The sequence below is a fragment of the Pomacea canaliculata genome, linkage group LG11 (assembly GCF_003073045.1).
Source record: "Pomacea canaliculata isolate SZHN2017 linkage group LG11, ASM307304v1, whole genome shotgun sequence".
Taxonomy (NCBI): Eukaryota; Metazoa; Mollusca; class Gastropoda; order Architaenioglossa; family Ampullariidae; genus Pomacea; species Pomacea canaliculata.
Window position 1 is genome coordinate 9,127,798 of NC_037600.1, and position 279,869 is coordinate 9,407,666.

The 279,869-nt window shown below is 41.5% G+C and overlaps 13 protein-coding genes across 26 annotated transcripts; 9 read left to right on the forward strand and 4 right to left on the reverse strand.

The window, feature by feature from the left end:
- The first annotated feature begins 12,809 nt into the window (after nucleotides 1–12,809).
- Nucleotides 12,810–20,954, forward strand: LOC112576348 (intestine-specific homeobox-like). The gene is made up of 7 exons (XM_025258717.1): nucleotides 12,810–12,854; nucleotides 13,025–13,128; nucleotides 14,192–14,349; nucleotides 14,593–14,720; nucleotides 17,476–17,565; nucleotides 18,560–18,657; nucleotides 18,915–20,954. Exons 1-7 carry the CDS (start codon nucleotides 12,841–12,843, stop codon nucleotides 18,950–18,952), a joined length of 630 nt encoding a protein of 209 aa, XP_025114502.1. The 5' UTR covers nucleotides 12,810–12,840; the 3' UTR covers nucleotides 18,953–20,954.
- A 6,953-nt stretch (nucleotides 20,955–27,907) lies between these two features.
- LOC112576064 (glutamine synthetase-like) lies at nucleotides 27,908–36,425 on the forward strand. Of its 2 annotated transcripts, XM_025258292.1 has the most exons (7): nucleotides 27,908–28,057; nucleotides 31,834–32,031; nucleotides 32,593–32,754; nucleotides 33,469–33,615; nucleotides 33,877–34,004; nucleotides 34,196–34,395; nucleotides 34,741–36,425. In XM_025258292.1, exons 2-7 carry the CDS (start codon nucleotides 31,863–31,865, stop codon nucleotides 35,027–35,029), a joined length of 1,095 nt encoding a protein of 364 aa, XP_025114077.1. In that variant the 5' UTR covers nucleotides 27,908–28,057; nucleotides 31,834–31,862; the 3' UTR covers nucleotides 35,030–36,425. The 2 variants fall into 2 exon arrangements, with proteins under 2 accessions (XP_025114077.1, XP_025114076.1); XM_025258291.1 differs by lacking the exon at nucleotides 27,908–28,057 and having other exon boundaries at nucleotides 31,817–32,031.
- Nucleotides 36,426–38,539: 2,114 nt separating this feature from the next.
- LOC112576066 (peptidyl-prolyl cis-trans isomerase-like 3) lies at nucleotides 38,540–42,237 on the forward strand. Of its 2 annotated transcripts, none has more exons than XM_025258293.1 (6): nucleotides 38,540–38,616; nucleotides 39,191–39,265; nucleotides 39,729–39,822; nucleotides 40,311–40,378; nucleotides 41,041–41,159; nucleotides 41,832–42,237. In XM_025258293.1, exons 1-6 carry the CDS (start codon nucleotides 38,614–38,616, stop codon nucleotides 41,956–41,958), a joined length of 486 nt encoding a protein of 161 aa, XP_025114078.1. In that variant the 5' UTR covers nucleotides 38,540–38,613; the 3' UTR covers nucleotides 41,959–42,237. The 2 variants fall into 2 exon arrangements, with proteins under 2 accessions (XP_025114078.1, XP_025114079.1); XM_025258294.1 differs by lacking the exon at nucleotides 38,540–38,616 and adding an exon at nucleotides 38,806–38,824.
- Nucleotides 42,238–42,361: 124 nt separating this feature from the next.
- LOC112576063 (GDP-fucose protein O-fucosyltransferase 1-like) lies at nucleotides 42,362–52,056 on the reverse strand. 4 transcript variants are annotated; one of them, XM_025258289.1, is made up of 9 exons: nucleotides 51,918–52,055; nucleotides 51,307–51,566; nucleotides 50,811–50,932; nucleotides 50,292–50,407; nucleotides 49,854–49,943; nucleotides 49,088–49,268; nucleotides 46,930–47,122; nucleotides 45,662–45,889; nucleotides 42,362–45,312 (listed from the first exon to the last, which is right to left on the reverse strand). In XM_025258289.1, the coding sequence occupies exons 4-9, from the start codon at nucleotides 50,323–50,325 to the stop codon at nucleotides 45,124–45,126; spliced, it is 915 nt and encodes a 304-aa protein (XP_025114074.1). In that variant the 5' UTR covers nucleotides 50,326–50,407; nucleotides 50,811–50,932; nucleotides 51,307–51,566; nucleotides 51,918–52,055; the 3' UTR covers nucleotides 42,362–45,123. The 4 variants fall into 4 exon arrangements, with proteins under 4 accessions (XP_025114074.1, XP_025114072.1, XP_025114075.1 ...); XM_025258287.1 differs by having other exon boundaries at nucleotides 49,854–49,977; nucleotides 51,918–52,053; XM_025258290.1 differs by lacking the exon at nucleotides 50,811–50,932 and having other exon boundaries at nucleotides 51,918–52,056.
- Nucleotides 52,057–57,576: 5,520 nt separating this feature from the next.
- Nucleotides 57,577–68,258, forward strand: LOC112576067. Its single transcript, XM_025258296.1, has 4 exons — nucleotides 57,577–57,735; nucleotides 58,876–59,244; nucleotides 63,580–63,859; nucleotides 64,118–68,258. The coding sequence occupies exons 2-4, from the start codon at nucleotides 59,191–59,193 to the stop codon at nucleotides 65,098–65,100; spliced, it is 1,317 nt and encodes a 438-aa protein (XP_025114081.1). The 5' UTR covers nucleotides 57,577–57,735; nucleotides 58,876–59,190; the 3' UTR covers nucleotides 65,101–68,258.
- Nucleotides 68,259–69,761: 1,503 nt separating this feature from the next.
- LOC112576068 (Sjoegren syndrome nuclear autoantigen 1 homolog) lies at nucleotides 69,762–73,347 on the reverse strand. The gene is made up of 3 exons (XM_025258297.1): nucleotides 73,219–73,347; nucleotides 71,814–72,013; nucleotides 69,762–70,870 (listed from the first exon to the last, which is right to left on the reverse strand). Exons 1-3 carry the CDS (start codon nucleotides 73,268–73,270, stop codon nucleotides 70,754–70,756), a joined length of 369 nt encoding a protein of 122 aa, XP_025114082.1. The 5' UTR covers nucleotides 73,271–73,347; the 3' UTR covers nucleotides 69,762–70,753.
- Nucleotides 73,348–74,136: 789 nt separating this feature from the next.
- Nucleotides 74,137–94,121, reverse strand: LOC112576069 (axonemal dynein light chain domain-containing protein 1-like). 2 transcript variants are annotated; one of them, XM_025258299.1, is made up of 26 exons: nucleotides 94,015–94,121; nucleotides 93,596–93,730; nucleotides 92,846–93,024; nucleotides 92,409–92,509; nucleotides 91,965–92,073; nucleotides 91,508–91,593; nucleotides 90,888–90,944; nucleotides 90,366–90,474; nucleotides 89,882–89,956; nucleotides 89,057–89,151; nucleotides 88,490–88,582; nucleotides 87,813–87,879; nucleotides 87,426–87,584; nucleotides 86,766–87,034; nucleotides 86,333–86,414; nucleotides 85,701–85,883; nucleotides 85,037–85,088; nucleotides 84,083–84,299; nucleotides 81,665–81,758; nucleotides 80,686–80,876; nucleotides 78,564–78,660; nucleotides 78,211–78,393; nucleotides 77,810–77,989; nucleotides 77,241–77,327; nucleotides 76,813–76,910; nucleotides 74,137–76,677 (listed from the first exon to the last, which is right to left on the reverse strand). In XM_025258299.1, the coding sequence occupies exons 2-26, from the start codon at nucleotides 93,627–93,629 to the stop codon at nucleotides 76,383–76,385; spliced, it is 3,192 nt and encodes a 1,063-aa protein (XP_025114084.1). In that variant the 5' UTR covers nucleotides 93,630–93,730; nucleotides 94,015–94,121; the 3' UTR covers nucleotides 74,137–76,382. The 2 variants fall into 2 exon arrangements, with proteins under 2 accessions (XP_025114084.1, XP_025114083.1); XM_025258298.1 differs by lacking the exon at nucleotides 93,596–93,730 and having other exon boundaries at nucleotides 94,015–94,107.
- A 10-nt stretch (nucleotides 94,122–94,131) lies between these two features.
- Nucleotides 94,132–98,772, forward strand: LOC112576070 (surfeit locus protein 2-like). Of its 2 annotated transcripts, none has more exons than XM_025258301.1 (6): nucleotides 94,132–94,251; nucleotides 94,646–94,803; nucleotides 95,676–95,779; nucleotides 96,240–96,410; nucleotides 96,702–96,882; nucleotides 98,542–98,772. In XM_025258301.1, exons 1-6 carry the CDS (start codon nucleotides 94,147–94,149, stop codon nucleotides 98,546–98,548), a joined length of 726 nt encoding a protein of 241 aa, XP_025114086.1. In that variant the 5' UTR covers nucleotides 94,132–94,146; the 3' UTR covers nucleotides 98,549–98,772. The 2 variants fall into 2 exon arrangements, with proteins under 2 accessions (XP_025114086.1, XP_025114085.1); XM_025258300.1 differs by having other exon boundaries at nucleotides 96,702–96,874.
- An 11,777-nt stretch (nucleotides 98,773–110,549) lies between these two features.
- LOC112575815 (G protein alpha i subunit-like) lies at nucleotides 110,550–165,965 on the forward strand. 2 transcript variants are annotated; one of them, XM_025257849.1, is made up of 11 exons: nucleotides 110,550–110,927; nucleotides 136,491–136,776; nucleotides 136,950–137,111; nucleotides 137,740–138,286; nucleotides 153,018–153,060; nucleotides 156,054–156,192; nucleotides 157,542–157,699; nucleotides 159,034–159,162; nucleotides 160,079–160,208; nucleotides 162,926–163,079; nucleotides 163,823–165,965. In XM_025257849.1, the coding sequence occupies exons 4-11, from the start codon at nucleotides 138,163–138,165 to the stop codon at nucleotides 164,011–164,013; spliced, it is 1,068 nt and encodes a 355-aa protein (XP_025113634.1). In that variant the 5' UTR covers nucleotides 110,550–110,927; nucleotides 136,491–136,776; nucleotides 136,950–137,111; nucleotides 137,740–138,162; the 3' UTR covers nucleotides 164,014–165,965. The 2 variants fall into 2 exon arrangements, with proteins under 2 accessions (XP_025113634.1, XP_025113632.1); XM_025257847.1 differs by having other exon boundaries at nucleotides 136,491–137,111.
- A 447-nt stretch (nucleotides 165,966–166,412) lies between these two features.
- On the forward strand, nucleotides 166,413–172,191 carry LOC112575540 (protein PML-like). Of its 2 annotated transcripts, XM_025257479.1 has the most exons (6): nucleotides 166,413–166,942; nucleotides 169,130–170,350; nucleotides 170,692–170,841; nucleotides 171,002–171,157; nucleotides 171,362–171,541; nucleotides 171,955–172,191. In XM_025257479.1, the coding sequence occupies exons 2-6, from the start codon at nucleotides 169,190–169,192 to the stop codon at nucleotides 171,985–171,987; spliced, it is 1,680 nt and encodes a 559-aa protein (XP_025113264.1). In that variant the 5' UTR covers nucleotides 166,413–166,942; nucleotides 169,130–169,189; the 3' UTR covers nucleotides 171,988–172,191. The 2 variants fall into 2 exon arrangements, with proteins under 2 accessions (XP_025113264.1, XP_025113265.1); XM_025257480.1 differs by lacking the exon at nucleotides 166,413–166,942 and having other exon boundaries at nucleotides 169,118–170,350.
- A 1,069-nt stretch (nucleotides 172,192–173,260) lies between these two features.
- LOC112575592 (zinc finger CCCH-type with G patch domain-containing protein-like) lies at nucleotides 173,261–208,953 on the reverse strand. 2 transcript variants are annotated; one of them, XM_025257548.1, is made up of 13 exons: nucleotides 208,781–208,953; nucleotides 208,299–208,395; nucleotides 207,671–207,792; nucleotides 206,678–207,058; nucleotides 205,422–205,516; nucleotides 204,843–204,905; nucleotides 204,426–204,580; nucleotides 203,889–204,061; nucleotides 203,268–203,376; nucleotides 202,230–202,430; nucleotides 175,439–175,572; nucleotides 173,836–173,918; nucleotides 173,261–173,524 (listed from the first exon to the last, which is right to left on the reverse strand). In XM_025257548.1, the coding sequence occupies exons 1-13, from the start codon at nucleotides 208,826–208,828 to the stop codon at nucleotides 173,386–173,388; spliced, it is 1,800 nt and encodes a 599-aa protein (XP_025113333.1). In that variant the 5' UTR covers nucleotides 208,829–208,953; the 3' UTR covers nucleotides 173,261–173,385. The 2 variants fall into 2 exon arrangements, with proteins under 2 accessions (XP_025113333.1, XP_025113334.1); XM_025257549.1 differs by having other exon boundaries at nucleotides 208,883–208,947.
- LOC112575589 (actin cytoskeleton-regulatory complex protein PAN1-like) lies at nucleotides 184,900–201,805 on the forward strand. Of its 4 annotated transcripts, none has more exons than XM_025257539.1 (2): nucleotides 184,900–185,230; nucleotides 196,677–201,805. In XM_025257539.1, the coding sequence occupies exon 2, from the start codon at nucleotides 196,898–196,900 to the stop codon at nucleotides 199,841–199,843; it is 2,946 nt and encodes a 981-aa protein (XP_025113324.1). In that variant the 5' UTR covers nucleotides 184,900–185,230; nucleotides 196,677–196,897; the 3' UTR covers nucleotides 199,844–201,805. The 4 variants fall into 4 exon arrangements, with proteins under 4 accessions (XP_025113324.1, XP_025113327.1, XP_025113325.1 ...); XM_025257542.1 differs by lacking the exon at nucleotides 184,900–185,230 and adding an exon at nucleotides 185,295–185,433; XM_025257540.1 differs by lacking the exon at nucleotides 184,900–185,230 and adding an exon at nucleotides 191,497–192,098.
- Nucleotides 208,954–212,897: 3,944 nt separating the features above from the next.
- Nucleotides 212,898–217,535, forward strand: LOC112575588. Its single transcript, XM_025257538.1, has one exon. It carries the CDS (start codon nucleotides 213,044–213,046, stop codon nucleotides 216,473–216,475), a length of 3,432 nt encoding a protein of 1,143 aa, XP_025113323.1. The 5' UTR covers nucleotides 212,898–213,043; the 3' UTR covers nucleotides 216,476–217,535.
- Nucleotides 217,536–279,869: the final 62,334 nt, after the last annotated feature.

Genomic DNA, 279,869 nt, shown 5'->3' on the forward strand with positions numbered 1-279,869 from the left:
TGTGTTTGTCTGAAGCCCTGCCACCAAATGCATCTGAAATGTAGCTGATTGAACCTTGTGGTGCGATCCCAATCAGATATTTGGCAGAATGATATTTTTTATAGTTGGAATAAACTTGGATCTGATTGGTTTGGCCCGATGGTTTCTGTGCTTCAAGTTCAAAACAGTCAACAATAACAGCAACTTTATCTTTAAAGTTTTCTCTAAAGCACATAGGCATAGACAGTTTCAGAGCTTCTCTTGAAGGCCAGTGCAACAAAAAAGACAACCGTGCTACAAGTACATCAAGAGTTCTATGAAAACTCCTTTGCACAGTTGACACGGATACTTTCAGCTGATATCCTATATCCTGGAATTGGTAGTTCAGTCTGATCTTAATTAAACACAGCAAAAACTCTTGCTCTTTGGACAGTGACTGTGTTTGATTAGACATGTATGGCTCTACCGTTCTGAAAATAAGGTCCATTACTGCCAATTAAGGAAGTCCCGTGTAGAATGGAACTTTAGCTTCATCTTCAACATACACCTGTCTTTCATAAATAGAACAATGTTGTCTGTTTTTAACTGAATCAAGAAGTCTGGTCTCAGAGTCCTGCATGATTGCATCTATATTTAGTCCATCAAATCTGTTTGAGTGTTCTGATCATTTGAACATGAATCTTCTATGTCACCATGTAAACTTTCTTCGCAAGCACTTGAGCAACCAAAATCACTTTCACATATTTTTTCTTCCTGGCTTGGCTCACTGCTGATTGATTTTCGCTTCTTGCTTGCAGTATGTAGAGTAGGGACAGATGCATTACTTCTTTTGCGAGACACAAGCCTCAAATACCTGTTTTTCGAAGTCTCAGCTTCTGAGCAAGTACTTGATCGCTCATGTCCCAAGTGTAGAGTGGGAAGCCAGGAAGGGCTGTTCCAGAAATTCACATATGCTGGCTTTCCTAGACACAAAGAATAAAACAACCCATGAATTACATCTTTGTGATATTAACTACAAAAAAAATAATAATCAGCACTGAAACAAAATAAACCAAATACACGTCTAAAAAGAAAAATAATGAAGTAGAAATAACATTTTTTATCCTCTCTCTCTATAGCTATAGTTTATTAGTCGTGGTCATGCATAATGAAAGTCTTGTTTTGATGTTCACTCAAATCACGTGAACTGTCACCAACCTACAATGAAGAGAATATTTATCACAATGTGTACAACATGCAGAACAATGTTAAATACTTTAGCAATTTGGAAAGCGTCTGGTTTCTTACCGCCAACAAAGTGTTTCGAACAGATAACTATTTTGTTCCACTTCTCTTCTGTTGTAATATCCTCTCGGTAAAGCAGACGACGTCGTTCTTCTGTAAGTTTTCTTGTTTCGTCGCCTTGGTTCAAAATAATTTTGGGTATCTTATGAAAAGATACATCTAGAGGAACATTTCGTTTACTGCAGGGCTTGTTTCCGCATCCTTTTATACCGCAGACGACCATGATAACCGATCAGTTGCCAGCAAGCTTCCGTAACCACTGCTTAGTAGGGAAAGAAAAATGGCCGCTGAAGCAGCTCGCAAAAACTGATGACGTCACGTGAAAACCACCCATTGGTTCGTGGCTGTGAACGGCGGGTGACTCAGGTAGTGGCCTGGAAGGGGGGAATACCCTTTTGAACTGCGGTGACAGTTGGGGGCCGCGTCGGACCACGCGAGCGCCATTAGCTAGAGGGGAGGGTTTGCACGTTCGTGGGATTGTGTCCGATTTCTCTTTTGTTTTGTTTTCTTTTTTGTGTGTGCGTGTGTGTCAGGATGGGGTGCTCCCCTATTTGCTTTGTTTGACCACCTGTATAACAGGGATTTTGTTTTCTTTGTCTTTCCGTTCTTCCATTTTTATTTTTTTTTTTGAGGTGGCGGTCGCACTATACGACCGCCGATAAATTTTAGTTTTGTGTTGTAGCTTCGTGTGCGCGTTTTGTGTCCACTGAGGAGTGGTTGGCTTCGTTTCTCGCGACGGGCGCGCGGAGGTTTGTTTGTCTGTGTGATTGCGAGTGTGCACGTGAGAGAGCGAGTCCCGCAACGCCCGATCGCGTTACGCGACAATAGCTACAAACCAGACCCAGTCTCTTAAATAAACCCTAGCAGGGACTTCAGAGAAAAGAATGGCATTAAGTGACTCAAATCACCAAGTTAATTAAGAGTTTAATCAAAGCTGTTCTTTATGAAAGTAGAACAATTTTAGCGGTCATAGTTAATAGACACACACAGACTGTTTATTTTAACACCATGAAAAGAAAGTGACAGAATTATTTTATAAATAAATTCTATGCATATAAAAAACTGCATTATTTTGTACTTCATAAAATGTGTATTATTTGTTAATACAAATATTACACTGACCACAGATCCTTGTCAGGAGAGTTAACCTGTAAGCCAATGCTACACCTGCCTGTTTGTAAAATGGTAATGAGTAAAGAAAGATGGAGAGAAAGATCAAGAGATGAAAAAAAAATTAATTGTTTTTAAATTCAGTTATCTGTATGATTGTCTAATTTCAACGGTTCATCCGTCTCATTTTTATCTTTCTTTATTTCATGGAGAAAACATTTATTTAGCAGTCCTAACCACGACAGTATGTTCAGATAGAAGCCATTTCGTCTCACCTTTCCCACACCCCACAGCAAGTACTAGAGGGATGACTCAGGGCAGTCGGCGGTGTTTGTGTACCTCTACCCCGCACACCTGTCAAGTGACCCCTGGCTGTCGGCAAAGCGTGTACACAAACAAACAAAACTAGAATAGACAAAGGAGAGAAGAATTAACAGCGCAAATGACACGAACATAAAAACAACTGAATTTTCAAATTTTATTTTTATTGCTCTTTTGTCTTTCTCTCTATCTCTTATCTTTCTTTCCTCATTAAGGGGGATATCAATATTTGGCTTGTAGTCCGTGCTTACATGCACGGTGTATGCATTCCACCCAAGTTTTGAGTGCGACGTGCATGTAGGCTAGTGTCCATACTCTAGTATTATTATTTTATTTTCCAGCTGTTATGTATACTTTGTTTTAAAATCCAGTTGTCTTTGTGTTTGTGTCATTTCCGCTGTTCATCTTTTTCTCCCCCCCCCCTTTTTTTTTTTTGTTGTTGTTCATTTTATGGAGAATACATTCAATTGTCGGCCCTACCCTGAGAGCGAGTGCGGACGTTTCGCCGCCGGACGTTTAGCCAACAGACTTTTCGCCGCATTATGTCAGAGAGAGAGAGAGCTTACTTACTTCTCAAAGAATGAAAGTAACTACTAGATTACACAATAATTCTTTATTTCAAACATCATCAAAAACAAGCGTATATCATTTGTTACAGCATTACACTCGTAGGTTTTAACAGTGCCGTCCGCCAAAATTTTCTTGCTGCATTTCTTCAGTGTCTGTGGGTTTTTCTCCATTGTTCACGGGTCACACAGGGAGAATCATGACAACAAGTAACGGCCAAGTCTGTGGGTGATTAGCTTTTTCGACAGAGAGTTACTTCCACCCCTTGGCAACTTCCCACGATTATGCAATAAAAGGAGTTTGAAGTCACCTCTATCTCTCCCACCAAACCATCCAACCAGCCAGAGCGTCCATGACCGCCAATATAATAGAGGAGACAGGTGTCTATACCATGATGTAAGTTGGCTTCTTGTCACCAGTTCACTTTGTTGGACTCTGGAGGGACGGGAGATACCTGGATAGAAAAACCGTTTTGGCAGAAGGTGAATGGGTGCTGTACAACAGGCTGAAGTGATTGATGTCCACTTGCGTCGTGCAAAAAGTACGAACACTTAACCCAAACCCAGATGCAGTGCCGTATGTCGGTCACCAATGGAAATGAAAAAGAAAAAACTAAACGAGACGAATAAAAACTAAGTTTAAAAATTCCATTGCCTTTTTGTTTGTGTTATTTGGGTTGTTTGCCTTTGTCTCCTTTCCTGTCCTCTCTTCTCACAAGGGAGAACACACAAACAAAACCACGGGTGCTAAACTGGTCCTAACCCTTTTGATTGTAGATGTCTTCTCCGTGTCCAGTTCTCGGTTTTGTCGACTCAGGAAGACACAAGCACCGATGACCTCCACCCGGCATCATTGTCGGGTAAGATAAGCGAAGAAAGACCGTGGGGGCACTATGTTGCTGTCGTGAATTGTTGGCCATTTGTAAAAGTACGAACATTGTACTCAAACCGAGGAGTACTTTAGGTCAGTCATCAGGAGGAATGGACTGAAAATATTAAAAATTTCCCTCTTATGAGTAAAGAAAGATGGAGAGAAAGATCAAGAGATGAAAAAAAATTAATTGTTTTTAAATTCAGTTATCTGTATGATTGTCTAATTTCAGCTGTTCTTCCGTCTCATTTTTATATTTCTTTATTTCATGGAGAAAACATTTATTTGGCAGTCCTAACCACGACAGTATGTTTAGATAGAAGCCATTTCGTCTCACCTTTCTCACGACCCTACAGCAAGTACTAGTGGGCTGACTCAGATGTTTTGTTGCCACGGCAGTCGGCGGTGTTTGTTTACCTCTACCCTGCACACCTGTCAAGTGACCACTGCCTGTCGGCAAAGCGTGTACACAAACAAACAAAACTAGAATAGACAAAGGAGAGAAGAATTCACAGCGCAAATGACACGAACATAAAAACAACTGAATTTTCAAACTTTATTTTTATTGCTCTTTTGTCTTTCTCTCTATCTCTTATCTTTCTTTCCTCATTAGGGGGATATCAATATTTGGCTTGTAGTCCGTGCTTACATGCACGGTGTATGCATTCCACCCAAGTTTTGAGTGCGACGTGCATGTAGGCTAGTGTCCATGCTGTAGTTTTATTATTTTATTTTCCAGTTGTTATGTATACTTTGTTTTAAAATTCAGTTGTCTACCTTCCCTCGCACGAGCGAAACCATTTCAAAAACACGCCCACTTTGACTTCGGCCAATGACTTGTCGCAGCTCCACGCGGGAGGGGGAACAGAGGAGGGGAGGAAAACAGAGAATGGAGGGATGCGACACGATCACGTGCCTGGGCTGCAGAGAAAAAGCTCGATGCATACGTCACTAGTACCGCCCACAAGTCACGCCCTCTCTCAACTGTCGTCAGTTTAGCATCGCATCACACGTTTCCCTCCTGTTCGTCTGACTTCACTATAAATGCCCGCCGCTCTTGCAGGCTGGGATGTAAGGTCCTTCATGGTAAATGTTGAAGAGTGAGTCTGTTGACAAAGTGGAGTACCAAACACTGCAAACTGCTGTCGCTGTTGAGAGCTTCTAAACGTAAGTACCCCAATCTATTTATATTCGTCAGACTATCTAAAGGTATATAGATAAATTTGCATATTTGTGATAGACTGTTTATTGTAAAATTACAATGCTAAACATTTTAGGGACATTGTGACATATGCAATCATTAGCTATTAGTTTATATTTGCAACTCTTTGCAGGAAAAAATGATAAGAGAAGTTCACCTTGATTATAGGTCTCTGTAGAATTGAATGCAGTAAATAAGTACACAATTCCTTAAATGACATTAATTATTTCTAGCATTATTAAAAGGAGTGTAAAAATTACATTTCAGACATCGCACGTTGTCGCGTAACACGACCGGGCGTCGCGGGACTTGCTTTCTCACAGCCACACTCGCACACACACAGACAAACTTCCACGCGCCCGCCGCGAGCAACAAAGCCAATCACTCCTCAGTGAACATAAAACACATACACGAAAATACACTACAAGACTAAAGTTTATTGGCGGCCGCAGAATGCAACCACCAACCCAACAAAGAAAGAGAAAAATATACATATATATAAAACACAAACAAACAGAAGAAAAATAAAGCCACACGGTGGGGAGTCCCACCACTAGCGAACACAACTGAGCGTTTAGCCACACCCCTCTACCGATGGTGTCCGCGTGGTCCGACGCGACACAAACTTCCCCCACAGCGCACCCGCTAGTTCCCCTCCCGGCCACTGCCTGAGACACAATTGCTCATCACTACCACAGGTCGTCGTCTATTGTCAAGCACACAGTCCTCGCGGCTTGAATATCTTGGTTTCACTGACAGTCCGCTGATACCTCGGCGTAGGTCTGTTCGCACGCAGGTACCTGTGGTTGGCTGGCCGACGGTAGTCCTTTAGTCCTCCGTCCGTCTGTTTGCTGCTTCACCCCACTAGGTTTAGTGAGCGGGTGTTTGAGCCTGCAGACAGTGGGGTGCATGAACATCGTACTCTATGGCCATGCATATAACATCAAAAGGCTGGCCTCTCAAGCGTCCTTTGTATCAAAACCAACAACAGCGTCGTCTGCTATGACAGACGCAAAACTTTACCTACATACAGAGAATACCCTAGCAAAGTCTCAGGTGCTAGCGCATCATAACTCCCCCAACAAGGATCCCCCCAAAATATAGATACAGCACATAAGTCTATACAGAAATCTCTCACCCTCAGTCGCTCACGCACTCCTCACACTTGCGCACCGGCCGGCTAGCCGCTAGCCAGAAAAGATGGCGACAGGAAGCTCCAACTACTCACCCACTCGGCTCATGACGCGTTCATTCTGCCGCACGCAGAAAACGCAGGAGAAGGTGGAACTGCTCCAGGACACGTCCCCACCCCGGGGAGAAAAAAGGCACACAGCCCAGTCCTGAGCGCAACACAGAAGGCTCGAGATGCGGGAGGGACGCACCAACACAGGGAAGCACACAGCAAGCCCTGGGTACATCAACGTCTCCTCGCACCGACGCTCTTCTCTCAACTTCCGGTCCGAACCCAGGCTCTCAACACCAAAACTCAGGCCCGGCTCTGGGGAGAGGAAAACTTCCATCCTCCCCTCGCTAATAGGGTTTTCGCCCTCCTGTCCCGTCAGGCCCCGCAACAAAAGACCCCATCAGGTAAGCGCTTGACTTACGGTGTCTCCCGATGCGGATCCATTACCTGCCTCAGCAGAGCGAAAGGCGACCGCGCCTCCCCCTCGGGCAACCCCCTCTGGGCCCCCATACCTCAACTACCCACCCGCAGCAAGCAACACGCGACACACGTTATCAAAGCAGTGAATGTTTTTTAATTTCTCTTTAGCTCTTATTTACTTACAGCACATTACAGTACAGTCACTTAAATACAAGTGCACAATTAACTTATCTATAACAATAACATTCTCCCATTCTCTTACTTTTTGTCTCTCTCCTGCTCTCTCACGTTTTCTTGCATCTCTCTTGCTCTCCTCACACAGGCATGCAAACAAAACTCCACTTTCACTCCTTCTCCTCATTGTATTCAACAACACATCAGGTTCATCCTATCTGGCAGTTTTCTTAGGACAGTGATGCCCAACCTTTTTCGGCCTGCGGGCCACATCCATTTCGGACAGCCGTGCCGCGGGCCACTTCACCGCAAAAATACAAAAAGGAAAAAAAAAAATAGAGCAGATACTATTTTTTTTTATTAGAAACAAGTTGTACTTACCATTAATTATGTAGTAGTTAGTGGGATATTTGAAGTTGTTTTCCCGAAACCAACTTCTGAATGTCCGGCCTCATCGTAGAGACACCAAGTCGGAGCACTGAATCGAAATGTTCGTCCATCGAAAAAAAGATTGGGAAACGCCCCTACGTGGGGATAAATACTTCTTCTTCCCTTTTTTTTTTTATAGCTTTTTTAAGGTCTTTTATTACTAACATGCCGATTTCCTGCACTGTGGGCAGAAGTTTCGCGGGCCCGATGGCACCGCGTCGCGGGCCGGATATGGCCCGCGGGCCGTAGGTTGTGCATCCCTGTCTTAGGACATTATAGCAATAAGAGATTACGGAAAATACACTACGTGCTGGTATTTTCAATAATATAGATTAGAGGTGTGACCTGTATGAGAAGACAAATGCAGATTTTCTGAGATCAGATTTACTAGGATAGGTTTGTGTTATGAGGTACAGATGCTCCACAGGCTTATAGTCCAGTGTGCAGATCCTGGGCTAGGCTACTTTCCAGAGCAACTTCACCCCCTCTTGCCATTTTTCTATTGTGTAGTTTGTGGGTTCGTATAGTTTGTAACCACTAGGCTACAGAGGCGTAGCACACGGCCCGCCTCCTGTCTCTGACCGCCCCGCCCGCTGGCGAAGGGATAGTATATATACTATATCTAATTCTACAGTATTGGGTAAAACTGAGTTAACTTTATTAGTCCGGCCCTCTAAAACTATCCCAATTTCTCATGCGGCCCTTTGGGAAAATTAATTGCTCACCCCTGGTCTAGTGTTTGCTGCTGGCGAAGTATGAAGTCTTCGCTCCTCATCCACGTGGGTTGCTGACGTGGCCTTGTAGACGCTCGAGGGGCGTGGCATGGTGACGGGGGTGGGGTAACCACCGCACGTGTATGCTGAATAGTTGTTTGAAATGGGATGAACGTTTAAGCAGAAATGTTGATTAGCATGTTTTATTTAAAGCAATGCCTAGTATAAAAGATATTTAATTAAAATAGCTTCAAATCTGAGTGCTACATAGAACTCTGGGGACAAAAGTAATATTATTCCACATGGGAGTAAAAGATGATGATGTCTGCAGCCTTTGCATAGTTGATAGTCATTTCATGTCGTATTAAATATTGTTTTCAGAGCTACAATTAATGTGTGTCCTAGGGGTCACTTACATCTGTGTGCTTACCTGTTATTCGCTAACTATTTGAAGGGAAGCAACTCTACAGAGCATTTTTTTCGAGTTGTATTAATTGCGTCCCATTTAAAATTTAGATACCAGTTTTAATCAGTTTATACATACAATAATCATTCAGAACCTATGTGCATAATAGCTCTCTTTTTATTAACAGATGATCTAGTATTTCTTGGCATAGTTCTGTAAAAAATATTTATACAGTATTTTCTGCAAATGTAGAGTTTAAAAAAAACACCATGCAGATCATAAAACCGTGATGAAAATAAAATAAAATGGCTGACAATTTACCTTGATGATGGTAACTAAAACAAAATGAGATAAAATAAATTAACTCGATTGGTTGTGGGTACGCACCCGATGTGAGACAACACACCTTCATAGTGAATCAATAAAGGCGTGTAAACTAAAGCTAATGACTCTTTCATATTTGGAAAGAAAAGAAAAACTATATTTCTGTTTTTTTATATTTTTCTTTGATTTTCTAGATCCGCATTCCCGCGTGGAAACAGTATCTTGTGATCCACCTGACACAGAGTGCTCGGTGTGTCATAATAATTTCGTCCAGCCGAAGATTTTACTCTGTGGTCATCTCCTGTGCAGGGAGTGTATTGTCTCTATAATAAAGTTAGGGAACCAACGGTTAAATCCTAACCGACGTTAGAACTAGCGGCATATTCATGGGAGAGAAAGCATGTTGGGTTACCAAACCGACGGTCTATTTTAGGCACTCAGGGTATCCCCGTCACTGCGCATGCGTTAACAGGGCGAGTACGTAGAAACCAATATGGCGTCAAACCAAGCTACAAAAATACGGAAGGCAAATTGTTCTCACAACAAGGTGGTGATGCTGGAGAACACTCTAAAAATAGAAAAATAAGTATGTAGAACCTATGTTCAGATTTGTGTCGTCGCTGGGAGCCGCAACACGTACCAGCGATGAAGTACGGGGTGAAGCTAGACACAAGAGACTGATAGGGGTCAGATAGTAGGTCACATGTAAGTGCATGAAAACTCACATGCGATATCGCACTGCACTTAAGTAAACAAAGACCTACAAGATAACAAGTTTCAGAAAATGTCAGAACACCGTGACCTGACGGCTTGATACGATGTGACGCCATGAACACCATGTCATATCACGAACTTCTATTACTACACACCTCCGTGGTTAAATTAAAGATGTCCTCTTTTGTTAATTGTGCCCAGAGCTTGTCGCGATTAGTTTGTGGAATTATTGAATGGTATCACCAATCATGATCGTATTATCAATGCAACATCCATCAATTAACCCATGCACCCGTCAAAACAAAGTTTTCGTGACCCCTGTTTCCTTTTCTACTAATACAACAGTTCTCGACCCTGCTTCGTGCAATTAGAGTGTCCTAGTCCGTTTTGTCTTTTTGTCAGAGAGTACGATAGTACCACAAATTATAATTTTGCCGCCTTCTAGTATGTTTCCTAGGATTTGCATTTATGTACATATGCACACAATGTGTAAAAAAGCACATGAAGTAAAGCCCTTTTCTCTGGCATTTGTGTGTCACCAGCCTGTATGATTTGCTGTTCCTCATGTGAGGATAAGATGTGACCGATCTAGCCCCACTTGCGCCTCTTGATATTTCTTGTTTTATACCATTAACTATATATTTACATGGCACAATGTTCAAGATTCATTTCTTGTTCTCTGTTGAAAGTTGAACAAGCAAATAAAAGAAACCCTGCAAGTGTGTGTGTCTGATAGGTAGATGGATGCATGTCAATACAATTGTGTGTAGTTTTGTTTTTGATTGTTAATTTATTCACACCAAATGTGATGGATGGCTTAATGCTTGGCTTTCTGGGAAATAACACATGTACAATCACACTCTTCCCCAAAAATTTTTTAAAAAAATATTATGTTTATAAACAAATTCCTGTGCAGTCAGGTGCAGATTTTTCACTTTTACCAGAGATGAAACCGCTTTTTAAAGTTTTTAAAAGATCTGCCATGCGTATGTCAAACTGATGACCATCACTCTTTTTTTCTTAAACATAAGAAATTACAGCAGTACTTCTGCCTCACTTTCTATGTTGACCAGTATAAACTTAAGATAGCTATAATCAACCATTGCGAATTTACATTTAAAAGGCCCAAGGGAGACTACAAATTGCTTCATTTTTAAGCATTTTTTTTCAGAAAAATTAAACTGGCTTAGCTATCAACGAGTGCTTAATTTTCGTCACATTGCTAAACCTGAAGTCGTCAACATCGTGCTTGTAGAATGTCTGCCTTCTGTGCCACCAAGTCTCGGTGTTAGTGTGCGATGCAATCCGAAGCATCGCCAGTGGTCAGACGAGTATTCCTGAGTTCTCTCCCTTTGATTGTTGTATCAGGTGCAGCTATATTTAGTTCTCTGGCTCAGTTCTGCCTGTAATCATGCACGTACTTGGTTTCCAGCCTAGACAACAACACTATCTTTGCTTTGAATACTCAAAACCTTGCCTAACAATTGTACACACACACCCCACAAAATAAAAATAAATTTGTAAAAATTAGCACGTATCAAAATTCCTTGTCTATGCTTGTGTTTTGAACGAGTCTCGGGGTGGGGGAGTAGGGGTGGAAATTGGTGTTTTACTCGGAGCCAGCAATTTCTGCTATATCATGGCAAGGCTACCAGCCCTGTAAACAGATGCCACATGCATCACGTAATAATAATAATGATGATGTGTACTTGTATCACATTGCATCCTGTACAAGATAGGTCGCACTTACTCCGCTGACCAATAATGATAAATAAACATTAGATAACAGACAGTGAACGGTAAGATGCATATAGACACACTGAACAGCATAAAGGTGAAATACCAGATAGATGAAGCTATTAATGGATATAGATACTATAAACAGTGTACAGATGGAGTAGTTACACAATGGTTTACATGGCAGACAATAATTATTGCAAAAGGAAAGTATGGCGAATGGAGCTGATCTTCCGGAGTTCATAGTACTCGTTTGTAGCTGATGCTGAGTTAATGTTACTTTTTCAGGACTGCATCTGAATCTAGCCTTATAATACCAGTTGTCTATGTCAGAATAGAGTAAAGCCTGTGTCATCTGCCAGTAATCCCATCACGACCCGGCTCTTATTGTGCCTTTCTGCGGCATCAATCCACTGCCAGATAAAATCTTCCTCAATTATTTTGGGATGTGATTGAAAACATGACCAGCGCCTAATTGCATATGATTTGTTCTATTATCTAAGGCCTTCACAAAGTAAACCTATGTGTCATCCTGTCGACTGTGCTGCTAATCTCTTTGTCTACATGACGATGTTTGGGAATTTTCGTAACTGGTTGTTTGCTTCCATGAACTCTGCCTAAGCCCCTCACTACTACAATTTTCTTCTAATCCTTGCTTAGTGCAGCAAAACTTACTGCAGGCCTTTCAGTGTCATTCCATTACTAGGTGTGTCTATTATTACTTTACAAGCACGTAATAGGAAATCGCCGTAATGACACTTCATTACGTGCACAAGTACTTTCAACTGATAACCAGCAAAACCAGCTTTCTTGACTCCGTTGCCGCACATTTCTTACAGCTTCAACTTGTCAGAAATATTGAAAAGAGACCAAAAATTTCTTCAGTGTATATCACATCCATATTCCTCCGTTCCGATGCTTTGTAGAGGTAAATGGCAAAGCAAAGTGTTATGTCTAGATTATTATTATTAGCCGTAAGTACAGAAAATGTAAAGTGAGATGGAAATTTACAGAACTTGGGTTGAATACACTCTTCTCTCAACTCGGTATACCTACGACAAACAAGTACAAAGTAAAGTTCGATCTCATCACAGTAATATAACAAATTGCTTAGAGAACTGCTGTTTAAAGTACCTAAATTTATGACAAAACCTGTATGTCTGAGGCCAGAGAGATATGGACTAGTTGTATGGGAAAAATGTTCGAGAATATTGTAAAATACATCTGCCGCTTGATATGATAATGTCAATGCAATCTACGAATAAAATGCACCTAACATTTGTATATAGTGGAAGGAATGAGCGCGCGTGGATGACGAAATACTGTGAGTGACGAAAATTTGCGTGTATGAATGATGTAAAAACAGAGGTTCAGATAGAACAACTAGAAGAAGGAAAAGAGAGGGTGAATGGACAACAATCAGTAAGTATATTTCACTGCGACATAAGTAGAAAGAGAGAGCGAACCCCTACTATATTTACATATGCTAATATCTAATATGACGATAGATTAAAAAAAAACCTCAGTCTTTAGAGTTTGAATAATAATCGTTTTTAATGCCGTTTTTAACTACACTACTGGCATCATTTCAGGAGGCAAGAAATGTTTAACACCCTAGTTCGTCTCCTGGCTGCTCTTGTGGGGGTTCTTTTGCCCCATCAACTTGCCCCACCACTTCCCCAGTTGGCAGTGCCACGTGAGTACTTTAACAGGCCAGGTTCATTATTGTTAGGTTAAGCATTCTCTCTCTCTCACACACACACAGAGGTACCTAAATGCCCATCGCTTACGAGTTGCTGTCAACTCTGCTAATGAAGTCAAACTCTAAAAGACTCTAGACCTTTCTAGTTTGTGCCTTGAGGTCACTGTCATGAATCTTGCCTTTGCTCTGAGTGGAGTTGTCTAGAAGAGAAAATTAGGAACCGTAGACTTGCTCACTCAATAATGAGAGTTCCTGTCTCAAAAGTAGCAGCTCGCCGGTTCACATCCGCGGTTCCCACGGTTAAAACGCAGCGAAGACAGTTCTGGGTTTTACCACCTGTGGCACCTTTTACCACCTGTGGTATTCGCACCTGTTGGCCTCGCAGAAAGACAGAGAAGCAGGTCAAACGTCTTTCTATCAGAATCGTCAAGTTCCGCTTCTTTCTTTGTTTCTTTCTTTCTAGTTTCAGAGTGCTTTCCGTTTTACAGGTGTATGCAGCCAGTCAAACGTGCCGAACGTCAGCTCTTCTTCTTATTCATGTTCGCCCCCAGTGGAGCATAGGGCCGCAACCCCTCTATCGGACCCGGTTCTGGGCGTCCCTTTCCAGTTGGGAGCATGTCATGTCAGTTGTCTCTGTCTCTCTGTGGACTGATCTCCTCCATGTCTGTCTGGGTCTCCCAACCTTGCGCCTCCCCTGTGGGTTCCAGCCTAGAGCTTGTCGCGTTAAATTGTCGCCTGGTTTTCGTAAGGTGTGACCAGTCCAGCCCTACTTCCGCTTCTTGATGTCTTGGCTGCCAGGTTTTTGGTTGGCTCTCTCCTACAGGTCTGTATTGGAGATCTTCTCAGGCCATCTGATGTTGAGGATGTGGCGCAGACATCTGTTGACAAATGTCTGTATCTTGTTGGTGATGGCATTTGTCACCCACCATGTCTCAGATCCATACAGAAGGACTGACTTTACATTTGTATTATAGATGTATATGAGGTCGTGTTAATGATAATCCAATTGCCTACAATTTATATTTATAAGGTCTTGTTATGCTCCCACTTGTCGCAGATCCCGACAACCCGGAGCCCCGTCGAGCACAGCGGACAACACTCCGGGATGAGCAGCGGCGGCTGCTCGAGCAGCACTTTAGGATAAGCCACAACCCCGGGGTGGCTGTCCGCCAGGAGCTCGCTAGACAGACGGGGCTTGCACCCATAAGGGTTCGGGTAAGCACAGTAAACCGGTTAAAAGCCTAGTCAACTAGTTGTTAACTAAACAGCCCTGACTAGTGTTGTTGACCTCCTTCTGTGCATGATAATATTTGTAAGCAAACATGTCTGAAATGGAAGGGATTGTGGAAGAGGGAATGTATGTGTTAATCATATATCGACAACGACAACGACGACGACTATTGCGAGCGACTCAAAGAGACACCTATTAACACTGTGCGTTTTGGTTCTAACTTACAGGAGTGGTTTTCCAATCGCCGGGGGAAGTGGCGGCGAGACAGAAAAAAAAATCGCCTTTCCTTTGGTCTCAAGTTTTTGGGAGTGGCAGCGGCTTTGTCACTATTGATTGCTGCTGTCCTGATACAACGGTAGGCATATAGTTCTCGTCTTTATCAGTCATCCTGACAACTGTCTTGCTAATCTCTTTGTCTACATATTGATGTTGGGGAAATTTCCGAACTGATTGTTTGCTTTAAAGAACTCTGCCTAAGCCCCCAACTACTAGACTTTTCATGTAGACATTGCTTAATACAGCAAAACTTACTCCAAGCATCTCAGTGTGGTTCACTTTATTACAGGGGTCTCAAACTCATATTAGCATGTGGGCCGCAGTGGAAAGTAACAGCCAGTCAGCGGGCCGCACCACGAAAAGAAAATGTTTTTTCATTAAATTTTACGAACACTACTGTCACTGCAGTTAAATGCTAAAATAAAGCTTTTATAATTATTAATTACATTTAGTGTAGTTTATTACATGCACAGGCAGTTTAGTTTATTAAAATAAGTTGACGTTGTCTCTGTCACGAAACTGTAGTTCCCCCCAAAAAACCAACTATAATTACTAGGCCTACTGCAGATGGCTCGTCACTCATGTTTCTGTCCACTCAGCTGAGATCGTTTGGCAGAGACCAGACCATCGACGTTAGGCCTGAAGTCGCGTGTAGTGGCAAGCCGCAAGGTTGCTCTCAGATGCTCATCAGTCAGTCTTGATCCTAATGCTGTTTTGTTGATCTTTATTCTGGAGAAAAACTGTTCGCAAGCGTACGTACTCCCAAACATCGCTAGAATTCTAGCAGCTGTGCAGAATAAGTTTGGAAAATTCTCTCTAGGAAGAAACTGGTAGAAATCTGGAACTCCAACATCAACGTATTTTTTGCTTCAGAACAGTCAACAGTGTCACACTGCAGGTCCAGTAGTTCCATCTGCACTTCCTCTGGAACGTTTTTCACATCAACTGCGAACGGAGTGGCAAGAAGGACAAACTGTGGTTGGAGAGCAGTGAATTGCTGAAAGCGGTGTTCAAAATCTTCCAGTAGTCTGGAGAGGATGTCTACGTAGTCTTTCAGGCGCTATGGTTCAACCGTTATGCTCTGTAGAAAAGAGAAATGAGCCAGGTTTCCATCTGCCAGCTGAGTGGCCCACAAAGTCAGCTTGCATCTGAATGATTTGATGCGGTCAAACATCACGGTAATCAGCTTCTTTAAGCCCTGCAGTTGTGAATTGAGTGTATTGAGATGTTGCGTGATGTCAGTAAGAAAAGCAAGATCCGACAAAAACATTGGGTCACTGAGCTGAGGTATGTCTCTGTCTTTCATTGCCATGAACAATGCTATTTCCCGTCTCAGTTCAAAAAATCTCTGCAGCACTTTTCCACGACTCAACCATCTGACTTCCATAAGATACAGCAACTCTCCGTATTCCGTTTCTAAATCAGCTAGAAATGACACAAACTGTCTGTGGTTGAGACCCCGTGCACGTATGAAGTTCGCCGTCTTCACGACAACATCCATCACGTTCTTCATTTGTAGACTTTTGGCACAGAGTGCTTCTTGGTGCAGAATGCAGTGTATGGCTGCAAAAGGTCCTGCCAAGCTGAGCTGATTCCGTTTCTCTACCATTAATCCAACAACACCAACCTTCTCTGAACGCATTGCTGGTGCACCGTCCGTAGCCACTGAAACAAGTTTTTCCCACGGTAGCCCACACCTGTCAATACAAGCTTCCAGTTCTTGAAACACGTCACGTCCAGTCGTCGTTCCTTTCATGGGTAGTAAGTCCAATAGCTCTTCAACAATGTTCAAGTTTTCGTCGACCCAACGAATGAAAACGGCACAGTATGCGGTGTCTGCTACACCAGTACACTCGTCCAGTGCAACTCGGTGATCCTGCTTGCAACTGTGTTCGCAGACAAACTTATGCCTTCGAAGAGCTTCTTTTTCTCGAGACATAATTTCACACGCCTGTAGCATACACTCTTTTACAAACTGGCCTTCGGTGAATGGTCGCGATGCCTTTGCTATCATCTCGCTAACAACAAAGTACAACATACATATACATCGCGGAAGTGGCCGCGGGCCGCACAAAAATGTTTTTTGCGGGCCGCATGCGGCCCGCGGGCCGCGTGTTTGAGACCCCTGCTTTATTAGGTGTGTGACACGATCGTGTTTGTCATCGGTCGTGGATCCACGAATGACACTTTTTTTTTCTGGTGACTGTCCATCCCTCCAGACATTTAGTTGTGTGTTCGTCCACCATTAAAACGTCTCTTGGACGGAAGAAGGTTATAATACTGTGCTAAAACATGTGTACTATCTTTCACAATCACTCTCGCTTTCCGTACTACTCGTCTTTCATACAACTCACTCAGACACTCCTGCTTCTCCCCAATCACCTTCCCACTCACACTCACAACTCTATCTAACACATTCTTATTACTAGCTCTCAATCCTCCATACCAACATAAAAATCCAAATGTCAACACAGACTCAAGAAAACATCTGTAAAAAACACTTAAAACCTTTTTGTTGACATTCAGTGAACGTAGTTTTTGTAAACAGTACAATCTAGATTGACATTTCTTGTGAATAACCTCTGTATTTCTGGAAGAGGAGAATGCATGCTGGAAACAGACTGTCTGGGAACGTTTAACCAGAAAGTTAACAATCCATTTTGATTAGAAGCCTACAGAAATTCAAAATTGAACGATGATAACTGTTTTGCATTACAAACATTTTATGGAAAAGTTGTATTCTATGATGAGTTTTTTAAAATTTTGGAATGATTTTAATTTTGTTGCTTATTTGAATGAACATTGTCTTAAATGACACTTCTCTCTGTTGTCAGCCAACAGGGCACGACCAGCTTGCTTGTTGGAGGATGGTCAGCTTTGCCTCATTCATCTTTATCTACTATACTGTCTAGGTCATCGTGCTGGTCAGTGTTGCTTCAGAAAAATGATCAAGATTCTGTTGCTCTGATTTGTGATCACATAGATCCTAGCTTATCTACAATGATTTGATCTCCAGACAAGAATTATTTCCAATTATGTCATAATCTGCTTTCATCACACATTAATAATGACTTCGTAGATCTGAACTACGAGCTATAGATCTGTAACTCTTGCACATTTTATTCTGTGAAAAGATATTACACTACTGCATATCACACTTTTTAACTGATTTGATGCTATTGAATAATACATGCAGTAAACATCTATCTCCTGTGATATCATTTTCTGCTGAAGATTACTCCAGTGTTTAGGCAATTTTTGTCACTAAAACGAAATCATTTGATTTTGCGCTTCATGAAAGATGACAAACAGTTGAATGTTTTGAAACTATTATATCACTGGATTAGCACTCATATTCTTCCGACGGCTTGTAAACTCATTTTGGATTTTCAAATAGGCATTATGCAGGCAACCCAATGAGTGGCAACAACAACAAAAAAAAAAAGGAAAAAAGCTTCTACTTACTATGTCTGTTCTATGTATGAATGGACCTGTGGTATGGAAAAGAGCATTTGCAGCCTAAACTGCAGTTTTTCTAATGAATTGTGCACGCTGGGAGCAGTTGCTGGCTACATATCTTTCACCTCACATCGCATTCTATGTTATGTTACGTCCGTCTGTATGTATCTGTGTGTGTGTCTTTTTATCTGTAAACCGCCATGAGCCTGCCCAAAGGACTAGGATATGGTGCTATATAAGTTAGTGTAAGATGCACATGTTAAGCCACTGTTGTTGGGTTTTTTTTTTAAATCTTATCTAGATGAGTTTGAGGCAGGGGTATTATGTTAGGAGTGGGACAAAATTTGTATTGCTCTTTATGCGGCAGCTAGTAGTTACTTTTCTTTTTAGTCAGAATTCTGAATCATATGAAACTGAAACATTGTTATAATTTTCTTTTGTCTTTTCTCATTTATTCAGCCCTTTGTGGAACCAGGTATTTTCCTTATTAAGTTCTTTGCTCCACGGATTTATGGCTGTTCCCCTAGTTCCAGGAGTAGTTGCCCTTTTATTGCTAGGTGAGTACCTCAGCGATGAGGGTTTAGACTTCTGCCGTTGTGTTAGACATGCATGCGTAAACTGACTCATATTTTCAGCTTGCTTTGGAAATTACAGATGCCATGTTTTTCAGGTAATTAAACAATCAAACTTTTGACATTATCATTGAAGAAAACTGATGTCTTTTAGTTTACTCTGCCTCCTGTCTTTACTATTAAATTATAGGAATTCAATGAAGTGGTTTAAATGATTTTGTATATATATATATCTTTTTCAGGTTATTTTGTGCTGCTCATCTTCGCTTTGATCTCGTGACTCTTGTTTTTTACCTGCTGCGGCTCTGGTTTGATGCTGGTGAACTGTGGTTTGCTTTCGCTTCGCACGCAACAGCTACGCTTTTGTGTTTCTCAGAGTCAAAAACACCGTTCGTCACCTTCTCCACCTACGGATTGCTTCGCATTGTTCGCTTCTGGCACCTCCAGGTCACGTGACAGGCGCCGACAGCAGCGGTCCATTCGGTGACTGACCCCACCGGCGTTCCTGTCCATGGTGGTCAGTTAACTCTCACGTCAATGGCCAGGCTCAATGAGTTTGCCAAAGTCATTTTGTCGTCTTGCTGTGGCTGTTGCTGGACCTGCACTCGCCAGTCTTGGGGCAGCTGTGGCTAAACCTGCTTCAGGATCAGATCCCCAGTTTACATTTATAAAACCTGGACAGTATGTTGCAGTTTATGATGATGACACTTTCCACGTTGTAACTTTGTGACATAATTTATATATTTATAATTGATGAAATGTTCTCTTTTGAGAGGCGATTGGGGGTGGGGGCGGAGTATTTGTCTCTCGCCTAGGGCGCAGCATTTCCTTGCGCCGGTCCTGGCCACACCCAGACAGTTTGCGCGCATCTTGGGTTGAGAGGAAGTAAAAACTTGCGTACGCACATAATGGATGGTTGTAGCACTTGTGTAAAGAAACTGGAGAGTTGTGCCCATTTTAAATTCCGATTGCAGTTTAAAAATAGAGGACATGGGTACATACGTTTAAAAAAAAACTCCTTATAGGATACCGCGTTTAAACAATTTTTTAAGTTATAGACCCGACTACTTTAGGTTTGTTTGTTTGTTTTTGTTTTTTTTTCTGTTCTTCTTATAACCTTCATCTTATTGCTAGCCAACAAAACACTGACGGGCAATTTTGTAGCTTTCCGTGTTATAGTGATTGGAGTCTGGACAAAGGACGCTTTTACAGCTGGACTCTGTTTCTTGTCCCACTACCATCCCCGAGGACAGGTTACAGCTGGCCGCCGATAGGTTTTATTTGAGAACTTCAATCTTTCGAGTATGTCGTACGACATGCTATAACTAGAACCAAATTTCGACACTCCACCCTTTTACAACCAGCCCCCTCACTCCCCTTACCTCCCACCCATCCAGAAAAAGTTCCAAACGTCATTGGCAGATAACTGTTATGCCATCACTTCTCACCTAACCTAACTCACTAAACTATATTTCTCCGACGCCAAAATCCTCCAGCGCATATCTCCACTCAACTGTGTCGGGTGTCGTCTACTATGTCAAAGTGTTCGCGTTAGAAAGAGTCGCGGCTGGAGGCCGACACCGCAGCGAAAAGTGCATGGCAGCCCATGCAGGTCTTGCGTGGCATGCTTCATCTGGAGGTCACTGAAAACACGATGCAACCGGAAAGAGCCGGTCACAACCGATCATGCGTGGTCTGACCAGTTCGGGCGAGGCTTATATAGGTCAACGAGTGTATGACTTCACTCTATAGTGACACTAAAGATTGTATGTATATACCTATATATCCTTTTTCATATTTACCACTCCGGAGGTTAAGGGTATTTTGAAATATTAACCATTTCTTGTGATTCCTTTTTTTTTTTTTTTTTTTGTATTTTTCTGTCTTCTAAAGCTGTTTAATTTTTCGCCGTTGGTCTAACTTATCTCCCCTGTGTACTGAGGCGAGCGCTCTTGTGCGTGTGAGAAGAGATTGATCTGCAACTGTGCATTCCATACAATCGTTTTTTTCCCCCGTCCCACTCCTTCGTAAAAATGTAGAGCAGTCTACAGCGTGTGCAGCATAAAGTGCATGTCTTTTGAAATTGTAAAGAAAAGAATTGAAAAGGCGCGCTGAGTTCGACGCCACCACGAGCGAGAAAGTGTAGAAGAACGAATTTAGAATCCTAACCCCGATCGAGATTTAATCTCCCGGGGAATTTATTTTTACCCCTTTCTTATTTAAGCATTTTTGAATGCGAAACGACGAAGACCACTTCTTTCTTGGGGAAAAAATTGTGGTCCTTCTATGGAATATCTGAACCATGGATCCATGACAAAGGACGTCTAGTGAAAGGTGGGGGAAAAAATTGGCGAAGAAAGATTTGGGAATACCAATGAGTCACCAGTATACCAAGCTTACAAAGTCACTTAATTTATGTTACCTGAGCGCTTGATCACGTAGGAAGCAACAGAGGTAGATAGTGCATTTGCTAAATCACGTTTGATTGCCGAAAAGTGGCCGTTATAATGTTCGTGTACTTTTCTTTATCGCGCTTTTTCGGACTGTGGGCTGTGAAGCGATTCAACTCTAATTTTGGTTTAGAGAAATAATAAATTGTCCCCCTTAATTTAATAAAATTCAGGCGAAGTTGCTATAAATTCTGATTAAGATATTCATACGTCTTTCTCTCATATGTTAGTCCTGCTATCTTTGAAACAAACGTACGTGCGTTCTATTACAATTCCATAGGCAGTAACAGAAAAAGATGTCATACCTCGTCTGGGCGAGGTTAATCCCCAAAGTGTCAGTATCGTGCCGCATCCACCGTCGATGGACACTACCCTGCTCTACTATATGTAATCTCAACTAAGGAGATTTACAAATCGTGAATATGGTTTAGAATAGTAGTATAGTGTAAATTCGAGTTACATATTGTTTTTTCTTTTTTTCTTGTATGGGTTAATTGAGCTGGAGCCCTTCTAAATGAGGGAGAATCACCTCCCCAGATCATTCCTCGATCGCCCTCGGTCCAACACCCAGCAGCACGTGGGCTAGGTGCACCGTCGGCCTCGTGACGTCACCGTGGAGTTCCTCTGCTGTGACCCCGGGAACCTCCCCCCCACCACCACCACCACGCCCCCGACACGGCAGTGTGTACGGCCTTAGAGTGCCATCCGTCGCTGAGTTACGCGGAGCGACCAAAGAGTTTCCTACCCCCTCTGGGAAGGAACAACCGCTTCTAGTGGATTATAAGTGTAATTTGTGTTATTCATATTTGCCTGGAGATGCGAAGGGTGTCAATCCTAAATTAGTTGGGCGCCGAACTGTAAGTATCGTTATAGGCGACTGATATTTTGAAAAGGGACTGAGATGAAGCTTAGATGGTGAGTCAGTGTGCATGGTTAGGAGATGGCGAGTCAGTATGCACGGTTAAGAATTGATATATTAATAGTATTTCTTTATTATTTTTGGTCAGGTCAGAGTGCGACATGCCGTGCAGTAAAAAAAATTATTATTATGGACTTTGTCGATACAGAGATGAGTTTCATCATGTGGTGTACAGCTTGATAAATGTTTGATCTCGGTAATATAACACTATATCGACTTGCGTAGAGTTGGGGAGTGGAGGGGAAAGATTATTTCATTTAATTAGGCTGTATCAAGCGCGTGCAACACATGATACAACATTCTTGTTTATGCTTATGAAACAAAAAAAAAAATCACCTTTCAAATTGCGCTGTAGCTTGTAAGATAAGAGAAAAGATCGAAAGAGGTTGATCGAGAAAACTAGGGGGAAGGGGAGGAGAAATAGAGGAGAGAACCATGGAAAGCGAGAGGATGGAAAGAAGAGAAAAAAATAATAAAAGGAGAAATAGGAGGGGAAGTTAGAGGTGGAACAAAAAAAAAAAAACAAACCTTTTTCTTTCCATTAATCTTACAGGGAAGTGAATGGCAACCGCGGGTTTTTGCCACTCCTCTCAAGCCTGAACCAAAAGAAAAGCTGGGTGATGGTGCATGCGACCTAGTTCTGCCTTGTACATTTTGCTTAGTTGCCTTGAACTTATATATAATCGTGTACACGACACACAAATCTCATTTTCGGATGCATACCTTACCAGGTTAAGGTTTTATTCACCCCTCCATCCCATCCCGTGTTCCCCAAACCAAAGATCGACGTTAATGGCTACACCCAGCACGAAAGCATGTCAATGGAGGTAGTACACCGATGTTTCGAATTTTCTCAGTTTTGATAAATTTTGTATGAACGGTTATTTTCTTCTCTTTTTTTTTTCAAAAATGAAAGTGCCTGTAATTTTCAGCAAATAATTAAGCTGGCTATTTGGGCATTTAGAAATGTGCATTCAATGTTTGTTAGGTGTGTGCCTGCTTGCAACACAGTTCCCGAGTTCCGGATCACCAACTTGAAGAGATAGTTTGAATGGTCACTATGAAAATAAACTGAGCATCTGTTCTGAAGTGACGGCACTTGAGATGTGTCATGTGTGCGTGGATGTGCATGTGCTGACCTGTGTGACTCGTACATGTGGGTTAATCAAGGGCAGACCACTTTTACAGTTGAACTGTGTTACTAGGATTCTGGACCTTGACCGGTTTCCAAAGTGTAGACCAAATTGCTGACATCCTCATCGTCATCACCTCATCACCACTCTACAATCTCTGATTTAATTGTTTGCAAATAATGTACCACGCGCACGCCCACACACATACTTATCCAATTCATATTCCGCACACAGCCATCCTGTTTAGGCAACTTTTGAGGACAGGTGATGACGTGATAATGGTTTAAAAAAAGAAAACCCAAGAATTTCAATGGATGCGCGCCGCACGCACACACAAACGAGTGAGATAAAATAAAAAACACTAGTAACTGTGATCTAATACATTGTCTTCGAGTCGAGAAAGAGAGATACAGACAAAGAGATAAAATAATGCAGAAAGAAGTTATTTACTGAAAGAGTGTTCTAATCCATTGCCTGGGGAACGAGAGAGAAAGAGAGAGACTATTACATACTGATGGCGGCCCGGTGGCGCAACGGCTAGCGCTGTTAGCGCCTGTCACCAATACAGTGAAGGTTGGCTGCCCTGAGTTCATTTCTCGTCTCGGGCACACTGTTCTTTCTCTGCACGTGGCATCTGTTTACAGGGCTGGCCGCCCTCCGCCAAGGACGGTCCCAAGCCCGGCTGAAAAAGGAGGAGGGTTGGGCGTGGGGCCAGCACCCCCACCCCGTAAAAAAAAAAACAAATCCTTGCTACCGAAACATCGACAACAGTTAAGACTGTAGTTGATGGCCTATGCCCCAGGAGGGGCGAAAGGGCCTAAAAAAAAAAAAAAAATTACATACTGAGTGGTCTAACCTCGTGCTTTCAGATTAAAAGAGAGAGAGAGCGGGTGGGCCAATGGCAGAGAAAGAGTTTTCCCGAAGCCAGTTTCCGAAAAAAGAAACCAACCAACATTTATCATTTATAAGAACAAGTGGCAGGCTCGGACATAGAACAGAACTTTTAAGACTGAAGCTAGACACAAGAGACTGATAGAGTCAGATAGTAGGTCTCATGTAAGTGCATGAAAACTCACATGCGATATCACACTGCACTTAAAAAGACCTACAAGATAGCAAGTTTCAGAAAATGTCAGAACACCGTGACCTGACGGCTTGATACGATGTGACACCATGAACACCATGTCATATCACGAACTTCTATTACTATACACCTCCGTGCTTAAATTAAAGATGTCCTCTTTTGTTAATTGTGGAAGATTAATTACGTGAGCAGTCCGCACGGCGATCAGCCCAGGTTTCTTGTTAGTTTTGACACTAATTTGGAAATGACTGATAATTCAGTCTAGAAGCAGACTGCAGAAACACTACTCACGTGACTGTGGTTGTCACGTAGACGTAGTAGAGGCTCAAGCTGAGACAAAGCTCATAGGAGGACTGTCATTTTCAATTGTCATAGAACTGTCAGGTTTTTACGCAGCTTGGGGAAAAAAGGATTGTCTTTGCCCTATATCCCCTTTGATTTCCTTCATCATCGGAAATGGCGAGACCAAATAAACAAGGACCTATTAGAAAACAGAGTGGCAGGTAGACACAGACTGGGGGTTGGAGGAGGGTCAGACAGAGGGCACCTCCTTTAGCCAGACAGCCTCACCCTGGTCCCCAGGCATTCACATGCGTACGAACCATAAACCTGTCATATATATATATCCCTGCCACGAGCTGACTGCATGGCCATGTTTCGTCATCGGGGACGGGTTAAACCGAGGACGAGGAAGTCGTGAGGGAAGGGTTTACTCTACCCGTTCACATTTCTGACGCATGCACACTCAGCCATGCCAACACACCCGGGTTAGACGGTGCCGGCGTTCATGCCATTATCACGATGACTGTACACTTGAAAAAAAAAGTAATAAATTGGATTGTCTGGTAAATCTACTTTCGGAACTCTCGGCGTCCAATATGCTTTTACCATGTTTCGCTGTTACATGATTCTCTTTAGACGTGCAGTAAGTTTTGACTAGTTCTCCTCCTGATCAATCGATCCTCATCGTCGTCGTTTTACAACCCCCGGTTTAATTGTTTGCAAAAGCAAGATTAACACAGAATTGTTCAGCACCAATTTTGACTTGCCCATTTTTCTCATAAATAGAAATTAAATTTTTCAAAAAATATTTACCTTTCAATTTATTCTTTATGCGTTCCTTCGGCATTCTTCTTCCTTGCACGAAGACTTGCTCTTCTCCACTCAAAACAGCAAACAATCATAAATCATGGTTACTCGATCATCAGACAGAAGTGAGGATAACATCAACGGATTGCTCATCCACGCATCAGACAACAGATCATAATATTAAACAAATAAAACTAAAATAAAAGAAGGGAGGGACACTACAGGGTCACACTGAAACTTCATTATTTAGCAGTGGCTGCACCTGTACAGAGAAGCCTAACTGCTGCAAAAATAGGGATATAGTATTTCTGTTTTGGAGGCAGATAAATGTGTAACGGAAGAGTGAACAAGAATTAAGGAACCTTTTTATAGTGATTTATTACCAGCCATAGCGTCTAGCACCAAGAATCGAGTTTCAAATAACCGCAATACCAATGAACTACTGACACCTTTCTGAGTTGGAGTGTAAAAAGAAGTGGCGGAGTTTTTTATGTTCTTACGAAATCGAGCACCAGGGCCGATGCTCTCTGCTGAACTCATGACCTCTGCTGAACTCGTAAAGCAGCACATGTCCTTGACATCAAGTCACAGTTTCCAGACTAACATAGAGTAACATTAGTCGGAAAAGCATTACACAAGCTGTCCGTTTAGGGTCGACAGCTCGATCGTATACCGACTTTGCTAATGATAATACTAGCAGAGATTCTCTATCAACAGAAACCTAGCTCACTTTTCCTGGGGCCAGATGTACGCGAGGGCGGTGCCCATCTCCTCCCTCGTACCCTTACCTTTCAGGAGAGTGTAGACACTCGATCTCTGCCTTTCTCCAGCCCTCTATAGAGTTGGGTACTCATTCCCGCCAGGTTGGTCGACTGTGGGAAGTGAGATGAGCTACACAGGTTCAAAAATGTTTATTGCTGTATACATTTTTTTCAGATTATATAATTTTTTCATTCATCACAATTAAAATAGCCATAGGGAACGCGCGAATCTAGAAACACTGTCAAAGTTCATAAACTTTTCAAACACTGTTCGTGGATCAAGGATATTGCGGTCCACGTCAGTCTGGCATGGGTGGATCTGTAGTACAAAATGTACCCTTGTTGACAGAGGTGAGTGTAATTATGTATTAACCTTTATCCAGAATGAGATTTCATATGCCGGTGTAGTGGCTACCGAGACTAATATATGTATCAAACGGTCCATGATACATAGATTTGGAATTCAATTCACATTCTCACATTTATAATAACTGAAGAACGAACCCTTGGAAAAAAATCATATATATACTCCATTTTTGTTTGGCTTGCAATAACAGACACTGGGTGGAACGTGGCCTATTTCTAGGGCGATAATAACAGGATGTAGCCGGGGGGGAGGGAGTGGGAAAGAGAAATATGCATGTGAGTGGAGCTTATTGGCGGAATGTGAACAGCCCTGGGCCTTTTATGTAAAGCAAAGTGCAGTTACAAAACCCTAAATTGACACGTACTACACGCGGGGAACATGCTTGCGCATGTGAATAATCATAACCATCGACACTGACCATCTTTTCTTCGCTTCACTTCAGGGTTGTATTTTAAAAGCTTCCATAATAATGACCATAAAGTTCAGTGACTGATCCCTTATAAGGGAACATTTATGTACTGAAAGAAGATACCAATTATGTTCTCAGATTTCGAACGCCGACAGTCACTGCAGGAGCGAGAGCTATTGCATGGCCTCGCTAGCAGAGAATTTTAGAAGCGAATTCTCGCAAGCACTTTCCTTCGCGAAGTCGTAAACTCTGTATCACATTTCACGAAGTTGCCAAAGTGGGGCGCAGTTGGATTGGCTGTCTGGTTTCGAGGACACGCACCCTTGCTTCATGCTGGCAAAGGTATCTTCTTATTGATGCTAGGTTAGAGTTATATAGGGTTAGCCGGAGGTTACCGGAAATACCGAGCTGCAAAAATAAACATATCCGTGCATGCCGTGCTTTTGAGATGCACATATAGTACTTTCATAGTCTGGTCAGGCACCTTATGATCCTTGCAGGCTACCCCTGTCCGCCCTCACGGTCCGTCATGGACCATGCTGCATGTGTGCCACACTCATGGCGTATGATGATATGGTGTTGATATGTTGATATGCCTATCGTACTGTATGTTACGCAATTAGTATTATATAGTTCCTCGTATTACTCAGTACCCGTGAAGTAGCTCTCAGTGTCAACAGGTTGTTGACCCCTGGTCTAGACAACACCAGGGCTGACAACACTCGAAAAATTAATCGACCACGCACGTATTATATATGTATATATATCAGTTGAACATCGAATAATGTATACGCCCTTTACGACATATTTTATTATTTTAACCCTAGACTCTCCCCACTTACTCTTTCTTCCCAGAATGAAAGTCTAAAAATGGGTTATTCCTTCCTAACCAAAGTCCTTTGGTGTAAATAGTACGCTGTACGCACAACAAAATGTTTTTTTCCTTCGACTGCGGATACGCTTGACACGCGTTCATCCGGATCTTTGTCCTCATTGTGATTACAGCCAATCATATCCTTGGATCCTCTAAGAGCCCGCCAATCAAAACATTAGTTGCAAAGGATATAGCGCTCGGCACAGTGGATACAAGGATCGCCTAGTCGCTCGCTCGTCATATTAGTGCGTTATTTTCGTTGACTGTACGCACTGTCTGCTCTTTAAACAACTTGGCAGGTAAGACATTCTGTGCTTTATAAACATCTCTCTTGACTGAATTACAGAATGTTCACTCCGATCCTCTGTTTATTTTCTTGTAACAAGAAATATAGACGATGTTTAGATCGGTCTGTGAGTACAGAGTGTATAGGTCTTTGTGATTAATTAAAGTTTGTCGTTTAATTTTTAATCCGATGTGAATTCAGTCGCAGTACATTGTGAGGGATATATATTCATCTTAAAACGTTCAACCGGGACATTGACTGCTGTACTCTATGATTGGGCGTTATGAGCATTTTATTTAATATATGTGAACTTTTTTTAATATCTCATACTGTCGACTCTCTGGGAATTTTATTCAAGGAAATTAATAAGAAAGCATTCATGGAATCGGGCCCAGCATTATATGATAATTTAGTAAATTGTCACAATCGAACGTTTTTAATCGAAGCTTATTATTGTTCATTGACCGTCGAACCCATCATGAGCGCGGGCCATCATCAATTTAAAGTCCCATGAGTGCGCACTTTCGTTCGTACATGTGTACTCGCAGGACATACACCATTATTTTGCAGTTTTTTAAATCCCATGCATTTCCTGAGAAGATAAAAATTATCTTAAAAGCTAAACTTGCAACAATCACATGTAACATCCAGATTTTGCCCATAAAAGACTAGTTTATTTTGTCCTGCTCCTCCTCGCACAACTGCTACAGGCTATATCCCATGTCACATGAAGCACTGATTGCTGTATTTTCTCTCCGTTTATTGAAAAAACTACATGTTCTGGCCTGTTTAAATGTCATGCTGTTCCCACCAACTGGTCAGACCCAGTTTATGGCATATCCCCCACCCACATCCCCAAACTGAGAAACTCCCCCAACCCTGCTATTTTAAGTACATGTGAGCTGCGCAAATCAGCGACTGTACTTAATGGGGAGGGGGAGCAAAGAAGAGCACATTAAATTCACTTGCCCTCCAGATGCTAGCCTCATGCTTCATGTGTGTGTGCAGGATGGAGAAAAAATATGAATGGTGGGAAAGGAAGAGAAATTAGTGTATAAGATGATTATGTAGGCTAAAGATACGCCACTTGTATCTCTTTATTTATGGGTTGCATTCATATTTTGTTGTAGCAAATGATTACATCAGTATTTCGTAAAGCCATTTCTAATGCAGCCTGAGCATTCAAACTATGGGTGTGTCCCGACAAACAGTTGGAGAAAGGGTCAGAAATTGATTAGTTGTATGAATCAGCAACATTGTGGATAAAGCATTTAAAAGTATGACATTTTTATTTTCATAAACGTTAGTGAAATGTTTGTAAATGGAAGAGAAGTGGATTTAAAATTCAGACAGTTCATGTTTATCAGTACTTTACATGTATAAATAGTCAAGGGTGACTGGTTTCATGTGTTGATCACAAGTGCTAATGTGAAACTGGTTACTTTTTAGGTTAGTGACTTATTGTCCCACATTTAGTGACCTTGACCTCTATCACTGTCCTGCATCTGGGGACTTAACAGTGTCAGTTTAGCAGGCAGCAGCTGAATAGTTTTTAAACCTGCCAGATGACAGTGTGTGGGCTGGCTGGAAGCAGTTTTTTGTGCGTGTGCATGCATGCATTCATGCTTACTTCCATGCATGATATATGACATAGCAGAAAGTTATTTTTTTCAGTACTCTTTATTTGATTTTAACCATTCAGCATAGTGATTTTGTATTTTCAAGTAACAGATTCATTTTTGGAACCAGTTCATAGAGTTAACATTCTCAGTTCTTTCCAGCTTTCAAGTTACTGCGGAATTGTAGTCCTAGAAGTTCCAAAACATTGCACCCTTTCCCACATATTCGCCTTTTTTTTAAAAACTTTTGGGAACAGTCCAAAGAATCGAGGCTGTTCACAGTGTGTGTTAGTTCTACATCTGTTATTTGTTATCAGAGAGGATTCAGTAGAGTGCATTGATATTTTTGTCCTTTATTGCTGCTGCTGTTGTTGTGAGGCTTGGAGTAGTTAAACTGAATCCTTGATGACTGTTGCTGGCAAGCATGTCTTCTCCACATCACCATTCATTGCTCCACGGGGATGAGTGCCAGATGCTTACTTCTCTGCTTTAGTCAAAGAAGTTTGTACTAGAATGATTTATCTCTCCTGTCTAGTTCTTAATAGGTTAGTCCTTGTTCAGAACTACTTGCAGTGGTTCATCAAGCTATGAAGATTTGCTATGTGTTACGTTCTGGAGGATATGATGTTGGATTTTATGGGAGTTTATTATGCTCCATATTCAAGTTTTTGTTCTTGCTAGGCATCTAGCTGCAGTCATCAGCCCTAGTTCAGTTCTTGTATCACACAAAGATGTGTATTGCATAAGTTGCTGTGAAGGCAGTAAATAAAAAAGCAGTTTCGTGAATGTGAAATGGATTTTTCAGTTACCTGTTTGTAGAAATACTGGCCCTACACTTAGGTCACTTCTTTTCAGCTGACTTAAAAAAAAAAAATAATCTTTGTTAAAATGCTTGTAGAACAAAGATGTGTAGATGGGAGTCTGAGACTGAACAGTTATAGCCATCAAATTTTGTTGACACATCTTTTGTGCCTGTTGCACACAGTTTCTTTTCTGTTTTTTATCCTGCAAAGGATTATGATTCTCAAAGACAAAGAATTTTTACTTTTTTCTCTCATGTAGCATTGTTGGAATTATTGAGTAAGTAGCATTTTCCAGTTTGTGATAGTCTGCACAGCTGTTTTAACATACAGTTTTATTGGCTACACTAAGAAAAAAATGTGTTATCTAGGTTCTGGTAACAGTGCAGCCTCTTTCCTGTAATTTTGCAGCAACTGTTGAAGCTAGTTTGGTTCATGTGAAAGATTCTCAGACTTGGCAGGTGGCAGTCCTGTTTGGCACAGTAGCAGAGATTGTTACAAGCAGTTGACGTCAGTTTTAGTTGGGACAGGGTAAATTTCAAGAGGGAGAATGTGCATATGGAGGGACTTTTCTGGAACTGCTGTCTTAACGACTTGCAGATGTTGGATCCCGCTAGCATTTATACAAGTCTTTTTTTTTTAAAGAAAACTTTATTCATGTTTTGTAAAGGGAGGGGTAAAAGTTTAGGCAGGAGATCTATGTCTGAAAAATTTCATGGTTTTAACACCCCAGGAGGCAGAAAATATTGTTGTAGATGTCAGGTCTTTGCAGGTTCATTAGTTAAGGTTCTGACAGGAAGTGTCAATGTGCCTCACTTTGTTTCGTTTCTTTCTCTCAACAAAGGCCCACAAGAAAAAAAAAAAAAAGAGAAGAATTTGGAAAAATGTGGGTGTATGTTTGTAAAAGCACAAAAATACAAACATATAAGATGCAAGACAAAGGCCTACTCAAATATCTTTCCATTTCCAATTATCTCTCAGCTGTAGGATTATCTGCATAAAGTTGCATAAATACAGTAAGAATTGCACTAGTAACATGGTTACTATCTCTGAAGTCACGACGTTTTATCTTTTTGTGGATGAGGGAAGCATCAAAACTGGATTTTAGGGATGGGTGGAAAAGTGGTTAACCCTTTTTATGCCCAAATCAGTGTGTTTATGAGATGCTTGATTCTTTGAATGGGAAAAGAATAGCCAATTTTTTTCTTCTGACAATTTTAGAATCAAAGTTTCAGCTGTCACTCGCAGTTTAAGGTTTAATGAAGGTAGAGCAGCAGTCTATCATGGAAAATGGGATAATGAGCTTGCTGACAGTCAGACTTTTAACCTGTCCTTTTGTCACAGGGATCAGAACATGTTGTCTGTTTCAGGTTGGAGTCCATTTTGTCATCAGCTCGCCATGGCATTACCAGGCGCCCCCACCACTAACAAGCAGGTGTTGGATAAGTATCTCCAGCTTGAACAACCTGACGATGGCATCATGGCCGAGTATGTATGGATTGACGGCACAGGGGAGGGCATTCGCAGCAAGTGCAAAACTCTGAATGCAGAGCCCAAGTCACCCAAAGGTAAATAGAGCATATATTTATTGTTTTCAGTTGGTATGTCTGTGTATTTAAATTATGGTAAAATCTGTGAATGATCTCAAAGATGGGTTGCAAAAGAGCTCATGATAGTCAATTTGCCTTGTAAATTTGTGGACACGTAACTGAAAAAAATGAGCTTGTAGACACAGTGAAATGCCAAGTTCAGCTAGGTCTGTATGTTTACTGCTAATCAACGGCTGGACCATTATTTTGAACATTTCCAACTCAAGAATTATATAGTAGGGAAGGAGGAGCTGCTGCATTCAGAAGCAATGTAAGAATGTAAGTTCTCGATAGAATAACAATTTTATTTGATGTTAATCCAAGTGACATTATATTGATTGCACAGATTTTTATTCCATATTGTGTTACAAATCTATTCTAGCTTGAAAAAAACAAGAAAAGATTTTAAGGATTTTCCTAAAAAACATGCCATCTAAGAAGGTTTTTTTTTTGCATTGAATATCTTGAGGTTAATTTTATACACATGGTCAGATAAACACATGAACAGCAGTGTGGCTTCATGGTGCATTTTTTTTCCAGACTGTCCAGTTTGGAACTTTGATGGATCCAGTACATACCAGGCAGAGGGATCAAACTCAGACATGTACCTTTACCCAGTCGCACTTTTCCGAGACCCATTCCGTCGTGGAAAGAACAAGCTGGTTTTATGTGAAGTCTACAAGTATAACAAAAAGCCTGCAGGTATAAAGAAATAGCAGATATGTTTTATAGAATTGTCCTTTCTTTTTACATTTCTGAGTTTGCAAATAGTTCTGTAGAGATCTTTTAATAAAAGGATATCAGCCAACTGCAGTAACTTAATAGTCCTTATACATCGCAGACAGAACATTTGACTTAATCTTTTATTTTGTAACCCCATGTGTCACAATGTCATATCCAACATTATAATCCAAAAGTTTACATAAAGTCCATTTCAGTCAGTAAGCTGTGTAAGAGAAGAAAGATGGCCACTTGTGTATAAAGTGCAGTGAATACAACAGTTTGTTTACTGTGTCAGTGTATTTTTCCTTTTATATGGCACAAATGGATTCTAGCATTGTTAGCTTTGAGGTATATTGCAAATACTTTGTGATCCATCTTGTAACCATTACTTGCACATGTGTTTTTGTGGATAGGTGGGTGTGTGAATTTTTGAGGGAGATAAAGAGAAAAAGAAATAAAGCAGGCATGTGTGTATCCCATACACATGTGTTGGTGTTTTTGGTGTAGATTTTGAAGCTTTATCATCATTATTTAATTCGTTACAAAGAACATCAAGGAACTGATGATGCACAGATTGAAAAAGAAAGTCACTAGCAAATCAGGAATATGTGCATCAACATCATCATTAGGATTGTTGTGTTTGAGAATATGAGAGAGTTGTGTTAATGTTAAAAATGTTTGCCTTCATTTCAGAAACCAACAGAAGAAAAACATGTGCTGAAGCAATGGAAAAGGCAAAGGATACTCACCCATGGTTTGGAATTGAACAGGAATACACGCTTTTGGACTATGATGGACATCCCTTTGGATGGCCCAAGAATGGGTTTCCAGGGCCTCAAGGTGTGTGTTGAATGATTTTTGTGTTATCAGGTAGGGAAACCTGGATCTTGATCTTGAACAGATGGGGAAAATTAATGGGGTCATGAACAATCATTTGAACACTAAATGTATTAGAATATAAATCTACACTCGTATGTGAGTAATATTCACAGAGACCCAATGTGAAGTATTGAATTCACATGTTAACTTTATGCCAGGTGAAGGAAAGTGTAAGTTGTCATAGTTGTTTCAGCTTTTTTGGACACTTCTCTTTATGTGCAGGTCCTTACTATTGCGGTGTTGGTGCCAACAAGGTCTATGGACGTGATGTAGTTGAAGCACACTACAGAGCCTGCCTTTATTCAGGCATCAAAATTGCTGGTTGCAATGCAGAAGTCATGCCAGCTCAGGTATGCATCAGCTGAATGTTCCTTCAGGTTGCATGCATTGATCTGTCCTCATCCTGGACTTTTCTGACTACTAATATGTAGATATAGAAGCTGGTCTAAAGTGTATCATGCTTTCACTTATAGTGAACACCCTTAAACGTTTGACAGCAAATGTTCACTTGTAATAAATTAAAACAAATTTGCATTTTCAGTGGGAGTTCCAAGTTGGGCCCTGTGAAGGTATCGAAATGGGTGACCACTTGTGGGTGGCTCGTTACATCTTGCACCGAGTTGCTGAAGAGTTTGGTGTGGTTGTGACCCTTGATCCCAAACCCATGGAGGGTGACTGGAATGGTGCTGGTGCCCACTGCAATTACAGCACCCAGGCCATGAGAGGACCTGGGGGTGTTGCGTGAGTTACATTCAGCATATGTAAATGATGAAAGCATATAGCTTTATAAATGTTTGCTGCTGTGTGCATTTAATAAACTTTGTTAGGAGAATGGGTTGAATGTGCCTTATATGGTAAAATGATAGTAATCCACACATGAATAGTTGAAATTTTGAAGTTGGAAAGGATGTTATGTGATATTGCTCCAATCATTTCATGGAAAGTTTATGTTAATAGGAGTGCCAGAGAGTCTGCTAGTTGTTTACACACTTTTTTTTTTGGACCTGTTCATAAATGTAGCGTAATTGTGTCTCTAGCTGCATCTTTTCTTGTCAAGTTTATAAAGTGATTTTATTTTAATTTCAGTGAGATAGAGAAGGCTATAGAAAAGTTGTCCAAACACCATGTTCGTCACATTAAGGCGTATGACCCTCGAGAGGGGAAGGATAATGAGCGCCGTTTGACAGGCTTCCATGAAACATCCTCCATTCATGATTTTTCTGCTGGAGTTGCCAATCGTGGAGCCAGCATTCGCATCCCCCGCCAAGTATCCGAAGATGGTTGTGGATATTTGGAAGACCGACGTCCTGCATCAAATTGTGATCCATACTCTGTCACTGAGGTTCTTATTCGCACCACTGTTTTGAATGAATAACTGATCTGAGATACTTTAAGAGGCAGAATCTATGGAGTGGGAGTGCAGAACATGCCATAGGGTAAAGATGGTCAATATTTAGTTGCGTAGGCCCTGGTTAGGATTATGGTTTGCGGTAATAACAGTGACTTGGATAAAGAAAGTCTAAGTCTGATGCCCTGCATTTCAACTTCATGCCTACTAATGTGAGGAGTTCAAAAGGATCATACCTCAGACACCCAGTACGCAAGCTTGATGTTTAATCTTTTGTCGTCAGAAGGGTAACAGTATTTTCATACCGCTACATATTGTGCCATCTTTTATTTTCACCCGTTATGATTTTGCTTCTCAGGTTTGGGTTTTATGGGGGTTTTTTTTAGGTTGGGGGAGGAACTGCTGGACAGAATCTCATTTTAATTGTGAGTACATTTAAACAGTTTCAATTTGTTACAGTGTTGGGAATGTGAATATGGTGTGTTTGGACTTTACCTGAAAAAGAAAAAGGGTCAGTCAAAAGGGAATAGTTGCCATTAGGGCTTGTTTTCGTTTGTTTCTATATCGCAAGAAAAAAAAAGAGACATTTTGGTTAATAAAAATGGGTATGAAGCAGTAGACACTTCAAATGGAATCAGTCTGGGTTACAGATTTTTGTTGGGAAATGGGTTTTCAAAGTTTGTGTGTGCATATTTTACTCATGTGAACATGTCTTTATTTTACAAAATGTTTTCTTTACTTATCTTTAGGTGCATTGTGTATATATATGTATATTTTTTTCTGTGACAGTGTATAAGGTGTAATTTGAGCAAATTTTGAGATGAGGCAATAGAATGCAGGAAGTAAACTCAATGGTTTATAATTGTGATAATTTTGTGATTCAAGTTGTAGATCTTTTCGACTTGAAAGATTACACCAAGTACTTTAGCTAGCAAGCTGTGTATTTAGGATGGAGCTTTTAATGATTTTTCTAAGATGTAAGCATTTCCCTACTCCTCCTTTGGAACAATATTATTGGCAGCTTAACACAGCATTTAATGAGATGTTTGAGTAAGTGCATTTGTAATATATAAGCTATCATGCTGAAAGATTAAATGATGGTATATAAAAGATATATAAATATATTTAGATTATAGTAGAATTAAGCTGCCAGATTGTTTTTCACTGGTACTTTCAGCAGACTGTGTACTTGAAAAAGTATTGAATACATTGTCACTGCCAAGGCTTCAATGTGTTTTGTTCCTCCTCCGTGTATGATTGTCAGAGGAATGTCAGCCAAAGGAAATAACAAATCTTTATTTATGAAGGTAACAGAATAAGCAAATGTCCCTTTTTTTTACATCTAGCCTTCAATGTAAGAAGAAGATATATAAAAACTACGTTAATTCAAAACAAGGCAATAAAATCACAGAAATAATATGTACAAAATGGTGGTTGAATTGACTTGTTTTTTGGTTGCTTTTTTTCTCTAAAGCACTAAAGTGTTTATGTTTGTTTTGTCGGTGGAAGTAATAGATGAATAGTGGGTAGTATAAGTAATAAGTAACTTATTCGATTGTGTTCACTCTCGGGTCCATTAAGACAATCTGCACCGAATAAGGTATTCGTGTGTCCAATGAACATCTCCCCAAATTGTCATACAGTTTGTACTTACCTTCTCATACTTATAGCTAAGGAGTTCTCACTGAATAAAGAATTTTTAATCCTAGGGTTGAGTCACTGGCGACACAGAAACATTTTGTTCTCGATGTCGACGATAGAGCAAGGACGTGTATAGGGATATTAGTTCTTGGATAGAGGGATTATCCAGCTTTCCTCGATAACATTCCCTTCTCCAAGCAAATAATGTGTGACCTGTTTGTGAATGATCGAAATAATAGAGATGAACCCAAGATGTGGCCTTGCGGGATGTGGTGCAAAGTTTTGTGACTCACTAGATCGCGACACACATTTAGCGACACTTTTAAATAAATTGTGTTGTTATTAACTGCCCTAGTTGAAGCCATATATTGATGGTGAGGATTGAATACCTTTTAAACCGACCACTGATGTCCACCCACCAGCTATACATTTTGCAGAAAGCTGGTGAGGCACTAAAGCATTTGCGGCTGGGACTTTGTTACCATCCTGAAGAGGGGAATAAACATGAAGACGCGGACTTTATCTTCACCCATGCACTTAATTAGTTTACATTTTCCAGAGTCATCCAATTGCTGACACTTACGTTTCTTGTACTGTTGGTTTTGTTTTTTCCTCTTCCATGTGCAATGCATTGAACTCGCATCCGCACAGGGAACTGCACTTTACTAATCGGCTGTTATTATTAAATGTCCAAGATGAAGGGAATGTCGTGAAGCTTTTAATTCTACCACTTAAGCTGGTTGCCCCCTCGATACTATCACCCGAGGCAAGGTCAAAGATCTGGTGAAAGAAAGGTCCAAGGATTGATAGGAGGGTGGGTGAGCTTTTTTCTTTGGGTAGTTTTGGGATGCTGGAGATAATTCAGACAGCAGGTGGGAATTATATAATAGCTACAAACTAAGTTTTCATGTCGCTAATAAGAAGAAAATCTGTATATTAGATTTATTTCATCTACATGCATTTATATTTCTTTGATGTTATTATTCTGCACTGTATTTTACTGTACATCATATAAATATAGACCTAATTATGGGCGAATTAAATGCATTGATGGAACCCTTTTTTGAAGTCCTACAATAATCTCTGTATATGATATAAATATTTATTTATAATGTCTAAACATAAAGATGCGTACAAGTCTATATCTATATACAGTGGGAAAAAGCTTTGATTTGCAAACATGTCTAAATGGCTGTAAAAGCTGATCGTATTTACCGTTTCGAAGATTAGATCCACAGAAAAAAAAAATCATCATACATAAGGTTGTTCGAATAATAAATAATAATAATAAAGCAGAAATATATTCCGACTGGATGTGGTTGTAAACATGAGTGTAGACAGGTCCATCAGCCCACTATTCGTTGCTACATATGGTTGTTCAGAGTTGTAAGAAACTCGGTGAGCCTATTTACCTAAAAAAAAATATGTGTACGAGAAACGGCGAAGTAGCTTTCAGTTGATATCGCCGATCGAACTTCCGTCATGCACCTCAAAATGAACACTATACAGCAGGACCCAAATTTAGCTAATCGAAGCTACAGATTATCCATAGTTTATGTTTAAATAGTTTTTGATTGACGTTAACTCGTTAGTCTTTATCTTCAGACTTCAGTTCGTGTTTCCTTAAAACCATATTAAGTCGTTGAACCAAATTAATACAACTGTATGATACAACCAGAAAGGATCGATATATTCGATCTCTGAAACAACCTGGACGGCTACATGCATAAATGCTGATCTCTTGTCGTAGATGATAAGATTATATATACAATTATATCTGTGCGTTAACAAGAGACTGAAAAAAAAAAATCACGGAGAAATTGAAAAATTTGACTGAAAAAGACGTAAAATAGCTGGAGGAGAGGTGGTTGCATTGGGTGGTAAGGCGGTGGGAGAGGAGAGGGATTCGAGGGGAGGCCACTCTACGCGATTACTAGTTTCAAAAATCTTGTATCTTACAACCAAACAAAATGGTAAGTTGTTTTCACACGCAATTTGGAGGTTATCAAACAAAATAACACTATTAAATCTAGTTGTCTACGAAAACTAATTAGGTTATGGAAGATAGCAGACGAAGTCTGCGCTTCTGTGACGAACGTTGACATAATAAAACGTGCCGAAGCATGGATTGTAATATGATGGCGATCGTGTGTTTGTGAGAGAAAGTGCTTCCTCCTAATGGTGATTATGCATTTTTGGTAAATCGAAACGATGGGAGTACTCTTGCTACCCGCCTTTTTTAGTGTAGAGTACGAGCGACAATTTACCGTTGTCTAAAGGTCCAGAAAGTACGTCACGATCGATTAGCTAAATTCGCGGTGATTCTGAGTATTTTTCCACACAGCATACGCACACAATTGATTCCCAGATTTAAAAAAAAATGGATATATGGGTGTCTTTCTTACAAAATTCACATCATTAATAATCAAACAAGTGTTATTTATTTGCAATTGTAGTGCATCGTTAGAGCAAACACTTGCACACACGCATAAAAAATATCAAAGAGTATTTGGGTGAGCTGAATTTTTTGCTCTTTTATTTGTTTAGTCCGTGACACTACATACAGACCTTGGAGACATGAAACTGGAGCTCTATTGTGAGCAATGCCCTCGTGCTTGCGAGGTAAGAACACGGTGGAGATTAAGAGACTTTAAATGGTTTGATTATTCAAACTGTAGAGAGAATGACTTTGTAAAATATGGACAGTCATACCTATTACAACTGCAGATCTGTGCTTTAGCTGTACATTTTGTTACTGTAGGTGATAAATGATAAAATTTTAATTCTTAACCATATTTAGAGGACACTTACTCACAATAGACACAAACATTAAGAATTTAAAAGTTTATTTAGTTGGAATGGAAAATTACTTTTATTTATATATATACTTACATACCAAATATAAACTGATTGTTAAATGATTTTCCTCATTTTATTTTAGAAAGCATTTTTTCATATTTAGAGTGATATAATTTGATATTGGAAAGTAGTTATTTTATAATAAAAGTACACACAGGTTGACATATCCGGATAATCCGAATTCTAGATAAATTCAACTATACTTGTTTCGCATTTTTTTTTCCAGAACTTCCTTGCATTGTGTGCTAGTGGCTATTATGATGGATGCATTTTCCACAGAAACGTCCCAGGCTTCATGGTACAGACAGGTGATCCAACCGGTAAATTATAATTTCTTGAATTTTACAAACACCATAAATAGAAAATCACCAAAATGATAATTTAGCTTAACGCATATTGAGAATAAAATGTAAAAATTGTTATTGAGCTATTAACACACACCTAATCAAAGAAGTTTGCACCATATAAAATCTTGTTTTTTAATAAGGGGTCACTTGTCTGAAATATTCCCTCTGCCACCTCTGATAAAGGGAGATAATCTTTTAGGGGCACTCATAGGCTTCTGTACTAAAGACTGGTTCGGAATAGAAACCGAATTAGAAAAGGTAAGAATTTTCCCAAGTGGGGAAACCGGCAGTGAAGTGGGCAGTGCTTTAAATGGGTGTAAATTATTCAAAGGGTGAGATAAAAGTTTGAGAGTTTGCTTGAAACAGTAATGAGTAATCTAGTCATTTTAAAAAACACCAACTTGCTATCAGATAGATTTTTTTTATTTGCTACAATGGGTTATGGTGGTTTTTTTATGCAGGCAAAGGAAAAGGAGGAGACAGCATTTGGGGTGGATATTTTGAAGATGAATTCAGAGAGAGTTTGAAGGTAAGCTTTCCTTTTTGCATCTGGATATGCATGATGCTGCTATTGGTTCTAACAGAAGATTGCTTTCTGTAATAGTTGAGTAAGTAAATGTTTCTGGATCAACCCTTTACACTTTGCTGAAACATGAATAGCCTAAGAAAAATATGTAGTTGGTGGCCGAGGAAGAATCTGAATTGTAAAGAGTTAAATATTTTGGAAAGTTTTTTCAAAGTTTTAACATTAATAAAACAGTGTTTAGACTGTTGTTAAATGCCTAATGGTGTACACAAGTGCCATTGTATATATATATAAGTTATAGCTAGCTGGTAATGTTAAATGGTGCAGTTCCAGAGATCTTATGAGGTGGTATGATGCAGTTTCCTCTCTTTTAATTTAAAATTGTTTTTTAATTCCCCTGTAAACCTCAGCTTTGCAATATACTGATAATAATTCCATAATAACTCTTTCATTCCCACCCACTAAAAAACATAAAAATAAAATAATTTTTTTTGTAAATAGCTGTTAATAAATGTAATAACTAATAATTTAATATGCTAAAAATTATTTTTGTATAAATTAATTTTCATTTTACAGTGCATATTCATCTGTGTGTGAGTGGATATTTGAGAATGTGTGTGCATTACTAGTGTAGACTTATAAGTGCATGTGTTTTTTTTATACAGCATGCTACTAGAGGTATAGTTTCAATGGCAAACAATGGTTTAGATTCCAATGGTTCGCAGTTTTTCATCACCTACTCCAAGCAACCACATCTGGATATGAAGTACACAATTTTTGGCAGGTAAGAGTGAAAGAGATATTAATGGTAACCATTCTTTTTGCCCTTTAGAAGATGTTTGATTTTTTGCTGTTTATGTACAAACACCAGACTACTAAATCAAGGACATTTCCTGGATACCATGTGTGATATTAGTATCAGTAGAGATATCAACATGTATGATCACATGTTAGATTGGGGAAACAGATAGCCAAGTGCTTAGAGCACTGTGATTCAAACCTGTAGGGATGCCAGGCACAGCAAACTTCCTCCAGTTGACCCAGCTGTTGGGAATGGGTACCTAACTCCATGGAGGGTTGGGGAAAGTGAGGTAGTGAGAGAGCGGAGGGAGATGGATATCGCCCTCGCAAAAAGTTGGCTTTGAGAAAAGTGTGGTCTCCAATATCTCTCTCCCATGACCTGAAGGTTTTGGGATAATGCTTACTTTTTTTCCCTTTACATTAAAGATACCTTTTCAAACATGAAACATCTCAGGCATGATGTATAGAAAGAATTGTGTCCTCATCAATCACTGCGTAAAATGTGAACTGTGGAAGAAAACTTGTCAGAAGTTTGATTTCCAAGATCTGTTTAGGTACCTCTTGATCAATAAAAACCTGGTTTTTTTGCATTTCTGTGGCTTTAAAGCCTAGTACATTAAGATGCAATAGGTTTGAGGCTCTTGTTTATTTTCAGACTTATTGATGGCTTTGAAACCTTGGACAGTCTGGAAAAGGTTCCTGTAAATCCCCAAAATTATCGTCCGGAAACGGAAATAAGAATACGTAGTGTGACGATCCATGCCAACCCCCTGGCTGTATGATTTACAGAGAGAAAATGATCTTAATTTGTTGTGCTTTGGACTATGCAGAAGACTAAACAAAATTAACAAGAAAGACAGCAAGTGCAAGAAGGGTGCAGATCTAGGCCTAGAAAATGAGTATGAGAGGAGAGAACCATGCACCAGCGCTGAAAGTGGAAATCTGGACTGTACAGAACATTTGAAGTTCTGTAGGAAGATACTTTGATGTGACTAGTTCAGTGCCCAGTCCTTGGTGTTTGTGAGTGTTTATGTCCAATAAAAGATGGTGCCTGACTTTGACAATGTATATTAGTAATGCTTTTATAGTGCATATTAAAGAGCTAGTGGTGTATTTACAAGAGGTGAAGCAGTGATACACACTCACACCTTTCACTCACACCTTTTAATTTTCCAATTTGCCAAAAAGCAGCAAAAGCATTTATTATGCCATTTCAAAATATTTTCATTCCCTCATTGCATATAGTTTTGCAGCCCTATGCTTCACTGGGGGCGAATAGGAACAAGAAGATTGCATGTAGTTTGCATTTGTTTTGGAATATGACAAATGCTACTGACCAATCCTTTCATTAAACGTTACAAAAACCAGCATGTGTTAAACATGCCATGCATAAAATTGTAAAGACAAGGCTAAACAGCAGAGTACAACAGAAACATTTCAAAAGTAAGCCATGACTGTATTGCTTAAAAACACTGGGATCCAAAGTGATGCAATTTTCAACATGAACCAGAAGAAGATTGTCCTAAATGACTTTTGAACAATGATGCGCATCAAAATATAGTCCAGTAACAAACATTCAACAGCATTTTTGAAAGCAGTTTTTTTCATAAATGAAATTAAACTGGCCAAAAATAATTTGGTCGGAAAGCTGATATGCCATCATTTCAAAAATAAAAAGATAAAGGTTGAAATAAGTTGATGCTAATTGACAAGAGCATTAGGACTGTTTGCAGCATAAAGCTTCAGCTTTTTTCACAAGGCAGCTTTGCTTGCTCAGCTGAATTGAGATGAAAATAAAATTGCCCTGAGGCGACAATTCTATATTTAGATCAATATGAGTATTAACATGCACAGTCAGTGTACAAAAGAAATGTGTATTTCATATCATCAAATAGAGTGAAGAGGCCAATAAAACAAGCAAAAATAGAAACACCAGACCTTTTAAAAGATGTTAATATCAAATAAGCGAATGTATAAAAGGAATGAAGATATGCTTAAGTGATACATATATAGCCATCCCACATATTAAGGGACCTAACAGATGTTCATATAAAAGCATGGTTGAAGCCAGGAAGAGCAAAATTTCAAAGGCCAGGGGATAGTTGCACATATTTCTAAAACTTAAAAACTGTTTTAAAAAAGCAAGTGTAGAAATATTTTTCAAGAATTGCTCCTATGCCATTTAGATATTTGCACAAATGCATATGAAAAATGTACTGACAGGAACGAAAGTCTGGCTCCAGCAGTTCCATCTTCCATTGTGTTGTGCTCTGCATTTCTATAAGACTAGTCTAGAGAATTATCTAAATTGATATAAAGCCTAAAAGGGTTTAAAATTAGAAATATGTGCAACTGGGCCTGAACACTAAGCACATCTTTAAAATGAGACGGAACGTGGAGCCACAATGCCCAGTTAGTCTATTTGAAAGATGACTGTCCCCACTTACCCTAGTTAAAAATCACTAACAGTTTCTTTTTATCTCCTCACTATAACAAAGACAACGCTGTAAAGATTTTTGTGCAAATTTACAGATCATTTTTTACTGTCAGCAAAAATGTTTTGAGTCAGTTGGGGTGGGTGGTGGTGTTGCTGGAGTAGCAGATTACTGAAGTGTTGCTTCATTGATTCATCCCTTCTCCATGCATCACAGATTTTTACACTGGGGTTGATGACTTGCAAGAAAGGGACATAATACACAACAGTGTACATGTTGATATGTGCACCATGAGCAATGCAATTTAATTTTACATTAATTCTTCTAGTTAAAACATGCATATATGTCAGGAATGGTAAAGCAGAGACTAAACACTTCTTTTCAGCTACGTTTTGCCATAAACTGAAAAGTACTAGTGCTAGACTGCTGCACTTCTTACAACAGAAAAAAACAAAAAAGATCGAGGTGTAAGGCTTTCCTAGGAATCTCAGTTGTCTCTATAACACACTTTCTAAGTCACACACAAAATTTGGATGTCTCCATATTATTGATGGGTGTCACAAAGGGATGGTTGGGGGTGTGGTTGGTGAGTGGGATGAAGTGGCACTTTATTTTCCAATGGTTTTACATTGTGACAAAATATTTTAATACAAGAATACAGCAAAATGTTTAAAACTTCCCAAGAAAGTGCACTATTCAGATTTGTAAAAAAAGGGTTTAAAGGCATATTTTGCTTTAAGTGCATATAGTGACGAAGGCTTATCCATTATGGTTTAATAATGGAAAAGTGGAAGAAAAAAACCCTCACAATAAGTTTAATGATGTAAATACCATCTGCCCAATTTAAAAAAAAAAAAAAAAAGCAGCTTTTGCAGCATGTCATTATTTGATAATCCTCAGAGTTTTTGTAGGAAGAAACATTTGTTCTTAGCACCAGCTAGATACGAACACTTTAAGTCTGCAGCTGAAAATTTCTTGCCCAGCCGCCAAGCGTCTGTGCTTTTTTTGACAACTGTTGAATTAAGCTGAAAAGATTTAATGCATACTGTCTGCCGACCTATAAACTGGTATTCTGCCTTGAGCTGGAGGTATCCTGTGATTACATTATCAGTATGCTAGTGTCTTTATCTGACCTGTGTTCTGATGAAATGAGATTAAAAATGATTTCCAAATATTCCTTAAGCTCAACACTTAACATCTCGAAAAAAATGCCCAGAATCTCTCAAGGTTGACTCTTCAAAAAAAAAAATGTTACCTGACTTCTAGACAGAACAACCTCTAGAAATGATTCCTAAAAGTATGATCTGTGCAGAAATAAAATTTGAGCAAGCGCACAGGCAAGTGCAAGAGTGCACACAGTATGCTTGTCAGTTCCTGAATGAGTCTAGGTCACTAATCTTTTTTTAAGTAACCTGGATGTATTTGTATAGTCTTGCAAGATATGTGAAGTTTCCTCTAGAATGCAGCATCACTTTGAAAACATGCCAATATAGAAGCCTGACCCCTGGACAATCATAGTTCATCTTTGGCTGATTTAGGTGTGAATGCCCAGAAAGAAGAGGTCTTGCCTGAGGCATCTCTCTCTCGTTTGACAAAGGCAGTAAATGTTGAAATGCAGTTTCCAATGAAGTGGTCTGCCTGGCCTAGAATGGCTAAATCCAGCATGGGATCTGCTGGGTGGGGCTGGCGAACAAACTTGACCTGAAAAAACAAACAATTATTAGTTGTTTGTTGTGTAATGATAAAATTATTTGTGCATTATATCAGGCAGTTAGCATCTTAAGGCATGTCTATTATATGGTCTGATAAAAATGTATGGCATGACGTTAATGATGGATAGCAGCACTATTGAGAAAGTAAAAATATGCACTATTAAAAAAAAATGTAAGTGTTTGCTAAGTGCTTTGCAAAAATCTGTGAATTTCAGAACCAAGTTTAGGAGATTATATCAGCATGACAGGCCAGGAGACACAGTTTAGTTTATCATTTCATTTTTGGTCAACAGATCAGCAGTGGAAGCAAATATACCCTTGACAATGAAGCCGCTCACCTTTTTGATTTCTTTGCTGAACATATCAATCAAATCTCTGTTATCTGTGGCAACAAAAACTGAATGGGCACCAGTTCGTTTGACTTCCTTCTTGACCTGTTTCACCACTGTTTTATCATCTGGGTAACACATTTGATATGTGGTTGTACCAAACTCACTGCGGTAGCCAACACACTGAGCAGCTGCAAACATGGCTGGGGTTGTCTTTATGTGCTCGCAAGCATTTTTCTGTTGAAGACACAAGTTAGCTGTACCAGGCTAAGGGAAAAAACATCTCCTTTCTTTATTAACCTTTTACAACAGGGGTCTGCATGCAGAAGCTGCTTTTTTTTTTTAGGCAGTTTATTGTGTATTACAAACTAAGATCTTTTTGTAGGCAGTCTCATGTGTATTACGAAAAGCCTTTCTACCACCAACTGAGACAAAACAGATCTGGGATGAGCCACTGACATGCCTGATAGTTGAATTCACAGCCCTCCAACACATATATGCAGCCTTCCTCCTACCCCAAAAAGCACTCTGGCATTTCGCCACCCACTAGATGTTAAGCCCCTCTCACCTCTGTTGAACACAAAAAAAGAATGGAATTGTCAAGATGCTAGGTTAACTGATTAAATGTAAATGAATAATAATAATGATGATAAGGTATTGCACCCTTTCTGCCTACTAACAATTCATAGCGCACTCACAAAAGGAACTGACTATGGGGGTGGGAATAGGTGTTTTACATCAAGCCAGCAACTAAGACTATATCACAGCCAAATGCAAAGAACGGCATGCCCAAGACAAGAGCTGAATCCAGAACAGCCAAACCCACTGTATTTCTGACAGGTGCTAACTATTGCACCACAATGGGAGGAGAAAAAAAGTAAGCTTTAAGAGAAATTTTGAAGTTTCCAGCACATGTTGAGTGGCAATTCATTCCATGCAAGAAGACAAAAGACACAATAGGAATGGGGACCAAATGTATGGCCTGTTTCAATGAATGCAAAAGCATCAGGGGAGAGGTGGTGTGTAAATATAAAGTGGAATAGCTTTGGTTCCATGGAAAAAAAAAACCTTGTCTTTTTTACCCTGACATCCTTCTTCCATCTTGGTACAAAACATTAAATCTATATACATTGTGATGCACAATATGCACACCTGTTAATCTGAAAGCCAGCCTGCAATTTTGCACCACACGCATAAAGACTGGTACCAATCACAACCAATAAAAACCTTTCAAAATCTGCACCATCTCTGAATGAAGCTAGCAATTAAATACTCACAAAGTCAATTCCATTTCTAAGATGTAGTCCCAGGAAAGGACCTGGTATGTGCTTGACAATGAATTCTTGCACAGCAGCAGCCATTTTGTCTGACCATTTAAGATACTGCTGTAGCCTGACATGCTGCTTCTGAACTGGAAAAGGAGCTGGCGGTCCAGTGAATGCCAGGACAGGGAACTCGGCAGGTGTGTATCTGCAAGAAAATGCATCAATAAAATGCAAATAGGTTTTTAACCCCTCCCTAATCAAAATTATTGTCACTTTTAAAAAAAAAAGGAGTTGTGTAGAGTTTTGGATCCCTACCCTCAGCTTCCCCATCATATTGTATAGTTTATTGACCTTTCACCAAAAAAAGTACATCTATGTACACATATAATGTTAAAATCTAGATCTTCATCATTAAGATCAAGAAACTTCCTTAATTATGACTGATGTAAAACTGTTATGTCACTGACATTTGACTATAGCAAAATGGCATTCATATGTTCATTAGCATATGTCTTACGTGATGAGACCTTCAATCTAACTATATTTTTGGACCCACAACATCAAACCCTATCTATTCTGAGACCATCTTGGCCAATTTTGTTTTTAAATTTCAGTTCTCTTACATGTTTTTATGTGATGATAAGCACTGAAAAACAAAACATGACTTCAGGAATACACCTTAATCTTGCTTATCTCACATAATCCTTTCATATTTTTTAAAATTAGTGCACAAAAGAAATAAGAAAAAGATGTGCAAGAAAAAAAGCAGTGCACCACAAAAACTTCAACAAGCATCCTAAATTATTACTGCCAGCTGGCAAAAACTTTTGAAAATGACATCCTGACCCACTTTATGACATGATGGTCCATTTGTTGCGCTTGTATCTTGTCTGTTTTCTGATTGGAGATAGCTTTCATGATTTTTTTATATTTTTGAAGTATTCTGGCTGGGCCCTACTGCAGGTTTGTATCCACTAAGCTTTCTCTTTGCCCCAAGCCTCTTTCCCATTCAAAAAGAATGTGGCACAAATACTTAACAAAGAATGAGTAATGGATACCAGTTATTGTCATCACATCTGACTTAGAAATAGATTGGGTTTTTACAGCCTTTGTAACAAAACATGAGTCAGAAATGAGAAGCACATTTTCCATTGCTACAGGATTGATTACTAAAGCATTTATGATTAAATAAAACAGTATATGATCACAGAGACATAAACTTAACAGCAAGCTCATGACTCATAACACAAACAGTCACTGACACATTTTTGTACCCAAAAGTGGGTTTCTGGGGAAAGGAAGTAATTGTACTTCATAAGAAATGCAACAGGAAGTAGCCATTACTTACAGAGGAAAGGTTATCAACTACATCTTAAGGATTTCTTGAGGTGAAATTGTGCTAGGTTTGTGAGACTTGTAAAAGCACCCTGATCCCATTAAACAGTAAAAGGTGCTGGGAAGTGATTGAAAGTAGTTTTAAAGAGATGAGTCTTAGATGGCTGCTTGACAAGGGTACTATGTTCCAAGCAGAGGGACCAGCATAAGCAAATGACAGCTGACTAGTGAAGCAGGGAATTTGTAGGGAGGAGCAGAGAATGTGGGATTGGATAGTATCAGCAGAACAAAAAAGGGCAGAATGGAGTATATAGAACACAACTAGAAGGTAATCAGTAACATAGTACTGGGGACATCTATAGCAAAGACAGTCCACAGGGTTTTTTTTAAAAAAGAAAAAGTAAACGGGATAACTGACATTTAGATGGTGTTTAAATTCTTAAGGTTTAGTTGAACTAAGATCCTTGATAAACCATATATTTATTTGGCTGACTAATAAGAAACACCCATATGTAAAAAATTAACAACAGGATATGCAGCACATCATGTACTCGATTTATGTTGAAAACACAGCCATGTCTTTATGGCACACATCCCTAATGCAAAAGCTACATATTAATTGGGCAATATATTTATTTACGTCTTAATGTTTCTGCACAGCCAATGTTAAATGTAAGCATAGAAATTTTAAAAATGACACCAGGCAAACAGATTTAATTAAGCTTGTGTAAAACTAATGATTCATTAAGAAATATCTTTTAATCTAAAAGTTCTAAGTGCATGATGGAAGTTTGCATAATAAGCCAGGAGAGATGGCTGTACATGTTTCACTCACTTTTCAGTCCAAGCTCGAATTTGCTGAGGGCTTTCAGTTGCATAGTAAAGGGGACCAAAAAATTCTGACTTGTCAAAATCAATGTTGTAGGTGTCCCAGAATGGCCCAAATGGGTTCCCTTCCTTTGCATGACACCCTTCCCCTGTCTTCTCTGTTGACTGTCTAGATGAGTAGCAGAAAGCTGAAATCAGAAGCCAGCAGGAAAATTCAAGCTGCAAGGTCTGTGGACATAACTTTGTACTTAAAGATATATATATATAAAATAAACATAAAGAAGGTATATGATCTATAATTAGTGTATATGATCTAGAATTAGAGATAAGTTGAGGAAAAATCTGTTCTGCCACAAATTGTATGAAGAAGTGAGATAGGTATGATAACAGGTGTAGAGGTGACAAGTTGTAATCTGAATCCATTATAAGGAATAAAAAGCAATATATTTTCTTTCTCTTTTTTAAAATCTCTTGTATCAATCAAAACGTGTAAATTAATAACCAGCAGAGTAAGAATTAAACACCATCAATTATACTGCAGAACTGACACAGTGTAACTGCTGGGTACATAATATTTACTTGCACTATAAATGAGTTTTTGTTCTAATGTGTTTTTACCACAGTTTGTTTAGTTTGTGTGGCATACACTTAAGCGCAAACAAAGAGGGTCTGCCTCCACTATATGTTTCGTAGGCTTAGTTACCATGTGACGTTATCACATCCTGCTGGCCCATTGAATGAACGTGTGATTGGTGAAAGTGAAAATGCTTCACCTGTTCTGCTGCCAGGAGGCCATACTGTGGGAGACAACTTCTTCATAAATGTTTCCATTGTGATGACACGGTGATATGCCCTGAGTGGTTCTACTTGGAAATAAGTATCAAAAGGAACTTGAACCTGAAGTAAATGCCAGAGAGAGCTTATCAAGCTCCTGGTAATGATGATGACAGTTTTGATGATCATGGTGGTGGTGATGATGTTGAAAGAAAGAAATGAGCAAATGAAAATAATAAAAGATCAAATCACAGCATTGAGAAAGAATATTTTCTACTGCTTCAATGTAAAAGAATGTTAGGAAGGTGAGGGAAACACATTTATGTGACATCTTCCATATTTCAAAGTCATGCATTACTCCAAAAAAATAACAGTTTATATAAGTCACTGTCTTACAATGGAAAGAAGAGAAAAGAAATTTGAAAAAAGATACTCACTGAATTTATTTGATGTCGATGATACTCTACCCATGCTGGAAGGACCAGAGTTCGATTCAGAGCACGTGAGAATCCTAACGACCCCAAAAACTGGTCTGCTTGATTTCCAAACCTACCTGCATTAAATATTAAACCAAGAGCATGGAAAGTTTGCAAGTCTGCAAAAAAGCTCATGATCATGGGCAAAGCACATGAAAGTGTGAACCTCACTAGGATAAAAATGTACTTAAAGACCTGCAATCAACATAACAATATTTAAACATGCTTCTGCATAACAAGTAAAATGAGAACCAACAATGTCTAAACATGTGCTTACTAGCATAATCACTATCTATGTCACAGTGCAAGAAAAGAAAGAAGACAGAATGGACTGAATGCAACATAGATTATTAGTCCCTTATTTATAACTTTTAAATATTAGTCGCTGTTTTATAACTATTAAGTATTATCTGCTTATTCATAACTATTAAATTTTTTCCTTTGATTAAAAAAAAAGGTTTAAATTAAACACTTCCTCACCCATGCAGGGACAGTATACAATGTATCCATTTGGATCACTATCCAAGCAACTGACAACTGCCAGGTATGCCAGCAGTTGCAAATACAGAGCTAATTGCTGCATAATCTTCATGAAAGCAAGTCTGAAACAGGGGGTGTTCACAAAGTAAATATTCATGTTGTATGTGTATGCCACACTATTTTAAGCAGTTTTATAGAATATTTAAAATAAGTAAACTACAAGAAACAAACATTTACAGTAAAATAAGTAAAAACATGTTTGCGAGCGTGTGTGTGTGAGAGAGAGGGAGTGGATTTTTGTTTTCTGTTTTACGCAAACTTTCCGTAATGGGCAAATATACTGGCTTACCCTTAACACACTGCATTCTCCTGACTCTAGAGGGAGTAACAGGTACACGTTTTAACTTGCGGAAACTGAAACATCCTGTAGAAAAATATGCAACAGAAGAATAACGGGTGACGGTATAATGATATATATATTTGTACGAGTACTTACACTGGCGAGCTACAATTCCGAGTTCCAGCGCTTGTGGACAAAAGCCAATTGTTTTGCCACAGGTTTTACTGAAATGTGCCAACCCTTTACCCCTGTAAAATTACACGATGATTGTTAGGGCAGCTTTTAGATGTTCGGAGCAGCTTTAAATATTCTAAAAAAGCGACTTCGAGGGGAGTCGAGTTGTTGGTACTGGCGCTTGGAATTGCCTCCCTTGTGTAGTCTGCTAGCGAAAGCGGCTTCAACAGTTTCCTTTGAACCTGTCAGAATAAAATGTTTGTAAGCACCTGAACCCATGTAAACCACATCTCTCTCTCTCTCTTCCACATACAAGCAGAGATGATTTTATATACATATATATGATGTTTCATGAATGCTGTTAAAATTGCAAAACTTAGAGAACAAAAATAACAGAACAATAGATTATGCACCTCTCAAAAAGTACACGTTAACAAAATGAGCAACATGCGCTTCTCTCTCTGCGGACCTTGCATAACGGCCATTATACACACACACACATACACACATATACAGATCGAGTCTGTCACACTTTCTCCTCTCACGCGGTCCCCGTTCTACTAGCAGAAACATATGCGCTCGAAACCACTTACAATGGTCGAAACTGCATGGTCCTAGAAAAACGGAACAAACATCATCTGCAAAAGAAGCCCCCACCTCAAAAACAAACTCATGACGCAGCAGACAAGCGAGCTCCGTAAGTTCTGATGACACCTATCTCTCCTACTGCAGTTTGAAGCCAATATATGTATGTATGATTGAAGGGATGGGAAAGTGTGAGTGAGAGTGAGAGACTGGAGGGGAATGACAAACATTTTGTGTGTGTGTGAGAGAGAGAACATTGAATTTCTCAAGAGCCTTCCCTAATCAACTTTTATTGTATTCTTATTAGCCTGGTATTGAGAAACGTGAAGAGCCAGTCAACTTGCTATAGGATTCTGCGCTAAACAAAGACTACTATTATTAAAAGGCAAAGCATACTGGAATATGGAATCTAGGGAATAAAATGAAGCTAATTATATTCAGCATACGAATACTGTATAATTGATTACAGCTAGGTCATCTTATGGAGATGAAACACATACACACATATGCATGGAGCAAATAATCTCTTTAAAAACAAATCAGATTTTAAAGATAAAAGTTTATTGATGAGGTTTGAAATAAACCAGAAAAAGCTATACATGAATGGTGATATGTGTGTGTGAGAGAGAGAAAGTGAAAGTAAGTGGGGTGGCACTAGTGCCTGTATATGCTGTGTCGTGCTCGTCGTTTCACGCGTTTAAGGGAAGGGGGGAAAAACCTCCACCGTCCCCGACGAATGACTTTTTTCGCTCTCTGCTCCTGCCTGTGTGTGAGTGTTGGAGGGGGAGGGGAATGAGGGCAACAGGAGGAGGGAGGGTATTAGGTTCTCTTCCTGGTTTGATAATATAGCTGTCCAATCGTTTTGGCTGTTATGCATGCATCCGCTGATAACACATGGCGCCTGTGTTGAGTAATTGGACACCCCCTTCCCTTTCCACCCCTATCACTTCTCCCACCTACACCCCAATTCGTGTTGTCGCATTTCGTTTCCCCTTCTAGGTGCCCTGTGCAAAAATGCCATATTATAGTTTCCAACCACGAGGGCAAATGGCATGCAGGTATAGCTGTCACACACACACAGCGGAAGTTTGCGTTTGTCTTTTCCTCTGAGTGCATGGTCACTTCGCCCCCAATTTATTTCATTCGCACAATCCACCCCAATGACAGCATAAATGCTATTATTAATTATCACTAATAGTGTAAGGATCGGTATTTCAGGTTTAAATTTCTTCTTTGACAGACAGCTTTGTCCTGATATATCCGGCCTTTTCTCAATTACAGGCGCTAAACGATTATACAAGAAGGATATGTCGTTTAAGGCTTTCCCGCGTTTAAGACGTAGTCGATACCATGAACTTTAATTTTAAAATAATAATCTATGAAATAAAATTTTTGAAATGACATTTTGTACAATTTGAACAACGAATAGCCTGAACGTGAGCTATCCGTTTTCGGTTTCAAGATTTTCAAGGTTCCCAGATGCTGAACCAAATTAGTCATACATTTTCAATGATAAAATGGTCAAGAATCTGTTAACTGTCATCTTGTAGAATTAAGATATTTGAAAGTGAAAGTTAACGTTGATGCCCACAAAGCTTCCTGCTTTGTGGAAGCTAGAGGCGCATACTGTCCACAATAGTCACATGATCTTCGTTTGCTGTATTTAGAAAGTTCACGAAAAATAATGTTGGGCATTTGGAACTTAGTCTAATTGTGATTTGCGAGATATAGCTTTGACGGCATTTTTTTCATTCATAGTAAGCACACACACACAGCTAACATCAAAACCAGAAGAGGTCAAACCGACATGTAGGGTGGAGATCATAATTATGGATGCATAATTCTCGAAAAAAGTTGAGAAACATCCTCCGCTGTCAGAATGACAGTAATATTCGGTTCTCGTTATTCATAAATTAGATTCAGTTGTATTCACATATTTCTCCATATTTCCATGTGAGTAACTAAGCCTTATTGCCACTTGGCATCTATTCTTTTTTTCTTCGTGGTAGGCAGGTAGGGGGTAGAGAAGGATATGATTCCAATGTTTGTCCAACTAATTCACTTGCTTTTCGCTCATAATTATAAAAAGAAAAACGATCATAACTTTTCTGGGCATGAACTCATATTACTGACATTTCTGCATATGAAAAAGGAAGTCTGAAACACGATGCAACACGATCCATATGTTCCTCAAAGCTGCATATAGTTTTCGGGGTTTACTTCCGTACAATATGCATGACTTCCCCAATGGGGTAGTGTACCTGTGAACTGGGTACGTGTGTTAACTCGGTGTATCGTTGCACAAGAGTGACCTCACGAAGTTGACCTTTTTTTTTTTAACTGTGTGTGATATGAAAATGAAAAAAAGGAAGTCGGTATTGACCTATATTTTGGAAAATAGTGATTAAAAATGTTTGCACCCCAGTAGTTCTTTAAAGTACCATATATTTTGTTTTCTTTTCCTGAACCGTGCCGACGATATCTCTCTTTTTCCCTTACTTAGATTACAGAAGAGTAGGAAGATGTTCGGTTTTGAGGGTGGTCAAACTCCATGCTGACAGTGAAGAGCGTTCGCATTTGTATATTACGAAAAAAGAGGTGGGGTGGTGAGTGCAGTCATGCACACACGCACGAATACTGACGGTAGTATCACAACATAAGCTGTTTTCGGTGTTAAAAGACAAATCAACATTAAAGAGAAACAAAACATTGAAACATACTTCATCCGGCTAACGTAATCACAAGCTGTTATATTCAGAATAAAATAAATCTTCAAGGTTGGCAAGTCAGTCTGCCCCCTCTCCGCCATCGTCAATCCGTCCTGGAACTTATTTCTGTCTTGGGAGGCGTTGTTCGTCGCATCGTCTCTTGCCTTGGCTTTAATGTTATTAACGAAATCTAGAAAATATTCATCGTAATGCATTTTCTGTAAGGTCTTCATGCACATACTACCTGCAGCAGAAGCGTCCTCGCAAGATGTTGGCTGCACCTGTAATGATTTGACAATTCTTCGGTTACAAATTTTTAACACAGTCCGTGCAAGGACGTGTGTATAGGTGGACTGCTGTCTGTCTGCCAGGACCAACGCTCGGCCTCTTGCGAAGTGATCTGCTGTTAGTCTCGGCGAGCCTAAACAAAGAATGTGAATAAACCGGAAGCTAGGTCGTCTAATGCCTCGTTTTAGCAGTTAACTGGGAAAAAAATCGTCTGCCAGCAGTCCAGGGATATTATTTCGTGGTCTGTGCAAGTGAAAGCCCTCTAAAATGTAAAGAATTGTTAGGAAACCAGAAGCCCTGCTTGCATACTCGTCGCTGCCTTCTAGTGTTTCCTGCAAAATTTCAGTTCTTTATTAGAGAGTACATAGCTCTTGGTCTTACTGTTCTTCTACTTGGGCAGAGGGGATTTAAGGTTGGCGCAGATTCTCCTGCTTCTTTTTGTATGGTCTCAAATAAAACCCGGCATTTTGATGATAAGGTGTGTAGTTCTATCGATCATTTCCAAAGCAAGATCAAGCTGTCACAAACGGATGACGTGGAATGAGAGTGGATGAATGAGTCAGCACGGGGCAGGCATACCGAGCCACATGTGTTAAATGAGGAACAAGACTTTAAAAAAAATTTTTTGTTAGAAGATACAATGAAGGGAATAGGAAGAGAATATAACGAACAGTTACCGGCCAGAGCTTCAGTTCCCAGGGAGACACGGCACAAGATTCACTGAATATTTTTTAAACTGTGGAAATACCTATGATTGTGCATGACTCTGTGTGTGTGTGTGAGGGGAGGTTGGGAGGATACTTCTATGAAATCGATTATTGAAAATTGTGATTGGTATATCACGTATATGCTTTACCGTTTTTACCGGCTGATTACAGACTGGCAGGAGAATATAGATGACGAACGAGTACGTACATTACACTTTAGCATTTAGTGGCTCGGTAGTCACTTGATCCTGCTTTTTGTCAACTGATGACGGGAAGAAGTGTGATAACTTTGATGTTTATGTCGCACCTGCATGCCCTCAGGATGACTGGAGGATGGGAGACCACAGCAAAGAGCATGCATGGTGCTCCTCTCGTCCAGCTCATCGACCATCTCCTTGTGGTTTCTTAGCGGGCCTTTGTATATCAACTCTAGATTTCACCTTTGTGGTTCCTTTAAGAAGCGTCGTATAGCCACCGCCTATAATGTCCTTATTGTGATCTTGCTTCTCCCTCCGACTTCCCTTGTATGGTCTTGTTGCACACTTGTGCTGTTTGGTATTTAGTATGTGCCGTAACAACCGACACCTTAGAACTTCTTCCTAATTTGATATGGGCGGAAGTGCGGGTTTTTCATACGGGAACTGAAATGGTTTTTTACCTCATGTTCAATAAGTTGTTAAGATTTCTTAAAATTAAGATTTCATGAAATTTATATTTATAAATCGAACAAGAGCTTTCTTCTCTTGGTTACATTTTTTATCTTAAGGAATCTCCAGAATCTTTTTTTTCTCAGTATCGTGGAAGGGGATATAACGTCACTTTCAGGAGTTTAGTTTATTCCTTAATTGTTACTCCTAGAGGAGCATAGGGCTACAGCAACACCGTCAGCGGACCCGGTGTTGGGCAGCCCCCTCCAGTTGTGTCCATGTGGTTCCAACGTCTTTTGCCTCGCTCTCTAATGTTCTTTTCTAAATCTGCTTTGGTCTCCCAACTCTCCTCCAGTCAAGTGCCTGGTGTGTCCTATCCAGCCCCATTTGCGCTTTTTGATGTCTTGGCTAGTGGCATTCCGGTTAGTTTTTTTCCCACAGGCTGCTGTTGGAGATCTTTTCAGGCCATTTTATTACCAGAATATGACGTAGGCATCGGTTGGCAAAGGTCTGTTGCTTGTTGTTGATGGTTTTGCTCTCCAGGTTTCAGAACCATGCAGTAGGACTGTCTTCATATTGGTGTTGAAGATGGGGGTCTTACTGCTGAAGGATAATGCTCGGGAGTTCCAGATGGGGAGTAGGCTGTTGAAAGCATGCCTGGCCTTGTTGATGCTGCTTTTGATGTCATCATCTGCTCCACCGTCCTTGTTAACAATGCTCCCCAGATACATGAAGCCGTCTGTTTCCAGGATGTTCTCTCCTTGAAGTTGGATTGGGAGTTACTGCTTGTTGTTGATTCTCACCACTTTGGTCTTCTTTCTGTTGACATTTAAGCCAGTCTTCTCTTATTCCTCTGCTAGCTTACTCAGTTTGGTCACTTTTAGGAGTAGACTCCGTGATTTGCTGAACCCACGAACTTGTTTGAACTATACACGTCCGTGCTGAACCCCATCAGAGAATATGGATAGCGCATGATGAGTACTTCATACTCTCTGACCTCAGCACTTCAGGCACTTATTACGGCAGCTGATGATGCAGTCTACGTGCGCACACACACAAACGCAAGAGTCGCGCACTTGCATGTATTTAATTCAGCTTGTAATTCCACAATTGTGTTACACGATGCGTGAATAATGCATGGTTACCAGCTTCCGACATTTGCCACACATTTGATTTGTAGAAAATCCGGATCTGAACCATACTTTAGAGCAAGCGAGCGAGAGAGAGTACAATAAAAGTACCGGATTTGAACAATTAGTCATGGCCGGATTAATTACGACTCATATTTTCCTTGAAATACAAGATGAATGAGTCAAGAGCCCCACGGTGGTCTTGCATGGGTACACTAACGACAGAATGCGCCTGATGGCTGCAGTGTCATACTTTTTGTAAAATTAATAGTTCTTGTTTGTGACAAAGAAATTAATATAAGAGTTGCCTGTGGTCGGCTGGTTGATCTGTTCATCTTCTAACACAGTAAGTCCTTAAACATATCGCAGTAGTTATAGAGATTCAGGAATAATTATTTATTTGTTATCAAGCACCTCAATCTTGGTCGATGCGGATAATTTAGCAAATTCTTTCATAGATCTGCAAGGACACTTTCCTCCACCCGCCAGACAGCTCCTTTTCCCAACACCCAGACCTGACGAGAGGGGGTCTGGTGTATCAGGGCCCACAGCTGTGAAGAGGGCCCGGCCTTAGTGAATTTTTTTCCTTTTCTTTTTCTTTTCTAGAAAGGTTGACGTGACATTCCTAACTCTGGGGGTATTTTCTATGGAGCGGGGTACTACGTTTCATCCTTTAGTGTCAGTTTTCCTCATTTACTAAACACTCGATCACTTGTTTACAACTCCACGCTCAAGTAGTATTGTACACCTTAATATAGTGCACTTGTCCTATTGTTTGCGGTCTATGTGACGTTACTGAATGAAATGAATAATCAAATTGTATGCATGTTATTATATACTGGGAAAATAATTTACATTACAAGAGGCCGTCTACTCCGGGGTCCGTGCTGGCCCATCCCACCCCGGTTTCCTCAAGCCTATAACAGTCGACGCGCTAAATTAAAATAAAAAAAAAAAAATCTGCGACGCAGGTCAAACTCCTTTATAATCCCGCAACTACCCTTTACTGATAAATCTGATGTCAGGCAAAGTTTAACTGGGCTGAGTCGCATGTTCATTTAAATTATTTATAGTTTTATGACAATCTGTCTCAATTCTACATTTAAAAAAATGTCTGCCGTTACAGAGCGTATACAAAGTTACGGCCCCTTGTCAAGTGTACAAGGAAGTTTGCAAGTTGGATTCGACAGTTAGCTGGTCATTTGGTGTTTAAAACTCAATTCGTTGCTAATTGACTTTCGCGCAGCTATTTTGAACACTTGCCAGCTTAAAAATTTGTTACTTGTGTAATTTTTGGTGTTATAACCGTTTCAGAAAAATAACGTAAGCGGTAACATTGAGACATCGAAGTTCGTTATTCATGTGAAAACGGATTTTGCGCGAGTTTTTTTGTTTGTTTTGTTTTAAACGAAGACTTTATACTAAGCACTGATATGTGGTAACTATATACAGTAAGCCAACCAAATCCCATTCTGAAAATGTGCAGGTCTTGCTATAAATGCTGAGCACCATGCGTACAGATGTCCGCGGTAATTCATGACAAGTGTAATAAAAGACGAGGAGTTCGAAAGAAATATTGCGCGTGATATTCAAGTGATTACACTGACAAACCAGCTACACAGTGACACGGGGACCAACAAATGGCATGGAAACGACCTGTGGACTGAGAGAATGATCTTCACAAATTCCGTTAAACGCCCTTCAGCTAAACGATGATGAAGATATGACAGATAATTCTATTTACACGGCAGAAAACATAACAGAGGACATCAAGGTGACTGGTGCGAGAGGATCTTGACAGATGAGAGAAAGAATGAACAAGGAGGATGACGTAGTGTCACATCTGAAGATGGAAGTGAGTATTTAATTTTTTTTTTGTGGTAGCAAGTCATTGATGAATCGTTATCGTTGTAGTCTGGAAAATACTTCGCTCGCACACACACCGAGCTAGGGACAGGAATTAATGTGCTGGCAGATAGCGTTTGCTTATGGTGAACATAGAGCCCGGCAGGGAAGCGACGTGTATATGGTGCATACTAAACATTATTGAGAAGTGGTAAAATGCGTTACTTCAAACGATGACGTGCACAGTTAATGTTTGCATAGGGCGTGCTATCCGAGTAACCCAGTTAATTGTACCCAAAATGTTGCATAATACTAAGAATTTATTACATCACTGTGTGTGTGTGCGCGCGTGGGCGTGCATTTTTTTTCATTTAAAATAACATTAAACGGTTTTGAGGCAAATCAACAAATTAAAAATAGGTATTTGATAGTTAACACCATTCCTCAAGTAGTACTGTTGTTGCACTTCTCTTACTTTCTTTTTTAATTTTCTATGGTCATTTAGTTTAAGGTTGGAAGACAAAGCCATGTCAAAACATTGTTCTTTATTATGGATAGGCAGTGTCTTGGTCTCTCTTTTTTGGTGTGTCCACTTGTCATCTGTCTCAGTCATTTTCACTCTCCCTGATGCTCAGTTTGTATGTCTCTGACTTTCTCTCTCACACACATATATCTTACTTACTCACCCTTTCTGTTTCTCTAAGTCACTTTTAGTTTGATGCATCTTTATGCACCTTCTTTAATAGACAAGATATACAGAAGTAAACCTAATTTAGATGGAAGATGAAAGATGGGAAAGTAGGGACATACCCTATGTGAGACATGTGATCTGATGAAATTATCGGTAGAAAAATTTATGTGAGAAATTAGAGGGAAGATAAACATCCACATTCCACCCACCCCTAGCACACACTGAAAACACACAACAGTATCTCAGAATATACAAGAATGTTTTAGGTTCCCCTATTTACATTTATACCTGACACTCTTTGACTATGCATTATTCATAAAAACATTGTTGAATAATAAATACAAAACCTTCTTTTTACACTTAGGTAAAAGACACCTTTTAAATCATGGAAACACTATCTGACACACCTCTATTCCAAGATGATAAGAAGAAAACAGATTTGTTGCTTGGTTTTTGTCAGTTTGATCTTCAGTGGAAAGTATTATTCACCCTGTCCTATAAATGTAGCATTTGGTGATAGCAGGAAAAAGAAAACCTCAGGACTGAGGAAAAAAAAGAGCTTAGTGCTGAAGGGAGGGGGGTTTAGTGCTCTTAAACACATGGGGATTTTCCTTCTTTTTTTCTTGGCCTATTTGTAACAGGATCCCCATAACCATTTGGAACCTGACTCATTCTTTGGTTGTAGACATAAGCTAAATTTTACCTTTAGGAAGGGATACTGTGTAGTGACAAGGCATCTCTCTTTTTTATGCTATATTCCAGACATGAACCTTCAGCAGGTAGTCTGTTAACATAAAGGAAACTGGTTCAGAAGTTCACATTCATTTATTTGTTTACTTTAAAAGACAACACATCAAAGGGATATAGTGTTATTAGGATTTAGCATGAGTCATTTAGACAAGGAAGTCAAATGGGGTGGTGGTCATAAGGATAAACTGATTGCCTGAAAAATGTTCTTTATAATGGATGTAGGTTGACATCAAATGTAAGGAGACAGGACTGTTGTGCACAAAGATTAAATATGTGAAAAAAAACCATGCATACATCAAAGTAAAAAAAATGCGCATGTATACACACACAGAAACGTCTGATGGTGTTAAAGTACTTGACACCAATGAAGATCATAGGCTGTAAATTTTGATATTACTTCATATATTTGTAATTTCTCTTTAGGTGTGGCACCTAGTTTGGGTTTGATATAGATCTGTTGCTTACATGCAACCTATCAATCCACACACACATTCTATTGCGTAGAAAATTAACAGAAAAATGTAAACGTTGCATAGCACATAATAAAAGAATCAACTTGACCTCAGACAGTGGCATTTTTAAAATATGGGTTTTTGGAGGATTGTTATGGTTTTCATTGGATATCATTATTTTTTTTAAACAGTTTTTTGTATCAAAGGGGAAATTACAAAGAAGCACTGAGGAGGTTGTTTGAAGATAGGTGGGTGACATTCAGAGGAGGAAGAGGAGGAGAAGTTGAGAGTTAAATTCTTCTGAATCAGATTTTATAAATAAAGCTTTTGTAGCAGCCCAGTCCTTTCTTTTGGGCACTCCTCATATTAATGAATAAGGAACTTCAAGTCATTTTATTGTGGAAAATAGGCAAGCAGCCACAAGAACAGGTGTAGGCATATAAGTACACATGCACCACATCAATCTTATCACACTGATTTTAACGTGCTAGGTGTTTGTAGGTGAGTCCCCAAATTCTGAACTATTAATCTTAGGGTATTAGGACAAACCAGAATGTACAAGCAAAAAAGAGTCAGGTCCCAGCCATCAATAGTCACATTGACTATTGATGGCTGCTTAGACTACTTAGAAGTTTGTAACTGAGCTTTCATAAAACTGAAAGTCACACTTCTTTGTGAGTGCAGAGTCCTATATATCTGTCTAAGCTTGGATTATCTTCATCAGTCACAGCTAGGTAAAAAAAAAAGTGGGTATTATTGTTACTGCAAAAAGAAGTCTTGTTCAGTTTCAAACCCTTTGTGAGAGAAAGTTGAGTACATCACCATTCTTTAAAGGCTAATCCAAGTCCATCATAAAATTAAGCTCAAAGTGTCAAACAAGTTAACAAAACACGGCTGTTATCAGTTTTTTTGAAAAAGTGCATCATGAGCTGTTAATAAAATTTTTTTATATAAAAAAAGCATGTCATAATTTTCCTAAATTTGTACTTCTGATGTCATCAAAGTCCATGTGAATGTGAAAGGTTCAGGATATATCCATAAAGAGTTGCAAATAAGTGGGTTGACACTTTTTAACATGTCAGCATGTGAGAAATGAGGTTTTGGCTACTTTAAAAAAAAAAGTGTAAAATGCAGTGTACACAGACTTGTATCTCTTAAATGGGAAAATTTTTCTTCTCAGATTTTCTAAATTAACATCTTCTAGTGAACTAAGCCTACTCATTGAAAATATGATGGTGAGTCAATAATTATCCACAATATAGCTATAAATTTTATGTGACTAAAAATGGAAAACATGATTACATAATTTTTTTAACATTGTTCCCTTGCTTTTCAGTTAATGTTTTGCATCATTGTACAAGCTTCTTTAGGCCCTCAAAAAAAAGCCTTTTTGGCTAAGTGAGCCAGCTATTTACTTCCCTTCTTTAGTTCTTGGTCCAAGACAAACTACTCCTTCATGTCTTCATGGATCAAACAAATGATAGTCTGAAGGAGCAAGAGATTGGGATTATACGAAGGGTGAGCAATACGTCAGACATGAGTTTCTGGAGGGTTTCAACAGTATAAACAGCAGATGTGGACAGGCGTTGCCATGCAATAACATATTCTACAGTTGTCCCAGCATTTGCTTCAACTTGTCAATAAGCATTTCACTGTAACAAGCACTGTTTATTGTTGAACCTTTGAACCTCTCTCCTGATAAAATTCCTGTTTAATCCACTCAAGGAGACATTTAGGAGCCATTGATTCATTTTGGACCGAGAACTCAAGGAAACAGTTTATGCATAGCTCACTGCCCAAAAATGCTTTTATGTTTTCTTGAGGGCATCAAGATGCTCTTGCAACAATGGGAAAAAATACATTAAACAGCAAGGGTACTATTAAAAAATGATGTAATAAGATTTTAATTTGTTAAGTGAAATAAAGTTTATAGCTGTATTGTGGATAATGATGGACACCCTCATAATTGTGCACTATTGTTTGCTTTAAGATACACAGGTGTTATAGTAGGGTGGATTTTTAACAGGCTTAGCAACAAATTGTCCTGAAATATGAGCTTTTATGCAACTGAGATTTATTTATTAATTAGATCAGTGAAGTCCTTGTTTTTTAGCCGAGAGATAAAAGTGTTCAACAATACCATTCAAGAGACAGCGAAACCTAAAATACAAACGACTAAATAAAATACAGAAAGTATAATTATAGGATAGTCTGGTATACTAGAAATAGATGAAATGAAGTAACATATACCAACATGTGACATCCCACAATCAAAGAACTTGTTGCAATACCTCAGGAGAAGGGTAGCTGGGCTTAACAGAGACACAAATACTATTTTACCTTAATGATCAGTTAGATGGTTACATTTACAGTACAAGCCATGCTATGTTTCCGTAATATCAGTCCTTCGACATTTGTTGGGATTTTCATGCCTTTTTCTTTTTACTTTTAGATTCTTCAGGAACTACGAACATTAATCACTGACAATATTGATCCTATGCGTCACATGGACTTTTTACGATCCAAATACATCCTGTCTGAGGATGATTGTGAGGAGATTAATGGTCTTCCTGTACGCAAGAGGCGAGCATCCAAATTTCTTGACATTCTGTGCAAGAAGGGTCCACAAGCCTACGATATGTTTTGCAGATCGTTGGAATACGAACGCACCCAGATCTTCATCCTAAAGGAACTGAATCAGGAGTATGAGAAACGCATCAGGAACTATCGTGGTGGGTATGCATTACTTCTAGATTTGGGGAGGGTGGAAGGTCTGTTGGCTCTACATTTTGCTGAACAGTTGTGGACAGCTTACAATGGCTGCTTTTAAAGTGTGATTGCTTTTGAGTTTTCTGTCTTATCATTAAAGTCACTTTCTCTCAGTCAGGAAGTTGTCTAATAATTTATGTGTAACATGCTATCACCCTACTTTGGTATGTTGTTTCTTAGAATATTGCTCATATATTTTCCTGTTGTTTTTATTTAAACAGAAATGTTTAGGACAGAGTCATCATCAACATCTGGCATGGATATTCAGCCACCCAAATTGAGGCCACCTCCATGTCTTCTCTCAGACATGAAGGAAAACCTACATTCTGGAATGCATGATAGTGTTTTAACAGGTTTTAATATTAAAACAGAACATGAATCCACCAGCTTTTCATCAGTACAAGAGACTGGTGATGTTCAAGTTAACGACGAGAAAATGAAGGGCCAGTCTAAAGTGCGGGATCTTTTGTGTGGCATCAGTGAAAGCGAAAGATCTTTCCCCTCACACACTAGCTCTGGCATGTCAGCAACAGAACATGAAGATAGCAGCCAACCAAAGCCCGGAATATTTTCACGGGGGACATCTTATGAGGATACCGACCCCTCTGTTGTCCCATTGGTAACGGATGAGGATGCTATCCATTATCAAACTGTAGACTCAACATGTGGTTGTGGGAACAGAAAGCATCAGGAATCTCATGAGACAAACAGAAAATGTCTTACACAGACTCAAGAAAGATTGCCATACCAGCACAAAGGCTCTCCTGATGAAGATGATGAACCCGATGAAGATGAACATGCATTCTTTTCATCACTTCCACAGTCATATATAGAGGTCCCTAGACCTCAACCATTACAGTGCAGGACTAGCAATGATTTGTCTGCCCTCCCTGAAACATTGTCAGAACCTTCTGCCTTCTGGAAACAGGAGGGGGAGTCTGGGAATGAGAGCAGCAATCAGAGAGATTCAGGATTTTCTTCAAGATCATCTCAGGAGATTGTTAGCAGCGTTGAAGGAAACATTTCATGTGAAAAAGCAGGTTTGTCTGCAGAGCCCACACCATATCAGGCAGATGGCAGTCAGTTGTCAATGAATGGCAACTTGAACCACCCCCAGCTTAAATTAGGACTTGGTGGTCTCCCTGAGTTCCTCAGCATTAGCAAACATTCAGATATGGAGGAGGAAGATTATAGTCAGTGCTAGCACACCCTTTGGGGCTGCTGCAGGGTTTGTTTGCAAATGGCTTGTGCTAACCAAACATGTTACAAAATTCAGTGGACATGACATAATCAAATTATTCACTTTATTTAACCCAGCAGTTTTTAGAAGACCTGATAATTTTTGTTTTTGTTTTCCTTCCTTCATTCAAAATGATACAACAGTATCACATTTGTGTCAGTAATAACAAAAGGAAATGTTTTGAATAAAACTAATAGGTTTATAAGCGACTCTTAAGCCATGCTAAGTTGCCTTAATTGGATACAGATGATTTTGGACAGTGTGCCAAAATGGCAGTTGGGTGGGTGGGTAATCTGACGAGCCCACATGGATGTTACAGTTTATTTACTCATAAACCTGCTGCCATCTTTGTACAGAATGTAATTTTCAGGGAAATCTGCACTGGTGCTGTAACCCTTCTCTTTTCACGTCATCTTGCAGTATGAAGGAGGAGGTGCCATTGCCCCTTATATCAGGCTCTGGTCTTCAGAGCCAAAGGTTAACAGTTCAAGGCTCTGCTTGGCCTGTGACTAGAGGACTGCTTACCCTTATAGATACCTGGGTTTTAAGGAAGGTGAAAGTAGGTGTGAAGGTTTTGGCCTCCTCCTCTCACCTCTGACCTGTTGTGCCTTAGACACAACTAAACTTTTCAGCTTGACAGGTGAACGCTAACAGCTTAAGCATGTTTATTGTTGCTATTTTAGCTGCCCCAAATTGAGTAATAATAAATGAATTGCAGATATGTTCATTGTGTTCAAAAAGCCAAGTTATTCTGGATTTTATGAGTTTGGCTTCACTGCTTGTCTTTGTTATTGTTGTGGTAAGTTAGAATATAGATCATTGCCATCTTTGGGAAATTAACTTTCCTGATTTATGAGTAACATCAGTGAACAATGCCTGGGTTGATGTGGGTGACTGTAAATCCTTTTCCACATCCAGTTAAATTCACTAGCATTTTAATCAATGTTTAGAAATAAGATGCTCAATCAAATTAGGCCAGAATTGTACATAGGTAAAATGATATTTGTTAATAGGACTAATTCCATTTTATCAAAAGTTTATTATTAAATGCTGTTGTACCTGTTTTGAGATATTTAAGTTTTTGTTCCCTTTTCATACAGGATTGATTTTGTTATAACTGTTACTTATTGATTTAAAAAAATTGTTTTTTAATATGGCCTTCTCCAGTTAGTCTGAAATTTAGTCCATGCAAAAAGAGAAGAAGCACACAATTTAAAGGTTTTTAATGGTTTTGTACAAAGTCATTTGTAATCTGGTGCATTTTTACACATATGATCACACAACTTTGCAATGTGCCAAGCCTTTAGGAAGAGATGGAAAGGGTGGGAAGATCTAAGCAGAGACAATTTGGCAGCTCAGTCAGGGAGTTTGTTGATTGCAGTGCTTTTCTCAATTTATTGAAGACTGGATTGCTGTAAGCAAGATTTTGTTTTCTTGTTGAAGTTAGTTTTGCTGTTTATGTGCTTCAATCAGCATTGTACATTTAGTTGTTTTTTTTTTTAAAGAATGCAGCAAGGAGAGATATGATTAGTTTGTGGTCTGCTAACTTCATGAATAACTTGGTGTCAACCACCTTTTTTGGATTTAATTTCAAACATTTCGTTCCTGTCTAATTGTTTTGTAAGATACAGATGATGCGTGACTGATCTTTTTAGTAGGATAGTGTCATATTGTTTTTGTGGTCACTGAAACAGGTTAAATTGTCAAGGAAACATAACTTTTCCTGATTATGCTTTCCTTGTGGATTTTAGCTATGAAGATCTGCCTTTCAGTTTTGTAAAATGTGCTATCACACCTGATTTATTTCTCTAGCAAATACTTTATGCAGGTATCCATGCGTGTAGTTTAGGGTTGTGGAAAAACCCTGCTTTCTAAAAATCATAGAATACAAGGTTTCTGCAATAGTGGCTCAATAGAAAGCACTATTAGTCCCTGTTTTTTCAGTTTCTTTCCTTTCAAAGTTTTTACAGGGCTGGTTGCCATGCCGTGATATAGCCTTAGTTGCTAGCTTGGCGTAATACACCAATTTCCCACCCCCACTCCTTTTCAAGTTAGAAAAACAAATGAATCTCCCCGTCTCTTCTTTCTCAGAAATGAAATTAATCATGTACAAATGCTTGTTGTTTGAAATAAATGTTAGTTTTAAATGGTTTTCTGTTTAGTTTGAAACCTATTCATTATGTGTAAAATATTACTATAAGTGTGATGTCAGTCAACAGTTATATATCGAGATGAAATCCCAGATGTTTGCAGCAGTCATTTTTGAAGTTTTTTTGACAAGATGCTTCTAAAGATGCAGAAATTTGCTAAAGGAAATGCAATCAATTTTTAATGTACTTAAAAAAGTATTTAAAGGTACCATGTGTGGAACACCTAAGAAGTGTGTTAATACTTCTGTTTTATCATTAATTTGCTTAGATGCTGTTTTTTAAAAATTATTTACAGGATTTGATATAGAGATCAATTAGATCTGGGTTTTTTAAAATAAAGATACATGTGACATAGGGAAGTAATATCCCTTTAATTAGGCAGCATGCTGATGTTTCTTTCATCCTTGTTCATTTTATGAGATGTTTACCATAAACATGGGACTGCCCAGATAAACGAGACACCGAGAGAGAAATGCTCTTCTAAAATTAATTGTTCACATTTTTATTATGATTTTGGTGCAAGTTATGGAATATTTTACCTATGTTACAATGCTCCACCCAAATAGCAACAGTATTAGTGTGCATCTAACAGATTTTTACTGTTACTACTTTCACTGAAACATGATCTTTGATAACAGAATAGCCAATATTATTCAGATTTTTATATTACATCATAATGCAGTTAAACAGATTTTGAAGACCCTGTCCAAGTTTCTAGAATTTTTTCTTGCTGTTTTTGGACTGAATATTTTCTTTGTGCTCTCAGTACTTATGACAGATATGAAAATAATGCTTTGAAGAAAGTGCAGGAGAAAGGATGTGCGAGTGTGAGTGGGGGGAAATATATTTGAAAGATATCGCATCAATTGTCATTTTGCTACATTAGTGGATTTTTGTTCACTTGTGTGTGCCTCATATTCTTGTTCCTTTTCTGATGCAGGCTTGGTTTCTGAAATGAAATGGACGTACTTATATGGCTTACTCATTTAATGAAAGAGTAATTTTATGTGTTGAAGTGTTGATGCTTGAGAGGAGTAACTGCATTGAACCACCCCAGATGCTTGCTTGTGTTAACATTCCATGTGTACATTAGCTATTATTATAAACCATTTTTTGTGCATCTTTCGTGCACTTGGGTGTCTCCATGTTATTCTCAATCAAGGTTTCTGTGCCAAAAGAAACATTTGAAAAACTCAAAATATATGGCCCAAGATTCTCTACAATAGTTTAATTTTAACTCTAATGTTCATGTTTCAACTTAAACAAAAATCAGCTCAATCTTTGCAGTAAAACTGCATTCTCAATTCATTTTCTTACCACCATGTGTCCAACACCCTTGTTTGGGAAGACACCAGGCAGGGTGGCAAAATGATGGCATGTGATCTGTGTTGTCATGACTTTGTGACAAGAAGTGGGGAGTGATAAGTTTACTGCACACCATAATGCCATAAAATGCATAATGTTTTTTCCTTTCTAAAATAATAATTCTAAAATATTAACATCCAATATTAAAAAAATATTTTGACTGAGCTATGTGCTTATCCTTTTACAAGAAAAACCCAAAACTGCTTATAATTTTACTTGTTACTCTTTGTGGTTCAGAATTATTTTAACCAGTTTTATTTTAATGGCCATTGTCTAAAATGTGGAACACCGAAAATTTAACATTTACAAATATTTTAGACACAATGTCTCATTATACTTATTATCCAATTATGTGACTGTGTGACAGATAGTTCTCACAGGTGTTGTTTTTGAAAAATGGCATGCCTGGAACAAGCCTAATGAGTTGTTTATTCTTGTAGTTTTCATACCTGGATACTTTTAATCAGCTCTTATTTTCCATGTTTTCATGTCAGATGTTGACTGCTTGCAACCGAAAGTGAGTGGGAGGAGGGGGTACCCAGAAGACAGTCTAACAGAAATCTTAGCAACGGGGATATTATTAATCACCTGTGAAAGCAAGAGCTGTAAAAGCCCCAGCAGGCTGAACTTGTGGGATTGTTTTGAGATCTCTCTGGTATTGTTTTGGCATTTGTCAACACCAAAAAATCCAATAAACATGCAGAGAATATTTGACAATTTTTCCAACATTTTAGGTTTGCTCCCACCTCCCACAGAGACTGCCAAATTTTTTTCAGACTTTTTGTGGATTCATGTTTGGAAAATATTGGTTTCCTGAAATGTCTATTTATGGGGCTAATAGAAAATATACTAGCATTCATAAATATCTCCCATAATGACCCAAAAAATATTCTGGGAGAGGAACTGTGTGTGCTGCACTAATGAAAAGTGTAACTGATGATGTTTGAACAAGGTTGGTTAGCTTCGTCATTTATCTTGCATTATTCACAATTTAGAATTCTCACTCCTTGATCACATTCCAGTTGCTGAGAATAGTAAAATGTTGACAAACAGCAGGCAGCTAAGCAAATGAGTCACCTCTTTAACCAGGAAAAATACAAATGCATCATGTATAGGTAAAGTTTTATTTGTGAAAGACATTTACTTGTGGAAGTTTGATTTGAACTGTGCATTGAGTTGCCTCCCTTTGCTTTCAACATTTGTAACTGAGGAAATTTTTCTCAGGCTAGGAAAGAGAAAAGCAAGAGTTTATGTACATCTGGTTACAACTAAGATAAAGAGGCATTGAAAAGCTTTTCTGATGCACTTTCATTTACCTTTATGAGCCCGTGTGTTTACATAGTAGTGCATGTATGCCCATGTGTGTGAACCTGACTGGATAAAATGTCTAAATAAGCTATAATGCATCACTTTTTTCCCCTAGTCCAAACCATGCTTCAGATCTCCAAATGGCAATAAGTTTTTGATGAGAATTACATTGGTTTCTCAAGTACAACAATTTATGCATGAATAAAATCATACATAAAATCCCCATTAACATTAATGTTAACATTGGAAAGGCACCAATGCATAGGCAAATATGTCATACATTAGTTATAACTTTTCAGGATAAATATTTTGTAATGTTCAGAGAACAATGAATGTCTACTTACACTCAACCCTGCATTAACATTAGTTGGGTATTTTACGTTTTTAATTAAGCTGCCAATGTGTATTGACAGGCTGAAGTGAAAATCTCTGGAGCAACAGAAAACTGTATATCCTCTGGTGTACATATTTAAGACAGTTATATTGCCTATTTTCATTTGAACATTTTTAATAAAAGAATATCCCTTCATTTGTACTATATTGTGTATCACAAAATGAGACTAATATTAACAGATGAGAACTGTTCTATGACCAGTCACTTCTTAGATCCATTAAGCATCCAATTGCATGTTTACCTATTCTGGATAAAATGTCAAGCTCTCTTTATGTATATGGAAAATGCAGTAAATGGGGAAAAACATACATTTTAAAATCATTTCTATAAACACTTTCACTTATCAGAAAAAAAACCCCAAAGCCAAGCAAAAAACAAAATCTAAATAGAGAAAAGAAAGCTAAGACAGTGATGTCATGCGATTTGTGGATCCACCAGGTGCAGGGTAACTCTTCTCTTTCAGGCTCTGAGATTCCCGCTTAAGTACATTCAGCAATGTCTGGGAACTCTCCAGGATCTGGAAAATATTTACAGCACATTACTCATAATGTAGTCCCAGATAGTGCCACAGCATAATTAGGTATATTAGCATTATTACCAACTGTAGACACAATATATATATATATGCATGTTTATACACACATGGACTTATACAATTATTGACACAGTAATAAAATTACAGTTAATCTGATGATGATTAAAAAAAAAAAATATGAAAAAATGACTTTGATGAAACAGATGTAGGCTGCATTGTTACAGCCTATAAATTACATTTAACATTTTTCGAGTGTTTATCTATAGCACGCAACACTGATGATGGTGTGCAGGGCCACCAAGACCCAGCACAGACCTCACCAGGCCCCTTGTAATCGCTGCCCACCCTAGGCCAATACAGTCCACCTACCTTAGGCCTGGAAATAGTATACTACAGATTTGTAACGCGATATCCGCGTGTGTAATACTTGGGTGTTCTTTCTTCAGACCTTAAAGGACAAGATAAAGGGCAAAGGTCCACTCTTCTGTTGGTGTGCCTCTGACAATCATTGTTTGGATTGGTTAGGGGGAGGTGGTTGAGTGTGAGGTGTAAGTGTTTATTACTTAAGGGAACTCCCAACATCGGAAAATTTCTATCTGTTGTGGACAGAAATAGACAATAAAGAAATTAATGGGAGATTTTTCATGTGTATCATCACACATAAGTTTCATCAGAAGACAACTGGACTGAACTGTGATTTGCATGAAGTTTCAAAAATGGAAACTAAACTGTTGGAGACGTTAGACCTGCATTCATAAAGTACTAACCAATTAACAAACATCCTCCATTCTTATATAATCAAAACACTAATAAAGAAATATAGTAATAAACAAGACACACTATGCTTAACAACAAGGTAGGCCTATTCAAAAGTCCAGTACATCTGCATGAAGAACTCTTTCAAAAATGTTAATTATGAAAGCACCTTCATGTAAGCTGCTTCAGTTTCAGCAATTGTTTTGTCAAATTCATTCCTTGAAGCCATTTTTTTTGCCAGACTCTCATTCACTTTTGCAAGCCGTTCCGTCAGCACACGAATATCATTCTGTAATTTTTGCTTTTCTTCTTCTTCTTGCAAAATCGTTCGATGTAACTCATCTCTCCTTGTACACAATTCTTCTATACCTAAAAAAAGGAAAAAAAAAAAAGGTTATAATTGTAAAATACTTTCTTATTTTGATAATGTGCTCACACAGCACCTACTTTAACTAACAAGGGTGGAGAATGAGGTTTAAAATAACCACAGAATTTGTTTTCTAGCTTCTGATCATATATATAGTTCAAATTCTCTAAGCATATTTTGACACTTCAAAAAATGTTTAAAGAATTTTCAATTGAAGTGCAACCACCTTGACACTATAACTGGTATGTGCTCAAATATTTTGATCAACAACCATTTTTGTAGGAATTCTGTTTTGGTGTCCCATAAATTTGTTCAGCACTTGACGATCATAAAACCTGCATGAAATGCTGCATTTACTTGTGACACTTAAGAATGAAACTCAGAGGAATGCATTACTTTGCATGTCGATTTCAAGTAGTTCTGGTGCTGTGTTCATTTTTAAAACCATATATGCATACACATACCATAGTGATTATGGCACCCAAGAAAATTTCTAGCACTAAAAGCGAATGGAAGATCGAGGAAAACAGTAATTACAACAACTGAATTAAACATGAACTTATTGTCAAGTATAAGAGTGGCATATGTGTGACTGAATTACCTGTCAACTATATAGACAATATTACAACTAAAAGAGCGTTGAAGCAGTCCCAAATTTCGAATTTAAGATTTAAGTTTCAAATTTGAAATACTGTATAAGCTGTATTTTCCCATGAAACAGATTTGAAACGATTTCCCCCCTCTCCACCTTTCTTTTAAACGTAGGCCATGCTTTCAACAACTACGAAAAATGAATGGTAGTTATCTTTAAGTAGTTGGCAGAACCAAATACATACATTTAAATGATTTCTTGTGGGTAAAACATGTTCTTTCCAGAATGGATTGTGGTCAAGTACCTCGAGATACCACTCTAGTTTGAAAAATTTAAGCGTGATTGCAATTTTTTACATAGCACATCGAAACCTGCAGAAAAGTTTTAAAAAGAAATATATGAAGACATCTAATAAGGTTTCACTGATGGTCTGAATAAGTAAAGCCGGGCCAGTATTTGGATTTTTACAAAGCAATCTGAATACTACGAGGTGTTCACTATTAATCTGCTTGCATAGTGACTACAATTTTTCTCAACCAGCTGAATATGTCAAGACATAAATTAGTGCTATTAAAATAATTGGAATAAATTGAAAATCTAACGAAAGTGACTTACATTTAACTAATTCGTTGTTATAACTCTGTAACGCAGCTCCTTGCTGCGACATTTTGAACGAATGTAGCCACAAAGCTTCGAATGCGCCTAGACAACAAGTCTTCTACGTCATCAAAAGTGGGCCGCGTTGTGAGTATGGGTTAGTTAAAAAAAAGGATCGGGAATGTTTGAAATAAATCAGTTGTACATTTTCAAAAACAAAAACCAACAAAATTTATGTTTAAATACAGTTTTATAGCCTTTATTATTTATTTCCAGAGACCGCAGTCAAAACAAAATATTACTTTATTAAATGTTGCTTTGGGATAAAGTCTTTCTCTGCTCAAGGGAAGGAACTGTGTTCAGCGCTCGAACAAGAGGATGGTTCGGAAGGGTCGCGAATAATTCGTAAATTATTATCTGATTTCATTAAGAAAAAAAAAACCCTTTAATTTTTCTCCAGAATTATAGTGGTAATTATAACTATAAAATTAGGCTCTAAGTATCAGTAATGCATGAGGAAAGTATTATTGAGCTTACTGATCGAACTGAGATAGATGTCTGCGATTGGGTAGGAGTTTTGTCTGCCTACAGGATCAAATCCAATTATCATTGCATCTCAGTTTCCCTGCAGTGTTTAAAATTAGGTGCAATTTTATTTCAAAATTCTAGCTCTGAAATCTAATGCCGACACCAAAAGCTGTTTGTCCGTATGGTCTTCAAGCATGCGTGTGAGAATCTTTTGTGTTGGTATCAGCGCAGTTCAACAATCGAACTGTTTACCTAAGTTGTCTTTGTAATTGCTTTAAAACACATCAAATCTCATCTACAGGGACATGTTTCTAGTCTTGAATGAAGATGAAGGTTGCCAAATTTCATTATTATGTACTTTTCCTGTATTCTAGCATAAGCATCTGCAAAATATTACAAAAGATTGTGAACATATAATACTTTAATTGCTTCTGCACAAAGTATACGAAGCATAATTTGAATCTTCTGATGGATCAACAGTTTAAAAGTTTTCTTTATTAATGCTTTTTTTAATACAACTAGACAAAAACATTAGAAAAACTGCGCACATTGAATCAGCAGTAATGTCTTAAAACAATAAATTAGGATCTCAGCAACATTTTTCCAAAAATAGTTTCTTATAAAGCTATGTATCACAAGTAAACAGCACATTACAATGCCACAAAACATATAACATTTTTTTCCCTTCTAAAATAATAATGCTGATAAAGATGTCTGCTTTTCAGTGGGTACGCATCTGTTTTTTGTTATGACACCCTAAGAAGGAGAAATTATTGTGCAGTCAAACAAGGATTCACTTTGATGGTACTTTGGCAAGTGTCATTTAAATTGTAAAAGCACATTTTGAGTAGGCCATGAGGCACTTTCGGACAATTAAAGGACATTTAACTATAAAGGACCTTCCAAGCATCTCAAATATTCTATGATATTACTTAACTCTAACAAATTGTGAAATTATTGATTGATATGTTGCAGCCGAGGCCATTTTTTTTCTAAGCAAATGAACATTTTCTAATTACTATGTTGGCTTTTTAAAATTTTATGAAGCTTTATAAAATGTATAAGAGAAGAAAGTTAAAGACTAATGGAAATTAAGTACTGATTCCATCTGCTTCATCTTTATCCTTATCCCACACTTACTGCCCTACTTCCCTACACGTCAAAAACCGTACCATAGCTTCTTTTGGTTAGTAATAGGTTGAGAAAAGTTACCTGAAACCTTCATATAACCTTCATATACAAGTGATATACTTTAACCTACTAACACCCAAATAAAAAAAAAATTCCAGTTTCAAACAATGTGTTGACCGTGGGCACTATTAGGTACACATGACTGATACAAACATCATAAAGTCTTATCAAAATTGTTAATATTAGAATAATCCATTAGAATTCTACTGACAATAATTTCAGCTGATAATGCACAATCAGTACAACGTACAATACAAGCTTAGTCATATTTTTTTCAATAAAACATTTTGCTTGTTATTTTTTACCACCCTTAAACTTTTAACACATCATTAAATTGACACACATGCTTAAAAAACTCCCCACATAACAAGTGTTTTACTTTTAGTACACAGAAACCCAGGCTGAGGAAAAAGGCACCCCTTAAAAATAGCCTAGGAGAGCATATGTCGGCCTCACATTATGGACATACAACTTGCTGATGGCAAACATTACAGTGTGTCACTAATAACAACTTCAGGACATTATCAAAATAATGATAAAATGCAAGCATCATCCACAGTTGAGTGGTACAGTCGGACCTCAATAAGTTGAACTCAAAGGGACCCGAAAAAAAATTTGACTTACGGAGTTTTCGAGTTAGGGAAAATGGCGTAATAGGCGTAGGTATTTGGCCGGGAACTAACAATTAATTCGATATAGGGAAGTTTTCGACTTAGGGAAAGTCGACTTATCGAGGTCCGACTGTATATAAGACAAGCTCTGGAGCAGCCAGTTGATGACTTGCACTGAAGTTGTAGAATGAGGCAAAGCATTGATCACAAGCACAGTGATCACTGGCTATAAACACGATTGTAATTCACCTCTCTCTCACACAAAACACACATACACCTATACACACTAAGGTAACATGTCTACTTTGGAATATTGACATACACTTGGACAATTCATAAGCAACTAACTCTTGAATCGTTTAGGTATGGTAGACATATAGGGCCTTAAAACAGAAGATATCTATATATTTATAATTTTCTAGACTTGGTGATACTGTTGGTAACAATGGTATACTTATTATCTGATACAAATTTTAAAAGTGCAGGTCTTTTTTTTTTTAAAAAACTGTCTCTTGATCATGCAAAATTAAAAGTTAAGACACAAACAGAAGAACATTTATTATATATTAGACATTTTCTATTTCAGCAGTTGAAAATCCGATCTGGATGTTTTTTTTGAATAAAATGCATGTTATTAGAGCAAAAAGCAACCCTAATAGTAACAGGTTTTTGTGGATCTTGGCTTTTGTCTATACTGAATCATTACCTAGTAACAGCCCAGACTCACCACAGAAAGACAGTACCAAGTTGTCACAAAGTGGAAGCATTCTTTCTCTTTAAACAAGAAACTCAATTGGTCAACCACCTCACTAAAACAGTCAGCTGACCAGGCACCTCACAGTCCTAAAACAGCTATGGCTTTTTCTTGACCTTTGCAGAAGATTTGGGCTTGACCTGGTCCTTTTTCCTCCCATCCTTGTCCTCTTTAGAGTCAGCCACGCTGGCAGGAGTCTCTTGCGGCAAGGGCTTAGATGAAGCCGCACTTGCCGTTGGTGTGGCCAGTGCTGTCGCTGAATGCTGTTCCTGAAAGCTGTTCTGCTTCTCCAGCTGCTTCCTCAGGGCCCGCAACTCTTCCTGGAGGGCTGCTACCTCTGCTTCAGCCACTGCTACACGCTCTTCTGCCTCCTGGGCACGCTGTTCTGTCATGCTGTCAGGAGATGACACAAGTGAGATGACATAAAGTCATTGTGTGTTTTGATGCCACTTTATTTCTAATGTCAGAAAAGCAGCAATGAAAGAAAAGGAAGAGCAGATGGCAGAACAGAAAGAAAATAAAACTTACAAAAGTTTCTCTTGGAGTAAACCCATAGCAGCCAAAGCCTCAAAGGCTTTCTTGGTGTCAGGTGAGCCTTCTATCTTCACAGGTGTAGTAGTCAGTTTCTGTATGCATGGATTAACAGATTTTCAGGTAAAACAATATGAAGATAACTGTGAGCAAATCATGTTTTTCCATAACATAGCCCCAAGAGAATAAAAGTAAACAAATCCTCAATTACCAATTACCAATTAAGTAAATTACCAATACAGTAAATGTCAATGGTGAAGAAATTCACTCAAAGGAATGAGAAATTGGGATAATCTAAAAATCCTAAACCCTTGAGAAAAATAAAATTCATTCAAAATGAAACACAAACAGAGGAATAAAGCACACACACACTCTTTCTCTCACAGACGCAATCCCCAAAAGGAGAGAGACCAGTAAAGTTTGACCTTGTCTGAGGTGTCCAGGCCAGCCATATGTGTGTGTTCATCGTACCCAATAACCTCCATCTTCTCACTGGCTTCCTCCTGCAGCACCTGAATTTAAAGTCCGAGTTTAAATAAACGAGATAATATGTTTTACTGAACTGAACATACGCCAGATAAGCTAACAGACAATGTAGGGGTTTGATAAACTAATAGCAAATGTGTGATGTACAGTTAATAGCTAATAAATGGCTATAATGCCTGCTGCTGCTCATGTAGGACAAATTTAGAAATGGAAGGAAAAGGGGTTTGGGTTGGTCTTTTGCACTGAACCAACATTTAAAACTCTATCAACTATATCCTACAACTAAAACCACATCAACCACATCAACCACATCCTGCAACTAAAAATATGTGGCAAAGCAGCTGCCCACGAAAGCAGTCTCTAACTGCTATAAACATGCCTGAAACAAAATTGAAACCCAGGACATCCGGTCCCTCTGTAATAGTGACAAAGGGCTTAATCAGTGCACCACCGAACAAGTCTAGTGATTGTTAGCAGCACAATCAAAACAGAGGAAATTCTGCTTGACCTTTTCTTTTGGCTTGTCTTCTTCTGCATGTTCACCAGGTGCTCCCTCCTCTTCTCTCTGGCTTTCTGCTGCTGATGTCAGCCCCTCAGGAGGAACATCGAGAGCAGCTGCTCCTTTCTCAGTCAGTTCCTGCTCTTGAGATTTGGATCTTTCTAGTGTGTCTTGCTGTGCTACTGGAGGCTGCCAGATATATATCAGATCAATGTGGATTATTCAGAATGCTGACATGGGGCCAAAGAATTGCAGCAATGAGGTAAACTGTGACTTGTAAAAAAAAAAATAAGTTACTTATAGTTTACATTATCTTTTAGTGCAGGTTATTTCACAGTACTAACCAAGCATAGAAAAATGAAAGAAATAAACTACCAACATTAAATTAAAATATACACAATTTCACTCACTTCTGCATCACTTCTGTCCAGTTTTTCATGGTCTTTATACGTTATGTAGCTCCTTTCCTCCTGTTGGACTTTGCTAGATGCTGTAGTTGTAGGGCGGCTTGATGGAAAGAGAGAGTCGACACTCTCACCTGTCAGCTGGCTCATCAAGATCTGTGCTGTGCGAATCCACTCATCACATTCCATCTATAGATAAAATGACTTTGTCAGAAAGTTCATAATATGTAAAAAATCTTTTTCATGCTATTACATAAACACACTCAGGAAAAGACCTGAGCATACACTCATAAATCAGCATGCTTTAAACTCTCTCTCACATACACACAAAGAAGCATTATTTGAAGTATCTCACACACCTTGAGACGCTGGAGATCTTTTAATTCATAGTCTGCATTCTCCTCCATTTTGTCTTGGCGCATTTGAGTGTTCTCTATCACTATCCTGTTACAGCACCTGTTAGAAAAAAAAAATTACCCGAAAAGATATGTTTGGCCTTCCTATCACTAAACACTGCTAATGTAGTAGATATCTAGCTCCTTCAAAAGCTTGCATTCGCACATGGCAAATGTGAATGCACTCACACACACTCACACACATCTTAAACAAACACACATTCACACACCCCTTCAAACATTTTTAGACAAAAACACATTTGAAAAACTTGCTAATGCCACTATGCTATATACTTGGTCACTAAGTCTTGTTACTAAGACCAACAATTTCTGAAGTAGAATAATAAAATGCAGATTAAAAAGAAATTTCAATTTAAAGAACGCAAACTATGAAAAAATTGTGTAAAACTCCAACATCTAAGGGGCGATATGTCCATGCCTACCCTTACATACCATCCTTTCTCTCTCTCTTTCACTTATTCTTCCACACACCCCCCTAGATGTCTACTCACTTGTGTGAACATCATTTTAAAAATTTATTCTCAGATTTAAATGCCAAAAAATACATTAAAAAACTTTGCAAACAGTACCATAAAACGTGCAAAACATTGACCATGGATACAACAAATCAAACAGCCATAAATACTTCTTTCTGCGGTTGTTAAAATTCTGGGTGATCTGTAGGACTACGAATGGGTCATTTTCTCTCCAACAATCATTGGAAATGACAAGTCCAAATATTGTAGCCAGCTTACTGACCACCAGCATTGCATCAGGAAGTTGGAAAGAACGAAGGAAAATTCAAGAAAGTGAATATTTGTATGGAACATTCACACTTTTGATACATTTTTGTAAGAAACATAATGTCTTTCTCTGAGTATTCATATTTTTTGTGTCTTTTTCTAAACAACTTCTTTCTTAAACCTATATTAATCTCTAACCAAATTTTTAGTGATTTTTACATTCGACATCACTTCATGTTTGACAGTTGGGAGTGGACAACTGGAATTGAGGTAGCTAGTCGGGATAACTCCATATAGTCATATCATTTGGTACAGCATGAAGAAATTATCTATACCTATCTTTCGTGTGAAGAACTGTACAGACAAGTCACTGTTACCGTGAGATTCTTGCCCTTTTTTGTCTACTCTTTTTAGATACATGTGTACATATACTATGCATAGTGGCTCCAATCTTGTGCACCTATCCTTGGATACAGCACCTTCTCGACTTTGTCCTTTTACGAACTCACACCAATTCTGCCCTAGTCAAACAATGGCTTAATTCCACAGGCATGTTCTGGCCCAATAATTTTGCTTTCAAAATATTGCATGGTTACAGGAGATAATCATCAGGGAAACTGCATTCAGTAAAGATGGATTGCTTGAAAAGTGTATTGTGTTTAAATGTAGAGCATCATACCACACCATTTTTAAAAAAGTCGTAAAATATTAAATATTGAAACACTCCTCAAATTAAATCTGCATAAAAGAGGATAAGTGGAATCGAGAGCTGCATTGGTGAATATCAGGCAACAGATATTAATTAAAAAAGATATTTACACATTTAATACACATGGAATTAACAAAATACTTTGTTGAAATATAGATAGAACTCAAAAATACATTTACACACTAAACACTAATAGAATTAACAAATACTACTTTGTTAAAATACACAAAGAATCCAAATATTACTGACCTTTGTTTATCATTTTCAGTTTTTGTAGAGTAAATCCATGTCAAAAAGAGCAACTTAGAACTGTCCACGTTATGACTTTACACTAATTGATTTTCAAAGTTCATGCAAAAGTACTGACTGGATGCTTATAGCTACTGTTGAAGGGAAGTAATTCATGGCAAAATGATCCCTAAAGAGACCAAGAATTTTCCTATCCTTACTGATTTGTTTGATCAAAAAAAAAAAAGTACACAATGCTTTATCTACAGGAGCATATTATATGAGAGGTCCTGTAAGTATGGTAAACAGTGATCAAATGTGTTAAATGATATGAACAAACTTGGAGCATTATCCTTTCAATGTCAGATGTGAAACACAAAGTACCATGCAGTGTATACACACTCACATAATGATGCTGTTGGAAAAGACCTCCAGCACCTTAAACAGGCATTTGGCATTCTCTATCAGTTGAGGAACTGACACACTCCCTAGCAGAGCCATCTCTGAAGCTTCACGAGAGTTACCCTCCCTGTCCGGTGCCAGACGCAGCAAGGTTTGCACCATCCACTGCATCATATCGGAGTGAAGAGAGGATACCTGCAATGCGAGAACAATTCTAATTACAATTTTTAAATAATGAAGCACAAAGTCTGATGGATGAAGATGCTAAACTTCTTTAAAATTTAACTATTTTAAACCTTAGGCTGACACATGACATACTTGATGCATCTTGCCTGCAAGTTATATCCCTGCTATTCAAATATGAAATGTTACAACAAAACATTTTATGTGTCTCCACTTGTATGGCTCACCTAATACTCAATGCAAAAGGATTTGTGTGTCAGTATTACATCAGGGAAACTATGGTTTTCCATCACAAAACATTGGTAAAGTTGACCTGAGCAAATTCTTTTCAAGACTCAGACACAGTTAGTACACTTTAATGTCCAGAAGACTGTAGCAAAATGTAGCAGAAAACTGTTTGTGGCCCACAAGAGGCTGCAACAAGAAAACTCCTCCCACCCCTACTGCCCACTCAACAGAAAAGGATACCTGATTTAATTATTATCAAGATAATTAAGGTTGGGCTCTACCTTCTGCATGACTTACACTAGATGTGGTGGACCACTTATATCAACTGCCTCCATTTCCAATTAGCTGTGGGACTCTACCTTTGGTGGTTGTTGGGATGAATGTGTACACTGCACTTATGATTAATAGGTGACTGTGTATGTATTTAAGTGCATAAAACTACATTTATAGCATACCATGTGATGTGAACCAAAAGTCTTCCTTCATCCGTTATCACAACTTGGACAATAAAAATCAGTGTGGACTGGCTTACCCTGAGGAAAAAGGAAAAAGAACGAGTATTTAAGTCTTACCTGTTCCACCATCTTGGCATCCTCACTGTCGATAGAGTTGCTAGATGTGGTTGCCCACTTTTGTGTCTTGCGAACAACATCAACAGTGTTGATGCTATCATTAAAAAAAACAAAACTTACAAAATGTACAAGCATTAATATTACAAGTGTAAATGTGTAAACACAAGTATATCTGGGCATATTATCACTGCACAGCTTCACAGGACTTAACAACTTGAAATTTGTAACACCATCATTTAAAGATGAAAAGCAATGCAAATGCATTTATTTTCCCTAAAGAAATAATGTGGATAGAAATATATGTACTTGTAGTGCTATTTGAAATAAGAAAATCAGTCAAAGAACATTTTGATTGAAATAAACCTATTTTTATAGTAAATCACTAATGACAAGAAAAGTCACTGTTTCCTCTCAGCTCAAGATCATTTCATGAATAACAAGCAAGCATGCAGTTTGTACATAAGTCTCAGAATGCACCTTCAATAACTAGGAACAATACTAAAGAGTTTAAATAAAGAACCTCTTCCTCTTGCTATGACAAATCTTAGCATGTTTGTCTGAATACATGTATTCTAAGAAATAATCAACACTCAAAAACAAAAGCCAGAGGCTATATTTCTGAAAAGAGAGATTATAAGATTGTAAGCATTAAGCAGCATTCAGCTTAGTTTAAATGAAGCAATCAGTATGGTGACAGCAAAGTGGACCTCATGCAAGATTACTGTAACTAAAGGACGATAGGAAAAGTGATCCAAAAATCTTGTTCTTATTGCTAACTCTGCACGTAGCAAGCATATATGAATATGCACACACATACATACATGCACCCACACAAAGAATCTCGCAAATGGGTCATGCAAGCTTTGTCTACACTTTGTTCTAGCCTTATATGCAGCTGGTTGTTAATGGTCACCATGTATCACGTGGGCTGCAGACGTCTCATACTCCATGCATGTTGAGACTAAATTTCCTTCAAACAAATTAAGACACCTCTCTCTTAAAATTACTTCAAGAGAGCTAGGTGTCTTAATTAAAGAGAAGAGAGTGCTATTTTAAGAGAGGAGTGTACACTTTTAACAATAATAGATGGCAGGATGGTAATGGTTGTAGAAGGGGATTCTCAGTGACACACATCAGTGACATATATTGAGCTCTGTGTGCCTTGTAGAAGCCATTATAACTTATAACAAGCTCAGTTGTCAACGACTGCAGCAATCCATTGCGCTGGAGATAACACATTGACTCATGCTCTCCCAAGAAAGATCTAGCACAAAACTCTAGCACTAAACAAAAGGTTACATACATTTCATTCTTAACATAAAATGTATGCAGAGGAGAGAATATATAGATCAGATGTGGTGGTTACATCTAAATCCATTACGTGTATTACTAGCTGACTGCTTTATGTGACGAGGAAGAACTTATTTACTACAAAAAAATATATCAAAGATGCTCATGCTTGTTTGTGTACCAGCAGCTGGTACCAAACTTGAATGACAAACAATTCATACCCAGTGCAGAAGTCTGAAGCAAGACTGTCATAAAGAATTTACATCTGCTGCGAGAAAACTGGCAATGTCAACAAGGAAATTAAAAAAAAAATTAAAGAACAAGTGAGAACTCAGCGGGTCTCAAAGGGAAACCCATGATGAGGCAACATCTGTGGGGCAAGACTATGTACTGTGGGTGTTGCTCTTAGACTGTGCATCAAACTATGTGACACAAGGTGTCAGAATATTTGAGACAGGCCAAGACAGAAAATCACTGATGCATTATAGAATAACATGCAACCAGCCAACAAAGAGCCTCAAAAGTGTAACAAAATGACATTCTCAGGGGTTCTTGGAAAAAAAAGCCTCTGTGCTTTTAAATAAGGTACCCTGAATGACACTTTTAAGCTCTCTTTGCATTCAAGATCTGGTGCAAGTCATCAAGGGCAATGGTCAACTATTTTTTCCAGCAAGTGATCAGTTCAGGTAAAATTGTTATGGTACAGTTGGTACAATGTCATGACCAAGTGCTGCTGTCCACTGTGTGAAAGATAAAGAGGAAATGCTCGCCCTCCCCCCACAAGATATACACTATCAGACATCCTCCAGGGATGTAAAGAAAACAAGGGAAAACTTAATCAATTAACCAATTACCTCTCAATCAGTTTTGAAATGAAAATCTTTAATTAAAAAACTCACGTAATTCTCATTTCATACCTTACTGTGCAAAACATTCAGAAATAACATTTAGAGCAGAACTTGAAGCTTATTATGAAGAAATTAAATTTCCTCTCTGTCAATGCTTGCAGACAACTTTTCTCCTTACCTATCCAATTACAGTCTCTGCACCTGGACTGATCGTAATTCAGTGTTAACCCACAGTATACATATCTGACACAATCTTGCCAACCAGAAATAACATCTCCACCTGACATGTGGTTTCCCTTCCTGGTGTTCCTTCTCACTCTGTGTTGTGCCAACATACGCATGGGCCTTCTCCAGGGAGGCCACCCATTCCTCCAGTGAATAGAACAAGGATGACCAGTCCTTTTCTTGGATTGGAATAGTCCCATGCAACATGGCACTGATCCGTGACTGCCATGTCTCAACGATGTTCTGAAGGTGAATGATGACCGCAGCAACTCCTGCACAAGCAAAGGAAGCAGCACAAAAGTCAAATGCTTCTATGAACTGAAATGAAAGATGGTTACTCTTTTTTACCCTGTGTAACTCACTGTTTTTAATCCACTGCTGGAAGATTTCAAGAGACTCTGCTACCTAGAAACTCTAGGGGTAAGGTCAGGTATTGGTGGTGCACGTAATGACATCAAAAGGACACTCTCCCTTAAACCATCCTTTGTTGTAATGGTGTAATGTTGTATATAATGGCTGCTTTTGGATAAGCATACTTTTCTCTCTCTAAAAACAAACTGTTGTACTTCTATAGGTGACCCTATCCACAGGGTAGTGTGAGCCCTTATGTTACACACAAAGGAAAACTTATCCCAAAATCTGGGATATCTAACTCACTCAACAAGGACCAAGCGAATAGCTAATAAATGTCAGGAATCCCTCAGGAAACAGATGCAAGTGTATTATCAAGTGATGGTCACAGTCAACCCACTATCTACTGCACTGGCAGTTAGAACTGACACCTGTATCTAATAGCAAAGTTAGATAAATTAGCAAGATATTCTACACAACAAAACATGTAAATCTTTCCTCCCATCAAATCTTTTCTTGAAGCAGCAATATTATTAAACAAATCTCACCACTACCTCCACAAATTAAAGGGTCACCGTTTCTTTTTTTTTTAGAATAGAAAAATGACAAAACTAGATTACAACTATCACTGTTGCCTTCTTCTAAAATGAACACTCACCATTCTCCCCAGTTATTCGATACTGGTACTGCTGAATATGGTTTCCTATGTCCTTGAAATAAGAAACAATTATCAATTATCATATATTTTTATTAGCAAATACAAAACAATACCTACATGACCTTGAACAGATCTGAAGGGGACTGGACATCTTCATGGCAACAGAGCTGAACCTCTTTGGGCTATTATGAGTTCAAGAGCTGGTGGGTTCAATTCTCCACAGCCATGTGATACAAATTACAAAAAGGAACATGTGCCAGAATTCAAGTATTTAGGTATTGTGACTCTACCTTCATCACTGTTACAATAAGACTTGCTTTATGGACACCAATTCATGAGACAATGCATCAACATAAGCAAGCACCCCCTTGATAAGATAAGACTTTATTTAACAAAAACAGCAATACCATAATATAATTATGGTTCAGGCTTATATACAATCTACATTCATTTGCACATAGTAGTGTTCAGAAGTCGCACAGTCGAAATAACGAAGGACAACTTCAATCTGTTGGCACTGCCACACAGAATCGGCGACCTGATGGAAGATGGTAAAACAATTGACAGGACGTGCCTGTCATCACTGAGAACTGCAGACACTTTCAGAAGTGATACATCACTAACAATAGCAGCATGCACACTGGCTAACTGATTGTGCCCTGACCTCATTAAGAAGCAGCAAACTCTTCTGGTTTGGGTGAGAGGCACCACTTGGACCACGATGCCGGCTAAATACTTCAAGTGCACAGTCTGTCCATCCTTCCATTTCCCTCCGAATCTGTGAGAGTTCATCTTGATTGCTAAGCAGTAAATCTCCTCCAAAAAGCTCAGCTTGTTTTGAGAGAATCTGAAGAATGAAAATACCATTAGAAGACAAACAAAACTCCAGAGCAATCTGACAGAAAAAATTGTCAGTTCATGATAATCAACATCAGTTAGAGATAATATGAAACGAAAAGCAAAATATTTTTAATACATGCACACTGAAATGGCATTCTGTATCATCGCTTGCTGGGGTATATGAGTTAAATGTCTGTGTGTGTGAATGTAAAAAAAAAAATTGCATCCCTTTGTCCCCTGTGGGAATGCTTAAGTGAAAGGTTTTGCAGATGTCTGTTGACGAGAGCATTCCCCATACTTCTGTAAAACAATAATAGTTAAGATCCCTGATTTCTTGAACATTATACCAAAATCATACAAAGTTGATGGAAAATGTGGTACATTTATATACCGCAAGTTCAGTACACCACTGCAGTATAGAAATGCCGTAGAGTTTAAAATACATGTTTTTTTTACCTTGTCCCACACTTGAAGATCTGTGTGGAGCTCCTTTGTTTTAGCTGAGTCAGGCATTTTTACCATATCTCCATCATCGTTACTGAAAGTTATAAATTAATATTATATGAGGAAGTGACACTAGTGATAAAGTTTTGCAAATTTCCTGACATCAGCATGACCAAACCATTGTATATTAAAGAACATATACATAAAATCAACAGAATCTCTGAATACATGAATCTAATGTGGACAAATATGTTATTGCACCAAAATCACACTAACCTTCCCCTACAGTCCTAACCCTAATCCCTCCAAAAAACAAAACAAGAAGAAGAACAAAACAAAATAAATAACTCTCATTCCAGCATGTGTTGAATTGTACACACACTTGCAAACATCCCCACACTAACACATCACAACACACATACAGAGAGTAGCCAAGCATGCTCACAAGCAGTGGCTGTGGAAATATGCCATCCACTTCTCCACTCCAGTCTTTACGAACATAAGCTCCTCCTTGGCATCCTCCTCCCGTTGTCGCAGGGCAATGTTGAAGTCTTCGATCAGATCCCGCCACCTCTCCACATGGTGCTGGATCTTGGTCAGCATTTCTGTGTCACGGTCACTGAGGAGGATGGTGAAGTGGTTGGCCAGCTTCACCCAGCTTTTTTCACTGACATGAAGACGTTTGGCAGTGACTAGTCGACACTCCTCTGTTACCTACAACACAAACAAATGCTCAAAATAATTCAGAAGCCATCTCCATTCCTTACATGGTCCATGTACTTTCTTAATCATTTACTTTCTTAATTGAGTTTTCAGAAAATTGATTCTGTATCAGCACAAAAATTTATATTTACATATACTTATTTACAACAGAAATACATTCAAGCAGCTATATATATATCACTAAATGTCAAAAACAACTAAAATCTAATGCATGACATTAAAAAACTTCTTACTTTCTCTCACTTCTCATGGAACTTTTAAATTGTCATTTTAGTCAAACAATAACAAAATTTTGCAGGCTAATTGCTTCTTCATATGAAAGTAAACTAGTAAAATACTTCCATTAAAACAAATTAATTGCATCATGGGAATAAAAAATTACCTTTAGAGCAAGGCTATATGCAGCTGTGCTCCAGATCTCTCTCTCCTCTGTCAGAGCAAAAACCTGACGCTCTAGCCTCTTGCGCTGCAGCTCATACAGATCGTGGTATTCTGCTAGAAGAGCTGCATTTTTCTGGGCCTCCGACAGTGCACTGCGTAGCTGCAGAGTTTGAGGCATTAGCTGATAACCAGTGCACAGATTCTAACTGTCCCTTAGATTCACATACTTTGTGGACAGCAATAACAGGAATTTTAATACATGGGAGACATAATACTTATCATGATACATAGATTTACAAGATGTATGAGGGCTCTTTTAATAGGTGGAAGTAAAAAAACAAACAAACAACTTATTATAATTGAAAACAAAGTTTGTGAATTTGCTCACATCTTCCTGGGTTTTCTGAGCTTCCTTTGTCACAACCCTGTCATGCTCCTTTACATCAGACAGTTCACTGCAATAAATGTTCAGACTTTCTTAAGCAGTAATCTCTAAAGTTTTGAATCTATTTGAAAGATATAAAAAGAGAGAGAGAGAAATTGACAGAAGAGATATAGAGAAAGAGATTGAAAGTAGAAGGCGATGTCCTGCTCACTGGATATGTTACCCTCCCTGGCTTTCTACAGTGGGTTCCAGGGTAAAAGCAGCTATATACTGGTGCTACTGCACATGTTCCAAGGGTGACAACAGAATACATTATTTCTCCTATAAATGTTTAGAAAGTGTTTCAGGATGAAACTAGCTGCAGAAAATATACTGCTACAAATATATTAGAATCTTAGGCTAAACACTAGAAGCAGCAATAAAAATTAGACTTGTACATGTATCTACAGATACAACAAATGCTGGGGCATCCGGTTTATTCCCTGTTAACTACTGTTTTTCTTTTAGAAATCTGCTGTATAGTGAATGGAAAGATATACTGTGAACATCAGCATAACAATAATAATAATTTTTAATAGAAACACGCTTAATGCATACTGATGTGCAAAATCATGTGCATGTTTACCCTCAGTATGCATGCTACCATTCTTAATATGCACTATCCTGTAAGCTTTACGAACTTTGTCAGAATGCTGATGGTGCTTTTGAAGCGCATCAGCTCATCAGTCAATCTTCGGTCTAGAGCCCGCTGTGCCATGACCTCTTCATGAAGACTATAATAAAATGAAACAACTTAGTACTTAAAACAATTTGTCATTGCGCCCATCAATCTCCCATGTAATTATCATCCCTATAATCATTTTCTTTAGTGTGAAAAGAGTCACAAATTTAAATACATTTAAATTTAAATTTAAATCTTTCTAAAAAACATACACACACATATTCCAACAAGCACACATGCTCACAAATATTCATGCAGACTGCTGCCATCAGAAAGTAAGTTATATATTTTACATATATTTCACATATAAATACTGATAAATAAAAATTGTCTTGAGTAAGCATGTGCACAGACACGTCCACATGCACAAATGCATGTGCATGCATACAAATACACAAAAAAATATGGGCAAACACATTCATGCATGCACACACATACAGGATGTGAATGAACACACACGTGCATACAAATACTCAGAGACACACAATTGTATTCCTTTCTTAAAAGCAATGACATTGCTACATACCTCATGATCTGATTTGGAACCTTATTGAGCAGTCCACTGTACTTCAGCCTCAGTTCTGCTAGCAGCTGTCCTCGTTCTACACACTCAACGCTCACCTGCACATAATGACGTATACACCTGTGACATCACTCAGGTCACAGCTCACATGTCCTCCTCAAATACACACCCAGAGACACACTTATAGACATACACACTCTCCACACACACACGTGCATGCACACACACAGATCCACCCTCACACACACAAATGGAGACACACATGTATAGACACACACACCCTCTGCAGGTGTATTGCATGATCACATACACAAACAAACAGTTCACTCATCTTATAATACATATTCACTCACTGTACTCACACAAATCATAAAATGATTTTATGCTTAACAATTATACAGTTCAGTTATTCTAAGTCCATTTTTATATATACGTGCCTAGTTATTTTTCCCCAAGCAAACCCATTTGAGACTACTTGACAACTAAACTAAGAGTAGAATCAAGTTCAAAGTGCAGATTAAAGGTTAAAACTTCTACTGCTTAAAAGTGGTTTGATCAAGGGAAGGGAGATAACAGCATTTTCTGGATCCATTCAAGTATATAACACAGCTCACTGTGCTGAGTATTATGATCATGTGACATTCAAAATAATAAAATGATTGCATAGTCCTTGAAAAAATGCTGCAATTTTTTTACAAATATTTATAAATAGATTGTAAACAATCTTAAATATTCTTCTCTTTGTACCAGATAATATATATATACATGTGAACCCTTTACCGCTATAAAAATAAAAGTCTTGATAATATGAGACCTTTATATACTTACCTGTCGAATAAGTTCATGAAAAACAATGTTGTAAATGTTCTGCTCTTTCTTGATCAACTCCAGTAGGTTATGAAGCTGAAACAGCAACAAACAGCTGAGACATTTAGAAACTCATTCAGTCAGCTTTATAACCTCTTCACACATTTAATATCAGTTCTACTATACATTAAGTTCCAAGGACTTGGTGAAAACTTATTCTACTCCACTACAATGGTTAAATTTCTGCTTAGAAGATAAGCTACAATCGTTACCAAATTTATGCTAGGTGTTTCTCTTGTACATTGCCCAGGTGGCCATTTGCTCTCGCCTTCCCTTATGTACACAAGTTTTTGTGCAAAGCTGCTTCAAGGATTTTATGATCGTTGTACATCAAAATCCTCAGAATAGCTACTGGGATACAAGCTTTCCTTGTTTTAATAATTAGCATAATTATCATGATTATGGTCATTGTCTCTGTTATCATTGTCATCATCATTATTTTTACCTGAGTGGGTCCCTTCGAATCAGCATCCATGTCAAAAAAGCCGACCTTCTGAAGCATGTCATCCATAGTTTTCTTCAACTGCACCACCTCATAACGACTTGATGGCTTCCTGATTGGCACCCAAATACAATGAATTACACACTTACATTACCTCCCTTCAATCAGATCTTAAGGTCTAAATTTATTATTTTTTTTTAATGTCATGGTTAACAGTAACTGAACTTATGAACTGACCTAAACCTGCAATTTTGTTTGTATCAAACATACCATATAATCCTGTCATCACAGCTAAGCCATTGACCACTTTATGTAATACAAACCAAATAATGCAACAAGCACTCCTGGAATAATAAGGCTCCATACTTAATTTAGAAACACAAGCAATATCTTTCTCATGTGTATGTGTGTGTGTGCATGTGCACACACACACACACACAGATATCATGTAAATGCAGTCCGTTCACTAATATTTATCACATTTATTGTAATAAAGTAAAGAAAAAAATTAACATATCTGCTTACAAGGAGGGAAACACCGTAAGATGATTTTCATGGTCTTGTGGATTTAAGCTGTATTTGCTAGAAATAAAAAGAAAGGTATGTATATCAGATGCTAAACATAAACGTCCATAACAGACAATATTGTTCCAAATCAGAGAAGTTGTAAGTCTACATACAAATCTTGAAGCAAACCTCTGGACATGTAAAGTCTTTTCGCTGATCTATCTGTATCTACTTAATCACAAAGTAAATAATAACGTAAATGATTAAAACTTTTGTAACAGACGAAAACACAATAAAGATTACGCACCTGCTAGTAGGTCAACCAGTATCATAACAAAAAATATTTTACCATGCTGAAGAACAAAAAGATATGGACAGTTACAAAAGGTTTAAAGGAGAGACGATTTAAAAAAAATGCCTGCAGAGTATCACAACTGATGCTCCCAGTTCAGTGAGGTAGTCAAGTAAACAAGGTGTGTAAAAAGAAGTGAACAAGTGGATAGTTCATAAACATCTGTGAAGAATATAAGAATTGCAGGAGCAGGGAATAAATGAACAAAATTTAAAAGATGAACATGGCTACACAGTGAACAAGAACAGCAAACTTTTAAGATGACACATCAGAAGGAAGATCTTACTCCTCGTGAAACTCCAGACCCAGTACACCCCGGTTTTTGATGATGTGGTATTCTTCTGGAATTAATGTGTCAGGCAGTTGCAGTGCCTAAAAATAAAAAATATGAACTGTATACAAGGAAGAAGTCAAAAATCTATTGCATGGGTGTTAACTGTCTACTCTCTCTCATATTCTTAGTAATTTCAAAAACTAAGGGGGCAAAATGTAACAACCATGGTAGCCAAGATTCAAAAACACAAAACGCTTGGCTCATCTTGCTAGTCTGATAATGGCTGTTGAATTCTGCAGTAAAAGTCTCTGCTGTTCATCTAGGACATTATCAGGACATATAGTTTCTGAAACATTTCATGCCCAGGATATGATCCACCATACAGACAACTGCCTTTGTGTGCACATGATATTGTCTGCAACTGAAAATGTTGCCAGGGGAAAGCTCACTTTGGCAAGGTGCTGAATACCTTTTTCGGAGGCAGTTCTGCATTTTTTCTGACAGAACTGTGGTCATGTGGATCAGGTTTTTCTGGATGTGCAAATTCTTGTGGAACGTCATACAGGAAAGAGATGTCTCTGCAAAGGAACCAAGATAAAGGTATTTGTGACCCTTTTAAGATGAGAAATTTTACAATTGTTTTCATACAAGCTATTGCTGTTGTAGATTTAAGGCAGTAAAAACTGGATTAAGGCATTGATAAACTATGAGATATTTATTCAACAACAATTTAAGAAGTTTTGATGAAATAATCATATAAATAGGTACAAAATGAAAACTATTTACACAGACTCTTAACATAAAAATATTAATACTCTCTATAAACAAAAATGTAATTTTTGGATCTAAAACATAATTTTAATGTAAATAAGTCTTTGCTCCATCAGATTCTAGTATTATCCAAACTGAATACCTGCCAGCCCCACAGATGCATGTGGTACTTTCCATCAGGTGTTGGAACTGTTCCCTCCGCTTGTGACTCCAAACATTGGCTGCAGGTGGTCGTGCTGGAACCTACAAATTTTTGAGCAATTTAATGAAAAATTTAGGAGAAGTTTAATGATGAAAGGGTTTTATTATAAAATATGTTTCATCATTTGAAAATATCCATCAAAGTGGATATTTTCAAGAAAAATATTTTCTCTAAATCATTTATCACTTACAAAAATAAAAATGAAGTTTTCATCAATGTTTTATCCTTCGATGTTAAATTACAACACTCAAGAATACATTCAGTTTTTGGCTACTGTGGTTTACACAAATTTATTAAAAAAAAGGCTGTCTGTACTACTTGTACTGTTTCTTTGATTTGCACATCACCCTGCCCATGGTACAAGTCACCCAACGCACCAAAGATGTATTGAGGTTTCTGTATCGTGTTGGAGGGCCAAGTTTATCACGTGCAGGTGGAGGCTGTGTTAGAGCGAAAAGGATGTCCTCTGGAATGAAGTCACTCTGGAGGGAGGTAGGGAGGGGCTTGGTCCTGTCCACAACCATTGATGACCGCAGTTGTGGCAGCTTGACCACTTCTGAGGTAGTGATGACAGAATATAACATAATCACAGGATAAAAGTAGGTTATATTATTATTTGACTAAAATAGTTTTTGACATCATTATTGGCTTCTTCTGAAGGTTAATGGCACTTAATAGTGACTGAGATTTGAGATATATCCTGGTCATGTTCCTTGCAAGTTTCCATACCTCAACTTTATATGCATCTTTAAATGAAGTGTACATATCGCTATATTTGTACATAAAACACACACACACACACACACACACACACACACACACACACACACACATCTGCATGCACACAGATATACACATATCTATAAGTGAGTGTGTGCATACACACACATAACTATGCACCGGCCCCTCACCCCTAAACAAAAATACTTCACACACCATTGTCCTAAAAAAAAATCCATGATGAGCAGGGAGCCATGTGACTATTTAAAAAAAATTAACTTTGGATTAACTGTGGATATTGTTCTTTCTCTACCCTCATAATCCTGCCCTCAGAACTGTGTTTGCTGGCACTTGTGAAGCCTATAATAAAATTACTAAATTCTAGAATAAATTGGTGATAGACAAACCTGCAGCCATGTCATCCCCTGTCAGCTGAAGCATGATGCTTTATGATCTGTATAAGGGTACTAGCAACTCTCAAAACTGTACATTGATTGCAGATGAAAACAGGTATTCTCCTAGCACATCAGATCACACCACTCCTGAATAAAATGAAAACAATTTTTTTCTTCCCTTGTAAAAAAAATTTAACCAAACCAATAATATCCTGGCTCAAAATTAACCACATGAAGTATGTCGATGGGGCAAGTAAGTAAATAAACTATCATCACATAATCTGTTTTTCGAAGTAATGCTCATGAAGGATATTTTTCCAATAAACATTTAACAGATTCATTGGTGGGTGATTAAAGAGTTCTAATATTTTGGTGACCATCGGTATGGTTAAGCATTATATAAATAATACTTCATCGGTTCAGACAATTACCTGACAATAATGTCACGGAGAGTGTGCGTTCACCCATAAACTATTAACATCGTTGAAGAGCACAAGTCTCGCCATCTTTACGCATTTTTGTCGTCATGGAAAACCGGAAGAGGAAGTAGCAGACACTTAAAAATGGCGGCCTCCGAAAGTACGCACGTGGAAACAACGATACCTGGGGATGTAGAACTCTTACTGAAGCAATACCCAGAGCTGAGAATGAATAGAGAATCACACAAGGTATTGAAAAGAAACGGGATGTTTATTTATGTGAATGATACGACTTGTGCAGAGCCGTCTGTGTGAGTCTGTTTACCATCAAGAAGAATGCAAATGGCATCTAACAGTGCTATTTGTCTACATAGATTGTTATAGGTCTTTATTTATACATTCATATACGATTACTTTCTATGTCTCGTAAATACACATGTAAAGGCTCACGCACGCGCGCACACACACACACACACACCCAAGGCATGCTGAACTTATTGGTCGTCATCATTATCATTATATTCTTTGATGTGATGAGGAGAACCACATTCAATCTCACTTAGAAATGCTTTCTCTCTCTATCTCATTCTCACACAGTTTTTTAAAAAAAAACCTGACTGATCAAATAAATTATATTCTTCAGGTGTGTTGTTGTTTGACGGGTCATGAGATGCCAGCACGAAAAGATGTCATCCTCAGTTTTGTCCAAGGGAAAAAATTTCTAAGGGCACAGCAAGAGAGAGAATATGACTATGATGCACACAAACCACACTTGGTCCCAAGCGATAAAAAAGGACACAAGTAGGTCCTTAAACACTTGTTCTCATTAGCCATTATTAATATTAGATATATCATCAGCATGTCATTACTATATACAGTTATCTCAGTAGATAAGATGGTGGAATCTGTGTCATTTTACTGCCTCCACTTGACATCTGTTTGTGTTAGTGTATGTGTGGATGCACATGCACGCTTGTTTATGTGTGTACACCTGTGCATTAGATAATTTGATTATTCAATATTTATACATAAAATATCTAAAATTATCATCTGATGGCAGTATAGTTAATGATTACAAAAATGTAAAACCATGTGGTTTTACTACAACAGTGCACAATATTAAATTAAAAATTATGATAAATTGAAGGTAGAAGGCATTGAATTGGAACAAATTTTGCAAACAGCTTTGTAGAGCATGTGCTTTTCAAGTGTTCTCCTACAAAACAATGCATCTGTAAAAACATCAAATTAAAATTCTCATACTTAAAATTCAGTGGTGTAGGAACAAGGGGGAAAGCTACCCCCTCAAAAAGATACTGAGGATGTGTACAAGAATGTGAGCATTGTTCATTGTCAGCATGGAGTTTGCCCCCTCCCCCTGCTGCTATCCTCTATACACTGCTAATCAAAGCATGAATACAAATAACAGATACAGGCAAATACCTTCATAAGATCCATAATCACTCCAGATTATAGTCACTTCCAAGCTCCTCTAACTTTAAAATTAAAATTTTAAATCATAGTAATTAAGCAATGAAACACTGAACACCAGTCAGCTATTTTAGTAAAACAAAGATCAGCCCAGGAAATCATCTCCCCATCTCCACCCAGATTGGCTTCCTCTTTATGATAATAGTCAATATAATGACATGTTTGTGATATTTTCTGTCCAGGAATAAGTTGTTCTGTATGTTAACCTTTCGGCATGTGACACGAAATCCTGTTGATGTTGAGAGACATGTAACTGGAAAACGATATCGGCGAGCCTTGGAAAGGTGTAAGTCAAGATGGCATTCACAATCTAAGGATATACCTTTAGAAGCTTATGCATTTTTGCCTTAAAGCCTAATATAGACATATTGTAGACATCTTAAGGGGTCTTAAAGGTTTACTATGAACATATGAGATCTTAAAGGTCTACTGAGAAGTAAACAAAATATCATAGTAGACCTTTAAGACAGATGAATGGAAATGTTTTGAGGGAGGTATATGTCACAGTGCAACAAGAGAGAAGAAAAAGATCAGTTACAGGAAATACCTTAGTAGGAAGTTTCTTTGTCTGAAATAGGCAAGTAATTGCAACAGAGCTTTATTTTGTTTAAAGACATCACTGGCTCCATGTGAAAGCAGAGTGTCCACAATGGAGCAATCATGGTTACAATTTTATTTGGATTTTATAGGATTGGTGGTTATGATAAGAGGTCGTTAACCAGTTGTGAATGGTCTGCCATTTTCAGGGAAGAAGTGTCAAGAAACAGGTGAGACTTTCCGCCCAAGAGGGAAGAAACGTATTCGCGAAGATTCCACTTCCGATGACATTGATCAACCTCGGAAGAGTAAATTCTGGCAGTTAGATTCCGAAAGTGATGAGGACCAGCTGGAGGATGACATGAGTGATTTGTATCCAGGTATGTGAAGAGCCCTGTGCCTGGCTTGAGTTTGTTCTTCATTGTCCAAGCTGCTGGTCTGTTGCACATCAGTTATAGATTGCATGTCTTAGCATTCATGCTTAACAAAAATGTTAATACCACAGCATCTAGTAAGAAACTACAATACCAGGAAGGTTTGAATTTGCTAACTCATTAGCAGGTTGTTTGAGTTTGGCATGCCATCATTGCAGTGGTCACATTCTAGATATATTTCTTAGAATGCAAAGTTTGTTTAATCATTTAAGTGTTACATTCTGCTTCTTGTTACAGAGGGAGATTTTTTAATTGATGGGGAGGAGTCTGAAGAAGATGCAGAGAATGATGCTGATGGTAAAGGCAAAGATGGAAATCAGGAAGAGGCTGATGACTCGGACTTCGATTTTGATGCAATGGATGTACCAGCTTCAAGTGGTGACTCAGAACAAAAAAGTGGAAAAGGAAAGGTGAGGGGGTGTGTACTTCAAACAACCCTACTTGTTTTTAAGTTGATTTTGTAGTGTCAAGGTCAGCATGTTTCAGGCTTAGGCTTGTATGGGGTTGTTAATGGCACCAACAGACACTATAGAAAGAATTAGTTTGAGGATTAATAGAACGGCTGCACTGCAAAAGCAGAGCCAGGGTAAGTGACTCTGGCTGCTGTCACTGGTTAGCTGCCAGAAAACGTTCACATTGCAGACATGGATTGTTGGTGTTGATTGGCATCACATTCAACTGCTTTCATCCCTAGCTCTTAGTTTTTCCCTCAGGACTCAAGATAAACATTGTGGTTGTAACCAGCTAGATATTATTGGAACCACCCGCCAAGATCATTGATGTAGGGTGACCTGGAAGGGCGAATTGTAAGGTCCATGACATACTGACTCATTTCAGCTCCTTTTCCTCCAGCGCCATAGTTTATATTTTTCTTCATCGCGGTAAGCGCAGCTGCAGCATCTATTGTTTGTGTTAGTGTACGCCAGTGGGACAGCTGTACAAGCTATCGAAGTCTCTAGGCGTTCCCGTTATGCTGTGAAACGGGGACCTGGCTAACCTAGACGAATATTCGAAAACAAAATGCTTCAGGCGACTGTTCCGAATCGCTTGCAAGGAACACAAATCAGTTCATACGGAACGCGGTCGACACCCTGGTGGAACCCCTAGGAACTTCTTCTCGCTACCGTCAAGCGATGAAAACTGACTTAATTCGGCCATGTCGCTCGACACGACACCTTTCTCGAAGACAGTCTTTCGGGGTACGTGAAAGGAGGACGTCATCGAGGTGAAAGAAAACCTGGGGAACAAACATCAAACAGTGGTCAGAAAAAAGAAAAAAGCATAGAAAGGAGGTGTTAATACACAGTAATTTCACCGTCGCCGATTGGACTATAAAGAAAAACGCAAGCAGCAGAACTGTATCATTTTAGGAATTGCAAAAAAAGCAACACCCCCGAAAAACCCAAACTGTCATTGTCAGAAACTAAAAAAGGACGAACTGCTGAAGACTAGACGAGACCACGACCAGTTCGCCACTTAAAGTGAGCTGCATCAGGATGCTACTGGCATGCCAAGTAGGGGCTTGCTCTCGACCGACCCTCGTCAGTCGTTCGTTTTCCAAGGCTGCCTGTCGAGAGGACCGCGCACACTTGAGGCGCCGTGCAAAAACGGTTGTGGCCATTGCGCGGGAACAAGGCAGGAGTCGACCCAAGTGGCGAAGGAGCCATTTTTTTGGTCACAGCGCGACATGAAGCCGGACTGGATAAGGGAAGTAATTAACGCGTTTCCTGGCCATGAGGTTGGTGGTGGTTGGGGTAGGGTCCATCCGCTTACATTGGGCATGATTAGCATTTAAGAAAAAAGTTTCATTCGTTTTCTGAATATGTCTGTGTGTGTGAGAGAGATGGAAATGTTTGCTTCTGTGTAGGATTTTTGTTTGCTTATTGACGAAATACTGTTAAGGTTGATTTTTTAAATTTAAGTCTTTTTTTCTCCCGTGGGAACCAGTCAAACATTAATCAATTAAATGATGATAGAATGGGAATGACTGAAAGATTGACGTTTAAAGTTATTTTTTCCGGTAACCAAGTTCTCAACACGAATTTTTTTTTTAAAGCGCTTGTTATTTTTTTTGCAGAAACTGAAGTCCAAGACGGCAGGTATGAAGAAGTTCAAAAGAGACACAGATCAGACAGAAGGAAGGATTAAAAAAGTGAAGAAATAGCAACGGAAGTGACAGCGATGTGGGAACTGGCGTAAAACTGGCTTTAACTCTGAGAATGGGGAGATAATCGGGGTCATCAAAAACGCTGGTGGGGAATTGGCTTCTATTCTGGGGATAGAGAGACATTAAAAAAAAAAAATCCTTTCTAATGTTTGTCTCTCAGCGAGTGAGCTTGTGCTGCACCTTACAGGAGTCATTCATCTCTCGAAGAAAGGCAGCGAAATCGAGGCTATAGTTGTCAACCGGCAAGGCATTGCTACAGAGATTTTTGAGGACTCGGAACAGCTTTTCTGGCAGCAACAAAAAGAAAAAAAAAAAAATCAGGAGATTTTCAAGATTCGGTAAAAGCGCGCCCGAGTGTGTGTGTGTCCGCGCGCGTGTGCATGTGTCCACGCCAAGTCCCAATACGCAGCACGCGCATCGTCTGCAATGTGGGTGCGCGATGACACGGTCCGAAGGGGATTGGCACATTCTGACTTTCCCGGAAGAGTGAGTAGTCGTCGCTGCCAGGTTGTGCTGTCGTTGAGATAGTCTCGCGAGCTTTGCCAGTCAGAATCCAGGAGTCCATTTGCATGTCGTGGGCCGTGATGGCCATGGGCGCAGTGGGCTCAAGACATCGATCATGCTGCAGCACTCAGTCCAGAGTCGAGGCTACAAAGTCGGTCCAGCAAGTTTTGACCTTACCAGGCCAGAGAGACCGGAAACCTGAAGTGTTGACACTGTACTTCAAGTCTTCTCCTCTTCTCTCACATTGCACACATGTAATTTGTCTTCCCGCCCGCCTCCTCATGGGCAGTCCTGTTAGCGCATGTCACCAATACAGTGAAGGTTGGCTGTCCTGCGTTCGGTTCTCGTCTCGGGCTCGCTGTTCTTTCTCAGATTGTGGCATCTGTTTACAAGGCTGGCTGCCTTGCTGTGATATAGCCTTAGTTGCTGGCTCGACGCAAAACACCAAATCCCTCCTCCACCCTTCCCCCCGAAAAAAATACCAACCTAACTGCGATTTACTTGTGAACACCACCAAGTCCTCGTCACCAGCAACGACGCAGCACTGGATGAACAATTTATTTCCAAAATGGTGCTAAGCGCGAATGTGAGCCCTGGTATAGAAGTATAAAAATATGAGCTTGACAACGACCGAGTGGATCCGTCGTAGTCAGCAGATCAAAACTATAGTAAGACATAAAAAATCAAGAACGTTTAACAGATTTCACGAGCACAATGAAATAAATATTGCATTTAAAGTAAGTCAGGCAACAAAGGACTATGCAATAATGAGTAGTCTGCTACTGTTGTTCACTTGTTAATGAATTCAAAACGTAGTAGCATACTTTTTTGTGTTATGTTTCAACGATTTGTTTTTAATTAAACAGTTTTCCTGGAAAAGTAGTTCTTTCTGTAAAAGTAACCCACACCTGTTGAAATTTACATTTTCTAAAAAGTTGGTCAAACAGTTTAAAATGGTGGAGTTAATACTGTGCTGCGACTGACCCGCTACTCATGAATGACCATAGTTTGAAAGGTCACAACTATGACCTTTTCAAATCCCGCAGACACGTGATCGAGGAATAGGTCATGGGTAAGGGGAGAGCAGTCCTCCAGTGTCTGTCGGACGGAAAAGGTCGGGGACACGATTGTAATCAAGAGGCTGTGACCCCTCGCCCCCAGGCGAAGAAATGTCTGAGCCACTCTGCATGGGTGTTAAAAGTTTGCATTTTCTTTCGAAAGGCAAAGTCAGTGGTGTGACAAACACCTACATATTGTCGCCCTTTAAAGAATTTATTAAAACAAATACTCGTCAGTGCTAGTCCTAATATGTCTCTCGCCAAATGTCACACTTCCCTTCGTCTCGGATATTTTTTTCTCACCATTCTCCTCTTCACAGCCATCCTTTTCCTCCACCACACTCCTTTTGTCTGTGTTCTATTGTTTTGCCAACTTTGCTAATGCACAGGACTCACGTCACGTGATCCAGCGCTGACGAGGGAGACTAACCAGGTTGTCCTCTTTTGCATATGAACTCTTGTGTTCATCAACCTGTGAACGCCTTGTGTCAGAGACAACAGGAGAAGTTTGGTGAGTGAAGGTTGTCGTGAATAATACAAAGCTTATTTAAAACGTAGATCACGTGAACATTAGCCACTGAGACGACAGGAAATTACGTAATCAGTTTCTGAGGCAGGGGCAGACTTCACGCTGACCGCTTCGTGTTGCAATGAGCAAACATGTCGGTGTGTATCTAAGGTCCCAGGAGAGATTCTTCGAGGGTTTAAATAAGTTCAGGCTTAGCTCTTGAACGTGACAAAACTTCATAGGCAGGCATAAAACAAATTCAGAAAAAGACTTTCCCGTTTTTTTTTTAATTTGGGGGGATGGGTGGGTGAAGGGGTGGGGAAGGACTTGGGGAAGGATGAAGTTATGATGGAACTACTGTATGCTCTACAGTGAGGGCCACTCGAATTCCACTTGCGAAAGCGGTGATTTAAAAACTAATCTGGCCGTTTGCGACAATTTTTATTTCAGTCAGGAAAATTGACCCTCTCGTCTCCCCCTTTCGCGAAACACTTTCCTTCAAACCAAGATTTGGGGGAAATCGCAGAATTTTTTTTTAACCATTGTCATTGTTACTACTACTACTACTATTATTATTATTATTGATGGAGTTAGTACTTCTACAACAGATTATTTAACCAAGCTGTCATCATCCGGTTTAATGTTAAAAGCTGCACTTCATGCTTGCTTCTGTGGGAGACGAGAGACAAACAGAAGTTGGCTAAACGTGGCGCATGTTAGTGTGTCAAAAGACTGAACTATCGTATTTATGCTACAGATTCTATGAAGGCACGTGACAGTAGTGAAATCCGTGAACAGTCGCGGGCATGGTGGTTGATGGACGGGTGAACAGGTGGGCAGGTGAGGATGTGCATAACGCGAGGCGCGAACGTTAGGGGAAACGGGTGATAACATAGTATACAGTTTGGATTTGGCAGTCTGCAGTTTGAATTGGCGAACTGTACAGCTTTGTAATAGTGTACAGTTTGTACTCGCATAGTCTACATTTTTGTGTTGACAGTGTACTATTCGGCAATTTGCGTAGCTCCAGGATTCGGTGGTTAACCCTAACCCTCTCACACTCGTATAGAGAATCTCTCTCTTTCACACTCTCTTCCATTTTCTCTCTGTAACATTCAATCCCTCTTTCCGTCTCACCAACCCACATCCTATCCCAACACTCCCTTTCAAGCACTCACGCATTTTCAGCTTTCTAAGCACATACATCAAAATTAGTAGTCAGGTCGGTTCCTAGACCGGGTGGCGATTCTTAACATCTCATTCTCTTTACCTCAGGTTTCATTCTCTAGCTATTCTGGTGTCAGTCCAGTTGCCTGCCCGCCAGAAGACAATATGGCGCCGTTTAGGACCGACTACTTGTTTTCCGTTCGACACGTCTTACTTTTTTCAAAAAGTAGTTACTCGTCGTTGATGAGGTTATTTCCGGCTTCCAATTTCTTGATCTGGGAAGTGCTTCCTGTATGAGGAACTCGGTGATTATCATTAAACTCCAGAGGAAATTACAGACGAAATTTATCCCAGACCTCAAAATTTAGTCAAGACTATAATCGCAATAAATATACTACTTACTTCTTTAATTTTTATTTTATTTTATTTTTAGCACCGCAATGCATTTTGCCAGGGCTGGGTTGCGTGTGAAAAATAGTAAAAATTTAGTAAAGACTATAATCACAATAAATATACGACTTCTTTTATTTTTATTCTTTTATTTATTTATTTATTTTTAGCATCGCAGTGCATTTTGCTAGGGCTGGGTTGCGTGTGAAAACATTCCAGAATCCAAGATGACCATGGGCTGATCGCATAGAAGCTGATGGATGCCTCTGCTGTCTGGTAAGAGATGATTAATATCCAGCTTTTGTAGGTATTACCAAAGAAAACACATCGAAGCCAGCGTACATCACAAAGCCAGGGCAATCGTAGAGGCAAGTAGATCAAAAGCATGGAGCAAGCCGACAGAGCTGGCAGTGATAGATTAAAAAAAAAAGGACAGAATCACAGAAAAATGTTGAAGCAAGAAAAGTATAATGAAAACCGATCCTGAGACAGGCATAATATTGTTTGAATAATGGGACAAATATGTAAATTTGCGATAGAGTCGGAGATCAAACGAGTTTGCAAATTTCAAGAGGGTTGCCTGTCATCTTGGAGTATTTGTTAAATGAGTCTTAAGTTGGTTTCAAGTGGCAAGTTGACTGTGTAGTCCAAACAGCGAAGTCGACTTGAACTTGAGAGCGGGGAGATGCAAGACTTCGTTTTTCAAGACCACACGTGCTTCAAAAGAATCTCCATAGTTACTGCACTCAGTGAAGCAGACGGCTGTGTACTCGATGCCCGCTAAAACCTGTGGCTGGAAAATCTGCCTACTCACCACTCACTCAATATACTGCTACTTGATTTTCCAGGGATGGGAAGGCGGCAGAAGCGGGGGAATCGGTTCTTAGACACGCTGAACCACTTGCGTTCACTGCTCCTTAGCCGTGGACTCCTCCATTATCTTTCTCTATACTATCCGTATTAAAAACTGCGACACAAGGAAGAGAATCCTAGAATAACTATTTTGTTATGCCACTCTGTCAAAACTGATTGGTAGGCCATTCAGGAAGACGGTAAATTTAGTTCACCTCAGAAATATAAAAATCCGACAAAATTTGAAACTCTTAAGCTCACTAAAAACGCTAAATACACGTATTCATAAATTATTAAGCAGCACTTTTCTCCCAAACAGTGGCCGAGCAAACGCGTCTGAAAAATTAATTACACTGTTGGTTAGTTAAAGGTCGAGTAGGGTGAAAATTGTTTTCTAGTGACTCGATAAAGCTTAACCAAGATGCCATTTCCTAAGATTTGAGTATCCACCTCCCAAAGAGAAGGACTTTGGTCAGCACAACATGCAACGTACACGAATTCAAATCCAGAAAGTACAGAACTCTACTGTACAGAGCGGTCCGGTGGCGCAACGGTTAGCGCTGTTAGCGCCTGTCACCAATACAGTGAAGGTTGGCTGCCCAGAGTTCATTTCTCGTCTCGGGCACGCTGTTCTTTCTCTGCAAGTGGCATCTGTTTACAGGGCTGGCTGCTTGCCGTAATATAGCCTTAGTAGCTGACACGGCGTAAAACACCAATTCTCTCCCCCCCCCCCTCTACTGTAAGTCTGGTGCTTATTGCAGGACACGTGACCACTTCTCCTTCGTTGTCTGCCCTGGCTTCCCATCTGTTCTGGCATCCACTACAAACTGTCCGTGCTGTGTTTTAATTTCTTTGCTGCCACCTGCCCTGATTATTTCTCTCAACTGCTCTTCCCTTACATCCAAGCTAGACAACTCTGCTCCTCGTCTGACGATCGTCTCCTAACTCTTCCTGTCACCAGAACAACAACAACAACAACAACAACAACAACAACAACAACAACAACAACAACAACAACAACAACATGGCGACATGATTTTTAGTTATTGTCCAGCGAAACAATGTAACTCTCTCCCTTGCCATATCCGCCACCTACCCACTATTGAATCCTATAAACGTGCACCGGAAACGCATCTCTTCCGTGAACATTACTCCTAACATCCTTTCCCATAATGCTAGTCCTTTGTCACACTTCCTTTTGTAATATCATGTTACTCTCAGCTCTTGTTCTTGTTATTTAGTTCCTCTTTGTTGTTTTTGCATTTGATTTTATTCTTCGTTTAGTACAGTTGTTTATTCTTTTATAGCTAGTATGTTATTTGTTTGTTTTCGTGTCCTTTGTATGCTGTCCATGGTTCGTTCTAAGAGCATGCTCGTTAGGAGTGCGAGTATGCGCTTTACAAATTTTGCATTTATTATTATTAACTCGGATCTACTTTCAAAATACACCGGAAACACACGCCAAACGCATGTTATGGAAACTTCAGGCGGCAAGATGGTGGGAGAAATGCAAACAGAGCTAATATAGAGAGCAGGGTTGAGCAGCTCGAGCCACTTTCAAAGGATCGCAGGTACACTCAGGGTCATGCACGTGGGTCTTAGACAACAGAGCCCGAACTCGCGAACGTAGGTGATCTTGTGAATGAACTTCACGCACATAGCCACGTGTATCCAAAGAGCAAAAGCCAAAAATCCCCAAAAGACTAAAGAACATCGAGACAGTGGCACTGATGTTCATGCAGCCTGCGGTAGGACGAAAGTAACTGTGTTAATTAAATCATTGGAGAGAGCTGGCCACGCGGCTGCTGGAACAGATGAAGTTAGATGAGTGTTGCGATGGCATCAAAGGACGCCGCCACGCGAAAATGACAGCTACAGACTTGTAAGTGGGCGAGACGGATATTGAGACACCCCGCCAAGAGCTTTGTATGAAACACAATTAAGACGAAACGTTGATGAACCTGTGAGTGGGAGATAGTTCGAGGGGAGAATGAAGATAGACAGAGAGGAAGGACTGGACTGAGACAGTGGAGGAATCCGTTTTGCCACAAAGTGCAGGAACAGATATTTTGGAGAGTGATGTTCCTTTTCCTAAATGGCTCGAGAGGACCACTCTGTGATTTTGTTGTTGTTGGGAAGTTTCCATTCTTCTGGTTTGTTCATGCCTGCATCAGACTGTTTGCACCTCCACATCGCTTTACATCAACTTTCCACCAGTACCACCGACTGCCTGCATCCGTGCACGTGACATCTGTTTAAAAGTGTAGCATTTTCACGATGAAGTCTTAGCTGCAGTCTGGGCGTTAAAAAAAAAACCAAAACAAGAAAAAAACCCCAAACAAACCAACTTTCACAATTTTCCCATCCCTCTCATTCCTACCCCTCCTCCAAAAAAGTGAGGGTCGGGGTTACTCCTGTGATGTCGTCTTGAAGAACCTGAGCTCTGCTCACCCATCCTCCAGAAGCCGTACTTGTAAAGCAAGAGCAATTCTTTTCCCTCCAGGGCAAAACTTTGAAACTCAAAGAAAAGTGTTTTTTCCGAAGTTATAAAGCAATGTCCAGACCCCGCGGATACTACTTCATGGTTCTTTATCCGAGGGCAACTTACCCACCGCTTTATAACCACGGCGTCTGGACACCGCCTTATAATTTTGGAAACAAGCCGCTTGTCCTTTCGTTCCTCTTGTTTCCTTAGGGCCACGAGTTACCCCTTCTTCATCAGCACCGCCACAGGCGTAGACGGATGGAGGGGGAGAAGGGATGCTTAGGAGGGGGATCGTCTACTCTCTCTTTCAAACTGTGCTGCCCCTCCCGTTCCGTGTAGGAGCAAGTGTTCCCACTCCCACATCGATGCCCGCAGGGACATCAAGGGAGGTCTTTGCCGGCGACCTGTGAAGCGCTTTTCTGCTTTCTGCAAAATTCTCACTCGTTTTATCGTTTTCAGTCACGTGATCCTTCTAGTTGCAGTGGGTTGGGAGTAGAGAGCAGTGGTTGGGGAAGTTGTGGTGGAGGTGGGGTGGGGTAGAGAGGTTTTTAGCTGTCGAAAACTATCGACCTTCCCACGTGTTTAGTAGCTAGCAACTGGTCACAAAAAGAATCCGATCGAAATTTCCTTTCATTCATTCACAGTCCCTGATCTTGCGGCCCCAGCACAGGTCCTCGCCTCCAACACACGTCTGTATACTAAGTAACGTTTCTGATAGAGTGCTGACTTGGTCACGTGATCAATCAAATTTCCAGCTTGTGTTTGTACGTGTTCTGAGACTGAACTACCACTACATTGACCACACACAATATCTTATAACTTCAATTGTCTTTTTTCCACATTTCTCTCGAAAACAAAATGTGTATAGGTCACAAACCTTGGTTTTTCTTTGAATTAAAAGAGAACCTCGGAGCTATAAATAACTAAAGAAACTCAGACATCTTTTGTTTTACTTTATGTTCATTTTTTTTTGTCTTTAACCGGGCCAGTGGACCAGAAGTCTTCCTTTTTGGATGTTGGCGTTAAATCCTGACCAGACTTATTTAAATAAAGTCCTGGTGTACTTGATAATACATGTATTTTTTTCCGCCTCAAACCTGTGGAGATTTTCTTTGTTTTTATATATTGATGATTCGGATGTCAATCGAAATTAAAAGAAATGATAACCAATTGGTTTCATAAGGTCGATAGGATTTCCAGGATTTTTTTCCCGCTTTATTGTTATCACGATAGGTTCTTGGGGAAGTATCAAGGTGATATCTGTGCTCCGTGTCAGATCCAATAGATAACTGTTCATTATCTAAGGTCTGTTAGTCTATTGGTAATAAATGACTAAATTGAAGCATAGTGGTCAATGCATTCGTCTTCAAAGTACATGGTGAGGGTTAGACGTGAAGACGACAGTGTGTGTGTATAGTGCATACAGCTTCCTCCTAAAGTGATGAATGATGATATCAATCCTCTTCTTTTATTATGAATGTAATTCCTTTTGGGCAGCTCAGTAGAACCTTTGTTTAATCGATTGTGGGCAACAGTGATGATCTTTCTCCGAAAAGATGGCTGCCGCCTAACAACGCCTTTTCGGGTGTTGCAGGAACAGCCAAGAGCAGACAAGTGTGAGACTCGCTCTAATTGCTTTATGTTTTGTATTGTCTGCCCTTGGCACGCAGGCTGCCGGAGGGATCGATGGGGGCGCAGTCTTTCACCGGAAGACGATTAGGCGTCATCTCAAGGAGAGAAAGAGAGTTCCTTGTTCTTGTTGACCTCTCGCGAGACCTGAGATTAAACATGGCCTACTTTCCTTTGCCGATCTTGGTATAATTGTGTGATTGTCACCTAGAGTCCTCAGAGCTTTGTAAACAAAAATACCTCGGGAGTTACGGGACTGGCCTGTTGATGAAAATAATTTTGGGGTGAGAAGACTATGCTGTTTAATAAAAATGGTTCTGCTTCTCTCGTAGATTAGACCATGCAGACAAAATATTCAGTTGTTGGGAATTGTCTTGAAGACATGTAGTGTTTTTGGAAGAAAAGCATTGTTGTCAATAAAATATTGCTTTAACTGACCTCTTGGCTATAAGTAGGCTATGCGAACATTTCTCGAAAATGGTTAAGTGAAGATAGCTGTTTGCTTAAATTGTTTTTTCATGTCTAAACTAGTAAGTAGTTTTTTGGGATCATATTTTCTTGGTTTACTTGCGCTGTAGCTTCTTGTACCACTTTAACCACTTCTGAAAAGCCATCATAGAAATAATAAAAACTGCATGACTTGAAGTGGAATAATTGTAGACGCCAGAGTGCGCTTGCTTCACCATCAGCCTTGAAAACAGCAGCGGGAAGAAGCCTGTTTTTTTTTTTCTAAAGGGTACATGATCACCAGCCAGTCAGATTTTCGAAGGCATATATTTGACCTTTGATCTTCCAACTCTAGACGAGAATAAAAGAACTGTGTCTTGATGTGTTCACTGTTTGTCATCAGCCAACCAAAATGTTTGAAGCCATATCCATGACCTTTTATCATTTAACTTTAAACGAAAATAGAAGAACCGAGAGGGCAACCAACTATTTAACCCGTCGACCGAACGGTACAGCAAAAAAACTCAAACAACGAGCAGCCAGTAAGTAATGAGAGAAATAAATAAATATAAAATTGAGAACCATCCACCCATCTACACACGCGCGCAGGAGACAAGCCATTATAACCTTGATCTTTTCTCCTGGCGTTTGATGTCCATGAAAAATATTTTTAAAGCTTTGAGAGAGCGAATACAATTTTACTGGTGAGGAAAGTTCAAGCGAAAAGTTAATCGTTCAGCATGGCGAGCAGATTGCATTGAAAACACGGCTTTGAAGTCGGCGGGAAAGAGAAATAAGACATGATGGAGGACAAAGCACGTGCGAGGTTACTAACCCTGCCCCACTCTCTTCCTTCCCTGCTGCCGCCTAGCTGCAGTTGTCTCCCCCGTTACCTGTGGTCAGTTTGACCACGAACTTGTATTACTGGACTGCTGGCAGACGATTTTTTCCAGTTAATTACTAAAACGAGGCATGAGACTACAAAGCTTCCGGTTTATTCACATTTTTTGTTTAGGCTCGCCGAGACTAACAGCGAGAACTTCTCAAGAGGCTTAGCGTTGGTCTTGGCAGACAGACAGTCTGACCTGTACAAATCCATAGTTTAACAAGACATGGTGATTCATACCCTGCGGCTGCAACAAGCTTCCGGCAACACAGAAACTACATTTTGAAATCACCAGCGACCACTCTGGCACAGCAGCAGAGGACAATGAAAGGGAGACGATGCCAATGATGATGGCGAGGGCAATGAACTATGCAAATGACAGGCAAGGCGGTGATAAACGACAAATAGACCCCAGGCTATAAAACCATACTAATGATGCAGGTTAATGACAAGCGACAATGACAAAGCCTAAGACACTGATGTTAGAGATAATTTTAAAGGAGAGAGAAGCGAGAGAAATAAGGGGAGAGAAGGGAAGGGAGAGAGAGAGATACATTGTGTGTGCGTGTGAAATAGAGAGATAAAAGTAAATAGAGGTACGATTTGTTTGAGAGAGAGAAAGGGAGGGAACTATGTGTTTGAGAGAGAGAGAGAAAGGGAGGGAATCGAATTTTATTGAGAGAGAAGGACAGGCAAAACTAAAGAAAGATAAAGTGTGTGTGTGTGAATAAGATAGAGAAAGATATTAATATAGACACAATGTGTTATGCAGAGGGAGGAAAACGAAGACAGGTACAGTGAGTGAGAGAAAGAAGAAAATAAAGAAGGGTAAATCTTTGCTTGTGTAGGCTTGTGAGAGAGAGAGAAAGAAAATTGAAAAAATACAATACAGTGATACCTCGGTTCTCGAACATAATTCGTTCCGGGAGGACGGTCGAGAACCAAATTGTTCGAGAACCGAAGCAATGAAACCCATAGGAAATAATGGAAACTGGATTAATTCGTTCCAAGCCCCAGAAAATGCCTATTTACTGGCCTAATTTGTATATAATATGTAGAAAAACATGAGTCTCAACAAGAAATAAGAAATAAAAGTGTATTTATTAAAACAAAAAAAAAATAAATAAAATGTACTGTACAGTACAGTAAATTGTGTTTCATTTACTGTACCTCTACCAAACTTTATGGCAGGAGGAATGAATGTGGAGGGAGGAGGGAAGGGGGATGGTTATTGTATTGAAGGGGAGTCCTCTTCAATAAAAACAGAGGGTAACTGCTCTTCGGGTGTTTCTGTTCTCTGTATCTTTTGCTGAGGAGAATCAGAATCTTGCTCTGCAGTTGCTTGTCTGATTTCTTTACGGAAGAATTTGTCAATTGTTTGCTGTTTTTTTTCCTTTGCAAAATTTTGCGGAAAGTGGACATAACATTGTCATTAAAATGTTAACTGCTCTATTTGCTACCACTTTATCAGGGTGATGTTGTTCAACAAAATTTGCGATTTCTGCCCAATTTGCACACATTTCATGACTCTCTCCACAAAAACGTCACTCTCTCTCTCTGCACTCACACTGATGACGCAAGCAAGGCGCGCTGGGCCGAATCAGAGATCTGTAGGTCCCTACAGATCTCTGGCTGAATGAACGCCATTCGGCTCAACTCGGCTCATCTCGGACGTTCGGATGTTCGAGTTCCAAATATTTGTTCGGATTCCAAGACAAAATTTTCTCGAATTTCCTGGTCGAATACCGATTTGGTCGAAAACCAAGGCGTTCGAGAACCGAGGTATCACTGTATATGAAGAGATAGATAGAGAGAGAATTTAAGAAAAAGAAAATGAAGAAGGGTACAATGAGTGTGTGTGAGAGAGAGAGGAAGCTGAAGAAGTGTACAAAGTGTGTAGGTGTGTGAGGGGGTAGGGTAGTAAGAAAGAGAGAGGGGTGTTGAAAGAGGAGCAATGTAGAATGGAGGAAGAACAAGAGAGATTCTTTAAACCTCGCGCATACCCATACCCATACTCAACACTGGCAAGACCCTGGCAGTAGTAGCGGGGCGATGGCATCATCACCACTACCACCAACAGCAACAGCCTCAGCAGCTGGCTGCGCGCCGGCTCTCGCAGCACTTTCTCAGCTCCGGTGGTCACCGTCGCTGGCTCTCTCTCTCTCGCCGCCGCCTCCAGTGCGCAGCCCCCGTCTATGACATCTTGGTTACCTTGGCACGGCGCACAGCGTCCCCTAGCGGAGTCTCGGAACGTCGTGTCAGTGCGTTGGTCTGGCGAACAGAGTGAGCCGTTGCACCGATCTGGACATTTTGGGAGCAAAGACCGACTCCAGCTCCAGCCAAGAAAACATCTTCAAGTCCACGGCCAAGGTAAGTCAACAAACAGAAGTGTAGCTATGACCCGGAGACAAGGTCCTACCTCGGTGCCAGCCACAGATTAAAAGAAAAGCTTGAACAGAAATAACGGAAACACCAACGGACTCCGTCGAGAGATAACCCAGAGGTCAACGTCTTGCTTCGGGTTCATAGCTATACCGAAATTTTAACTCTAATCTATTGTATGTTTTAATTACCTTTGAATACGATCGTCTGTGAAATGAAAAAGACGTGCAAACAAATAGACAAATAAGCATGACAAAAATACTAAACAAACCTCATGTTGATTCATGTTATGAAAGGTAAAGAGGTTCCGGTTGGTTGGTTTGTGGATGTTAGACATTTTATTCATTCAACCCTTAAGGGTATAAAGAAACTGAGATTATGCACAATTAACATTTCACTCATTTCCTCTTATAAAACGTGAATAAATGTACACAGAGTAAATATAAAATAGTGTTTATATATCAAAGGAAAACTTGATAATGAGGCTGTGGATGGAAACGATGTTAATAATCTAATATGTTAATACTGCGTTGACTTAAATTATCAGCATATTAACATTATGTATCAAAGCTACCACAAATAATCTTTATGAACAGGATACATTTTTTTAAAAACTTGGTTTTGGTACGCTTTCTTGACATTCCCATCTGGGACTAGTCATGATGGGAGTCTTCTAAACCCGGGTGGCAAAAGGGAAAATCAAGGGGAAGTAACTTGTTAAGGTAGTAAAATGAACTTCTTAAAACCCCGAAGACATTTTGATCCCTGGAACCGTAGGCATGGAGTGGTGGAAAAGATACCTTTGTGGTCAATTAACATATAGAAATATTTACGAATGCTAGACAACAATTTTTTTTTTACTGCGGAGACAAAACCGCTTTGCCCCGGGGCAACGACTCCTCCTCTCTTCATAGCTACAACCACCGGAAGTAGTTTGAGACTAGATTTTTAGCTACTTCGGAGGTAGCAAACCTCCAGATGAAAACAGAGACAGACTCGATGCTCTCATCTTCTGAGTCAAGACTATGCCAACAAACCCAGTGAGTCTTGTCCGCCTTATGAAGGAGATATAAGTGAGCTTGACCTGCGAATATATTTTGTTGGTTAACATATTTGTTATGCTGTTGTTTCCACCTACGACTTCGCTTCTATAGGTGGAGGTTGCAGGTATGAAATGAAGATAAAAAAAAACCGAGTACCCCGAGAAACAAATCGCTGGGCTATCTGGCAGCCATTATATAAGAGTCTTGGAGAAACATTATCAAACTGACATAACGACCATCAAAAGTGGTAAGCGCGCAGTTAAAACTGACAGGCTGGCGAGGAAAAGATGTTGAGTGTGTTTGGGGAGGGGGAGAGGATCAGGGGTTGTTAGCAAAATGGCTGTTGGAGAAGGCATCATCGGCCAAAGTCTCGTGAGATAAACAACACCTGTTAGAGTGCAGTTCCAGAAAACAGGGATATTTTGGCACCTTGTGCTCGTTTGCTGGAGAGAGTGAGAGAGAAAGAGAGGGATGGGGGAGAAATGGATAATGAGAAATAGAAGGAAGAATATATAGAGAGAGAGAAAGAAAAAAGAAATGGACAGAGAGAGGAGAGAGGAGAGAGGAAGAAAATGTATATAGAGAAGGAGGAGAAATAGATAGGTAGAGGAGGGAGAGAGAGATTTGTAAGCGTTTCAGAGAAGCTGCACCAAAACAAGAATCTCCACGCAACTATGTTCAATCATTTGCTCTGGACTGGAGTGCTCGGCCCATCATTTGGATAGCTCTCTAAACCCACATCCCCTCTTGCTCTCGACGAAGGAAAGATAATGAGAAACTCGACTCGTAGCACATGGTCACGTGACTCCCGACGAGCCAGCTGCTCACGGATCCAGAATTAAGAGAAGGACATGGTAAAGGTGACCTAACTCCTCCATACGTGAGATTAAAGCAAGGCAGCTAATCACCTCTAGCTTTTCTGTAGCGGTAATCATCGTTAATTAGGTTGTCGGTGCTTAGAGTGAACCACTCGTAACGTGGCGTCAAGAATTGAACAACAACACCAACAGCAGCAACAACAACAAAAACAACAAGCCAGGTGTGGATTGGTTTTGGCGTGGCTGTCTAAAACTCGTATATGGCCAAGCAAGTCGAATAGTGACCCGTGGAAACCACCAACTAGGGATGAATGCAGCTCACCAACTAGTCCTGGCTTAGTCCAGCTTCTCGCCGACGCGTCTGCTCGCGTAAATGTCTCTGTCGTGGGGCGACTTTGCACATCGTTAAACAGCCTTTAATGGACCTTCAAATGATTTGGCCCGTCGGGTCGCTCCTCGACAGCTTTTCGCTTCACGTCAGAAAAATCGTCAGTTTTTTCATCCGCAGCGGCGAAAGCATGATCCCTCTTAAGATGTCGGATGTGCCAGTCCCGCCATAACTCGGCAGCTCCGGCACTCTGGCAGACCGGAACGCCGCGAGTTCCTTCCTCGGTCGCGCCAGTCGATTAAAATGTGTTTAGGTGTTGAGATGTTGAAAGGAGATTTCTTCCTTCCTTTCTTCTTAGCTTCCCGTTATTGCTTTCGTTCTGCCTCCATTTATTCTTTCTTTTTTCTCTCCTTCCTTTCTGTTTTGTTCCTTCCCGTCTGTCTTTCTTTCGCTCTTACCTACTTCTCCCCTCTATTCTTCACTCTCTTTTTCTCTATCCCCAATCTCTGTTTTGCACAAATACATTGTTGAATATTAATATTTTTTAACTTCCTGTTCTGGGAGAATTTTTTTCAGACTCACTGTCGTCTCCTGGTAGGATAGAAGGAAATGTATGCCCAGTAGCTACTTGTACACCATGTCTTTAGAACTTTCAACTGTTCCAAAGAAGCTAATTTAGAAACACCTTTAAAAATAAACTCGCTTCTATTCCATGTAGATGCGTTGCACAAGCGTATTCGAAAAAATTGTGCTGCAGGGAATAAAAGTCTGGCTAAAATGGTTTCATCTCCTTTAAACAGTTTTAGTTTACAAAGTTCTACAACTGTGCGGTGCACTGTGTTTCTGTAAAACTGATTATCTAAGTGGCTGCTAGGCTTAACCGTGTTTAAAACTAGGAATGCGTTGTGCAGCTAGCCGCAGCCATGTTGCAGTCTGCTGGGGTTTGTGGAAACTGTGCTCTCAAAACCCATAAATAAGGAGTGTCAGGAGGAGATTACTCTCAGTAGAGCGGACGAGCGAGAGAGAAAGGAAAGGGCGAAGAAAAGAAAGACTTTAGCTTCTGTGTGTGTTTGTTTGCTTGTGTGTGTGTTTATATATCGATAGAGAGGAATCTCATATAATCATTCAAACAGAGAGATGGCGGGTGGGGGAGAGAAGAGAGACTTTAGCCTGCGGACTGTTTTCTAAGATATATATATATAGGTGTCTATTCTATTATATATTATATATCCACACCATCTAGAGAAAGCTTTTTCACAGAATCACTGAAACACACACACAGAGGTGGAGGGTGGAGTGAGACTTCCTGCTGTAGATTCCCACGTGTATTCAATGTTGGTCGAGGCCTGTGACAAAAGAAGATGGTAAAGAATTATGAAAATTTTAATCTTGTACGTGTACGTTTGTGTTCATAAATATATTAAAATAAGTAAAAATAAATATAAATAAAAACGCATTACATTTATTGCATCTTACACAACCACATCCACATCTTCGTCATTTTGAAGATGAGACTTCATCGCTCCATCGAGAGAGGATTTCATGCTTTGTTTTCTAAAGATGACATTGACATGCGTTAGCTGTTCTTCAAGATTCCCGAAAAATTAAAAAATATTTTCCCATCTCCTTTATTTAGCCCACTTGGCCTTGGCCTGCCCGTTCTTGAGCTGGGTGTGACCTGTGCCTCCGCTTCAATCCTGTTCGCTAAGGGAAATATTTGCACTCTTCTGATTCCGTAATTTCACTTTTATTTTATTTTATTCCGAAAAGCTCTCACAAATTAGCTAACCCTGATGTCAGCTGAACGCAGCTTCCGTTCCTTTGAACTTCGCTTGACAGTCCTGCGCTAATCATGTAGACATCGTGTTGCAATAAATGTTTCATACCCTCTCCTACATGAGCATGAAGGTCCTTTCCATCCTCCTCATCATCATCATCGTCATCATTAATCAATTTGTGAGCATGGGGAGCAGATCTCCCCCAATGTGCTAATTACAAGTTTGAGTATCCCAATACGAAATGTTTCCTAGACAACCTACAAACTGCAACCTTATTCATCCAGTTTCGACACTTTTCTCCTCAAGCCTTCCGCGAGACTCCGCGGCAGCAGACATCATTAGACGCTTTCAAGGCAAGAAGGGAGGCTACCCCCTAAAATTCTACGTAATTTCCTGACCCCAATATCGATCGTCTGTTCCAGAAATTTCCGCGAACTGTCATTTTGGACTGTTAACCTCGTTGAGAGCCACAAACTGGGTTTTGCCTTTTCACCAAGACAAGGTATCTTTGTCCTCCGTGACCAGAATATCGTTTTTTTTTTTTAAACCGAGGATTGAACCACGAACCTGTATTACTGGACTGCTGGCAGACGATGTTTTTCAAGTTAACTACTAAAACGAGGCTTTATACTACAAAGCTTCCGGTTTATTCACAGTCTTTGTTTAGGCTCGCCGAGACTAACAGCAGAGAACTTCACAAGAGGCTTAGCGTTGGTCTTGGCAGACAGACAGCAGTCCACCTACACACGTCCATGATTGAACTCTGTGCAGCATGATCGCTGGAGGTCATTGGTTGAGCTATTTTTAGCGTGACCTTTGTGATGCTGGATAAAAAAGGAGCAACACTCGTTACTTTAACCTTTCACGCTGACATTTCAATCTGAGAGTCAATTAATTACTACAGGCGGGTTTTACGATCATTTTCATTATATGTACATATTTAAAGCAAATATGTATATAATCGAATAGAGGAAACGATACAGACTCAACCCCTGTAGGAAAAGGAAGATTTAATTACTTCTATACAATAAGAAGTCAATAACAAAATTAACATTCTTTTTTTAGCAGCAAGGACACAATTGTAATTACAGACTCCTTATTCCTTCTGCTGCAGTGAAACCATGGCAACATTTTTGCCATCACGAAAGTGTTCTCCAAGACAGAAATCTGTTGATCTGCAGATATTTGTGTCCAAGAGAAGGCGGTGTTCAGACATGTTTACATGCTTGCTGTCACGCGACCCACGAATTTCGAGAACTTGTTGGCACAATTTTCTTCATGTTTCAAGAAAAACAAAAACAAAAAACAAGCCTCAAGCCTTTTGCAGCTCGATTACAAGTTGGTTTTTTTTTCTTTTCAAGAATATTCTGGCTGTCTTTCAAATTCTTGAAAACTTTCAGCTTAGTCTGGAACCTAAAAAAAAGTCTGTTATCACTTGTCTCCGTTATTTGTCTTTTGTTTTTGGCAGAAAAGTAGTTTGTGTTCAAATGGTCTGACTAAGTCGAGATAAGAAGCTCTGTACTCCTGAGCTGTGTCTTAGCAGCAGAATGACTTCTGCTATTTTATGGGAATATATTTCAAAAACTTTTTATTATTTTTTACTTTTATTACTGATCGTAAAATATACCGTCTTGTATCTCTAACCCCGCCAGAACATTTCTGACCTCTGGGCTTATCTTTTGTGATGTATGTGTGTTCGAGCGAGTATGTGTGCATGCGTGTGTGCGTGTATGAAAGCTATTCGCGAGTTGTGGTTATTGTTAGTTGTGTGAGTGTTTTTAGTCTACTTTCTGTGTAATCGTGCTACTGATCTGGTAACTCAGCCAGATCACTTCTGACCTCTGACCTCTCCTTCTGCCTGGTCCGAGTGATTGTCTGGACGTAAACGTCTCATTCAATCGTCTGGGGCCGCAGTTATGAAGCGAGGGTAAGTCGTTACCTTGGGGGCAACAAGGGAAACTCAATAAAAAGCTTCTTGTTTCCTAAGGTGTCCAGATCCCGCCGGTGACTCTTCTTGAGTCCTAGATATAATAAAATGGTGGCAAATCTGCCCTGGGGGTAAAGAAGCACGAAGAAGTGTCCACGGAGTCTGGACATCACATTGTAAATACGTAAACAAGACGCTTTTCCTCGAGTTCCCGATTCTGCCCCCTCGGGAAAACGACTTACCATCGCTTCATAAATACAGCCCCTGGTCGATTTTGAGCGCTTTCTCTCCTCGCCATAAAAAAACCAGAGCCAGACATGGGTCCCTGAACGAAGTTGCTGTCAGTACCTGCTGTTCTCATCAGCTTCCTCATCGATTTTTTTATGGTGATGCCGGACCCGCCATCCCATGCAATGACGAGAGGTTGGGTGGAGGTTTTTTTTGGGTTGGGAAGGGGAAGAGTGATTGGAAACGGAAAGTAACAATCAGAACATCTGGGGCGTAGCCGATGCCCAAGGTAGAATTCCACATCCGGTCTGTGCCATTTGATGGACTTATTGACTTGCCGGTGGCCATTTGTTTTTTTCTGACTCTTTATCTTTGTCTCTGTCCCTAAGGTACACATACAATAGCTTAGCTTCTGATTTCTACTGTACCTTTTGTACAGATGTAGAGGAAGCAGAGCTGAACTTCATGCTCATATGTTCCAGGTATACCGATCTTATACAAACGTTTGAAATTGTATCGGAGTTTATCTACCTCGATCAGCAGTTTTAAATATGGGCAATAATGTATAAAACGTTTGTTCGTTTTTTTCATTCGTTCTTTTTTTCCATCTCATTGTCTGTATGTCTGTATCTCTCGAAACTCCCAAGAATCCCCTCGTGTCTTCACTCTCCTCCTTTATAAGCCAGATGGCAAGACACGTAAATGAATTCGCGCTTCGGAACACAACACGCGAATGATTAAAATACTAATGAGGGGCGAAAGGGGAGGTAAAGCCGAGAGAGTTACGGCCCACAAACGAGGGCAAGGCGAGGCAATTACTTTAAAGACGTGTTCACTACCCGCAACCAATCTCTCGCACGCAACAGTCTAAAGATGTCTTCACTAACCGCTACCGACCTATAGCACGCAACAGTCTAAAGACTTGTTTGCAAGCTGCGACTCCGCTCTGAATTCTCTGGGGACGGGGTGGAGTAGGTGGGGTAGCGATCCAGAACTCGCAGCAGAGCTTTAGTAAGTCTTTTTTTCTGAAGAAAAATAGTTCTAGAAGGTATTTACTCTAAGCAAGAACCGAATATGGAGTGGGCTGCTGGAGGACACACTTCTCGCACGACCTTCTAGACTAGCATCTTAGTAAATGAGCTTCTGCTTTCGCTATCAACACTAAGAGTAAGAGCCCACGATGAGAGCTCTCTTGTTGACGGAGGTACAAAAACTTAAGCCTTGACGACTTTTGCCTACATCCACAAAAGAACAACAAACAACAACAAAGAAACAAATTTATGGAAATCATACTGTACTTACAGTGGTTAAAGATGATGCCTTTTCAAAGAGTTCACCAAGATCTGACAGCTTCTCATGTCTGGTACAGCACTTAGAAAATAAAGGAGAAAAGTGGTTTTTTTTCGTTTTTTTTTTTAGCAGTTGTTCCAGTCTCGGTTTTTCAACAAGTTGAAAGTCAAACAAATTTCCCCCCAAAGCCACCGGCAAACTTAACTATATCTGTCACGTGACAGAGGGCAGGCAGCGTAGTGGTTAGTGTCTTCAACTGCGGAGAAAAAGATCACTGGTTTGAGACCTGATAGAATTCTAGCTAGAATGTTCTTCCCTGCCCAGCAAGCAGCTGCTCTGCAGGATGCCAGATTTATCAGGAGCGATAATGAGGACCAGATGAGAAGGTTGGGGCTCGCTTACCTGTGTCCTGGACACTGAACCCCGTTTACAGCTTCTACGACTTCTAGGCTCTGAGATCCTTTTTGTTTCTCTTACACGTGACAGATGAATAGCTCATGGATGTCTCATCTATACACCATCGGTGGAAGGCCGATACTCAACCTACGCTTTGTAGACGACATCGATCTGAAAGTAGAGAACTTCAAGACCTTACCAACAGACTGACAGACAATTCTCCGGACTGCAGACCAAGAGCGAAATTGCGGTCATTGGCGACGGCAAGGCAAATATCTACATGAAGGGAGTACGGTTTGAAAAGGATCTTTGAGTACTTGAGAACCACCCTGTCCAAAGACGGCAACTTCACGAAAGATATCCTCATCAGGATCGCGACAATTGCTAGGTTGGAAGGAATTTGGTGCAGCCATAATATCAGGTTTATTACAAAGTACAGTCTGTACAAGTCCCAAATAGTAAATATCCTACTTTACGGATGTGAAACGAGGGCTCTGTTTGCCGACACAGAGAGGAGGATTCAGGCATTTGAGAACAAGTGTCTGATGAGGCAACATCCAGAACATTTTTGTTTTCTTGAACTGATATAGCTCTTGCTTTGCGCTGCTTTCAAAACTGAGGAGGTAGATGTCAGTATGTTCATGTTCTATGCTGGTTTCTGTGTTACTACAGGTAGTAAAATGGGTACTTGATGCCTTTAACATGTCTCATTACAGCTCGTGTAGGGTCTACCCAGTAGCTATAGAGCAGTGAATAGTATATCCTGAGCTATGCTTCTGTCAAGTGTCAGGTAAAGGAAAAGGAACACAGAATTAGAAGCTGTACAGATGTTAGACCAACCGTACTCTCACACACCAACCAGGACAAGTTATAACGAATTTAAATTAAAATCAAGCCTAATAATGATAGCAATTAAGCAACTTCCCACCCAAACTCCAGACCAAACCCCATCTGGGCCGATCCTGTTCTACATCCGATATGAAAACGTTCTATAAACCATTGAGTTATCGTGGGTGAGCACATCCGGGACCCAGTGACCGTTGTTTTATTGACTAACCGCAAAGAACAGCAACGATACTCTTCCTGATTAGAATCCAAGGACCGTTGCTGGGATAAAAGATCCCCCCTTCCAAAAAAAAAAAAAAAAAAAACCACGTCAGAAGCGAATCCCGATGCAGTGAGAGTTCACGAGGGTTCACGCCAGGCACCAAGCAGCCACTTTACGAGGCAGAAGATTGTGCGTGTCCCTCCTCTCCGTCGACGCAACAGTGGATGCAATCTATTTGTAAATGAAATAAATTTTTCTGTAGCTATGTTAATTGTAAAACAATTCACATGATGGTGGATTGCGGAAGAGAGAAGAGACGAGATGAGAGGGGAGGTAATTCTCCTGATGGAGGCCATATTGTTAATGGTTGTTTGAGTGATCTCCCCCAGGAGCTATCACTTACATGATCATGATGTAATCATCTCTGCTGCTTCATTTCTAACGAACAGCATGGGTTTAGATCGTGCTCACATACAGTGCTGCAGATGTATGTGTTCCGCTAAAGATTGTCGCCCTTTCTATTTGAAATAATCGGCGGTTGAGCTTAACAACCTGCCTATGACTTCAACAGCTCGGAAATGATCTTCATCACCCTTGAAAAAGCTCATTAAAACTACCTTTCCCTCACTTTGCACCTTATTTTTTTTTTTTTTAAAAAGAGTTCCAACCTTGAACGTTAAGTTGATTGTATTAAAAATCCGTTATTTCTAATTCTACCTTTGTGTGTGTTTATGCGATCTGTGAACTCAGATAGCTGACACTGTAACTCAGATGTCTTTGATTGTTCTCAACTAAAAGTTGTATTGGACTGTGTTGTCATACATTGTACTACATTACATTATTCTTACATTACAATATGCAGTTGTTACTCTATGATATAAATTATACTCTTCATATGAATATATACTGCAGATATGTTTGTAATATTGTTACTTATGTTTTCTTACCATTTGTAGTACATTGGCAATGGACCTTGAATGATCTGTCTGTGTAACAAACAAACCAACCAACTAACAAACAAACAAACAAACAAACAAACAAACAAACTAACCAACTAACCAACTAACCAACCAACAAACCAACCAACAAACAAACAAGACTTTGGGATACCTCAGAAGTGACGCAGTTGGCACTACCAAGTAACAGACAAATACAGACAGAACGCACCACGCATGCGCGATCACAAGGTTACACTGAATTGGAACGCGAAAGAAACGTTTGGCACGAACAGCCGGGGCCTGGCGCCACGTGCAGATATTTCTAGAAACAGCGAACGTGCATTGAAAGTTTCGCATGCCGGTGAATTTGTCCCGCGGAAGGTTCCCCCAGAAAAGATCTGGCCACCATCGGCAGACAACTGAAAAGACGATTATGACTGGCACTGCTACAGGTAGGAGGGTAGAGACCCTCCGTGTCTTTGTTTACCTGCAGCATGGCAGCTGTCTGTGTGCTTATCGCCTGAGGTACAAAGACTGCCGTTCTTGTTCCGGAGGTAAACACGCCGAGCGTAGAGGAAGACGTGGTCCACCTCGTTCAGCACGTGCAAGACCCTGGAGAAATGTAACTGCTATTATTTGGTCTTTTTTCTTCAGCTTTAAACTAGGAAATCGCTTTTTTGTTGAAGCGGGCGATAAAGGTAGTCATTTTGGGGAAACGCTTTTCAGAAGGTGAGCAGCGTACCAACGTATTCCTCACCACCTGAGCCTCCCTACCTTTCACACCTTCACAAGTCTATTTGAGGCAGGTGAATATAACAAAGTGGAGGTAATATTGAGTCGTTTGTGCTCATCCTGCTACTTCCTGTTCTTGCTATTTCTGCGGTTGTTATTATGTTTTTTTGTCGTTATTTTTGCGCTTACTATTTTGTTGTTGTTGCTCTTGTTTCTTTTTCCTTTTTTGTAACTGTTTTTTGTTGTTGCTCTAGAGAGAATACTTTTTTTGTCTTGTTTTCTTTGTTTATGTATTTTGTAGATTTGTTGTGTCGTTGATTTTGTTTTCTTTTTTGTCTTTTTTTTCTTTGATATTCTACTTGTTGTTTATTTTGTTTTCTTCGAATTGCTCTTTTTGTTTTTGTCTTGCTTCGCTGTTGTTGCTACTCTTGTTGTTCTCGTTAATGTTCTGATGCTTTTGTTTTCGTTTCTTTCTGTAGTTTTCGTTTTTGTATTGTTTTTATTTTCGTTGTTTTTGTAGCTTTTACTGTTTTTATTTTGTTCTTGCTTTTGTGGATTGTTATTATTTTTTTTTTGATGCTCTTGATCACATTATTCTTCCTGTTTTTTTCCTCAGTTAGTCCTTGTTCTTGTTGATCTCGTATTTGTTTTTCTTGCTGTCATTCTTCCTCTTTTTCTGAATTTGATCGTTGTTGTTTTAACTGTTCTTGGCCGTGTTGTCGTCTCTCGATGTCAACCTCTCTCGTTGAGAATGCAATTAGGGAAGACAGGTTGTAGCAACATGGAAATGGATTCGTCAATTAAGAGCTGATAACCAACAGTTTTGTCTGTCTCCGTCGACAAGATGAAAAGCAGTGCTCAATACCCTTATCCTATAAGAACTGATAATGACACTGGGTCGGGCTCCTCTCTTTTCTATTGAAAGTCGGCATCTACGCTGTTTCAGTTGCTGTTCGTTCTTCCATTCTAGAGTTTGCTTGTGGCCTGTTAATAGTCACTTTAAATGCCTGCCATTCGACAACAGCTTCCCCAACAGCCGAGGTTACTGAGGGAAAACACGAGCGATGAAAATCTCACCTCATTACCTGAAGTCCACGCATTATTACCTGTGGCACATGGCGGAGAAAGTGCATGAACTCTTTTGAAGTTTCTAGCAGCTGTAGAACCCAAACTGAAGATGCTTCTGACTTTCTGACACGCGAATATATGAAAGACCCTACCCCCTACCCCTTGACCCCTAAACACTCCGACCTCCACTACTTTCTCTTCCTTCATCTGTCTACATCATCAGCTCGCATGATGTAATGGAGACAACGAATGTTCTGGAGGCCAAGGACCAGGAAAGGAGCTTTTCCAAGCAGGGTACTGGTTTCGCAACAGGTAATTCCCAGCAGGAATCTTCTAGAAGGTTCCACCAGAAACGAAAATTCACTTTGCCGCAGTCAGTAACTTGGACGATCTGCAGAGATGAGGTTACAGCCGTTGATCATGTGATTTACTGAAGTCTTTACCGAAATGATTTGTTATGTTTGCTCCACCCACGCACCTCACGTTTGCAAAAAAATCGGTTTAACTTTTTCTACATCAATCTCTTAAAATAATAAGCCTCTGTGGATTCCCTTCTGTCCCAGAAACTTGTAATCTGAAAATAGGACGCCTGGGGAGTATAGATAACATTTTCTGAGTTTAAAAGCATGTTTATCATGTCTTGTTCCTCCTTAAATCTTTCTTTTTCCTTCCTTCTTTTATATTCATATATACTCAATATACGCAGCAGATAGAGCACGAACACACACATATACATATACACAAACACACACACATACACAAACATATGCACACAATATTTCTCTTTTATGCATCCACTACCTCACACGCACAAACACACAGATTCTTATAATCTCTTTTTCACACACACGCACATTCTCTTTCTAAAACACAAACACACACGCACGCGCGCGCTCATGCATGAAGACAAAATACTCGTACGCGCTCTCAGTACATCACTCAACATGCCTATCATATATTTATACAGCCGTAAGTAATTAAAAAAACCGAACTTCAGAACCAAACCTAAAAGCGAGAAAATCAGACAAGCAACATCAACAACATGGCAGGAGTCGGTGGTGTACATAGATTCTTGCTCTAAGTGCCAAGTGTCTAACTGACACAGTTGTTGGCGTGACCATCAAGTCTCTTGTTTACACACACATGATGTAATTGTCTAATATCTTGTTTACACATTCGTCTGTGTAAATCTCGACACTGGCCAAACTCCTCGTAATGCTTTTAACGCTCCCGTCATTACTCACCTCTTGAAAATGGCACCGTATCCATGGCGACCGCAAGCTGCTTGTCCGCTCTCCAAGAAGCAGGATGCTGCTTCACTTCTCTCTGCTTCTTATTTCATTCATTGAGTCATTAGTTCTTATTTTTGTGTATAATGTAATCTATCATCAAGTAGTCATTAAAATTAAGAATAATAATTAGTTTGTATGAAAAAAAATCCGACAAATAATTTTAATCTGTAACTACAGATATTGTTCATTTATTCTTCTGTTTGTAGTTGACCTATAACCCTGTAACCATGACAAACTACAGAAGAATACACATAATAAATAACTCTTAAAAGCTATGATCATCCCATGTTTATACTCATGGTGGAGGGATATAAATTCATCTGACAAGAATGCAGATATATGAGCACATACAGAACCATGTGTAATAATTCTTCTTTTTTTACTTTTTTTTTTTTTTACAAATTCTTGCATCCGTAATACCTTAATCTAAAGCGAATTAGCCTTTCAACTTGGAGCTGCTGAAATTTTTTTTTTTGTCTACAACTTCATTCTGTAGTGTCAGACATCTAATCTCTTTGTGTTAGATATTTGGAAAGAACTTTATTTTTCACAAATAGAATCATTTGCCTGACAAGTATCTAGAAAGCTGAACTTCTTCTTCGATGACAGGACAGACGGACAGGCTTTTTGTCTTGTTGAATTAGTGACAAACCACATTTTACTGACATCAAGATCCAAGGTTCTTATTATTATTCTATCTAGTGCACTTGTGTGACCTTTGGAGGTAACAATTATGGGATATTTCTTGCTAAACCATCGGTATCTTTGGTTATGCTCCACTTCGTAGGAAAACAGTAGGAGAGACAATATTTAAATTGCAGTGTAAACATTTTAGCATTTTATCATCCTCTCTCCCAAACACAGAGAGAGAGAGAGAAAGAAAAAAAGAAAAAAGAAATATGTTGATGTAACAAAGCTGCAGCAGCTTCCCCCTCCCGAAGCAACTTATTGATCTCTCAAAGCTTATTGATTCCCCCCGACGAAGCTGTGATTTGCAGCGCTAGCGTGTTAGGAATAATATTATGGGATCGACATGTCAAGCGTACTATTATGGGATATGATAGAGGCAGGAGGTCTCCACAATAATCTTCTATTTATAGACACGCTGGTGCGAACATTATAACATACATTACTTGCTTACTGTTTTCTTCTTGTCTTCATCATTATTATTATATAATGTTTGATTATGATGCTTGTGTTGTGGGGTCTGTTTACAGGGCTGGCTGTTTTGCCTTAGCTGCAGGCTCGGCGTAAAAAACAAACAAACAAACAAACCCACCAACAATTTCGCATTGTGTTGTGGGGTTGTTTATCTTTGCCCTTTGACAAATGTTTTCTGTGGACGCAGGAAGTGAATATTTTGTCATGGTCTTTCTTGCTAAGACGCTTGTGAAATAATGACAGATTTTTGTTGTTGTTGCTGTTGCTAAAACTTGCTAAAATGTTGGTTGATTTGTTAAACTGTCTTCTCCAAGAAAGCTTAGAGAAACAAATGCTGGTGGCTTTGGACATTTGGGGAATACATTTAGTTCAATGCCGGTGGTTTTTGCGAAGACATGAGAGTATGTCTCTCCGTCTGATGGGATCACATCTTAATGTTTTTGTGTTGGGGTCAAATCAGTGTAAACTGATTGCATCTATTGACTTGTATATAATGCTGTCTACTAAATACTAGTGCAAGCTGACCAGACCTACTGGCTTGTATATAATGTTCTTTTCTGAACAGAATCGAGAACTGATTGGACCTATTGGCCAGATTTTTCCCTCTTCTATGCCCCATTCTTTTCGGCAGCCACCTGAACTGAACCGCAGTGAATGAACACAAGCGATGATCACCCATTGCTGTTCAGTATGTCATTGGTCGAATTTCTCCTGCCATAACTAATAATATTAGTAAAACATGTTTTCTGGAAATCTTAGGCAATCTGTCTTCACATTTAAGTCTGCAGTGATCGCCGCCTTCACATTGCTCTTCGTTTTACATTATTGTGACTGTTTCTCGGACACTTGTTGACATATTGGTTGCAAAAAATGCTGTATTTATTTCTTTAAAAGTAACTTGCTAAAATATTCCAGAATGTTCTGCAAAGACCTGCTAAAATACCATTCCTCATCATTATCGAGCCTCTCGCGGCAGATAACTCAGTTTATGACATCGTCCGTGAGCCATACTTTGGTTTCCTCTAAGAACAGATAACTACTGAAAATTGATTGCTCTGTTATCAGCACGCAGCCCATTCATCTGCATTTATCTCTGTCGGAATCTTGCCGCTCTGTGTAACGTCCCACGGTTCTCTTTGCTTTTCTTTGCCACCGCAACCTTCCTCGTTAAAGACGATAACAGCCTCATCAACACAGAGCAATGTGTCGAACGTCTTTCATCGCAAGCTGCAGATGTGAAGATGAGGTGGGCATCAAAGTACACAAGAGCTTAAAGGATATAACTGGCCAGTTGGTGGTGGGATCAAAGGGGTGTGTGCACACAGACATGTACGCAGATGCCTGTTGATGGAGAGAGACAGAAAACCAGACAGGACAAATAAAATGGACTATAGAAGGATAGTCAGAAGGACAAACACAGACAAAAAGAATATCACACAGAATGCGATAAGGATAGACCGAAGGAAAGACATAAAAAGACAAATCAAATGGAAGATTGAAGGACAGTAGACAGAAGAATGTACTAAAAGGTATTAGGACGGAAGGATTTTCAGAAGGACAGAATGACCAAAGAACTGAGAAAAAAAGGGTGGGTGGGGATTCCGTGTTTTACACCGAGCCAGCCACTAAGTATATCACTGCCAAGTATATCTAGATACCTGCCCACCTGTCTGCTTACCTGCTTGTCTGTCGACCTGTCGGTCCTTCTCTCAAAACCCTGTACAGACATATGGTATGACATCAGAGGGTAAATTACCCTATTGGGTCTGTTTTTGTGGGGGTGAGGGGTGGGGGAATAGGATAAAGGGTAAGGAGAGTGGCGGTGCAGGGTTGTCAACGCACTCCACCATGGAGCAGAAACTCGCTGGTTCAAGACCTGTTTGGTCCTGCCTACTCAGCAGAAAATGAATATTTGATTTATCAGGGGAGGTGAAGACTGCTAAAAGGAGAGAGTTGTCTTTCCACGTGTTGTGCCCTATACAGGATGAATCACTCACCTCGGCTTCTCCTTGTGCCCAGTAGGCACGGTAAACCACTTACGTTTACTGCCTTTAGTGCTTCAATAGACCGAGGGACTCTTGAATGTGTTTCTTGCTACAAGGAGTTGATACCCAGGATCATGTTGTAGCAAGGACAATGTTTTGTGAGGAACGCTTCTGCATCATTTTCAGCAGGTTTTTTTTTTTTTTGTATAACCTGCAGGCCTGCGCATCCATCAGCTCACATGTGGCACAGGAAAAAAATGGCCGAGATTAAAACACCTGCCTGGTCCATTGGATTTTGTCAGCTGCTTGCTGAGATAGGGCTATAACGAGGGCCATAACTGTGATTTGAAATTTGATAACTATAATGACATTCGATTTTATTTTTCGCAAGCATACCCCTTCACAAAATGTCAAAAACTTAAATGTCTACTAGGGTGAAAGCATTTTAACGAAATGGTAAATCTCAGTGCAAGATACTTTTCCCTAAATCTGAGAGAAGAAGAACCTCTTTTCGTTCTCGAGATACACACACACCTACGGATATCACCATCCATAGACTGAGGTCAAACTCGGGGTGAAATGTTTGTAGGCCTTCTTATCACATCGTCCTAGCTCTCCCATTGGCTGAACTCTTTGACAACGTAAACGTATCTACGTACAATCCTGACGTCTGTGTTTTTTTACCTTGACCTGTGCACGGTTGTTTGTAGGCGTGTGTCTCGAGAGAGAAAGGAGTGAAATTCCTTAGATTTTGAAAAAGAATAGCTTGCAATGAACATTTTATGATAAAAAAATGTGCACTCCACTAAACCTTTAAGCTTCATTTTTAAAAAAGTGAACTTATAGTTATATATAGATATCTCTAAAGACTGAAAAACCGTGAACCAGAGATTGCTTTTAAATATCACATCTCGTGTCAGTTCTTTTCTTAGAACCAAACTTTTAAACTCTCCGCTAAAATTGAGGACTGTATTAACTTTAAGAGGTTTGGTTTTTGTTTCGTTGCTAAATTCCATCCCTTGTGTCCAGAAACAGTCTTTAAGTTTTCGGACGAAATGTCTTGGAAAATAGTTTTTCACACGTAATCATCTCGGAACTGCTCAACCAGCGGCTACTTAGTAGAAACAAATACCTTATTTATCAAGGAAGAGAAGATTAGGTCCAGCCTTCCATATACTGTGGTCTAGACACGTTGAACCATTTACGTCCATTAGGTCCACACGGCTTTGTGGCCATTCAGCTATTACCATATCAAGTTATAAAGTAGCAAACCTCTCTTCTCGAAGCTTCTTCCGCCTGACACATCAAAGTGTCTCATAAACCACGAGAGACTGCCTCTGATGAGGCTAACACAGCCAGGACACACTTTGCTCAGAAGAGATGACAGGTATCATCAATAACAGTTGATGTTTGGCTTCTGCAAAAATAATTTTAAAATATTAAATATTTTTTTTAGATGTAGTTTTCTGTCGTTTGTGTGGAACAGTGTTTCGTCGGACTTCAACACCTGATGTTTTTATTTGCCCTCGTCTACCGCCACCTCCTTGCTTCCTTGTCTCCATTAATTTAGGAGGTTAAAAGAGGAGAGAAGACAGATGCGAGGGCTGGACGAGTAGACTGGAGAATGTTTTTGACAAGAAAAAAATACAATCACAGAAGCGCACATTTCTCCCTCTTACACACAAACACACAAGCATGCACACATACACGCTCGCACACACACATACATATGCACAAACACACATTTGTAAGTAAGCAAACATTTCCAGGTATGTTAATGGGAAGGTGTAAAGTTTGGGGTAGGGAAGAGAAAGAGAGAGAGAGTTGAGACTTCATACAGTGTAGGCTCGCATCCATGAGTGAAGGAAGGATGGAAGACAGGATTCAAGATTCTTTATTAACCTGTTCCCCTCTAAAGGGTATTGAGACTGACAACTGTCACGAGAAAATAATTACATTTTGTAACCTAACAACAAGAATTTAGCAACCTAGTCATTTATGTAGTGGATGACGGGAGGTAAACAATAGGAAAACACAAAGGTCGCACGTGTATCTACCAAAGAATGTGCTAGCTCCTGGGCGTTAAAAACACAGTGTTGGTAAGATATGTACAAACATTTTGTAATCCAAGAAGTAATTAACCTAAGTATTTAATTGAATGAACGGATAAGAACAGCAGGGACTGTCACAAAGGTTGAAGATGTCGACAGATCCACATCATGGTCCATCTTCTCTCTCTTTCAATTTGTTCGTCGGTTGGCTAGTCCGCCTGCTCATCTTCCTCTGTATATTAACAAAACTCGGAATCCTGTTTGTTACTCGATTCTTCTTTGCGTCTTTTTATTTGTCTTTTATTCGTTATCGGTGCTGTTGTTTATCCTTACTGTCCTTCGTATATTTCCCATGTCTCATTTTTGTCTTCAGCGCTGAAAGCATGTTTCTTCCTGAACGTGAACATGTGGTATATAAATCTCAAGTTTCTTCTTTTTGTTCTTGTTGTTCTTTTTGTTCTTCTTCTTGTTCTTCTTCTTCTTGCTGTTGTTCTTTGTCTTCTTGTTCTCCTTGTTCTTGTTCTTTTTGTTCTTCTTGTTTTTGTTCTTCTTCTTGTTCTTGTTATTGTTCTTGTTGTTGTTCTTCTTCTACTATTAGTGACAATTAAATTTTGCATCCCAACCAGAAAGTAACAACTTAGAATAGACAGAAGGTATACACACTGTGGACACAACAGGTAAACTCACCTACCAATCCATTGTTGTGCTCTGGAGTGTAGAAAACACAGTACTGATTATAACATAAACAAATTCTGCAGCTGAACAAAGACTAACCAAAGTATATACGTGAACGAGAGAAAAAGAGAGAAAGAACAAAAATGATGAGAGAAGAGATTTATTTGTAGAAGACAGGAAGAGAGGGGAAATAGAACACCAACACCCGCAAGAATAGACAGACATATAAACAGCAAAGACGAAGGAATGTTAGGAAAAAAAGCGAGAAAACAACCAGGTATTCCGAAAAAGAAAACCGGACCGAGAAACCATCAAACACCCTGAGAATTACTGACAAGAATTTTTTGAAGGTGAGGAAAGCTGGCACTTCAACCTCAAACAGTTTACCGTCCAGAATGGAAGGAACGACACACCCATCCGGCTTTGCCTCCGAGACCAGTTCTCCATTGGCAGCAGTCCTCCCTCATTAGCAGACGTGTGCATCATGGTTCTACAAACTTTTGTTTGAGGCGCGTCTGAGGTCTGAGGCAAACTTTGCAGTGGATGCCAGGCAACCAACACATGGTGGGGAGGTTAAGCAGGGGGTTAACATTGCTGACAACTTGGAGGCAGGTGAGCTCGATGGAGCTAGCAGAGCAAGGTCTGGAAAAGAAGAATGAACGGTCGAACAATTTTCACCGATTTCTTCTCTCCTTTTTGTTTGTTTTTTGTTAACAGAATGAGAGTTTAATTTTTTTTTTAAAAGAAAGCGAAAGTTTGCTTCTCCGTTTTTAGGTTCTGCAAAAATGAGAACTTTGCAGACTGTGGTTGGCATCTTCTGATTTACTGTCTGTGGGATTGTCAGTGTTGAAGACAAGAGTTTTCCAGAAGAGTGTTGTGTCATCGAGTGGTGAGAGCAACACTTCTTGCTGTTTGTGTAAGTGTTGCGATTTGGGGGAGGGGGATAACAGCTCTGCCGGTGAGTCACTCCTTTGTCTTTTGTCCTTTGGTACCAGTCGTTGGGGGATGGGTTGGGGAAAGTGGGAGCACGACAGCTCCACCACTCACCTGTCGGGGGTCAGTAGGTCCTTCATGTTCATAAGCCAGTTCTTCCTCTGACCGCATGTGGAGGGGGAAGGGGAAGGGAAGGGAAACTAACGAAGTCCTGCAGGTGATGTGAACTGGAAGCGCAGCAGCGATGGAGGTGACGTATACGAAGGGAGCTTGGAGGGAGGGGAGAAAGTGCAGTTCTTTCTGAACGTGGAGGAGTGCAGCTCTGCAGATTTCGGGAGGTGAGTGCAACACTGCTGGATAATGTAAGTTGCGGGAAGTTTTGCAGAGCAGGTGACGTATGCAGCAGGTGACAGCGAAAACAATGACAGGAAGGGCCACAGACATAAAAAAATTGCGATTATAGAAAAAAATACAAACTAAAAAATATGAATTGAAAGTATGAAAAGCGCATGTCAGTGAAATGAATGCCGTGCAGGATTGATACACAAAATATACAAAGAAAATGTAACAGTTCTAATTATAGCCATTTCCAACTCTTCAGCCACAAACCCTCTTTTTTTAACTGATGTTTGCGCCGATTAATGTCTACCTGACCAGTCATCTGTGACTTGCCATGCAGTCACAGCTGTGGTACTCTAAGGTTAAATGGTGAGGGGTGAAAAAACTTTTAATCAGACAGACAACTCTCCGCCTCCTCCCCCCATGCCACTGACGCTTTCAAATATTACAAAGATGGAAACAGCAACAAGCAAGTTTTCTTGTGAATTTTACTCCTTCCATCACCTTCGTGCACTACGCTGTTTGGATGCATTATCTGTCCAGGTCCGATCTGCCTACCTCCGCCTCTCAGCACTTCTGAAGACACCGCGAGTGAAGGATTTCCGTGGAGAGATGGATATTGAGAAGGGAAGTGCATTTCCTCTTGCAGCCATTTCTATAATTAGCATGCTCTATTTTGAGTATCCAATCTTTCTCAGGATGGAAGGTCCAGAAACGCAATCAGCGACCCCAGAACTCTGATCAAAGCTGCTGACATCGAGGATGAAAAATGCAGTTTTAAAGAAAGAGATTGCACGGGAAAATCTGTGCAAACCAAAAAGGAAGATAAAGGAGAGTTATTTTTGTCCGTTATTACATCAAGGATGCAGATAACACCAAGGATGTCTTTGTTAATTACTACATCAAGGATGTCGATCCCTGTCAACTATTATGTTAAACCTCGACAGCATCTTCATGAATGTCAAATGGATGAAATTCTTTGTTTGCTTAATGACAATAGAGATCATTAGGTTATATGGTCTGTCATGAAGGTTGGTCTGATTATGGACTCCAACTTCAGAAGAGAAGTGACTGATAAATTTTGTGAGCAAAAAGATTCACTTTGTTATAGAAAAAAATAGAAAGAGACCGAGACGCGCTCTCTACAAAATCTGAAAGGACCTTTCCTTAAACAAAATCTTAAAAAGAAAATGAAGAATCCGCTAACCTTCAGTAATCCTTCGTGGTAAAAATAACTGATGTCTGGTTAGTATTTACAGATGCAATCTTATTTGTAGCCGTTAAATGATAATAAAGCTCTTTTTTCTCACTTCAACCAAACTTTGTTTTGGGTTTTCAAAAAAGAACTTGGTGCCGATAAGACGTTGAAAGTGCTGGAAAGGGAACACATCCTCGGATCCTGTTTTGAGTTTTTAGGGGCAAATGTATTCAGAGATAGTGGAAACTCAAGGTTCAGATAATAAACGTGTGAGGTCGTGTTTTGTCTCCCAACACAGCACGTGCAGGATGGGATGAGCGAATGGATGGGGAAGGGTCAGGGGAAGGTCGTGTCAGTTGGCATCAAGGAGGAGAGCATCCAGAGACCAGCCAGCTATCCTCAGACTAGTATCTGCTGGTGAAAGCTCACAGCTGGGCGTAGTGGAAAGAATGATTTTGTCCAATTTCTTCAAGAAATCCATCCATTCCTCTTCCCTTCCCCCTTCAAAATTGTAGCAGAATTATTCAGAAAAGTTGGTAAAAATATTCTGGTACACCGAATAACTTTTGTGTTGCAGACAATTGGACCATATTGGACCACCACACACATCATATTCACGCTTCATCCTTTTATCACGAGGTCAGGTTCCTAGCATTATGCTTCGGATTACAGGACCTCGCGCTTCACATACAACTCTCGTGCTAACCAGTGTAGTTATTTCGTCTCGCCGGATCATGATTTTCCTATTCGACAAACATAATCAGAGTCTGTTTAGGAGACTTATTTCTTTGCACTCATCTCCGGACAGAAAACAAGGTCTCGTTTTCACACAAACACACACCCCTTCCATTTGTTTCCACCGCTTTCAGAGAAAATTAAGTTCGGCGAGAAGGCGTGGGGTTGTGTCAAAGACATCTGTAACATAATCTTCCGCCAGTAAACATCTCAGAAGATTTAACTACTCGGAAGCCAGCCCACAAAAGAGTTCTCGGTTTGCACAAGTCAATACAGCAGTTACCGCTAACTCCATCGTGGGGTTGGTTAACTGCCTGCTGGCAGACGTTAGTCTTCCTCCGATTTAAGCTTGGCAGGCAGGCGAGAAGGCGGACAGGCAGGCAAGCAAACAAACAGAATGACAATGATCATTCTTAATTTCAAGGTTTGCAGAATAAGCAAAGCATGATTTTGTTTAACATCTTGCCCTTGCCCAATACAAGGAAAGAATATACTAAATTACAATGATGATGATGATGATGATGATGATGAAGATGATGAAGATGATGATGGTAAATGTATGACCTAAAAGAGAGTATGACAAAAGTATTAATTATTAACTATTATTTAAGGGAAGTATCGAAACTCTTTATGGCTTTAAATCTCAATAAAAGGAAGGGAAGGAAGGGGAGAGAGAGAGACAGAGAGGGAGACTACGAACTACAAAGAGTTTATGGTCTGGTCCCAAACTCTCAGATCACAAAACAGTCAACAAAAAAGATTTTATCTAAAAGTTATAAATAATCTTTGTGAAATGAAAGAACTGAAGAAAGGAAAGAAATGTATAATGTTGATAGAAAGGTATGAACATTTTGACAGCTTCGTTACGAATTCCGTGGCCTTATAACATAAAACAAATCCGCGACATTAACATCACAGACTACTAAACCGAGAATGTCGACATAAAGACAAAAGAAATTAGTGCAAGGTAGTAAAAAAAAATTATCAAATCATCTAAAATTCCCTTTAATTTTTTTCTTTGAGACAGAAATGATCGTTGTTTTTCTGTGGTTGCTGAGAAACTTGGGCTCAGGAGTGCAGGTGGCGCCACCAGAGCAATAAAGCGGCGTTGCCACTGGTTGAAACGCTCAGTCTCCATGGCTACGGCCAATATGAACAACCCAACTCACAACACATATCTTCTGCAAAGTATTGGCAACTGTCTTTATTACCTTTAGAATGTCCTTACAAGAACTGAGGCAGGAATTGTTCTTCGGCTATTTTTAGCTCACTGTTCTGAAGAAATAAGTGTTGCATTTTTTTTTTTTTTTTTTTTTAAGCAACGAAGGAGAGAATAAGTGTTCAACTGATGGTGTGAACGTTTCCCTTGCAGTTTCATTGGTTTTTTAAATTTTTGTGAGACTGAACTTATTATCTGTGCATTACTCTCGCGTGAGCTTTCTTCTATTTTTTGAAGAAAAAAAGATTACGCGATTGTTGTCTCTCACTGCCGGAACTAATGACCTTTGCCCTCGCTAGCGTCCTCAGAAACCTCCGCGCCGTGCAGCAGAGGGTCTTTGTTTACCTTCTCATCATGCGCCAGATGACGCTTTCGACGATAAGGTAGATGAGTGCCATCGTAAACGCGAGCCTCGTTCATTAAGGAGTCGTCAAGTGAACGATAATAGAGGAGATCCGAGTCCCCGCGTGGAAAAGCAATAATTCTTTCGACGAGTGCAAGTGCATGTACCCCTCGACATCTCAAATTTACAGGTTTTTTTTTTAAAAAGTCCAGCATTCAAAGAATGCTTGCAGCTGTTGTGTTATTTTTTTTTTAAGTATTTATTTATTTTCTTCAGTGGTGCGATTTTGTTTTAGTGAGTGAGCGCAATGACTTCTTTTTAACTACACCAAGTAGCCCGACGCACTGTGACATCACACAAATTAGATTTTATGAGTAAACACACGTCACACAGTGTGACATTAATTTCGGTCTCGTGATGTCAAGATTTTATTTTCAAAATAACGGAGTGAAAAGGGTACAAACTAATGCCATGGGATGCAAACAAACCCTGACAGACCAGCCAACCAAACAATCCAATGGAGGTTTTATAACTGAAGGAGAGCTGCATACCTAGCAACCAGCACACTACATGTATTGTGCTACGTCACATAGCAACCCAGTAACAAACTTGAACCCCACCCCGGCACATGTTAGTGCGAAGTGAGCAGTTTTCACTGATATGTGCAGTGTTTCAACTGTTCTTGATGAAAAATATTAAAACTTTGGCTGATATAATCGAAGTCTGTCTCTGACTAACTCTACGATTCAAAAGTGAGAAATAGATAGCTGAGTGGTTAAAACCAAGAGGTGTTCAGTTCGATACCTATGTAGCGCGGTCAGGGATAACTACCTAACTACATCGTAGAGGGTCTGCGGGAAGGTAAATGAGCAAAAGAGAGGAGATAAACATCGAAATAAAAAACAAAACAAAACAACAAACAAAACCCAAACACCCAAAATCAAATAAAACCAAAACAAAAAAAACAAACAAAAATCAAACAAACAAAACCAAATCAAGAAAAAAAAACCCCACTTCATTCCCTAACGACGGAAAGGTTCAGACCACACACAAGGGAAAGAGAAGAGGGGGTCAGAGGTGATGCAGGTGAAAAGGGTAACGTTGTTCAGAAGGGCATCATAGTCACTATAATTAATCTTATGAATTAATTACTCGTACGAGTTAATTACTCCGTAACCCTGGGTTTAAGATGAGAGAGAGAAACCGAAATTCTATATCTCTGTCGGCGATAGTGAGTGATTTGAAATGATACGTGAAGGCGGGAATGAACAAAAATAGATTTCTGAACATCCAAACACACATTCACACAAAAAATAAACGTACAGGCAGACACACTGACCAACACACGCACATTGGAAAGAACAAACTGTTATGTTTGTGTGCACCCCTACTCTAGTCTCACACTCTTCCTGTCATGCGCAACCTCGTGTTTCTGGCATCTTGCCAAGAGCCTCCTCTTAAAGCATCTCCGATGAGCAGCAGCATCATCAACAGCCGTGTAAGTGTGGAGTGGGTTGTTGGAGGAGAAAAGTGGAACAAGACTTTCCTCCATCGCTCTCAACGATGTGTGGCAGATTCTTTCAGTTCCAAGACAGGAAATATCTGTCGATCCCATCATCTATCGTTAAGGCTAGACGAGGCTGGACAACATAACCGCCAAGTAAACACTGTGCCAAGCTTGGCTCAAACGTTCGTCCATATTCCTCTAGCTTTATTTTGTAACAGGTCAAATATGGACTTGAACCCTTCTTATGGGGACAAACATGGTCTAGGGTGGACGGGTGGATCGATAGAACGGGACGAATGTGTGATCAAGGTTGGAAAAAAAACGTCTTTTATTTAACCGTCTTGTAAAATCTGTGCTAAGCTTGCTCAAGGACTAAACCAGTATTGTATCACCGAACGGCAAAAAAAAAAAAAAAAAAGACCCTTCCCCCACACACACGGCGTTCGAGAGCGCTCCTCCTTTCTTTCTTCCGCTCAGCCGGGTGCATTGACCCAGTCCACGTATTTTTTAATTTTCCAGATCGACCGAGCGAGACGGAGAGGATCTTTGCAGGACCGACAGAAGCGATGACTTGAACTGTGGACGCCATGCATCGTCGTGGTGCGCATGTCGCTAGCCAAGAGCGTGCAGGAGATAAATAGTTTCTCGTCCTCCTCGGCTACAACCTTCACCTTTGCTAAGCACCAAACTTCACCAGCACCGGCAGTACCCCGTGTCTGGAGCGATGGAAGAAGAAAAAATCCAGGCCGGGCGGAAGTGAGAAAAAGGCTTCGGTCTTAACAAGCACCCGGGGTGGTAACTGAAGGTTCGTTATCACGTCCAAGCTGAGATAACTTCCTCTTGTGTCCATGTTTCTCTCTGTGTGTGGGGGACGGCAGAGTGTCTGGTAGCAGGCAGGAACTCAACAGCCATTGAACTGTGTGACAGAAATTCGTTATCGATTCTCTTCACGTGCTTGTGCGTGCGTGTGTGTTCCAGGAAGGAATCAAAGCCAGTCTTTTTCCATTCTTCACTGAAGACCAAGCTTAGGGAGGGAACTGCATTCTATCACATCAGCTGATGATCAACATGGTTGCAAGGACGAAGCCAGACATGTCCCTCGTTTAAAATCGCTTTCACGCCAACCTTCACCTTAAACAGGTTAAGTATTTTTGGTGCATGGGGCCGGGTAATGAGGATGAAGAGAGGGAAGTAAGTTTTCTCAGATAGTCTCCGACACGAAGCCTTTCAATTACAAATTCCAGTGACTCAAGAAAATAAAATAAGGAAAGGTTTCAAGATTTATGAAGTAAAATGCGGTGTTTTTTTTTTAAAGCTCGCTTTGCTTTATTCGACATGAAACTGATGGTAGCTTGAAGACTACAAAAATTGAAAAAAATGGTGCTTTTACGGATTCTGCAAATCTGGTCTTTAAATTATTAACTTTAACTACCTTTTAAATAAAAGTTTCAACAGGTTATTGAAGCTGAGTGTGAAATAAACGGACCATAAAAAATGTATCTAAAATTAGCACTTTGCATACGAGATACAGCTAGATAACTAAAGAAAGAAACAATGTCAAGAAAAAATGTGGAAAAACACAGATGTAAGAAAAAAGACTGCCATTAGAATATTGCTATCCACAGCTACCTTTCCTAAAGCTATAATTATGATTTACTATTAAGAGTAGTAAATCATCTAAAAGTTTATTGTGCTGAAAAACTATTGCCGATCTAGAAAATACACTTTTCCCTCATATCTCAGTCTTACCACAACCTATTTCTTTCAGTGAAATGACCAAGAGCTGCTGGTAGAATTCTGTGGATTTGCTTTTCTGCTGGATAAACGATTGTAAAGACGTCTTTGAATTTGGATGTACTGAAGTCCGCACGTGTCCAGAGCAGCCTCAAGAACTGAGTACGCCTTCTGTTTCTCTCCAAAGTTATGTTGACGCTGATGATTATAAACTGCATCATCAAATGAACAGCTGGTGATGGCGACGATGGTCCTTCGATTTTGCTGACGCTTTTGATCGTCGGTTCATTCACGCGGAAAGCAAGCGTCGTGCTAAGTTGCTGACCGTTCAAACAGCCAGGGGCGTGTGTGAGCGCCTTGGTGCAATCCTCGCGTTGCTTGCCAGGCGCGTCAGTTTGAGCCCGGAGGCTCGAGCGGATAGCAAGAGGAACAGTTTGTTTCAAGAAAACTCGCAGTCATGGGGGCCAGCGCCAGCGTAGCCATGCAAGAGCAGGAAGCACGACGAAGGTCAAGGTCGATTGATGACTCCATTGCTGCCGACAAAGAAAAACAAGCGCGGACCGTGAAGATACTCATGCTAGGTAAGTTATTCTTTTACTATGGAGCTATTTTCTTTAAACGTAAGTGGCAAGGCGTGAAGAACGATGACAAGGATTCAACGATAAAAGAATCAGCGCTACTTAACAAGAATGGACATTTTAAGTTTCCTCCCTTTTCCTCTTACATTAGTCATTTTCATACAAAGAAAGACTACACATTACCTTTCACAGTTTCACATTTTGTTATATTCTATCTTTAATACATCCCTAGTCAGGAAGACAGCTAATAAAATTCGCAGGATAGTTGGTTAATTCCATAGATTTTTTTATTACCTAGTGTTTAATTACACTGAGTTCTGATGTTTCATTAAAAAGATTTTTAAGCAAGTTTGTTATATAAAAAGAAAACTTTATGTGACAATTATATGCAAATCAAAACAAACAGACAATGAAACATTGTGATGATCAGATTACACTTTAAAATTTTGTATTGTTTCCATGGCGACCACAAGTTATATTCCCACAAACGTTTCTATTTCACTGATTATGCTCTATCAATAATATATGACAGGGCAGTCAGAAAGCAGTGTAATAAGAGATCATCTAGTAATGCTATGCCCACCCTTGAATTATTATTAACGCCTGATTTAATGCCCTTTAAGAGATGGTATCTGCCAGTGATAACGATTGAAAATTACAGTCTTTCAGTAATTAATTCCTAAATCTTTATTTGTTGTGTACGAAACACGACAAAGATAAACAACTCTGAAACAGATTCGTTTCCTCCCTTATCAAGACCACGATTTTAAAAAAAACTTCTTGAAACGAGAAACCATTAGCGCCCGGCTAAAAGCGGCTTCTGTGGAGTATTTACAACTCGCCACGTCAGGTGCCAAGGGAATCGTATGTCACACAACTTATGGGTTCTGGGGCTAGTTGCACAGCGGGTTTCTAAAATTTTAAACTCTTCTAAAGAAGCAAATTTAGAAATCGTTTTCAATAATCTTTCCTATGCCATTTAGATAGTTTACACAAACGTATGTGACAATTTGTGCTGAAAGGAGAGAAAATCTGGCTTAAGCATTTTTATCTTATTTACAACAAATTTAGCTTAAAATATAAATTGTGTTGTGCGCTGTGTTTCTATAAAAGTTATTCCCTAAACAGACTTAAGACCTAAAAGTGTTTAAAATTAGAAATGTGTTGTTCCTGGAAGATAAGCTTAAAAGAAAATGTTGTCTCATTGTGTGCAAGTTCTCAACGTTTTTAACTCCTACAATCTGGAAGGGCAGAGAAAAGAAATCAATGTAAATAATCATCTAGTTTAACAATCTGATGGGAAGACACATAAGTTCATGACAAATATGAGAATCCGCTTTCTCTGTGTGTAATATGCCTGAACATCTTTTCGATATCTGGCATGCGTCGGGGATTGGTTGGCAAGCTGAGGGATGCCAGGGTGGATTAGAGACAGGCACCTCCGCTCCCCCAACTCTCCGAAAATACCTTTATACGAAAATGGAGTTGAGAATGAAATCTTTGTAGGAACACATCTGATGGTATTTTTTTCTTTGCACCTATAGTTGGTGTGTGTGTCAGGGGGAGTTATTAGGTTGGAAGATAACATGTGCATAGGCACGTCAGCTTTTCAGCTGCAAAAATAAAGGATCAAACCTGAATTTGATTTCCAAAAACAGTGTTGCTTGTCTGCAAGAGGACTCATTGTACTTGTTGTTCGGCTGAGGTCACAGGTCACGATGGGTACCTGAGGCTGCAAAAGGTGAAAATGAATTCAGTTTGCAGTGATCGCGATCTCCACTGCAAAATGTGTTCAGTAGTGAAATGTCCTCATGCAAAAATATTTCTGCAGAGGGCATCGAAATGACGAATCAAAACTTTACCTGAAGTTTGTAGCAACGATTGACAATACTGTATGAAAATATATTACCACTCTTTTTGAAAGATCTGCATAACAATGCTTTTCAGTCTTTTGTGTACCCCACACCCCACTACTCTTTGTGGTCCACACTAAAAAGGGAATGCTTTTTATGAATTCGTGGTAAAATAAAATAAAATAAAAATGTATGTTTAAAATTTGGGTCGAGGTTTCATCCCAGCAGGATTTGCTTCACAAAAATGTATTTTAATCTTTATTTTCCTAAAGAAGTGATTAAATGTTTGGTTTTTGTTAAAGAGAATCCGTCTTTTAAACCGATTATATTTTTCTTCTACATGACATCATTAGCTGTTCATTAAAATTTAGCTGTTTTAGTCCAGTCCGATAATCTTTACTTCCCGTCCTTCTAGAAGACCAACTCCTCTGAATTTTATTTCGATTGATGGCTTCAATTATCAATCAACAAATTGCATAAGAGAAGAGATAATGAACTTTATTTCCGTGTATTCCGATAAAAAAAATGGAAGATTGAAAGAAATCAGTAGAGGTTCAGGCTGAGCAGGCTGAGTAAGCCAATTCATGTTACACAAATATTGATATGTAAGCGTGACCGCCCTGTTTGCTCCTTGTCCTCTTTGCTGGCTTTCTGTCCATCATTGAAAAAGCACTCCGATAAGGGGCTATTCCTGCACGATACAAGTTTTTAAAAATAGATTTTGCAAAATATATATATATATAGGAGGGGGGCGGAATTGGTGTTTACGCCGAGCCAGCAACTAAAGATATTTGTATATATAGAGACAGAGGGGAACGCAGAATAGTATACTACCATACAAATTTTACACATTGTACATTACTTTATACCTTTCCATTCTTGCTGACTTGTGAGTGCATAGGTCTATTGGTCTATTGTTAATACTACTTTATACTTTCTTATTGCACGCTCCTCCCAGAGCGCATCAGAAATGAAACAAAAACCAGAAATAAGAACTGAAAAAACCAAAAGAAAAGAAACAAATCAGACTCAACCAACTAAACAAACAAAAAAAAAAAAAAAAAAAAAGAAAAAAAATTCTTTGTATCTTTCGTGTTCAATGTGATAAGACATTGGACGGACTTAAGTGCACGTGTGTTCCACACAGAGTGGCTGTCTGGGATTGTTGATTTAACTCTGGGAAGCAAAATATTCATAAACATATCATGTCAGGAAAAAAAAGGGTGCTGTCAGGAAATTATCGACTTTACAATAGACTTTTGAACAAGTTTCTCCGTTCATGATTATTCAAAAGAAACCTGTCGTGTTTTTTAATTGATTCTTATTTTGTCATTATTATAACTGCAACTTCCGGTTTAAATGTTTGAGAAAAAGCATCAGCATCAAATCTTTGACCGCTTTTGATTGGTTATTGTTCTTTTTTGGTTTAAAAATGGAGGGGAGATATTCCTACCCTGTCAACTTTGAGTTTCATATTTAAAAGTAATGTATCCTCCAATCAATGGGAGCCGGAAGTCTCTAAAATCACCACGCACTAAATATTCCTTGTGTAACCTGGGAACGGGATGCGGGTCTGCTGGACATGGTCTGGTGGTCACAGCTGCGTACATGCGCGAAGAAGAAGAGGCCAGCAAAGAAAAACTTTGTGAAGCACGTGTTGAAGGTTTATAGTCTGCTCTGACGTCAGTGTTGGACACGTTAGACCTTCTCCAGGCAACGTGGGCGTCATTCAGAGCAATAACTCTTCGCACCCATGCATTAATTACACACGCGTGCGCATGCACGTAAACGTTAACGCACACATACATGCAAAAACGCTAATATTGCATAAACACACACATATATAGATATACACACACTTACATCACACACGCTTCCACGTACACCTGTACACACGCGAACACGAAATACACGCAAACACACACATCACACAAGCTCCCACATACATGCACGTGTGCACGCACACATGTGCGCACGCATTGACTCACATACCTACACAGAAAAGCTCTCACATAAATGCAAAAGTCACGTGTGCTCACACACAGAAAACACCGTTAAAACCAGTTCCCCGTTCGGTGCAGAGCTTTCTGTAAGCCGAGTAGTTCCTTTCATTTCACTTTCTCTTGCCTCGTGAGTTTGTTTTCTTGATTTCTTTTTTTGGTCGTTATGTATCTCTTTCGTGTTTCTCACCTGACGAACGCTGCGAACTTCAACGCAGTCTGTTTGTGGACAGATCGCAGATTTTATTGGCCTCGGCGTTGGAGATGGTGTAGAAAGACTGAAGACTCTGGGCTGGAGCAGAGTCAAGACAACTCTCAGAGTGTTGTGTTCACCGGAACTCTCATTGCTAGAGTGGCATTCTGAGAGTTGAAAAGTGATGTAAGTGTAACGGGGTGGCAGTGGTGGGTGGATGGTCTATAGGAACATTGAAATGAGCGTTGGTTAGAAGACACCTTGTAAACGGAGGAAGGCGGGGGCTGCGTTGTGGGGTAACGTTACATACGGGTACCTTCAGTGTGAGCTTTGTGCTGGGGAGCATTACGTCAGCCATTGCGGAGGCCATCTTTGACCAATTCTCAGCTGAACCAGCTCACCTCATTTTAGTTAGAATTCCACCTCATTTGAGGCTGGCAGCTGAAATACTTATCAAGCAAATTCTGTGGGAGTGGGAGGAAGGGGAGTTTTTTAAGGGGGAGGGTGGATATTCCCAAGAGGCTGCCGTCATTTTCGGGACGGTGGCATGATAGGAAATGTGTTGTCGGGAACCGGAAGTGCTAGTGATGAACAGAAAGAGGAGATAGATGGATCACGTGTCAGCTGTCCCTTCCCCCCTACCCCGAATACCCGTGTCTTGTTACCACATGCGACGTCTTGCACGTTCGTTGTGCTGTTGATAGTGTAGGTGGACTGTGATGGATCCTACAAGCAAAATAAAGGAAAGGGAGCGGTGAACGACAAAGGCACACATCGTGTCATTTCTTCATCCTGTAGTTAATTATTTAAATGCACAAATCTATCACAAAGCAGAAAAGAAAAAAAAAGAAAATCACAAAACAATGAGTTACTAAGTAACGGGGAACATTGAAGTCGTTGGTCATCGTCTATATGGATAGCTAGACGACGTCATCATCGTCGTCATCGTCAAAATGTTAAAGCATTGGAGGCAGTAGATAAGGTTCACATAATACGCTCTAGCCGCAGTAATATTTCGTTTTCGCTTTAGCTTGTCAGGTCCTGCTCTCCTGGACTGCCAGCTTCGTGTCAGGATTGAAGAGAGTGTTTTTGAGCTGGGTTAGCTGATGGAAAAGATTTGGTCCATCCATGGAGATATTTATTCACAAACAGGACTACAGATAGGTAAGAAGGCGCACGCACGCACTCTTTCGCGCTCGCTATACCCCTACTTTCGTAATTCGGATACATCTATTGAAAATAACAGTAGACCTAGCACACCACCTTGTCGAATCCAACAAATAATGTTAAAGCAATAAGCGATATCAGTTTCTGCTCTCACAGAGAACAAGAGAGGGCTTGGACACTTGCAAGAACTGATTAGAGAGATCAATCCAAAGATATCGTGAGCACAGGGTCGACTAGCACCAGTAACCTCATTTTGGTGACTAGAGAAAGTCGGTCACGTCGGAAAGGTGGCGATTACAGAGAGTTAGTGGGACATTAACTTGACTCCCTGTCAGGCACATTCTTACCACCATCGTCATCAATCCACGTTCTCTTCGACCACAAAGGTGGTTGGTCTTCTTCGTGGTGTTGGGGTGGGATGGGGTGGATGGGGTTCGTAGTGGCGTTCAAGTGCGAAAACTGGTTTTTATCAAGTAGCAAGTGTACAGCCAGAGACTGAAATTTGAAAAACATCCACCACCACCAATAACAACACCAACAGCAGAGCTGACAGAGGTGATGAGTGTGATGCTGGCGGTCCCTGGTGTGCGCCCAACGTCTGCCTCAGTGCGAGGGGTTCAGGTGCTGACATGAAATCGATTCCCCCATCATTTCCTTCCCACCCCCCTCACCATTCTTTTTTCAGACTACTTCGACTGGTGCCGCCAAAGATCAATGTGTTCGTGATTAAAAAAAAAAAAAGCAGCAATGTCAGCAGGTAGCGACTGTGACGTCATTTCCCGAGCGTGCAACCTTCGTTCAACTCTACAGGCTGTGCGTGACGGGACCACAACTTTGTTGTTCTCGACAATCTTCGGTTTCGTTTGAAACTTGAACTTCTGGAAAGGGGCAGAGAGAGAACAATAATAATGATGATAAATTATTCCATAGAACCTTCTCTGTCGCTGTCTGTGTCCGTCACTTAAAAATTGTTTTTTTCATCGTCTGTTCGGTCAGAAGCACGTGTTTCTAAAGGTAATTTCCCCTTGAGGTCGTTTTGTTACTGCAAAATGATGGGAGCCTGGGGTGTAAAAGGGACGAGTTAATTTTGCAATCCTTTCTTCAACTCGCTGAAGTGATATACTATCTTGACTTGACGGGTTTGATCTTTTATTGTATTAACGAGAGACAGTCGAATTTTAAATCGCTGGGGCCGGAAGCACATTTGTTCTACCTGGATGTTCCTTTCGCAGATTTTACAATGAATTTAATTCAACTGTTAAAAAAATCCACTCTGGTGAGCCTTTAAAACCTTTACATACAGCAGCAAGTCACAAACGCCAAACCTCCATTTGACTCCGAGGGGCTCACCATGACCCCTGTCTGCTCCGGTTGTCCCCATGGTTACTCCCACACCCGATCTCTCTTGCTGTCCACAAACTGCGCCATTGACCTTCCATCCAACCACCCCGTTATTTGTGCCAGTCGGGTGGACATTGTGGTGTTGCCGTCAATTATTGACGCGGTTGGCAGTCGGCCTGCAAAGCCTTTTGCCAGACAAGAGGCGATTCGTGCAAGAAGAGCACTTAGTAAATAGCGATGTAGGACCCTAGTACAGTCGTAAAACATTTCGTACAACAAGGGCAATTTTCTGTAATAAAGATACATATTAAACGACGAATAGAAGTCACAACACTCGATGCCACAAGTTCAAGAGTTGATGTTAAACGTTCGGGACAAGAACACTTGATTAATGCTGATGTACCTGGACTTTAAGAAAAGCAGTGTCAGATCTTTGATAAACGGCAGAGTATAACATTTGACATTTAGAAGTAAACAGTTATGTATGAAAAGAACTGAAAGAAAAGAGCAATGGGAGGCATAGGGAATAGCAACGCAGAGCACTAAAGTTCAAGTACGGTGTACTTGTGTTCTAATGAATAGGTAAACCTCAGTGCTTGCTCAGATACCTTTATTCCAAATCCGGGTGAATGTCCCCCAGTCCATGGTTCTCGAGAAAATTGCCTACAAGCATATCCATTCACATGCTGGGGGAGTACCTATGAAGAGAAAATTAAGTTATTTTTCCAGGGCAAAATAGGGAACTCGTGTCGTTGACGCGTGTCTTTGTGTTCCTCATGCTACCCCAGGGCAATGACTTACCCTCGCTTCATAATTAAGGTCCCTTGGTTGACAGGGTCCTTCTCGAGCTCCAGCTGTGATGTAGAGGTGGTGGGTGAGGCTACAAAAGGACATATGGCCTGACAAAAGCAGTCCTAACACAGGACCTAGCCACGTCCGGCGCAGGACGTTGTTTAATCAGAGCAGAGACGAACACGACGACCCTCTGTCCAAGGTACGCAGGTGCACACCACTCGATGCCATGCAGTCCTTCCTTGAGGAAGAACCTGTTACTCACAAGACTTCTTTCTTTAGCGTAAAAGCTAATAATCACATATTTTCCATTATTAACTAATATTCCATTTTTACATGGCGGGGATGAGCGTGTATGCCCTTAAGGTTGCTACAAATTCTGATCACAGAAGCCATGCATAGTCACGGTTCTCATTCATCCCCCTCTATGTAATTATACGAAAGATTTTACCTCTAGGTTACAATAGGCGACTTTGCCTTCAGGTTACATACAGCGAGCGTGATTTGGAGGCCGCGGCGGCACACGTCTGACGGACACAACGATCGATTTCTGAATGTTCGCCAATCGATTTTCTCCTTACCGCTTTAGATAAATACAATTTACATTTAGAACTCGAAAATGATCTTGTGAAAGGTCAGATACATATCTGCCCCCGCATACGTAAGACGAGACCCAGCAGACTAGAAGAGAAGGAAAGTGGAGGTTGATGATGTTCGACAGAAGTCAGAGAAGTGGAAGTTAGGAGAAAGTATTCATAGCAATTGCGTCGATTCGTTTGTACTGACTGAGCTATGGATGTGCACAAAGAAGACACCGACACAACTACTACACTGAATGATAGATACATGTTTTTCTTTTCTTATTATTATGGGATTTGTGTTTCGTTTTTGTTTGCATAGCAACGAAGGCTAGACGGAACAAATCTGCTTAATTTATTAACCCTCGTTAATAAAAATTCGTCATTTGTCTTAATCCAAGTGTGCCTCTATGACGTCTATTTTTTTAAATGACGTCGTCAATCAAGTCTCTCTCTATGACGTCTATTTTTAAAATGACGTCGTCCTAATGACGAAAAACTTAAAGACTAACACGCAAAACATCATTTGTACATGAAACAATAAAAGAGTTACCACAACGCACTACAGACCTTCTTAACCCTTTGAACCCACCAATAGTAGTAGGGTCATTCCCTACTTATTTAAAGCAGCACATATATAAAAATATTGCACACTATTGATACTTTAATAGCGATATTAGGCAATGAGTAAATAGCTACATAGATTACTTAGTGAATCTCGATGATGAGTAGTACTTAGTGAATGGCGATGGAGGCAGTTGAGGAAAAGCTGTTGAAGAAGGGGGATGCAAGGAGGACCAGTGGCGAGTAACGAGACAACAAGCCAGTCGCAAGGAAATGTCTCTCGTCCTCAGTGTTGGCTTGGCCAGAAACTGGTGAAGCGCATTAATGGCGATGGTGAAGGTTTGCACCGGTTGAACCTGAGCATCAACCACAAAAGACGCATCCACATAATACCGGGCGCAATTTTTATCACTTCCGGCCATTATTCTACCGTCCGGTCGGTCGTGAACTCATCTCCTGTCACGAGGGGATATGATCAGTCTAGAACCTGAAAAGGTATTCGATATGTACGTCAGCGCGCGCGCGAGTGTGTACACATTGGCCTAAGAATTCGCGGTATTGACAGTCCGACAATCTGTTTACTGATGTTGGACCAGGATAAAGAAAAGTGTTTTACAGTTAAGTTGAATGTGGCCTCCTTACAACCAAACAAAAAACAAGAAAAGTAAAATCCGGAAGAGACGAGAAGTGAGAGATAATAGAAAACACTTCCTGACGACATAAGAAGATCTTTTAACGGTTGTTGTGAACTGACATCAAGATGCAGGTGACTGGTAATCATAAAGGGATATTAAAAAGGTTAAAGAGAAGGTCCTCGGTGCAAAGGAACGGATAGAGATAACCCAGCAGCAGCAGCAGCAGCAGCAGCAGCAACAACAACAGAATAACGAAAATAAACAAATAAACAAAAACAAAGCTTTCCATCAGCACCAGCCGACCTCTTTCATTCCTCTGTCCACCGGGAGGGAAGCTTTTCGGTCTAGCGAAAATCAAGTAAGGGAGGAAAAAAAACTGATCTTGTTTTTAGGACGTATAAAAAATCTGACCATACCATCACCACCACTCACACCCTCATGGGCGTGTCCGCGTGTCTAGCACCCAGAAGCCTCTGGAAGGATGCCCAAGCCAACAGCCTGGTGTTCGAGGCAGATATCTGCTTTCTGGGCCTATCGACCTGTTGTGTTATGTCAGGTCTTCATGGGGGTGGGGACGGGGTAGGTGGGAGGGAGTCTGTGGCCTGCACCACTTAAGCGAGGTGATACAGAAACACGTCGAGGGCCTTTCCAACCTCTGTTTTGATCGAGAACCTTCCAGCACGCGAAGACTAGAGTGAATGAGGATCTGCTCTAAGTGAGTTAACGAGTACCGGCATTACCTGAGCTCTTAATGTTCGCAGTCAGATGTGATTAGAGGCGGGCCTGCCTTTTCTCCTCTTTCTTTCTTTCTTTCTTTCTTTCTTTCTTTCGGTTTCTTTCTTTCTTCTTTCTTTCTTTCTTTCTTTCTTTTAGTTTGTTTGTTTGTTTGTTTGTTTCTTTCTATCTTTCTTTCTTTCAGTTTCTTTCTTTCTTTCAGTTTCTTTCTTTCAGTTTGTTTGTTTCTTTCTTTCTTTCTATCTTTTTTTCTTTCAGCATCTTTCTTTCTTTCAGTTTCTTTCTTTCAGTTTGTTTGTTTGTTTCTTTCTTTCTATCTTTCTTTCTTTCAGTTTCTTTCTTTCAGTTTCTTTCTTTATTTCTTTCAGTTTCTTTCTTTCTTTCAGTTTGTTTGTTTGTTTGTTTCTTTCTTTCTATCTTTCTTTCTTTCTTTCAGTTTCTTTCTTTCTTTCTGTCTTTAAGTTTGTTTGTTTCTTTCTTTCAGTTTGTTTGTTTGTTTCTTTCAGTTTGTTTGTTTCTTTCTTTCCTTCAGTTTGTTTGTTTGGTAGTTTCTTTCTTTCAGTTTGTTTGTTTGTTTGTTTTTCTTTTTTCTCTCTTAGAAAAATTAGCAACGTTCTTCCAGTATCATCATGTCCCTGTGCTCCTCGAGAAGTAACAAGGAATAAATTAAGTGATATCATCCCTACTTCTAATGGGCACCCAATGTTTTTCTAGGTGTGATAAAGGGGAAGCAGGTAGCCAAGTAGGGGACTGGGCAAGTATATGAAACTATATTCCAAGTGATGTAAACTACATCACTACATACTGTAATTATTTTGTGGAGAAAGTATCATTGCTATTGTAGCTGACACTTTCATACTTTGACCTCGGCAAAAAGCTCAAATTTTCGATTTCCTGAGCGCTGTACAAAGAGGTTCCGACAGTTGAAATCCCATTGTTCCACCATTCGCACCCATTCTCATTCGATTAGGGACAGACGACACTGGCGTTGTCCTCAGACTGACACCATCTTTGATTTGCTACGGACGATCCCTTCGGAGTACGAGTAAGAGGACGAGGGTAGCAAGGGGTGAATGGAGGGAAGCGAGGATGCGATCCTGTCTGATGACACCCATCGACGACTCACTATGCCGGCGGTGCTGAAAGAAAGGTCAGACTTAATCACACTAGAAGAGCTCTCCTCGCTGTGAGGAGGGAAAGGTCTTTTAGCTGATACGAGGAAATGCGAGAGTGAACGAGAGTTAATTCCAGACGCCGGAGCGAAGAACAGGAGAGGAAGACGAGTCAAGAGGTCATTTTGCATATTTATAGACCTGCTTACTCTGCTCAGCTGTCTGACTGTCACATGCCAGGAGAGTTCACTCCCTTAGTGGTTCCATATGTACAAGCCTATTATGATTATCGTTCTTAGATATTTTAAGTTCTCCATATAAATATTTATATTTATAATAATGATAATTTGTATGCTCACGTTCGTAAGGAGCTTGCTCAAGATCGAGACATGGACAACAGAAGAAGGACAGAAAGATAAACAACAGTACTGGTGATTAATAAAAGATGATTAGTAAAAGAAGAGATGGACTAACATTGTTAGGAGTGATGAACAGATTTGTAATAGCTCACACTTTTATATTTTAAGTTATACGCATTAAAAGAAAAAAATGTTTACTTTTGATGTTTTTTTCATTTACTTGACAGCTCATGTCAAACGAACACCACTCTAAACTCATCAAAAGTCATGTTTATTTTACACTGTTAACGTTGCTGTTAACGTTCTCAAAACACAATTTTGTTGTCCTGGCCAACTGTTACTCTTTTTTTTTTTTTTTGCTTTTTTGCTTGTTTGCTGCTGTGAAGACTGTAGAAGTTTGTTTTGACGACCAGAAAAAGTCGTGCTTGGCGCCACCTCAAACCCTTTGAAGCGAGGAGTCTAATCTGAGTGGCGGAGGGCTGGAGAGATCAGTTTTCTGTGGCTGTAAAGATGAAAAATTAAAGCTTGTTTTTGTTCCTCTAGAAGTCTTCTAAGCTAACGCTGACACAAACAAAAGTTGATTGCCGGACGGGAGTGGTTTGTTTTTTTGACTCTTTTGAACCTGTTATAAATGAAATTTCTGTGGCTTTTATGTGACTGGGTCACTTGCCAACAACAAGAAGCTGTAATGTCGAGCCGTGCATTAAATATTTCAAACGTAATTGTTTTTGTAAACATTACGGGGTGCAACTCGACCTCTCGTGTGTTGGAAGCTATGGTACTGACCACAACAAACATTAGCTGTAACATTATCGGCAGCCACGGACATTACTAATGTACATTTTGTCCGATGTTACCCCAGGCCCACAATGCATCATTACTTGGGTTACACTAAGGTCAGAGGGTGCACAATACAGAGCATTACCCACCCACAAACACTTGGAGTACTCATGTAACCTGTTAACGGACTCAGCCCATCGGCCCACAAACATTACTTGGTGTAAATGATTTGGAAACTACATTACTCCCATTACCTACGTTACCTATTCACAAAGCATTACTAGGTAGGCAAGTTGGAAGTCTCACATACTACAGAATTACAAGCTTTAGATGATATACCTGTATGTGAAATTCTATCATATGAAGAGTATTCTATCATATGAAACGTTACACAACGTGCGTCACATTAAAAGAAATATAATCGAACAGGCAGTCAGCAGCTTCTCGAACATTTCAGCAATCGTATTTTTTTATTACTTGTAGCACATAAAGAATACCGACTTTCATTTGCCGGCAGCTTCTTGCTTCATACTAAACTTCTCGATAATTATGACAGTTCCGTGAGATTCTGTAGAATTATAAACATCATTGACACAGCCATGGCGTCCGTATGAACACATTTGAGGCAAATTATGACCTGCACTTCTTGCCTAATAATTGCCTTAATCATGACCTGGAATCTTGCATAATTATGATCAATATTGATCAATGACGAAATCATTATAGATAATCATCACCTTGGTTTCTTGTATAATTATTAGCAACGTGGACGTGATGAAGACAGTTTATTTTTAAAACCTAATCATCAGCAACATTGCTGTAGTCACGACCCGAGCTTCTTGCATAATTATCTTGTTGAAAAAAACCTTTCTCGAGGAGACTTCTTGGGGTTACTGATCTGGATTGGACAATAATCATCAGGTCAACAGGAAATGAATAGGAAATTAAAAGTCAGTTGCAGTGAGGACGGAAGTAGTGACAAGAGGAGTTTGCCTCTGCAAATGGATGAGTCTAGTCCACCTTGTCATGCTGAAGATGAATCACTGGACCTGTTGAGGCTTAGAGATGGCGACAGACAAATTGTCTTTGATCCTTCTGCTTGTCATCCTTTCTGCTATACATTCGCATATTTTTTCTTTCATATTTTCAAAACTTCCTTTTATTTTTTCTTCTTTCATACTTTCTTTCATTCCGTCTTTTGTACTTTGTGTTTTTTATTCCTCCCTTCAGACATATTCTTTTCTTTGATTTCTGTCTTTCTCTGCAAATGGCTGCAGATGATACTTTTTCCCATCATACAAGCACAAAAGTGAGAGAGAGAGAGGGACAGAATGAAGATGCTCTGGAAAAGGAAAGTTCTGGAGACTTCTGCGTCTGTCGCATCGACGTCACTCTAGCCGCTCGGAATAATGCAGTCAATGCAATCAGCAAAACTATTCTGCTCGTACACTCTTTCCTTCACCACACACTCACCCGGACGTGTCTTCTATTGTTAAAAGTCTTTTTCTTTTTTTGGCTTCCTTTTCTCCTCTTCCGGCGTCTGCTTCGTTATCCGAGACATCCCCAGTGCCATCGTGGAATCCCCAGCCACCCACATCCATCTTTGCTTTTTTTTCTCTCATCGACTTCTGTGTTTGTTTTACCTTTGTAGAACATCTCTCTAGAGCGCCTTTTTTCCTCTCTTTTATTTTATTTCTTCCATCTTTAATTGGCTGTTGGATTAAAAGCAATGATCCCGTTGCCCAGTCCGTGCACTTTCAGTCTCTCGACTTGAGGGAAAGTTTTGTAATGCTCACAGAGCAACTCCTGATGAGTTTGTTTGTATTATTTTGTTGCTTCCTTAGGAAAAAATTTACTATTGTTTTCTTTCTTTTCTTTCCACTCTTTCTTTTCCGAATTTGCTCTCTTCCTCTCGCTCCTGTCTTTATTTCTCTGTCGTTTTCTTTCTATATCTCTTTCTTTCCTTTACTCTTCCATTCATTTTTTTCTGTTTCTTTCTTTAATTTCTTTACTCTTTCTTTCTCTCTTTTCCTTCTTTCTCCATCTATTTTGTTCTTTTTCATTTTCTTATTTTCGCTTTTTCATTTCTTTCTCCTAGTCACTCTTATATTGTCACCCTCGATAATAAATAATGGTCCTGTCATTTTCTCTTTGCGGGTTATGTTAGATGAATGCTACCTGGAAGGTAATATTTTATTGTATGATGAAATGGTTTGGCATACAATATTTTCCATTGCTAGATGTACACTCGTGTGTTTAGTTCTTGTTTGACTCCACTTGTGATGGATCGAGGGCTTAAAGAATAAAATGTAGTTTATTTCCCTCCCTCTTTTTCTCCACTTCACCACACAAATTCCTATTAAATAAAGTAGAAAAATACAATGAAATGCATTGAATTAATTGCGACAACAAGTGCACAGTATTTCATGACATATATCAACACTGTTACATGTTGTTGGCTTTGTCTACGTGCTTCTGTCCACCGGTCACGTGAGTTTGCCGAACTGATTTTGTCCCTTTGATGTCAGCCTAATGCTTGTTAATCAATGAATGTCATAATTACATGGGATATTACATCTTTCTAATCACTTACAGCAACATTTACTTGTGGTGTGTCTGGCACAGGTGCTTGTGACGCAGGCAAGAGTACACTGGCCAAGCAAGTTCGGTAAGTATGAGCGGCCATTGTTTGCACGTCACTGTCCAGTTAAGGTTAACGTGATTTCTTCCTTTGACGTCACCACTCGTCACGCCACCCCACCCCATCTGCCTCTGTGTGTGTGTTTATTGTACATGTGTGTTCTGTATGTGTGTGTGTGCGCGTATGTGTATTTGTATATAAATGTATGTGTGTATCTTCATATAAACGTGTGTGTGCGCGCGTGCATATGTCCATGGGTTTGTGTATCTGCATATGCATATAAATGTGTGTATTTTTATATAAACGTGTATGTGTGTAGGGTGCGCATGCGGTAAACATCAGCTAATAAAGACAAATAACGGTGCCAAGCCCTACATTCCTTCATTTTAGTTCACTCGGGCTCACGCCCACCTCCCAGCAGGACATTTGCAAGACAGAAATGTCAAGGGAAATGTTGATTGCTTCTTCAAAAAACCCGCTTTTTTCTGTTTACAGGTATATCGAAACTCGAACCTTTGATCCGTTGCTCCAGTTACAAACTAGTTTTTCCTTCCCCTTCAGCCTTCACTTGTCCAAATTACTGGGACTGCGAGTTTTTGATGAATCAAAAATGTTAGGAACATTTGAAAGCCTTCCTTAGTCGTTGTCAAGCATGCAATGGTGGCCATGACAGGTTTTTCCATTGGCCACCGACACCCGTCCCCAGGTGACCATTGGAAACTTTCATTGAATTTGTCATTGGCTATTTTGATTATTTTTTTAAACACCAGAACTGGGCCGAATAACAGAACTGGGCTGAATGGACTGAAAGAAGAAAAAAATAATATTGCTCTTATTCTGATGGCAAAGACTTTATCATTTGGAAAGAGTTTTAAGAGGGATTGATTAAAAAAAAATATTTTCAAGTGGATGTTGGTGGTAAGGAAAGTTTAGACTATCAATCCTTTTTTCTTCACACCGTTTCAGTTCCTTCTCTCTCTCTATTCCCGCAACACCAGACCGAGTGGTTTGCCCTAACAAGTCCATGTTGACCATATTTTTCGTCATATCAACTTCATTCGCTCAATATTTTAACTCAGCCACATAAGCCCTCGAGCACTTGAACGCACATGCACACACACATGATTACAAGTGAAAAGAAGGGAGAATTAATTTTCTAATTGCGACCGAAGCATTCGACCTGATATTCACAGTTGAACAGGCACGTTTCTGTTTTCTTTCTTTCTTTTCTCCTTTCTGTCCTTTTGCCTTTCACTTTTTTCCTTTCTTGATTCCTTTCTTGATTTTTTTCCTGCCATTCTTTCTTTCCTTTCTTTCAGTCTTTTATAATTATTTCTTTTTTCTTTGTTTCTATTTCTTTCTTTCCTTTCTTCCATCCATTCTTCTTTTTTCCTTCTTTTCTTCGTTCGTTTAATTTCTAAATAGAAAAAGGCTTTATATTATCTAGTCTTTCATTTGTTTGCAATCTACTTTGAAAATCTTAGTGCTTGAGATGATAAAATGTACTTTATTTACCGTCTTTTAATAAATATCCCGTATCCGTCTCTGTTATGACATAAAAATGTAGACCACTGACCTAAAAATGACCTCTGACTTTGCTGGTATTTTAGTTTCACCTGTCTTTCACCCATATTTTACCTGTCCTATTTGTACACTTTTTTCTTGGTTCTGGCCTCGCTCTATCACTGTGTTTCTGTTGTCAGACATGTTTGATCGTCTCTATACATTCTTGTTTCTCTCTCCTAACGTCGCATCGAAGATTGTCTTTTGGAAGTGTTTCTGTCTGCTGGGTATTGACACTTCAAGCCGAGATGTTTCTGTCGAGTGCAATTGTTGCTGACATGTTTATGTCGAGGCAAAGCCCGTAAATCAGATGGACCACCATCTGTCGTGCGGGCACAGATCACCTGGGACGCGCATGCGCTGGATTTCAATATCTCTCCGGGTTTTTTCTTCCTGTTTTTCTCTACACACTGCATCTCAGAACTACAGTTGTATTTATTTGTTGAGATGTCAGGCATTCCTGTATAAACAAGTCGTATCTTTTTAATTTAGGAAATCCTATCGACTGAGCATGTCACAGAACTCTGCAAAAGAAACGCGCTGTCAACAATGAAGAGGAATCGTCTGAGGCTCTTGCCCACCTCTCCCTCTACTCCATAATAATAACACATACACAATTGTGACCATTGAAAACAATATTTGCTTTGGTACAAGGAAGACTCAAATACCAATCAATATTATTAAGAACTTGATAAAAGCTAGATGGCTTTGCTAACACTTGAATCATTAGCAACTGTTCCTTAAACATGAAGTAATCAGTGTAACAAGCATATTTATGTTTTTATTTTGAATTTAGTGTAGAAACAAGATATATAGATACCTGCTCTTGTTGGAGCTTATTGTTGGAGCTTTAGTTTAAAAAAAATGCTAGTTAACAGCTCGAGCTTCTACACCACAGACACGCACGGCCCGTCAACGCTCCTCTACTACGCGCGTGCAATGTCTTAGGTTCATCTGACTTCACGTCTTTGGTCCACGCGCTTCTGTCGGCTTATGTTCCTGCTGAAGAGTTTTGTGTCAATGTGTTTCTGTGCGCAGATGTGCTTTCGTCTCTTATTATGTCTCCGTGATGATGAATTTCTGTTGGCTGACCAAGTATTTATGTCCTTTTCTTTTCGAGATGTCTCTGCCTGCTGGCTGCTGACTTTTTCAAGCCGAGCTGTTGGTGGTTGCTGTCATCTTGATGTCTTGGCGCTTCTGCCGGCGTTCGTGCCTCCTGCCCCGCTAGCGCCGATGTGTGATTCTGTCTGTTGATGTTCTCCTGTTGATGTGTTTCTGTCTGTTGACGTCCACATGCCAATGTGTTTCTGTCTGCTGACGTTCTCCTGTTGATGTGTTTGTTGATGTTCTCCTGTTGATGTGTTTCTGTCTGTTGAAGTTTTATCTTTTTTCTCCAAGTTATAGTGTTCCTATTCAGTTGCTGTTGTCATGTCTACACGTTTCTGCTACTGTCGCAGGCTCATCCACGACAAGGGCTTCTCTGACGTGGACAAGACACATTACAGGAACGTGGTGAGGGCCAACTTGGCCACCTCCTTGCTGCGCGTGCTGGAAGCAATGCGCGACACAGAATATGCCTTCACGGGGGAGCTAGTGGTGAGCCCTGCTAATTCCATCTTCCTTACCCTCACTCCTTCTCTCTATCTCTCCCTCCTTCTCTATCTCTTCCCTCCTCTCGCTCTCTGCAGCTCAGGGGGGACTTTTCCATCAGTTTCGATTTATTTTGTTTTGTGGATTTTTTTAGAGCTTGTCAAACGAAGTTGCTCCATTCTTTGAACACGCATTGCACGCTGGGAGTATAGGCTTTCGCTTTTCATATTACAGGCGCAGGGTGGTTAAAAAATTTCTGAAAAAGTCTCATTATCCGCTAGCACAATATAATTATTATTAAAAAGGAGGGAATAGAGATAAAAAGAGAGAGAGAATTGTATTAAATCATTTCATACTGATAATGCACAACTTTTTCAGAAGGCTAGTTATTCGCTTGCAAAATGTAATTAAAAATGAGGAAACATACATCTCTTCCCCCAACACACGTACACAGAGTTGTATTAAATATTTCCATGCTTAGGGCGGGACGACTTATTTGTATAGAGTTATTTGTTTGCATAACAATTGATAAAGTGGTAGGTGGGTGGGTGGGTAGGTGGGAAAAGTGAAAGAGAAGGAAACAGAAGACAGGCACTGAGATGTACAGCAGAGACAGAGAATGATTAAGAAAAAAAAAAAAAACAGCTTCAAACGTGGGGTATATTGTTGCCCCTGTCTACCATTACCCCTCCCACTCCACTATTCGTTGTTACAATCCAATTCAACCTAAATGAAAGAGCCTTGCTGTTTTGTAATATCCGTTGAGGTGTATTATTACAAAAACTATAATTGAAAGAACGAAGATCCCATGCTGTTTTGCCAAAATTAATTTCTAAATATACCAGTTCCAATTCACGAGAAAATAAAGTGAGAGGGTTATCGTCATTTTTTTCCTCTATTTTGGAAGAAGAAAAAAAAACTCCGTTAAGGTTAACAATAATCATATTATGCGGAAAGTTTTGTTTTTGAGGTAGTCGCTGCTCTCCCTTGATTCTAGTTATCGGTCTTGTTTAAAAGAATCTCCTAACGCTGCTACGGTGGTGTTGTGACATAACTGTCACGATGTTGTGACGTAGCTGTCACGGGGCTACCAATGTACTGTGACGTTGCTGTGACGGAGTCCCGACGGTACTGTGACTTGTGTCGTGACAGTGGTGTGAAGGTACTGTGACTGTTGTGACATCCGTTGTGACATTCTCGTGACAGTGATGTGAAAGTACTGTGACTCTGTTGTGACATCCGTTGTGACGTTGTCGTGACAGTGGTGTGAAAGTACTGTGACTCTGTTGTGACATTCGCTGTGACGGTGTCGTGACAGTGCTATAACTTCGTGTTGGCGGTGTTGCTGCGTGCAGGCGGTGGCGGACAAATTGTCGCGGGCCCTGAACGACAACCTGGCCCACCTGAACATCCTGGACCTGAAGCTGGAGGTGCACATGCTGGTGGGACACGCCAACTTCCACCGCTTCCTGGAGACCAGCGACAACATCGGCCTGGCGGAGAGCACGCAGTAGTGAGTTGACGACCTTCTGGCTTTGTGGATCGGTTTGCCGGTGCAAAGCAGGTTCTAATGCAATCCTTAAAATCTACATCTACACTCATACCATTACACTAATTCATCAACAGCCACACCTACGAACTCGCACGTCTACAATTATACGTCTACACTAACACGTCTACGCTAATACACCGGTACATCTACAGTTCTACACTGTTTCGTATACACTCATGATGGCCTTAGCAAATTCATACTTTACACCCATGACAAGATCTTTAGAGCTCAATCTTTTGTAAATGCATTTTAATGCATTGATAATTGAAAATGGTAATGTCTAGACATATCGCATTGTCTTTTAAATTATCTTCGTGAGGTTTCTTTCTCCTCGGGATTCACCTTGACTGGAACATCAACTCAACAAATAGGCCTTGGGTAGAATTTCCAGTGAGATCAGCATACAGGATTTATCTGAAATCACCAGGCAAATCAACAGTTTGACCTTTGCTGGAGATAGACAAATTGAACCTGGCTGGAATATACAGACAGAAGAAACGTATTGGCCTTGACTGGAATACCTAGTTGGCTCAACAAACCGAACAATGTCTGTAATTTGTAGACAGATAAATATAGCGCGAGCTTCGACCACTTTAATCTTAGAATAAGAAAATTAAGGTAGAAAGTCAAGAAATAAAAAATTAAGTGTGTGTGTGATTGTTAGAGAGAGGAGGAGGAGAAAGGGAAGAGGCCAGAAACACGTTTTAAGGAGGACTGAGATCTGAAATGAGATGAGAGAAAAAAAATGTCCGCTGCCACAATAAATTTACTTGTTAAGGTCACCTTATCAGGTGTCCTCTTTGAATAAAAATTTATTAAGCCAACCTTCAAACGTTTCACTTAATTAAGAAATGAGATAGCCCAGGTTCTCATGTAAATAGTTTGCCGATGAAAAAGAATTCTATTTAGCCCAGGCTTTGAAAACATGTCACGTTGCAGCAATCATAGGTTTACTTAACGGTCAGAGGACTAGGGAGGACTTTGAACTTTAACCCAGTTTTATGGCCACAAAACATAAAAGGAGGGTGTTCTTTTCGTTACAGTGTCACAGGCAGCTGTGTCAAGTAGTTAAAGAAAAAGAACAATTAGAGAATGAGGAATTGTTAGTATTGAATGGATCTGAACTTGTTTATTCAATGTAGGCTCTCGTTACAGAGAGGTGAACAATGAGAAAAGTACACAAAGTCAAAATATATCATCCGGTTAATATGCTTGGTCGTGGGTGTGATGAAGTATTGCAGCAGCTCATAGTACGAGCGGCTTTCATCACTAGTCATCACTGCTATCGTTTTCAGTTTCTTCAAGTCCGTCGATCGCATTCTGTCTCCTTCCTTCATGCCCACCGATTACGACATCTTGAGGGCGAGACAGAAAAACCTGGGGCTAGCCGAGACTGTCTTCCACTTCCGGGGCTTCCACATCAGGTGAGAGCCACTGAAATACTGAGATATCATCATCAACTGATCTGAAGCTAATAGACAGATCCCCGGCTGGCTCTACTTGAAGCCTACTAGCTGCCATATTGGATCTCGTGATGCTGTCTCAGTATTAGGAACAACCAATCGCTGTGTCTTTAAAATTTGTTAAGATCATCAACGTTGTAGGGATTTTATTCTGGAACTACTTTTTAAGAATTAAGACAGTAGAGGTCATGCTGGGATAGAGCTGAGTAGGTAGATGAATGGATAAGTAAGTGTGTGAGTTAGTGCTGAATGTTTTCGTTGGGTTGTTTGTTTGTTCGCTCGGTTGTTCGTTTCTCAACAATGAGTGGTGGGTGGGAATTCTAAGGTGCAAGTACAGGTAGCTGTGATATCAGTCTCTCTCTTTCTTACTCACAATGACACACATAATGCACACACGCAATCACATTCACATATATACCGGCAAACAAAACAGACAAACATAAAATACGCGAGCGCGCGCACACACACACACACGATGGTTTTGCATTCAGCACTTAAAGTCTGTTCTCAGGGGCCAGGCAACTCCATTATACTCATCTCATCTCAACCTCACAGAACGACTGCTTGAATTACTGTCATTCTTCTCTCTCTCTTCTAGGTGCTACTATTATTCGCTTTGGATATTATATGTATATGGGATTCTTTTGGTTGCACATGCTTCTCCTATGCTCTTGAAACGAATCGATGGCCCATACAATACTCAATAAAGAAGTTCAGTAGAGTTATCCCCCTCCTCTGTCTCGCTCTCTCCCCCATTGATCTTTCTCTTTCTCTCTCCACAAAAGCGGGAGACTAAATAATAATAAAAATAAAAAATAAAAATAAAAATAAAAAATTAAATTAAATTAATTCTGAATGTCCTGTCCTACTTTTGCAGGCTGTGTGATGTGGACGGCACGAGCACCTTAAAAAAGAAATGGCTCGACTGCTTCGAAACCGTGTCAGCCGTGTTGTTCACGGTTGGCCTGGATACCTATGACGTCAGATCCAAGGAGAACGATGACAAGGTGACTGACCGTCATGGGACGAGTTTAAAATTAGAACCAGCTCGTGCGTCACGAAGGTAGTGAGTGAGTGAGGACCAGACCAGAGGTCGCACGTTGTTCCTCCCAACGGATATCAGGGTCTCCGGGCCTCGGGCGACGTCATGGGCTATTTATATCGGTCGTCGGTATTCTATTTGTCTCTGCAAGGCCATCGACGACCTGAGCTGGGTGGGGGAGAGAGAGAGAGCGGGAGAGAGCTGACTGTAAACAACTGAGTGTTATGGGTGCCGGTGTGCGGGAATCTTTTGACATGACGGCTGGATCATGATGGCTAGGAGTGATCCTGGAAACATGATTAGAAACACAATTAGGGACTTAATTAGTAAGACTTCCAGAAACAGATATTATTAGGAAGGTGTCTGGGAAAATGAATGTGAAAGGAGCTGTCATTTTGTCAGGCTTCACAGTCAACGACGCCAGGAAAGCTACAATAACATCCTCTCCGATCACGTGGCTTTGCACACCCCCAACCCCTCATTTGTGCTGATAAAGAGGGAGGAAGGTTTTGACTAGTTGTCAGCCTGCGTGTACCGATGTTTGTAAGATAGCCGGTGTGTGTGTTCACATGCATGGAGGATGTCTACAGACGTTATCTGTCTATGATGTCTGTAGACGTCATCTGACTGTGATATATGGTGACCTCATCGACTGTCTATGATGTATGTAGACGTCATTTGACTGTGATATCTGTAGACATCTGTGTAGATGTCTGTGATGTATGTTGACATCTGGCTGTCTATGATGTCTGTAAACATCATCTGACTGTGATGTCTGTAAATTTATCTGTGATATCTGTAGATGTCATCTGACTGCCTGTAGATGTCATCTGGCTGTGATGTCTGTAGACGACATCTCACTGGGATATGTCTGCATGCCCGCTCGATGTCCCCCGAAATGCCATCCCACCAGGCTATTTTTAAACATTGCTCTCTTTCGGTGCTTGCGTGTTTGCCGCCTGCGGTATAACGGCATTGCATCTGAGGTGGGAGCTCCACCTTCATTCCTCTCATCTTTCACCCCCCTCCTACCCGTTGCCACATAAGAACAGATTCTTCAGTCACCTAACCCCCTATATTGACAAGTTTATGCTCATTATTTACTTCACCATCTATTTTTTCTTGCTGCTTTTCATTCATCATTTGCCGACAGCCGTCCCGACACACCCATGAGGGAACAGCCGCTGTGCTTTTCCCCTCCCTCCTCTCTACCCTGCTCCTTTCTTCAAGTGCTTGCAGCATTCCGCCACAGCCTCCAGTGGATGTGACATGCAGACAGGGCCGTGCTTAGGGGCAGGCGGACGAGGCATCTGCCTAGGGCCCCGCGCTTCAAGGGGCCCCGCGCTTTTGATTGATATGGTAACTAGGCAAGTGACTTTAGATCCCAACTAAAACCGTGTGATCGTGGCGCGAGGGCCCCGCACATGCCCTTTGCCTCGGGCCCCGCGGGGGCTAAGAACGGGCCTGCATGCAGATGTTTCTCGCCGCAGGCAATACTTATATTGCACTACTACTACTACCTCTACTACTACCACTACTACTACTCCAGTTAAAATACAGATCTGGTAACATCCTGTGTGCTAAAGAATTCTAACTCTCACAAAGCTAGTCAGTGACGTAAAATTTCTTACATACGAAACAAAATCTTTGACGTCACAAACTGTCGTCAAGGAGATCTTTAAAAAAAATTAACCCCCAAATCCGCCGTTGGCGATGTTGCTATATAGAAAACATCGCCGCTGCCGTCGCAAAGAAACTACAGTCAGCTCCATCGCCATGGCAACGGCGGCTGTGTGGAGATTCCTCATGCATCGCTGCCTCTTAAGACCCTGCCATCTCGGCCTTTGGGGCGGCTTGACAGCGAAACCCGCTTGAGCCACCAACAGAAATGCTGAAAAGTTAAAAAAGAATTTAAAAAAAAATGTTGTTTGGGTTTTTGGTTCTCGTCAGCGGAGTGAGCTTTCTGCACAATGCTCTGGCTTCGTTCACATCATCAACTGCCCGATATCCATTTACCTGACGCATAGCTGGCAGGAAAAATGGCAGGTGAGCGAGAAAGGCGGGGTGGGAGGGAGGGTGTGTATGTCTGGGGGGGGGGGGGAGGGTCAGAGGAGAGAAGTAGGCCAGGAAACGTGTTTTTATCAACGATCGCGGATTGCTAAATGCTACTTGTGGGGTGGTGCTGACTGTAATACACAAATAGATACACGTACACACGCACATTCATACATACACACTGAGAAAAATATACGCATCACGCACTCAAACACTCATACCCTTGCTACCTCTTGCATCCATCCGCTCGTCCATACTTCCATCAATGCTTAGTTCGTTCCTTCTTTCTTAAACTTTTATTTTTACTTCTTATCATTCATTCCTCCGACATTTTGTCTTTTAATGTAACAGTCTGTACACTCCCAGCAGCGTAGTATCTGTTTACCCATTGATTATTACAGGATGTACCCATCAATCAAGATGGTATCTGTCAACCAATGGGTTGCCGCATGATATTTGTTAGCTCACGTCATAGGCTGTGCCATTCCTGCAGCAGGGTGTCTGTATACCTATCTTACAGGATATACCCTTACCTGTCTGTCTACATGCATAGTAACGTGACGTTATTTTATTCTTCCTGGTTTTTATGTCCGTCAGTGTGAGTGACGCGCTGTTTTCCTCCCACAGACGGACCTGGTTGTGGCACTGGACTCCCTGTCGGTGCTGTGTCGACATCCGAGCTTTGCGGAGACGCCTTTTATCCTCTTCCTCAACAAGCGCGACATCTTCCGCAGCAAGCTGAAGGTGACGCCACTGTCGGCCGTCATGCCTGCCTATAAAGGTACGTGCATACCCAGCGACATCAGGAGAGAGTCCGCGCACACTGTGCGACTTGTTGAAGGGCCGTGTGCACCGATGGTAAAGAATGGTGCACACTGTGTGACTAATCGAGTGAACGGTGTGTGTGTGTGTGACCCTCTGTTTATTATTATCCAACTGCGTGTCTATTTGTCAGTCTATGCTTGAATATCAGTGCTTAAATGTGCACATGAAAAATAGAGACAAAGAAAATGAGCAAGCAAAATAACAAGAGTGTAACAACTATAACAAATAAGAGCATAACAAATTATGAGTATAACAGTATAAAATATAGAAAACAGATACAGTTAAATCAAACTAAATATACTAGAATTTAAGAAAACACATGGCCAGCCTTAAAACTAGTAAGACAACACTTTTCTAAAGATCAGAAAAAACATTTCTTTTTTAATTTACCAACTATTGTTCAGTCAATAGCTAAAAATTGCACCAACATAGGCTACGACCTTCCCGTAGAGGAAAGGAATATTCTTGACGAAATTTGGTGGATCGGACACACGGTGAGGATTGTAGAAGGTAAACACATCACCCCGCTGTGACACACACTGTGAAACGCTCTATTTATAAAAATTAATTAGACCTCGCAAGAGGACGTCAAGAGTAATACTGACGTCGTAGGAGGTAACAAGAGGACGTGTAACGTAGTAAGACGTAATAAGAGTACGTAAGACGTAGTAATGACTTCTTTTATCACAACCTCCACAGGTAGCAACGACTACACCGAGGCTGCGGCCTACGTGAAGAAGCTGTTCGAGCAGCAGTCGGGAGGAAAGAAAAACTTCTGGGTGCACGTCACGTGCGCCATCGACACGGCCAGCGTGCGCGGTGTCTTCGACTCGGTGCTCTCCGTCATCTTCCAGAGCACCCTGGAGGAGGTGGCCCCCAAACCGCACTGACGACATCTGTCATACAGCCTCCTACTCCCGTCGACGACCTTCGAACTCGTCATCCAGATTCTCCACGCTCCATTTCAACGTCCCTTGCAGACCCCTCTCCTATCCCGACGACGCAGACGACGATGTCAAGCTTGTCAGTCTGTCGTTACACACAGAGTCTGCATGTTCTGCTGCTGGGTTCGCCCTTGGATACCCTTCTTCCCACAACCTCCTTTCTCAAGAGGAGCACATCAGAGTGTAAAAGTTATGTGCAAAGGGAAATAACCTCGTCAAATTAAAAGGACAGTTGTATAGTACGCGGTGGTCTCCCTTTAAAAAGATGCTGCCTGCTCTGAGCCTCTGGGGGAAGGGAACGATTTATAAACATACGTGTGAAATATTAATCATAGAAATTATCTCATCTTTGTCGTCTCTTGTTTGTTTTACCATCGTTCGATTCAAATGAATTGTTGATCATATTTTTTTATTTTACTCTGTGAGGATCATGGAAACACAACTGTCATTAGGGTGTCTGTACAATCTTGAAATGTTATTTTTAGAAAGAAAAATCAGACGAAAACTCAGTTTCGAGTGTTTGTTTAAAGCAGTGCATCAGCTGAAATCACTGTCATATGATAATTCACATATTCATTAACTTGATTAACGTTTTAACGTTTGATTGTCGACAACAACTGCAATAAGTAATTTAGTTAGCTATAATAATTCATGTACATTTTCGTTGATCAGGTCTGCATTGAGACTGTATGGGTGAGCAAATTGTCGAGAAAGCTGTGCCTCTCGTAAAATAAACAGTTGTAAAGGGAGGTGATTGTAATGGCATGTTGGTGCGGGTGGAAAGAAGTGGTCATACACCCTTGGTGGCTGGGTGGGCCTTGACTGTATGTCATGGTCCGAGGTCGACCATTGTCACCTCCAGGCCATGGCGCCCTACCAACTGAATGCATACCATCTGTGGACTTTAAGTTATTCATATCTTTGTGTATGCCAGGCTTGTCATGGAGAGAAGGGACGGCGGGAGAAAAGTCATTTGTGGGGTACAAGCTTAGATTGCGAACACTCACACCCGAGCCAATGCATTTCACACGTACATACGCACAAACGCACAAAACCACCCACACGTGCCTCACATTCACGCCCAAAAATAATAATACAATTAAATACAATTTCTTGCTTTTAAAATATAAGCAACAAAATTAAATTATTACTCGGAGAAGCATTAGTCATCATGGGTATTTTGTTTTAAGAGAGTGTGTGTGTACAGTATCAGCAGAACCTTCTAAAGTTTATACAGTCGTAGAACGAATTCCCAAGACAATTACCGAGAAAACGTGGATAAACATTCGACCAAGAGGAACAAAGTGTTTACAGTTATATAGGAACTTTGCCACACCTTCGTCCTTGCTTGTCCATTCAGAATATCATTAAGTATTAAGGAGCTGTTTGGCTGATAGAAAAGTGACTTCGGCTTCAACCACTTCCCAACAGCCCCCAACCCCCTCTCCAAGTTTAGCTGACGTCAGCTAATGAGGAAGATGTAGCTTTATTCTTTCTCTCTTTCGTTGTCGAGTTGTCTTCGTAATTTTGCTCGTGAGCAAACGTGAGTTATTGACTCGGTAAATGTGTGCGCGAGCGAGCGTGTGTTTGTGTGTGTGTGCTCTTACTTTTTATTCAGTCAGGAAGCCAGCATAGCCAGTCAGTCTACATTGTGTCTAGCACAGAACCACCATGACATGTTTGGTGTGTGATAAAGTCCAATGACGCTGCCAAGATGTGTCGAAAGATTGTGTTGATATCTTATTTTTATTTTCATTGCTTTCGTCACAGTTGTATAATATGCATGCCACAGTTCGAGGTCGATCAGTGACAGAAACATCTCCATGTGTTTGTGTAAGAAGTGTGACGCATACCTGATAACTATATATACACTTGGAAATAAATATTTTTGGTGTTTTTGTCGTTCGTGGTGTACTCCATCAATTTGAAATGATGAAGAAAATGACGATGATGTCGATGACGACGACGACGGCGACGATGACCTAATAACAATGATACAAAAATTGTCGTTACGAAACTTCACAAGCAAAACCCACTCAGTAATGCACAGAGTATGTATTCAGCATTCCCTTTACTACACCATGCTGCCTTCATACATGTGTACATAAAGACACACACAGGCACGCACTCACGCACGTGCATTCAAGCATAGCGCTTACTAAAAAATACAGAGGAAGAAACAAATGTAATTGTCCAAAGCAGAATCTTCCAGCGTTTCATCAACTCTCAGGTGCATAAGTGATACGATGACTTAAATAGGAAGTCCAACAAGGCGCATGCGTGCTTTTCCAACCTCGCTCCCGCTAAAAATTCTACGGCTGAACCGTGTTCATCCCATACTCCGTGTCACGGTTAACCCGTTTCCCGCTGACATTCTCATTCATTCTCCCATACATGCTTTCTACATGGCAGTCCATAAGTAGCGAAGGGGTTAAAATGAACTAAAAACATGGATGCACTGACTGGTCCGTGAGAGGCGTGGCTTTTTCTTTACGTCATTTTCATTAGACGGTCATTCAGAAGGCTGTCGTGATTACACGTGTAATCTAGAGTCGTTAGCTGAAAAGTTCAAAAGCCTGCCGGGAGGAGGTCCTTCCTTCCTTTCGCCCTCGACACGGGGCCTCACCACGGTCCAGCCTGATGGCGTGACGAGAATGACCGCGACCCCTGGCCTTATAATACACCAACGTTCGCTGACCTCGCCGTTTCTCTCTCATCACACCCGCGCCCCGCTGACCCTCTACGAGACGACCACGAGTGACGTCTGTGGGGATAAAGCTGTTCACTACAGCTCCAGCGCTCCGTCAGTTGTGCTCCATGGCCGGCCACGAGGGAAGCGAGATACAACTGCAGACCTCACGCTCCGTGTGGTAATGTAAGTAGTTCGTTGACAAATGTTACGATCCACTTACGGTAATGTAAGTAATGTAAGTCACACGCTGACAAATGTTATGATCTGTGTATGGTAATGCATGCAACTACTTAACGAATGTTATGATCCAGATATGGTAATGCAAGTAGCTAGCTGACAATGAACCACGTAAGAGATTGCAATCACTTCTTGACAAATTTATTATTATATATCTGATAATGCAACCTGCTGGACAAACGTGAAAAAAAAAAAAAAACGTGTCTGGTGTAATTTTTGTAAAAATGTAGAAAACGGATGACCTTTCACAGGCTTGTTTTTTTTTTTTTTTTTTTTTTTTTTTGCATTTAAAAATTAGCGTGCAAGTTTAGGGGAAAGTTAAAATATGGGCTGGAGGATAAATATTCCATATACAAATATACCAAGTTTACGAAGTAGCAAAGTCTTCTGCACCTCGAACAACCCTTCCTCAAGCCTCTAGTGTTATCATGGATTATGTGTCTTGGCATCCTTTTGACTACTGTCTGTCCCCTTTCCTGTTCTACTTCATCTTTCTTGAGATCCCTCCAGTGCTCGTGGCAAGAGAGTGATCACCCTTTAATTGGTAAAAGTCAACCCCTAATCTTTATTGTTGTTGTTTTGCTTGTTTTTTAGTCGTTGGAGGGTGCGACAGAAGTGTTATCACCGAGTTCTCAGAGAAAACGATTAGTGATTATAATGCCCATTCCCTTTCCTTATCACTGCTTTCCCCAAATCCCTTGTTTCCCTTCAGGTCGCAAGTTCAAGCATAAGGCTTCCAAACTCCCTGGTTTTGTTTTCCCGATGTTGGTATTGTTGACATACAACAACGCAGCTGGGTTTTGTTTCGGAGAAATCCGCTGTGGTCAGTAAGTTTCAGTCAGTAGAGTCTGAAAAACGTCAGATGTGAGTAAACTCATGTCGAGGTAAATGAAAGTACGCACAGTAGTCCTTGGCTGTCAATGAAAGTACGGTCAGATAAATACATCTTGGTGGTCGTTAACGAGGCGGTAGGTTCATGACTGACAAGTAGCTCAGGGCTACTGATGCGATCTGTGAGGCCGGAACTGTGGTCTTCTCCACCCCATCCCACTTTCTTTACCCCAGCAATGGCCGAGACTGTCATAGACAAGACTTGCGATGTTCAAAGGCGTTTCTGGAGGAGAGCAGAGCTCTTCCGTCGACTTGATAACAATAAACGGACATTTTAATAATTTGAAAAAGGTGCTTGACTCACTTGAGGGATTGCATCAACATCAGGGGGCGTTTGTTAGGTGTGTAATAGATAATATAAATTTACGTTATTCATTCCACTAAGTAGCCTTTTAGAATTTAGTCCAAGATGAAGATTCCACGTGGTTACGGCTAAAGTTGATAAGAGTGTCGTAATGACGTAGCTGGGGTTGCGATAAAGCGACCTCTGACTTCTCAGACCCTCTCTTTCGGCAGAGGCAGAAGAGCGAAGTGGGGGTGGGGTGGGGAGCGTGACAAAACTTCACACACGAGATAAGAGAAGGTCTCGGGCCAGGTGCTCGTTCCTTCGACCATGAAGCCCTGTCGGTGCTTTTGAAGCGCACGACAAACACAGCAAGAGGTTACAACACTTCCTCTCCCTCCTTCCACCGAGGGTTTGGAGCAGAACCCTGTAACTCTTCAAATTACCCTTCTGTTCTTACTGCTTACTCCCTGGGGGGCAGGGGAAGGTCTTTACAAACCAGCTGCCTCGTGTCAGATGGGTGGCTTTCATAGTCTACCCGAGGTGATGGTCGTACTTGAGGTTGTGGACTGGAGGTAACGCTAATTCTTCCCTTCTTCCCAACCGCTCGGGGCCAGTCGAGCTAAAGCTCTTATGACACGGTCTGATAAGGTTGAACACATGAAGTCGTCAAGGACTAATCTTATCTTTTGCAATGAAAGTAGTGTGAATGGTGTGTAGGAGCATTTGTTTTTGCATGCACTTTTCAAGCCCGTGATGTTTATACATAAGATCTCGCCTTCATTTGAATAAATAGAACTCCAGGCATTATCAGCTGTCACCTTTCTTATCGCTGATAATATCTGGCAGCTAGTAAGCTTTTTCGCGATCAGCTCATGCACATAGCCCATGCTATCGTTCCTTATTTCCGCCTCCACTTCTCAGCTGATGCTAACTGAAGGTATCTTTCTGTTTGTCAGTGCGTTCAGCAGTTGCTGTCAGCCCACCACCCTCCAAGTCGCACAGAGTAGCTCGTCACCATGAAGTCAGAGACACTGAAGCCAAAGTCATCAGCGTTCGACCCACGTGACACCGAGTGCTGCGTCTGCAGCCACGACTTCGTGGACCCCAAGATCCTGCCATGCGGCCACATTCTGTGCCGACCGTGCGTCATATCCTGTCTGGAGTCCAGCAGCAGCAGCAGCAACGACCAATCGGACTGCCCGTTGTGCCGCCGCGCCATCGTAGACTCCGAGGAGCGTGCCGCGCGGAAGTGGGATGAGGTGGTCGACGCCCTGCCCACGGACTTCGCCATGGAGGCGCTGGTGGCCAGCTCTCGCGCGCTTTCCGAGAGTCGAACGTGCGGTGTGTGCGACGCGGAAGCCTCCTCGGTTTGTCTGCGCTGCTGGGTCCTCTTGTGCGCGTCGTGCGTGCGACTGCACCGGAGTTTCCTGACCACCCGCCACCACCCGGTGGAGAGCCTGACCTCCGTCACACCCATGCATCTGCTGTCCCGGCGTCCAGCCTTCTGCAGCGGCGAGTGTCACGACCAGGAAGAAGACACAGGTCACGTCCTCGACGTGGGGACGGTGTCGCGCCTGTTCTGCGTTGATCACGGCGTGGCCCTGTGCACTGACTGCGCAGTCGCAGACCACCGCGCATGTCCGGAAGTGCGGCGGCTGGAGGACGTGGCGAAGGAGACGGACCAGCAGCTTGTGGAGATGTCAGCCAAACTCTCCGCGGCGGAGAGCGAGCTGGATGGCGCACTCCGCAAAGTAAACGCACGTTCGGCGGAGGTGGACCGCAGCGAGCAGGCCGCGGTGGCGAAGCTGAACGAAGTCTTTGAGCAGCTTCACCAGCTTGTCGAGAAAGCTCGAGAAGACCTCACGAGTTCGGCGCGCGCAGCGCATGACGAGGTCAGGTCGGAACTAGCCGAGGTCAAGACCTTGCTGGAAAGGCGCCGCCGCTCCGTGGCGTCATACAAGGGCCTGCTGACTCACGTGACTGACCTGGTGCCCTGCCCCAGCCTCACGGAGGCCAAGGTGCGCCTACACGAGAGCGTCAGCGCCATCAACGTCTCCGCCGACGTGCAAAGCGCGACAACCTTGCCGTCCATGCCCAGAGTGAAGGTTGATGCGGCTGTGATCAAACGAGTACAGGTGGAGCTGGAACACCTGGGATATCGAGAGGAAAAACCTAAGGTAAGATTGACCTTTGGAAAATTGCTTCAAAATGACTTTCATAAACTTCTTTGTATACTGATTGCTTATTGATATTTTATAATATGCGTGACGTATCGTGACATTCGTGCATTTGAGACACAAGAATGTCAGAAGAATTATTTTAAAAAGAAATGAAGCTGGAGGCTTCCACCCCAACACTTCATCAAACATCTGTTGTCGAGAGACTGTTGTCGGGTGGGGCGGAAGCAGAAGCAAATTGTTATGAATATATAGAAAAGATGGAATGTAAGTTTAAATGTACTACAGTGACGTGAAGAGGTTTGTCCATTGCTCAACGTTGACTCACTGCGCGTGTACAGGAACCAGATCTCGTGTTTCACGAGAATCGCGGCACCAACATCTTGCTGACCGAGGATCGGAAGACAGCGGAGAGGATGGCGCCTGAGAATAATCCAGGGCAAGGGATGATCGTGTCACGTGACGCTATGGAAGAGGACGTGTTGTACGAGGCAGGCGACTTTTTTTGCTTTCTTTCCTTTTTTGTCAGATTATTAATTCCTAATGCTTAAAATATTTTCAGAGTGTACTAATTTAGCTAATTAATATATAAATATCAAACGCTTGCTGGGGGAAATGAGTTGTTGAAGAAAGTAGGCTTTCACCTCACAGGTGCGTGTTGACCAGATGACGGACAACTGGAACTACACACTGCGAGTTGGTGTGACAGGTACGCGACCCGCTCACCTGTCGATGGTGTACTGGTACGAAGACTTTGACGATTACTTCATCATCTGCCACTGCTCTTTGTTTGACCACGGTGAAACGGTGAGTTCCTTTTACGAACACAGAATAATTCGTGTGTGTATTAAATGTACTGAACACAGCTGTTCGACTTCATCACTCATTCGTTCATTGTACTTTTCTTCCTTTCTTTTCCAACCCTCATTTTCGATATCAGTACTATTATGAAAAACTTATTACCATATACATGTACTGCAAAATACAGCACATCATTGTTTATGACGACAGGTTGAGACTGACTATGGCAAAGCGTTGGAGACCTTACGGGTTGGTAGCCGGGTAGGCTTGCTGTTGGACAGCTGCGGCAACCTTCACCTGTACGTCGACGGGTGCGACCAAGGTGTGGCCAAGCACAGCGTCTCACAACCTTGCTTCGCCCTCTTCGACATCCGCAACCGAGTGACCAAGGTGAGGGGCGAACTACCGGATATATTCTCCGGTTATTGTTATCTTCAAACAGAGTTGGAAGCTGTATAAACTTCATGATTTCGCTGTTCCCTTACAGAGGCTGACTGCGGTAAATTATAAAGCTGATGGTGACTCTCATATAAACGTATTTCCAACATGACCAGTGTCGAATGTTAGAAAATTTGTCTTAACTTTCTTTACTGAATTCCTCCCAAAATATTTGTTTTTAGTTAACACTTTTGCAACCTGTTATAATGAAGTACGCCAGGAGAGAAATGTTGTTATTAGTTAAATTATTTATGCGAATATATTTGTAAGAAAAATTGTATCAGAAACAAATCAAACTGTAATGCGATTTGAGACCCAGTTATTGTTGAATTTTAATCTGATATACGAACTTGGTTGTGTTGCAGGTGACTGCTCTGCCTTCTCGAAGACTGCAATGAGAAATTAAGAAGACAGGAGTATTGATAAACAGTAAATAAAACGGATGCCTTTCTACCTCCCAGCTGGATTACATTGCTTCTTACAAACTCTCTCAAGAGTCTCACTTATTGACTTCAAGATGCGCTTCTTTGACCACCAGCTTGTTGTTTGGTTTGATGAGACTACAGTTCCGCTTAAGGACAAATAAGTATGCCAGAGAGAGAGAGAGAGAGAGAGAAAGGCAGACAGTCTATTCTGTAATTGGTTACGATCCGCTTTCTTCGGATCTGAAAACTAGGAAAGAGCTGGGCAGGTCAAGATAGGTCTGGCTTAGTTCGTGTCTCGTGAGCTAAGCTCACTGAACATTAAAATGAGAGCGAGTGTAGGAAATGAATGATCCAGGGAATGAATAAAAATGACAGCGAACAACAGAAAGAAGCTGTGGGTGAGCGAATGTTCTTATCGTTCATGACTGAGCTACTGTCTATGAAATCAGCCAACACATCTGTGAGCTATGTAACAATGAGCTGGCAGGAATTCTTTCTCCTGTGTTTCTGCTTCATCAACAGCCAGCCAGCAGGTCAGAAACTTTCTGTGGATGGACGGATGGGACATACAAGTTTTAAGACGAATTTAAATTATCTGGCGGTTGGCGTAAGAATATTTTAGAGACAACGAAGAAACAAAAGAAATACTAGGCGGATAAATGAAAGGGTGGGAGAGAGAAACGAAAGCTTTGTGTGAATGCAGATCACGTGATGTCACCTGATATTTTGTAACTGGATTGTTTTCAAGTTGTTGTAAATAAGCAAATAACTTAAAAAGGACGTTTTCTACAAATGAATTACAATGTGTCCCTGTAAACATCAGGACAGGTATGACTGAAGACTACTTACAAAATGTCTTGTGTAATTTAAAAAGTATTTATGTGCGCTGCAAAATGTCTGTACTAAACTTTTACACGACTTCATTGATCAACAGCAGAATGTCTTGGATCCAAGATTAATAAAAATCAAGACTGGCGATGCTGGGAGAGATATGCTTGACTGGATTCCATACGAAAATCGTTAATGCACGTGACATTACCACTTGAGCTGTTATCAAACTCTCTCACTCTCTCTCTCTCTCTACTCTTCTCATGAATGTGATTTCAGCGTTTCAGTCTAAATAATGGAAGACGAATTATCCAATTGTTCACACAACCACATGATGCAACAGAAGAACAAATCAATCTCTCAAAGGAACTTGATTAAAATTTTCCAATTCATGTTCATCCACTCAGACATTTTAAAGTGAAGTGTTTGTAACTGTTTATTCATCAAACTCTTACCGATACGTGAACGAACGTATGCAAAAATACATGCGCGCGCACAAACACATTCACTCGCTCTCTTTCACACACACTAAGATAAACACTGTTAAAAGATGGCCAACTTTTTGTAGTCACTCCGTTTCTGCTGGTGTTTCTCCAAAGCACTGGACGATGATTGCAGAGTGGACAGGTACGCCTCCTGCTCGGCCAGCCTACTCCTCAGCTGAGCGGCCATGCCTCGGTCCCTGTACACACACACACGGACACGCCAAATATAGTCTGGCAATGAACATCGGGAGATTACTGTCTTATCCTAAACAGACATGGGCAAATATATTTACCTCCCCTGCATTGCAAAAATTCCCCTCGCACCCACCGTCCTTGTTGGCGCCGCTGCAGTCCCTCGAGACAACTTTTATCATTACTACTACAGGCTTACTACTACTACTACAAGCCTTATGACCATTCGACCAAAATCCTTCCGCTCATTTATACATTCCGGCTCAGACAGTCGCTAATGATAGCCAGGTTTATGTTCTCCGGGTGGCTGACATACCTGTTCTCGTTCCTGGCCAGGGCTTCGCGCAGCCTGCTCAGTGACCTCTCCACGTGACGGATCTCCTCATGGGTCTTGAGAACCTGCGACACCACACAGACATGACTGTACTGAAACCTATACGACACACTGCAAATTCGCGCAGAAAAAACATACTGCAGCACATCACATACGACATATTTCTGCGTCGCACGACGGACTGTGTTTAAAGGACTAATGGACTGCACATTTATTTTCTACTGATATTATTTATCAACATACTGCTTCCCCAAATTTGAGTAAACAATTCTTTCTGAGCGTTTTGTGGCGTTACGATATGCCTAATTAACATGTCTCCAGCTCTCTTACTGGATGAAACCCCACAATAGATATGTAAATTCTGATGTCTGTTGTTGACCTCTTTCGCGATGTTTGTAGCCGAGGATCGCGAGTATGGAAAGGGGATGAGGGGGCGGGTATTCACCTAAAGTTGAGTAAACAAGTATCTCGCGCGTACCCAATCATTTGAATTTCATTTTTGCACCTCACTAGTTCTTTAAGTATTAAAATTAGAAAGCTAATAAGAATTTCACTGCTCATCCCTTTTTCATTCTGCAACATGGCGTCCACAGACCTTTCGGCATCACACCGAGATGTGAAGTCTAATGCGGACGTGGTTGGCTGGTGTATTTAATAGAAACTGCTTTCACCCAATGGTGATTTGATATTCTTGGGTGTGGGTGGTTAGGTTGGTTTGTTTTTTATTTGAGGAGGGGAAACCCAAAGTACCCTCACCTCACCACCCCACAACCACAACCAAACTCATGTATAGGTGTCCTATCGTGTGTCCCGAGGCGAGGACTAGAGACCTTCAACTTGACTGCAGTGGCGAGCCAACGCAACCCCATCACCCACTGCGCTGCTAGGATGCAGGCGACCTGCAGCAATCAGACCACCCACTACTCTATCAATGTCTGCAGAAAAATATTGACACCACTGACTCAACGCGATAATTTTTTTTTTTCAATTCGTGGTTTTCAACTCTAGCAGACGTCAGACCCTCCTTTCCACCACCTCACCCCTCCCTTTCTCCCGCAACAAATCCTTTTCCTAACAAAACGGGAAGATAGGACGATAAGTAAACACAGTTGAATGACGAAATTAAGGGGTTTAAGGGATAAAGTTTTCCTCACAGTGATATGTCTGCTGTTTTTTTTAAAAATTTATTTAATCCGCTGGATAATGGCGATTCACCGCGTAATTCTGTTTTTCTATAAATGTGAATTGTTTTAAGGTCAAAGGTGTTATGATTATAGCTGCACGCAGGTACCAGGATGATCTCATATTTTGACACCGGATTTTTCTCCTTTGGTCTGGAAGGTTTCATTTTCAGATGTTAAATGGAGGAGTGGATATCAGAGCTTAGTAATTTAGCGGTGTGGATTGGGTAGAGATTAGAGGATAGGGTTAGAGTTTGATGAAGCGGAACGCAGCATGTAAAGACGAAATTTAAAGAAGACATGAGTATGTGTGCCTCAACTCAGTGGGGAAGGCATTCACCTCCCTCCTCTTGTTACCAGCCCCGGCCCCCCCCCCTCTCTCTCTCTCGTTATGACGTCAATACCTGGACGTTAATGTCTCTGTCGCTCTTTTTATGCAGCTCGTGCTCGCTGATATGGCGTCTTCCGGAAGTCGAGTTGTGTCCCCTTGAGGAGTCACGCTCCGGCTCTCCTCCTGTCCCCAGACTCGACAAGTCACCTGCAGCAATGAATGAGCTCAATGATGATTCTGAATGTAATTTCTGTACAAAAAAAAAAAAAAAAGCTAACTAAAGTTTAGAAAAAATATTTAATTTTCTTCTGCTGTTAGCAGTTATATCTCTAAGATTATTTCTTCACCCCTCCCTTGAATCTTTTCATTTTTGTGAATCCTCTTTTCCCGAGACTATTTGTTGAAAGACTGATTGCTCCCTGCAAAACCGAGCAACAGCAGTTAGTCTACTCAGGTCCCCTACAGAGTAAGAAAGAGAAAGAGAGAGTGTGTGAGAGAGCAAACATTTCTAAACGCACTGTCTACAGATATAAAATAATGTCTTCTATAGCAGCCATAACGGCCTTTAGAGTGTGTGGGGGGCGAGGGGGCAATGATGAGTAAATAGGTGCCAAGTGCACAGAGGTTGTCGGAGACGAGATCTGAACTCAGGACAGCTAATCTTTACAGGACTGAGGACAGGCGATAACTGTTGAACCTTCGGATCGCCAAAGTGCAACGCACATCACATTTTCTAATTTTTAACACTTTCAGGCCTTAAATCTATTGAGATAATCATTTTTACAGAAACAATGCACATCACAATTTTAGAAATTGTTTTAAATAAAACTATTTAAGCCATATTTATGTCCCAATCAGCATAGTCTTGGTTTGTGCCTGCACAAAACATCTAAACGGCAAAGGAAGTTCTTCTTTGGAACAGCTTGAAGTCTTAGAAACATGTTATGCAAATAGCCACCTGGCCTTCAGACAAAAGAAAAGGAGACAGAAGGTGAGAGGGAGAGAGCTCGAACACGAATAGACTAAAAAGAGAGAAAGAAAAAAGTAATAAAAGATATCAGAAGAGAGAGAGAGAGAGCTCGAACACGAATAGACTCAAAAGAGTACGAGTACGAGTACGAGATCTTTAATGTCAGTGACTCATATAGTCATTTTGACATGGGGGGGATACATACATAATGGTAACACAATGCGGCATAGAAGGAAAATAATTTACAACATCATCTGTACTAACTTGTTCGGACACTGTCCTCCACATGAAATTTATTAGAATTCATCTTTATCTATATACTGCAATACACTTTCCTCTAATAGGTGAATGCCATCTTTTATATCTAACGAATTGTAAAGAGGGCCGCCTTCTGGCGCTACATGTCTACATAGCATGATATGATTGGTATCAAGATAACATCTTTGTCAGAGTTCATTAATTCTTTATCAATTTTCAGTGTAACTATATTGGTTGAATCAAATCTTGCTTCCTTTATATATTGTGACCAACAGCTTTTTACCATAAGAAGAACCCCACCTGACCATCGGCCCTGCTTAAACAATTTTCTTGCAGGGGCATAAATCTTAATGTATTCTGGCAGGATGTTAAGAGTATCTCCATGTGCGTCCCTGTTAAACAAATAAAGTCAAATGACATGATATCATCTACAAACAAGTTATCTCCTCTACGTTATAATTAGCAAAAGTCAAACGCCTTGCCTGACGGCCAGTTTTTTCCTATTTCCACTTGGGTTGTGATCTTATTGAACTATCTGAGGTGTTCTTGTCACTTATACATGTATAACTGTCCAGAGAGCCTTGCTTCTTTCCCTTTTCGCTTGCTCCTCCGTTCTTATTCTTGCGCCGTTTGGGTGTACGTGTACTGTCATCTCTCATCAGCTGTTGTGTCCCTTTGACCTCTTCAGCGTGTCCGGCCGCCGTGCTCCTTGTCTTTACCCGGCTAGTCAGCACGGGTACCCCGTGCGTGGTTTCTGGGTCACGACTAGCCGAGGACACCGATGCCGGGTGTGGGGACGATACTTGCACATTTCTGTCAGGTGGACACCCGCTGCTGACATCGGCTGTCTGGCTGTTGTTGGCTTCTGTTATACTGGTGTATGGAGTTGTGTCCTTCCCCTTTGTATTGTCGCCGGTAGATGTATTGGTAATACTGGATTCAGAAGGGTATTTAGTAGGCAAGATAGCAGTCGGAATCATCTGTAGGTTGTTGCTAATGTTGCCTAAGGCGTGTATTATTGTGGTTGGTGTGTACTGAATTCTCTTGGAATGCCGGTTTTCCACTGTTGCCCCTCTGCCAGTAGCAGCGTTTGTGTCAATTTGCTCCCCATGCTTATCAGCCTGTAATCCGTTGGTATCTTCTTCCTCATCTTCTGATTGCAGAGGTAGATAGCGGTTCCAAAGAGGTAGAGGTAGGTAGGACTGACTGCTCCGGTGCTGTCGGACTCCTTTGTTCTGCTGCGCTGTTGTTGGTGTGTATTCATCAGTCTGTTGCTGTAGGGTTGTCTGGTGCAGAGAGGGGGAGCTGTCCGCGTAGGTTCGAGGATTCTCCCTCTCTTCCTGTTGTCTGTTCGTATTTTGGTGTAAGGATCTTCCAACAACGAGCCGGTCTCCTCTGTAGAACGCACGCACCCCGCTATCTCTGTAACACTTTATGATCGACTGTTGTCTTTCTGTGAGATCACTAGCCACAGATACACCTTTTGCTCTCAGTTTCTCACGAGCTTTGGTAAGTATATCCAACTTGTCAGACCATCGAGTGAACTTAGCGATTATGGGACGTGGTTTGTTTTCTCTGTTTCGGGTATGTCCTGCTGGCACAATTTTCTTGCCGACTCTGTGCGCTCGCACGATGTCAGTAGTTTGCCACACTTTCCCCGGAATAGTTTCTTGCAAGAGGTGTATTATCGTAGCAGCACAGGTTTCGTATGAATCATCTCCAGTTTCTGATATCCCGAAGAACTTCAGATTGTCTCTGCGTGAGAAACCTTCGAGCTTGTCGAGCTTGTCATCAAAGACCTGGAGAGACTGGTCTACATGATCTTTTAGTCTCTCAGTGTTTTGCTCGAGCGACTCTTGCCTTTGTTTAACTTGCTGTAACTCCGTAAACAGTTTATCAATGGCCGACTTGAAAAGTCTCAGTTCGTCTCTAATTTCGTCTATGTGATGTTTAATGTTTTCCTCTTGTTTGTTGAGTAGTGTCTGGATATCAGTTAAGACTTTACTCTCGTTGGAGCGGGCCATAGAGTCCAGTGGAGGTGTCACACACTCACGAATCACACACAAAGCTACCGCCGTGCTGTTCACGCTCCGTTGAACACTGTGGTCACCTGGCTTCTTTCGTAAATTTTTTAAAATTCAACTATTTTGACTGAATATTCGCATAAAATTTACTTTTCTATGCAGCCTGTAATTAGGAGATCAGTATTTTTTGCACAATACACCACAAAGATGAGTAACTTCCGTAAAACTAGGCAAAATGCACCTTGTATTGAAGAGCGTGGAAAAAAAGCGTCCGCACAGCTCGTGAACACAGTTCACCCCCCTAGACTCAAAAGAGAGAAAGAAAAAAGTAGTAGACAGCGCGATCGCGGTATGCTTCTCATCATTTACATCTCTTAACTCTCATTTACATTTCTCTTTTTGACACAATCGATCTACCATCTGTCTTCTTATCCTTTCTATTGTTGCTTTGTTCTTTATTTATTCATATTATTCATATCTTTCTTTCTTCTTTTCCCATCCTTTCTTTTTTTTCTAAATTCTGCTGGCGTTGTTGCAGACTGCGTCAATGATTCAGTTTTGTTTTCACAATCAAGATCAACACATCTTGATAAACTTTACGCCTGCCTGAGTCTCTTTCAGTGGGAGCAAGGCAAGTAGAAGAGACCGTGTTTACACCCGGTGTGTTGATGTTTTTGCCTTTTCCGACTGAAGCGAAACTCGCAAAACCTGTTCTTGAACATCGGGGACAGAGTGCCAACGACCGACACCAGGGCTGAGCCGAGCTCACGTGACTATAACCTGAGGTGGTCGCGAGAACAGCCAACCGGAAAACAGTTCTCATTGTTATTCCATTGTGTTGCGTGGGTACTAAACAGAGGAGCAAGAATATATTATACTTTAAATGTAAAAAAGCCATATCTCTGTGTGTGTGACTGCGTGCGCGCGCGTGTGGAGGCGGGAGAGGTGGTGTGATTGTAAAGCAGTGCGTGTCAAGGAACCATGGGTCTCACTTTAAAAACTGGAAGAAAACGAGAAAAGAAGTATTGGTGTTCACCTTTCTGAGGTGAGAGTTGAACCCAGGCGTTCCCATCTGGATGCTTCGGACCTTTTATAATCCCAGTCAAGAGGCTACAGATTCTGGCATCAGTCTAGGCCTTGACATCCCGGACCAAATATTTTGGTATCCCAGTATAAAGACCAGATTCTGTCATCCCAGACTGCCTTGAATACAAACCTTGACATTCTAGCTCACAGTTTCTGGCATCCCAGTCTACAGGCTACAAGCACAAAGATGTTGACACACACGCAGACGCCGACATTGAGAAAGCTTGGCATTGGCTGGAAAGATTCTGTTTAACAAGCGAGGAACGAGACACTAAGCAGACTGCACTATCGATGGAGGAAAGGATGCCAGAATATGTAGCAGTCACCTCGTGAGAACCTGCTGCATGTGAAACAGGCTGGGCACCACGCCCGACTGCAACGACTACCGCTAGCCGCAATGACGGTGATGTAGGACAGTATGCCCTCCTTTTTTCTAGTGTTGGGAGGGACAGGAAAAGGAAACGAGTTAAATGGGAGGAGAGTCGGATGATCGCCTCAAGATGTGCGCGAGAAACATTTCGCCTTCCTATCACTCAGATTGGTTAGGGTGACCAAGTCAAAAATACGGGTGGTGGTGGTGGTGGTAGGGGTGTCTCGACAACCTTGCTGTTGCGAGCAGTGAAGTCAGTTCCAGTTTACGCCAACCTTTGGCAAAGCATTCGCCATCGCTGCATTCATAATTTATTATTATTAATTTTTTTTTTTTTTTTTTTTTTTTGGAAGCTTCGGGAGGCAGAGGTCACCCATACAGAACGTGAGAGAGAACTGGCGGTGAACTTTGACCGACTGCTTCTGCTCTTTGCACTCAACTCCCGCATGATTACGTGGTATTGTGTCGGTTAGTGTGCAGGGGACAGTGTGGCGTCACTCATATTGATCTCCCCAACGGCCGCTAGACTTGTGTACCTGTCAGCGCATGTGCATGCATGTCTGAGTGTTTGTGTGTGCGCTTGCTTGCTTTTGCCTTAAACAACGACGGGGAGATGAAAGGGAAGAAAGGATGGTAAGATGCACGACACAACCGTGTAAAGATAAACAGGATAAAACACGTTAGAGCCAACGGCCCTCACATCTGGTGTGCACGCGGGGTCTTCAGAGGGCCACTATTGACTGAGCGGCGCTCAGCATCTGCAAGTCACTGCCAGGTGTCGCTGCTCAACAGCGGGACAGTGAGGACCAGAGAAACAGGATGAATCGGACATAAATAAACAAAGGGGCGTGGCACTTAGAAACAGTGTTTCACAAAAGTCTATGTGTTCTTCTGTGACAATCTCTCTAGAAATGGTGTCGCGATCTCCACAGAGTTGATATCAGGAATACTACAAGACTAGTAAATAGTTCTGTGAGTTTCTGTAGAGTTGGCGTCAGTAGTTTTACAACAGTGGTGTCAATAACACAAGGGTGGTGTCGAGGTCTATACAGGCCTGGTGTTTAACTCAATACAAACATGGTGTCAGGATTTGTACAGAGCAGATGCTAAGGCTGGTTCCAAAATTCAAAGAGAGCCAGACAGGCTGACAATATTCGAATGAATGTGTGGGCGCGTACGTGCACGCGTCTTAACATAAGGACACCAAGACACACAAACACTCGTCAAGGCTGTCAAGAGTGTGGGAGAAGATGTTTTGTTTGGGTGTGTGCGCGCGCGCGTTGGGGTGGGGTGAGCAGGGCGTGGGAGGAAGGAATGAACAAAGTCTCTATCGTCTAAGCGAGATCGCCCTCGACTAACCTCGTTTCGCGTTGGCAAGCTAAATCCTGACTCTCTATTTGCCCATGCGAATGAAAAGCACACGAACATGCACGGCATGTTTGGCAAGCAAGAATCAACTTGCGGCTAGCATGCCATTTCCAGCGGTTAATCATAGTTTAAAAAAAACCAGTCTACAGAAACAAGATGGGAAGGGTGTACAGCGTTGATAAGCTTCTAGCTGGCAAGGGTTGCTGTAGGAAAAGGTTCTAGCAAGGGAAACGCTTGCAAAATTCCCTCATCTGTACTCAAAATCCGATTATTTGATAATTCACCCCCTCTTCCTCCCAAAACAGACACCCACGCGCGCACGCGTTAGCAGGTTGACTGTGTGTATTCTGGCGATGTGGGCTCCCAGACTTCGACATTCGCCAGACATCGTCCCTCGGATCCATTCAATGGCAAGTCTTTCCATTCCTTCCTGCTTGGCTTGTGTGTTAGCCTTTTAGACAGTAACAACTCACTGCACACCATCGAGCCAGAGGTTGCGTGCTGATGTCGCCTTACCTAACTCTCGTCCTGTCGTCTGGCAAAAAAAAAAAAAGGGGGGGGGGATCCAGACAGAGTTTATACCAGAGCCGACATACGGACCTACGATCCTCTCCCCACCCCCATTCTGACTGTCGGCGCGACAGGTGCTATTTGCTATGCGTCACCAACCACCACCCATCAAACGCACACGCACACACACAAACAAAACCGATAAAGAGAGAAGAAAAAGTGAGCGAAAGAAGATAGCGACCAAACGAATAAGCGAGAAGGAAGGAAAGAAAACGTTGACAGGAAGGGGACGAAGAAGGTATTCGAGCTGATGTCGCTGTCTTGACGCTGTGCCTTATGAGAATTATACGACATCCGCACAAACAATGAATTATTCATGAACATCTTTCGCTGACATTTAGCCAAGCAGCCAAGGGCGGTAACACAACAAGGCTGATATCATTCAGTCAGATGCACACTGCACCAGCCAGATGAATGAAACACCCGAGAAATTATCTATTCCACACGTTTACAACAGAAGTTTGTCATATAAGCAACATCACTTGCCAGTCTTACCTCTCAACTATTAATAATTAATCATTCTGCGCTGAAGGAAGCTTTGTGGAAAGTAGTGCACCGGAAATTAAATAACTTGCTCGTTGAAGCCAGTCAGAACTAACTCTGATTAAAAAGCTTTTGTTGCACTATGTAAGGCGGCCTTAAAGGTCGTCGCTGGTCCGGTACCCACCGCTTCCTCCACGGCGACGACTACAGCGGGGATCTAGTTGTCGGCGCCAGCTCCTCGCTTCACTGACCGCACACACACACACGCACACCTTCCTCCAAGCACCGCGCATAAACCACATCGTCTGATCCCTTTGCTTCCATAAATAAGTGAGAGAGAAAAAGAGTAAAGGACATTAAAGTTCCTCGTTATCATTCACAGAGACGTAAACAGGTGACGGCCACAACGAGGGCAGACCGCTAACGGCAGCGAAGATGTGTGCATAAGGTGAAAAAAATACGCGTGCTGTTAAAGAAACAGTTGACGTGTGTCGTAAAAAAGATAAGGGCTGTGACTCTTACCTCCCCTTTTATTCTATTTTGCAAATCTTTTGGCCTCGTTTCTTTTTTATTTTTTAGCAGGCTCTTATTGTTTGTTGTGCAACTGAATATAATAATTTATTGTATCGCGTTTGTGTGTGAGATGGACACCTGTGGCCACCTGTACACGGGCATTCACTTCTATAATTTATTCATTTATTCATTATGACTGCAATAATTGTTCACCACAAGTAACAAAGAACAAAAAAGAAGATCAATTAAACTAGTTTTTAAGTTCCTCCTTTGGTATGCGCATTCACTCTAGTTCATTCGTTATGAACATGCACATAAAAATGAACACATTTGCACTACTTATAAACAAAAAATCAGAAAAAAGTTCCTCGTCTACCCTCCACCCCACTCCTACACATAAACCTTCACACCTTTCGCCACTCTTCAGTTAATCAAGCCACCAAATGATTGTGCAAGCTATGTAGGAGAGAAAAAAGAGCAATTAACTCGCCTCAAGTCCTCCACATGGTAGCACTTCCTACATATATTGTCGCCCTTTATTTCGTCCACCCCTCCCAACTACCACCCCACACCGTAACGAAAGCGCTCGGGGTGACACTCATTCTTCTCTCATCATGAGCGGCGACTTTCTCGTGAACTTAACTGTCAACGCAGGAAAAAAGACGGGAGGGGCAAGCGGACGACTTTAAAAGAATCAGTATCCACACACAGACATTTATCTCCCTTGTATGCAACAACACGCGAGCAAGCACACGCATGCACGCTTGCACATGCATGCACATTCCCGCGTCTGTTGACTGTACCCACACATTGTGTGTGTTTGTGTGTGTTCATTGGTCTTACTAGTGAACGCCTTCGTGCGAGGGTAAGGCGACAACGGATGGGCGATAGAATAATAATAATAAAAAATACAGACATATAAATACCCCCTTCCCTACAAACAAACAAACAAACAAACACCTCAAAGTGCAGAGGCAGTAATATAATTCAACCCCTTCAGCCAGCTATAAAAATAATGATTCATCATCATTATCATAAAAAATTGCCACCTCCATGCAAGAAGTGTCAGAGAGATTTATTTGCGATATGTGTGTTTGTGCTTGTGGGCAAGGGACGAGATTAAACAATCAAGTCTATATATATATGTTGACACACTCCTGCCCCGTGCGACCTCTCGTCTTCCATGCGCCAGCCTGTCACACCTGGCTGTGACAGGTATAAGGCAGGTAAGACAGTTAAGGGAAAAAAAATGGAAGACGCATCTGATTTGTATACACGCCTGTGGACGTCTCCACCTTCTGGACTTTTTGTTTTTCTGTTTAAATACAACAGTTTCGCCGTGCACGCGACCCCAGCACCCCGGGACACTCCACTGCTGCGGATTGTGCATTTTCCAACCGTCTTTTATGTTAGCCACCAAGGGGCTGTACATCTGCTGCAAGCGTGCGTACGTTTTGCTCCAAAGCACCCTGTTCCGTTGCCGCAGGCAGTTGTTAAGTATGTTTGTCTGAATGGCCCCAAGGCTCCTGCATTATATTTTATACATGGGGTGGCTTGTCACAGATCGATGCCGCCATGACACGCTAGTTACCATGACTTTATATATATCTCTCACACACATACACACGTGCACGATACACACGCGATCATTCGAACCTACAGATATACATAAAAAAATGATCTCCACCACTTTCACTCACAAGAACAGAAGATATAAATTATTACTAAAGGGTGGGTGCTAACCTCAGCAAATCTCAGTTATGTCGCGATACCCTCGTTTGCTGAGTCGGGACTCTGTGTGCGCCACCACAAAAATAAAACTCACCCCCGGGTAGCATTCCCTCCCCTTCCCCTAACCTCCCAAACTGTTACCCCGTGAACTGCCCGCGCGGGTTTCGCAACCCTACCAGCGTCCGAGCGAGAACGCTGCCGCGGAGTGTGTGCAGTGGGCGGGCGGCGAGCGGAATTTCCGTCCCGCGCATGCGCGCAGCACACAATGCGACTCGCGAGACTTCGCCGAGGGTGGGGAAAGAAGAAAGCGGTGTCCCCCTCCCTCTCTCCTCCCTCAACCGAGAAATCCCGCGCCATGGCCGACGACTAGCGCTCGCCTCCCAAGCCCGGAGAGCAGACGAGGCAATCGATGTGGATGGTGGATGATTACCGAGCTGTTGCGTCCTGCGGTCCGGCTCCACCATGGAAGGCGACCGCTAGTCTGCCTAGTAGGTCAGTACAAGTTTTTAGTCACACCCAGGGTGGCTTGTTTGCTTGCTTGAGGGTGGGGTGGGGGTCGAGCGTGGCTTTCTTGTTTGGGACGGGTCGCTCGGGTGGATGTTGTGGTGGAGGACGGAGAGTTGTGTGCCTGCGTGGGCCGAGGTCCTGTCTCTGGATGGAACGTTTCTTGTTTTCATCGCTTCGAGGACAGGCTGGTAGGTGTTCGCGTTCTCTGTCTCTGTGTCACCCGCTCTCTTGCCCGTGTCTGCCGACGCGAGTATGTGCAGTGTGAATAACGACACATCACAAGGCGATACTTGAACGCAATACACAGGTGCACGTTGAGGTGGTAGAACCCGGATGTAGCTGCTACACGGTACACTAACAATCTTCGTTTCGTTTATGTGCCAAGGACACCTGAAAGATGCACCTGGCCGTGAATGTGCGTCGTCATGTCTACCAGACACAGGCTATTGATCACGTGCTCACAGACTCGTGAACACCAGCACCACAACACCAGAATGTCTGCCACCTCTCCACTTCTTTTTTTCTTTCTCTCTCACTCTCTCTCTAGCTGCACTTCTGCATTCGCACCAGCACTCTGTATTTCTATTCCTCTCGCGTGTCATCCACTCTCTTTCTTTGTTTTTTCCTCCTTTCTCTCTATAATTTTTTGCCTGTCTTGCAGTCTCTCTCTCCACTTTTCGTCATCTCTCTCTTTATCCGCCCACTTTGTCTCAGTGCACACGTATGCACTATACATAACGTGTGTGTGTGTGAGAGAGAGCGAGTGAGAGTGAGAGAGAGTACAATGAAAACATGCTGACTCAGCTCAATTTCCGTCATCGGTGGCATGACATTTTCACGCCCGCCTCAAAAGTGCTTCTGGCTTTAAGCTTGAACCTGCTGCATATAGATACTTTTTTACTTATTTATTTTTTATTTGTTAAAACCTCCCACAGAGCTCGGCTCTCCTGACTGCGACGGTGGCGTCTGGTAGCTCAAAAGGAATATATTTACAACACTTCACTCCATTGTCACGCTAACACCCACGGGTTGGGATGGTGGTGGGGAGCGGGTACGGGGGCTAAAAATCGAAGGTCAGTGCACCGCGCGGTCCTCTACAATTACGGTAGTGATGTCAGTGCCAGAATTTACAGCGAGAGAGAGAGAAAGGGAGGGAAAGAGGGAAAGCATAGCAAGAGACAGAGATCACAGGCAGAGCTAGAGACTGCGAAATACAGCATGTACATATAGGTGCAGAGAGACTGAGAGGGCTAAAGCTCCCCATCCCCCAGTTCATCCCCTCCAACACACTCATACCTCATACTTTTGCAAAACATTTTCTCGCTGCCACCCATATCTGCTGTGCCATGTAGAGATTTATTCCGCAATCACCCTTTGTGTTCTCACCAATATGTCTCTTTGATCTCACCCAATCAATCGCCCTCTTAAACGTGAATAGCTGCTATGTCAACGCTGTTGTTACAATGTTGAGACAATATATAAGAGAGGGAGAGACGGTGTGTGTGTGTGAGAATATGTAAGAGAGAATGCCAACTGATTCTAACGTAGATTAACAAAGGCGTTTACTTGTATGGAAATGTCTCCTCACTCGTTGTGTACAAGGCTGGATGAACAGAGCACAGAGGTGTGTGTGTGCACGCGTGGGCATCTCTCTCTGCGCCTGTGGTATATATAGAGAGAGATGGGAGTGAAAGACTAAAAAGTGTCTGCGGATATGCACATTCTTATGTCTTATAAAGTCAGCAAAAAATCCAACCTTGACCCTAAAGACGTCATCAAAAGCTGTCACTTCCTGTTACGTCCCTTGATGCCACACATGCGCACTGCTCCACAAGAAACCGCACACGGGTATCGCTAGGCACTCGCTAATAGGCGACTCTCGGATGGCGCACGCGGCGACCCGGCAGGTGCGCGTTTCAATCAAAGCTCCGTTCGAGCGACGATCTAGGGTCAACTGAGGAGGACACAAAGCTCGTAGCTCGAACGAAGTTCTGCTTTCGTCTTTTTTTTTTTTTTTTTTTTAAAAAAGAAAGAAAAACCGCGCAGACATGGGAAGCGAAAGTTTGCGATGTTGAGACTAGACAAGGGTCTGTTGGTCTGTTGCAGCCCCAAAGTTTCACCTTCGATGGAGACTGATATGTTAGAGATTAGAGAACGCACAGACCGGTTATCGTTAACCCTAACCCTGCTAGTATTCCCAGATGTCATTCCTTCTCTACCCCATCCACACACGTCAGCTGTAGGAAGTTCCTTGCGTCATACGGGTATTGAACCGGCTGATGCGTGCCTTAACCGGGTTGGGGCGCCGGATGCTCTAACCAGTCGGCTAGCCGAGCCCGTGTGAGCCATCAACAAACAATCGATAAGCACCGCCACTAAACTACACAGACAAACCCTTTCACCTCACGTAAAGTCCGCCGTCCTGGACATCGTGTCAACAACAGTGGGTCAAGGTGACACGGCAACGACTTCCTCCGCCTCCACCACAACCCCTTACAACGGGAGGGACCGCGTGGGCCCCATGTCACAGCAACCGCGGTAACAATGATGGTGGTGTCGTTGACAGCAAGATATTCATTAACCCATTATCCGTAACGTGAATTGTAGATAACATCAAATATATTTACATGCATATACATATACTTCTGAATAAGCGCGCGCGCGGACAGACTCCCGCCTCTGCGTTTCTCTCCCGTGTATTGCCCCACTCCTCCCACTTGTTAAAAGTAGTAACCGTCTTCAAGCTGGCTTTCTGCCGCCAGTCCAGTGATATTCTCTCCTTTCTTTGCTTTTCTTCTTTCTCTGAGACAAGTGTGTGTGTGTAAACGGGTCGGGCCCGTGTTTACCTCGGAGGGCAGACAAGGTGAGTCTCACAAAACTCTGTCCGCCTGCTGTCAGCGTTGACCCCTTGACAAAAGCTAGTGGGGTCGTGTGGTTGACCAGGACGGGCAGGTCAGAGGAATATCACCAAAGAATTCATATCATTCGATTTGGCATCACTGGTGCCAAACGAAGTTTTAAATAAACACCCCACCCAAAAACAACAACAACAAACAATAAAAAAAACAATAACAACCAATAAAACTGGCGTCTGGTGGTCTTAGTTTTGTAAGAGATAAACAATATGCACATTTCAGACTGGCACTGGAGTTGGACTTTAACTTTGTTTTTCTTTTCGCACTTGCTGGATGTGTAAAAGTTACCTTGACTCACTAACTTGAAAATTTTTCTTTTGTTTCTAAGTTTCACTAAATCTTTGAAAAAAAGAAGAGGGGAGAATATGGCAAAAACTAAAACAGAAAATTTACACAAAATACTTGTATACATGTAACTAAACAGATAACTTTAACCAAGGAACAAGGTATAATAATAATACGCGGCTGTCAGAAGAAAGAAAGGAGGAACTTAGAGGTGGAAGAAGGAGAAAAGCAAGCTAGTCCTAGCGGCAAGTGACGTATTTGTGAGGTCGATGCGCGCGCTGATTGATCGGTTCGTCCTGCTGTGTAGAAAAGCGACATCCATCAAGCGTGTCGGCTACGGCCAGAGGATCGACACATTCTCCCCCCACCCTCCTATCCAACCGCCACACACCCGCAGATCGAGGTCACGCTGTCAAAGGTCACACACTGTTTCTCCAGCTCGTGCTGCACAGGGCTGAGATCCTCAAAACAAGTCTTAAAATCGCCGGCCTCTGCAAGTGCAAGTCTGAATACTCGGACATCCCACCAGAAAACTGGGCGACCTAAGACTCGTTTACAAAGACCTCACGTGCACACCAGCCGACACGCAATTTTTGGAAGTATAAGCCTAAAATACTTGGGTTTGGAAGTCATGCAACCGGGCTCTGCGGCCTTGGGGCCAGGTACACGCCAAGCACCTAGCCTCGATGAGCTAAGTCAACGGTCATTCTCAGAAAACGAACTCTTCGATCTGTAGCCAATTTTGCAAATGCTACCGACAGGAATTCCCCATCCCTTCAAGCCTGAAGTGTGTCTAGTCCCAAAGGTACTCGGACAAGAAAGCGAAAACGGCAGAGATGGCGTGCTGACACGATTTAACGACACCTTGACTGGTCATCAAGTGCATCAGATCTGACTATGACCAAAGGAATGGTGAAAGGGGCCAGTGAGGGTGGGGTGAAAAAAGTAAAAAAGAGAGGACAGAATCCCGAGTACAGAGACACAACAGATCGTGATGTGAATACTGTCCCTTTTCGCTCAACAGAATCTCCTGCGCATGTCATCGGTATTTTCGTTGAGCGTGCGCGCGCCATCGAGATAGAAACTGGAGTATCCCCAGTAGAATGAACTCGGCTGCCTTCACAAAGAGACAAAGAGCCAGGTGCGGTGTATTCTCATTGCTAACATGGACAAGACCTTTTCCAACTCGGGTTTAGAGTAGCAGGTGACTCGACTGGAACAACCTCAAGCTAAAATAGAGACGAATCGACTGTATGACTTTCATCGCTGCAAACGAACAAATGAAAATGGAATAAATCAATAAACGAATAAACGCCAGAAAATAAAATGAATGAATCAACAAATGAAATACTGTTAGATACTGTCAGGTTGCAGAACTGAGCTTGTGGAAATAATTTTAAAGGACTCATTTCCTTACAGCAGATGGGAAATTTTAAGGACCACCAAGTCTACCCTAAATACAGTGAGGAATACGCCTCTACCCATTTTCTTCTGTTTGTTTGAAACGGTTGTCCTTTCAGGATCTCTCGTTCTAAAAAAGAAAATAATTGGTCCACACAGGTGCATGTGTTCAGAAAAAGGGAGGCTACTCCAATGGAAGATTTACTCACCTGACAGGATCACTCCTACGTAAAGCTACAGGTGTCTCATACCTTCGTGTGGCGACTACAAACCGCAGTCCCAAATTTTCCAATGATTCAGAAATTAGCATGCAGAGACATCGGGGTATAGAAATCATCCGACAAAGAATGAAGCTGGACAAGGGGACAAGGTCAAACACTTATAGACCATAGATACGGGTCGTAGGTCAGAACTTGAGGAGATGGGGTGGAGGGAACAGAGACGTCTGCAACAGGAAGATAGGAGTTGGGGAGTGGGGAACACGCAGGAGGATGAATGCGATCATACCATCCTCAGCTTTTCCCTTCCTCGATGCTCACCCCACCTCGTAAGGGGATCAGAAGAAGACCGCAGGTGGACTTTCTTTGTCAGTATTCTTTCAGACTATTTACCAGATGGTCGCCCTCTGCTATTTACCACCGTGTCACCTTTTACTATTCTCTTGATCTCATCAAACGATTTTCTGAAATATGTCTTCGCCACTCCATCTGCAGTTATCACCCTCTACTAATGGTAAGCGACTAGTCTTCGCATTTGTCACTGTGATGAGTACAGCTTAATAAGCTTGCCTGTTGGCTGGCATTTTACTTATCATTATCATCATCATCATTAAAATGAGCGCCAGTTTTGTGACTTTAAGAAGCGATCCTCCCTAGGTCACGGGGAACTCGAAAAGTGTGCTGCACTTGCCGGCACCCGCTGTGCAAATTTATCGCCGGTAAGTCCTCCAAAGCTTTCATCTTGCCGAGCCGGTGCGTCGCACGTTCATGTCCTGCAGCGTAAAGGCCAACTTGCACACAACATAAACTCACATTCAAAATTACTGACAGGCATACTTTGATTTTTATTACTTTGTTAGCCCCTCACGCCCAACTACCCTGGTACCTTCCGCATACACACGCAGACTGAATAAACTGAAGTCAACGAAAAGCGCAATCGATGCAATAATTTTGAACATGTGCTAATAACAACTAGTGTAACAAAATTTTAAAACGTAGGCGATATTTTGACACAGGGCTGAGTTTTTCTGCCAAGACTTTCGGATTCAGTGTCACAGTCAATTACACCAGCCATTTGAAAAACATTTTGTTCCTGGGCGGGTCTTTAAATATCCACTTTTGAATTTTCTGGGTTGACTACTGCCCCCATTTTTCTCTCTCTGTCCTTTCTTCCGTCGACAAGGTCTATTTGTGTGCACCGCGCTCTCCCTCTCTTCCCCTACCCCCCGGTTGTCCAGCAAGTTGTGAGGGGTAATTGTAAGATATCATAATGCCTGTCAAGACAACCAAGAAGTTTTAAACTATCTTCCCATCGTGCAGTCGATTATCTCGAGGCCGTGAAACACGACGGGGCATGTACACAAACTGAGTAAACACATGTGCCAAATACTCGAATAAAAAAAAATTATTTTTTTTTAAAAGCTGGGACTGCACTTCAAAGAAACAAACAAAGGAATATATTTTTTAAAGCATTCGGCACATGTATTTACTCACTTTGTGTACATGCCCCGTGGTCTGTCAGCCAAGAAGGAGGAGGTGGGGTGAATCCTCGGTAGAGGAGAGTGTTAAATCGCGATTATCAGATTACATTTTCTGTAGCTGCAAAAATAACGGACAACCTTCTCCTAACGCCTGTCTGTGTGACAAAGGACAGGTGACACCGCTGACAGCGGGGTAAGTGCAGGTGATGTTACTATTAGGTTCGGGTGGTCAACACAGGGTGCGCCAGCTCCCCACATCAAAACGCTTGTAACGATTAAGCGGGAATCTTCGCTGTTCGCCGACTGGGAGGAACTGGAGGAAGTGTTCGAGTGAAACAACCAAACACTGTGAAGGAAGCGTGAAAGTACGAGGTGACAGACGAGTGGGAAAATACAAGTAAACATTGTGGCTGCTGTGAAAAGTGTCATACGACAGGTGTGACCTGCTGTCAGCCTACGTTATGACAGGTGTGTCATCCTATTACCTAACTGCTGTGTCAATGGGCGATGTAACAGACGGGTACGTGATGTAAACAAGCCATTTCACTGACAGGTGAGTGAACATGTTACTCGACTGACAAATGGAAACGCGTGTCAATGCAAAATATTACACAGGTGTAGGTGTTTATGTCACGTGTGTAAACATACCACTTCACTGATAGTGATTGACAGGTGTAAACGCGTTGACTGCTGTGTAAGCTTACAGACAGGTGTGTAGTTGCGTATGACACCTGTGTAAGCATGCCATCTCAATGACAGGTGTGTAAACATTTCATCTTATTGACAATGTTTAAGCAGGTAACTTGCCTGACAGGTGCATAAACATGTTACCTGACAGGTAAGCAAACATTTTACCTAACAGGTGTGTTATCATGTTAACTAACTGACAGGTGTATACAGATTTTATCTAACAGGTGTGTGGATGTCATACTTCAGGCACACATAACTTGCATGCTGACTCTGCTCAAACACCTTTAGAATCACCGAGCGCCTAACTGGTTACAATTAACTTTTTCAAAGCTTGCCGCGATTCCTTTTCCACCACTACTGTAATTTCACCCTGGCGTTCCATACCTCTTCCTTACCCACGCAATAACTCTCGTTTCAATAACTCCAATTTTATCCTTTCTATCTCCCAGTTTACAACCGCCGCCCAAAGTCATCTTCGCGGCTGACAATGAGACTCAGCTCGATGCACTACCACAGACGCAAGCATGCATACAAAATGAGTTGGGTGGGAGCAGGGGGAGGGGAAACAAGGTAAACAAGGGGTGGTATAGGTCTATAGGAGAAGGAGCGGAACAAGCAGAAGAAAGGGGGTATGTCGGGTGGCGGGTATATAATAGCTGGCAACTCGCGTGTTCCACCGCCGCTCGACTTGAAGTCAACAGCGGCCTTCGCGAGTCTATTGGCACCTACTTATCAACCCCTCGCGACCCTCCGTCGTAACAGATAAGCTGCACTACTCAGGTGTGACGGCTTAACAAAACAAACCGTCGCTGCTCCGATTTCTAAACCGTTCTTTTAGAGTCCAGGCCGAGCGAGGCTTGCTTGCTCGTGCATCGCGGCCGGCGTGTCAGCGTGACCTCGGAAATTGCGGACGAGGCTAACGTGCTGCGCTAGATTATTTTTCAAACCGTCGTTACTGGCAGCAGTGTGTACGTGTGTGTGTGTGTGTGTGTGTGTGTGACAGATCGTTGGTTTGAGAGATATGCTTACAGACTTACGATCAGACGACTCAATTGAGTCACCATAGAGATTAAGATGTCGTCCGATACCTAAAAATACTCCCGACCCAGATGACGTCAGTTAGGATGATGTCAGTGAGAATGATGTCAGTGAGAATGACGTCAAGTACTATTTTCGTATCTTAAGTGATAAGTCAGAAGTGTCAAAGTATATAGGCATCAAGAGGGACATCAAAACAATTCCAGAAAATTAAAAAATATATAGATAAATCGTCAAAATGATGATTTATGCAATATTTTCGGGTCGACCGTCAGTCAAGCCCAAGTGACACAATGACATAAGCGGCCTCTTGGCGTCGCTGCTGTGGACATCGATGAAAGTTTTTCCTCAATGCTGTGTGAGAAGCCATTGATTGGCGGTGCATTCACTAGAGGTAGTGTCTGGCACTCCGAGTGTGGAAGCCTCATCAATATTGCAGATCCTGACACTGAAAGTTGCAGTTTGCGCAAGCGTGCGGTGAACGCCAACAAACAATAAAAAGGTTTCCGCCGAGTCAACAAAGCGGACGAGCTTGGAGAATATTCATGGATGTGACCTTCACCCCAAGTCGAAGGTAGACCACTTCCGGTTAATGTCGGCTGTTGATAAGTGCTGCGTTCTTCAACTATGTCGGCCTATCCGATACTAAAAATAAAAAAGATCGTAAGATCGTCCACATTGCTGTGTAGCTTAGTATACATTTCAGGCCTTCGCGGGTACAACAATCATTCTTTCAGGGATTTCCAAAGGATGAGAAAACGGAACAGGCTTGGTTGGTAATGATTCGTTAGGGTTTATGAGTTTATTAGTGCATGTGTAAGCATTTCTGTGTGGGTAGCATATATGTAGACGCTTTGTAAATCCCTTAAACTTCCCCATCAAGAGGTATTGTGTACTACAAAGTCATGATTATTGTTAATGTATTTTCACTGCACAACTACAAACAGAAATTATGTGCATTATGAAAAAGGGTTTTGTTAGCGTATACTCTGTCTCCTCTAGGAACTGTGTAACTATAAACATATATTTGACAGACTCCAAACTATTGCTTCGCTCTGCTTTTCATAGGTGCAGAGCATATTTTTTGCGCACCTAATTACGAAAAGGCGAGTTGTGGTGACAGAGGGCACCAGTGCCAGTCAAGCTGGGATTGTACACGCAGGAAAAGTATATAAATACACTGCAGTTTGATGAAAAATATAAGGCTAAGTTTTAAATCCATAACTTTGTGCGGCCAGTGAATGTCATAAATATCAAAATGGCCCTTGCAGGAAGAAATGTTCCCCACCTCTGATTTGCATAACACAAAGTGTAAAAGGAGAGAGAGAATAGAGTCGTTCGTGCGTCTAGAAACAATATAAAGAAATACAAGTATGAGTGTAGCGCCGTAGAAGTCCTTATTTGTGAAATCGATCTTCAGTGCTTAGGACAGAAGCGTAGGGTTCTACCCATGCTCATTTCTACTCCTTGTTTATTGAGAAGCGAGCGACAGAGAAACAATGACAGTCACACACAGAGAATTCAGCGTAGGCTCGAGTACACGAGTGGAGAAAGGGGTGCTCGACAATCATACCAGTCTACGTGGCTAAATCGGGACAACAGATAATGTCTATTTTTAAAGTCAAAGGGATGGACATCACTCCTTCCCTCCTTCCCTGTTACCTGCTTATGAGTGTATTTCTACGTGGGCGGGAGCCGCGCGTGGGTGTCAGTGCTCAAGCGCATGTGAGTAGGGGTGTGTGTGTGCGCGGGCGCACGCGTACAAAATCCCACAAATTATTTCGCCTCCATACCCAAACTACGTGAGAATGAAAGAATGGCTATGAACTTTCGAGTGTTCGCCGCCTGTTGCCTGGTCTGTCTAATGTAGGTTCCAACTCAATGGGGCCAGTGAACTGTGAATAATAATAACACATAATGGGAGCCACCATTTGGGCGTTGTGCAAGTTTTGCCAGCGTCAGCGCCATTTAAGAGTTCTAAGTGACTCATTAAAGGCACACTTACAGCGGTTTATTATTATTATTATTTTTTTTTTTTTTGGCCACCACCTTCCCTTGTCGGATTGAAATGTCGGAAAACATTAGGGACGAGGAGAGTCGAATGAAAATTGTCAGAGTTTGTTATGAATAACGAGAAACATATATGATGAGGAAAAGAAGGATGAACATATTAAACTAGTAGCTTTACATTTTGAAAAAAAAAAGGAGACAAAATTCAAGCTCGACATGGCAGGTTGCGTTTGAATGCAATTTCTCTTACACAGAAGACGCTTTGTGGTCGTGACTTTAAACACGATCGAGGGAAAGATAAGGCTATATAGACCCCACGTACAAAGAAATTCACTGCGAAGATCATTACTTTGTTATATATACACAAACACGCGTGGGTATGTCAGCAACCTGTGTCAAGTGTTTGCCTGCACACGACTGAGTGGAGCCAACAAGGCGGAGGGAAATTCCACAGCTCATCTTGAAGTATAGTCGGGAGGAGATTAAGTGGCTATTGTGCTTGTCACTTAGGCGCATACATGGAGAGAAATTACACAAAAGCCCCGAGACCAGAGCTTCCCACTGTGCAAAACAAGAGGCAGGTAAACAGATAGGCTGAAATGTTAGCAGAGGGTAGGGGATGTGAGAGTAAGTTATAGGTATTCTGAGCGATGGTTAATATCACAACCTCCTTCCTTTCCTCTGCCTCTATGTTTGTGTGTGTGTGGCGTGTTGAGAATGCTCAAAGTTTAGACAAGAAAATTCACACGACACAGTTAAGAGATTATCAAACACGAAAACATGGAGGGGTGGTGGCGATGTGGTATGGTGTGGTGGTAGTAGTAGCACTCAGTCAGCTTCGCATGCTTCTGATTAGTTACTGTCGTGCACAAACTACATCGGCACAGTTTGTTGGCTCGATTTAAAGTGTATCTAAGCGCGCACGTACGCACACACACAGTCACTACGAGTACTGACACAATTTTCTCAAAGCTTGTATATGCTTTTTAGCCATTCTGACCCCGTCACTTGCCCCTTGGAAGTGACAACCTCATGCGGGCTCTATCCCAGATGTTACCTCTACAAGGTCAGGTCAGGTATAAAAAGATCTATCAAGAGAAAGAATGCATTGTTTTGAAAACAGGATGTAGATAGTCCACCTGGGGTTCGGGGTGAGTGGGAAGTTGAGGACAGATGGGTCATTTGTCTCCTCTGGAATGTCGGTATGAGCACATGACCATATCCAAATCTACTAGGCTCCCCCAAAATACCCCTGTATCACAATCAGTAATTTCAATAAGAAACAAATGACTTTTTTTCTCTCTTGTTCCCCCTCTATCGTTTTTTTTTCTTAGCTTTGATTTGCTACCTCTTTTCCAAAATCATTTCATTTTCTTTTTTTTTTTTTTTTTAGGTCAATGCTGTCTCCAGATCTACGCCTTGCTCTCTAACGGGTACTACCTTGTGGAACAAAGGGCACTCTAATCGCGAAAAGACAAGAAACAGCTAAACCTTGAAGAAACAGCAGCAGAAGCAGCAGCAACAGCAGATGATAAACCCCCATCAGTGGCGAGGCTCGCCGAGGCTGGCCAGACACTAGGTCGCTCGTGCAAGCTTGCACTCCCGTTCTCTGCCATGGCGCTGCCGTCAGCAGAGTTGCCGTCCAGCATCTTGTTTTGCCGGCTGTGCCAGTCGTTGTATCGCCAGCCGCGGACGTTGCCATGCCTGCACAGCTTCTGCGATGACTGCCTCCGTCAGGTGGCCCCTAAATGTTCCGGAACACCTGGGCAGCAGCCATGCTTGGCCTGTCCGGTCTGCGGGCAAAACGCGCCGCTGACCGCTGCTGGGGTGTCCGGCCTGACCGCCAACGACTTCCTGACCCGAATGTGCGGTCAGTACGTCGCCGAGGTGCAGAGGACGCTGGTCCTGAACAAGCAGCAAGGAGGCGCAGCTGCAGGAGGAGTTCATCCGTACAGCGTGCTGCCCCCGTCAGGGCAAGCCTCTCTCTCCCCTTCATTTCGTAGCGCTGTGTCCTCCTCCCCTCGGCAGCAATCCGCTTTTGACTTTGGTGTCCAGGGTCATGTGAGCTCGCTTACAACGCCACCTCGCACCGGCAGCATCGGGGAAGCCTCCCCCACCTATCTGACAACCGTCGGCACCGGTGGCTTCTCACCTCGACAACTCCTCGCCTCTTCATCCTCCTCCCCATCAGACGTGATTACCCAGACGGCCAGGAGGGTGTCGGCCGATTTCGCTGCCAGGAGTGGGGTTGGCGTCCAACGGCGGCTGAGCACCGCCTCTCGGGACGTCGTGCACTCGTGGGAACGCCTGCAGTGCAAGTTGCACAGCTTGCAGTCCGCCGCCCTCAAAGTGACCTACAGCCTGGACAGCGTCAACATAACGGAGGCCGGGTGGTTGCAGCGGAAGGAGGACCTACGGCGGGCCGTACAGCGTCGCTCCGCGCAACTCCAGTTCTTCATCAAGCGGCAAGAACGACTGCTACTGGCTGCTCTTGACTCCCGCCAAGCCGACGAGGGGTTCATGGCTGCCACCGACGAGGCCCGCCAAAGCCTGCGCGGCAATCTCAAGTTGCTCATGCACGAGATTGATGTGGTCCGCAGCGTCCTGGACCTGGCTACGGAAGAGGAGCTGCTGGCTCTCAGCGGTCTGCTGATCGACAGCATTGTCTCGCAGACTCCGGTCGTTTTGACGACACCCGAGCTAAGCTTGGTTGTGGCGGAGAGCGTTCCCATGGAAGAACTGGTCGGGCAAGTCTTCGGGTACCTCAGTTCCACCCCGGTGACGAGCGAGATTTTCACGCCGGAGGCCATCGACAAGGGTCTCCCCCAGTCTGAGCTCGAACAGGTCGTTCAAGGAGAAGACGTCACAACGGGCGTGACCACGGATGCAAACAAAGGAGGCGACTTCGAAGACGGCTTGGACGACGTCGCTTTTATGGACGAAAGCAGTAGCGATGAAGATGGCGAAGTAGTAATCATTGAAACTTTGGAGATGGTGGACGGCAAGATGCAGGTGGTGTCTAAGACGGAGCAAGTGGCCAAGCCTTCGAAGAAAAAGCCTAGCAAACGAGAAAGACCCGGCGAAACTTCGAAGATCACGCAGACGACCACATCGTCAGGACGGAGTGCTATCTCTGGCGAGAAACTACAGCGGCAACCACAGAGCGAAAGGAGCGAACCCGCGAATGTCGGACAAAGCCACGCCGGCCACGAGACGACGCCGGAAAACGGACAGGCTGACACGCAGCTGGACCGTTTCCAGAATATTCGTGAATCGCTGCGGCAGAAGAGGCGCGACATCCTACTCAACCCCGCGTCTTTGTCACGTCCGTTTCCAAGCCTTCCGGCGCCTGCTGCGCTTGCGGCCCGCGAGCGGCGCGTGCACTCTTTGGACCGCAGCCTCAGCCTGCGAACCGGCGGCAAAGATCCAAGCAGTGGCGCTACCAGGTCGCAGGTGCCCACCGTCGCCGCCCCTCTCGTCCAGTCGCCGGAGCCCAAGACTAATCCTATTGTCGCCCTCGCCAGGACCTCCACGAGTTCCAGCGACGGCGAGGTTAAGGGTCACGATCCGTCCAAGCCACATCCCACGGTTTCTCCTGCCGCAGCGCAGGCGATTCTTCCGGCAGAGGAGCGAGACTCAAGGCCCGTCCGTCGGGCAATCAGCGCCGCCTCCGACCGCGCGTCCAAAATGGAGTACCTGAGAGAAAACTGGCGCAAAAGGAAGGAACTCTTGATTCAGACGGAAGCGTTTATCAGCCCGCAGCCCGTGCAAGGCCTGCAGCCGGCGGATGGAGAAGGTGGCGGGGAAGGGCTGTTGGCCACTACCGAAGACAGCGGCACTGGCAGCAACAGCAACAAGAACGACACGACCGCGTCGTCGACAGGAGGTGTCAAGGCCGCTGGGGGAGGAGGAGGGGTAAAGCAAAGTCTGAAGACACGTTTCTCCAACCTGAAGCAGGCGCTGAAGAAGAACGGCAACAAGGAGTCGAACGGCAAAACAGGGCCCCCCGTGCCACTGGAAACAGAGACCAGAGACGTTAACCCGGGTTCCACCAGCGCCACCGAGGTTTCCCAGCCCCAACTGGCGCCGAAGACGAGTATGCACGAGGTGGAGCAGAAGGTCCTGCAGGACGTACAGAGCCTTCTGCAGCGACGCAAGATCAGCCTGCCGCCCAACATCAAAGTCAACCTGCCTTCCCCCGTGGCCCCTGCCGTGGCTGTCCCGGTTCCTTCCCCCCTCTCACCACCGGCGGAGGTCTCTCCGAACCCCCAGCTCCCGCAGGCTACCGTCGTGGCCTCCAAGCCTGCCATGATCGTGCGCCCACACCCCCGTGAGCTACCCCCGCCGTCCAGCCCCACTTCACCCGTCGGCGCGCCCAACTTGGAGACGTTGCCCGAGGAGGAAGGCAAGACCACACCCCTCACCACGCCCGTTCTGCCCAGACCCCGCCCCGGCCTGCGAATCACGACCGGAAACGAAGCGGATAAGGTCCGCCTGCAGCAAGTCCGCGAGAACGTCCGGCGAAAGAAGGAACGCTGGCGCAGTTTGTCCTTGACCTGAACCCCAAGCACAGGTCTCGGGGGTGGGTGGTGGGTGGTGGGTGGGGGAGGGACAAGACTACAGACGGCGCAGATGGACGATGTTGTGTGCGTCCAGTCAACGGCTTGCTTGAATGTGCTGCTTCAGCGACGGCATTTTGCATTAGGGTACATAAAAGTAGTACATAAAAGTGGGAAGGGAAGGTGTTTTATAAGCTTCTTGCGCTTTGACATTATTGGTTAAAAAAAAAATCTGCAATAACTATGGAACGCACGATGAACAAAAGTCAGAGCGAAAGACCAAGCGCGTGCACACCCACACACAGTTTAAAGGCCCTTAACCAGGCAAATGTCGATCGTGTGACCACATTGTGTGAAGATCACAAGAAACCAACGGGAAATGTTCGGGGCATTAGGACTTTCAGTGTGTGCTCGCTGTCTCACTCATTCATTCCCTCTTTTTGATCTTTTTCACTTTTTAAGATCTCCAGAATGCCTTCTCTATTCTACTACGTTTTTTTTTAAACAGCAATTTAAGTTCCATGCCCGTAAACTAATTAACTTTGCTAAAGATATTCTTTACTATTTAAAACTAACAGTTTCTCTATCGGTATTCTCATCTCACTCTCCGTCCTTTTTGTTTTTCCACCCCATCCCCCCAAAAAAAAACAAAAAAAAAACAACAACAACAACAACAACAACAACAAACAAAACAAAAACCAGAAACAAAACAACCGCCTACCACCACCAATCTGGTTTGACATTATACCTTGCAGAAACCACAAAAGTACTGTTCAACGCAGAGGGTGGGGCGGGTAATGGGGTCACACGACCCGTTTTGGGGCTAATGAACAGAAACAGATGTAGTAAATCATGTTCCCCCGTCATTCTATGTGCTCAGGCAGAGAAGTAAATACCTCGTCGAGAACACGTGAAATGTTTGCCAGAGTCGATGACTAAGTGCTGTAAAATGCGCCAGATCTCTGATCTTAAATAATAACGCCTGCAATCTGCTCCAAACAGCCAAGAAAACTTTGCTTAAAGAGTGTAAGTGGCCTGCCTTCTAAGTTTGAATATCCTTTAGTTTAATTTGTCCGGAATAAAACGCATTTTGGGGGCTTTTTGATTTTGCTTAAAATATTTTTACTTTTCGTCACAGCAAATATAAAGCATAAATAAAGCGTATAATGAGAAAAGCAATCGCTACATCACAACAACTTGCAAAAGACTGATCTTCGACCATTTAGTAAACCACTGAGCAAAGAGGTGCATGTCACGTGACGTACGGATGATGTTAACAAGTCATTGCTATCAGGAGAAGGTTCGATAACCAGAACTACTCTGAAGTCGTTCTCAAGCAGACAGCAGGATGACCAAATTTTCACGCATGTTCATAACGGCTATGTACAAACTTTGGCAAATTAGGGTCAGACATCTGTCAATATTCGCCCGGGTTAAGATATTCCGTAAGCGTGATGCTCAAAACAAGGTTTACTATTTCACGACCTGAAGCGAATGCGGAACCCAAATCCCCATCTCCTACTATTTACGCCGCGCGGAACGACCTGCCGCTTTCCCCTGCCGCGCTCAAATGATTTACACATGATCATCGCTGCAGCTTGCAAGCCTAGAATTTTGCCGAGTGAAAAATAAAGGGCCTTATAAACAGTAAACAGTCTACAAGTGTCCTGTAGTTTATTTTCTGGTGACGAAACATAGCAAACTGTTTCTTATCTGGACACACTACAGTGCATGTCTTGAGGTGGGACCAGTGCCATATTGCAGAGTATTTTACTAATATTGCTACTGCTACTACAAGATATTTCGTTTTTACAAATGGTTATGGGCATTCGGTAACTTCCTCATGTATACAGCTTAATATTTCTGAAAAAAAAACAAAACAAAAAAAAAGCTGCACCAGCTGTGAAGCCTGTATGCTCACATTGCTTTACTGGCTTAAAACGAAATAAACTATGTGATTAAATGTTTCCGCGTGATTCTTTAAAAAAATTACAGACGATGACGACAATGAGTGTGATGACAGAGATATACTTGTTAGTTTCCAAACGGCTGTGCTCGAACTGCCTTTAAAATGACCGGAGCAGCGAGACGCCAATGAAAGAATGCTGTTGAGAAGGAACATGAGGATGGAATGGAAGCATGTTCATAGTTTTGTAAAGCGAAGTTCTCTGGCCTCTGGGGCGACTGAATCATCAATACACCGGTATCCAGTATGAGAGAGTGCGCTAGTGCAGCCCTGAAAATAAAAAAGGTGTACTACATCTAGAGAAAAAAAAAATAACGCATGATGAGCTACGGGCAAGATGTTTTGATGACTAGCTCTGTACCTGCCACACATGAACGAAGAAGAAAGTAGAGCAGCGGGCTGTGTAAAGACCTACAGTTACCTCTCTTGCCGTGAAGTCTCCTGTTGATGAAGTCAAAGACATTTGGCGGCTTGTTACTGCTGCGCAGTTTGTCTCTGGTAGCATCATCTTCCCTCTTCTTGTCTGCCTTCTTCTTTTGCTTCTCAAGTCGCTTCATGGCATCGAACAGATCCGAGCTGCCTGCCATCTCCTTCAGTTCCATGATTCGGTCCAGAGACTTACCTGTCAGAGAAAGGTTTCGTAACATGCCATAGATGAAAAATGAGCTACAAGCTTGAAAACACTGCTGTAGCTGTTATTATTACTATTGGCAGCTGTATAGCTAATAAAAGTATATTTTAAATTTTGCATGAGCACTTGTTTTTCGTTTAGAATAATTTCTTCGTTTCTTTGCGTTCCTTCTCTATTTCTCTCACTTTTGCACCCACACACACAGAGGAGAATGGAGGAAGACAATCACCTTTTGCTGAGGTAATAAGAAAAACTCGATCAATCACACCTTTCTATGGCTGAGCTTTGAAACACACTGAAAATGACAAGAATGTTAACCACCCACCCACTCCCCATCTGTAAAAATAGACGTCTATCTCCACTAACCTTTCTTCCCACAACATCCTTCAAGCCAATATTAAATTAAAAAAAAAGTGCACGATGAGATTTATCACCAAAAAATGCAAAATAAATATTGGCACATGTTATAACAATACTGAAAATATAAAAACCTCATATGCAACAGTACTTCTCCAATACACAGCTGTGATTTATAGCTTCCCAGCCATTAACAAAAAACTACAACTGCTGTTATCATCACCTCCCACTTACTATTGCAACTGACTACTTATCAGGAACTAATGCAGGTACTCAACAGGAACTACTACAGGAATTGATACCACCACATTACCAGGAATTACATTATCACTATCAGATCACCTGTTACCACCACCATCCATTTTCAACTACCACTATCATCGTCTAGTCAGGAACAACGCCGCTACTTCTCATTAGCGGCATCTACCCCTAACCAGGTACTTGGTTGACACACCAGGCACACCATCTCACCTTGTGGCAAAAGCATGATCGGCACAGGCTCTGCTTTGCCTTGGCTTCTTGTGCCTAATCCTTCTCCTACCACATAGCCCATGCGGGCCATCAGCTTGGATCCAATACCCTGGAAGTTACAAAAGGCTGAGGAAGTGACAAAGGGAAAATTCCCACGAAAATGCCTGTAAAAATTCTTTGTCTTATAAATACTCATAAAATCATATAGGTGATCATCTAATATTCTAATGGTATTTGGTTAGTTTCATTGGCAGGAGATGGTTTCTATCTTGAGGAAATGTCACACTATGAAGGATTTGGCTGGAAAAGTTTGGGTGACCAGGAATGGAGGTGGGGGCCATGAGTTTACAGGGGTACCCAGAGAGGCAGCCTGCAAACAGGTGTTACAAATAAAGGGACCTGATTTGAACCCAGGATCATTTGGTTTTCGCACCAGTGGTAACAAGTGAGTGTTATACTTCTCATACTCAATGTCTCCTCAAAGAAAAGGAAACTAGCAAAAAGTGTACGGAGGTTGCAAATACTGCCAAGAACATTGCTATAAATAAACTACAAATGACATCAGCTGCACCATTTAACTTCTCGTCTGCTTTGATTGAAAAAAACTCAGAGATTTCTTGCCCTAGTATGTGCTTCCCATTCCCCAAATGCCGCTGTTGATTGTGGTGGTCGCCAAAGAAATACAGGCAACTCTTCTCCATCTTCACTGTCAGAAGCATCTAGCGTTTGTCTCCCTTGGTTCAGGTCCTGGTCTGACTCATCTTCTGTATCTCCTTCACCTCCTGCTGGGCTTTCTGTTCACACACCATTGATCTTACGATCTCTTCCCCACAATATCATCACACCAATCAAAGGCAATCCTCATATTTAAATATCTGCATATATTTTCATAAATATTTCAGTCACGTAAACCTCAAAAGGTTGACCACATGATGCTATCAATACTTTGTCAGCAAGCAAATGTAGATCATTGTTACACAATAAATTACACTTTTTCTTCTTATTTTTATTTCATTATATTACAAGCAACTGAATTTAGTACATCTAGACCTAAAGCTAAAAGGACAACACATTTCTGTAGTTTCTATATAATTATCTAGTAAGAAAAAAGATAAATGTCAAAATGTATGAAATTAATGTAAATTAAAATCTACTCACCAGATGGTACAACTTGTGCGATATCAACATCAAGATCCTCACCATAGTCATCAAAATGAACACTGATTAGATCGTCTTTAATATCTGTTATAGTGGCAGCATACCAGATCTTGTCTGAATACTGGGCTAAACACTTCATGTCAATAGCCAGAGTGCTTAGTAAAAAATAAAAAAAAAAACTATCATTAAAAATCAACAAATCTAATTAGCAAAAAGCATTGCATCAGCAATAACACTAAGATATATAAGGTTCTTAAAAAATTTCTTATAACTTCATCATTGTATAGCTGATTAAACAAGGTCTGTCGGGAAAGCATCCATATTTCTTTATTTGATATCCTTTCACAAACTCTAAAGGGATAATAAAAAAAAAAAATAATGTATGAGGTGGACATAACTGGCATCTACACTTCTCACCTGTGATCAGCCTCAATAAATTCTCTAAGTTCTTCCAGACGTACTTCATAACCATGTGAATACCTGAAAACGTATTCCTGGTTAACAGTAAATGAGCATACACATTTTTTATTATTATCTTGCCAGGATGTACTTATTGGTTTGAATTTATAGGTTGATAACAAAAGTACTTTTATCCATGTGACACAATTAAGTGCTCTGATTGACCAATATAGACATACTGCTAATGAAGTTATCATGTACTATCATTGTCTCATTATTGTTACAGAAACTGCACTCATTATTACTATTCTGTTACTGTTGTAAAAGGTCCCACAACAAATACATTTATTTTCTGTATAATTTTGATTTTAAATTAGGTGGCATAGGAAAAGAAAACAGATTTAAATTGATCTTCAAAGAAAAAAAAAATGTACCTGCAATATTCACATAGCAGACTAAGTCACCAAAATATAGATGAATACATGCCTTTGCTTACTTTGTATCAATAAATCTAAATATTCCTGTAGTGCTGACATGACTATGTATGAATTTACAACTTGCTAGCACTGTTTCTATGAGGATGCATCTTAACTTTACCGGCACTGATCACTGGAGAAGCGACAGTGACCATCAAGGTAGAATTTGCAAGGTAGCATTGATGAGTGGGTAGGTGTAGTAAACATCACATTTACCTATTGAAATAAACAAACAAAAATAATAAATGTACCCCATAGTATATATTAACCAGATAATCTTATTTCCATTTAACATCCCATTTCACTTTTTCAGTATTTTTTCCAGATTATGCTGCAAGTCTTAAAAAATGAGCTCTTTTACAAAGTTATTGTTGCAGATAACTGACAATGGTTTGAAACTACTGCTTTTAAATATACTTAGGTAGCATTATATGATGCAAGCAGCAACGGTTGTAATATTCAAAAAAAGGAAAACCTGGTATGGAAAGGACAGGCAACAGTGGAGTGATGTCCCTTCCCCTAATCAACTTAAGGAGATTAGCTCTTCCAGTTTTTCTGTTTCTTAGGGTGTCATCAGTTTTTGATTTTAGTACACTTTGTTTTTTCTATTCTTCTTTCTGGTATCTTGATCTTTAAATTGGACTTGTTCACTTTTTTGTGGCCTTTAGTGTTCAAGACTTTCTGTTTGACTGTTGATATTTTCCACCTACTGAGGCAAAAGCCACACTATTCTGTGACAGCGACAGTGAGCAGCTGACAATGCACTTTGTGAAACTGTGAATATATTTTGCATTTGCTGACCTCACATCATGTGTTTTATTCAACATGTCAAGTTTGAGGATCTACATTTTCCTGGTTCACCCACATTCCACGCTTCTTTGCCGCTATCAGTCCCAGCCTTAACAAAAGTTTAACATTTTGTTTTCAAATAGCATTTTTAGAATGCAAACTGAGTTCTCCTCAAATAGGAAGGAAAGTGCCCCATATACATTTGTTGTTATTATTATTATTAACATAAAGAGAAATTCACTGAAAAGCCAGTTCACAAAGATAGAATGAATGGCAGAATAACGCAGTTATAATCTGTGACTGCTGCATATATGTTGCTAGCAAGAAGAAACATATGATAGTTCTAAGTTAAAACTCCCTTGAAAGATACAAATTGTCTCATGTTCTTCAAAACAGCAGGCATTAGAAAGGAAAAATAAAAAATCAAAGGGTAACCAATTTAAAACTTTTTCGTGTTTGTTCTGGTGTGTGTGCGAGAGAAAGTGTGTGTGCGTGTGTGCAAGTGTTAAACAAAGATACATGAATCATTTCTCATCATAGTTTTTTTACAATTACTCTGTAGGAGTCTGAGGATTTCCTGTACATTACCAGTATGTGTTCCTCTTGCTCTGAGTGTTTCCTAGCCGAAATGATCAAAGCATTGTGATAATCCAGCTTTCCCCAGTCATGTGAATGTGGTGCCCGACACTTGAGTCCCACAAGGTCAGACAAATCCTCATCAACTGAACTAAGTAAATTGTTTCCCTTGGACAAATCTCCTTCCTTATTTCCAGCAGGTTCATCAAAGCTATCTTCGGAACTGCTGTCATCTTCAGCTAACACACTTGTATTACCAGTTAATGACTGATGAAAAGAATTGTCAGAACTTTTAGAAGCAAGATATGTCAGGGTTGAATTAACCCCTGAAGAAGGGACACAGGCCGTAGCTCGTTCTGTTGAATCAGTTTCCTTTTGGTCTTGGATTTTAGCCTGGAAAAATTTAAGAAACATACTTTAACCACCAATATTCAACACCATTCATTTTTGTATATGTATGTGTGATATCCACCCCCATCATTAAACATTTACTAGGAATCCTAAAAGGTAGCTTTAGCTTATAGTGTAATCTAAACAATTCAGAATCTAACATGTACACTTTACTTTAAGGGACTGGATGAAATCTATATAAGACAAAAATATTACTCATAGTATCAAGATTATCTAAGCTTATATAATCATCATCTCCATATGATGACTTCTAATTTTCATCTGAAAATTGTGCAGCCAGACACTGATAGTCTACAAGAAAATATCTACACACAAGAAATAATCTGAAAACCAGGTTTAAAGAGTAAATTCAGACTTAGACACTACTTTCACAACTGATGAAATTTAAAGCTCACTCTAACATAAAATAAAATAATGCTGTTGCAATATTGATGTTTGTATTGAAAAAAAATAACAATTTTAGAAATCTATACTTTTGTAAATTTGTACTCAAGCTCCTATAAAATACACACAAGTATTTCTGACATAGTTTTGTAACTTGCAGCAAAAATCTCTGTCCAGCACCTAGCAACATCTGAGCTTTGTTTCTCTCACCTGAAATGCTTTGTATTCGTCGCCAGCAGGCTCTGCAGGACTGGTGCTGGAAGCTGTCATCACATTCTCTACGTCTTCTAGGGACTTCAGAAGCAGGCTTTTTTTCAATGAAAGCAGACTACCTAGAAGGCCAATATGATAGCTATCACAATCAACTCTGCTAGAGCAGGAACTTAATGACCCTAGTTGTGATATTAAAATAAATTCAAACCAACAAACACACTTTTTATACAAAACAAAACACAAAACCAAATATATCTGTAGGAACCATGCTGGTAAAATGTGATCCACACTAAACCAAGCAGAAGAATCTTTGCCTGTTGACTAAAAGCCATCGGCATATTCTTGGTTTTACAGCCACTGGCAACTTGTTTGTTTATACTGCTATTTCTTAGAACAAACATAATTAAGGACGTTAAACTCTGCCACATTTTTTCAATGTTTTAACTTACTTGGCCTTAATTTGCACTGCACCATAACAGACATTGCAATGTCTCCATAGCAGTGAGCTCTCACTGTTTTAACCTTAGCCCAAAGGCCAAACTACTGTGGCAGGTCTTTACAGAATTTTCTAATGAGCGAAAGACTCCAGTTAGAAGAAAGAGAGAAAGCTTAGAAATCATAATACCTTCAGTTAATGATACAAGCTCTTCAAGATCACACTTTAGTTGTCTCAGATCTTCTGCACCACCAGCAGCCGCAAGTGCCTGATCTACCTGTGCCAACTAAATAAAAATTAAAAAACCAAATTAAAACAAGTAAACCTAACAACAAATTACGTATTTTGTACTTATATTTTATATGAAAATTGCCGTTTTCTTTCGTAAGAACTGCAGTGAACATGGCCCACAGCGTGAATGTGTCTAATACATTCTGTAATTGACTTGTAAGGTTAGAAAGGTTTATAAAACTTTACTGCTCTAGATCATTCCATTTCATGATTTTCCTTAGGTTTAACACGGCAAGTTTTAAAAAATATATTTTTTTTTAGTTATCTCTCTAAAATGTAGCAAATGGTGCGTTGAATATCTGCTCAACTATCAAATGTCAACACATCACATCGGTGCACTGTTTAATTACTCTCTTTCATTACTTCTCATTATCACTCACTTGCACTCGGTACATTTCAAGAGCTTGAGTTAATTGCGACTCATCCATTTCATTCGTTTGCCTTTCAAAATCTGTCTAAACAGACAAAACCTAAACCGAAACCTGCTCCTCGCTGAAGAAACTCAAAAGCGTCGCCATGTCTGCTGCGTCTCCGCTTCTCAGTTTGGAGTTACTTCCCTTACTCTCTCAAGCCGGGTGTGAGAGAGAGATGGGTGGGAGAGAGAGATGGGTGGGAGGAGGGATGCTGACAGCAGGAAATAGAAAAAGTATTTGCAATATCACGGTGACACATGTTGCTACCTCAGGTATTTATCCATGCATGGTGCATGTGTATCTCAGATGTTTATCCGTGCATACAGACCTGACGAGAGATGTGTAGGCCCCGGTCTTCGCCAGTTATTTTTTTTTCTTCGCTTTTTTTTTAAACAAAAGCGAAAAGAAGAGGTATCACGAGGGGGGGGGGGGGTAAAAAAAAAGTAAAACTTCAAAAAAATCAGTTTGATGTAGGCTTCACCACTACTTGAGTTACAACTGACTCCAATAATTGTACTAAAAATGTATTTTTATCATGGGAAGCTTTCGCACAGACGCCGTGTTCATATTTTTTAAAGGTTAACTCCCTTAGCTAATTCCCCAAGATTCCCCTCATGGCAGCGGGACAATGGAAGCCTGGTTGCAAAGGTGTGGGCATTGTGCTTCGTCTTCTCTTCCTCAGATCATTCACAAGTCAGAAACTAAAAGTCTGGCTCAAGCTTTTGATGAAAACAGGTTTGCTACCAGAAAGCGTTGAGAAAAAAGTTGTTGACGGGCACGTCTAGCGGGTACTAGTTCAAAACAGTCTTGCAAAAGTTTGTAACTTGCTTATGTGTATAATTTGCTAATATTTATAGTTCGTTAATTTTCTGCTTGCTAATGTGCATGATTTGCTAAAGTGCACAGTTTGCTCAATAATTTGTACAGTTTGCACACATTAATCAAAAAACCTTCTAAAAAAATTAAAATTTTATAAATGTGTAAGTATTTTTAATTCGCCTATTATATCAGTCCTGTTTTTCCCGATAATAAGCTGGATAGCTCGTCCACAGGAATATCTGCCACCTTAAAAGCCCCGAAACAGCTGATCAAAGTCGATCATCTTCCGTCAGTTTCACATCAACTTGGAAAAAACTTGCGCGTGACATCATCATCAGCATCAGCATCAGCATCATCATCATCATCATCCATCATTTCATCATCATCATCACGGTCACGCATGACACGAAGTCCGGAGCGTCTTTCGTTGGATGCATTTGAAGATGGCGTCGCTGGCGACTGCTGATGAATAATAAATATTTTGCCGTCGGTGGAAGCCGGCTTTACTGCTGGGACAGAAAATTTATTAGAGCTCGTAAGGTTTAGTTCACGATCCGCTACAGCGAGGACACAGTGGCACTCTCGCCTCATTTAAAAAAAAATGGAGCAAGGTTTTATCTCTCTGGGTTCTTTTTAACTGCAGGCTGAATAAAAGTAAGAAATGTTATAAAAGCACACATGGGATGATTTGCTTTGACAGTAGACAGAACGAGGAAAACAACAAAGAAAGAAAGAGACAGACAGAACACTTCTAATATTGCTGCTGTAGTGGTGTTGATGATAATTTTGATATTCGGGAAAAATAAGGCGCACATCATACTAGTATAAAGAAATACTTGTCTGTGTAAGGAAAAGAAAGTTACAAAATAATTAAACAACGGCCCACATTGCAAACACGTAGCAAAAAAGAATACACACAGGCATGCATACAACAAAGAGAATAAAATCTCTTCAAAACTCAAAGAATAAAAGACACAGGCAGATAGAAAAAGAAACACACATATATTTCCTGTTCACATGTTTTTCTTGTTAATATAAAGACATTACTCTTGCTTTTAAAGGCATATAGGGGAGCAGCTTTTATCTAATAATAGGGTAATGCTCGTTGGAAGATATTTTTTCCAGAAATCCGAGTGAATACACCCCTCGAAATTCAGGCCTACAAACATCTCCGTGCCCAGAAAAGCGGTTGAGAACAAATATCATGATCACATATGACTACCTTTACTTTCACGGGCGCCAAATGTTTATTAAGTGAATCTGAAAAAAATTGCACCCCACTAGTTCTTTAATGCCATGCCACTTTTTTTATAAACTATGTATTATTTGCTAAACAAGACATCCTTCTCTCGCGACTGCAATGAAACCTGAATCCGTGTTGCACATGATAGCGATTCAGTATACAGATTTTTCTTTGCTCAATTTTTTGAAACTATTTACTTGAACGAAGAAAGACCCTAGGTTTTTGGAGCTCAAGTAGTTTTCACAAACGAGTGGCATTTCCCCATGTACTCCTTGCAATTATTTTAAGTGGGGCCAAACTCAGGTTAGAGCTAAAGTTAGGACTGGGCAAGAGTTTCGTATCAGTCGAAGATGCTGGCCCTGGTATGAATGTTGACAGGTAGAAAGCGCTCTGTCATGAACCAGTCTGGTTCAAGGCCAGAAAACAGCGCCGAACTAGTAATAGAAACATTAAAGAGGGGCAGTTAGTACCCTGAGGCGATACAGGCTGCGGGTGGACAATAGGGGGTAAAGATGTTATCTCCCTTTGGGGTAGCAGAGCCTGGGAATCGAGGCCGCTTACGAAAAGGGAGCCGCAGGCATCACTTCACGGGTACGTTACTTCACGGGTGCTAATGGAAAGTCCCGTACACTCGGTCGTGAGAACAGCGTTTGTTTTCTTTACCACCGACTGGACACTAGTGCTGAATAGGGGAGCTAGACTTAGCGTCGCGACAGTCGGAGGGTGTGGGAGCCGACCGTGGGAAGATGAGCGGTGGATAGATGATGGGTACCCGAGTATAGCGCGAGGGGGTGTAGTCCCTCTAGTCAGAGTTCGATAGCGTCAGAACTAGTTTGGTAGAATTGACAGGGGCCACGTGGCCCGGTAGTATATAAGCTAGAACCGCACTGTAGTCGAGGCTTTTCCCCTCGTGTTCCAGCAGAGACGTAGTCTCTGAGTGATTGTCAGTCGCAGGCAGCAGGTCTGAAATAGGGAAGCCCGTTCAGTCAGAACGTATCACTACCTGCTGGCACTTGTGATCTGGTGGTGTAGAGAGGAGAGTGTGCGCTGTAACCAAGGATTGATTCCCCCGACGACAAGCGAGGGAATTTACTGTGTCCGGCAGCAAGACGTGCGAGGCAGCGGTTGGCAGACCCCACCGTGCCACCGGTCCAGTGTGGTCATCTACAGAACAGCCTACAGTCATCTCTACTGCGAGAATCGTCGCTGCACCCATTGCCTGGAGCAACTGGGTGGGACAGTGACAAGAAGTCTGGAAGACCAGGTGCATGCAGGCAGCTGCACCCATCTTCAGGGGGCAACGACTTTCAGTCCAGAAGTCAGCTCTACTACGAGTATCGTCGCTGCATCCATTGCCGGGGGCAACTGGGTGGGACAGTGATAAGAAATCGTCTAGGAGACCAGGTGTATGCAGTCAGCTACACCCATCTTCAGGAAGCAACAAACGAAGCAGTCGAGTGGGACTATCAGTACGATATTATTCCAAGACTGAATTGTGTGTCAGGGACGGACCGCGTGTCCCGACCTATGTGCAGATACGTGCAGATACGTAAGATCTAATTATTTTCTCAATTCATTGTTGTTTAAGTGTCTTCATGTCAACCTAATTTGCTTTTGTTTTAATTACAATCTTTTACTTTGTACACTGTCTTGTCAGTTGAGTGTTTGCGCACGCGGGTGTGACTGCTGGTCAGAACGCGTGCGGACGTGCGTACGGGCGGGAGACTGTGTGTGTGAGGGTGAAAGCCGGGTGGAGCGAGCCAGCCAAAGGGACCCCTTTCCCCTCGGGCTAGTCAGGCCAGCCTTCTCCCAGCCTAGTTACGTCACAAATGGGGGCTCGAGCCGGGGATTGAATGTCCATTTTAGGTTGACCATTTTGTTTTGACATAGTGCGAGAGTGTGTTGTCTTGCGTCTTGTGTCGTGTCTCTGTCGCTGCGGTGAACACCTTAGATTCTGTATGTATTGATGTATTTTACTATGCTACTACATGCTAGCTAACTTGTGTGAGAATCAGAATTGCTTAATTAATTGCTCATTGTGTAATTGCTGATTGGACATCGGTGAACACCGATTGGTGCATTGTAAACAGGTTGCAAGTGCCCAGCAAGTAGCTAGTATAGAATAGTTGAACATAGTAGCTAGAATTAGAGCTCTGGAAGTAGTAAGGATGGATAGGGAATTCTGTCTAACCGACCGAGAGAAGAGAAAGGAGTTAAAGGAAGACGGCGAAGAACTCGGACTAGTAGGAGACAATTTAGTGGCGTTTATAGGCAGAGAGTTGGAAAAATGGAAGAAATACAAGAAAGAGGAGGAGGATAGAATCAAACGCGAAGAGGCGCGAGAAAGAGAGTACGCGGAACGCGATGTGAGGAGAGCTGAACGCGAGAAAGAACGCGAGAGGAGGAGAGCTGAGCGTGAGAAAGAGCTAGAAGAGCGCGAGAAAGAGCTAGTAATGCGCGAGTTTATAGAGATGTTAGAAGAAATCTGCGAAGAGAAAGGTAAAACTGAGGAAGAGTCACGACAGTTTATAGAGTACAATTTAAAGGGCTGTCGCTGGGGAACAATAGCCGAAGAGAGAGAGGAAAAGGCTAGAGTAAAGGAGGAAGAGAGAGTTGGGCGCGAACGTGCGCGAGAGCGGGTCGAAAGCAAGAAGTCTGAAAAGAAAAAGAAAGAGCAAACCAAGCTCGAGAAAGAGCGAGAATTCCTGCGAGAGGTGCGCCGGATAGGCGGGGTCAGCTTAGATGACAGTGATCCGGCCGAGGCAGGTAATTACAGGTCAGAGCGTGGGGTGGTGCCCGCTGGTAGCTGTTCTAGGTGTGGGGGTGCAGGGCATGACCCGAGGTCTTGTCCCCAACAGTCCGACAGGCTGAGGAGATCTGTAGGTGTGAAGTGTTACAGCTGCGGGGTGGTAGGGCACTATTCGCGCAGTTGTCCCCGTGGTTACGAGTTGCGTGAGGCTGTAACCACGAGGGGGGAGAAGCTAGCTAGCGAGGTAGATGCTAGCGGCGCATACGCCAGTGACAGGAGTGCTACCGAGGGACAGGTTAGCGACGTAGGGTCTGGCGATGCGGTAACCAGCGGCGCGTATACTAGTGGTAGAAAGGCTGCTGATGTTAAGGTTAACGAAGTGAATCCTAGCAAGGAAGAAGCTAGAGGAGTAGAAACTGGCGAGGAGGCCAGCGGGAAGGAGGGAGTTTTCCAAGGTGTGGAGACTACCCATGAGGGAGGAGGGTTAGGAGATGCAGATTTTCCTAATCTCCTCGTGAGCCAAGCCGGGCACAGTCACGCTGTTAGGCAACTGCAGGTACAGGACCAGGGTCTTTGGAAGGCGCGAGAGCTGGTTAGCGGTACCAGGGCATTGCAGGCAGCAGGAAGTGGCGATCGCGAGAGGCGAGTGCCGGTTGGTAGTGTGGATCAGCTGCAGGCGGGCGACAGCGGTCATCGTGAGATGCGAGCGCCGACTGTCGTTAGGGAACCGCTGCAGACAGGTGACATTGGCAGTCTTGGAGACCAAGTGCCAACTGTCGTTAGAGAACCGCTGCAGGCGGTTGACAACGGCCATCGTGAGATGCGAGCGCCGATTGTCGTCAGAGAACCGCTGCAGGCGGATGACACTGGCAGTCTTGAGGAACAAGTGCTAGCTGTCGTTAGAGAGCCGTTACAGGCGGGTGACAGCGGCCACCGCGAGAGGCGAGCGCCGACTGTCACCAAGGAACCGCTGCATGAGAGTGACACTGGTGATCTTGAGGAACAAGTGCCAGCTGTCAGAGAAGCAGCGCAGTTGCAGGTAGGAGACAGTGACTGCCCGGAGGGGCTAGTGTCAGCTGTCAGGGGAGAGCCGTTGCAGGCAGGGGACAGTGGCAGTCCGGAGGGACTAGTGCCAGCTGTCGAGAGCGTACTGCTGCGGGCCAAAGACGACGGTGATCCTGGAGGGCGGGAACCGACTGTCTTTGAGAGGCCGTTGCAGGCAGGGGACTCTGGCAATCTTGATGAACAAGTGCCAGCGGTCAACGAAGGAACATTGCAGCCAGGTGACAGTGGCAGTCCGGAGGGACTGGTACCAACTGTCAAGAGCGTGCTGTTGCGGGCCAAAGACGACGGTGATCCTGGAGGACGGGAACCGACCGTCTTTGAGGTGCCGTTGCAGATAGGGGGCGCTATCAAGCACGGAGAGGGAGTGCTTACTATCCGTTGCGTCCTAGTTATCACCGTAGACGGCGAACCGGGTCTAGCTGTGAGACCGGCAGTATCGCCTGCGGGCAGGAATGGGGAGGTGGGGGCGACTGTACAGACGGTGGCAGTCAAGGTGAGCTCCACACCCATTGCAGAATGTGCGGAAACCGCCAGAAGTGACCGCACGGCTGAAGCAGTAGGATTTAAGAAGCATGACGAGATGCATCTGGAGGTGCAGCGGCTGGAGGAAGCCATTCGTCGCAGTAAGGCAGCCTATGAAGAGGCGAGTCGACTAGAGCAAGCAAAGCAGAGAGAGTTGCAAGACTTGCTTCGAGCGATTGCAGACAGAGAGCGGGAACGTGAAGACACCCGAAAAGCTCTGAATCGCTTGCGGAAGAAAATTAGGAAGGAGAGAAACAAACTCAACAAGTTAGTGTCTAATGCCACTCTGGGTCGGATCCGGTCAGATCTGGTCAGTAAGCAAGAGCTGGACAGAACAAGTCAGTCACGTCTACAGCACCAGAAGGAGGCCAGCAATATGTATGCAAACGAGAAGTTTGGTGAGGTGCAGAACCCTATTCGAAGACTAGAGAAGAAGATGGGGGAAAGCAACAAGAAGAAGAACGAAATGGCCAAGGCTGTGTCAGCGTTATTAGAGGGAGTGCAGAGGCTCCACAAGGACTCAGCAGAGGTGCAGGCTCTCTTAAGGGAAGAGCAAGCCTGGCATGAAAACACACTGACTGACATCCAGCAACAGTGGGAGCCGAGAAAGCAGCTGCCACGTGAGAATCAAGAGAGGCGGCAAGCAGAGGTGGAAGTGGCAGCCAAGCCGCGTGTGGTGCAACAGGTTACCAGCTCCGTCAACGAGAACAGTTCTCAGTTGAAGCCCACCTGTGCGATGCAGAAGCTGGAGCAGAATGAGCTGGAGAACTTACGGATACAACTTGCAGAGGAAATGGGTGACTCGGAGAGAGTCCGAGTAGGCGTGAAAATGCACGATCAGTTGAAGGCGAGGGTAGAATCGCCGACGTGTGCATCAGACGGGGGGCTTGCACAGAGACCTACCGCCAGGTCGACAAGCCAGCGAACCCAGCGCAGTAAGAGGTCAAGAAGGCGTGGCCGGCGAAGGCATGCGTCCTCAAGGCTGGGAGTGGACAGGACATCACGTGATGTCAACAAGGTAGGCGGGGCCGCATCGGTAGAGATAGGTGAAGCGCTTTTCGCCTCAGGCGGCCAGGGCGAAAGGGTGCAACGTGACCAGAAGCGGGTAGGCGGCACCTTGATGAGGACACCGCGACTAGGCCCGGTGTGGGAACGTCAACACGTTGCTCATGGTAACGAACAGGTAGTAAACAGCCTGCGTTATCAGAAGTCGTTGCACAGGAAAGTAAATTGGCTAGGTAGCTGCAGAAGTCGGCAGGTCTGAAACAACCTGGAGGTCGACGGAAGCAGAACTATGTACGAAAAGCCAACTGGGGAGGGGGTCGCCGTTCGTCAAGCAGCACCACGCCCACTTGAGACACAGTTCGGGCAAACGTCGAGGTGTAGGAAAGAGAATATTTCGTGCGCAGGATGACGTAACCCTTGCTTTACAGGGTAGGGTCAAGGCTAGTGATGTCAGGTCAAGCATGGTGCCAAACATATACGGGCCGAAGGACGGCGTTAGTCGCACCGCATGTGCGGAGTTAGAGTATGGCTTGGCCGCATGGGATGGTGCGCAAGGATTCATTCCGTACTGGGCTGAATGGAATCTTTGGAAGGGGAATGACCGCAAGATAGAACTAGCTGAGTCACGTGTGCGCGAGTAAGCACACTTCTAGTTTCTGTAAGGTCGTGTAAATATTCATTCGTGTATGATTTTTAAAAGTGTGTTGTAGTATCTCGGGCAGTAAGCAGAGGACACCCAGTAGAGTGTTATTTCAGGAAAACGGAGAGAATGCGGGCGATCGTAAGTGTACCGTCATATGGAATGATAGGTAATTACGGGTTTATTCCTCCGCTGTTGTTCTGGCCTGAGTTTAAGCAAAACCCCAGGTTTTACTCTTGAGTAGGGGGGTGTCATGAACCAGTCTGGTTCAAGGCCAGAAAACAGCGCCGAACTAGTAATAGAAACATTAAAGAGGGGCAGTTAGTACCCTGAGGCGATACAGGCTGCGGGTGGACAATAGGGGGTAAAGATGTTATCTCCCTTTGGGGTAGCAGAGCCTGGGAATCGAGGCCGCTTACGAAAAGGGAGCCGCAGGCATCACTTCACGGGTACGTTACTTCACGGGTGCTAATGGAAAGTCCCGTACACTCGGTCGTGAGAACAGCGTTTGTTTTCTTTACCACCGACTGGACACTAGTGCTGAATAGGGGAGCTAGACTTAGCGTCGCGACAGTCGGAGGGTGTGGGAGCCGACCGTGGGAAGATGAGCGGTGGATAGATGATGGGTACCCCGAGTATAGCGCGAGGGGGTGTAGTCCCTCTAGTCAGAGTTCGATAGCGTCAGAACTAGTTTGGTAGAATTGACAGGGGCCACGTGGCCCGGTAGTATATAAGCTAGAACCGCACTGTAGTCGAGGCTTTTCCCCTCGTGTTCCAGCAGAGACGTAGTCTCTGAGTGATTGTCAGTCGCAGGCAGCAGGTCTGAAATAGGGAAGCCCGTTCAGTCAGAACGTATCACTACCTGCTGGCACTTGTGATCTGGTGGTGTAGAGAGGAGAGTGTGCGCTGTAACCAAGGATTGATTCCCCGACGACAAGCGAGGGAATTTACTGTGTCCGGCAGCAAGACGTGCGAGGCAGCGGTTGGCAGACCCCACCGTGCCACCGGTCCAGTGTGGTCATCTACAGAACAGCCTACAGTCATCTCTACTGCGAGAATCGTCGCTGCACCCATTGCCTGGAGCAACTGGGTGGGACAGTGACAAGAAGTCTGGAAGACCAGGTGCATGCAGGCAGCTGCACCCATCTTCAGGGGGCAACGACTTTCAGTCCAGAAGTCAGCTCTACTACGAGCATCGTCGCTGCATCCATTGCCGGGGGCAACTGGGTGGGACAGTGATAAGAAATCGTCTAGGAGACCAGGTGTATGCAGTCAGCTACACCCATCTTCAGGAAGCAACAAACGAAGCAGTCGAGTGGGACTATCAGTACGATATTATTCCAAGACTGAATTGTGTGTCAGGGACGGACCGCGTGTCCCGACCTATGTGCAGATACGTGCAGATACGTAAGATCTAATTATTTTCTCAATTCATTGTTGTTTAAGTGTCTTCATGTCAACCTAATTTGCTTTTGTTTTAATTACAATCTTTTACTTTGTACACTGTCTTGTCAGTTGAGTGTTTGCGCACGCGGGTGTGACTGCTGGTCAGAACGCGTGCGGACGTGCGTACGGGCGGGAGACTGTGTGTGTGAGGGTGAAAGCCGGGTGGAGCGAGCCAGCCAAAGGGACCCCTTTCCCCTCGGGCTAGTCAGGCCAGCCTTCTCCCAGCCTAGTTACGTCACACGCTCTATGACTTGTTTATCATTTATAACAATTTCAGGGACCTGTTGAGGCTGTTCCCGCTCTTGATATTTAAGTTCCAAGTTTTAAAAAATTTAAAAAAAATTAATGTATATATATACACACACACGCAGCGAAGAGAAACAAGAATCAATAGAGGTTGTGTAAGCAAGTTCAGCTTTAAAAATTTCCTTGTGATTACTTTGCGAAAGGGTTATTGTTATTTATACTAACACTGTCGTGCATCAGTGATTCCGACAATATTCAGCAAATACATGGGGTCAGCGATCGAGCAGGGGCACTCTTGCAGCAGATGACACGGAGTAGGATCTCATTACAGAAAGTGACAAAAGCTCTCAATCAAATATACTCGCATTGACAATACAACCTGTTCACAGCTACTGGGGTGTCACAGTGTGACATGTTCACAGTGTGACATGTTCTCAGTGATAGATGATGGGCTACAGCTGCGTATTCAGTGACAGTTCGACCTGTCCGAAACGATTGTGACCTGTTCACAGAAACAGTTGTGCTACAACACAGAGTCTGTTCACAGAGACTTAGTGATATCTGTATCTGTCATTATAGGGGATTTATCATATAAATAGGACAATACTTATATCATCATAATATACGATAATCGGCTCCTCTTCACCATTTTAATCTGTGTGGTTGATGACAGTTCTGTTAAAACCATCAAAAGATGTCCAACATCTTCAGATGGTCAAACTAGACCAAGGGTGGGCAAAGTTTTCTTTTTGCGGGAATATCTGGCCAACCATTGGGAGGCAATGACATTTCCGAACATACATCAGTAGACGGGAATGGGCAGATAACATGAAGATAGTATGAAGCTTTGTTACTGAATTATTTTATAAACATACAAACAAATACAATAAAACAGAAGGAATCAAATGCTGTTGATGAACAGTAAACTAAAGATAAACGAAACTTGATTTGAGCTGTCTTAGGCTGAAAAGGCTATAAACATTTGAACTGTGAAAAAGCTTTAAAATATCTTAAGATGGTGATGATGTTTTAGATTACTCATACTTGGGCATTTCATATTGATGGCTCCTACTGCTTGAATGTTTGTTTGATGATCTTACATCCCGACACCTAAGTGGAGAAACCAAGAACAAGAGTCTTGTCCCCAAAGTGGCAAAAGACGTGTGCAATGACTTTTAAGTACAACCCCGGGGGTATTATTAAATTATTATTTAAGTTAATTTATATATAGCACTTGACACCACCGTCAAAGGCATGCTCAAAGTGCTTTAAAAATAATCATAAAGAAAATAAAGAAAAGCACGCAGACATTGTTAATGAACGTTGATATATAAAAAACACAATAAGATTATTGTGTGTCGGTATAGTGTGGCCACTCATATTACATAAAGCCATCAGTACACATGCGGTCTGTATTCTTGCCATTGCATGAAATGTTAGGTATGTGAATAAAGTTTTGCTTTAAAATGTAGCTAAGAGTTAGTACGATGATTTATGGAAGCTCAACTTTCAATCTTTGAGGGAGTGGCTTAACTTTTGCAGACAGGAATACGGTTCCATAATGACAACTGTTGCTAGAGCATCACACTAACGGTCACAAACTAGTTTCAGAGAGATGCACAATGCTAACCTATCAGACCCGCGTTTACTGTATACGAAGTTTGCTGTGACAACTCACCAAAACGTTAGCAGTTGTAGAAAAGAAATCAGTCTAAGATGACACAGCTGATGCACAGAACTAAACTAAAATGTAAGTTATAGAGAGATGGGACATCACTCTCCATTTAGAGTAGGATAGAGCATCATCTGAAGTGCCCGGGCAAGACAAACCGCTTATCCCTGAGTTCTCCATGTTGTCTCTGGGCAACCACTTATCCTCGCTGCATGAGTACGACCCCAAGAGAAGGTCTCCAGCATGGTAAAGGTATGTCGGCGACTGGCTCATGAAATCCTCGTGATGTAGACGAGTATGGGATTTCTCTATCGTCAGATACAATAAATGCTGCATAATTGCATTTTTAACATCTGGAATTTTCCTTAATCCACCTCCTTGGCACCCTCCCCCCAAACGAAGCTGGAAAAGTCTGAAAAGAAGAAGAAAAGATGAAGCGCATGCAGCTCCCCTCCTCCCACTGACTATAATATGACAACTGTTTTTTTTCACGCAGTGAGTTGTGGGTAACGCGAGGAATTTTTTTTTTTTTTGACGGTTGGGTTGATATGATTCTTTGTGTGACCATCTGTAACAGAGTCATCACATACAGATGACACACGATTTACTTAAGTATCAGAATTAATTAAATCAGAGGAGTCCAACTATGTTTACATAAGACTATTCTACTTTATGAAATTATTCGATGTAAAAAGTCATCTTTTTAACCATTGTATACCTTTACCATGCTGGAGTAGCTGGATATTGTGTGTTAGGTGTTATAGATAATATGTACTCTTGAAAAACGAGAAAGAGATTTTATATTTTTTTTATTCTTTGGGATATGTGGCCATAGACCATCGTTAACAAGGGTGGGGCGGGAATAACAGCAGCATATAACCAATCATGTCAAATGCAGTTAACCGTTTTTGAGTTTTACTGATAATAAAAGTAAATAATATACATGTAATTCAAAACCACTGTGTTCCCTTCGGCGTCTTGATATCACTACAGTCAAATCTCCCTACTATGCCACCTACCGGGACCGAGCAAAAGTGGCATAGTAGCGAGAGTGGCATAGTAGAGAGGGTTCGTAAAAACGGCTTTATTTGTTCAAGTTACCCGTCAGTCCAAAGCAGGGGTGGGCAATTAATTTTCCCAAGGGGCCGCATGAGACATTGGGATGGTTTTAGAGGGCTGGACTAATATAGTTAACTCAGTGTTACCTAATACTGTATATATAGTATATATACTGGCGGGCGGGCCGGTCAGAGACAGGAGGCCTTTGCCCAGGTCTGGTCCAAAGCTCTCAAGAATCGTCGGCTTCGCTAGCTGTCTCCTCTCATTCTCCCCCTCACCTCTTCATCCTCCACCCCTCCCAACCACATCCGCGCACCTGCATCCTGTCGCTAGTCGACCCCCTCACACCTTCCCTCTGTCACGTGGCTGTCACCCGGCCAGCGACCACCACCCCCCCCCACATTGCCAGCCTCCACCCTCCCTGTGTGTGTGCTATGTTCCATCCACCTAACTGCAATGTCCCACACTACCATAGAGTATAATAATCGAGCACTGCGCGGAATTTCACAACTTGTGTCTTTTAACAGTCACCAAAAAAGTGGCATAGTAGCGAGAGTAGGGGTGGCATAGTAAATTTTTTTTTACATTGAATTTATAGTCGGGACCGAGCAAAAGTGGCATAATACCGAGAGTGGCATAGTAGAGGGGTGGCATAGTAGGGAGATTTGACTGTATAGGCTTGTGTAGGGAAGTCGCGAGGTTAGATGCTTTACTATAGCAAGCATGATCATCTCTGCTACAGCGAAATTGGATTGATTGATTGATTTGTTTGTTTGTTTGTGCCTTCACCGCAAAGAGACATTGAATTATGTTCACGAAATCAGAAGACGTGTTTTTGATAGTCGATAATTATAAATATATATATTTTAATTAATTTAATTTGGAGTGTGTAGAGACTCTTTTCTGCAGCTACGATAAGTCATCGGGTGGTTTTCTGACAGTTTTCATGATTTTATGGTGAAACAAGCCAGATGGAAGCTAGTCATTGCGTGCCGCCATGTTTAAGGCCCGGATGTGCTGATGGCTCCGTGTTTGGCTTGCTGCTGCTCTCTCTCTCTTGCTCTGGGAGAGTCCTTTGATACAATGAAGAGATGTGAAAATGAAACCTGAAGCTACAAAGTCAGATTTGTCTGTTTTGCCACACACACACACACAAAACATACACGCATGCGCGCACACACACACACACACACAGAGCAGAATATTCACAGACGGGGACACTGTGTAGTCATAACCCCGGAACAGACTTACAAATGCACACTTTCTTACTCACATCAGTGCAGTTGGTAGACAGAATCCGGCACAAGATCTTTGAAATCCTTTTCTCGTGTCTCTTAAAATGATTTTATAGACATGGAAATGTACGGCCCCTCATTAGAAATTCAACATCGCGAAGGCATATCGTCCCTTTTATAACACACGAAGCGAAGAAATACGATTTTTTTTGTGAGTCTTTCCCGCCACACTGCCGACAATAAGGATCCTCTTTCTTTCTTTTTTTTTCACTTTGACGAAAACGTTATATATACGGTATAAGAATTAAACGGTAAAAATGAAGGGCTGCAAGGACGAGCTACGCCGTTTATGTGATTAATTCATATTTATGCCAGTAGAACCATGTCAGTAGAAACATTTGTTACAGGACCACAAGGAAAGAGAAATACTGACGTGTCACTTCCCACAGAGAAAGAGAGAGAGAGAAAAAAAAATTCAATATTTCAAATATTCAAATATTATTTGTCCTTTGTGTGTGTCAGAAAAAGAGAGAAAAAGCTGAGCAGAGCTTGGCACTGGTGACTAGATGTTTGGAACTGAAACTACAGGTATCTGGGTGGCTTGGTGGATTTTTTTTCGTTTAAAAGCAGTTTACCCTCCAGTCTTTTATTGCAATGGACACGACTGAAAGGATTTTGTGCACTTTCCTTTAATTCGTCGTCATCGTCGTGATTACTGAACTCTGATGTCAAGAGAGAGAGAGAGACAAAAAAAAGAGTTTCTGGATGCACAACACTTTGTAGTCATCTGATGCTCTCCTGCTGACCCGTTACGTTCCCCTTCGATCGTTGCAGACTAGCCGCAAATGACCGGCCAGCTGGCCGGCCCACGCCGTTGTTATGGAAACTCGCGTGTCGTTGCCGGTCGTCGCCGTGAGCTCCTGGCTTGACCCGTGAAAGTTGAGTCGGAATATCGACTGAACCATCAAGACAACATAAACAGTCGGACATTTTGAATCAGTCACGTCTGCCACCAATCCCCCTTCCACCACCCGACCACCTCATCCCTTGATGGGGTTTGTTGCAGGGTGAGTGGGTGCAAAAGAGAGTGGATGGATGGGTGAGATGTGGAGCGAGAGCGTGGCGACATGGTCACGCATGCGTGCTGATGGTCCACACTGTCAGACGGCGGTGAGCTGCCACACAAAGAGGACAGAGGACAGGTTGGACAGCTTGGAGTGACCGAGCGGAGCAGTCAGCAAGGGCGGTGGAACCGAGCTTTGGTTGGGGTAAGTAACAGAGAATGGCTGTGTGTTTGTGTGTGTGTGTCCATTCTGCTTCTTCTTGCTGATGAATGTTGATCACTTGGAGAATAATACATCCTATGTTCAACAGCGTCAGATACGGGTATATATATATACCCGACGAACGTAAAGAATGGCAGAAAATAACACCTTTTCCAGATAGCTCAGTATGAATGGCATGCACACACACACACACCTGAATCATTCGGCTAAACGCCCTTCTTAATGGAATAAATCTCATTGAACTTGCGAACGTTTGGCAAAGTTGGCACAGGGTCACAGGAAATGGATTTTTAGGCGAACGTTTGAAGCATTGTTTTTTTTTTTTTTTTTTTGTTTTGTTTTGTTTTTTTTTGTTTTGTCGATACAGTCTGACTTTAAGGCACTTGTCAGGTTTGATATAAAGAGATCAACAACACAGACATTGATGACACAGTTTGGAGCTGGTTCAAACCGCAGCACAACTGTTGCAAAAGTCGCATGAACACAAAATGCATTAAATCATTCTTTAATACCCCGCCTCCCCAGTTCGGAGACACGTTTGAATTTTAATTTTCAATCGATGTGGCGTGAAAGCAAAACATTTACAGTATAAAACAGAATGTAACTGGATGTATTGCCAGACCATATGACAGATGACACACCGGACGCAGAAGAAAGGTTCACAGTTCACAACAGAAATTTTCGCCGCTTTCAGTCCTGGACATTGACCGAAGCAGATGCTCTTCTGGCAGAAGTTCGTCGGGGACGGCAGGCTGACCTGTGACCTTGTTGCATGGCTGATCTTATTAGCTTCCCTCCGGCGATCTTAATTACATTTGCTCAAGCGGAGCGGAGCTGTTGTTTAACGACACTCAGCTGTGACGTAGTCAGCACGTAGTGCATCGTTAGCCGGAGCACACAGGTGTGGTCTGTTTGCACCTTGTTTGCTGCTGGAACAGCTGCTCGCTAGGAAAGTAGTTGTTAGATGGTTCCGAACTGCATTCGTATCTTTCCGTATGTCAGTATCTCGTAGTGACATGAAAAGCAAAAACAAAAAAAGAGAAATACGACGACGACAGTTTGACGACAAAAAGATAGGTTTCTGACACTCTCCCCTCCCCTAGGTCCACCCAGCTGTCGAGAAGGGGTGTCCGACTCCATAGAGAGTGGGGACAGGTAAGGCTTTGAGAAGGAGAGGAGACGAGCGCCACCGTGACAAAAGACCCGGAGTAAAGTGAGGTCTTCAGCATGTCACTCCCGTGCGACTGAACGAGGTTTCGAGGACGACTTTTGAAATATTGAAAAAAAATTTTTTTGTTAACCATTCGGTCTAGTTTTCGTGAGAATTTCTCTGAAGTTGTTAACGGTTAAAAATTCGAGCATCTACACGTTCTTCAATTGCAAATAAGATGAAAAAAGTGTGGACAAAAGACATTTTGAGGGAAAGACGACGAAATTGATCTTACGATTCAAAAGGGATTAACGACTAACAAACCTACTTTTCTTGATTTTTATAGTTTTTCAAGGTATATCTTAAAAAGCTCTATTATCTAAAATCTTTAAATAGAAAGAGTTAGTCAGCAAAGACAGATTAACCTGAGTTCGAACTCTGTACCCATATTTTACTTTCTCGTCACCTCTTTTCGCAGTTTAAAAAAAAATTTGTGTCTGTCTTTAAAAGTTCACTTTTCAACAATTTAATGTGTGACCTCTTCCTCCGAAGTTTGTAGTTAAAAGTCTAGTGGGTTGCGCAGGTTTTCTTTTAAATGTTGGGTAAAGCTCGGTACAAAATATTATATCTCGAGATGTGAGGAAAACTTCCGGTCTCGAGACATTCTACACAAACACCGCCATGCGAGATAGAGGTCAACAAACTTCAGAAAGATGTCATTAGAACATGAATACTTGCACAGAAGTCGAAAAATCCCCAGAAAGAAGTCAGTATAGAACATGAATACACTAAACCGTTTGAAATCTGTTAACATGTGAATAAAGCATATCTGTTTAGAGATGTCGCTTCCCGATTTTGACCTCAGTCTGTGCATAGTCATGTTCGCAGACATGCATCTCGAGAATAGAAGTGATGTGTGTATTCATCTAAATTTATGGAAAATAGCATCTTGCTCTGAACTTCACCCAATCATTAGAAGAAGAAGAAAAAAAAAGCAGCACCCCACCAGTCATTTAAAACCTCTCTTTTCAACAATTTTGCTCCATCCCCTGCAGTTCGTTCTTAACGAGTTAACGAGACTTTTTCAGCACCCGGTTAAGCCCCTTCCTTTCTCGAGCTTTCCAACGTGTCAAAACTGAAAGTGAAGAAGTAAGAACGATCGCCTACGTCACGCAGAGATGGTGATGAAAGGGCTAAGAGGTGGTGCTAATAGGGCTGAGCGCAGTATAGGATTGGCGCTCCCAACCTCCGACAGCGCCAAGATTTATAGGCCCGCTTTATGACTGGGCCCGTACAATGGTTGCTAGGCTACGTCGTCTGCAACGCAGAACCATGCATACCTATTCGCCGCCATTTTTTTTTAAAAAAAAACCTTCCCTCCCCTTGACACACGCCATCCTCTCCGTGGACACAGCTAACGACCGAGTCTTTTTGACGCCTGAGCTAGCATCAGCAGTTTGAATGGGGAGGGACTCAAACCGCGGCTCAGTCCTCTATCTGTTCACACCTGTTCACAGCTTGGCCACCTCCGACCTGTTCCCAGCGGCGGCTTGTTTCCTCCAGAGTGTAGTGATCGTTTTGCTAAACCTTGCTAAAGTGATTTTAACGGGCGTCTCACCTTCCCCTAGCCACCATCACCGACCCTTCCCACCAAGCCCTCACCATGTTCCCGCCTCTCCCCCTCCACCTCTCACAGACCAGACATCCTTCATGTCTGGCTCACCTGCTGCTATTTTTAGCTCGGTCTCCCCCGACTGCGTTTAGTCGTTATTGGACGGTCGGATGCGCTTGAGGGAGTGTCAGCAGTTCAATCACACTTTTTTTTTCTGGATTCTCCAGGGACGAAAGAACTAGTGCTTGTCTCCCCTTTCCCCTCCATCCTCAACCTTTCTACAAACTTGGTAGGACCGTTGGTCTTGCAATAAGCTTTGTTTGTCAGAATGACAGTTTTCTTTTCTGCACCAAACTAGCGGCCATTTTCTGGACCTGTGGTGTCGGATCACGCTTAGCCTTGTCAACGGACCGCAGAGCAGCAGCCATATTGTCGTTCCGAAGGTCGTAGAGCATGCAAGACCAGAAGAAAAAAGAAGGAAGTGGATGAGCCAGGTAGCTCTAACTGTTGCAGTTCATCTGTGACGACGGCCGTTAAAAGAAGGAAATTACGATCGCTTGCGGCCGGTTGGGAGTTGTCAGGCAGAGCCATTAGTGATTAATTTCGCACCTGGTTTACCTGGTGGACATGAGCTCGTTCCCTGCTATTTAGTTGTTACATACCTCGTCAACTTCCTGCTGCAGTCATTACTTGTATTTTCGTTATGTCGACAGTAAAAAATGTTATTTTGGAAACGTTATTTGCTGAGACTTTATTCCGAAGGACTTAACTGTTCGTCAGAAGGACATCCGGGTTTTTTTCCTTTTTTTTATGCGGCCTAACGGTATGATGTGTGGAGGCAGTCTCTCTCAGCTGAAGGTAAGTAAGAAATCTGAATGTTACTTTAAAATGCTGAAATATGTTTAATAATTTATACGAAGAAGGCTTCAAGTCAGTTGTCATTTTCAGTTAAATGTTAGAAAACCTGTCGCATTCGGAGGAAACAGATTAATGTACGGGGCGCCAACACATCAGCGTCTTGATATTTTCCCTGTTATTTTACCGAAGAAATCACATGACATGTGACGCTGGCCTTCATCTTGTGTGTATATATATATATGAATGAGCTCCATTTCTTTTCTCTCATTTTGTTTTTAAAATTTTTCTTTCTTTATTTTATAATTTCCTTTTCCTTTCTTTTTCTTCAGTTTAAATCTCTTTTTCTATATTTTTGTATTCTCTTTCAATTTTTGCTACAAATTTTTTTTAAAAAAAGCACATTTACATGATTTTTTGAGTTAAGGAGTTTGTTAGTGCACTTGCTATGCAAGAGTTATCCACTCTTGTATGACCTTGAGCATATCACACGTGGTAGCAAAAGTGTATTTTCGAATGCTACAAAGGCCATGACCATGGTGAAGATTACACAGCCTTTCAGAGAGCAATAATTATGTCAACGGGCGCTAACTTTTCCTTGTCACAATTTCCGAGAAATTATCTCGCGAGAAAATGTGAGGAAATTATGATTTTGGAGCTGGAGGTAGGTAAGCATCACAAAAAATCTAGAAAGTCTTGAAATGTTTGTATTTTCATGCCTGTTTTTTTCCCAGGGAACTTAAAACACCTTGACAATTATGGCAGCCATTGGAAAAGAAAAAGCAGATAAGACAAATCTCAATGTTTATATACTGAAGAGAAAAAATTGTAAACAAAACTTTGTTAAAACGTAGCAACATCAACTGTACGCATTAACGATGTAAGCTTAGTTTGTTTGTTTTCTTGGTCGTTGTTTATAAACTTTTGTTTTCTGATTGCATTCTGTGCTATCCACACTCGTTATTTCGCCATCACCAATCAAATACAAATGTTAGGCGAGAAGCAAGTGTGGCGACATAAAGAGGATGATAATCATTAACTAAGGGAGGTAACCTTTGGTGAATGAGGAAATCCTTTCTGCCACAATGAGCGGCGAGAGGCGGGTCTGGCAAAATAAGTCTCGACTGTATGAGATTTGTACAAATGCCACACGACTTCCGGTATTTTGGATCACGTGTCCTTAAAGACGGAGACATGTAGAAGGCGCCACAGAGAGCTCCAGGGGAGAGAATCCCCACTCTGCAGCAACTCTTAAAACGACAAAACCGGTAAAAACTTTGAGGGGTTAATTAATCTGTAACTGATACAAGCCACCGAAATGAGCGAGAGAATCTAAACTCTCTAACAATCGACAAAACTTTGGGAACTAATTTCTGATTTACATAGGCCCAGCTCTCTGGACTTGCACAACTCAAATAAATAAATAGTAAATAAATAATAAATAAATAAATGTCAAATAGTACTTACAAAGCTGCAAACTTAGGACTTCAGAAAAATTTTTCTGTCTTTGTCGGAAGGAGGGGAAAACGACAATCATGCAGCCGTTGCAGATCCTGATGATGATACTGACGAATATGACGACGACGATGATAATGATAATAATAACAGTCAGATAAACAAAATTTAAGCATTACCTCATAAGAAAGAAGTAATTCAGAATGTATTTAGCAGTTTTTCTTAGCCTTCTCATCTCTCCGTCTTCGCCAGTCTTTGTGCCCAATCTCTGTCCACAAGGCGAGTGTGGGAAGTCACGTGATTCATTCTCTTCCTTTTTCTTTTTTCTAGTGTTTTTTTTTCAAGCAAAGGGAAAGTAAAGTTTGTTGCTTAATGTTTTTACCTTTTTCTGTAAAAGTATACAGTAGTCATAGAAAATGGTTTATAATTTTTTTAAAATTAGAGGACTGTTTGTTTAAACCTAGTGTGGAAAGTCACGTGATTCTTTCTCTTCCTTCTCTTTTTTTGCTTACCTTTTCTAGTGCTTATAAAAATGAAGAATAAGGTTTGTTACTGAATATTTGACTTTTTCTGTAAACTATACAGCGGTCATTGAAAGCGGTTTGTTTTAAAATTTGAAATTACAAGAAATTGTTCCGTCTGCTGATTTCGCTTTCCTCACAGAGAAACTTGCATCTCGTGGAGATATTTTCCATATATGAGCGAGATTTACTACGTGTAAGATTTTCTATGTCCTGGTGAAATTATTTACCTCAGTGAGGGTTCTTCTAAGTCAAAGCGAAGATATTCTAGGCTATAGAGATATTTTTTATGTACCATAGATTTCCACATAAGCTAAAAATACTCAAAAGTTCTCGATAACAAAGGATTACTTTCGCTCGTGCAACTATAAATTAATTTTGGATTTCTAGAAGACTTTTTACCTCTTTAATTAGCTTCATTCCATTAAGTTCTTTCTTAAGCTGCACACCTGATTTTTAACCCTGCATTGTAATGTTTCTGTTTTTTTTTCTGTTTCTATGTCTCTCGATAACGGAGTGGAGTTATTCACTCAGAATTTCGGAAGTTTTATTTCGTACCTAGCCTAATCCAGTCATCTGAAGACAACACTTTATCAGACCTTTAAGATGTCAGCCAAGTTAGTAGCAACTTTATTTCAATTTTTTTAAAAATAAGACTTCCTTGAGATTTTTTGTAATCTTTTACTAATTGCTTCATGGTTTTTTTTTTAATGAAATATTTGTCGAACTCTTGCGTTAATGAATTTAGTTTTTACTCTCGATAATAGTGGATGTTGAAGTCATCATTTCATCATTGCGTTTTGGGAATCATTCCAAAATGGTAAGGGACGAAACAAAAATTTTATTATCCCCATTAGTTGTTTTTTGTGTTATGAGACAGCTTGTACGTGCTGGCGACACGGTTGGAGGTTTTTTTTCAATGTACACTAAAAAAACGAAATTAATTACATTATGGTGTTTGTTCCCTTAGCAAATTGTGAAGTATAATTTATTAAAAAAACAATATCCTGTAACAGAGCCACCCTACACAAGAACCTGTTACTATCGATTCTACTTCACACAGTCCTGGTTCATATTGCCATATGGCAGTGTTTTAAAGAGTAAAATATGCAGAACCAGAATGAAGATGGACAGATAAAGAGATAAAGAAAAGCTAGTAACAGAAGAGAAACATGTAGAGGGGATAGAGGTGGGAACGCGGATGAGGCAACTTTGCGGGCCGTAGGTTGGTTTGACACCCCTGGAACAAGACTATAATAAAATAAAATTAAGAAACAGATAAAAACCCATAATAACAAGCAACAAGAATAAGAAACAAAAGAAGAAACCATCAAAGAGAAAAAGAATAAGAAACAAAGGAAGAAAAAGTAAATAAGGAGAGGAAGAACTAGAAACAAAAGTACAAGAAAAGATTAAAAAGCAAAAAAATAAAAATAAGAAATAGAAGAGCAAGATAAAATGAACAACGAAGAAAAGAAACAAAACCACAAGGAAAAGAAGAATAAAAAGGGTGGAAAAAAAAGTGATGCAAAGAAATAGGAAAAAGAAAAAAAAAGGAAGAAAAACAACAAGAAAAAACAAAAACAAAAAACACAAATAGAAAAGAAAAGAAGATTAAAAAATGGAATAGCAAGATAAAAATGGACAAAAAAAAGAAGAATAAAAAGAGAAAAAATGAGGAGAAATAGGATGAAGAGAAGACAAACGAGTAATAAACGGTTCGTTGAAAAAGCGTCTTATTGTTCATTTACTGAAAAACATTTGATAAAAAATAAAAAAAATCTTTGGGAAAAATTGCTTAAAGTAGTTGTTAATAGATATTATCTTCAAACAGTGAAAAGTATGTATACCAAGGTATGTAAGGTAGGCAAATGCAGCTCAGGGTTACTTTACAAAATCAAAATTAAAAATTCCTGTGGGGCACAGAAAGGGTGAAATGTTTTGTCTTTGCTTTTAGCTTTGTTTTTAAACGATTTAAAGTAATAAATAACACGGTCTATAACCTTTATCGAGTAAAGCTACTTCAGTCAAAAAAAAAAAAAAAAAAAAAAAAAAAAAAAAAATACTTAGGATGCTGTACAAAGACCATACCAGATGTTTCCACGCTGACGACACTTTAATCAGTTCTGAATTTGAAAAAACATTACAGGAAACTCTTATTGCCTATGTTAGGATGTTGTGCATGTGACATTTGTCTGTATCATGTACAGAAAATTAAAATTATAAAATAAAATTATAAGTATAAGCTGGACATACATGTACAACATTTTCACTTCCTGCAAATATATACAGGTAGCTCTGTTTGATAAGATGATTGCTCCTATATCGTTGTGTGTTTGTCAAGTGTGGAGTTTGATTCTCGTGATGTGGCTAAAACATTTTGATTGCTTAATTATAATTATGTTTTTAAGCTAACAAACACACCCAGTTCAACGGAATTTAGTGAGTTAGGTAGATTTCCACCAGATGCTATCGCAAAAATTAGGATGCTATGTTTTTGGTACAAATTGGTTAACACTTGAACAATAGGTTTTCTTGCATTTATTATTGGTTTAATCTATTATTGTATGGGCACAATGGAATCTGTTCAGATTATGTTGCTGCAATTAAAGATTCAGTGTAAGATTGTCACGGGTTTGGCACCAACAGGAACATTTCAAAATCTTCTACCATTTAAATATTAGGTTAGATATTTATTTTGTATGTATATCCAAAAGTGAATTGATGATATGTATATATTGAAATTACGGAGTATAAAGCATTTTTCTCTTGCGATACTATATTACTCTATTAGACTTGTCAAACTTTAAGTTTAGAAACTTAAATAATAATTTTCCAGTTTAGACTGAGCAGTTTTGCAGTATACCAAGCTTACAAAGACACTGGACTAAGTGTAAAGCTTGTGATATTGGAGACAAGTTCCACTATATTCTAGTCTGTGATTACTTCAAGAAGGAAAGAAAAAAGATTAATTGCTAAATTTTAAACATTTTAATGCAGTCTTTTCTTTTTCACAAAAGCATGTATTAATAAAATATAATAATTATATAATATGATTTATAAAAATTATTTGTAATAGTTTTGATAAGTAGTGTTGCTGGTACAAGTGATGTTAATGCTGTAGAAATATTATTAACATAATTGCTCTCCTTCGTATCATTATCATGTTTTCCTTTATATAATATAAAACATTGTTTTAAACTTATTTTTGGAAACTTTATGTACATTTATTCAAGCTGAACATGAGGAAATCGTATAGGTGAACCGCTGGTTGTGTTTAATGTAAATTTCTCTATCACCTCAAAGGGGCTAACAAATAAAATTAATGTCTAAATGTTTAATGAGAGAACAAAATGAAATAACGGGAGAAAACAAAGCACAGGAAAAAGTATATACGTGGAAAGGTAGAAGGCAGACGTTGGAAGCGACTGCTACGCGGGATAAAGGCGTATGACGTAATGTTTATTTTTAGAGTTCGCCAGAGCATCGGCGTCCGCATACGACAACGATTTCGATTACGCAGGCAAGTTTCAGTTATCTCCGTAGCATCGTTAGAGCTGGAGAACACTTGCAATGCCCATTGACCCCTTACCCTCTATCCCCTCCTCCACATCCCCTCCCGTGCTTCAAAGAATCCCCAACACTAACTATTGTTCATTTCGACACTTGAAAACTAAGGCGACAGTGGAAATCTCGACCCTCGGTTGTCTCGCGGCCACGAAACCTCCGGTCGCGCGGGGGTAGGGTAGGGGGTGGTGGTGGTGGTGGTGGTGGTGGTGGTGGTGGTGGTGGTGGTGGTGGCGGTGGTGGGAGTCCTGGAGTTCCACACCTCACCCAACCTTCCTCGCTCCGCGTAGCTCAGTCATGCGTGACAAGAGCCGCTCAGACGATTTAGCCCCCTCGTCCATTGTGGGGCGACTGTTTGGAGGGGCGATCAACTGCGCGTCTCACCTTGCTGCTACGGGTTACAGTCGCTTGCTCTCGTGGGAGGCGGGTGTAGCTTAACACAACCTGTTTACGAGCGACGGCGGGTGTGTGAACGAGACCTCTTTTGTCGGGTAGAACGCGATAATCACTCGGCCGCACATATGGTGTTCGCAGAAAGAGTCTGCCCTTGACTGGGGAGGGGTTGGGGGGTGGAGTAGTGAAGAAAAATCCTTGGCAAATAGAACTGTATTCCCTACAGACGGCGGGGGAATGTGACAAGGGTGGAGTGTCGCAACGAGTTTATGCCTCGCATCAAAGAAGCTCAGTGTCAGCAGATGCTTTAAACAGAGAGGCGAACACAAAACAGACGGACAGCGACATAGATATCCAGACAAAAAAAAAAAAAAAAAAAGAAAACAAAAGAAAAAAAAAACTTAGCTGGATCTTGCGAGCTGGAGATCCTGTCCTGTCGTAAAATAACTTTATTTGAAAGAGGAGAACTTAACTGTTCTGAAAAAAAAGCTTTTGTCACATATTTGTACCTAGGTGTTCTGCTTTTATGTGATGAAAATAATTTTTCTTTTGAGTGCAAAGAACTTAACATTTATGTTCCACAGTAGGTAGATGCTACCATGCCAGCTGTAATTAAATTAGAGATTTTATTAATGTATCTTTGGCTTCTTACGAACAGAAAATGTATTCATTATGCATCATTCCACAAGTCCATGTGTAATCTCTTCTTTTTAGGAAAACTGTGCATGTTCACTTTTCTGAACATGACAGGAGAAAGCAAAGAAAAAGTTTAAAGAAAAGTCAGGAATATATATGTGCCTTTGTGGGTGCTAAAAATTTCCGGTCTGTAACTACAAATTACAATTCTGCACTGGTCTGTATGTAGAGGACCAAGCTCCCAGTTCATATTTGTCTCAAAGGTTAACTTATTTTCGGCCTGTGTACCTACAGGTTGCTTTACCTCTTCATCTATGGCTAACTCGGAAGTTTTCCCTTCCCATCTTTAGCTACTTCAGAGATTCCTCTTTTCCAGTCCACCCCTTGCATTTTGCATTCATTTCCGGCTAATATCTATCTTTGAGGTTTTTTCCCATTTCCGGTTCGTAGGTAGCTTAAAGTTTGCTTCACCCATGCGGTCCACATCTATGATTGCGAAAAAAAACAGCAACAGAAAATCAATGATTAAATAAAAAAATCAAATGACCAATCAATCTGTTACACACATTTTCTGTTATTTTTATGGTGTGGGTGGGTTTCCTGGCATTGGTCAGAAGAGTTCAGAATTTTATCACATCTGTTGATAGAGCGCCGCTACATCATACTGAAGTCAAACTGTAACTCGTGTAAATGCATGTACTCATCCTGTTCATAACAACTGATTGATTTTCATTTATCCTTATGACATTTTTAATCGTATGTGCGGAAAAAATGGCTGTTATTTGTTTGTAATGACACCGTTTTGATAAAAACCAGTCTAGATAGATAGAAATGGCTATGTACTGTATTATCTTACTTAATCTCCTGCCTCAGAAAAATTACTTTTAAAGTATACGGACACACTTTGACATATACAGACAGATGCACGCGCACACACACATGCATTTCCCGAATTATTCTGATACACGCGCACACGTATTTACACACACATGCACGGACACGCATACACATATCCCCCAAAATCATACAAATACAAACACGCGCATACCACACACTCAGACTACAAGGAAACACAGAAGTAAAGGAAAGTACAGATTTTATTTGAGAATCAAAGGCATGGATGTATTTTTAACACACACACATGTTCGCGCGCCATTTGTCACAAGCCCTGTGTTCATACCGCAGCTCTCCGGCGTGAATATTAAACAGGTTGTCGTGTTGATGAGTCAAAAAAAAAAATAGTGTGTATGTGTGTGTTAGGGGGGTAACATAGAAGGTGTGGCTGTGGGGGGGCCAAACAAGCTGTCTCGTACTAGCCCGGCCAGTCTCGCAACTACGGCTTCCACTCTCTCTCCTAGCTCCGCTCGTCTGCGCCTTCAGCCCCCGCAACGCCGACACCACGCCATAGCAGACGACACCTCCCGCCATTTTCTTATTCACGGAAATCCGCTGTGGTGTCACTGGAGACACAGCTGCGACTGTCGTCTGGACCAGTAGAGTCGTTGCCACGTCGGCTTGTCATCACACTGTCAGTAAGTCAACGATCCTTCCTTCATCTCAACCTGGAATTTTTTGTGTTCTTTATTTTTTTTCCTCGTTCATCTCACAGCATGTATGTATGCTCCTCTCTTCTCTCTCTCTTTTTTTTATCGTCAGGAAACAGCACTTAGTGGGAAGTTACTGCCAAGCTTGAGCGATCACGGATAGACTGGTCCTTGTCGAGTAGAGGGAAGCCATCCTTAAATAATATCGCAATATTAAAGGCTGTCCTCTACCCTCCCGCGGTTCTCTCTTTGTTGGTGTCCCACATAGAAGAAACTTCGCATTTTTCATTCAGTGTCAGGCCTTGTGCGTGTGTGTGTGTAGATGTGTGTATGCCAAAATCTTAGCCATGGTGGCTGGACCGGCCTCACCATAGCATGTAAGCCTCTGTTCCACTATCTGGGCTTGGGACGGTCCGTGGTGATGTCATCTTATTATGTAAGTGTTGCTGTGTCCAGTAGGTTGTTGTTGTACCAGTCTCAGTTGTTGTTTTCACTGTTTTGTTTGTCTTTTTTCAATTGAACTCACCTCCATGTCTCCATGCAGAAATGATTGACAGTGGCTGAGGGTTGAACTCGCTCAAATACCTTTTCAAGTTCCTTTACCTCTTAACCCGAACTGCAACTAGGAAACTTTGCTTTCTTTTCGCTTGGAAAAGTTGGATTGTTTGTTCTTTGATTTTTTCTTGGATACAAGCATGATTATGCTGTTTACAATGTTCCATCATATCAGTAACCAATCTGTTCAACTTTGTTAATACTGTTAAATCCTCAGTATAACTTCACGAACTTGATGTTTAATGTCTGTAAATAAGTTTTAATTTCATTTCCTCGTCTTCTGCTAATCTTGTTATTTTGTCATAAACAGTTTAATTTAGGTAAACTATTAAACAGGTGTCTAAGAACAGGTGCTGTCGCGTATAGTCGCATATTTATTTATTAAAGTTCTTTTCGAATTACATTCTTGGTGATGGCTTTCTCTGTTTCTGTCGCTGGGGTGGGATGTATCGGCTGTCGCTTGAAGCAACAGTCTGAAATGACAGCCGGATGTGTAGCATTTGAACAAGTTCTGTACTTCAATGATTTTCGTTGTTATTAATGACAAACTACGCAGCGGACTTGACACACTTTTTAAACCGTTCTTGATAAAGGTGTAAAGCATTATAAAAGGTCATTTCAGCAGATTGAAAATAGGTATTTTATTGAACCCTTTTAAAATTACCTGAAAATAAGTTTTTCTAGTATATTCCTCTTTGACCACAGCTACAGCTTGAAAAATGTTGCTTTTATAGTCCTCTGATTTGCATTATCAATGATAACTATCAATTTGCCCGCAACACGAAGACAATCCACATTAAAATGAGGGTTCGTTCACAGGTGTTTGGTCCTCATAATGTAGTGATAGTTGAGTATGTATTTGTCTCGAGCGCTGTCTGTGTCTTACTACCTGTGCGTGAACCATTGTTGTCTAGTCACGAGCTCTGCTGATGGATCAACAACCACGTGGTGTCTGCCTCTGGTCCGATGAGACAGGTCCTTGTACTTGTGTCTTCGCTCCCTCCTGTCACACTCCCCCTCCTTGTCCTGTCTCTTGCTCTCTTCCCACCTCTTCTTACCCTCACCATAATTCTCTCCTTTTCCCCCCACCCTTGCCCTCGTCTTCAGAGGCTCCAGCAAAACCGCGCTCTTTGTGTGTGAAAGGAGAAACCTGTGTTACCAGATTCCTCACCGCTCGTCACCTGCTTACAAATGATGATACCGTTTGTAGCCAACAGTTCCGACCTGTGCTGGAGTCTGTGATGGATTGCCGAACTCTCTGCTGCTAGGTTGACTCGGTCCGCAGGACAGGGATGCGCGGTGGGCGTAGGAGAGTTTCCAAGGCACTCGACAATGGCCGAGAGACTGTGATTAAAAGCTCAACAACATTTTTTTGTTTTGCTTTTTTTTTTAAAGTAAGGAAGCGAAACTGCCAGGAGGATCATTCTGGGTCTCGGGTCAAGAGCAGAATTTTACCCTCTGAGAAAAGTAACAATCGCACAGGTAGAGGTGTAATACAGCAGCCAGACATGTGTAAAGGGAAGTGTGCCAATGGGAGAAAGCCGCTGTTGTCGAGGTGTCAACAAGTCGTCAAATAATTTCGAGAAGAAAGGCCAGATAATTCAAAAGTTTGTTCATGGACACAGCCATGGTTGGGTCAGAGCACAAAAGAGGACTGCTCCAGTTAATGGACGAGCTTTAGCCTGCTGTGGGATACCTGTTACAGTCGTGAAGCAAGTGAGTAAAAGTCATTCTTTATTCCTATGACTTTGGGAAAAAAAGTTGAACTGTAAGCAGAAACGAATCACATAATGCATGAGTATGTTCCTGCTTATTTAAAGTATGTGATTGTGATAGTTATTACAGTATTTGTAGCTGTGACAGTTATTGCAGTACTTGTAATTGTGAGAGTTATCGAGGGACATAAAGACATCTCAGAATGTTCTACAATTTCAATCTAACCTTGAACTTTGGTGGTCATTTGAGGGACAATGATGGAGGGAAGGAGAGAAGAACAATATCGAGTGGGTGGGAAGGGGGTGTTTAAAGTAAAAGGAAAATAAAGGAAAAGGTTTAACAAATTATATCTAACTTACTAACGACCTTACTGACCTGGGTTAGCCTTGTCACATAGTTCGATGTAAACAGCAGCACAATAGAAGTGGACTGGATAAGGGACAAACAGCGGTATGAATACACGCGTTCAATACCTGCTATCGGCAAGTACCAGTCATGATAAAAAACTGCTAATGTTTTATAAACATTTTAGCTGAGTGTTAGGTTGTTGTTTTTTTTTAACCATAAGGCCAGCATGACTGTGAAGGGAGTGCCAGGAAAGATTGGTGAGAGAATGTAAGTAACCAGAAAAGAGACAGGAAGGGATAAAAAAGACAAGGGGTGGGTGAGGAAAGAGACGATGAATATGGTAAGAAAATGTCCGCTGGCAGACAGATTCATTCATTCATAGATGGATAAATTCATTCATTTTTTTTCATATATATATATAGGAAGAGAAGGTAAATGGGAGAGATAAAGTCGAAAAGATGAGAGACATAGACACTTTCAGTTTTCTTTTTATCTTTTCCTTCACATCTTTCTTTTCACCTGTCGTCAGTTATCCTACTGTTCTATGTTAGTATATCAACACTGTATCAATACGTTTTTCACGCTGTCAGTCATGCGTGTCTTGGACATTTTTATTGTTTGATCACACGGACTAACAACGAACGTATCCCGGAAGACAAGATTCAAATTTTTTGCCCTGTGGCACTTGGGTTAAAAGTCGGTTTTATCTTGTCTCAATGTTGTTTGATGGAAGATAATGTTCTCTTTCTTTCTCTGTTGATTCTTCGTCTGTCTCCCTTCTGTCAGTTCGTCTCTTTTGTCTCTTTCTCCATTTGAAAATATGCTTTGAATATATCTGTATCTATGTGTTTTTGTATTGACAAATGTTTTTATATATGTTTATAACATTATCACTCGCGAGCGTATACACACACAGAGGATCGTCATTTGCACTTCTATTTCAAACCTTGCTGAGATATTTGACTGATAAAAATAAGTTCTATCTCATACTTAAAATAACCCCAAACAGGCACACCGGCAGCTCTGCAAACCATAGAAATAAATAATTAAATAAACAAACGGGAAACACCGTACCCTCCCCCTTAAAAAAAAATATTAATAAAAAAAAAATGCGAGCAAAATTAAAAAAAAAAAACAACAACTCAGCAAGTCTAGGCGTATTCCGTTACCACAAGTTCATTTATCATCTTTCTGTTCGAACGGCGACCTCTTTCCATGAAATAAATTTAAAAATACACGACTTGAAGCAGACATTAAATCGCAAAAGGAAAATCATGCTTTAGGCAAAAAGACATTAACTTGAGAGAGATAAACCTTGCCCCACACACACCTATTGACTCGTAAGAGACAAAAATCACTTTAGAAACACAAATCAACACGCGAGAGATAAACCTCACTTTATACATATTAACTCGGGAGAGAGAAATCTCAGATTAACTTTTATAATAGTTTTATATTAACTCGCAACAGATGAAAACAAACTTTCAACAACAAGTATACTACTGAGAGAAAAACCTCACTATAGACATTCACACTGAGAGAGACAAACCGCAGCTTGCTAGAGATAAACTTTCGGCAAATACTGTAGGAGACAAACTTTGCCTCGGAATTCGAGTGTCGCCCATGTCACGTGGAAACTTTTCGAGTCAAGCAACGTAAGCTAACGGCGTGTCACGCAATTCATCAGCCGCCCTGACACGTCATCAGCCGCCCTGACACGTCATCAGCCAGCCGTAAACCCGTGTTGCTGTCACATAAGGTTTTCCCCTCCTTGATTTGCTCCCCCTTACCACTGCTTCCTGTTAAGAAAGCAAAGAGGAAGAAACCGAATGGTTTGTCCGGTAGTAGGCGGTGATGAAGTGGTTTGAAAATCAGTTATGTAGATCACACTATACACAGCTTATTTCTCCTACACACGTTCAGTCCCAGGGGGTTGGTTCTGGTGGGTAGTGCAGCGGTGTCATCACTCAAAATGCTGCATACATGTCTATTCTTTTACAGATTAGAATGGTGGATAGACCATCGTTTGTTTAAACGAACTTTGACCTCACTGGAATAATTTTTTTTTTCACTTAGAGTCTGGCATCCCAGTTATGATGTAGTAAGATAATGCATACTAGATATGGAGTATTTATAAAGTATGTGCACACGCTTACAGATGATGCTATCACTGTCCTCCTTGTGTCTGTCTGGGTCTCACAAAGACAGAAAATCCGAGAAGAAGGGAGATAAAAATCTTTAAAATCCCGATCGGTTTAACGTTAGCGTGTTCATTATTCCCTCTTTCCTCTGCAACATGTGCCTCGTGATGACAGTGAAATGAAAAGGTAAAGGTCGTGCCTCTCTTCTCTCCCCTCGTTATATTACTTCCCCTATCCTCTGTGGGGTCAGGTACCCATTACCCAACTGCTTGGTCGATTGGGAGGGGGGGGGGGGTAAGTGTGCTGCGCTACACGGGTATCGACCTGGTGCGCCTATCAATTAAGTCGCCAGTGCTCTAACTACTTGGCTATCCACTATCCCGAGTACTCATCATCATCATCATCATCATCATCATCGTCGTCGTCGTCGTCGTCGTCATCGCCTGTTTAGCGCAGTGTGTCAGCCAGCACCGTACACATCACAGAAATTCACGACAATCACATTCAATGATGTAAAACGAAGAACAATGCAAAGACTATAGCCGTTAGCAAATGATTATTACCGCAGATTAAACGGCGGAGACATTTGAAAATTGTGCAGTAACCTGGAGTTAGTAAAATGAACAGTTAATTCACTAAGATGGCTGCCGTGGAAACCATACCTGAATCTGATGAAGTAAACGAGGGCAGAAAATAGATGCAGACAATCAGGGACGAAGAAGTCGTATCACTCAAAAAAGAGAGAAGAGAATAGCAACAGGCAACCGAAGTCAAGTACAGACATGAAGATCCATCACTGATATCCAAATCGAAATACATCCATGACACAGAAACAAAATTAGTGGCTTAGGAAGATGCTCGATTTGAGGGGTGGGGTGGTGTGGGGGAAGTGGGGCAAACTTCATGCTGGCAGCCTCCTCAGTCACTTTTTTGAGAGGGCGGCTGCCCTTTCTTGTCCCCTCACTTTAAACCCCGGTTCCTATGCCGCTGAAAACAAGGGAGAGCACTTCTCGAAAGCCTGTTAGGCGAAGGGACATAACTTTACCCTCATAGACCATGAAAGAAAGTGTTGCCAGAGAACACAGGTGTAGAAACTCCTATCGCAGGTATTTAAGGACCTGTCACACTCACACATAATATAAAAATGTATTCACACGATGAAGGCTGAGAAACAAGCACATCGATAAATAAATATTGGTGTCGGCTACGCCAACTCCGCAAAAATATGAATTTAACATGTTGGCAGCCATGCTCTCATTTAGTATGTCAAAGTGTGTGGACGGGGAGAGGGCTGAGAATTGTACACATAATGATAGACAAGTCATTGACTAGGTAGTGAGTGGTGCAATGGCGAAACACAGGATAATTTTATGTTTGTTTCAGTTTAAACTAGTTTTACTCGTTGTTTAGATTTACAAGGTGTAAAACAGGGAATGTGTCGATCACCACCTCTTTATACACTGTTTCAAAAGGTTTTTGTCATATTTACATTATGTGCTCTTATAGACGACTTTGTGGGGTTCGGATCACAGTTTATGTGCATTTTTACAATTTGGTGAGCAAAACTTGGTGAATGCATACAAAAACTGTTTATAAATAGGTCAGAAACCTGACAAAGTGATGCGCATATAAATATGTAAGAAAAGTATTCCCTGCCAAAGGTCCCTTATTCGTAATTTGAACTGCGGAAGGTATTTTGAGGCACCTGAACAGGTAGTTTAAGCAGTTGACTGTTGACACAAGGCGAAATTGTAGACTTTACAAAAATCAGGGGGTGAAAACTTCACTCACCATTGCTCGCTGCGTGGAGGTAGCGGGGAGGTGGAGGGCTGAGGGGGGTGGGTGAGGTGAAAATTTGCGAGATTTGCAACTGGAGAAGATTTCAAAGACAAATGGAAAAAAAAAAATCGACTGAAGGCCTTTTCCACGCGTGGCTGACAGTTCAACTTACTGTAGCTTTGACTGGTTCCTGCCAGAGGATGCTTGGGTGACTTCTCTCTCTCGTGGGAATCAGCGTGAGGAGATTTGGTTGAAATTGTGTGACATGCAGCAACCAATGGCAGGCTTCTAGGGACCGCACGCAGAAACGTAGTCTCTGATGTCAAGACGAGGCTCTGTGATCTAAGCTATGAGGAACTCTACTCACGATCGCTAGACGACCAGCAATCCTTCGCGGCAACATGGGTGGAAAGAGAAATGCGTTAGGAGGTAGGGAAGATCAAAACAAAATGGAGGAGTGGGAGAGGGTCGAGGGTCGAGAGAGGGAAAAAAGGATGAAAGAGAAAAGGGAGCGGAAAGAGAGATGTATGTGGCTCCAACAAAGGGTATAGCCGTTAGATGAGTAATGAAGGCAATGGTCTAGCATGCAGCAGCAACTGGGAGCTGTAGACGAGTGACCACGACGACGTCGATGATAGTAATGGTGGTGGTAATGTGGTAGTGGTGGTGGTGGTGCGACAACGACAGCGATGAATTGCTAGTGAACATTTAGAAAAATGAGATATGCGCTCCTTCTTTTTGAAAGAGGAATCTGGCTTGACATTTTATGTATTGTTCAAGTCCATGTCTTACAGAACAATTAATGCAACCTAATGTCTGCCTTCAGATAGAACCAATCAAAGCCTTGGATTCATTTTGCCTATGATCATTCTTCAAAAGGACTTGCCATAAATCTTTGGCACATTGCAGATTATTTCATCACTTTTTTTTATATCTTTGTTTAGTCAATAAACTAAAAGGACAGCAGACCATAAAGCTGGAGATTTTTCAGCTTCACTTGCAGGAGAACTTATATTGTCTGCTCTTCCTCTTCGTGTTGTTAGCGAAGGGACATTCCTTCTAAACAAACAAACAAAAACAGATGGTAGGGCGTTGCCCATCTCCCCAGACTCCCCACCTTTCCCCAATAACCAGGTACTCATTCCACAGTGGTTGGGTGGGGAGTTAGGATTATTTACAAATTCATGCGTCGATCAGTCCGGTTACCCGCCATGCACTGCGCCAGTAGACTGCGCTGCCCAATCAGAACATGGCGATCGCATTTGCACGGACTTGCAACAGGAAGAATTGATTTTTTTCCCCTTTTTCTTAAAAAAAATTGTCATCAAAATAATTTCAGTGGATGTTGTCCTGTTGTTTCGACCAATTAGGAGAAAAATCTGTTGATTGAAAAATTTGGATGGAGAGGAAGGTCCTCCTGAAATTTGTAGCTCGTCGCTTCAGGTATCCTGGTGATGGTGGGTTGACTGTGGGATGGTTGGTGGGTTGACTGTGGGATGGTTGGTGGGTTGATTGTGGGATGGTTGGTGGGTTGATTGGGGATGGTTGGAGGGTTTGTAAACTGACTGTGGACTGACAGTGGGCTGGCTTGGTGACTGTAAGCTGACAAAGGGATGACTGTGTGACATGATCAACGTATTCTATAACGTGTTGTCAGTTAATGTTACACCTGTATGCTGTGACGACCTCGGCCAACAGGAGAGCTTGGGCCATGTATGCTAATTAGTAATGTGTCAATCAACTGCATGATAACAGATGATGTTGACGGTTGAGGTTGACCTTAAAGAAAAGAAGAAAAAAAAAAAACAGCTTTATGCATCACTGCCTAATTACACACCTGACTCATGTACGATACCTGTGTGTTAGCTTCAGTTGTCAGCCGTTGGCATGATGCAAACAGAGAAAGAGTCATTGACCTCAAACTACTGACAGGCACAGCGGGTGCTCTAATCGAAGTTGTTTGAAGCCAGCACGCAGCCATCTTACCACACCTGACTCAGGTACAAACTGACATGGAGCTCGAGCAGATTGACATCCACCTTCTCAGATTCGAAATCAGTTCATGGACAGAACTAAAGCCGTTTCTTTTAGCGCAACGTTGACGGTCTGCGAAAAATGTGAAAATACACTGACAGGATGACTGGCAGTTGTTAGTCGACTCGGCCAGGGTACATCAGGGTGAAGAGTCCACTGCTTCTCCAGTTGGTTCAAGGACCCGCAGCGTCCAGGTGCAACAGACAGCAGTCACTGGACCGTGAAGAAACACGTGACTGTCCGATGCACGCCGGGGTGTGTGCTGAGAGGGAGGGGTGACCGGGTGAGTGTGCTGGGAAGACGGGTGGAGGGTGCAGGTATCTGGGAGACCGTCTTTGTGCCACGTGTTTGGAGCCTTTCAACACACAGGGTCCCGGGGCTGTGCGCGAGTCCGGGTGGAGAGGGCGGGTGTCTGCACAAGTCGGAGATTAAAAGTTAATGGTGCCGGGTGGAGCAGTTTAACAAATGGTACACGCACTCGGCTGTGAAAGGCGAACGATCCCCTGTTGTTGTTGTTGGCTGTTAGGGGGACAGAGCTCGGGCTGTCGAGTTTGACTTGGAGCGCTTGCCTTCAGGGATGTACGAACGAATAAAAAAGTGTTTATAGGCTTTTCCAAACTTCTCTCCCTTATTCTTGACTTTTATGCATCTTACTTTATTTCCCTCTTCCCTTTCTTTGTTTGCAAAGTTCCACTTCATTTGTCTTTATTCTCTCCTCTCAATGTTTGTTTCTTATTTATTTTTTTTTATTCCTCTTTTATTCGTCTTACTTTATTTTCCTTCATCTTCATCCTTTCGCTTCGTTTTTCTCTTATCTCCCTATTTTCTATTTGTATCTTTTTTATGCTTTCCTTCATTTTTTTGGTAGCTTCTCTCTCTAAGTTTATTTTTATATGATTTGTTGGTTGTTTAGCTTGTTTGAAGACAACTTCAGTTTAAAACCATCTAACAAACTTTGTTTTAATGTAGTAGGGTTTCTCTCCCCTCCCCCTTCCATATTTTGCCAGCATTTATATTAGTTCAATCCTGTATGTTCCTGCCAAGTGAGGAATTAAATAACTCTCAGATATTAATTTCCTTGTGACCAGGTAAAACTTCTGTTGATCCTCATTGCTGCAAGGATAACTACTCAGACCTGGATGTGTTTGTGTGTGTGTCTGTGTGTGTTGGGGCGGGTGTGGTGCCAACGGAGGCATGACGGAGTGGGGTAGAAAGGTCGACTACCGATTATACAGGAAAAATAGGAAGACCATTATATGATTCCAAGTATAGAACTGTTTGCAAAGGAGGCGAACATTAGGCGGGTAGAATGTGAGGGTGTCACCTGTAAAGCTAAGAGTTGTTTATTTGCTAGAAGCGCTTGAAAGGATTTCATTTCCATTATGTGTAAAGAAATCATCGTACATTGGAGCTCTCTCCAAATCGAACTTGTTTGTGTGGAGAGATTAGGACAAAGCGGGATCTGTCTTTCTCTCCCTGTGTGTGTCTGGCCCTGTGTCTGGCCCTGTGAGAGAGAGAGTGGGTAAGTGGTTTTATATTTCACTTCCTCCTGTCTGCTTCTAAAGAGATAGTTCTCGTGTTTCTGTACTATCTTATCGTACTATACATATGCACAGACACATAAAAATGTATTGCATTCTTAATAATCAAACGCACATACATACATACATGCCTTACCTGTACTTGATGGTTACTGGGCTTGAGTGAGGAGCGGACAGTTGCCAGGTGCAGCTGCCGAGCAGAAATGGCTACCCGAGTACATCAAGTATGGTAAAGGTAGCACCTGATTGCATCAAAAAGTTACAGCTGTTACCTGGTTACAAAAGGAAAGGTAAAATGGAACGGTTGGTCTTTTTTTTTTTTAAATACAGTGCATGCATGTGATGTATGGCTAAAATACATTCCCTGCATACATAACATCAGAGATATGCGGGGAGGAAACTAGAGAACAGGCAGAGAACCTTCTTGTCACCCCAGTTGGCCATCTTTGGAAACAGGCACCAGACCCTCGGAGAAATACATGTACCCGGATACGAGATCCGAACCAAGGGCCTTGCGATCTCCACTGTTCACAGGTCCTTCGCGTGCTAGATGAAGATCTTGACATGAGTGATTCCATTTTATTAAAAATATTCACATACTACAGTCAATGTGGAGAAAAACTCACACTTTGTGTTGCTGGATTTTAAAAATACTTGTTGTACTGACATTTTTCCCGGATGATGAAGTCGGATCTACATTACATGCAAGCGGTTGTTTCCCCGTCGTTAGATTTTTTCGTTGCATTTATTAGCCTATCAACAGGGGATCTGGGGTCGGGTATACCGTGAACAATGGGGTGGCATTTCAAATAAAGAGGCTGCGAGATGAATGGATCTGATAGGGCTGCAGGAGGCTGAGGGGGGACACTGAGAGGCGAAACCTAAGACGCATTTGAAGGCGGTGTGTCTAGAAACAGAGCAACTGACAGGTTTGAAAAAACCGAGGTCTATACTTGAAGTTTATTTTAAGCGGGCAGTGACATCCGGGGCTTTTCTTTTCATTGACGGTGTGTTTTGCGAGGTAGTAGAAACACACACACACATTATATAGTTCCTTCACGATCTTTATTCTTTCGACTCTCTCTGTGGATATATTTATTTCTTTCCTTCCTCCCATCAGACTACTAAAAGAATGTCATTTTCTTTCTATTCATTTTCTTATTCTCTTCACTCTCTCAGTCTCTGTATTTTTGTTTCCCATATTTCTTTTCATCGTTCTGTTTTGTTTTTTAAATCCTAATTGGGATCCTTTTATTTTCCACATGTTATGGTCGCTAGGTGGCGCTGGTAGGCATGTGTGTGGAGCCGCGTTTGTACTCGCGAGGTCCCTTTGACTGATGATGCGGATCATCGATGACACCTGACATCGAGTACTGCGCATGTCCACGTCCGCGTTGGCACTTAGCTGGTTAGTTTTTCTGTTTTTCTTTTGCTCTTTATCTTGTTCTCCTCTTCTATTTTTCTTTGAATCTTCTTTTTCTTTCTTCTACTTTTTTGTATCCTTTTGAAGGTCTTCCTGTTCTTGTAGTTTTTCTTAGTCTTTTTGTACTTCATATTGTTCTTCTTGTAGTCCTCTAGCTCCTTTTAAGTCTTCTTGTAGTTCTTCTTAGTCTTTTTTTATAGTCTTGTAGTTCATTTTGTTCTCATAGTTCTTCTTACTCTTCCGGTGGACTTGAAATCCTTCTTGTTCTTGTAGGTCATCTTAGTTTTATTGTATTTTTTATATTTTTGTTGTACTTCTTTTTTTTAGTTCTTGGTCTTCTTATAGCTCATCTAATTCTTGTAGTTCATTTTTTCTTGTAATTCATCTTGCTTTTTAGTCTTTTGTAGTTTCCTATTGTAGTTTATTTCCTTGTTTTTTTTTTCTTGTATTTCTTCTCGTAGTTTTCTAGTCGTTCATATTATTCTTGCAGCTTTTCTTGTATTAGTCTTTGTTATTTTTCTTATAATTCATCTTACTCTTCTGGTTGTTCTCATTATTCTTCTTGTAACTCTCGTAGTCTTCTTTTAGCTCCTATTCCTCTTGTTCTTCTTAGTCTTCTTGGAATTCATTTTATTTTTCTTGCAGTTTATCCTAATTTTTTGCAGTTCTTCTTGTTCGTTGCTACACCTTCCACCTCTCTTCCTTTTTACTCTCGTAACAGCCACACAAGTAGAGTTTTTATTTTCTGAACTACGAGGTCATTACCCACCTGACCACCACACCCACACTAAAGGAAAGACTACTCACTGAGACTATAATGTACCACATCCGCCTGGTGCGACAGAGCATGGAGTGAGATGATCACCAGAAGGTCCATGAATCATCCATGTTGTGTGCAGTCAAAATACCATTCTGATGCTTACTCATATTCTTATTTATATCCATGTTATTTATCTCTCTCACACACACAAAATACACAAATAAATAAACACAAACGCAGACATGCAGAGCAGACTGTACATTTTTTCCTGTTTTCGTTTGTTTGTTGCCCCTACTGCCACTCAAGGAAGCCCTCTCTCTCAATAATTAAAATAAATTGCTCAGGGTAAAACCTCCCCAAAATCTTGTTCTGGAAAACCTTGTCCTTGAGGGGAATTTTTAAAATATATTCGCTAAGTTGTGCATCCCTCCCAATCGCCAGGCGATCAAGTAAGCTTGGTGACAGTAATATGGCCGCTAGGGGGCCAACGCCGAGCTGGCATAGTGTAGCTGTCATCCATCATTTCACGGCTGGCTGGCCCAGGCGGGATGTGTATTTATGTATCGCCTTTCATATCTTACACAGCACACACACCAAGCAGGATGTGTCAGGTAGGCATACCTGTGTCTTTTTCGGATCTTCTTGGACGTTTTATTGTAGCGACAAGTTTTTGTTGTTGGCTTTTGGGTTACACTCAAACTTCAATTCTGTCTGTATTTTTTTTTCAGGACATTGTAGTTGGTTGTTTTAGTAGAGACTTTATATTCTTTTATATATATGATTTACTTCAATATGTATTAGTTCTGTATTCAAACGGCGAATCGGATTTAAAAAATAAAAACGGTTGTGGGATCTTATTTCTTGATGTCAGTTTAGACCATATTTAAAAAAGTTATTTTCATTTTGGCGCCAATTTTGTTTCAAGTTACTCTTTGTCAACGGATTACAATGGCTTTGCTTCAAAATTATCGCTATCTCGTTTACTCTTTCTGAAACTATATTTGTCTCTTTTAATATTCCTTGATATATCGTGTCCCTGTGTGCATCTGCACAGCCATGTGCGTGTGTGATGTCGGAGTTTTGTATGCTTATGTGCACGTGCGTCTGCGCCATTCAAACAGAATAGTTGTGGCCCTCGTTCATAGTTACTCTCATATGGACTGCAAGACTTAGTGTTAGTCACTGTTATTTTACTTTCTAGAAATCCCATCTTTTACCCGATTCCACCCTCATGTGGCATGATGTGAGCTGTCGTAGTTTTACCCCACACATAAACCGACAAGTTCTGATATAGGCAGAAAGAACGATTACCTGTTTCCCCTCCCCCTCCCTTCTTCCCACACCACCTGCACTAGCTGAAGGATGTGCTCTCGTGCACAACACAACTAAACGCATAAATCTGGCCAATGAGGATGAATGGGGGTATCCTTGTTTGTGTTTTTCTTTCCAAGAAAATATCATAACGACTGGAAGGCAATTGTGCGTGCTAAAATGTCACTGCAGATTCGTTATAACAATCTACTTACATTGTCATGGTGGCAATGTTTTGCACCCTCCCACTTTTTCAGTTAAAGCTAAATGGCCTGCCACGTCACCAAGTTGCTAGCCACCCCATCCCCTACACAATCTGGCACATCACTGTTATATCCCCATATCCACCCTACCCTCATATTGTCTCAACCTCCTCTCTCTCTCCATCCTATCCCCTTTCCCTCCTTCTCCTCTCTCTCTCCATCCTATCCCCTTTCCCTCCTCCTCCTCTCTCTCTCCTCCTTCCCAGAAGCGCACCCGGAAGGTTGTCCGATGTTTGCTGGAACATGGAGTGCATGCAGGTACGAACCCCTGCGGCAGTTCCGTGCGTCAACAAGTAAACACAGGATCGCATAGTACCACAACAGGTGAATGTCATTTGAGCAAAAATATGTTGTAAAACCCTGCCTTGTGGAAACACATTCGATATGCAATGAATATCTCTTGGGACGGTTGGTGACGCAGCGGCTAAAGAAAATCGGGTGTCACGGATTCATATCTCGGGTCCGACAGAGTTTTGTGTATGTGTGTGCGCGCACGTGAGGGTGAGTGAGTGAAAGAGAGAGAGACACTGAATGAAAAGTTACAATTTAAATGACGGTTAGGGAATTTGTAAGACACATTTGATGCCTGCTGATAAACATGTGTTCGCGCGATATCATGCATTAAGCGCTGAGTCCGCTTTTGTTGGTGGGATAAAACGCTCTAGAAATAAACTTCCTTTTGGAGATCTTGTCTACATTTTTTAGTTCCTTAAAAAGAGTTGCTTTTCTAGAATTTTTTTTTTCTGAAAGTGCAAGTTTTAATATATAGGTGTTTATCCACGGATACTTTCGAGGTCTCGGTATGTCTCGGTAGTTTTCGGCAGGTAATCTCTAATCGCACTGTGAACTTGATCTCACCTGTCCTATAGCCCTGAGGCTGCAATTTGAAAATTTGCCAATATTTGAAACTCATGACATAAACTTTTTTTTTTAAAGTCGTGTGCTTGTATGAGTGCGTGAACAAAATAGATGTTGTAATAAGTGTCCAGGTGCATCTTGGTAGGAGGGACGAGGTGTGGGGGGCAATAAAATTGCCGGCAAAACTAGAAGCTTGTTTATTGACTGACACAAGTGTACACATAGCAGTGAAAACAACTGTGGTTATGATACTCGGTCTAAAGTTTTACACGAAAATCTCAGCTCATACTTTCCTGAAAAGTTCCTCCTCTTCCCAATTCACTTTTTTTTTTTTTTATATAAAGCAGGTGTCCCATCATGCTGGCATGTCCCACTATCAAGGTCATTTTCACCTGTCACGAATGAATGATGGAGCGGTCCTTGGGTACAGTTGACAGTCAGGTTCTCACAGGTCCTTGCTTCCCCGTGTCTACCCCTCCCTACCCCTGGGGCAAAGCTAAGCAGCGTGTTCTGCCTGGCGAGGTGTTCGGTGGTGTAGTAGCTACAGCAATGAAGTCCGGGTTTGTCTCGTGTGAAATCATAATTGCCCTCGACGAGGCAGCCAAGGGTAACAGGTATATTTATTTTTCTTGGACTAAGCAACGAACAAACATGATTAGGCCTATAAGATCGAATGAGAGGACGTGCATACCCGCACACCAGACCCTGGATTCAAGTGGTTCCATTTGAGGGTACATGTACTTGCATTGATGTATATTCATTATGTTTATTTACACGCTCTCTTTCTGTTTCTCTCTCTCTCTCTCTCTCAGACACACACACACAACTTTAGTCAATGAGGATGATAATGGTGCAATTGAAACCAGGACGACTACTAATTTATTGATCGATTTATAGATTCAATTATTTACTTATTATTGTTTGTTTTTTGACCGCGTCCTATATAACAGTCAAACGGATACTAGAATATTTAATCGAAGACCATTGATTGATTGTTTATCGACTACATTATAAAGTATAATAAAGCCAAGCCCCGGACGTTTCATTAAAATATTTTTATCACTTATTTTCTATTAACCCTGCAGGTGCTATGAAAGGTGAAGATGTCGTTAGGTGAACAGATGGATGTAGAATGTGAACGAAAAGAAAGACGAGTAAGGAGAAAAAACAAAGAATACCATTAGCAGGTGGGTACACACTCTTCTATCTCACTCTGTGTTTGGGTGGGTGAGTATGTGGGTATGTGAGGGTGTTTGCGCACGTGAGCATGTCCCAACGCACGCTTGCCTAGAGTGCGCGTGCGGTGCAGGACGCTACGACTTTACCGCCGCCACGTCCGCGCAGCAGCCCAGCGGGAGGAACAGGTGAGCGGCCTCCGACTCCACGTGGCCATGAAAAAAATGCGATGCTTATTTATTCATATACGATCCACATTTGCATACGTCCCCATTCTGGCTTTAAAACAAAATTGGCCAACGAACATTTTTTTGTGGGTGGATTTTTGTCAGTCTTTTAAAGGCGTAGGAAGGAGGTGCATGGCCCTTTAAGTACTAGGCAGATTTTTTTTTTTGAGGGGTGGGGGATCTTTTCCCGTACCGTCAGTCCGTTCCCAGCCCCTTACTGTGGTTCCTATAACAGGGAACACATCAGGTCCACTGGGAATTAAACAGATAATACCAACGATGCGATACTTTACCACGTGATTGCAATGACGACAGCATTAAGCCTCACAATATTTTAATGTCAATACAAAATGATAATGCCAAACAAACTTAGCTTGAATGTCACCCAGACGGTGCAAGATACGGATAGAAAACAGGCAGCAAGTGTTGGATGGGACAGCAAAGTGCTAACATGATAATTAGCTCTCGACAAGTCTCGTAATGGCGGCCACATCCGCTGTTTCTAGATCAGACCACTGGCAACAGGAGGTAGGCTTTCTTTAGTTTTTCTGTTTCTGTCAAGTAACAAGCATTTTACTATGCTATGATTCCGATTTTCTGCCCTGCGTTTGTATTCGGTCTGGGAGGATCAAGAATCTGTCCTGACGTGTCTACCGCTAAACGCTAAAGTCTTTGATGTACATACTACCATAGGTTAATTATTTGAAAACTGCCAAACAACTGCCAAACATGACAAAACTGACCTATGTCGTTTTATACCGCTTGAGTTGGGTACCTATTCCACCACCCTATCTAACACTTGATACAAAGATGCCCATTTTATTAATGTCTTTCAAATAATAAAGTGTAGACATAGACATAATTATAATAAACTAGTTGATGACTTGTTGACCCCATGAACCAGCATTAGAAAAGGATGTAATACAGGGCTGTAGAATATTTACTTGGTCTGTGAAAGTGCGCCTTTAATCTCAAGCTTGGTTGGCTGCAGAATGGTTAATGGGTCTGCCTTTAATCGCAGGCGAGGTTGGTTGTACAATATTTACTGGATGTGTAGCAGGACATGTGTAGTTGTATCTCACGCATCGTTGGCTACAAAATCTTTACTTGGTCTGCAGTGCTTCAGGCTTCATTCGCTCAACCTTCACATTCGGGGGCCCAAGTTCCCCACCCCCTTCACACTAGGATGACATCTGCCGGCAAGTAATGAAATCAAAACACGACAGGAATTGTCCCCAGGGGTTGTCAGGGGGTTCATCTTCGTTGGGTACAGAGAATTTACTCGGTTCATTAGTGCACCTTCAGCTGCAGGCTCCGTTCGTTACAGAACCATCAGTTTATTCGCCCCATCTTCACATTAGGTCCAACGATTTTTTTTCTCCCTCCCCGTACACTAAGATGACATCGGTAAGTAATGAAATCAGAACACGCCAGGAATTTCCTTCAGGGGATGTCCGTGGTTCCTATTCGTTATCCAAAACTCCCACGTTAAAAGAAAAAGTGAAAGTTCCAAGCATGAAATTTATGTTGTACTCGTTGGGAGTAGGTAATTAAAAATCTTAATTGCACCCTTAAGATTTAATTATTCTAATCGGGACCCTCGTGCACAGACAAACTATTCCTAGCTGCATGAAACCAACCGCCTAGCGGCTATCCTGCTAATGCTTCATAACCATTGTAACTAGCTGCTACACTGTGGCTCCTCCCTACACCTAAGCCTCCATCAGTCACGTGGTTTAGCCTCGACACATGGTCACGGTGAACCTGATCCCCCAGAGTCTAGACGTTTTCAGTGTCAAGCGCTGCGCACGAGCTGCTTAACTAACTGCGCGTGCGAGCTCATTGCCATGTCAAGGCGATTATCGCTTTTGACCTTACTAGCCACATCGATAATTATTGAGCTCACAGGTTCAGCGGCAGCGCAGGACTAGAAGTCAGAAGGAATTATCCATATTTTCCCACACTAATCCTTATTTATCCACGTTAATAAATATTTATGAATATTCATTATTGTCTATACTTCATATAAATACAATTTTTATAAATATCCCTCGCATTTATCACATTAATCTAGGTTTATGAGTATCATCCACATTAATCCACATATCTCCTTATTTATTACTACTTATATATGAATCGCACCAGGGATGTTTTCTTCACATTGAGGGCGTACCCTTGCGACATATTTTATATCAATATGAATCAATAAAATCATGTGATCGTCTTAAAAAATGATTGCAATGTGGTGGGGGAGGGGAGAAGGGTGCGGGACACAAACAAGACTGACTGTTGGTATTTTGCGCTGATTCAGCAGCAGAGGGTACATCGTGGCAAAGCTAGTTCTGCAAACGAGATCCCATAATATAGAGAAAAAGCTAACGTGTGCGAACGACGAGATTTGAACTCCTCAGGTCCAGGATCGTTCACGGACATGCTTTTCCACTGAGCCCACCGGAACACACCCGTTCACACCTCGGACCAAAAACACGTCTGCATAATAAATCAGCACGGTGATTTTTCAGCAGCAGGCGATAACAGTTAAACTAACGGAAGACGAGACGTCTGCATCAGCAAGGGGGAGGCGAGGGAAGGGGGAGGCAACAAGCTGTCGCCTTTTCGCCGCAGCCTGTCGCGTCGTCATGCAGCAGCACCTCCACTTCTTGCATCCGCCGCGCTGATCGATTTATCAACCCTTACCCACCCGCCATGTTTCCACCCGCCTCCTTTATCAACCCCCAACACACACACTCCAACTCCCCATCCGCAGTCTTCTCCAGTTTTGCCGTTTGCTCCATCCGGGGAGTCGTCAGCCCCATCCGCCGCCATCTTGCTCGCGCGCTCGCACAGCGTGTGGACATCGCGACGGTGTCGTCACGAAGTGGGCGTGGCCTGGCGCTGTGCTGGGAGGCGTTCACAACCCTCGGGTCATTGGCTGAATGGCGAGGTGCATGTAGGTATGTGTGTGCGCGCGTGCGTTAGTTTTATGTACGTGCTGTGGTGTGTGCGTTTGTCACAAAAGAAATGGTCGCTGCATACTGCTTCATACACGCCACGTGCAATGATGCATACGGTCTATTTAACATGACAGCATACAGCAAAGATTTATTTACGATCAGTCGTACATAATGACCTCCTTCTCAACACCCTTCTTTCTTCTTTCTTCTGACCTTTGCTTTTATTCTGTGAAAACCAGCACCGTAAACCTGCAGATGGCGCTTTCAAATTTTATACACGGGATTTGTCTAATCGGTTGTAGCAAAAATGAAACGTCTGTCGTCTGGAAGTTGGGCAGCGCAATTAAACTCTACAGCAAGAATTGCACGAACGGCTTTAATGACTCTTTAATCACTCTTTAACATCTTCCTACCTTTGTGTCCGCGTGCATTATTCATCGTCTCGACTTTCCTCATTATTATCTATTTGTGCTTCGTTTTTCACCATCTTCATGGCGGTTGTTCATTATATTTCATCGCCTCTTCGATAACTGATTGCTCTTGTCAGCCGTTTCCAGCTCCGTAGGCGTTAGTCGAGAAATACTTGTGTCACGGACCAGTCCGTGCCTCCATGTTTTTAGGTTATTTTAACCCTTTCTTATGGACTGCAATGTAGAAAGAATGTACGGGGGAATGAATGAGAATGTCAGTGGGAAACGGGTTAACCGTGACACGGAGCATTTGGTGAACACGGTTCAGCCGTAGAATTTTGGCGGGAATGAGGTTGAAAAAGTACTCAGGCCCGTCTTAAAGTCCTGAGCAGCTTGATAAGGAAAATAACATGATCTGGACAGCCTCAGGCAATCGTTTTATTGTGTGAACGCGTGTGGACCTCGTGTGTGTGTTGCTCTTGTGAGAGGCGCCGTTCGTCACAACTTGTATATACTTTTTCATTTATTTCTTTTCAGTAAGATTTTGTTTACTTCTTTATTTAAAATTTATTTGCACGTCCTTTTATGTGGTATTTATTACCACCTTTATTTATTTACATGTTTTGCTATTAGTTTTTTTAAGCCAATGGTAGTACCACAAGCCTCTTATCAGTGGACCAAATTGTCAATGTGTGGACGCCGGTTGTCTCCCTCCCTGTATCGCCGCCATCGTAGCTGCTGGCCTCAAGAGAAGATAACTCGTTGTCTGGCTGTGATTGTCCAAACGCAATTCTTGTGAAGTTTAAATCAAGAACTGTGTGTGGACATCAGTGCTTGAGACATTGCACCTCACTGGTCAAGACGACATCAGAGTTTGCACCTCAGTAGCCAAGACCTGGTCAGTTCACCTTGTTCGACGAAACCTAGAACAACCCGCAAAGAAAAAAAAAAAAAAAAAAGAAAAAAAAAGACAACAAAACAAAAACCTGCAACAAAAAACAAAATTTGGTTTTTGTTTAGGGTAATATTTTCTTGATCCTGGGCCATTTCGGCTTATCAGCTTCCATCTCACTTGCAAGTCCATCATAAGTTGAAACCTGAATCTCTACAGCTGACACATCCCCATCAAGGTCAGCCCAGCCGCAGCTACACTCCCCTATTTTTCACCTATTTTCTCGTATTACCTGTCTTCTTGCCTTGCCTATGTTTTTGATGTAGTCGTCTTTTTGTCTTACCTCACTGCAATTTTTTTCTGTCTTCTTGTCTGCCTTTAAGTCCTGTTTTGTCTTTTCTGTGTTTTTGTCTTACTTGCCTCCCGTTTCCCAGCTTGCACATTGTTATTGAATGCACATTACTCTGGCATTTGGGCACGTTTTTCAGATTCATATTTCATCTCCTCCTCGCTCTTAACTTGCTTATATTTCATATCCTCCTCGCTCTTAACTTTCTTCTTAAGTCCAAAAAGTGTTTTCATTTCGCGGAGGCGTTGCGCGTTCTGGGTGATGGACGGGCGAAGGGTCGTTAATGATTGTGATGGTGGTGATGATGACGATGATGATCATGATCATGATGATGCATTTTTGTGTGTGGTATTTTCAATCGTATCGCAACGATTGTACTGGTCGACTAAATTAACTTGCATCAAAATACACAGGTGTTCGGTGAACAAATATGTATTATTATTTCGATCTAAATAATCAGCACATTGCAAATGCAGTTTATCTGATTTTAATATAACACATTTGTAGTTCAGGGTTGAATCCATTTGCCAAGAGGATTTTGAGGCACACGGAATCATGTTTAAATTGTATTTAAATATGCCGCATACACATATTAAGGGTGGATTTCTGCGGCAAGTGATTTCTGAGCACTTGACACCAGTCATGGCTGTGGCTACAACAATCTTCTGTGTCATGTGAGTCTGTGTGTGAAGCACTGTCCAAGTGCGAGTTCACTGAATACTTAAAGCTTGAAAGAAATTCCTTTAATTTCCTTCCTTCCCCACTGCCTTGTTGGTTTTGTATACAGGTTCACAGAATCGACAGCTCAATGGAAGTTGATGAAGCTCTCACGACATCACCTGCCATCGCACAGAATTACAGAAACTTTCAGAAGTGTTTGACTGGGCATTCGCTAGCTAAGTTACAAATAATGTTTTTCATCTGCTCATTGAGAATCTGTCAGTATGTTGTTGTGGCTTTGGGTTTGAATATTTGTGTTTCGGTCGTCTAACACTCTTTGTATTAAAAAAAAACAACAACAAACAACTGAGTAATTGTGTATGTGTGCATCTGGGCATTCCTGTGCATACATATGTGTGTGGGTGTACGTGTATATGTGTGCTTCTCTGTATGTCTGCGCAAGCATCTATGAGGGAACACACGCATAATAACGTTAATAAAAGCAACTGTAGTATAAGTTTTATTAATAATTAATAATAACTGTAATAAGCACTCAGACATGATGGGGGAAAATAGAGATCCATTAACTTGCAAGTATTCTGTAGTAAAAATTGCTTTTTTTTAAAGCTGTAATGTATTCAAATTAAAATTTCTTGCAGGTGAAACGAATTTTTTATGGGGTGGTCCAAGGGAAGTAGCTATACTGCGCACAATGATTTGAAAGATACACGAGTACAGTCCCCTTGCCGAGGTAGACGAAAAGTCAAAGGGAAGTAACTGCTTTAGCTAGCCTTCTCGTGACAGAAAATATTTCACCGATGCGTCAGGTCTACAGCTGCTCTCACTATAGTCAGAATTGTTTGTAGAAGCAGTCTTACAGTGTCTGTCAATGGTTTTCTCTGGAAACACAGGAAAATATATATTGTTCATTTCTCTCCGCAGTCAGGAAGGTGATGCTGCCAGTACATACATGATCACTTTTTAGCTGCGATGTTTTTGCTTTAGTAATGGCTGTGCGATATTTACATGAGACTTAGTTATAAAATTAGATTGCATTAAAGGCTAAAAATATTAAATTAAGAAATATGGTAATTAAAAAGTAAAGGTTGCCCATATAATAAATATTGCATTTTATTCTACATTTTATTATGCCCTGTTGTTAAACATTATTTTTTAAAGCTCTTTTATTGCTTTTTCAGATTTGTAATAACTGTCTACAAATTATTACACATCAAGATATGTAACGATTAAACTTAATCAAGCAGACAAAATACGTAAAAAAAAAATGGCACATTGACAAAAAATATGAACCAAATGCATAGATGAAGATGAAGAACTGAGTAATGAGCGAAATAATCCGCTTGATTGTCAAGGAGACGAAGACTTAAGAGGTAAGTTTTTAAGCGATAAGAATGTGTATTATTTTAAAATGAAGATGTTCTCGATTTTATAAGTTCTTTTGCTTTAAATTTTCAACGCATACCAATGAACTGGTTTCAGTAACACGCAGGGGAGAGAACTTTCATCAGAAGCCCTCATCAGAATGTGAAATAAAGTTACGCCGATTCTTATATCATTTGTGTTTGTATGTATGTACGAGGTATTTATGTAAAGTAACATGACTGGTGTCACAAACAATTTATTTCAATTAAAACAACAAACTACAGAATAATTCCCCTCGAGTCTAATTTACTTTTGCATCCTCTTCTGTGCACCGCTGAAAGGATTCTTTTGGAATGTCCCTCAGCTCCATTGTTATGGCCGTCTTGATGTCCCCAAAGCCTTCAAAACGGGTTCCCTTGATGATCCTCTTGAGCTTGTGGAGAAGAAAAAAGTGACATGGAGCAAGATAATGTTCTTGCCGAGGAACTGCCGGATGCTGAGGACTCTCTTGCCACAACTCTCGTGTCTTCTCGAGCACTGAGCGAAGCTAAACGCCGAAGAATCTCTTTGTAGACTTGCTGATTGACCAAGACAGCATGTCTGATGACAACACAATTTGCTTGTCCTTCTTTTACTTTTAGCTCACACAGCATATCCAGTCCTGCTAACTTTCCGACGGACCTAGTGTCTATGTGTGAATGTAAGTATATCTGTATATTTATATATGCATGTGTATTGTATGCACGTGTATGTGAGCATATGTGTCGGTGAAGTCAGTGTCTGGCACCTCACACTCATTACTATTTACACTGTACCGCGAAGATAAGGTTCGTGTTGCACAGGATTATCCTTCGCCGAAATAACTATCGGGAGATCTCCCGATGTTTGTCGGCTTAGAAAATGTTCTTGGGAACAGCTTTCCGTTGATCTTTATCTTACAGGATTCTCCCTGGACCCTGTTTCCCGTAGCCGATACGACTGGAGAGGGGAGAGCAGTTCTCTGTCTTGCGTGTTTGTTTCCCATCTCCTTCTTTCTTTCTTCTTCATTTTTTAAGTGTATAGATTAACTTGCTATGACAATAGACCCAGTGACCGTGCAGACTACGAAAAACTCTTTCTGTCGCTTTCTGTGCATTTCTTTGTTCCTCTTTCATTGTCCCCCCTTGCGACACACTTCTGTCCCGCTCGTGGGACCAGTAGATTAGGGATTTTCCCGACGAGAGCTGTTTGTCACGCAAAAGCTCTGTGTAGTGAGGGATGAGCCCTCGACTAGCGATCGTCAGGGGACGTAAACGCTGGGGTCAGGGCCCTTGACAACGCTAAAATAGAGTTGCCTCCCTTGGGACGTCATTCGAGCTTTGACGACAGTTCTTTTATTCTCCTTCTCCGCCAAACGACGACGACAGATATGCTAAAAGCGATAACGAAGTGTGGTAATGAAAATGATAACAGTTATAATTACTGGAGTTTAATTAGTAGATTTAGACTTTTTGTTGTGGCGTGTTAAGAAGATGTCAGGCAGGGTTTGCAAGCAGCTGCGACTATTCAGCTTACTCATTTGCCTACCCTCTCACTCATTGCAGATTCTGATAGTCAGTCAGCCTCATCCATTCTTCGCCCAAACATACGTACACACCACCACCTCCACACTCTCTCACACACCCGCCCACGTGCATCAAACCATGCACTAATGTTGATTTTCTTTGTTGTTGTTTGTTTTTGTTGGCGGGCTGAGATCTTACATTCGAATGTACTTTTGCACTTGATGGCACACGACCGCGCACAGGTAAAAAATCAGACGCATAACGAAACGCACGCGCGCACACACACTCTTTCTGTGTGACCGTCAATGTGAAAATGGAAATATGTGCAGCATACTTTTTAAAGAGTCTTTTAACTTTTGACAATGTGAACTCACACACACACACATGCTCTCTCTCACTCACACACACAATCACAGATACACTGACCTCTGAAAACTATCACCCACGCACGCAAACACACACACATCCTTGACAAAATGTCAGACATAAGAGTAAGCGATCGACAAGTAGCGACATTAATTTGCTTCACGGACCTTAATATTCGTTTTTTTTCTTTCTTCTTATTTGTCAGCAATAACCCATTCACCCCGTCTTCGTCATCCTTCTTCTTATTTTGTTTTCGTATCCTTCAGTTGTGACTACCTTTAGTCTGCAGACGACGGCCGTAAAACTTGCAAATCGTCCATAAAGGACAGCACTGAGAAGGCCCAGAATCCCAGCTGCAAAGCCAAGTGCCCGGATGCTCAGACTCATTTCGTGAGTGAGGAAGTAACTCCGATTGCCATATCGTTAACTGTGAAGACGTCGACCATTTACTCGCTTAGGTTTTTTTCTACAAGAAAAAATGTTTAAACTTGAAAAGGCGCCTTTATTGAAACACTCAGCGGAATGGTTGTTCAGGCTTGTGTTTATGAGGACATTTTAACGAGACCTCCATTTCTCGCGAGACTCTCGCGTTAAGATAGGAGTGTCGCAGGTTGGCAGCAAGCATCGGGGTTGTATCTCGCCGGCCATATATATTTCTTTCGATGGATTGTGCTTGGGATAATTTATCTTCAGGGGAACCAGTTGGCAAACAAGGAAGCAAATGTGTCTGAGCAAGTGTGTGTGAGTGAGTGAGAGAGGGAAGGAAAGAAAGAAAGAGAGAAAAAGCTGTCGACGTCTTGATGTCTGGAATATGACAGTTCTTAAAAAGTAGACAAGATGTCTACTGCTACTGTGGTTCATAATGTTTTGACTTGAAGGAGTAATGTTATCATGTAATGGCTAGAGCGAGTGCTCTAATGGCCACAAAGACAAGCATCACTATTTAGTGTGTAGACGAAAGCGACATCGGTTAAGGATGTAGAAAAAGATGACTATTGTCTACTGTGAAACCTGATGTAGACAGCTCTAGCAAACAGCGTCTTAATCACAGATGTAACAATAACAATCCAGGTGTGTATTCACAATTCACAAGGTAACAAAATTATTTTTAATCACAGCTGCGACCAAAGTTTAACAAAGCTGTTTACTTGACGTTAGACGTCAGTTTTTCCAGACTTCGACAAACCTTCGTTCATATTTTTTTCAGGTTAGGAATCATTGTTCACTCATACATAAATCAACCAGTCCACCGGATCACAGATACCCGAGTGCATTCACCCATTGCATGCACTCTTTCTGCCCATCACTCGCTTCCCCTAACCGTTATTTTGTCCTCTTTCTCTCTGTCTCTGTCACACACACACTCTCTCTCTCCCTCTCGCACGCATGAGCGCCCAACTTCAAAGCCCGCCCAGGTAACGAAAAACTTTTTTTTTTATCTGCCAATCGACTGACGTGACAGACGAGGAATCGAATTCGAACGTTAATTTTCATCAGTCATTGACAGACGACGACGAGGTTGGAAAGACTAGATCGCAACGGTCTGCAAGATCAAAAGCCGATCTTCGTCGCTTGTCTATTGTTCTCTACCCCCGCGTTTGAAATATGACATCAACGGTGTCCGCCAGGGTGCGTAATAAGCGCCAGAGCACGTGCGCCATTTGATTGGACGGAACTAGCCAATGACAGACGAGCTGGCGAGTCGTCGAGGGCCTTGAAGTCGGTTACATATTTCAAAAATCGGTGGCTAATGGGGTGGCGAATTTCGCGGCGGCTTAACAACGCTGACCCGAAAGATAAGACAGAATGCGATTGAAGAGCCTCTGAATAGGGTGGGAGAGGATGGAGGAAGAAAATGATGCTGACGCTCCTCGCCATCGCCGTGGATAATGATCACAGGAAGGACAGGATAACGTATGAAATGTAAGGCCATAGTGTTTAGTGTTGCTTGAAACGCAGATGACTAAAAAAAAAAAAAACCCATAAAACGAGTGGGTGGTCTGACTGAGTGGTGTGGTGAAGGATTATTATTGATGTGAACTTTTAACGTGTATGTGAGAGAGGGAGAGAGAATATGAACCTTGTTGATTAAATCATCGGCGCATTTCAAAAGGTCAGCAGGTTCACAAATCTATACAATCTCTTAATTCACGAATACTTAAATATCACAGTAAGTGACCACGCACACCACACACACACATTGTTAATAATTACATTAACGAATCTTTCTTACAATCCTGTTGTAAATAATTCATAACCAAAAAAAAAAAAAAAAAAAAAAAGTTATACCCAAACACATCTGTCCGTTCTTCTGTCACCCACAAGTTCAAACACTCACAACAACTAACAGAAGAAGGAAAAGAAGAAGAAAAGTGCACTCACGCATACACACACACACACTGACAGAGAGGAAAAAAAGAAAGAACGAATGAATGAAAGAAAGAAGGGAAGAGAAAAAGAAAGAAAGAAAACAAAGAAAGACAAACAAACAGAAAAGCAGGTCGACACTACGTCTTTCCAAAATTTTCTGCCCTAAAAACGAAAACCTCGATTTCGATTCTTGAACGTCAGGTTTCACAACCACGCATGGTTTCTCAATCCGCGCAGAAAGCCAATCTTCCTCTGAGGAAAGGATAATAATAATAAAAAAAGAAAGGCGAGCACGGTGAAAAATGAAAGTGGCGTTATTTGGACACGCACCGTTAATCCTCCTGCACTCGGGCGATGCGGCGCTGTCGCTGTCGCTGACATTATCGCGTTCAAATCTCGCGAGATCTCGCACACGCGACGAGACCTGCCAATCACTCGGGTGGAGCAAGTCATGGCCGACGGGGAGTTTGTGGAGGATCCTGATCAAAGAATAAACAACACGACCTTAAGTTCAGGCGTCGATGATGCCAAGTCTCGATTTACGGACAGCGCACCGCGAAAACCGGAGTCGGTCACGAAGCAGGTGAGAAAACGATTTTAGCTTTCCTCTCTTGTTCTCCACGCTCTGGCGAATGTTATGTTGAACTTGACATTTTTTTCGTTTTACATTTTTTTTTAATCTAGCCCTCCTTATCTTCTTCGTCAACCTCTTCTATTTTTTTTTCTTTGTTTCCTTGTTTTCGAAACTTTCTATTTCTTCTCTTTCAGTTAAAAAAAATAAAAAGGTAAAGGTCGTCCCCTAACCTTCTGAGGTCATTGAAGAGTGAAGTGCTAGAGACCTCATTTTTCTCGGGGCCAGCTTTATGTGAGGGCGGTGTCCATCTCCTCTCCCTCCCTGTGTTACCTTCCCCAACCCCCAACTCCAAAGTCAGGTACCATTCCCGCCAGCTGGGTCGACTTGGAGAAGCTTGCTGCCCTACTCGGGTATCGAACCGACGCGTCTTTCAGTTCGGATTTTAGGGTTTTGACTTCTCGGATGTACCAACGATGACTCTCAGCTCCTGTTAGTTTTGTCATCTGGGATAACTCTTTGGACCAGCTCCTCCTCCTTCTCACATTTGCCATGCATTAAGTATTCAGGGTTGTTTCCCTTGCCTGGAAGACGGAGGGGAAAAGACGGGTTGGAAGCGACTGTAGCAACCGCCGTGTTGCGGACATTTTTCAACTTTGCTCCCTGGGATTACACGAAGGAAGATTACTTTTGTCGCGTGATATTTGCCGAAAAGGGTTTGTGACCTGCCATTTTGGTATTATTTGATATTATTAGTCATTACTCCAAGCAGCCAGTGTACTTTCTTTTTAACCTTTTGTTCATTCCAACGCTTTTTAGTTGTCCTGGAAACGTTTCCCTTCAACGTCTAACCTTGGGTGAGATTCCTCCCAGGTTCCTCAGAGGCTCTATGTGACCATCCATGTGTGAAAGGAAATATGTACAGTATAACTATTTTTAAGACTTCTTAACTATTGACAATATATATTTGGCAATTGTTGTTTGGCAGCCATGTAGTCTTTGCCAGGATCACATCTAAGAAAGTCTATGTCTATGTCAGTACAGGTAGTCTTCCGACTTATGATGGTTCAAAATTTTTTTTTTTTTGGATTGACGATGGAGCAAAAAGTATACACATTCATTAGAAACCGTGTTTCGAGTTAAAATATTTTTTCATACAGCATTCCATGAATTGTGTGAGATATTTAACACTTTATTATAAAGTGGGTTTTGCTGTGGATGATATTGCTCCGCCATAAGGTACTGTGAGTGTTCTGAGCGAGTTGAATGTAGTCCAGGCATCGCTGTGATGTCCGGTAGGTTATTATGATCTTTTCAACTTTAACATGGACTTATCTGGAGGTAGGTCATTCGTAAGTAAAAGAACATTTATAGCGTACATTGGAAAGTATTTGCCCCTTCCTCTATCTTTCTCTCCCCAGGTCCCTCCGACGAGAGGGGGTGGAGGAGTTCAGACTGAGGTGAAAGGTATCGTCTGCTATCGTTTGCAGTCTGAAGGGAATCAGTTCTCCAGTATCTGCCGTCTGCGACCTCGGCATCCTCCACCCCCAAAAATAGTCTGGGTCACCAAAAGTGTCGCCTCCTATCGCTCCACCCTGGATTCCGACCGGACCTGACCTCCAGATGTCTTTCCTCTGGTCCATGTCACGTGACCTAGAGGGACCACGAGTCTTCTGAAGTCTCTTGTCTGCTGTCAAGTCTCTCGAACCTTCCACGCGCCTCTAATCTCTTATCAGACTCTTCCTTCTCCCCCCAACATCCACTTCCCGACGGCCACTGCAGCTCCAAGCTACCTTCTCACACGCATGCGCGAGATTCAAAAATGTCGCCTGCACCGTTGAGTGAGTCTCCTCCGTTAACCGAGGGTGGAACTTAGTTTGTGAGATGTTTGATTGGGAGAGGCTTACGACTGTCGTCATTGGACTGACGAGACACTTTTCTTTTCTCGGTGTGAGATTACTTGCGGCCTGTTTGAAAGGAAAGAAGGAGAATGTAACGAACTGCATTCGTTTGTATTAGTCTTTTGAATCCTTTTTCTTAATCCTCTTTCGTTTCTCTACCTTTTCAAGGTAAAAGGTCACGGTTTGACACTTCCTTTCTCCCCAGCTCATACATATGCATGTATACACACACACACACACACACACACACACACACACACATATATATACATTCGGAAAACTGGACTGATGGAAGCCATCATTCTCAAAACAAACAAAACAAAAAGACATAGATGAAAGCGCCATCGAGTTGTCTTTTAAAGGTTACTGGCTCGACTCTTTATCCTGTCTCAGTCATCTTCAACCTACTGTTGACCAAGTCTGCTTGCTACCAACATGTCCTCCACTCCTTTCTCTCTCTTGCTTCTCACACCCCATCCCTCCCCTTGTCAGGTTTGTCCCTCTGGGGGCTTTTTTCCCAATTGGAGGTGTTAGAAGGAGAGTTGGAAACTGCACGGTGTGCCCTCCCTGTGTTTGGAGAAGGTTGGTTGGCTCTGGCAGATGGGGTGTGAAACGAGAAAGACAGCTGAAAAGACTAGGTAACAAGAGTTGGGCTGTCAGGGCAGGGCAGGGCAGGCAGGGCAGGAAGGGCGGGCCAAGTTGGACCAGGTTGAGAAAGACAAACTCACCAGCCATAAAGGAGGCGCAGTCTCCCACTCTCCTGTGCAGCATTTTCATTTTTTAAAAGTTTTTGCTTAAAACTAATTATAGTCTTGACTGGGGCTGACTTATGGCATCTGGGTCCCACAGCTCAGGAAGGCATGTAATGCACTTTGTGTAAATTTAAACAAAAACAACAAACAATAGAAATATGTCGGTCTCACTGGCCTGGCTTCCTAAATTAGATTAAGTTTCTAGTAAAACGCGGACACAAAAATTTGTATAATAATAATAATCATCACCATAATCGTAATCATAATAATAATAATTTGCTAAGAACTTTACAGAAGTGATAGACAGACCTGTCCATACAAAGGCATCACTAACACCATGCGCCATACTTTTTTCAATCTTTCCAACCCCACAGCTGATGAAATGCCTTTACATTTATGCTTCTCCTTCTTTCTCTGTTTGTGTGAGAGAGAGGCTGCATGACCTGTGTAAATACTGTTATACAAGAAAGAAATGGAAACCAGATGAGGTCAATTTAAAAAAAAATGAAAATCCTTTAATCAATCCATCAATCACCAGCCATCCATATATATATCAATCCATCCATAAATCAATTAATCCAATTTTAGTAATCTTTCAACCAATCTATATCATCAATCTGGTGATCAATCAATCCATCCACCAATCAATCCATAATCAGGTTATAAATAAAAAAATTAAAAAAAAAAGAAAGACAGGGTAGAGTTTAAACAAGAATTCTCAGAAAAACGAGAAAAAGCGATAGACAACAACGATAACACCCACCAGCCACCCGTCTCCACCCGCCACCCAAGAAAGTCGCCAGCACACGATACCCACTCGCCGGCCTAACGGCTACCTGAAGAATGCTTCACTCGCGCTGTAATCATCACCGGCTCTACCTGCACATCCTCCCGCCCCGCCCTGCACCCCCCACCTTGCTAATCAAGCTGTCTTTACGCACGTGGCCGCCTCTCGCACGTGCCCGCGCACTCATTAATAACGCTCGTTGACATGCGCGCTCCGGGTCGGGTGTCAGGGAGGGACGGGGGAGGCTCTAGGACAGGTTCCAGGCCGGCCACACGTCAGGGCCGGTCGTCTGGCGCTCGTCTGCCGGAAGCGGAGGTCACTTGTATTTTTTTTTTTTTTTTTTTTGTAAATATAATACGTGGAGAGGGGAAAGTCGTGAAAAAGATTTCTGACTTGATAGTTAAAAGACATTTGTATTTGTTAATGAGGATTGTGTCCCCTTTTTTCTTGACACTCCTCTAACTCGATTGTCTTTCTTTTTAATGAAATTGTCGGTGTCAGACCGCTTGTCCAACAGCTCAATCCATCAGTCAGCGACCTCTCTCTCTGTGTGTTTCTGTCCTTCTATCTTACATCCATTTTTCTGTATTTCGTTTTCCGTCTTTGATGATCTCGTCGACTTCCTCATCTTGCATTAAGCTCTGAGTTTCTCTACATGTTCTTTCTTTTGCCTGTCTTTGTTTTTGTTTGTTTCTTTGTTTCATTTAGCAGTTCTATTTTAATGTAGCCTTTTCTGAATTTCACTGTTCTGTTTTGTTTTCTACTATCAATGTGGGTAAGATCACGTGTCTATAAACCAGTGACTCTGATTGGTTCACGCTTCTCTTGGGACCGCAGTCACGAAGCGAGGTTAAGTTGTTGTTGTTGTTGTCCTGGGGCATCATGACTCGATCTGCTCACTCACTCACTCAAAGCATCAAAACTTTTGTCTTGGTTTTAGCAACTTTCACCTTTAAATTTATCTTGAAAAATGTCTGGCATCGTTTTGGCGGTTGTCGAATTGCGGGGCTAAGCACCGAGCAGACGACAGGTCAGAGGTAAATATTGTGACAAACTCCGTCGCGCGACCTTTCAGCGCATGCGCAGAAGTCCATCAAGCGTGCCACTTCCGTAAACACGTGTGCGCCTTCGCCGGTGCCAAGGTTTTCGTCAACTGAGAGGTTGTGTTTCTCCTCACTGATGCTCGACGTCGGGTATTTCCATTCGGTCCGTGCCGCGTTTCATTTTGGGGTGGGCGAGGAAACCTCCATTACAGTGCAGACATTCCACACTCGTCCACACCCTCATCATCCAACAGTCCAGCTTTTTGTGTTTGTTTAAACTCTGTGTGTCTGTGTGATTACTATTTCCTAGGAATGAGCCAGCAGATGACAAGTAGTATTGGCTTCTACAGGCTTTACTATTGCCTTCCAGAGTAGTTTTAGTAACAGTCGACTATTGCCCTCGAACATTAAACTTCTGTCTGCCAAACTTCCAACAGAAGCAAATAAAAAGAAACTGTAAAAAACCAAAAACCAAAAACAAACAAACAAACAAACAAACAAAAAACGAAAACAACAACAACAACAAAACAAATCAAAACAAAACAAAAAACAACAAGAACAAAAAAAAATCAACAACTCAAAAAATACTTGCGGTGCAATGGCGGTGATCAGGACTTCAAGAAGGTGGAAAAAGAGGAAGAGAAAGAATCTGGAGAAAGTCATAGACAAGATTTTATTAATTACCAAATAATGTCGGAATTATTCTGTAGTGGACAACGACAATGATGAAAAGGACGATGAGGATGCCGTCGACGACAACAATGTTGATAACGGCGATGACGATGACAGTGTCGACGACGGCGGTGATGACGACTGACGATATTGACGATTACAATGTTGTCGACGATGACGATGGCGAGGAAGACGCTATGTTTTAACACAAAAAGGTTTCAAGCAAAGGGCCCGCAGTGCTAACCGCCAACCATCCGCATCAGTAGCGAGGAAGGCCATGGGAGTTAAGGCCCTTTGCGCGTATTTATGTAATTCAGCAACAACCTCGAACCTGAAGTTTATTGTGTCTGCGCATCACCGATAACTCTGCAGGCTTGTTTATTTTCGCATGGGAGGCGATCCTCCGTTTTACCAACTAGCAGATAACAAACTTTTGGTAACTCGGCGGTTCTCTCTCACCCCTCCCATCCTCCTCTTTCCTGCTTCCCCATCCTCCCCTCTTTAAAAAAAAAAAAAGAGCTAGGCAAAGGGAGATAAGCGGCAGGACTTCTCGACGTACCCGCTGAGAGTGGCTTGTCCCTGTCAGGCTGCTAATACCAGTCTGATAAGATATGGTGCACTCCTTCAACCCTAATATTTTTAGTTTTATTAACTTAAAAAATTGTTACTTTGCTACAGGTTGAGCTGCAAAGAAAATATTGACACTTTCTTAGGTTTAAAGAAGCCGGCATCCTCCCCCCCTCAACCCTCTAACCCCGCTGTGCAGACAGACGGACGGACGGACGGACGGACGGACGGACGGACGGACGGACGGACGGACGGACGGACAGCAGAGGCCATCTACAGGACGCAGCCTTTAAATCTCCTTGCCAAGAACCGTTTTCTAAGCCAGACAAATAAGTAAAAAAACTCTAAGTTTTTATATACGCGTAATGTAAGCACTATGTCAAACGCGGTCAGACGTTTGCTTGGTTAAGAATGATCTTCACGCCAATAAGAATGTGCAGAGAACTGAGCAATAATAGAGAGGTCTTTTTTTTTTCCTTTACATTGAGAAGGCGTGAGAAAAACAGAAAAATAAACGCTGTACGGAACAAGCACTTTCTAAAACTCATTTGGGTTTTTTTTTTCAGCAATCTTTTACCATAGTCTTTCGATCTTCTCCCATGCCCACACAAGTACAGATTTTGGCGAGAATATGCACATACCAACACAAATATAACGACAACCTATTCCCATAAGACATGCTTCAACAAGAACATACACACGTGCCGACAAAATGACAATACAACAATAATAAACGCGCATACTTAACGATAACAGAGACATACTCCAACAAGAATATGGTTAAATCAGAGACTTGCCAAGCGAACCAATCCCAAAATAACAATTCAAGGCGCTGTATATTCACAGATATATAGATAAAGACGATCTGACCCCCAGACTGCATCAAGACCAAAGTGCAAATTCCTGCTTAACCCATTCAACCATGGCTTGGTAACCCTGGTAACCTCGCGGCCCGTGCAGTCAAGCTAACAAACACCCGGCAGACAGACAGGTCCACAAGAAGGGGGCATTGTGACAGGGCGCAGCAAAGCACAATCTGATCCACCCGATGGCGCCATCAAGTCCGTCTTCCATGTCCTATTTCAAGACGTTCAAATACAGAAACCATTCTGCGGCCAACAAGACACCCCACAAGCTTCTTCTTCAACACACCTCTGCACCCGCTACGTGCAAAAAAAAAAAAAAAAAAAAAAAAAAAAAAAAGGTGCGGGGAGGAAGTTGGGGGGGTTCAGTGTTTTTCATTGGTCGACACAGTAGCAGGTAGAGCAAACACTTGCAGCGCCAGCAGTTAGCGGAACGCACCGGGAACACCCGCCCCCCTGCAACGACCCTGTATCTCTTCCTGGGTGCCGGGCTATCCGATCTGTATTTTTATAGCAACTCAACTCGAAAGCCGTGATTTGACCTCTGCCCCCTTGTTGAATACTCGCGTTAGGAGACTTAGCATAAAAGTCCTCGCGATATTTGAGACTTCCTTGCTTTTTTTTTTCTCTCTGAAGCAAAACTCGTCTTCGGTTTTAGAAAGGTTAGGGAGAAAGTGTAAAGGGCTCTCTCTTTTATGTTTTTTAATTATTGTTTTATTGCAGTGTTTATTATACAAATATTATATGTTAGGTGTGTGAACGGTAGAAGTCTATAGGAAAGTACATGTATAGAAACAAAGAACAAGAACTCAGCAATATGTTGTTCTCATTTAACCGATATTTTGTTGTCGTTAGTTTATGTTTATTAATGACAACATATATTGCAAAAATGTAAAATTCCAAAGACAACGCGTGCACTTCGAGAGCTATTAAATAGTAGGATTTACAATGAAGTTTGATGCATTAAACAAAAAAGTAAATTTGTATAGAAAAAAATCTTTAAATAATAATAATAATTTCAAACCCATTACAGGTGAGAAACAACAACGATTTAAATGCAGAGCACACCTAATGTGTTAATATTATGTGTTGGCCGCATGATAGCTAAAAGGTTTACTGCTTTTGTCTCAAAGAATGAATGGAATATTTCCTCATTATTTATTATTTACTAAACGCAAAGTTGTGTGACAGACCTACCTCTACATCTTTTCAAGGGAAGCGCATAGCACTAGCATTGGAAACGAGAGGCGCGTCGGTCCGAAACCCATCTGGTGCACCGGACTTTCCCCTTGATGAGTAATGAGTAATGTCGTGAGTAATGAGTCGTGTGAGCATCGATAAGCAAAGATACCAGGCAGATAGTATTGAATACACCAGAAAGACTAATTTGGTTAACGGTTCCTTGAACACTGCGCTGTATTTTTGTGAAAAAAAAAATCCCAATAAACAAAAGGAAAGAAAATAGTATCAAATAGTCCTATCCACAATAAATTATTACATAAATTATCTAAAATATATGTTACATACATGCAACTACATGAAACATATGAATTCCATTAATTAATTAAGTTTCCAGCCCTTTCAAGCACAGGTTTGTCATTTCAAGGTAGACAAATTGAAATGTCCGGCCCCCCCAGGGTGGAAGCAAACATAATGGATCGGTCGAGCTTGGACTGTCGACAGAAATCTCTTGAACCGTCTACCCGAGGAACAGCGGGTGGACTCATTTTCTCCGTCTGTCTTCGGGTCACCGTTTGTGTCTAGCACAATCCACGGGGCTTGGCTTTTTGTTTTGCGCAGGGTGTATGTTCTGGGCACCTACCTTGTCAGCCAATATTTGGAGGGAGGAAACTGGAAACCGAAGTGGCCTGCCAAGCCAAACAGACACAAGAACACACGCGAAAGGAAACATGGCGGCACTTCCGTCGTTTAATTGAAATGGAAGGGATGAAGTAAAATAGCAGCTGTCGTTCAATCCAGGAGTTCTCTCCTCTCTTTCTCACTTTTTTTTCTTTTTTCGTCTAATTTCTTTCTTTTGCATTCTTTGTATTTTTTTTTTCTCTCCCATACATCCAATTTTCTCTTTCTCTCTCTCACTTACTCATGCTCGCACGTCCTCGCACACATAACAAAAATCCACCTGGTTATGAGATTTTTCAACATATCTTAAGTTTTTCCGGAATCTTTGTCTGACAACATATCCCTTCGTTCCTTTCTAAGTTCCGAATTTTAATATTTATTAATAATTTGTACAAGAAAATAAGTCTGCTTCATTCATATTCATTCTTTTACCGAAAGAATCTTCGTAAATAAAAATAATAAATAAAATTACTTTCATTGAAAGGTAATAGATAAACACATAAATAATAGATGTCAGGGGAAAAGAAAGAAAAACTGACATGATGTGCGGGGTTTAGTCATCTTTGGTAGACTTTGCTTTAAGTTGCACTCATCCTCGTCGATGGGGAAGGGGAATAAAAAAAACATGGTTGCCGAAAGATTTTGCGAATCCTCCCAGTCCCTCGTCTTCTGGCATTTACCAAGTCGTGGAGCGAGCTTGAAAGCGCTGTTGAATAACAGCTAATGCCTTTTTATTCACACCTACCCTTCACCCGGTCAGTTTACCCGGCAAGCCCCGCGGCTGGTCCTGGGGACTGCCCCTCCGAGTCACCGGGATCTGAGGGCAGGAGGAGAGGGGGGAGAGGTGAGGTGCACACGTGTGTGTGTGTATGTGTCATGAGGTCTGGGTGTGGGAGGAGATGGTAAGGCGGGGTGTAAGAGGGTGGACGGAGGGATGAAGTGCTCGCGCCCTCGACAAACAGGTGAACAGTTGATGAACAGGGGAGGCAAACAGTGCGCGATGCTTGTCCCTCCTTGTGTCAGGACACAAGTGGAGGCTAAATGTAGACGGCGCTTTGGTGCTGAAGTGAGTGTAGCGCTTTTCCATTCAAAAAAGCCGGTGGAAGTCAAACAAGTGCCCGGCCCACTGGACTAGCTAGGTTTACTTTTGTCCTCTCAATGAGAAGGTGCGCGCGCACACACGTATACATTGTGTGTATGTGTGTGTGCACTTGTGGCCGTCTGTCTGTATGCATGTTACGTATGATGTATATGTGTTGTGCTGTGTGCATGTTACATATGACTTATGTGTGTGTGTGAGAGAGAGAGAATGTAAGTTTGTTTATGTTTTTTCATATAAGTATATGTATAAACTCCTTTAGTGCATCCTGCGCGCGTCAGTGATTATTCTGTCACGTGTGGGTGCTAGTACCGCACATATGAGAACAACTCAGGTTGCTAGCATCTAACAACACCTATCCCTCACCCACCCCGACACACCCTCACACACTTTCTACAAGTCGAAAACTGATCGTGTGGGCAGGATAACCTTTGACCTGCCGAGGAGAGGTCAGGTTATACAAGCAAACCAACCACAACTGTCAGATATTTTCCTTGCACCTTAGTTGTTTGTATTACTGGCTCGACTTCTGCAGTCCTCGCTGTAATATAACCCTCACATCGTGAAAATGTTTGTCTTTGCTGTGTGATTGCACCCTAACACTTCACTGACCCCAACGAATGAAATGTCTCGACAACACGAAGGTATAACACGTTTAGAACCAAGTAGACGCAGACAATAATCTCTATTCTGCGGTCTACGGCTTACGGACGTAGCAATAACGTGAGAAATGTTACCACCACTGGACTCGGGAAACGTGACTTAGAGAGCACCCAGCCGTCTATGTTGAAGTCACCTCTTAAATTATCGTCCTTCCTAGGGAGTTTATTGTCTATTATTTATGTTTGTTCGTCCGTCCGTCATGGCGTAGACCTTCCTCTAAAGTACTTTGAAGGAAGCTCTTATTGTGTCGCACCTGATCACGTGACAAAACCAGACCGGTTAGCGCCTCTTTCCTGCTGCTAGAAGGGGTTATTGGCAGACTACTACAACTACTACTACTAATAGTAATAATAAATGCAAAATTTGTAAAGTGCATACTCACACCCCTAAGGAACATGCTCTTAGCGCCTAAGAACAAGAGCGAGAGATGGACAACACACGAGAGACAGGAGAACAAACGAATAACATACGAACTATGAAAAAATAAACAACAGTGCTAAAGGAAGAATAAAATCAAATACAGAAAACACAAAGAGGAAGCAACTAACAAGAACTGAGAATCTACCAAGATGGCGACGTCCAAGCTCCATACATACTCGTTAGTCGTATACCATAAACACATGAGAGAACACACACTCACTCACACACACGCACTGATTTGTGTGTAGGTCACAAGTACACACAGGTTTGACACAGAAATAAAGGTACAAATATACTCAGATTCACACAAATACACAAAGTGTTTTTTGCACAAAGATGCACAATTACACAGATATACACAAATACATATACATACGTTTGATATAAATTAGTGTACGTATACCTAGAAGAAATATATACACAGATATAAGCATATCTATTAACATATTTATATCAACAATACTATACCTGAATAAATAAAAGTTGGCTCAAATGGACCAAATGACGTAGGTGTACATCGGACTGTGAACTCCAGGTCAAAGGGCAGCGTCTACACACAGCACGAACCACAATCCACAGTCTCAATATCAAACACGTCATACAAGCCGCGATACACTCCACAGTCAAAGCAGTTCAACCAAAACAAACGGCACCAGTGTCACTGGAACAACAAATACAACAAAAGTTCACTGGTCAACAAAGATCAAGTGGACATGAAGCCGCAGAACTTCGGCGATCGTGAAGTCTGCACCTTGGACAAGGAACCCACGCCACCCACACATTCCACTCACACCATCGCAGCCACGACAACAACAACAACACACAATCACAAGTCACACACGGGGAAGACATCAGAGAAGAGAAAGATACCTCAGACTCCTGTTCGGACATCGCCCATGCGTGCACTAGACACATAAAGACATATATAGACATACATACGTACATATTTACATGCACACAAACACACACGCGAGCGCATTCACAAACGTCGGTACAGTAGTAGGAATGCTGGCACCGTAAAGGAAGGCGCGGGCGCGCATGCGTACAAACTGGAGCCGGAAACGAAGAGGTATGAGTGCGCGATCCAGGAGAGCAGAACTACCCGTCGCACCCACCCACCCGCTCACTTTAGCCGTTACGCGGCTATGTCGGACACGTCTGGCACGTGCGGCACGTGGACGCTGGATGCAAGTTGTCCCCCCCAAGTGACGTCAGCCTCACCTCAGCAGCCACGTGTACAACTGGCAGAACATGTAGCGGAGAGTGAGTGGGTTGGGTGATGAATAGATGCTCACACGCACCACATTTGTGGACCTCCATATCGAGATGTAGAGCAGTGTTCACCCAGATTTGGGGAAACTATACCTTATTTTTTTTTAAATCACTCCATTAGTCCTTTAAAACACTGCGACCATGAAGATTTAGAGTGTAAGCAGGTATTTACCTGACCGCTAATGGCAGAGGTCTTCCACTGACCCTCCCTCTTCCTAAAAAATAAACACAACAAAAAAATGGCGGCACTGAGATTTTACCGGACTCTCAACTCGATGCCCAGCAGACGATGGGCGTAGGAACAGCAAGTGTCGCATGCGCACCGCACCTTGCCTTGCTGCGTGCGTCACACAGCCGTGCAGCACATGTTGGTGCAACTCGACCCTCGCCTCAGCAACTTCAAACCTGCCGCCCGCACGTGTTCGCCAGCTTTACAGGTAGCCGCGCACGCGGGTTGGCAGGTCACAGAACGCATTGCTGGCTGGCCGTGTGTCATGGAGTTCGAGCGCACACATTCTCGCCTTCCTCCCTCTCCCTCCTCCACATCCATCACCCATAACCCTTATTTTTCTTTCTTTTTTTTATTCTGGGGGTGTGGAGAGGGTGTGTGTATGGGATGGGGTGGAGGTTGACGCGGACTTGAAGACTTGAAGATTCTTTCTTCGTATATTTTAAAACATACCTATTAACCCTTAGAAAGCCCTCAACATTTGTATTGTCCTGTATTGCAATATACCCACAGGCGCAGCCAGAGAAAGATACCCACATAAAATCCCCAGAGTAGATTGAGAAAAGGAAGTGGGTGGCGGGAAAGTGTGGTAGATAAAGAGATGATGACGTAAGGAGTTGAGGTAGGGGTGGGGTAAGGAAACGTATACTCACGTACACGTTCACTTACTGACACACACACACACGAATATGATAGGGATTAAGTAATGTGTTGAGGTTGTGGTTGTGGGTAGGGTCGACTTGGTAGACGCAATAAAGAAAAAAAAAAAAAACCGAAATGAGGCGAAGTAAACAGTCCTGAAATGCAGGAGCTACTTTTAACATCCTGACTGCACAGCGGAAGTAGATAATGCCTATCAGATATTTCATGAACCCCTTTTGTCTCGGGGTAAACAGCATACCTTTGTCGTGTACTCTTCCAGTGGAACGCCGTCGTTAGAAAGGCCCCCAGATTGAAACTGTCGATTCCAGTTAATTGCCATCGTATTCCAGGCAATTAAAATAGCTTATCCTAGCCGATGAAGAATAAGCTAATTCAAAAGTTGTTTTTTTTTTTTAAAGCGGGTAAAACAAGCAAGCATCCGCCTCCAACGAACGTGTTTCCAGAAGTCAGCCTGGCCTTAGCTGGAGACAACAAGACAAATAGTTCCACGATTTAATAACAAGTAATGCGATCGCCATGCATTAGCTGCATTTTCTTTTTCCTGTCTGCAAATATTTTACACACGATTTTGATGCCCAGAGTTTTTTCTTGCGCCAGTCGGGGTAGATGTTTTGATATTATTTATAAACTACCTTGTGTATTGTCTGTAAGTTGAAATTTGTTTTCTAGTGAGTGGTTGAAGCTCAGTGCAAAATACTGAATACTCCCGGCCTATTCTGTTCCCCAGATTCACGACTACAAACATCTCCAGAAAGACATCGACAGCATAGGCATCATGGATACACTTATGTTGAAAAGACTTCAGCCAATGAAAAACTGGTATATGTTTATGTGTACAAACGTGACGTCACGATTTTTCCTTCCTGCCATGCATGGCGGTGTTTGTAGGCTGCGTATCTGGCAAAGGAAAGAGAAGTCTTCACCCGGATTTGGGGAGAGGGACTAATACATTTTTGTACTGAGCTTTCACCAATCCTTAAGGAAAGCAATTTTCCTCAAAGTATTCGTTTAATAACAATTTCTCAAGAAATTTGATTTTATCCACTTTTATCAGTTGCTCTTACAGAGGTCTTGGCTCTTGAGAGAAAGTAATAATAGAACCATTCCTTTCATACAAGTGCATCTTTGATTAAAGTAACTCTCGGGGATCGTGCTTTCCCTTACATAGCTCCGCTTCTGTATTACTCATCCCATTGTATATCTTCACCTATCTCTGTAGCTCCGCCTACTGTCTCGGAGAGAAAGAGAGAGGGAGGTGAGCGGGAGGGGAGGCCAAAGTTCACGTATGGTGTAGCCACTCATTTGTACTGCACGTGCGTCCCAAACGAAAGAAGATAGAGTGAGTCAATTTCCTGCCCAGCGTGCCACCTCCTTCCCTCATCTCCCCCTGCCTCCCCCTCCCTAGTGCAAGAATATAAAAGGAACCAATGTGGTTGACATATTTAGAACAAGGGGGGCATCTTGCATGTGTGGCATAGATTGCTGCTTCCACCTCTGGGCGCAGTTCCAAAATAAAATTTTATCAAGCACTACTACATCCCCCATTTTGAATCAGTTCACCCTCTAAATTTTACTATGAACGCAAGCGACTACTCGATGGTCCCCGCGCCCCATGCAACACTGAAAATGAAAAGTCGAGTACGTTCGAGATTATCCCTTCCAGGGTTCAAATTCTAAGTACAAGAATTTAAGTAGGAGAAGGGAAGAAGTCTAAGAAAAGAATTCTGGAATTAAAAAAAAAAGAAGAAAAAAATTCATCTCTATTTTGTGTGCATTTCCACACAGGCTAATGCAGTACTTGGGGAAAAAAAAACAGTCTGTTGGATATGACCTTTAATCCCCGAAGTCAGGGATGTGAATACCCATAATAACCGCTTTATTCAACATAATCAGGGTGTGAAAGGTCCTCCGAGGACAAAGCACACTTCTCGACTCTTACAATACAATGATACCCGCTTTGTTTTTCCTACAAACGTCTCACCATGGAGTTGAAATCAGTTTCTTATCGCAATGCCGAGATGTAAAAATACAGGCAACATGTATTTATTAGTTGGTATTATTAATTATTATACTATTAGTTACTACTAGTAATTAGTTGGAGATTTTATACAATTTTTTTATCATAAGAAAGATTGAAACGACTACTGAATAAATTATCATCATTTTTTATCCACACTGATATATCATACTGATACATTATAATTATTGTGAGATGTAATACCATTAATTGTGGATATGTATTTTAGACCTACATACACATAAATTATAAAAATATATCTTACATATATATAAATATATCTTATATATATCTTATGTGTTTCCAGGGTATATGCTTATTGATGTGCATTGAAGAGCGTGTATGCGTTGTAAAAAGTTCAATTTGTGATTATGACACCTCTCTCTCTCTCTCACACACACACGGGGTTTAATTTATTCCTGTTGTAACATTTATACAACAGATTTAAGGTACGAAAGCACAGATGATCCCTCATACCTTGAAAATTAATTCCACAAGCATGGCGGTCCACATTGACGGTGGAATGCAAGCAAACACGGGTGGGGTGGAGAGGAAGGTGGATGGGCTCTCGACTCATCAAGTATCGCTGTCGCACCGGCAGGTAGCATCACTCTCCTCCACCCACCCATCCACCCATCCACCCGCCCATCCACCCATCCAACGGCCCATCCGCCCATCCACCCATCCGTCCATCCACCCGCCCATCCGCCCATCCACCCATCCACCCATCCACCCGCACATCCACCCATCCACCCATCCGTCCATCCACCCGCACCTCTCACCCACCCCTACCCTAATTCTACAGTTATCGAACCAGCAGGTAAGGCTGTCTGAGGATCGAATATATGATGAAAACAAACACCAGTGAGTCGGGTGGAAAGCCTCGCCGAGGGCGAGCACCACGCGCGCTGACATTTTGCTGTCGGCCGAGTCTTTTAATAGACCCGCAGCGTCTGGCTGTTTACAGTGTTGCGTGTCTTTGTTGTCTTATGGAACAAACCAGCCAAAACAAAAGGCGCGTCAAAGGCAAACATCGGGCCTGCGTCACCCGACATCGGCGGAAGTGGCGCTAGGAGTCAAGCTTGAAACAGCCGCGCGCACTTCATACAGGGGAGTTAACCTTTTCCATTCCGCTGTTTCTCCTTGCTTCCTTCTGTCTTTTTCACTCCGTCTCTCTCAGACACAGCTTTCTCTTTCTCTCTAACTCATTTATCTCTCCTTAGTACTTTTTTCTTTCTCTGTCTCTGCTAGCATATTATTGTCTATTATTGTTATAACACAAATAGTATATCATTGTGATATCATAACATCAAATGATGATGACGACGACGACGACGATAATGGGATGAATTCCATAGTTTACCTTCTAAGAATCAACATTTGATTTGATGTTCTTTTTTTTTCTTCTTTTGTTCACGCTATATTAGAGACATTAACCGGTCGAAATGTTGCATGCCTGCGCCGACTGCTGCACATATCTATGTAGAGGTATGGATATGCACGTGCACAAGCACGCGCACAGAGACAAAAAAACAAAAACAAAAAAAAAAAAAAGAGGATGCATATTTGTACACATGAAGACGCTCGCCATCATCTTGCTCAGGTTCTTGAAGACTTTCATCTCCACATGCGGGAAGAATCTTGTCGCGTGCCGAAGGATGAACTGAACGCCTCGGTGTTCACAAGGAAGAGCCTGCGTGCATGAGAAGGTCCTAGTGGCTGTGATTGAGCCTGGGGCAAGCATCACGATGTGCTCGCTTATATGTGACTTTTGGTTATCCTCGTTTCCGTCAATAGAATGTCATTCATTGCTTGCTTCATTCCTGTCTTCGTTTATTCATTTATTTCACTTGTCAAAATGGCTTCTGATTAGGTCGGATGGTTCGGTGGTGCCATA

What these genes read in the sequence shown, in the direction of transcription:
- LOC112576069 (XM_025258298.1), bottom strand. Translation starts at nt 94,051, where the DNA reads ATGGGTGAACGCACACTCTCCGTGACATTATTGTCAG. An exon ending in TTTTCCAACAGCATCATTAT is followed by an intron (nt 78,661 to 80,685) that starts GTGAGTGTGTAT and finishes TTTTTCTAACAG; the next exon opens with GTGCTGTAACAGGATAGTGA. An exon ending in AAGATCTCCAGCGTCTCAAG is followed by an intron (nt 78,394 to 78,563) that starts GTGTGTGAGATA and finishes TTTTATCTATAG; the next exon opens with ATGGAATGTGATGAGTGGAT.
- LOC112576070 (XM_025258300.1), top strand. Translation starts at nt 94,147, where the DNA reads ATGGCGGCCTCCGAAAGTACGCACGTGGAAACAACGATACCTGGGGAT. An exon ending in TGAATAGAGAATCACACAAG is followed by an intron (nt 94,252 to 94,645) that starts GTATTGAAAAGA and finishes TATATTCTTCAG; the next exon opens with GTGTGTTGTTGTTTGACGGG. An exon ending in CATGAGTGATTTGTATCCAG is followed by an intron (nt 96,411 to 96,701) that starts GTATGTGAAGAG and finishes TTCTTGTTACAG; the next exon opens with AGGGAGATTTTTTAATTGAT.
- LOC112576063 (XM_025258287.1), bottom strand. Translation starts at nt 50,922, where the DNA reads ATGAAGATTATGCAGCAATTAGCTCTGTATTTGCAACTGCTGGCATAC. An exon ending in TGTATACTGTCCCTGCATGG is followed by an intron (nt 50,408 to 50,810) that starts GTGAGGAAGTGT and finishes TATTTAATGCAG; the next exon opens with GTAGGTTTGGAAATCAAGCA. An exon ending in ATCGACATCAAATAAATTCA is followed by an intron (nt 49,978 to 50,291) that starts GTGAGTATCTTT and finishes CATTTACTTCAG; the next exon opens with GTTCAAGTTCCTTTTGATAC.
- LOC112576064 (XM_025258291.1), top strand. Translation starts at nt 31,818, where the DNA reads ATGTTGTCTGTTTCAGGTTGGAGTCCATTTTGTCATCAGCTCGCCATG. An exon ending in TGGGTTTCCAGGGCCTCAAG is followed by an intron (nt 33,616 to 33,876) that starts GTGTGTGTTGAA and finishes CTTTATGTGCAG; the next exon opens with GTCCTTACTATTGCGGTGTT. An exon ending in AGAGGACCTGGGGGTGTTGC is followed by an intron (nt 34,396 to 34,740) that starts GTGAGTTACATT and finishes TTTTAATTTCAG; the next exon opens with TGAGATAGAGAAGGCTATAG.
- LOC112575588 (XM_025257538.1), top strand. Translation starts at nt 213,044, where the DNA reads ATGGATAGGGAATTCTGTCTAACCGACCGAGAGAAGAGAAAGGAGTTA.
- LOC112576066 (XM_025258293.1), top strand. An exon ending in AATGCCCTCGTGCTTGCGAG is followed by an intron (nt 39,266 to 39,728) that starts GTAAGAACACGG and finishes TTTTTTTTCCAG; the next exon opens with AACTTCCTTGCATTGTGTGC. An exon ending in AATTCAGAGAGAGTTTGAAG is followed by an intron (nt 40,379 to 41,040) that starts GTAAGCTTTCCT and finishes TTTTTTATACAG; the next exon opens with CATGCTACTAGAGGTATAGT.
- LOC112575592 (XM_025257548.1), bottom strand. Translation starts at nt 208,828, where the DNA reads ATGGATGAGTCGCAATTAACTCAAGCTCTTGAAATGTACCGAGTGCAA. An exon ending in ACGAATACAAAGCATTTCAG is followed by an intron (nt 207,059 to 207,670) that starts GTGAGAGAAACA and finishes AAATTTTTCCAG; the next exon opens with GCTAAAATCCAAGACCAAAA. An exon ending in TTCTCCAGTGATCAGTGCCG is followed by an intron (nt 204,906 to 205,421) that starts GTAAAGTTAAGA and finishes ATACGTTTTCAG; the next exon opens with GTATTCACATGGTTATGAAG.
- LOC112576068 (XM_025258297.1), bottom strand. Translation starts at nt 73,270, where the DNA reads ATGTCGCAGCAAGGAGCTGCGTTACAGAGTTATAACAACGAATTAGTT. An exon ending in TAACAACGAATTAGTTAAAT is followed by an intron (nt 72,014 to 73,218) that starts GTAAGTCACTTT and finishes TCCTTTTTTTAG; the next exon opens with GTATAGAAGAATTGTGTACA. An exon ending in CTGAAGCAGCTTACATGAAG is followed by an intron (nt 70,871 to 71,813) that starts GTGCTTTCATAA and finishes AATATTTTCCAG; the next exon opens with ATCCTGGAGAGTTCCCAGAC.
- LOC112575815 (XM_025257847.1), top strand. Translation starts at nt 138,163, where the DNA reads ATGGGGGCCAGCGCCAGCGTAGCCATGCAAGAGCAGGAAGCACGACGA. An exon ending in CCTTCACGGGGGAGCTAGTG is followed by an intron (nt 156,193 to 157,541) that starts GTGAGCCCTGCT and finishes TGCTGCGTGCAG; the next exon opens with GCGGTGGCGGACAAATTGTC. An exon ending in CCAAGGAGAACGATGACAAG is followed by an intron (nt 160,209 to 162,925) that starts GTGACTGACCGT and finishes TTCCTCCCACAG; the next exon opens with ACGGACCTGGTTGTGGCACT.
- LOC112575540 (XM_025257479.1), top strand. Translation starts at nt 169,190, where the DNA reads ATGAAGTCAGAGACACTGAAGCCAAAGTCATCAGCGTTCGACCCACGT. An exon ending in ATCGAGAGGAAAAACCTAAG is followed by an intron (nt 170,351 to 170,691) that starts GTAAGATTGACC and finishes GCGCGTGTACAG; the next exon opens with GAACCAGATCTCGTGTTTCA. An exon ending in TCCGCAACCGAGTGACCAAG is followed by an intron (nt 171,542 to 171,954) that starts GTGAGGGGCGAA and finishes GTTGTGTTGCAG; the next exon opens with GTGACTGCTCTGCCTTCTCG.
- LOC112576348 (XM_025258717.1), top strand. An exon ending in TTGCACCCATAAGGGTTCGG is followed by an intron (nt 14,350 to 14,592) that starts GTAAGCACAGTA and finishes TCTAACTTACAG; the next exon opens with GAGTGGTTTTCCAATCGCCG. An exon ending in CTGTCTAGGTCATCGTGCTG is followed by an intron (nt 17,566 to 18,559) that starts GTCAGTGTTGCT and finishes TCATTTATTCAG; the next exon opens with CCCTTTGTGGAACCAGGTAT.
- LOC112575589 (XM_025257539.1), top strand. Translation starts at nt 196,898, where the DNA reads ATGGCGCTGCCGTCAGCAGAGTTGCCGTCCAGCATCTTGTTTTGCCGG.
- LOC112576067 (XM_025258296.1), top strand. Translation starts at nt 59,191, where the DNA reads ATGAGAGAAAGAATGAACAAGGAGGATGACGTAGTGTCACATCTGAAG. An exon ending in TGTCACATCTGAAGATGGAA is followed by an intron (nt 59,245 to 63,579) that starts GTGAGTATTTAA and finishes TTTTACTTTTAG; the next exon opens with ATTCTTCAGGAACTACGAAC. An exon ending in ACGCATCAGGAACTATCGTG is followed by an intron (nt 63,860 to 64,117) that starts GTGGGTATGCAT and finishes TTATTTAAACAG; the next exon opens with AAATGTTTAGGACAGAGTCA.